This window comes from Paramormyrops kingsleyae, chromosome 16 (assembly GCF_048594095.1).
Source record: "Paramormyrops kingsleyae isolate MSU_618 chromosome 16, PKINGS_0.4, whole genome shotgun sequence".
In the NCBI taxonomy this organism is placed as follows: domain Eukaryota; kingdom Metazoa; phylum Chordata; class Actinopteri; order Osteoglossiformes; family Mormyridae; genus Paramormyrops; species Paramormyrops kingsleyae.
This window is the reverse complement of record NC_132812.1, coordinates 24,208,478-24,481,549: the sequence shown is the minus strand read 5'-3', so window position 1 is coordinate 24,481,549 and position 273,072 is coordinate 24,208,478. Positions and strand designations below refer to the sequence as shown.

The window sequence follows — 273,072 nt, the reverse complement described above, 5'->3', positions numbered from 1 at the left end:
ATGCAGTTATTTTAATATCCCAGTCAGCCTGCAGTGCCCTCATCGCCGCCACGGTAACCGCTGATGCCGCCCACCTCAGCCTCCTTAACTCCATCCCAGCGACCACTAGAGGATTCAGAGCCATCTTAGTTACATGACATCTCCGCTGGTTTCCAGGGCGAGGAAGGAAGGTGTTCCTGTTGTCCAGGTGAACGTCACTCTTTATTACTTCAATATCGTGTGAGATCTGCAATGGCTGAAGGCTCTTTGCTAGAAGCAGAACATGCCCCTCACCCCTGAGGGAAGGTGTGACACCTCAACCTTACCCCATGCCAAGCCTAACGGCCATTTTCCTCGTCCTACCAAAGCCCAAAGTGCCATTCTCCCCTGGGATCTCAGTGATTCAACAAGAGATTTGGGAGCTGGGGGGGGTCTTTTCTCTGACAGATGGATCTGAATCTTAGGGCAGTATTTCTCAACCCAGTCCTCGGGGATCCATAGACGATCCACGTTTTTGCTTCCTCCCAGTTCCCGGTAGCAAAAACGTGGACTCTCTGGGGGTTCCTGAGGACTCGACTGAGAAACGCCGCCTAAGAAGTCGGAACGGAATCAGAAGGTTGAGGAATCAGATCTAAAGGCGAAGAGGACCACTAAGAAGCTTCATTATCCACCTGGGCACCATTCACTTCCAGGCCATTTTATTGATGCTATTATACAGCATATCCCTCTACCGGAGTTTTGAGGTGCAGATCTGCTATTAATTCTAATGTATTCCAGAGCACGGCTCCCAGACTGTACCAGCGGACCCTTGGCTCGGGCGAGACCATCCAGCTGGAAGCCTCGAGGCAGGGCAGCTGTTAACCAAACCGATTATATTTACAGGATACAAAGTATACTTCATGTTAGGGATGACGGTCTGCTGTCAATGACAGAGCAGTGACTCACTGCAGATGACCGCGCTTGTAGTATTGGCCAGAATGGTCAATAATTAGGAGTTCAGCAACTAGTGGGAAGTGCATTAAAGCAGGCAGTGATTGAGTATGTCTGACTGTCCCCTTATGGTTATTTAGAAGGCTTATAGTTAGCATGCCCATGGGGATTGGGTAATCAGTTGACCTTTGACCCCACACTGAGTTTGGTTTCCCCTCCTCTGTTGTCTTCCAGTTTTGATTCAATAGGCTATTGTCACCCTAACCTGCAGTGTCCCTGTGGTTCGTTGGGAAATGCAGTGTATAAAACGAAATTGGATTTTTCTTCCATCACTAAATGGGACATAGCTGTTTTTTTCCATCCATTCATCCCAAACAGCTTATCCAAAGATGGACCCCGGAGCCAAACCCAGGAAACACGGGGCACCATGTGGGAGGACACCCTGGATGGGATGCCAGTGCAGCACAGCGCACAGACTCACACGCCTAAAGGTACACGAACACACTGCACGTCCCATCCAGGGCATACCCCAGCTGTCTGCCCAGTGCTGCCTGGGACAGGCTCCAGGATAAGTGGGTACAATATGGATGGATGGGCAAAAACTCACTCAGGATTTGAACCATACTGAACCACTCCATTACACACGTTTATGTTCATAAAATACAGTGCTAAGTGCCTTTTCTGTGCTCACCCCGGGTGTGGTGAGTCCCAGCACAGCATCAGAGCCGCATGACAGACAGTGCTGTGCGGCAGTCTTAGGCAGTCAAAGAAAATGATGTTTTAATGACCTTCTGTCAGGCCTACTTATAGTGTTTGCCTGGTGTGTTACCCTATTGTGTGTAATAATTACTACTTATCCTGCCCAGATTGCCCTCATGTATTACGCCTATGTTTCCTCTGTCTGTGGCGGGGCGTAGGGCCTTTCCTCTGTCTGTGGCGGGGCGTGGGGCCTTTCCTCTGCCTGTGGCGGGGCGTAGGGCCTTTCCTCTGTCTGTGGCGGGGCGTGGGGCCTATCCTCTGTCTGTGGCGGGGCGTGGGGCCTTTCCTCTGCCTGTGGCGGGGCGTAGGGCCTATCCTCTGTCTGTGGCGGGGCGTGGGGCCTTTCCTCTGTCTGTGGCGGGGCGTGGGGCCTTTCCTCTGCCTGTGGCGGGGCGTAGGGCCTTTCCTCTGCCTGTGGCGGGGCGTGGGGCCTTTCCTCTGTCTGTGGCGGGGCGTGGGGCCTTTCCTCTGTCTGTGGCGGGGCGTGGGGCCTTTCCTCTGCCTGTGGCGGGGCGTGGGGCCTTTCCTCTGTCTGTGGCGGGGCGTGGGGCCTATCCTCTGTCTGTGGCGGGGCGTGGGGCCTTTCCTCTGTCTGTGGCGGGGCGTGGGGCCTTTCCTCTGCCTGTGGCGGGGCGTAGGGCCTTTCCTCTGCCTGTGGCGGGGCGTGGGGCCTTTCCTCTGTCTGTGGCGGGGCGTGGGGCCTTTCCTCTGTCTGTGGCGGGGCGTGGGGCCTTTCCTCTGTCTGTGGCGGGGCGTGGGGCCTTTCCTCTGTCTGTGGCGGGGCGTGGGGCCTTTCCTCTGTCTGTGGCGGGGCGTGGGGCCTTTCCTCTGTCTGTGGCGGGGCGTGGGGCCTTTCCTCTGCCTGTGGCGGGGCGTGGGGCCTTTCCTCTGTCTGTGGCGGGGCGTAGGGCCTTTCCTCTGTCTGTGGCGGGGCGTGGGGCCTTTCCTCTGCCTGTGGCGGGGCGTGGGGCCTTTCCTCTGTCTGTGGCGGGGCGTAGAGTCTTCCTGGCATGTTGAGAGTTTGTTGTGTGCTGCAACTAGTGCTGCCTTTGCTGTCGGCGGTGTCTGTGGCTTCTTTGTTACCTCAGTCATCTAAGTCTTCCCCTTGTGTTGCTTAATAAATATCCTGTACTCTTCTGCATCCCAGTCTTCCTCCACTGCCTGGCTGCTTTGTGACATCCTCGTATTCACATAAAATTATGATTTTATGCTTGTCAAAGTGGTTTAGCTTAGTCATTTCAAAAAGTCACTTCAGTACTTGCAGCAACCATCCAGTACACTCATGTGCTTTGTGACATTTCATTATTTAAGTAAGTTAATTGAGCTGGTGGTGAGATTCAACAAATACATGGAATAGATGAAGTGCCCCTGAGGAGATGTTTGGGAACCGAAGCGACCGAAGCCATCCAACAAGATTTAGCTATAATATCATAAGCAGCATGTAAGTATACCTTAACAGCTTTAATATACATTAATAACAAACAATATATAATTAAATGACTAGAATGTTTGCTGTTAATGTATATTAAAGCGCTAAGGTATGTTAGGACATTAAAGTAATCTTAGATACTGCTTATGAATGCTCTATGGATGCATTATAAAGGTTTTACGAAGGTGCAGTTAATGTGAAATGTTACCGTTTATTCTTACTGTTAATTTTCAAATGCTGTAGTGTTTTTTTTTCCGAGCAAATGTACACTGACTGTGCAGATAAATAGCTTTAAACATTGTCTTAGACTGCCTGAGATTCTGCACAGTACCGCACATCCTGTTTCTGACGTGGGGTCTCTCTAAGCTTCCTTTGAGGAGGCACCCGCCGGCGTGGACCGGCCTGCCACACAGGCCCGCAGCCGGCCTGCCCTCTTCGCAGGGCTCCAGAAATAACGCATCCATCCTGCAGGTTAGCCTCTCCCTTCCCTCCCTTGCAGTCCGCTTCCAAGGTCCCCGCCCCCTTTTCTCCCCACTCTGCATGCAGTCGCTCCCACTCAAAGGGATCATTATGTTTGTGGGTCCGCAGCTCCCGATTCCGGGAAGAGGGAGGATCTCCCGGCTCTGCTTCTCTGCCTGCTGCTCCGTGAGAGCTGGGAGGAGGAGAGTCTTTGATGCTGGTCTTCTGAGCTGCCTGGCACTCCTTCTGACGCTCCCCACTGTCAGCCCTCCCCCTTCTTTGCCCCCCCCCCCAGACCCTTTCGAGTTGCCTGTGACTCATCCTCCTGCTCCTCACACCCAATCCCATTTAATGCTGCTCCCCGGGTCTCTGCCAATGAGCCCCAGCACATGCCTCTGGGCCTCCTTTGGATCGTGTGAGCATCGGGGGCAGAGTGAGAGATTTAACATTACCGGGTGCAAATGCAGCAGCTCACCAAGCCATAAACCGCACAGGCCCGGCGACCGCAGGGGTCACATGATCCTATAATTGTGTTTTTTTTTTCCTAAGACCAACTATTGAGATTAGTTTAAAATGAATCGAGCCATTTCATCTTTTCTCCGTATGGCTGTTTCCCAGCATCACCCTCATCGCTAGTGCAGGTTTGCCCGTTTCCATGGCACCCCAGGCATCGCCATGCTTCGGCCTCGTGCTATGATGCTGACTTGTAGACAATCTGTGGAACGGGCATCGGAAAGGAACAGCTCCACTGAGCAAATTAACCAGCTGTTAACCTCCGGTCAAGCAGGCTGGTGTAAGAACATCATTACTAACTCTAACACGCAGTCAATGAACCACATCTGTCATTAGGCCATCCCTTTGAGAATGATCCGGATGTTTATTGTAGATGTATTATGATAAGCAAGTCGTCCGCGGAACCGTGTTTGGGTTCCCCAAACAGAAGAAAAATGGTGGGTGATGTTTTATAAGACCCAGGTCCTAGTGAGGATCCAGCAGAAGGTCTGAGCAGAGACAGATCAGCTCACAATGACGTGTAGAATACTCATCATATTCAGCAAGCGGCACAGTGAGAGATCACATGACTCTCTTCATCATCTTCATCATCATCATCATTCTCAGTGAGATGGCACAAACGCACACGCTGCCACCGTCCCCATCATTTCGAGGGCTGCTTTGAGGTTACTGAACTTCTGGATACTTCTACTTCATAATTACAGTTAACTCCTTGTCAATCAAAGCCTGTTTTCTTTTGTATTGCTTAGAGGAAGTGATGTATAAAATTGATTAAAAAAAAAAAAAACTTTGTACAGTAGGAAAATGCACCGTGCCACAGTTTATGGAGATCCCAAAATACCTCAGGGGGCTTTACATATCCACGTTTATCAAAGTATCATGAAAATGTTTTGTCATTAATGACTACAGTACAAGACAAATGGGGAAAATGTAGGATCACAGTGTCTTTACTCAGATGTGGATGTCCTTCAAAACGATCCTGCATAGCAGCAAGAAAAAACGTTCAGGATGTCCAAAAGGAGTCCAGGAGCAGATCCAAGGATCCGCAGGCCTCCCTGGATGGGGCTGATGTCTGACACAACACAAGCTGCATGGTAATGGGATGCAGGGCAGGGTAGCCAGGAAGGAGCCTTTGTGCTCAAATCAGGATGTCATCACTCATCTTAGGCTTCCAAAAGACGACCTAGATTCATCTTGACAAACGTTCTAAGATCAATATTTTTGCTCACAACTAAAAATCCTATACGTAGCAAAAATAACACTGTACAACATGTTACTGTTCTGGGTAACTTTTCTACCTATGGAGTAGATTGACCATCACTGAGAACCATAAATACAGACACGCATTTAAATATTTTACAGAAAATGACCACGCCCTGTTGAATATGCGTAACAGAGCAGGATAAAGGTCCTAAACCTTCCAGATCATTCCAAATCTAGTCCAAGCCTAGACATGTCAGCCCAAAAGGAACATTCTGGAACAGTTATAACAAAAATGGGCAGACATTCCTCATAAAAGATGTGAGAGACCGATTAGCGCATGAAGGAAACAGGCCGTTACAGCCACCGCCATTATATGATTTTCCACAGCTGATTGAATTAAGAGGCTCTCTCCTGAACCCAGTGATTTTGAGACTTTCGCTTGTACAGGCAAGTTTTGTTTTAACAAACATTGAGGCTTGTGATAGAGCAAGACATGCTTGTGAGCTGCGTTGAATCTGTTTTTCCATCGTTCGATTTATAGCTTTTTCAAATTGGGGGGAAGCCAGCGCTCGCTGGAGATTTATCCGACACGTGTTTGCCGCAGAAATTGAATTCGCCAGGTTATCGAGAAAAAGAGTTAAACACGAGGAGCAGCTCTTTGGAAACGTCATTTTATCGTCACGCATAATTGAAAAAACTGAAAATGAAATATTTAAGGTGGTATTGTTGAATTTCATTGCTGGTCTCCCAACCCAGCAGCTGAAAGGTGCCCTTTTTATCTTGGAAGTTTGCATATTAATAGAAAGCAGGCTGGATAGCCTCCCTATAAGTTGGCTGGGTGTCTGCAGGCCCAGCAGACAGCCAGGATAAAAACAGCCTGCAGGGAAATACTGATAGTCAGTGGGGTATTGAATTTTTAATGGTAATACTCAGCATAATGGAATACTCATTTTTATTATTCATTCCGGAACAGCCACTTGGAGAGGTCCTTGTAACTGGTGCTTGGTCATGCAGGGGGGGTAGCTAGAAACAGGACCGGCCCAAGGCTAGAGGAGTGCAGTTCAGGTCCAGAGAGTAAAAGTCCAGGCCAAGATTTTGTTTCAACCCACCAGTTGAGTATAAAGAATCACAGTCACAGAGTACTCAACTGGTTGGCTGAAACAAAATCTTGGTCTGGACTTTTACTTTCTGGACCTGAACTACCCACCCCTTCCAAAGGCATAAACGAACTGAGCAGCTGCTTAGGACCCAGAGGCCACCAGGGGGCGCCTCCATCTGACCAGCCCAGTTAAATGACATCAGTGGATAGGAAGCCTTCATAAGTATGTGTGAAAAGAGGTACTGAGCTTGCCTGACCTCACACTAAAGAGGAAAGAGAGGGATTTTCCTGATAAAGATAGCAGCTTGTCCCAGGTTTGGTCAAGATCTGCATATCATAATTCTTTCAAGTTTTTTTGTGCCGTTTCAGATACTGGTGCGACTGAAATGGAGGATCAAAGATTGGAGGCCACATCAGAAGAGCCGTGAGTGTTTTCACTCATATTGAACAATTTGAAATCCTGGCATAACTGTGTGTAGGATCGAGGAGGTGGGGGGGGGGGGGGTCATCCGGGGTGGGGGCGTCACTCGCCGGCTGGTTCTCCTCGGGGCAGGACCATAAAGATGCAGGGTTAGCTGTGGATTCTGCTGCTGTTCAGGGTCTGTCCTCATGGGGGCCGCCTTGCTGCTTACAGCGCCCCCCCCCCCCCCCGCCCCCGCCCACACGTCCCGTTGGCAGGTGTCTTTCTTCTCCACATCATTTCCATGCATTGTTTCATCTGAACCATCTTTCAGGGACATTAAAGACGAGCTCCCCCGCCTCTCGCTTTCACACCGTGTGCCCTCACCGGTGACATCTCCTGAGAACGCAGCATACCTCCTGATGGGTGCCATCTCATTGTGGAACAAATGACTCAATGAAAGCTCATTAGGGCGGCCTTAATTGTTTGCTCTGTAGTTTTCGCTTTCTTTCCCCTCGAGCACAGACAGAAAGCGGAGATTAAAGAGTGCTGCACGCGCTGGGGTTTAATGAACAGCTTCTGGTAAGGAAAGCGGCAGGCTAACTCATGCGTTTCCTTTTTGGTATCTGAGGTCTGTACATCATGGCCTCACTGCTGCATCCACTAATGTCCATGGGGGAGATATGGAGAATCCCAGAGTCCACCTGTCAGACAATCAGACAGACACGGCGTAAAGAAACGGCCGATCCCTTTCGTCATCTCCCGTCTTGCTTCTATGACTCCGTGTTTGTCGGCCCCCGCGACTGGAGATCCACGAACTCTTAGCGGAGGTTCTGACCCAACTGCCGGTGCCCGGAGCTCACTCTTTGTTGTTATTCTTGGATATCCTCTGTCTACAACGGTCAAATGAAAGGTGCACGTCCACCACCTCCAGGGGCTCTCTGTTCAGATTCCTCCTAACGTTACGACCTGGACTTTTCATAATGGAGCCGCTGCAAATGTCTGAGATGCAGAGCTGGATGAGTTAAACTGATATTCATGTAATTATCGACCTGTGAATCATCCCCTATAGTCATAATATGGAGCAGATCTTATTACACCCCAGAGACAGAAATATATGGAGAAACTTACATTTCAAATTCAATGTCTGCTGGCATCAGACTTCGAATATGATTCCGCAATTGCTGTTAGAATCAAGCGACAGCAATATTGGGCCTGGTGCCTTGAGGATCTAGGCAGGAGAAAACTGATAGAAAGTCTCCTGTTGTTCATGTTGATCATTCATTTGTAATGATTCTAAATTCTGTCTGAATCACTGAGTACCCTGGAAACTAAAAGTGCAACCCACAAGAAAACTTAGATAGCATTCGATAGCATTCATAGCGTTCGATAGCATCGATAGCGTTCGATAACATTGATAGCATTCTATAGCATTGATAGCATCCGATAGCATTCAATAGCATTGATAGCGTTCGATAGCATCAATAGCATTCGATAGCATTGATAGCATTCAATAGCATCGATAGCATTCAATAGCATTGATAGCATTCTATAGCATTGATAGCATCCGATAGCATTCGATAGCATTGATAGCATTCGATAGCATTGATAGCATATCTAAATACTGTTGTTTTATTGCAGCCCTCACCAGGACGGTCTGAGGATGCATGCATGATTGGTGTTGTTGGCATTCTTTACCTAAAGACCAGCTACTCGAATTTCAACTGTAAAAACTCAACTCCAAATAAACCTCAAAGAAAAGTCCTCCATTTCCAATGGAATGCTTAGCTCGTCTTGGACTGAGGACCGGTCAGTGAAAAACTGACCAAGAAGGTGAAAAGTCAAAGCTATCGAAGCCTTCTGGAAACAAATTATTTAACACAGGTGGTGTGACTTAAAATATTTAACAGGAAATGTTGGCCGCACTCCAGAACTCACCAAATCCGGCACAGTTAATCATTCCAGTGCAGAGATGCGAGTGAAATTCCAGGACAGCATCAAGCCAATGGGGCCGTGCCTAATGTACGAATAATCCAGCCAGAAAGATTACTGTGATGGTAGCCACATGCCACATCAATCAGTCTGCTGATAATTGTGTTTTTTTAAATAGACAATTGGACAGAACGAGAAAGGAGATGCCAGATTGGGGAAAAAAACTATGATTTCTGCCTAGAGGGAATTTTGGTCGTGGTGTTCCATGATGTTAGACGCGTTCCAGTGCATGACAGCCAGTAGCTGCGGCAGTGAGCACTTTTACCTGTTAGCGGGTAGATGAAGGGGCGTGGCCTGTCAACACCCGCGATGATGGGAGGCGGCTTGTCAGCTGAATTGAAGGGAAAGCCCCACATCTGAGGGCCAAGACGAGGCTGCGAGTGCTCAGAGCCCACGAAAGGAGTGGGACAGAAGAGACAGAGAGCGGAGGGTGGATCGAGGAGAAAGAACACCCAGATACAGCGTACTGAATTTTTAAAATGTGTAAAAAACTGGCGGACATTTTGAAAGGCTGCTAGCTGAGAGGTCAGCCAGTCTGTCGCAGCATGGGGTGGATTTACAGGATAACTATGAGCGGTACATTCTTCCCTCAGCCTGTCCGTGCCTGGAATATGGAATCCATCTTTATATCACCTCGCTCGACTGCTTATTTATGTGGTTGAAGTTCACTAGGCCAGTCTGTGGCAAACAGGTCTTGTCATCATGTGAGCGGAGACAGGTGGGGATCAGTGGGCGGCAGAAAATAGTCACAGTTAGCAATATGACGCTAATAATAATGACAGAATGATGCTCTGGGATGTTGATCCAGGTGTCACTTGAAGTGCGTAAGAAAATACAAACATGTTGACGTGATATCCTGGACGTCGTCGAGCCAAAGCATCTCAGAGTCGCTGCGGGAACCTCTGAGTTGCCGCGGGAACAACGGCGGCAGGCTGTCACTTCCTGTTCCCCGGGAGTCAGCATCGTGGCGCGGTCTACCCCAATTCCTGTCTGTCGGGGGTGTACCTGAGCACCCTGCTGAGAGCCGCAGGCCAGCTGTAGCGGACCCCTCTAAAGGCACGCGACCGCTCTGATCTAACTATACCGTCGCGGACGCAGGAAGCAGCACAAAGCTTCCCCGCCCTTTGTTGTCAGCACTACCCGCTGGGACAGCGTGGGCAAAACAGGAACATGGCGTTGGGACATTTCCTGAGTGCGAGGCCAAAGCGGGAAGACTGACTATGGACTCGGGTTCTGCTCCAGACCAGGACCCCCTAAATATTGTGCAGGTCTTAATGAGTTCTTGTGTAGGCTGTGCTTTGGTCCACTCTGCTATTCCGTCTCTTCGTAATTTAATCTCTCCCCACTCGCTGGTGTATCGATTTACTCTTTTGTCGAGAACAGGGCAGATGCTGTAGCATTGCTCTTAATTTGGCCGCGCGGCGTCGACCGACACCGTTCCGTGGCTCGAACTTCCCAATGGCATCTGGATGCCACTGTGGGGAAGACGGCACTTATGGAAAAAGCTAAACACTTGGGCCGGCAGTTATCTACAGAACCCAGCACCGATACGGCCGGAGAATGGGTTCCGTGTGATCCAGCTGAGCCTGTTTTACGTCTCAGGAATTTAAGCGTTTTATGGACAGAACCCTGGCTCCATATCACGCCATAAGCCCCAGGTCCTGGAGCTGCGAATCCTCTCCTGATTATCCGGGAAGCTGCAGGAATCACCACCTGAACCGTCTTGGTTGATGGACAGTCATCAGAGTGACTTTCGTGAATGCACTGAATGCTTTTGCATGCATAATTCACATATTTCATTGTGCGTTGACGTAACAGAATGGACCCCACAAATGTCACGGCGATCCTGGATAGAAGTTCAGAGTGACACGTGGTGAATGGGAGCACAAACAAAGGAGTCAACATATTAATGTGCTTTTTTCACCCCCGCTTTATGCGACTCCTATCACTGGGATGCACGATTCAATAGGCCAGATCCAGGCGGGATGCAGTCCAGGCGGGGTGACAGACAAAGTGCACTGGGGAGGCCAGCTCTCCAGGACACTGATGGATGGCCTCTTATTTAACCCCCCTCCCCGAGTGTGGCCGCTGCCAATCACAGGGGGGCCCGGAAGGCTCAGGTGTCACTCAGAGTGACAGGCCTTGGGCCTCTGCGGCGCGGTTTTGGCTCTGCATTTGGTCAGCCTCATTTTTCGTGGCAATATGAAAAAAGCCAAAATGGCAATAAGAGGCGGTACACTGTGGTTTTCATCGTTCCTCAGCCAATCGGCCTTAATGACCCCCGGAGTGGGCGGCGGCCTGCTGGTGGGCTCCTCTACCGCCAAAGTGTTCTGGTGGACAAGCAGACGGAGGAGGAGCACGTGCCGTTTTTATGATAATGAAAGGTCTAACAGACCGGCCCCCTCCTGCACAGCCTAACCCAAAGACCTGCTCTCCGAGTGTTGGGGGATCTGCACTGGCTGATCGCCGATCGCCGTCTCCGACCCGTGGACCTGCTGCTCCCGTTAACCGGACCCGCCAGGCGTGTGTGACTCTCTGCAAGCCTGCACGCTCGCATCGCCGCCCATCGCGCGGAGGGCCACGTGGAGATGCGGCACATGTAGGAATCCGTCCAGAGGACCATGCCACTGCCAGGGACGGAGGGTATTTGAACAGGAATGCGTGAGATCGGCGCTAGTGGCGTCGCGAGAGTGTGGATCAGGCGACCGCTTTCCCAGGATTCCCATGGCTAAATGAATAAGCAAACATCGATGAATGATTGCCTGAGCAATCGCTGTACCCAGATGCTGTAGCTTATGTTGGCCCCCCCACCTAAATCCTGCACCAACAGAGTTTGTAAAGGGGTGTCTGGGCAAGGGGGGGGGGGGGGTATAACATTACCTGCAAACGATCTCACGCTGACATGATAGATGACTCACTTCTCAGGGGCGTTTAGACGCACCATTGTTGCACTTGGCCCTCAGACAGGAAATTAACTCAAAAATACTGAAGGCGTAAGTATTACTGCCTCGCCATCCTCAGGGGGCTGTATCAGCGTGGGGGGGGGGGGGGGGGGATTTAATGTCGTTGTGTTTGTCTTATGCCATATTGTACTCGCATCTCTACATGGGATAAATGACTGGGTGTATAATTGTTCTCCACCTGTTCTGATGATGTTGGGAGGTTGTTGTGCACTGCAGGTCAGCTTCAGGATGTAAGGGCGCCCTTGTTTGTCTTGCAGTGGCTTCCACAAAGGCTATGTCTGGGGGGGAGGGGGACTTGGGACACAACTGCTTTTTTCACTGCATCGGTGACCACTGCACCCCGGCAGCAAGCAAAACCCAAAACGCAGCTTGAAGGAGCGAGTCTCACCTTTAGCTATGAAACGCCGAAGACCGCGGGCCACCGAGTGGCAGCCGGCCATGGAGTGATGCTGCCCCCTAGTGAGCCAGAACCAGTACTGCAAGGCACCTCGTCGGAGTGTCTCTCATTCCTGTCAATTCCCCTCCAGGAGGTGACACTCCAACAGGGCTACAGATGGGGTAGGAATCTCGAAAGGACATGTGTCCTCTTTCTGCAGCTCCCCCTCCCCGCCGACACCCCCTTGGAGTCTCGCACGGCACTATATCAACACCCGGACCAAGCTGGCGCCTCTGCCAGCCAGCCTGGCACCAGGACGAGCTGATGTGTGCAAGCCCCCTCGGCCCGGTTCAGAGGGGATGACGCGCGGCTCTGACAGATCGACGCCCGGTTGCCATGGAAGCAAGAAAAGAGGCAAAGATGGGGTAATAAAAGATGGGAGTGAGTGGAAGTTACGACTGGCTGTATCCCCGTAAAATATCTGCTTCCCCTCGTGCTGTTTCTGTCGCCGTGTCCTAATCGCGCCCCCCCCCCCCCCCCCCCCACCCGCCCCCACCTCAGAGCATTAATAACAGCTGCTGTTATGTTATCAGCGTCTGATATGATGTGTGGAGTGTTAGGAAGACTGGGATGTCAGACACACACACACACACACACACACCACGAAGAGGGTGATGAAATGAAGGAGTGTGGAGGAGGAGAGGTCCGGCACGGCGCTTAGGGGAAAAACACACGTCCAAACAGAAACATCTGCTCTCTTGCAAGGACAAAGGGATTTTTTTTTTCGCCCCCAGAGCTCTGTTCTTTGTTACAGAATCATTTCCAGTGGATTACATGATTTCCAACACAGGCTGCTATCACCGTTCGGCCCAAAGCGTGGGGTCACTGGGGGGTTTGCTCCCCTCCCACTCCATTTCACGCCTGTGGACCCGTTCCCGGGCTAGAGGCTCGGTAGGACTTCGCAGAGGCCTTAACGAGGCCCCGCCCCCTCGGGACCCGTGGCAGTGAGATGTGGCAGTTTGGGGTCTCCCCCCGCTTCTGAAAATCACCTGTCTCAGGGCACAATATTTCCATATCTCCTGAGGTTCACTCTGTGACAGGTATGAGGGCAGACGGGCAACCCCCCCGCCCCGCCCCCCGATCCCAACTCCCCCGGCCCAGCACCCTTAATTCGACTAGGGGAGGACCTGCCGTCATGCTAGTCACAGGACCCGAGACGGCAGCGAGGGCGGCGCTCCCAGGACCACGCTGGGGAAAAGCGATTGCAGACAAAGAGCAAATAAGTTGGAATAAATCTGCCCTCCCTGTTTGCCCGCAGCGGAATCAAAAGCACCAATCATCTCGCAGCGTCTGAACTTGTCTCTCCCAGCAGACCCCTCTGCTAGGGATTAGATCGATTTTTTTTTTTCACCTTCACATCCTCCTCCCTGTCTGTTATAAATTGCATTTTCCAGGTTCAGATGGATTACAAAGAGAGGGGAAAAAAACTGAAAGGGGGAGACGTATACCCACGATGCATTGTGCTCCCGTCGGCTGGCAGGGAGAAGGGCGGGGAGGAGCACGCATGTGCGGGAGTGCAGTGGGGGCTGGCGGTTTGAGCTCTGTGATGGACGGCGTGGATGACGGGGGGGGGGAGGGGGGAGAGCGGGTGACAGACGGAAAGCTACATTACCACACGCACAAAGACAAGAAGCGATAAGTTCAGCTAGTGGCCGGTCAGCCATTGAAACTTGCCCATTGTGAGTGCGGATGATAAGCCCCCCCCCGCACAGCTGCACACACACACACACTCCGACACTCTTCTTCTCGCTTTCTTCTCACCATTCGCCTTTGTGGGCCACAGGGGTGGCGTCCGGGTTCGAGCCGAATGGGGAGGTAATCGACGGCTCCTTCGCTTCGCCCCCCCAGCAGAGCCTCTTTTATTTTTTCACAGGGATTAGGGCAGCCTTTTCCGCTTTGGGCCTGGCAAGCTGCCACAATAAAAATCTCACTGGAGAGGCACATGTGGCCGTCACGCACACACGTGTGTACATTCAAACATTATTTACAATCCGAAAATCGGAGAACCGCTTGGTCGTTGCTTAGGAGCCCATCTTCACTTATTTTGAGTATCAACTTCTTCTCAGTCGAACCACAATATGTGTCAGTCTCATTTATGTGATTAATATCTGATCCAATAGTTCTCATATCCTGGTCCAGTGAGACCTGATCCTTTTTGTCACAATACTCAACCCCAGATAGGCTCCACTCACAGGGAAAACCCGGTAATTATTTATCAACTCCAATGGTTCATTTGCTCAATGGACCCTGAAATGGATATGATGCAGATCTGAAGAGCAGAAGCTCATCCTGATGTTTTGATTAAAAATTCTCCCTGTATTCTCCGCTTCAACCAAAACAACTGCTTAATTAAAATTAAACGGCCTGCTGGATTGAAGAATTGATCATCTAAGGGTGATGAAATGTGTTTTCAAGAAACCGAGAAATGTGTGAAACTGCTCAAATATCTCTCTGTGACTACAGATAAGGAAAAAATGAGTAATTTTACTGTGGATACATAGACAGCGCATTACATATGGAGATGAAACAGAAAATCACCATATTATTAACTTGTAACTCTCTATTAAAAAAAGACTTCATAGTTTGTACCTAAAATGCAACATGATTCTAATAGGATTGCTTCATATTCTCTATGGTTTATTTAAACTTCAATTTTTCTCATAATTATTAGTCATGGATGACATCACAGCCTCCTGCAACTGGAAGATATACATACATAATGTATGTCTTATGTGTTTAAAATAACTTTATCCATATTGACCAATAACAATTTTATAATTATTAGGTATAATATATTTTGTTCCATATCAACTGGCTGAAAAAAAATGTATCTCAATATGGTTGCTAAATTACATTTTAGATAAAGATTAATACTGGAAGAATATGCATAAGTAAATATTATAATCATTGTATAAAATGGTCTGTTTTCTCGTTTTTCCATAGCAGAATCCCCATTAGAAATATTTGGTCCGATTCTCTTCTCGGACTGATGATGACGTTGTCTGGTTAGCAGCTCAGCTGTACACATTCACACCTACGGACAATTTGCCAATAGACTGTTTTGGCCTGTAGGGTGAACCCCGAGAACCTGGAGGAAACCCCACAATGTAAAATTAATACGATTTTTAATAAGTGTTAGCAAGCTATTTATTGGCTCCAGGGGTGTCGTTAGGTCTGTTTAGAGGGGGCTTTAGCTGTATTTTAGGGTCCCCAAGTTTGCCATCAGCAAACCACCATACACCCCCCCCCCAGTAAAGACTCAGCCCCCCTGATTGGCTCCCTGCTCTACATGCTCATGACAAGGGGCGCCAGAAACTTGTGCTGTAGGCGGTCGCCTTTGTCGGCTAATGGGTTGACCGGCACTGCCTAAAGAGACTGCTTATTTATGCGGATATTGCGAGTAACTTGTGACACCAAATTATCACCACAAGGTGGCAGCAGGGGACCTTGATCTCCAGGTAATATTTTAATATTTCCGCAAACAGGAGTGGCGACACAGGTGATTTTTTTTTTTTACCAGCCAGACAAGTAACGTCGTTGCTTTATATACATATTTTTTTAACTACTCCGTGTATCGATAACCTGATGGATTGCACTTAAAGTTAGACGCGTAACATTAGTTTTCTTCAGTTGAAACAGACTTCATTCTGAAATGCGGAAAAAAAGATGCTTTTAAATATGAAGCGTGCCGAATGGTCGTTTTTTCTTAATTCCTTCTTCACTTCTGTCGACAGCCCAAATGCTACATCGTTATTCCATAGTTTACCACACGCAATACCCGATTCCTGTATCAGGTTAAGTTTTCTGAAATAATTCCCATAATTAAGAATCCTTTTTAGCGTGGTGTGCTCCGCTCAACACCAGCTAATGCGACCTGCCGCTTCAGTTATCAGTTATTCAATGATCTCATATACCCGCTACGATATTGTATAACAAGTTAATATTTTTAAGGTCTATTCTCCGTAAACAGACGCGTTCAGACCTGTGCAGAGAGTGTTTTGAAGGGCAGGTGCTTGAAGGTTAAAAAGGCCCATTTAGTTTACATCAAATGGTTCGGGCACCCCCACCCCCTTTCTTGCTGCATTATCAGCCGTTTCGTGTCACTGCAGTCACGTGACCTCTTGGAAAAGGTCATTATGTTAGACGTTAGTGGCACAGTGATGTCTGTGTATAGCAGCCTGTGCAGCTGACAGATGCATGTAAAGTTTTGCTAATAACTTTACAGTAAAAGGCCTTGAGGCAATGAAGTAGCACACCAAATATTGCGCTGAGCAAGAGAAGTCTTCAGCATCTCAAAATTTTCTCAAAAATGAGACATTGCAAAATAGCTCACTTTGGCTTTGATGACAGACTCTCAGCATTCCTTTTAATCAGCTTCCAGATGCAGCCACCTGGAATGTTTCTCCAGCAGTCCTGGAGGAGTTTCCACATGGTCTGGGCACAAGTTGTCTGCCGTGCTCTTGCTCTTTGATCCAAGGTCATCAGTCACAGTCCTCCATCTCTTTCCTTGTTCATAAGATACTTACTGCATAACCTCGAGGTGTGAAGGGTCACCATCTTATTGAAAAACAAATGATTCTCTGCAGGTGTGTCCAAACTTTTGACTGGCCAGATCAGATCAGAGAAATTTTGTTTTTTTTCCCGCCCGCTCTTTTGTGCCTCCTCATCAAACAGCACCCTGGGTACCTACCCATGCTAAAGAGCTTAAATGATTTTGCAGTTAGACTGTATTTGGATGGCATTCAGTACATCCTACTCAGGACAGACCATTAGACCTTCCTGTTTCTGCCGTCCTTTTTCTCTGTGCATGGATTGGTTATATGCCTTCTAGAACTACACTGCAGTACTGTTTAATATCAGCAGAGGGCACAATGTTTCTTTTCTATACAACTATGGCCCAAAAAGTGTGCAGATACCCTGCAAAACTCAGTCAGTTCTTTAACATGGACATTTTATAGTCAATAGGTCCAAATTATCTCAGTAAACTAGGGAAAATGACCAGGTATCATATGAACATGTTGCCGTTGTCAGGGGCTCCTGTCTAATCAGCAATGGGAAAGACCTCTTAGAACATTCTAGAAAGTTAGAAGCACTAGATGAGGAAAAAGGTTTTGGTCAAATTTTACGACATGTCTTAGCTGCTCCTGTGGTTTTGCTGTAGCGTGCAAAGAAATGCAGGCTGTCTGCCATGCGACATGGCCTAGTGCATGGAAATGCAGGCTGCCATGCGACAAGGCGTAGTCCATGGAAATGCAGGTTGTTTGCCATGTGACAAGGCCTAGTGCATGGAAATGCAGGAAGCAGGGATAGCAGTAATGTATCAGATGTATTTGTTTCTCTGATGTATCAAAGTGGGTCATGTAAAACAGACGCGATACACGGCAGGACAGTCTCAATGACACTCGTGTAAAACAGCCGCGATACACGGCACGACAGTCTCAATGACACTCGTGTAAAACAGACGCGATACACGGGACGACAGTCTCAATGACACTCGTGTAAAACAGCCGCGATACACGGGACGACAGTCTCAATGACACTCGTGTAAAACAGACGCGATACACGGGACGACAGTCTCAATGACACTCGTGTAAAACCACTGAGGACAAATTCGTCCGAGATGAGACACACCAACTGTAATATGTTTTTGTCTTTGGATGCTAAATTATGCTTTTTTTTAGGAGGGAGGGGGAAGCTTTTTTGTTTTTCTTTTTAATCTCAATTTGGATATGAATTTCCAGATATGGGGAGATACCCTCTTACTTTTTATACAATGTGTGTGTGTGTGCGTGTGTGTGTTTTGATTGGTGACCTGCGGTCCCCGTGTCATTTCTGGTTAACTGTGTGTGTCACAGTCCCCAGATTGGGAGCTAAACCCCCCCGAGGTCGTAAAGGGCAGTATCACTGCAGCCCCTTTTGATGCCCCCAAGTTACAGAACCTGCAAATGGACGCCCTTATGTACAAAATCTCATCCTGAATGATCAGCTTGTAGCTGAGTGTGTCTCCCTGCCTTAGCCTGTCGGCACTCAGGCCCACATCACAGCAGCAGAGTAAACAGGGGCCTCTGTGCCACTCAGCTTGGGGCCCGATGGATGACGGGGCCCCGGACCCCGCTGCTCACGCCTGTCTACCATTTGGGTCCTTTGCTGGGAGTTTACGTGCCCATACAAGAGGCCTTTGTGGATCTTCCCACATCTGCCCAGGAAAAAACAAACTGACGACCCCCCCTCCCCCCAAACTACAGACAGTTACTGTTTAACACCCTCTGTTTCTCTGTTTCTCATCTCTTGCACGTTCTCTTTGAACCTGCAGTGAATTTGCAGTCATTCGCAGTAAATAGAAAGGCTCCGTCCTGCACTGGTCACACAACCAGTCTGCCCAATAAACCCAGATGGAAGTGCGTTTGCTCTGTGGTGCTGCATCTTATCGGTCAATCAATGAACCACAGCCTGAAGGGAGCTGTGTCGGTGCACGTATGGAATATTTCTAAAAGAGCAGTGAGACCCATCGTGATAGTGTGTGTGCCATGGACTGCCGTACCCCATGCTTCTCAGGATAGGCTGGGATAGGCTAACCCTAACCCTAACCCTAACCCTAACCCTCTACTGCAGTGTTTCCCAATCAGTCCACAGGGACCCGCAGACAGTCCACGTTTCTGCTCCCTCCCAGGTAGTCGCGAGGGACTGCTGGGGTCCCCGAGGACCGGGCTGGGAAACACCGCTCTACTGGGAAAGCAGTTATGGAAGATGGACGAACAACTGGAGTGTCAGAACTGGGAGGAACTGACTGATTTACTGATACCTTTAACAATTCTATTTTCAGTTTTTTTTTGCTAAGCAAGGCGACCTCCTTTGGTTTGGTGGCGAGAAGACAGTGAGATGTTTCTGCTTGACAGGCCTCTGCCTCAATAGGTCGTTAGGGAGCAGATCGAGTTTTTTAAACAGCAGCTTAATTACAGTTACTGAGAGTCGCCGCATTATATCCACAAGACAACGTATATTCACCGTGGTTAAGCAGGCTTTGTACGCAATCATTGCGTACAGATTCTGCAGGGATCATTTCGTTTGTACATAGTCCATCCTCTTGGTGTAACAAGCAAACAAAACATTCGGTAGCAACATCAGCAGTATGTGTGTCTCACACCAGTGGACTGTTTTCAGAGAGCTGTTACACCCTTTGAATCTTCTCTCATGTTTGTTTTAAGATCTCTGGACAAAAAAAGGCTCTTTATTATGGCAGTCGCCTTTGCGGATCGGTTTCTGTGTGACTCCTAGGCTGTCGAGCAACTTCACCGAGGAGAATTGCATAGTCGTTTTCGTCCTCATAAAATACGCTTGAGGGATTTGTTGAACTAACCACAGGAAGTGCTCTTTTACGTTTATCTGCCTCTATTTCTGGCTGGGTGAAGTATGTCCGTGTTTAGCAGGTGCTGCATCTTATACTTGAAAAACTCAATGTAGTCATTATGGCCAAGGGTATAGTTTTGAAACTGAGATAATATAGGAGCAGATTCATACGTTCCACCAGCTTTGCAGGTATTTGAGGGGATGGAACCTGGAGGCTTCTGGTGTCATTTTATTTTGTTTGTATGTTTTCCCATTATGTGTTGCGTACAGGAGAGTGTCAGATATACAGTATTTTAAATGCTCATAAACATATGGACTAAAGTATTGGGACACTTGGCCATTACACCTACAGGAACTTTCATGACATCCCATCCTAAATCCATAGGCATCAGTATGGAGTTGGTCCCCCCTTTTGCAGCTAGAATAGCTGCCACTCTTCTGGGGAGACTTCCCACAAGATTTTGGAGTGTATCTGGGGGAATCTTTGCCCATTCATCCAGAAGAGCATTTGTGAGGTCAGGCACTGATACTGGATATAAAGGCCTGGCTCACAATCTCTGTTCTGGTTCATACCAATGGTGTTCGATGGGGTTGAGGTCAGGGCTCTGTGTGGACCAGTTAAGTTCTTCCACACCAAACTCAACCAACCATTGAGACTGTCCCCAAACTGTATCTACAAAGTTGGAAGCATAGAATTGTCCAAAATGTCATGGTCTGCTGAAGCATTAGCTGTTTCCTTCACTGGAACTAAGGGACCCCACCCCTTGAAAAACACCCCCATACCATTATCCCACCTCCAGTAAATTTTACAGTTGTCACAATGCAGTCAGGTAGGTAACGTTCTCCTGGCACCTGCCAAACCCAGACTCGCCCATCAGACTGCTGGATAGAGAAGCGTGACTCATCACTTCACAGAACACTTTTCCACTGCTCCAGAGTCCAGTGACTCTACACCACTGCATCCAACGCATGGCATTGTGATTGGTGATGTGAAACTTGCATACAGCTGGAAGCCCATTCCATGAAGGTCCCGGGGCACAGTTTTTGTGCTGGGATGCCAGAGGAGGTTTGGAACTCTGCAGTTATTGAATGAACAGAGCGTTGGTCACTTTAACGAACCAGGTTCCTCAGCACTTGTTACTTTATATGGTCTTTTGTTCCTAAATACTTCCATTTTGCAGTAATACCACTGGCAGTTGACCTCGGAATATCTAGCAGGGAAGAAATTTCACAAAGATGGCATTCTATGAAAGTAACTGAGCTCTTCAGAATGACCCATTCTTTCACAAATGTTTGTAAACCTGACTGCATGGCTGGGTGCTTGATTTTATACACCTGTGGCAGTGGGTTTGAATGGAACACCTGAATTCCGTGATTAAGAGGTGTGTCCCTATACTTTTGTCCATATAGCATATCTAAGCCCAGAATGTCACCATGCACATTGTGAAATGCTGGAAAAATAAGTATTTCCCTTAGAAACCAAGCTGTTTGAGTATGTTATTATTAGAGTTTCAGAAATCTTTATTACAAGATACTAAATTTCTGCTTATGGTACCTGTCATGAAAATTAAAGACGGGAATGTGGCTCCTTATAATTACACGCTGAGAAAAACGTCTCCAAGGCAGCAGAGCACCGCTGGGCCGAGTGCAGCGAGTCCTGCTTACAGTAGCGAGAAGGTTTGCGTGTTCGAGATTTATGGCTACTTTACTATTCGTAATAACATTCCTCTGCTGCCCTGACAGTGGCTTGGAGCCCTCGGCTACAACGTTTAGCGATGTTTTCTTGATGGAATGGAAACAGGTTCTGGTCTTGAAAGGCACCATTTCCATATGAGAGAAAGGTTTGAGTATCTCATTATTCAAGCGACAGTTATTAACAGGTCTGGTAATAAAGGGATATCTGGGCTAGTTAAAACACCCAGAACCAGTTTGATTCCCATTATGGGAGCCAGAACCGTGAACGCGGCGCTCTCTGCCTATCATGTGATGGTCGCATTTTTTAATGCACTAATGCATTAGAAGCCCTAGAAAAAGACGATGGCTTGGGATGAAGCCAAAAGGCCTCTCACAGCACCAGGAACAGCACTCTGTCTGTGCCTTTGCTTCTGTCTATTGTCTGATTCAGTGCGGCTTTCTGTCAGAGTTGTACAACGCGGCACTAGAACATCGATCTGCTGTTTGCTGATAAAATTGACTTGTCAGACAAGACTGCGGGCTTATCTGAGTGTTCTGTAATTTCAGCTGTCTAAGTGAGAATCTGTTTGAGTCCGTGTTCAGCTTCAGATCCGCTTTTAATTTCAAACTTATAACTGAGCTGTTTTGATCCACAAAGTTGGCAGTAAAACAGGCCGTCGAACAATCAGCCAGCCATGCATTGTCAGTCTGTGGAACGTTTTCATCGGAGCTCCATAGAGCAATCTCACTCTCACAATGGTGTTTATGAAGGGCGCTGTTGTCCTTCTTTGTGAAGAGAGAAAAATTGTAGCTGGCGATGTGATTCGGGGAGGCGTGAGTCGTTTCTGAAGAACAGCGCGGCCATTTTGACAAAGCGCATTTGATACCTTGAAATGAATTGTGTTTGATAATGAACATGAAAACACAATATGAGGAACAGAGAATGGAGGACTTCTAGCAGAATATAGGGGTGAATCATGAAGGGAGATTGAAGGAGGTCAGAAAGGAGCGTATTTAAGTGTGATGCGTTAAGAAGGCCTAAGAAGATGCGTTAAGAAGATGGAATGAACTTGAGGGGTCATTTGAAGAATCGCTTCCCGGATGGATGCTGGGACAGCGTTGTGGGCCACAGGTTCAAACGACACACATGTTAATTCTTGCTTGGATACGTGGGTGCAGTGATGGTGCGTGAGACGTGCAGTGATGGTGCGTGAGACGTGCAGTGATGGTGCGTGAGACGTGCAGTGATGGTGTGTTAGACAGGGGGGCTTGTGGGGCTGCCAGGGTTGAGTTGCCACCCGTCCTGTATATTATGAAATCCAATACAGTGTTTTGCCACACATTACTTCATATATACGCACACTAGGTCCTAGCGTGTGAGTGTGTGAGCGTGTGTGTGATTGTGATAGTGTGTGATTGTGTGAGTGTGATTGTCAGAGTGTATGATTGTGTGTGTGTGATTGTCAGAGTGTGTGATTGTGAGTGTGTGTAATTGTGTGTGTGACTGTGAGCGTGTGTGTGATTGTGAGAGTGTGATTGTGAGAGTGTGATCGTGTGTGTGTGTGATCGTGTGTGTGATTGTGAGAGTGTGTGATTGTGTGTGTAATTGTGAGAGTGAGTGTCTGATTGTGTGTCAATAAAATGTCTCTACTTACCTCTGCACTGAAGTGAAGCAGGCGGGCAGCCCCAGAACTGCTGATTCTCGCAGATGAGAATCAATTGTTTGTGTATTTATAAAGTATAAAGGACTGATAAAACACGTCCGTTTGGCTGTCATGTCATTGTATCTTACAGAAAGACTAGTTGAATTAAGTGGTAAAGTGATACCATCCAGTTGTGTGTGTTGGTTAGTCGGTGACAGACATCCACCTGTTGTTGCAGTTGTGGGTTGAGTTTTATTGGGTTGTGGAACGACTTGTCTCTACATGATTTAACAGGATTATGACAATTGGAGTAACTAAAAACTGCTCATAGTGTTACAAAGATTAGGTGTGGATTAGGAACACAAGTGTGGATCAGAAACACGAGACCTTTGTGCAACATTTGGCCTGTATGAGGCACGAATGGGAAGCTCCTTGCCAGCCATCGGAAGGCGGCTGTGCCTTCAAAGTATCGTAAATGGTTTCAGCCCTTGAATGTGCACATCTGGTCTTAAGCGGAGAATGCACACTAACCAGATCCAGGTTTATTATCTTTCACGTTTCAGTGTTTTCTGTCCCCCCCCCCCCCTTATTTTTGCGTAATTTCTAGACATTCCACAGATTGGTCTGGTTTCATCCAGCTCCTTAAGGAAGGAAAATACATAAAATACATACACCAAAATGCAGACGCATCCGAAGGGTCATCAGAAACAGGACTTGATGTCTACCGTACTTTGGAGGGTGACGGCATTTCTACATCAACATTTGACAGCGTGTCACCTCAATTGAGGCATTTCATGATCAAAACAGACCCGGCAAAGATTAAAAAACGAGAAATTAAGCATAACTAAGACAAGGAATGCAAAAACAGACAAAGATCAAGTGAAAAAATGTGCATCAGCGTATGAAACCAAGATGGTGAAAAGCTGAATGTGTTTACATACGAAAGGTGGGATTTAGTTTTAAAATGAGTCTGTTTCTCTAATGCCTGGGGGAAGAGAGTCCCACAGGGCAGGGATTCCCAGTCTGGTCCTGGGGGACCCACAGATGGTCCACATTTTTGCTCCCTACCAGGAGCTGGAAGGGAGCAAAAACTAGGACTGTCTGGGGGTCCCTGGGGAATGGGATCCCCACACACTGCTATAGCGTGCAAGGAACTACTGGAATGGCCTCATGACTAACAGTACAACAGCATTAGCCACAGGGTGGATCCACATTTGCACCCTTGCAGCCCCTTGGCTAAGTTGCAGTTCTGCACATCATGACACATGGTCCCAGACCACGAGTGGGGGGGTGTTTCCTAGTTGCTACCCAGCCTTTGGCCTTTCTGTAGAGATGTCTGGTAACTGTGTTCCTGATGCATCCCAGGGAGGGACACCAACGGCAATCAAAAGTGAATTAAAACGTACAATTATGGCAGATAATTAAAAACATTTCACATGTTCAGCTACCCTGAGATACCCTGAGTGTTTCTCAATCTAGACCACATCACTCAAACCAATGTGGTTACCCTTTGTGTCCACATCACTCACTTTATCATTATACTGGAGGAATGATTTTTGTAGCCCCAAATGCGGTAACGATGGTCCTCGTTAGGCACCTGCTAAATTAGTCTCTTAATTTGATGCAGCTGCCATGAACAGAAAATTGGACATAAATTAGTTTGGAGATAATGGAAATGTTTGCCTTTATAAACAACTCTGAAAAGGCTGTTTGTATTTGTGCGGCAGGCCAGACTTAATCCGATGTTAATTAGCGATTCAAATGGGGGCTGAGTGTTGGACGGGAAGTCGAGAGGATGTGGAAAAAAGAATAACAAGATGAGAAAATCCAGATGCAGAAGTGAGAAGGCAATGAGAGCAGCTGTAGCACAGATCCATCGTGGAACTTGCTGGAGATGGATGGGATTCACCCTCCCCAGTTTCCCAGTTGCCTTTTTGATTTTTTATACCAACGTAATTGACTCTTTGGGCCTTAAGACAACAGATAGACTCCTGTCTGTGACACACCAGCTCTCATCAGCAGCAATGATGTGTAATAAAAGTAGGAGCTGCGTCTCTAAAGGGCCCGTGCAGGTTGGGGCTTGAGTTTGATGAGGATGCGTCAGTAGCAGCCAGCTTAGGCAGGTTTGTAAGGACAGTCTGCAGAACCTTTATGCTTCATCCGGCAGCAAGAGTGTCAAGAAGAGCAAGAGGCGGTGCCTCCATGCGAAATTCCCCGCCTTCCCACGTCCATAAATACACACGGGGGTATATTTTGCTCCCAAGGTACCCATTAAGCATGAAAACAGCAGAGCAACTGGACTAAAGACAGATGCACCTCTGTGGCAGTACACAAATGATTACTAGCATGGTGACCTCAAATAGCTAGTCTGGTTATGGGGAGAGATTGTGGAGAGGGAGAAAATGGAGCTCGGGAAGGTGCCTGTGTTTTGGACAAGGCTATTTGGGCCCCCAGACTAGTTATTTTTGGGACTGAAACATTTTTGGGTTGACGGAAATAGACGGTGCCGCAGACTAGGATAATCTGTCCAAGAAATATCAAAATATACACAGGTCATAGGGTACAAAGCCATAATTCAGTGTATATGGAAAAGCTCATCGAGCATTTAACTATTGAGAAGATTATGTATCCATGTGAAACAATGAGAAAGTCTTCATACATCTTACTCAGGTCAAAGTTGTTCTACCATGAGACAGCGAGGATCTTCACACTGCATAATGATTGCAGCCCTCTGCTGAAGTGTATGGCAGCTGTAGTACCATAAAGAGCAGGATAGTGTCGTTGACCTGGGTCTTTGAATGGAACAGAGATGTGGAATCTCAAGCTCTCAGCTGGACTAGTGGGAGGTTGTAAGTGATGTTTCATTGGTGGTCCTCCTGGTGTCACATGAGCCGACACTTATGCGAGATCAGGTCTGCTGTGATGCCCTTTGCTGCTGCACTCGCGCTATTACTTGCCACAATTACCATGCATACTTCTCTAGATAAGTGTGCACTAGGTGGAAAGAAAAACATACACCCATTTTTAGCAGGCACTTATCTTCTTGTCATCTTGGTGTCCTGGGAATGTGGGTGGAAAATGCAGTACCAGAAGGATGTTCGTGAATGAAATGCGCTTGCAGAGCCCTGGAGCTGAGTGGGAACCGATAAAGCCCCAAAGGCGCGGGGCAGTACTATTGCCTAGTTTCCCTCTGGGGACAAAATTACTGTTGACTCAGTGTATCGTGGCTCCTGGTGCCTTGGTCTCCTTCTTCATTTTTACTCCTCTCCTTCAGATGAGGGTCGTATTTGCTCTTGTCCTCCCAATTGCTATCATTCCTTTAGTTTATTTTTCTTATTCAAAAGGCCTGTTTTAAAGATCTCAAGGTCCTGTTGTAGCTTTAGATTTTTCTCTCTCTATTCAAAGTATGATGGAACACCGTGGTCAAGTCGCCTGCCCATCCCAGAACAAGGCCGGCCATGGTTGGACTTTTCCATGTAAGCAATGTGACGACCTTGACCTAAAATCCACATCTCTAGTTAAGTGGAAGTGCAGGTGCATGTAGGTGTGTCACCCCACACAATCCTGCCCAGAGCCTTTAGGTCTGAGCGGTTTCCAGGCAGGGAACATGGGATGGTCATGCGTGGATTGTCACGTGGAGTGTTGCATGTCAGTGCCCTGCGTTGGGCTTGCATTCTGCCCTGGATGTACCCCTGTCTCGTGCCCTTTGCTGCCCCAGGCTGACCCTGTATTGGAAAAGCAGTTGGAGGACGTGTGGATGGATGGAAATCCTGAGTGTGTGTTTTTACTCTAAGCTCCAGTGGCAAAGCCCCTTTGAGTCCATCACAGGATAACCTTTAAGATGAACATTCATTTTTTAATTTAAAAACCGCTGATGAGCTCTTAGTGGGTAGATTTGTAGGTTTTTTGTACTAGACTGTACAAAATCAATATCAACACAATATTGCAAGAATTTCTGAGATACAATCAAGATAAATCAAAACAAAATGTAAAACAGCGTAAAATTTGTTCATGTATTTTAAGTATGTATAGCTTACTCACTCACGTATATATATATATATACAGTATACACACACACATTTTATCAAGAACCATTTGGATAATATAGGATTATGCTGATTATCAGACCAGTAAGAATGAGTTTGCTGTGGAGAAGATGGTGTTTAAGTCCATGACTATCTGCATAGCTTTAAATGAGTCATGAATTAAATCAGTGGTTGTAATTGTGCCTTTAATGGACCCAAGGCCTCAACCAGGCCTGCAGATCCTCCACCTTCTTGTGATCATCTGTGTTTGAAGGTATTTTCCCCTTTTAGGTTCCTAGCAGCAGTACATGTCATGCTCTGGCCTTGTGGGGCTTCCCTGAGGCATTGCTGGTTTGGTTCTACCCCAGGATCCTGCCCTAAGGGGCTGACACCCAAGTCAAGCTCAATCTACACACTGCGAACACAGTAAGACTCTCTATTCACACCCTGAGGTCAGACAGGCATTGGGATTGTACAGCACCAGATGGGGCCGGTCGGAGCAGAGCGAATTCTCACTACCCATCGTGTACCACCCAGCCGGCCATCAACAGATAATGTGCCGTGATCCTACTGGACTCAGCAATCGCACTGAAAAGCTCACAAAGCTAGGGGGTCACTAATGACCCTGACACTGACCATGCATCGCCTATGGATGACCACAGCCATCTTTGCCCAAGCTCTCACAACCATATTCACCTTTGTTTCTTTCCCCCAGTGTCCCACTGAGAGCCGTTTCACTTTGCAAATACACTCTTAGGAAACTACGTGCCTGGATTTGGTATTTATCCCTCCAACCACTAAGTTCTTGGTTTGCGTCTCTAAAAACTGAAATCGGTCATGACTTACTGCTACCAGTGGAGTTCAGGTAGCAGTCCATGTCGAGCATCGGCACATTGGCTGGGCTCTGCTCAGTCAGTACCCCTCCTGTGCCATCCTGCGCCGGTTCTGGTACCAAACAGCAGTGGGCAGGTTTTGGCAGCCCATGTGTTCCCTCTGAAGCTCCGCCTCCGTCAGGGTCGGGGTGCCTCTACAGGGCGCTCCGGCCAGTGTGATATTCAGAAGGCCTGCGGGGGGAGCCAGAGCCAGACCCTGCAAAGTAAGACGGGGAGATAAAGCCAAACCTCACATCTGCTTGATTTCTCATGCCTACGGGAACCTTCGATGCACCTGACTGAGGTGGTCGATGAGGCACTGCCTGGGCTCCAGGGAAGCCCAGAATTCTGCAGTGTGGGTCCAGGGAGCGGCACCAAGCAGGACCACGTTCCCGTGCTTGAAGGACTTGCTCAGCTTGCTGTGTATGACGGCGCTGTAGCTCTGCTCCACGAACAGCAGGACCCGATTCGCTCGACACCCGGCGAGGTCGGCCAACAGCTCGTCCACTGAGTAACACTCCCTCTGGTCTGCCTGAAGCATGGGCAGAGGACAGTCACACACAGCTGCTTATCTACAAGCATAATGTCAGGCATGCTGCTGTTCCTCTTTTATGTGGACCGTGCACAGTGGTGAGTCTATGCCGCAGACTCCAGGACTCTGTCCTCTTCTTTTTTGTTTTGCCTGTCTGGGATAATCAGCTTTCACTCTCTGTCCTTGGCCACTTCGCACCCATTGTTTTTTGGAGGTTTTGGAATCCAGCTGTTCCCCCAGAAAACATGTGACATGGTTAACTAACCACCTTCAGAGCGGAAGGTGGGATTTGGCCAAACCGACCTGCTGGGGGGGGGGGGGTGGCAAGAAGTTTAATCTAACGTTAGAGGACTGGCAGTGTTCTGAATAGCCTGTAAATGAGCCCATGAATCACCGATGTAAGATTTTAATAAAACAAACCCAGGCTTCAATCACAGGTCAGTCCCAAAAATGAGACCCTTTGTGTTTTGTGGGACTTGAGGTGGTTTGTGGCTGGGGGGGGGGGGGGCACTCACGATGCCGTCGTTGTTGCTGTCCCACAATAGCATGGTCCCATCGCTACGCGTGGGGCTGTTCAGATACAGGACCAGGGAATCTGCACAGTTCTGCTTGCGGCAGACGTAGGAGATGTGGCTCCGGATGACCTCCTTCTCTGTGGCAGGATAGGCGTCTCCTGCCTCCGCCTCTGAATCAGCATGTCACAAACACAGAATTGGGGACATTAATATATAAATAATCCCATTTATCGTTCTGTCTCCTACTGGCAGTAACTTTTTTTACCTGGTTTTCAGTGGTCTGGACCCTGTCCCAAAAGACATAATGTATAAGGATAATTTTATTCTGAATATGACATTTATGAATTTGAAGGAAAATCGCATACATTCACACTGAGCCAAATGTCCTGGGTCTGAGAGAGGAAACCAGAGTAGTTACACGAAGCCACACGAGAACAGGAAGCCTGCAGACAGGTGGTGGACATCACATCCCTGCAGCTGTGAGGTGACCCCCCCCCCCCCCCCCCGCACCCCCACTGAGTCGCCCATCCCGTGACACCTAAGCAAGTGTTGGTATTAAGTAGCTGAGATGTCATACCCCCACACGCCCACAGAGGGCAGCACTCACCCAGCACCTGTCCACTGCCAGCAAAGAATATTTTGATGTGGTTCTTGTGGAAGCCGTTGTTCCTGAGCATTTGGTAGAAGAGCCTCAGGTTCCTCACATGCTGCTGGTGGGTGATCTGCTGCCGCCAGCCTCCTGCAGCGTGAAGACGATGGTTACGGGAAAGACGGCGCCCTCTGGTGACTGGCCAGGCACCGGGCAATGCGGTTACCCGAGAGGAGCACGGCGTGGTCACACGTCTGGTACAGTCGGCATGCCAGATGAGTTGTCAGTGGCTGCCGGTGGCAGCGGCGCGTGTTCCGGTCCAGCTCGCAGCTGGGGGCGGGATCTCCGGGGCTGTGGCCGGACAGGAGCCTGGGACACTGTGCGAAGTGCGGGAGATCTGCAAGGGCAGGAGAGGCACGGCCACTCAGAAAAAGGCAGCGCTAAATTCATCTCGGTGTCCCAGCTCAAACTCACCCACACAGTGCAGCCGCTGCGTCCGAGCGCTATCCCCCACTCCAGCCACCAGGGGGAGGAAGTGTACCTCACAATGCCCCCCTGTTGGCGCTGCCCTCGCGGCACGTGCCTTGGCCCCCATCTGGACACGGGCCCTTCCCCGGCGCTCCGGGTGACTCCTACGCGGCCTCAGCTGGTTCTGGCAGCGATCCTTCAGCGCCGCAGTCAGGCAGTCCTGCCCTGAAACGCAATACAGGTGCCACCACTTTGCCCCCTGCCAGCAGAGCAGCCGCGCAGCGCACTCGCCTCGTGCGATAAATGTCAGACGGCGATCTGCTCTCTCATCGTGCACATAATCAGCACGGAACCACATTTTTGACAGCATGCTATTTTTAATATACCGACGTGACCTTTCCCATGTAAAACTGAAGCTTTAAAGCAGATATTAAGACCGCTACAGACTTCAAAGACCTTGAAATATACTGATGATGCCATAGAATTAGGCCCAGGTTAATTAATGGAAAACAGGAGAAGCCTATGTTGGCATGAGAAGCATATTTTAATGGGGCCAAAGACTGTCTTCACCCAGTGCCCAGTAACCCACAGCATTTACTTTGATGTTTGATGTTCTTGTGTGTTTTGGCTTATTGAAGTCTAGTTAATGCCAAGGGAAGAAAGGGTGACAGCTTGTTTGGAAAGACACCGTTTCCACCATGCCCTTGTTACTTCAGATGAGTTGGTTAAGCCCAGACACACGCAAGCCCTGCAAATCACTTCCAGATCCTTTTCCACTGAGAAACGTGAAAAATAATCCCGTCCCCTTGGTGCCGGCATTCCTGTCTTTTATGTCAGCGATCAATAGCTTTCATGGATTTTTTTCTGATTCATCACAGGCAGATAAGTGTGTCACTGTGCACGAGTTCCACGCCTCATCTGTGTGCCGTGTGACGATGTCCATTAAGCTAAACTGCATATGAATATGTGATGTTGCATGCGAGTTTAATCATTTATGAGTTCTATGTGAGAGGGTGACATTTCACTATTTTAAACTATTTTAAATGCCCAGTAAAATCTGAAGGCGGAGGATCGTAACACCAGTGTCCTGCTTATGTTTCTCAAAGGCTAAACATTTCATATTTACCTCAAGATCTTCCACCGGGGTAATATGACAAGAAAACAGGTTAGAAACCTCATATAGATGAGTGAGGTTTGGGTAGGACATGAGTGCCTTATCTCCTTGGAAGAAGGATGGTCAGTGTTTCAGTGGGGTATGTGTGCTGGGTCTCCATGAAGGAGAGAGAATGAAAGGTAGAGTGGGGGATACAAGACCTGGTCCTGGAGAACAGAAAGCTAGGATTCAGTAGGGTACTCATGGCATCTCTCTACCTGGCATCCTGTCCAGAGTGTACCCTAGCCTTTTGCCCCCTACAGCCTGGAATAGACTCCAGTTAGATAATGGTTAGATGGATGGATGGATGGATGGATAGCCTCTCTATGGCAGAGAGAAGAGTGGGATTTGTGCAGGGTTGTGTATGCCTTGTCCACAGAGGAGATTAGTGGGGTTTTGTCAGGGTGTACATGCCGCGTCTTCAAGGAAACGAGAAGGGAGGGTTTGGACAGTATTCAGTGATCTGAAGCATCTGAGGAATTTCCTCTGTGTATATTATTTCACACAACAGAATGAAAGTGGTATTTAAAAGAGCAAGTCTTGTATAGCATCAGGGCTAAATGCCCTGATTTGGCAGGTCCTCTCTAGAAGACAGCGAACGCCACTGCAAGATGATGTCTGAGATCTGTTACTCAGTGTTCACCACCTGGCCTGCAGATAACCCAAATGTCTAGTGCACCAGGAAGATTAGTCTCCTGATTGTTACCCGTAATTTTAACAATGGATTTCCAAACAATCATTATCAGTCCAGAGTCACCCCAAGGCGCTTTACATGGGTGTGTTGTTGTTTTTTTGTGAAGAAAATGTGGCAATATCTTGCATCATACTACAATCACATAAACTAGCTTTAACATGTCTAAAAAGTACTATATCGCAGATGTGAAAAGGAAGAAATTAATCTTTTGCGACTCAGGTGATTACTTATATGCGTATCAAGTTGTACTGCTGTAAATATAACCATTAAAATTAAACACCTTCAGCACCTAATCATATCACAGTGTAGCACTGCATTAAATTTATTTTATTGTATATTGTCGGACACGGGTTGGAATCCTTAAAAACACCCATCTGTTTGTGACCCGTTACTTCGCAACGTCCTGTTTATTGATATAACGAAAAAAACAGGAAGCCTCACGCTTTTTAGCACTAAAAGAGCGATGCATAGGCTGTATGCTGATCGTTACCCTCCCTCGTCTCCACATCGTACTCTTCCGTGTAGGCTATTCCAAAATAGGGAGTACAATATATGCCTAGCGATTGCACTGTATTTCTGTATCTACCATTCCTGTTTGTCTTTCTTTTTAATAATTTACAACTGAATTTCAAACATCATTGCACAGTTAACTTGATTTTACTATAGCTTGTCACTTTGTCGTTCTATTTCGTCGAAGGGCGAACTTGGGAATCAAGCAGGTTTTGCTATTAGGTGTTATATTCAAAGAAAAACTATATACTAACTGTTTCTCACACCATTACTATGGTTGGAATGGTACCTAATATGTGTCTAACTGTATAACATTTGGTAACAAATGGCCCGATTCAGATGAGTACAAAATATAATAGATTAAGTTGATGATGATAGTAGGTATATATGTTAACCTAAGACTACTGCTAAACTATTATTCCGATATTAGCCTACAATTACTAATTCGATCTTACTCAGCAATAAATCAAGGTCATTATATTGGTGTCAGTCACTTACACGCTATACTGCTGATGTTCAGATACACTTACCTGAAATAAATCCGTCTCTGTGTTCGCATTTCTTCCTGGTTATGTTGAGATCGACGTAGAAAAGAGCGACGGGGTGTCCGAAACTTTCCTCGGGACTGGGGTCCAGCACCAGCACCGCGTCGCCCTGGGACCGCGGGGCCAGTAAATAATCATGTTTGGATGCGTACAGGCTCGCAGGCTGGGAATCTGGCAGAATCGCCATCACTTTGTCAGAGCTTGACTCGGACACGTAGACCGCCACTCCGCTCTGATGGATGTGCGAGAACTTCTTGCATTGCCGCTCCATCAAGGTGGATGCCTTCCGGCACATGTTCAGCTTCAGATGCTGGAATCCGGTTTTCGCCCACCGATCTACTGTATCTAATTTCACCTGGGAATAGCGGCACTCGACAGAACAGACAGTAAGAATAAAAAGAACCACGTGAATCCATTGGAAATGTATGCCTTGGTTGCCTGGGAAAGTCATCGCCAGCTCTGTTGTTGTTTTTAAAGCGCCTATTATATAGTTACTAATGCATCGAAAAGCATCACGCATTAGTTAACTACTTGTAGTCAGCTTGAAATTGTTTTGGAGCCGCGACATAAGGGACAAGGTTTCCACTTGCTGCATGAAATTTTAAAAAATGTGTCTTTCTTCATTAAAGGGATGCTTCCAAGGGGACAAAGCGAGCATAAGAGACAGAAATCTGCGACAGTAGCTTCATACCCCAGGCGCTGAGACGCTGGTAAACAGGAGGGGTGGCGCACGGATCCGAGAGCAAGTGTGCCGTGAGGGTGAGCTACCTGTCAGAGCATCTGTGTGTCTCCTGTGCGGCTTCGTCACAGGCGGGGGGAAACGCCATCTGAGTCAGTGTGACGGGGAAACACCATATTTCACATAAAAAAACCTGCTGCCCCGAATCAACCGAACACCTGCAACGCAACGCGGCTTACAAAAGAGTGAAAGACATTTAATATAGTTTCTTTTAAGGAAGGACCCAGCCTTAGGTTGTAAATGTAATGCATATGCAGTGTATAGCCAATTGCTATTTTTAGTCCAAAACTACTCGTCTACACATCTTACACTATTGAGTTATATTTATGTGAAAATGAAGTTTCACAATAGTTATACTAATTAAAAGTTGTGGGAACTCAGTTGTTTCCAGGCAAAGGGACCAAATCACATTTACAATAAGCTAGGCGTCTAAGGCCCTCTAGTGTAATTTAGGCAAAATAGCAACGCTTTACTTTTTTATTAATATGACATAGATGAAAGAAGCTTTCATTCAATAAATATAAGGAAGTAGCTTTTTCTACTGTTGTTGATGTAAATATGATGGTTCTGTTTGTCTGGTCCGTAAGAATTAAAATCAACTTTTATTTTTATGGTGTGTGTGTGTGTGCGCGCGTGTGTGTGTGTGTGTGTGTGTTCTCTACAAATAAATATGACAAATCTAAATCTAACATCTAAATGTATGTGCCCATGTGTGTAAGTTGTCCAGAATTAACAGGATGTACTAACTTACGTATACATTACAGCTTGATATGGACATTCCCTTTAGCCTACGTGAGACATACATTCACTGGCCACTTTATTAGGTACACATGTTCAACTGCTCTTGAAGCAAATATCTAATCGGCCAATCATATGTCCGCAGCACAATTCATAAAAATCATGCAGATAGCAGTGAGAAGCTTCAGTCAGTGTTCACATCAAACACCAGAATGTGGAAGAAAGGTGGTTTAAGCATCATTAAAATGTCACAACCTACCTGAGTATTATTGCTGATCATGTCCAAACCTTTATGACCACAGTGTACCCAGCTTCTAATGGCTACTTCCAGCAGGAAAACGCGGCGTGTCACAAAGCTCATGTCATCTCAGACTGGTTTATTTAGTTCACTGTACTGAAATAGCCTCTAAAGTCACCAGATCTCAGTCCAGCAGACCACCTGTGGGATGTGGTGCAACGGGAGGTTCACATCATGAAGGTGCAGCTGACAAATATGCAGCAACTGCATGATATTATCATGTCAACATGGACCAGCTTCTCTGAGGAATGTTTCATGCACCTTATTGAATCTATGGCATGAACAATTAAGGCGGTTCTGAAGGCAAAAGTGGGGTCCAACCCCATACTAGCAAGGTGTACCTAATAAAGTGGCCAGTGATTGTATATGTAGGGCTACAGGATTTTAGGAAACTAAAATGATTAAGTTAAATAAAGGAATAATATTAAGAATAAACTAGAACTCATAAATTCTTGGCATAAGAAATGAAATGGTTTGAATAAATTCGTGAACATTATGAAACTGCTACAGAAAATTGATGGATGGATGGATGGATGACTTTTATGAATAAATTTAAACCAGTCCGTCATTCACATTCATCATTCCGGTGTCAGATATGCATTTATAATATGTATGTGCAACTCCGAATGCAAATATCAGATATTACAGTAGAGACAGGTGCACTGGCTGTTGCCCGGAGAGTAATCGTGACAGCATTTCTGCATAGCGCTGTGTGCACGCACGCCTGGCAGCTCAGAGCTGTCACGTGGGTGGCATTGGCTCTGACTCAGACTCTGACTCTGGCTGTGACTCAGCGAGGCCCGGGGCGTTACGTAAACCCTGTCAATGTGGAGGGTTCCGGCTTGAGCTCAACGTCTAAGTTCGTCTCTTCGCCTTGTCATAATGGATTTTGAGGAGTTGTTCGACGAGCGGACCTTTTCATTTTCCAACTTCCAGGAGTTCACGGTGTGTAATAGGGGAACTAACCTGGGAAATTATTTACGGCGACCGGGACGTTTCCCGCCCTTGTGTATAGTTAGCTATTTAGCCATTTGCGTAGCTTCTGCAAATATGCAGTAATATTTTGTATAGTTGGGTATCTGAGGCAAGGACTCCAGGGAAAAGGCCGTTTCAACCTTTGTTTTGAGCATGAGAGGATTTTAAAAGTAGGTTTTAGCTAGTGTCCGCCGTTGTGTGAACGGTGCTGAACCTGTCTGGAGTTCTATCGTCGGTTGCGTTTCAGGCGAGGCCGAGGCTTCGGGGAGGCCTGTCCGGTGTTTAGCCTGGATAATCGGAGACATTTACCACGTTTAACATGTTCGCGTATAGGGGAATGACACCGAGAGCTAACAACATAGCTAACGCTAGCTACACGTATAGCTTGGCATCAGTGTTGTTTACAGCCAAACACTGTTCCTGTTTGTGAAGTGGTCAGCTACCCCAAACAAGCTTTACTAAGCAACGAATTAAACACAGTAAACCGACTGTACATTGCCAGTCTGGGGAATTTAGGTAGTTTTTGTCATCGGCCCTTGGCACCTAGTTACATTTTTGCAGTGTTTGTGGAGGGAGTTGGCCGTTTGCAGTTATTGTATAATCAAACTAAACGTCTTCCGGGGGTTGTTGTTATTTTTCCGCGTTACTGACACAGTGTGACTTTGCAGTTTCTTCCCGGTCACCAGAAGTTATCCGAACGTGTTAGGAAGCGCCTGTATTACGGACTGGACAGTGACTGCTCGCTGGATGCCCTCTCCTGCCCTGTTACAGGTGAGCGGGATGCGACGGCATGTTAAGTGACACTGCACAATATGTTAGGCAGTCATAACGTCTATAATGTGGGCTAAAGTACTATTTGGAAGTTGAACCACAGTAAGAAAAAAAGAGATGCATGCGAAAGAATTTCTCCTTCATTCTCTCATTCATTTGTCTTTCCTTTTCCCAGTTTTTGTATTATTCTGTCTTAATGATGCCGTATTGTGTCACAACACACCCATGTAAAGCGCCTTGGGGTGACTCTATTGTTAAAGGTGCTATTAAAAAAAAAAATAGAATTGAATAAATTTGAACAATGCATTTCATTCTCAGTTCTCAGCCATGTTTCAGCCAATAGTTTCATATGCATCTCTGGCTTTTGAGACCCTTATTTTGTTTGCATTATTTTATTAAGGCAGGCTGCCTCTGTGTGTCGTGTCTTTCGCAGACATCGCCGTGGAACTGCTACAGAAATCTGCACCAAGCCCCATCCGGAAGCTCCAGAAGAAGTACGCAGCTCATGTCGCCAGGTTCGTTTCCTCAAGTCACCGTCCAACTTCCCTCTGTATGTTTGGGCTTGTCGCTGGTGTTTTGCTCTGAAGCGCTTAAGTGAGGCACATTCGCCACCTTGCAGGGAAGCCTGCATCTCTCCATGCGCCATGATGTTGGCTCTGGTCTACATCGAACGGCTCCGTCACAGAAACCCTGAGTACCTGCAGCAGATCTCATCCTCCGACCTTTTCCTGATCTCCATGGTACGTCAGCCGCTGGTCATATTCTGCAGTCTGACGTGTGGAAATTCAGGATGTTGGCCAGTCAAGATTCAAGATTCCTTATTTGTCACATAAGCAGTTATTCAAGTGCAACGTAGTGAAATGTACCCTGATTCGGTCCTGAGACTGCAATAAAGTTTTACAAATTATGAAAGGGCTAAGACTAAAGCAGTGGAAATATATAGAAAAAATATATCCAAATAAACATTAATTTTAGACAATATCTGTGCAATGTGCGATATAGCAATATTATATATATATATATATATACATACATGCACATGTATTTGCATTGTGCTGTGTGCTATGCTAGTTGTTGATGTAAATGGACCTAAGATATAGATGTCATAACAGAATGAAGTTTTTTTTTAATGTTTCTTTGTATTTTTCCTCATTTCTTATTGGGCGCCTTATGTAATATGGTTATAATGGCACAGTAGATAGCATGGAAACTATGCCAATTTATTTGCTATTTTGTCTTGATCAGTAGAGGGCTGAGGGCTGGTCTGCCAGTGGCTGAAAAGAGAGCGGATCTAAAGATGACTTTACAGAGGATAATACTGCAGTATAAAAAAAACACTATATTCTGACTTGTCTAATGCTAGCATGCCCTCGGTGTTGACTTGTCCGTTGACCTTTAACCCATGGACTTTTGTTTTCCCTGCTTTCTTCTGACTTTAATTCTCTAGACTGTTTTTACCCTAAATTGTAGTGTTAGTTTGTGCTGCCGTGGTTTGCCAGTTTGTTCAGTACCATTTTACCATTGGGTAAAAATCAATCGGACTGTATTAGTATTTTGCTTGGTTATGCAGAGTCGATTCTTGGACATGGATTTTCGTTTTGTCTTGTGGTTTCGTTTATTGACCATAAGTTTTCTGCTAATACATTATTAATGGTGGTGATGAATTGAGCTCATATGGAGTCGGGTCATGTAGCACAGGAATTATAGATGTGCAGGATGCGTTTCCACCCTTGACACTCTCAGAGCTATTTTAGTGCCTGGGCTTGACCCTGCTCTATTTTCTGTCACCAAGATGGTTGCCAGCAAATATCTGTATGATGAGGGAGAAGAGGAAGAGGTGTTCAATGACGAATGGGGTGCCGCTGGGAAGCTGGGTGTGCAGACGGTCAACACGTTGGAGATGAACTTCCTCAAAGCCATTGTGAGTGCTGATCTGAACTCTGTGTGTGTGTGTGTGTGTGTGTGTGTGTGTGTGTGTGTGTGTGTAAAATGGAAATGTCCTCCTTGCGCATCTTCGTTAAGTCATTTGTCTCTTGTTTTCTAGGACTGGAGTCTTTATGCTGAACCCTATGAGTTCTTTGACATCTTGAATCAAATAGAAACCAGGTATGTTTTTGTGTGTCCTGTCAGATTTGTAGTAGCATGCAATCGGCCAGTATATTGTGCGTTGATAGTATCACCATCACACGTTATACACATGCAAATGTCATATCAAGAGGACTGCAATAATCAGCTGGGTTATAATGTTATGTGTGACAATATAATGTTGTGTGTGAAAAATGTAACAAAAATGGCAAAACCACCAACCTATTAGGCAGATACTATTGGTAGATAAATAACATGTTTGGCTATGCAATCAGCCCGCATCTTATGTGGTTTTTGTTAGTGCAGTTTTTGAATGGTCGTGGCTCGAAGAAAAAAAAAAGCTTTAAAAAGTAACCAAAATGCACAACTTCGGATTGGTGCGCAAAGTACGTGAGCATGGTTGAGCGTGGTGTGTCAGCGCGCTGTCTGCAAAAATCCTCAGGCCAGCATACTAACGCACTTGCTATTCATTTACTGTGCTGTAGCATTTGCTGATAGATGTATATTCAGGGTAGATAGGCATTTTTATGTAAAGATCTTGCACGTACGCACTTGGTGTATAGTGGTGGGCTGCAGAACCAATTGACCATGTAAGATACTGGAGCACTGTAGTTTATTTATGGTACATATTTATTGCAAAAATTTCAATTCCAGTATGAATTTTTTTTCAGTATCCTGCTGCTCTGCTATGGATATAAACCTTCTGGCTTATTAACGCAAACAACTTGCTCTGCCAAACAGCGATTCGTGGTGGCAGCTGAGCACGCAGAGCACACAGGCAGGGTCAAGATGTTAGTTTACTGTTGGATCAGACATCAGAGTGGCTGATCTGTGCAGGTGTACAGTGTGGGCAGCTGTCTGGGGGTCCGTGTGGCTCACTAAGACTTGCGCTTGTCTGCACCTGAGAGTTGACAAGAGCTTGTAAACTAGGGTTGCGCCGATTGCATTTTCCTTGGCCTCTCCCAATTGCCTATTTTCCATCTATTTATTTATTTTTAAAAGCCTGACCTGTCAATACTGATCCTGTCAGATTCCAGTTTACTTAGTTATAATAATTAGTGGACTAAACATCTTTTAAACACTAATGAACTTAGCCTTCTGCAAGCAAAATATATAAAAAAAAAAAAATTCTATTAAAAATGGCAGCACAAGTGTCAAATTAAATTGATTGTTCCAAATGTTTTTGAGGTAGTTCCTCCATGGACACCTTTGTTCACTGCGAATTTAATATCTCTGTCCCACATTGTAAAGAATCTCCAAACAACAGATGTTTCCCATAAGTGTTTTCCCTTTCCCGTGATGCGGTATTACTGGGGGAGGGGGGGCAGGGGACACGACTGTGAATGGAAACTGAATTGGGGAACGGATGATGTCACCAAAATGTCATACTACAATACTTTTGGCTATAATCTCAATCTACAATATGTAACCCTTAACCAGCAAGTCTTTCCTTACAAAAACACTTCTTGCAGCAATATAACAATGAGCTTAATAAGATGTGTAAAATAATGCATGAAATTAATATAAAAGAAACTGACTCATTATAGCAGAAGTGCTTTTTAATTAATTTATTTTTTTAAGTTTCAGAAGTTTCATCAGAATGCAATAATGCAGACGGCAAGCATCAGAATGTTTATCACTTTGGTCAGAAACTGCATTTCTGAACTGGTGTACAACAATACAAACATATAATGGATAAATAATAAATGTAAGATGTTTTTGTGTTAGAAGTGTTTGCTTCTGTCTGGTTACTTCAGGGTGTATGGAGTCAATGCGGCTCAGGCCTATGTGGTCGCACGTGCACATAGCTGGGCATTCCGCACTTGGGATGCTAACACCTCAGGTGGTTAAAAACATCAGTTTTGTTGCTGGTGCTGTACAAACGGTAACGTTCAGAATTTGCAAATACAAGTCATTTAAAGGCAAAGAGCCTTTTTTGGAGACAGTTCTTCCTCATCAGCCATGCTGCATACTCTGTTGCTCTTTACCGTGTGATACAAGCACAGTATTTTTATCAGTCCAGTGGTATATGAAGTTTGTTTTTTCACCAAGTTAGCTAACTGGTTTAAAAAAAAAAAAAAAAGATCTAAGTTTTTAGTTCAGGATGTGGCCACTAAATTGAGATTGAATGACAGATAATTGAGAGAGATACAGGCAGTCCTGACATGTTCTGCGGGCTGAAATTGCTTTGTTTGACACAGGTCTTTTTTGTTGTAGTACTGTTGCAACATGAATTGTGTGATAGGCAGTTTTCAGTTTATGTCATTATGAAAATAGTGTTAAGTATTGCGCTTGTAACTGGGCATTCTTTGGAAGCTTAGTGTACCACATTTATGCTTGGCGCATTGCAAACATACATGCCTTCGGGAAGTACAGGCCTACGTGCCTCCCTTGTCCATCACTATCGACAAAAGCATCTACTAAATAAAAGTAAATGTAGTGCAGTATTGCAATTCTTACGATGCTTCTGAAGTGTGTCTTGTGGTTACAGTTGCAACCGATTATGAAAAAATATGGCCATATTACTCACCTCTATTTGGGACAAAAAGTAATCTTAGTTAACTACTTGATCGGTTCATAAAATCATCGTTATTTAGACTGATTGGCCAATTGCCACCCAACGTCGATCGAGGCGATAATCAGCCATTTAATTTCAGCATCCGGCTGTATTGCAGTAGCTACCATCACAGTGCAAAAGAGCTAATAAAAATTATCATGATGAATTAAATATGCAAACAATGTATCCCTGGAGCAGATTGCACATGCTGGCTTACCAGAGGCTTGGAAGTAACAAGATTTGTGTTACGATGGCACTAATCTTGTCCTTGGTTGTGCCTTGTTTTAATTGCACCCACTCTCATTCCAGCATAGCGGAGAAGCAGGGCCTGAACCGAGGCTGGTTTACGTACACTGACCTGTGCGTGCTGCTGGAGCAGTCGGCATGGCAACAGGCCTTCACGGCCATATACCACCACTTTGCCAAGGTGAGACGAGATCTCTGTTTAGCCACGGACACCAAACATCTTCCGTCATCGATAAAAATGCGTCGGGTCTGGTTGTCTGCAGGCATTTCTGCAGTGATGCTCACGGTGACTTCCTGCACTCTGGCAAGACCTGCATCTTAAATGCGTTTTCTTGCAGCTCACCTGCATGCTCGGGCTGGTCTACCTGACGAGCGTGGCGGGCCTCATCGCCTCCTCCGCCGTGCTGCAGCAGCTCGCCTGCCCCAGGGTTCGCGGTACACTCTGTCAGCTTGGCGTCCAGGGCACCGGATCCCAGCATGCTCTGCTCCAGGAAGCCATCACCCCAGAGTCCAGCCTGCCCAGCTGCATCCCGGGAAATGACAGCCAGAAGAAGCGTTCGGCCCTGAGGGCCTCCCTCTCTCCAGCTACCTCCTCACTCTGCTTCTGGGGCTCTCTGCTCACCTCGCTGGCCAGTCCCGATTTAGCACCGGACAGACACCAGCCAGCCTCCTCTCCATTAAGCTGTCTGGTCCCCTTCTCGCGACACCACTGTGGGGTCATTAACGAAACCGCTTGGCATCCCCCGGAGTCACTGCGCATCCTCACGCCCACGCCTGCCCCTCATGTGCCCGCTGCTGGACCCCAGGGCCACCATCTTGTTTTAAGTACCTTCACCCACCTCAAAGCCGGGCCCTGTTGCTCAGAGGCAATGGTTCCCCTCGGGAAGGTCCACAGTTTCCTAATGCCCAGTTAGAGACGTTTCTGGATGGCCGTCATGTTGAATCTGGGCGCAGTGCGTGGTCACGCTTGCAGAAATTGGAGCTCACTGTCACACGTCCTCGGAGTGAAGGGGGGGGGGGGGTATGGTAAGGTTTTTAAGTTAAAAACAAGACCAGCCGCCTGTACTCTATCACCACTAGCTAGTTTATGGGAAAGATAGAGAAAGCTCACCTTCAAATGCCCCTCCCCGCAGGAATATGTCAGTTTACAACAACGACAGTTTAATTTACCTCACTCCGTCTCTCGTCTCAAGTGGGTTTCTGGCAAGCCGTCTGATAACTGCTTTTGAGTTGCATATAGTCTTAGGTATTGCATTGCTTTAAAAAGAGGGGGGAAAAAAATAATCTTGCACATTTTTTCAAAAATGTCACCAAATAAAATGTGCCCCCCCCCCCCGTCCCCTCTGCCATCATGTTTGAGGTCTTAAAAGCAATATACAGCACGCTGGGATGGAGATGCCCTCCGTCCCGGCAGGCTTCTCTGTCATGAGTGCGTCTGGGACTTGGTTTACGTTTTTCTTAGCTGGCACATTTAAAGATATACATCCATTTTATATAGTCCTTGTTTCCTCCACTTAAGGTAGCATGAGTTTTGATATTCTTGTACTTAGATTTTGAGTAACTGGGTAAGAAAGGCCGGGGTCATAAAGGAGTATGTTCTGCAGGATTTCTGTGTCAGGTCTGCATAGCATAGTTGTTGATTGATACAGGGATGGCACTGATTGTAATGACCAATGTTGTTATGCATATTTAATCCTGCGTTGGTGTGAATTGGTCACTGGGCTCAGAAAAAATGTGTAAAAGTACAGTTTTGGGGGAAATCCCTTCTCAAAAATTGGGAAGTGATTTTTTTTATTTTTTTTTTTGGTGAGTTATGAAATTGGGTTATGAAATGTTGACTTTGAATTTGGGATGGTGGGTTCTTTGGGAATGCTGGGAGTTGTAGTCTTGCTTGAAGTTTGTATGGAGCTCTGTGGTGTGTGAGCTCTCTGACATAGCCGTTGGTCCGATTGTACCACAGCTGTCGCTGTGCTCGGGACCTGAAAAAAAGTGTGGATCCAGCCAAGTTTTGAGTTGTGGAGGATTATTGTGAAATATGTGCTGAAGTGGTTCTGAAGTTGGCGCCCTACTTCTGTAGAAAGTTTAGCAAATTAAAATATAATTTCCATTTTCTTCTCAAATGTTTTTCATAAGAACCGTACACCCCAACTTGCTTTTTATTGGAGGGATATGTAAAAATTAAGCATATGTGCTTTAGAAGTGGACTGGAACTGGAGAGCTGGAATCATGCGAGTGTAACCCTACAGTCACTCAAGGGGGACCGGTGACACGGAGGGGAATGATGAGATGGAGTAATCGATGTGTGATGTTGTTTCCTGTCAAAATGCATCACTTCCTGTTGGCAGGGCTCTTGCACACTGAGGATTGGTGGTGAAACATGAAGCATTTTGACATGTATCCACAGCTAGAGAACTGGCAGCTTTATCTGGAGCTTAATCAAATGCTTAGTGTAATTTTTCTGAAGTTTTCGTGAGGAGGGATTCATGATTCAACCCAGCAGCACAGTGAAGCATCTGTCAATTTCTTGAAAAGATGTTCCCCTTCTTAATGATGGCCTCCAGTAGCGCTTAATCCTATATTTTAATTCCTCTTCACCCTGAACATCACCTGAATGCCTTCATGTATATCTGACCTTTTCCTGCAATAAATGTACATTTTTTGCTGTGAGTCTAAGTGGCTTAGGATGTTTTTTTACTAGCTCTGCTCTAAACAATCAGTTCATTTCTATTCACTTGTTCTTACATTGAACTTGTACTTGCAGTGATTTGCAAACACGTTTGTCCTAAATTCACTGTGCAACTTTGTAGCACAAGTTCAGGCACATTACATGAACAAATAGAATTAAAGGTGTAGAATAAATTGTTCTTTGGAACTGTTGTGTGGTTATTAAAATCGGTTTTTGACAGCGGCAAACATATCCAGGCTCGTTAGTGTCTTAATTAGGCCTGGGCGCAGTGCTTTAATACCCTCATTTGGCTGCGGTCTCCTGATCAGATGGACCTCTGCTTCTCTCTGTTCTTCAGTGACTTGCAGCTAGCGAGGATCCTGGGGCTTTACAGCATGTAAGTATGGATATCGTTTTAAGTTTCGCAGAAGACATTAGGGTGGCAGGGGCTGTGAAATTAGAGAGTACTGTTAGGTACCATGAACAAGTTAGCCAACCTTCAACTGCTCCAGTAAGAGACCCAGTATACAAACTGGTCATGCATGCACGCATTTAGATATGTCTTCGCATGGCTGTCATATGATTCGGCCCCCTTGTGAGTGTTTCACCTTCTGACCCGTCTCTCTCTGGCCTCGGACACCCCCTGTCCATCGCCTGATGGGATTGGGCTACAAAACATTACATCACATTTATGTTGGTTCAGTAGCAGGGAGTCGTATCCATCCACACGGATCTGTTCTATAACGGCACAGCGTCAGCGTGTGCTGACTCAGGCTGCGCAGAGTCACGCCCGAGTCCTCTCAGTGCCAATGCTGACGGGAAGCTGTGAGAGCGTGAGGGACCACAGTGTAATACAACCCGGCGCCATGCCACACATTTGGCAAGGGGACACGGCCGGCCGCACGCAGACATGGATTTCAAGAGGGAAAAGTTGCTGCTCCGTTGCTAGAATTACTAAAATAACAAGCGTCTGTGAGCACGTTTGTGCTGCCCCCCCCCCCCCCCCCCCCCGACAGCTGTGTCCTCACCCTTTATCCTGGCCTTTATTAGAAAGTCACATCTCTGGCATTTCCTCTGTAGGCACTGCGGCTTTCGGCGCCGGGCCCTTTGACTGTAGTTAACCTTTCTGTTTTCGTCATAAATGTGTCCCTTGGCCAGCAGGTGGTAAGATTCCAGGCTTTTTTAGATTCCGGACAAGGGGCTGTGTTTCGACATTTTGAATTACTACATAGGTACTGAAAAATAAACATATCACTCTGTTATACAGTATGTCCCTCTGTAAAAGGCATATCTTAGGAAAGTTGCAATGATGATTAAGATTTAGGCTTTTATATTGTTCATTATTAGTGAAAATGAATCCCTCTTTGTCTCCACGCTCCTGATGGCCAGTTGACTTTGGACAGAGATGTTTTTTTTCTCCCTACTTGGGAGTTTTTGGTTCCTCTCCTCTGCTGCCATCTTGTTTTTTCTTTTCTTTCATTTCTCTGTCTTTCCTTTTCCTCATCCCTCAGTGATGTTATAATGTATCACAACACACGCATGTATAGCGCCTTGGGCCATGCTGTTGTGAAAGGCCTTATACAAATATAAATTGAGTTGAATGGTCCATCACCGAGTGAGCAGGCTATGCCCTTTTCAGAGTGAAGTTGGATGAAACTGTGACTATTCACACCCCTGGCTTCAGCGCTGCCCCCTGCTGGAGGAGGGCCTGCTGCAGGCTCTACATCAGAAGCTTGATTCTCACCACGTTGTCCTGCTGTGTTGCCACACAACCTGCCACAACAACAACTGTGAATTTTATCCATCTGTCCATCCATGTTCCATACCCACGGGTTCTGCAGGGCTGCCGATTACCAGAAAAGGCGCCCATAGTATCACAGGCAAAACCCTGCTAATGTATCCAGTTCTCTGTCAGAAGAGACCCTGCCCTCTATTTATGCTTTGTTTTCTAACTCTCAGTAACATACAGGGTGCTGGCTTAAATCTAGGCACTCGTCTGTAGTGGCACCCTCTCACCACTAGGGGTGTAAATCGTAAGCTTTGCCATTACACGATTCAATATGTGGAGATAAACTATATTGCCAAAAGTATTGGGGCACCCCTCTAAATCACTGAATTCAGGTCTTCCAATCATTTCCATAGCCACAGGTGTATAAATCAAGCATCTAGACATGCAGACTGCTTCTACAAGAAAGAATGGGTCGCTCTCAGGAGTTCAGTGAATTCAAGCGTGGTACCATGATACAATGCCACCTGTGTAATAAGTCCATTCGTGAAGTTTCCTCACTACTAAATATTCCACGGTCAACTGCTAGTGGTATTCTAACAAAATGGAAGCAATTGGGAACAACAGCCATGACGTGGTAGGACAGGTAAAATCACAGAGCGGGGACAATGCATGCTGAGGTGAACAGGGTGCAGAGTCGCCGACTGTCTGCTGAGTCAATAGCTACAGACCTCCAAACTTCATATGGCCTTCAGATTCGCTCAAGAACAGAACATAGAAAACTTCATGGAATGGATATAACACCTTTGGAATGAATATCCGAGGTCAACTGTCAGTGGTATTACTGCAAGATTGAAGTATTTAGGAACAAAAGATCATATAAAGTAACACAGTGGGGTTGCCAAGTGCTGAGGAGCCTGGTCATCAACGCTTTGTTCACTCAATTACTGTAGAGTTCCAAACCTCCTCTGGCATCCCAGCACAAAAACTGTGCCCCGGGAGCTTCATGGAATGGGCTTCCAGCTGTATGCCAGCTTCACATCACCAATCACAATTCCATTTAAAATGTCTGAAAAACACAATGTCTGCCCAAGACATTCTGTCTTATACATATACTTTAACAGCAAAGAAAGATTTCTGTACATGTACAGCTTACTCTCTGAAAACACAGGATAATAAGTAGATGAAATTTACTGTCGTGTATTTGTCTCTAATCTCTACAAAGGAGAGTCTCCAGATTGCTTTGTGTGATAAATTTTTTCACAGATATTTTTGATAGTGTTTCAGAGTATTGTCATACTTTAATGATATGGATCAATATGTGTTAATTGAGTCAACTAAATCATATTGTGGCCTTGATGACCAATATATTGATTAGAACTGATTAACTATTACACCCCGACTTAACAATGTTGCATAAAGCCAGGTAACAGAGTGCAGGAGCTATTAATAACACTCTGTAGAGCAGCCAATCACAGCTCCAGAACTCGCCCTGCGGCTCTCTGTAGGACGTCTTCGGAAGGGTGACAGAAACGGGCCCTGCCTGTGATCTTTCTAATCCATGTCACCTACAAATTGTCTCCGCCCATTCAGCTCATATGTCACTTCTCGGTCTGGGGAGGTTGTAACTGCTTATGTGTTGCTTCAGGCGTCGTCATGACGACCTTCTGTAGAGGCCGTTACATGCTTTAGAGTTAGCAGCCTTACTTGCTGTTTTTCCCTTTGGTTGCAGGACGTGTGCGTGTCACTTTGGGTCTATGCTCAGGAATATATTGGTCCCTTTCAGACAAAGCCAGTGTAGCTCCTGCTGGTGTCCCGATCCCACTGGCCCTGTTGGAAACCATCAGCGGTTCCAGAGCCACGACAACTGGCTCGCCAAACTGTGTTGTACACACAGTCTCTGCCTCTGGATCTTCCCCTCCCCCCCCCACCCCGGCAGGCCCGGTCTCTCCACCCCGCCTACCCAGCGCCAGCCCCCAACATGCCACTGCCAGCCTCTGCTCCTAATTTAGACCCAACGGCTCCACGGTAGGCGAGCCCACTTGGAGCACGTTCAGGACGGGACGGGCGCAGCCGGTGAGCTTCTGCTAACACACCACATGTAACCGGCCAAACGCACGGGACAGCCCCTCACCATGGACCCTCTTGGTCAGGTAAGGCACCTGCACACCCACACATGCACATGTGTGTGTGAGAGCGTGTGGGCGAGAGAGCCAGAGAGGTGACTGGAAGCCCATAAACAGGCTGTTTTTGTGGTTAAACACAGACACCCACTGCGCAGTGAGTCATGATGAAAATACTGTAATTTCTTCTGTCACACTCACAGTTTAAACTGCCAGACTCAAAATTCAAATGCTGCTATTTTATTAAAATCTAACTTAGTTGTGATCTTGCATCCTTTCCTTTAACCTAATTGGACCATGTTAAAAGTCACTGCATATGGTGATGATTTTGTAATTCTGGTTTGCAACAGCGAAACACAGTGAACTGCTGTTTAAAAAGGCAACAACTCCAGTTTAATAGGTACCCAGTCTGCTAATCCAAATACTTAAAATTTTATATTCAGAAGACATAACATGTCACCAGTAAGTATCACAACAAAAACATGTGTCTTCACGAACGCAGTTCTGACTTCTTCTGGGAAATGAAGTTCTGCTTCAGCAGTGGGGAAGTCATGCTTCACTGTTTATTCTGAAGGTGCCTGAAACTGGATCTTTGTATAGACTAAACGATTTTGGAATGGAGGTGGGGAAAAAAAATGGAGAGGTGTCATTGCCAGTGAGGCAGAACAGCTGGTGCGCTTTTCTCTGGGACAAGCCAAGGCTGTGTACCATCTCATTATGCAAATGAGTCCGCAGGAGACCGCGAAATTACACCACGTGCCTTGGCAATGCCGGCCAAGCTTTAGAACCCCTGCGATGCAACAGAATATTTTTGCAGGAATCGGTCCTGTCGAAATGGCGAGCAAGACCCAGTGATGGAGGTCAGGGTACCAAATCACTGGTCTGAGAGGGCAGGCTCACTGTACAGTGACTGGGCACAAACCGGATCAGAGCGACATAAAAGGAACTTCAGAAAAATGGTCATTTGGGCCAGTAATGGGATGGCGGGTTGGTGTCAGGGTCTGGTCAGGTTTACCCTGGGTGAGAAAGTACAGAACACCTTCCCTTATTTAGTTAGCAATGAATAAGGGACAGAGTCCATGAAAAACACCACTCACTAGACTCCTTGTTTTGCAATGTTTACTTAAAAATACCTCAGTGCTCTTGTCATATCTGGAAACAAAACACCAAAACTGGTGTCATGGTGTCACTAATTCCTGGGGGGAAATGCTGTACTTCTGAAACTTTTGGGCAGTAAGAACCTTCACACTGGGTCCTCTAACACTGACTTTGGTGAAAGTGCCACCCAGGCCTCGCTGAACCGCGGTAAAAGTCACTGTGTATGTTGAGGACTTTGTAATTCTGATTTGCTGAAGCAAAACGCAGCAAACTTCTGAAAGATTATTTTGTGCCCACTCTCTTTTCTGTCCACAGGTCCCTGTTGTGGATCACAAGATCACCATGAAAGAGGCAGGTAACTGACAGCAGGGGTGTACGGGGGGCGTCGGAGGGGCGTCGGAGGGGCGGGCGTTGACACCCTGACAGATTCAGGGGGCCCAGCACTTTATCGGGGCTCTTAAATACAAACAGTTATAAAATTATGTATTGTAATTTGGGGAGGGGGCCCAGGGTATCATTCTGTTGGGGGGGGGGGGGGGGCATAATCTTTAGCTATGTGAAAAATGACTGAGTCACTGTGACATGAGTCCTACTTTACCACATTACAATAGGCGCCAAAAGCTCTAATTAATCGTGTGAATGTAACACTCGTTAGAAAGCCCCAAACATTTATGTTGTGAGTACTATTAGGTAACCTAACTGAGGGTTTGGGTATCTAGTAAATCAGACATAATTGTCGTACCCCTGGTACGCACTGCCTGTTCCTGACAGATTGTGTTGTTAGTGTGTGTATTTGTTAGACATACTAAAGAATGTCTCAATCCTGCTTTTCCTACTGGAAACGGCTGCTGTCCAGTGTAAGCCATCAGAAGGCATTATTTAGTATGGACCTCTATTATTCAAATCACGGCCCCCGAGCTCCGAGCACTGCTGGTTTTCCAGCCTTCCTTTACCTGTGAGTCAGGTGTGAAGCCTCTGACCAATCAGAATCAGTAATTATTAAACTAACTACCTGGGAGAACTGAAAACAAGGCCTGGATTTGGAATCGAGGTTCAGATTTGAAGAACCCTGGTATAGACTGCAAATGTCAGTTTTTCTGCATATAGCGAGGGGTGTTGAATGTTGCACATGTGATGTAGTTATGTTCAGCGTTCCTACACACTTTCCATTTTAAAATTACATACTTTTCCAGACTGTAGGGAGATGGAGTCAGTGAACAATGACTGAAAGGGTGGCAGCAGCAATGGAATGACTGGTCAGGGCTGCACCTGTGACTAACAACTCACCCGTATTCAAAACTTTGAAAAACTTTACACTTACTTTGCAATTTGCTTTACAGACACATTTCAGATCCTTAGCCAGCCAGTTACCATAATTGGGATACGCAAGCCAGGCAGGTTAAAACTTGTATTTCCCCATCGTGAATGTTGTAAAATGCAAGGTCCCGTCAATGCCCTACCTCAGTATGTGTAGCTGGAATTTACTTAAGCACGAACCCCACGGACACACCCCTACTCCTCTGCTTGGGGCATCGCTCTTCAAAATGTGCTCTGTGCACATTCTGATGCTGATGACCAGCCCACAATCAGTGAATTAATCAAAAACATTAATTAGTAAATTATTTTTTTTTTAATTACATAGCAGGCTAATTTGCCAGAGTCTGGAAATACTGAAATATTTTTATACTTTCTTTTTTCCATACTCATGTAGGCTTGGAAAACACTAAAATCAAATGTTATAATTTTCTGAATAGGCATATTGTAACGTCTTTACTTTAATATTCGCATTTATGGACTCCCTGGTCCCTTGACATGTTACGCTTTGTGACAGTAACTGTTAAAACGTTCATACAGACAGTGTTATCATAGCACTGTGTAGAGATTAACATCCATTCAAACAGATTCAAAGCTATAACAAAGTTCCTATTAAGGCACACAGAGATTCCCTCCAGTGGTGCATGTTAGAGCTTCCTTTTGTAACTTAAGTGGTTCATGGAAGTGACTGTATTTACTACTTAGCTGAGTAATAAGGATGATAAGGGATGGTATGGTGTGCAGTGGCTAGCGGGAGCACCCTGCACCCCAGGAAACCAGAGTCTCAGCCCTGGTTATACCTTACGTAGAACAAGCAGGTATATAAAGTGGATGGATGGACAAATGCACAGACAGATGTTAAGATCAGTGACTTCCTGTTTTGGGCTGTAGGTTTTACTGCACACTGTGAGCAGACAGTGAATCGTCATTCAGGACTTCAGAGGCAAGTGTGTCCTGAAAACTAAGGGGGTGGGACAGGATGCAGCAGGATGCTCCCCTCTCGTCTCTCCCTACAGGCCCCGATCCTGACATCGCCGTCTACACCAAGTTCATGATGACTCACACCTGCTATGATGCCATTCCGACAAGCTCCAAGCTCGTTATCTTTGACACTACGCTGCAGGTGGGCAAAAAAAATAACGCTCCTCCACAAATGCATCTCCAAGAGTCGTTGAAATTTAAATGCGCATCCGCATACCCAATCAAGATAGCCTTCAGTATGCATTTATCCACAAACTAGTCCGCATCTGCCAGTCGCCCCACGGTTTCCGTGTACAAACTGTGTTCAAATGGGCTGTGTGTACAGGTGAAGAAAGCCTTCTTCGCTCTGGTGGCCAACGGCTTGAGAGCAGCACCACTTTGGGACAACAAGCTGCAGTGTTTCGTAGGTAAGGGAACCCTAGCAAACTCCTGGTGTCACTTTACCCTCCGGAAAGTCCTCCATAAGCCAGGCTCAGATGACAGCCCCAGCCACTCCTCCACAAGGCTCGCTAACATCAATGCTGTATTTCAACTTCCAAGACTCCTTATCAGCACCTCCCAAAGCCCTCTCCATCCTCACTGCAGTGTACAATGACGGGGCGCTAACTTTAGCCAGAACACCTGAGCCTCAGTGTCTAGTGGGAATTGGCAGCTGGATAATCTCCCTCGCATTGGGCGTGGCTATAAATAGCCCCCATTCCCTCCACTAACGGGTGTCACGGTGCAGGCAGGAGAAAGGTGATGATCCACTGATGGCTCCAAGACAAGGGGGGTTTATTAAGGAAATTAACAACACTGGGGAAGGCACAAAAAGAAGGACTGTGAGGGGTCAGAAAAAATAATGGAAAAAAAACAGGAACGAACTACAAGAAACATAAGGTACTACAACAAGTGAACGGGGCAACACAGGGAGCAGGACTAGGCAATAGAACAGAGTAAAACACACAGAGTAACTAAATCCAGTGACTGACCAACAAACAGAACGATGGCAGGCACTTAAATACACAGAACATCAGGGTGAACAAGGAAGAAGTGTAAATCATAATCAAATTAACCATTCAAAAGGACTTGGGTCAACAAGAAACAGGTGGGGTGGATAACAATTACAAACACTGGAACTGGGAGGCATTAACAAACGCTAAAAGCTAGCAACACTATGAAAGACTGAGAACAGAAGTGCAGGCAGAACACAATGGAACTGGGGGAAAGGGGGGGGATAAACCTCATACAGGGACTCAAAGATAAACAATAGTAGACATTAGAAAACACAAAACCAAAACAAGTTAAATAACAAGAGAGCCTGTTATCTATCCAGCCTCAAACTCATGGCTAAAGGGTACAGCCTCCAAACCACAGCAGCTACACAGCAGCCCAAGAAGCAGGGAAACACACTAGGGCTAATGGGCTACAACACAGAGAAGAGAACAGGATGGACAGCAACACCTGCTGGCCAAACGGTTAACAAACATATAGGAGAGGGACGGACAGGCACTGACCCTGACAACAGACCCCTCAGTTGCAAGAGGATTCTCAGAAGCCGTTCAGGTGTGTATCAGTCAGGTCTGCCTCCCAGCTGGCCTTGAATCTTTCCCGACTTTCCCAAATCCTTCTCTTAACACTCTATCTTCAAATGAGTTCAATTCAAAATAAAAGTTTGCAACTGTTACCTGGCAGGATAACAGATACATTCAGATACAGATAAATTAGCAGCAAAAAATGCTGATACCATCAACAATACAACAAACAACACATTTTAGTCTGTGTTTTTGTTTGTTGTTGGTTTTGCTATATATGTGCTCCTGCCCTTCCAGGAATGCTGACCATCACAGACTTTATTAACATTCTCCACCGTTACTACAAGTCCCCCATGGTAAGTTTCTTGCCCCACCCCCGACAGCCCTCCTCTCCTTGCCTCCATGCCCCACCAGTGTCCCACCCTCAATCACAAACCCCCAGGCAAGTTTCAGTAGCTAAAACAAAAATAACATCGACATCCCCAGCATGGAAAATCGAAAATGACGCACTATAGTTTTGCCCCTGTCACCAGGGACACTGCTCTGCTGGAGTTACAGCAGCATTAGTGAAGCCCGACTGAATTCACTCATGTACTTGTGTCTCGCAGGTACAGATCTATGAGCTGGAAGAGCACAAGATTGAAACATGGAGAGGTGATCTGTTCGAATGTAGATTAATCGATAAGCTCAATTCAAATGAGGCTTCTAAGATGACATCCCTGTTCTCTCGTTACAATTTCCATGTGACCTCCCCACACCTTATCTTCTGCTCCAGAAGTGTACCTACACTACTCCTGCCATTCTCTGATTAGCATCACACCAGACTCCAGGTAAACCAAAGGCACTGGTACCTCGAAGCCCAGCAACACATGGCGGGTTCCACCCCCCTTCTGCCAGCTCCCTAACTGGTGTATTCCTAGATGCCAACTGGTTAGGATGGGTTAATTAACTGTTGATGTCCTCACCTTTCTTCAGCTTATTTGACGCCATCTACTCGCTATTGAAAAATAAGATCCACCGACTTCCCGTCATCGACCCCGAATCTGGAAACGTCCTGCACATACTGACGCACAAAAGGATCCTCAAGTTCCTGCACATCTTCGTGAGCGCCCCCTTTCTTCCGTACCCTCATTTCACGGCATTTTTAGTATGTTTAAGAGTCATACAGCCCAGCTTTGTGGTCAGCTCGACTCCCTGGCGCTGTTTCTCCCAAGGGGGCGACGATCCCGAAGCCGCGGTTCCTACAGAAGCGCATCAGGGAGGCGCAAATCGGGACGTTCAAGCACATCGCCACGGTGAAGGAGACCGAGACGCTGTATGACGCCCTGTCCATTTTCGTGGGAAGACGGGTGTCCGCGCTGCCCGTGGTAAACGAAAAAGGTGCCTATTTTAACCTTAGCTTTTTAGCTATATCTATCTATCTATCTATCTATCTATCTATCTATCTATCTATCTATCTGTCTGTCTGTCTGTCTGTCTATCTGTCTGTCTATCTATCTGTCTGTCTGTCTGTCTGTCTGGCTATCTATCTATCTATCTGTCTGTCTTGTCTATCTGTCTGTCTGTCTATCTATCATCTATCTGTCTGTCTGTCTATCTATCTGTCTGTCTATCTATCTATCTATCTATCTATCTATCTTTCTATCTATCTGTCTGTCTGTCTATCTATCTGTCTGTATGTCTATCTGTCTGTCTGTCTATCTATCTGTCTGTCTATCTATCTATCTATCTATCTGTCTATCTATCTGTCTGTCTGTCTATCTATCTATCTATCTATCTATCTATCTATCAAGTGCACAGTTCTAACAGTTAAACTCTACTTCTGTATGTCAGATTGCAATGTAATTGTATTCTGTGACAAAATGTGCCTCATGATGGATCGCCTTTGTTTTTTAAGAAAAAGCGTTTTTCGTTATAAAGATACTACAGTCATCAGTCTAATATAATGTCCACTTTCTTCTCCAGGGAAGGTGGTGGCTCTCTACTCCAGGTTTGACGTTATCGTACGTATTGCCGCTGTTTAATATTAAATATGTTTTGCCGTCGGCCTAACGCACGGATACTGTTATTGTTATTTACGGTTGTTATTGTAAGTTGTTTCTATAATAATGTAAACTATTTCATTAAATCCAAGAATTTTAGTTGGGCTATACCTTTGTTCTGAACTTGTCCTGTTGTAGCCCTTTAAGTATCGCCAAGCAATATTTTTCTTACTAAAACGAGTTCTTACCTAAATTTAATTTCTAACGCGTTTGAGTTCTGCTCCTAGGTAGGTAAACAAATTATTTTGACGATACTGGTTATAATTATTATCAATTGTGTAACGCTTTATAATCATACCTTTAAAATTGTACGTTAAAAATAACTCAGCGGGTGTGTAGTACTTTAAATGCGTTTCCATATGCAAAGTGTATGCAGATATTGCAGTAATTACTGTGAATATCACCTCTAATTACCTATAATGAGGCTTCCCAGCCACGGAGGAGTGAATTATGCGCTATTGAAGAATGCTAGGTTTAACCCATTTCCCACTGGATAATTCATAGGTTCCCACTGGGTTTAGCGACACCATATTCCCCACCACCACCACCACCTTTGTAACTGCGTTTGAAACGTGGTCCACAAGGGGGAGCCAAGAGACTGTCTGTCCTCAAGATTAATGCTTAATACTGTAACAGCCTTTTGCCAGATTCCTCCTTTGCATCGTGATGTCGGGTGTTTTCTGGCCAAAATGCATGCTTTATTGTACGGTTTAAGCAGTGTCCTTATTGCCCTCCCCCATTTTGCTGAAATGGGACAGAACCTTGCTGCGCAGAAGAGCTACAATAACCTGAACATGACCATGCGGGAAGCGGTGCAGAGCAGAGGGTGCTGCGTCGAGGGCGTGCTAAAGTGCTACCCGCACGAGACGCTGGAGGTCATCATCGACCGCATTGCCAAAGCTGAGGTGGGCTTGCGTGTCCCCAAAGCACCTCAGCGAGGGGTCAAATGCTGAGAATATCAACAGACCCCGCTTGGCTGATATGTGTAGGACACTGATTGGCATCGGGGCTAAAATACTTGGGGTTAGGCTTAAAAAACTCAGAGCAATAGCCCGAGTGATCGGACCTAACGGCGGCCATGTTGGTAACCCAATTGATTCTCATTGGGTTAAACCAGACAGTGGTTAACGGGATTCAGAGAACCTGCCCTGTCGGACTCAGAGCCGCCCCCCCCCCCCCCTGCAGGTTCACCGTCTGGTCCTGGTGGACGAGGACGACGTGGTCAGAGGGATCATCTCGCTCTCTGACCTGCTCCAAGCTTTGGTCTTGACGCCGGCAGGTATTGACGCCCTTTACTCTTAGCACCTGGATGGGTGTCCGCCCACACTCATCACATCACAGCCCCTTTCGCAGCCCAGGTAGGCATCCAGCCCCCGGCTCCCCCGTGCCGTTAGGTTCCTGTCCTGCAGCCCAGTGCTGTGCAAGCTCTCTCTATCTGCCCCGCTTATTGCCTTCAGTTACCTTCTGCACCTTCTTACGTTGCCACATACACAGATGAAGGTTCACTCAGTTCTAACCTTTATTATAATTTTCACCCAAAGATAATGGGTGGGTCTCATACCAGTGGCAGAACAACTGTACATCAGGCCCTAGGGCAAAAATTCACACCTAGGGCCTGCCTATGCCAGCTGCAGCAGTTGTAGATGATGAAACATAAGTGGCCTCCAAATTTCATACCCATTATGCACTGCAGTAGTTCGCAAATTCCACAAACATGCTTTTTCATTAAATACATGCCTCAACAACATAGTTTGACTACAAAACATTACAAACTATTACATTTCAAAACTGGTTTAAGTATTGTACGAAATATTTTCTTGTGGTGACTCTCACCATAATGAGATTGCATACATAAAAATGAAAGTTATTAAAGTAGCATTTCACAAGTGCATATGAATTGTATGACATCAGCACCTATGTGAGATTTGCAGTCAGAGGTGGGGGCTCTCAACCTCACTGGGACAGACTGCCCCCCCTGACCTATACTGACTAGACTGTGCCTCACAACTCAAGAATGGTCAAACTACCACAAGCTATCCAGTCACTGCCCGGGTTAACCCAACATCAACCAACAGAATAACCAGTGCAGAGGGGGTTAAACCAGATAGTGAGGAATAATCACACATTTTTTGTCTTTCATCCACACAGTTTGACAGATTGTATGGCCCACAAATGACACCTGCAATTGAAGGGTTTGGTTCCACGTTCATGAATGTGAAGGACACGTTCCTCATTCTGTTTGCATATAACTGTCACTTCATATTCATTCATGGCTTATAGCTGACGCGACTCTCCTGGCTTTTAATATCCAGTGTAGACTTTTCTCTGATTTTCCAGATGGGAATACCATCCAATGCATAAACCAAAATCACAAAGCTATACATTTGTAACATTTATTTTGTAATCTAGGTCATCCTTAATATTTAGCTCAATAGCCTTTATTCCTTATCCTGATATTTAACATAATTCACATTTGGAGTAAGATGGACATATCTAGTGTCTAATTAGATGTCATTGTATTGTGTTTTTCAGAGATTTCAAGACAAATGAGCTGTGACAATTCAAAGAAAGTATGAAATGAATCACGGATTAAGAAAAAAATGTTTTAAATATACATCCACTTATAACAACAGTGATTTTTCAGTGTTGGATTTATGAAATGTATACACTCTAGAACAAGTGATAATTAATCTTCCGGTCCTATTCATTGTTTGCCTGATAATTTATTTTTTGTGTATTTTGTATGGAATATTTTATATTGTCTAGTATCGATCACTTAAACATTGTTGAAGTATCTTTGCTTGGCCGTTCCCTTGACATTAATTGACATAATCATAAACAAGTAATTGTAAATAACAGTGCATTGATTTAAGCTGCATTGTAAAACACGGGACAGCAGCACTTCTCTGCCAAGTAATCCCAGTGTTACTTGTGCAGAATGAGGTAGAGGTTTACAGCGTATCGATTTTCTTGGTGTATTTTATCTTACAGCGTTTCTTTTCAAACCTCACATTTGGTTACGATAAATGTGTTTTTTTTAACTGCAGAATTTTGCACGTCAGCAAGATTTTATATTACAGTGACTGAAGTAATTGTACTTAATAAAAACGAATGTTACAGTTTCATCACAGTGACATTTGAAGTTTGCACAGTTTTGTTTTTTCTTATTATTTGTAGATCAAAGGTCTTCTGCTTTCCAGGAGTGCTGTAGCTGCTCACAGCATCACACACAAAGATAGCTCCCACATAAGTCAGAAAGCAATGATTTACTACAACTAAGGAATACGTTTTATGTTACTGTACACATAAACTGTTACACTGTGGAAAAAGGGCATCTAACTTTCGAATCATACTTTAAAACGCTACAAACTAAATGCAAAAGTATGTATTCAGCATATTAATGTTTATTATTTCTCATATTTTCCAGTATATTTTTTTACAGTATGTTAATAACTCACCAAATTCACATTCAAATGTACAGCACGATATCAGTTGTAACGTTGATCACATAATATTATCGTTCTACATATCAGTCTGTTTCTAGTGAAAGTCTGGTACTAACATTTTGGCGAGATATTTTCAACAACATTGTTTATCCATTTGATCCTATGGAACGGTTCCCAAAAGGTGTGTAGAAAAAAAGAATCGTCGTCATTTATACGGTGAGTGGCGTGATTATGACGGGAAACTAGGAAAATTATTCGAACCCACCCTAATGTCGTTGTGAGGCTTTATGTACGTTTACCTAAGTGCAGATGTAGAAATTACAGTACACCTGAGGTTCCCAACCCACTTCGCAGCCTGATGAAGCTTATGGACCCCATCTCAGAATAATATGAAAAATATCTCCCGTCGCATCATCCAGGTGGGGGCTACACAGTGGTGGTGCTTGAAGTGTTTCCCCATTGGTTCTGTAAAGCGCTTTTGGTGTCTTGAAAAGTCAGGGGAACAGCAAATACTACTGTGGTTTGTTGCCTATGTTCATACTTGCAGGGGATATCAAAATTCATTTAGAAGTTAGTGATTACGAACCAGGCCAGTAGGTGTCGACAGTGAGGCGTTGTCCGCTCCCGGGCCGTAAACAGGAAAAAACACGTGACAGGGAAAGGCTACAGTATCTTCCCTTATTGGTTTTTAAATGCATGACGGCCTTCGAGAAACCCTCCCTTACTGATCCCCGTCATGCACAAAACAACAAAACCGAGCGGAGAAAAGATGGCGAGCGTGGAGGAGGCTGGACGCCCCTCCGTTTCCCCCTCCTCGGTAGGACTGGAGGCGCTGTTCACGGCCGAGGCGGCCGGCCGAGCGGACGGAGATGGCAGCCCGGAGCTGGCCAGGCTTCGGGAGCGCCTCCAGGGCTGGCTGTGGCAGTACGAGCCGGCGGTGCTGTGGGCGCAGAGGCTGCTGGTGTGGGAGAGGCCGCTGCAAAGCATCTGCGGCGCCTTCGCCCTCAACACCGCGTTCTGGTAAAGCGAAAAACGGCCATTTCTGGTAATTCGTGGCAGGCACGGGGCAACGCCCCCCTCGCGTTTGCAAAGAAATGTGATTAAGGAGGAAAGCTGCTTTATAAGGCGGAGCGCCGGAGCAGGGGCATAAGCATCCGTTAAATGGACGGTGCAATGGCCTCTCAGCGAGACAGGCGAGATCTCTGGTTAAGGTCTAAATGTCAGTATCTATAGCAAAGCGGAACCGCCCTTGAAACGCTTTAAAAGGCGTGATCTGTGGTTAAGTAAAAGCGTTTGCACTTTATCGGTAAATGCATGCGCCGTCTCGCGCTGCGAAGCCCACATGGGTCCGCTTCCTGTGCCGCAGGCTCCTGTCGTCCACGCCCCTCCGGCCCATCTTCCTCATCAGCGTCTCCCTCATCAGTCTGGTGCTGCTCGAAAGGTGGAAGGACAAGTTGCCCAGCATCCCAGGTGAGGTACCCGGTATCAGTGTCGCGCGCGGCAGGAAGCTTCAGCGTGCTGGTTTTCCCGGTGTAAAGTTGGGTTGTTTTATGCAAGTTTTGCATGCAGCTTTTAGCTCCCCCCAAAGATGGTGTATTAAAAAATTATTGTAGAACTTATTATAATATTACTTTATCGTGGACGGAGTCACGGTTCAGCCTATCCCTTGCAGCGCAGGGAACAATGCTGCGGGATCCCGTGGATAAGAATCCTAGTCTGTCTCTGAGCACATATACCATACTAGCTGTTACTGGGGGCAGCGTGTGGCTCAGCAGGCTAAGCCTCTGTGCCTGTCAATGTAAGGCCTCAGATTCGAACCTGGCTTCAGTAGAATGGTCACATATCTGTGGGCCGTTGAGCAAGGCCCTTAACCCCCAGTTCCACAAGCACTGCTTTGAGTGTCTGCCCATCCCTGCCAGGCTCGATCTCACCTGCATATGTGTCTGTGTGTGATGGAGAGCAAAATGGGGCAGGTGAAAAGAGAATATCCCCATAGAGATCAATAAAGAGTAATTCTTATTAGAAACACACACCCTACACTGTCAGAAAAAAAGAGTAGCAATTTGTGCCTTTGCTTGTCACTGGGGCTGTATCCTCAAGGGTCTGCCAAAGTGCTCTTTTGTTTTTCATTTCTATATAACAGTGTGCGGGCAGTTCAGAGATCAGTCTATGTGCGTCTTTGGACTATGGGCAGAAACCCACGTGACCTGGGGAGAACTGGCAGACAGTGTCAGCCTGTGCTCCCCTGGACGTGGTACTTGTTTATTTTGCTTTCAAAATGTTTGATACAAACTTCTTTCTCTCAATTTTATGCAGTCCATTATCCAGACGCCGCCATGCCTGAAAGGTACGTCTAGCTAACTAGTGCAGGTTTTTTTTTCTTGGGTGGGGGTGGGGGGGGGGGTTATCCCCGTGCTGCGCGTGATGCCTGCTTCACATCCCTCTGCACGATCCCACCTCCTCTTTCTCCGACCGCTGAGCACGTTGCAGCTGCTCCCCCTTTCTCGGGCTCTGACCCCGACCATGACCCTTGTTCCCGACGCGGCAGGGAGGGCGTGACCGTGCGACCACGGCTCCTTGGCGTCCCCGAGCTCAGTCACCATCTCGCCGAGACTTACTTCACCTTCACCCTCTACGTCCAGGAGATGCTGCTCTACAAACGACAGAACCACGGGAAGGTGAGGTCCTGGAGGGCCGACACTGCATCTTTATGCCTTTTAACCAGCTGAAGAAACATGTCAAGCCTTAAACTAGCTGTCTGTGGGAACCTTTCCACACTAGTTCATCCGTGTCCTCTATCAGATGATTAAATATGGTTTGTGATCTGTATTGTACTGGAAAGGTACAATGGCATTGAAGGCTTCCTGTTCTGAGAAAGGTACAATGTTCTGTTATGCTAATTGAAGCTGTAATCACATTCTCCCCCCTCCCCCCCCAGTTCTGTGCATTGATGTGCGCAAGCTGCCTGGTCCTGGCAGTTTTAGGACACTATGTTCCAGGCGTCATGATCTCCTATATTATATGTAAGTAGGGTACCATCTAAATGGCCAAACTCTTCGTTTCGTACTAGTAAAGATGCCGCGATAGCTGCATGTGCTTTTGCAAACAGGCTTCTGCCGGGGCACCTCTATAGAAATGCAACTTATAATGATTTTTCTTAGAATAGTATCAGTTCTGAGACTTTGGCGAATGGTTGTTTTCCCTTCTGGTACCTCCAGGGGGCACTGTTCTGTTTGACTGAGTGTGGTCTGTCTCGTGCACAGTGCTCAGTGTGCTGCTCTGGCCCCTGGTGGTGTACCATGAGCTCATCCAGAAGATGTACACGGGCCTGGAGCCCGTACTCATGAAGCTGGACTACAGCATGAAGGGGGAGGAGCGGCATCACAAGCATGACAAGAGAAGTGGGTGTCCCCACCCCCCCGGACCCCCCAGCCCCCCCGGACCCCCCAGTCAGCTGGTCGTCACGGTGTTGCCGTAAACCATGGTTCCCCGATTCCCATCCCGGTGGCCCAGTCTGCACCACAGTTTGCAGATTTCCCTGCCAAAACGCACCTTATCCAGCACACCGGCCAATTGCCAAGTTTAGTAGGCGTGTTTGAGCAGGGAAATCTGCAAAGTGTGGAGCGGACTGGCCCTCTAGTACGGGAACTGGGGACCCCTGCCGTAAACATTGCCTGGTAGCTTAAATAAGAACTTGCTGCAGTGGAATCTTTGCTGTCATTTAATTCACACGGAGCCGCATAGGTGCGTGACCTGGAAAAAAGCTGTTTTGAGATCAGTTTTTAGAGGCTGTTGCACAGCTACTTAAATTCCACAGTATTTGTCCTTAAAGTGACCCCAACACTGAAAGGTGATGGTACTGCTGTTTATCGACGTGCTGCTGTGTGTCCCGTGTTCAGCGTATTGCGACGAGACGCCCTTGTCTCTCTAATGTGCTCCTGCACATCACACACACCTTTACACAATCCACTACCTCAATAACTTTTTGCACAACTTATTGCACTGTTGCACTTTACACTTAGCCTGTCTTACTCTTAAGACGTGTCTTACTGTCATCTCTTCTATTTCTTCTATTGCACTGTCTTGCGTCGCAATGTATGCACTTTTTGCACCCTTGCACTTTTATGTAGTCCTGTGTGGATGTAGTGTTATACGTAGCACCATGGTGCTGGAGGAACACTGTCTCATTTCACTGTGCACTGTATCACTGTATCTGGTTGAAATGACAATAAAAAGCCCCTTGACTTGACTTGCAGAGGTGAAGAAGGAGAGTGAGGATGGCAGTGAGCCTCAGGCCGAGACGGAGAGCGAGAGTGAGGAGGAGCTGTCCTGCTTCGCCCCCACGGTGAGGCCCTGCATGTGCGTGTGTGTGCGCACGCTGTGTGTGTACCTGTGTGTGCGTGTGTGTGGGTGTTTCATGCACTCAGTGATGCAGTCACCCCTGTCCGATAAACTTTTAATTCGGTGTGTGAACTAAGGACAGTTGCGGTCAGCTTGGGTTTGGGTAGATGGAAAAAGAACGGAAATTTCCGGATGATCCAGAGGCCGTTTGCTCCACCGGGGGCAGATCTTTCTCCAAGTGTTGAGCCTGGTGGCTGAAGGAGGAGAGCAGGGGGATGGTCCACAAGGCAGGATTTCTCAGTCAGCTGGGATAACTTAAGCTAGAAGGCATGATCATCCAATAAGAGTTTAGGTAAGGAGCATTCCTATTGGACAATCAAGACGTCAAGCTTAAGTTAACCCAGCTGTCTGAGAAATCCTGCTTTGAGGACCATCCCTCTGCTCTCCTGGTGGCTGCCTCCCCTCTAGGGCTTCTTGAAATATCATGCACATGCGCAATAATCGCATCACGTTGGTCGGCAATGCTTCGTGCCTCACAGCAACACCACCAACTTATTTGATAGACTCTGTCGATAGATGAACTACAGCCAAACAGAACTTATTATTTCAGGTAATTTTCATCCCCTTTTTTGTCTTATAAATATCATAGTGTTACACATATGGACATTTCACATAATGCGATGTGATATAGTGCAGCCCTGTTCGCCCAGTCGCAGTGCCCGGCTTGCGGGTGTACCAGGTGCATTTGAGAATTCAGTTCAGTTTATTTTTATATAGCGCCTTTCACAACTGAGTCGCCCCCAAGGCCCTTTCATGGGTGTGTTGTGGTAAGTGCAACATCATAAAGAGAGAGGGATATGAAGACGGGGGAAAGGAAACGCGAAGAATTAAAGGAAAGGCAGATGACAACAGAGGAGAGGATGGCGGTTGGTTTAACGCTGATTTGACGCTGATTTGACGCTGATTTTCCCGGGCAGGTGGACGTGAAGACCACAGCACTGGCCATGGCCATCACCGACTCCGAGCTGTCCGACGAGGAGGTCTCCATCCTGGAGAGCGGCGGCTTCTCGGTGTCCAGAGCCACCACCCCACAGCTCAGCGACGTCTCAGAAGGTGACGCTTCCTCCACTTCCCGCAGCGGCAGAATCCGCCCATTCCTCCCATTCTCAGGAGCAGGAGCCGGTCATTTTCAGCCTGTGGGGCTTATAGCTACTTTTGAGCTTTTGATTTGTCACAGAATCGGAGGGAAAGAAAAAGTTGTGGGGGGTGGGGCTCCATTTTCTTTTTTTAAGCAAATAAGTGTGTGGGAATGTGTCAAACCCCACTGAGAGGGTAATCGGGGGTAAATGTGGAAGCTGGTGATACTGGCTTTAGAACAAAAGACTGTACTGCAGAGTAACACGGACACACCCTGGGTTTCGATGGTCCGTGTTATGGTATGTTGACTTTGTGATGGGTGAATGTTTTCACTTTCAGTACATTACTCGATAAATTACACGATATTCAACACCTTTATTATAAAATAGGCTTTGTGATTAATGATTTTGCCCAACTGTAGGGTAATGTAAGTGTTCTAGGCTAGGCTAGGCTAAGATGTTTATTAGGTTAGGTGTACTGTTTTAAAATACATTTTCGCCTTATAATAGGTATATCAGAACGTATCAGAATCTTTGTATATGGCCGATGTAAATTCTAGAAAGAAATATCTCCTGGTCATGTCTGAATATGAAGTTTCTAGAAGAAAGTGCCAATTTTCAGTTTTTGCTGATTTAGCGGTTATCTGTGAACCTGACGGTTGTTGTCTGGTCGTGGATTTAATTTCGTTATCTTGGGTCATTAAGGTTGCTTGGTTGCCCCAATCCGACTTCAGTTCCTGTTCTTTTTTGTTTCCATCTCTCAGATCTGGACCAGCAGAGCCTGAACAGTGAAGCAGGCGAGTCTTTGTCCAGGGATCTTCCCGATTTTGCCCGTGGGCACGAGGCTTCACCAGCGTCATCCGGGCCAAACCATGTTGCCACTTCTGATTCCCAGAACCTCCCACAGAGCCCCGAGAGTCTCCTGATCCGGCATCTGGCATCACCGCTGCACTTCGTCAACACTCATTTCAACGGTCACGGTCACGGGGAGGCGGGGGCCCCAGCACTGGGACTGAGTGATGTCCCCAGGGGCCCGAACCCGTCCCTTGAGGCACTGAGCGAGGAGATCGTGAACACCGCCATCTCTGCCGTGGTGCAGGGCACCTTGAGAGTCCTGCTGAGCTCCAGCGAATCCCCCCCCGGCGCCCCCGAGCCCGGCTCCGTCTCCACGGACGACGGCGCCGCCAAACTGGACGAGGCGCCGCTTCAAACCACCGCATCGGCCCACGGGCCAGATGAGGATTTCGAGCTTCTGGACCAAAGTGAACTGGAATCGACAGATGGGGACCAGGGCGAGATCGCCGTCGGGCCGGAGACGGAAGCAGGCGTTACCCCGGCAACCCCAGCTCCCAGCCCCCGCTGGCAGGAGTCGTAGCTTGCCGACGAAACTGAATCGGACTAAACTGTTTATTTTATTTATCATCCATGAAGTATTGAGCGCACTAAGGGGGACACGCTGTGTGGCCAGGCCGGGTACCAGCTACGGTTTACTCTTGTGTCTGTGATTGGGCAGTAGGGTCCCTGTGACTCCCTCCACACCGACAGGAAGTCACCGCCCTGGGGCTAGATGGCAGTTTGTGGTTGACAGCATTGCCTTGTCTGTAGCCGACTGGTTATCACAGTCCCAACAGGTCCTGCACACTAACAGCTGTTGGGCTTTAAGAGGGTGTATAGAACTCGAATTTGTGTGTTGTTTAGGATTCGGTTAACTTTTGGCTAATCCATAGTAAAATTGGAACTGCTAATTCAAGGCTAATCTTCACGGCACATTGAGTATGTTACATCATTCTAACCTGCAAGTTGTTTCCCCTTTCAGAGAACGATTGTAAACCTTGTAGCTGTATGTTCAGAGATCCTAGTGGAAAGTTGGCCAGTTTTTACCACATGATCAAGCGACAAATTATTCTACTTTTTCTGACATTAAGCTACATTTGTTTAATCGAGAGTATAGACACTACACTGAAGTATTTAAGATTTTTATTAAAATGTTTTGCAATATTTGCTATGTTTTATATTATGTTTAAAAATTGGTTAATCTGTGTTGCTTTTTTTAACTGAAGTTCCTTAATGCGCTAAAATCCAACATGACACATTGACACCTAATTGTCAGAATATTCTCAAATCAGGCGTAATTCTTGCAGAGAAGTTCTGTGTGGAGACCAGCAAGTTCTTAAATTGAGAACTTGGTGTTGTGTTTGTGGGTTTGGGTTCTCCTTGAGAAATGACCACAAAAAGAAAAAAAAATCCCAGTGTGGTATCCCCCCCCCCCCTCAGGTTATATTTTTCACTGAGATTGTTGTCTGTGGTTTTCTGTTTTTGTTTTTTTAATATCAGACCTGTCAGACTGAGAGCCGCAACCACAAGTTTGCCTTTGTTGGGGTCTCTGAATGCAACAATCTTCGCTTTCTGATCCACAAAGCTGGAGTTCTAAGGTGTATCTGACACCTCCTGCTTGATAGGTACATGCAGACATCCCAGCTCTCTCTCAAGTTCCAGGAGTCTCCTGCGTGTTGACGGCAGATCCCAGATGCCCGCTGTCCTCCTCCAAAGATTCTAGATAAGCTCTGGGGTCTTTGCTCTCTCTTGTGCGCTCTCGCTCTGCAAAACAAATTTCCGGGATATTGTATATAATTTGCGGATGTCAGGGAGTCACTACTATCATGTGGGAGAGTCCAGGAACCTCCAGAAGAGGTGGGATGTCTGCACATGGGTCAGCTGCAGTGGACCAGAGGACACTAGTGAAGTTTGGAGATGTTTGACCCAAACTGCTATCATCACCCAAGGGAAATTTAGTCCTGATGCTGTAACATAAAGTAAGGGAACACTAGACAAACGTGTTTGTTTTGTGAGTAAATTGTCTGCATTTGTCCCCAAGCTCCGTACCACCTTGTTGTTGTTTAGTCAAGTACTTTCTTGCGTAAATGAAGAGACAATATTGGTTCTATGTAATTCTGTAAACGGTGAACAACAAAGACTGTGAACGAGGCAGCGTGGGACTGGTAGCTGACAACCTGTTTTGGGGTGAAAATATGTTAAGTGGTTAACTGGCTGCTGGCGTATTGGCTTAAGTGGCCTCCTGCCAATATGACCCCCCAGCAGGGAAATTCAGGGGCGGACGCTGAGAGCAAGCCAGCGATCAGCACCACCCTCAGGCATTAGAGCCGGCCACCCCTCTGCAAAGCTGCTTATCGCCAAGACAAAGACTAATATTTGGGTACTGCTTCAGAATAAAAAAAAAAAAACAGGTGAAAAGGGAGAAAAATTTCGACCAAATACAAGCTGGGCGTTTCAGTCTCTAAACTCAAATGTGGTCCTTTTACTTTCAGGGTAAGAGTAAAGCTTTGTTACTGAAATGTGAAGGTAAACATTTCAGATACGGAGAAGCTTTGTGCCCAGTCGGTGGTATAAATGAGCTCTGGTTTCGAAAACACCCACTTTTTTTTCTTCTGAGTTTTGGAAAGTCTGCCTACGTAAATATCCTTTAAGTAAGCATTGCAAGTTGGCTGCTGAGCCTCCTTATCAGTCGTCACAACAGACACGGTTTTGAAAAAACGCCGCTTTCTGGATAAGCTACACTGTCCAGGCGAAATTCAGGAAGTGTGACCAGTCTCTGCCTGGTCAGCTGGGCCAATGTGGTCCGTGGGTTTTGTTAAAAAAAAAAAAAAAAAAAATGTGTTTGTACAGTCATGGCTGTTTAGTCCCTTTACCTTTTGAAACTTCCTTAGCTGGTAACCCCACTGTGTGATAAAACTGTATTAAGCTAACAGCATGCAGAAACCACCCTAAACCTTAACTATGCCCACGAAACTCAAGTTGTAAGTTTGAGTTCTCCTTGGCGCAAAGTGACCCTTAAAAACAACCCTTAGGAAAGCAATCAGATTTGCAATAATAGTCTCTTGGAATACAGTGTTTGCCTGTATAATCTGAACAGCAGAGTGATTTACAGCAAGCAACTGGCCTCAGATGCCAAATTGTGACCTGAAAATGTGTTTGGGACAAGGTGACCCAGACTGAAAAGATCACAGGATGCAAAGTGCTGACCCCAAATCCACTAAGAGAAACAAAACAATCATTTCGGGAAAATTTGATTCTTATATATAGGGGGAAATATGTGCTTACAGAATTGCAATTAGGCCTACAGGATTAAAAACTGGCTATGTACAGATTTTCATGAAGAATCCTCGATGGACATGGTTTTGATTTGAGAAGTTTTAATTAATGTCATGTGTTGATATGTATTGTTTGATTTTATCGTGTCTTGATATATAAACGCATTTAAACCGTGACTGTCGTCGAATCAGTGTCTGTGGGAGACATCAGTCTGCATTACGGGGATTTGTTGAATGATGCGGGAAACTGTAATTCTACCGGACCAGGTCACAATATGGAAATGCATTCTGCGTTTAATACCTCCTGCCCATATTGCTCATTTTATCTAATTTGGCTTCCATTTCTCTTATTTTGCCTTCCGTGTCCGAGGTCGCGGGGATCCTGCAGTCTATCCCGAGCAAATTTAAGAATTGTTAACGACAGTGATAGAAATTGCTTCATTTAATCCCTCACTTGGGATTAAACCTTAAGGATCTCCTTCTAATTCCTGCATTAATACTAAACGTGTAGGAGCAAAAGACTATATTTGTCGTGGAATAAACTATGAGGGCAAAAACGTTAATCACGTGCTCTGTGTAATTAAACGCCAGAAAAGCAACGTGCTTCCATGGAGGGGAGGGGGTGTAACCTTCAAGCAACTTCGGGAGGGTCACGCCGCCATGGTTATCCGTGCTGATTACCTCGTTATTCTCTGTATGTTTAAAACGGTGGTCGGCTTCATTTCGGCCTCACCAATACTGATACCTCTTGGTATCACGCAAGTAAATAGTGGAGTTTTTTGTCCAGTACTAAGATCGCTGTATTCATTTTTATCGAGGAACCCAAGTAAGTTCGTCATGTAAGCGCCCCCTGGACGGTTCCGGTCTGACCCTAAAATTCCCCAGATAAGCCTGATTCGCCCTGCCAAGCTCTTATGTCAACAGGCACTTTTCCCCTCGTCCTGGCCAGTCAGTATTACAGTTTTTAAATTACGCCCCAAACAGCCTAGCCATCGTTAATGGGCAGAGGTGGAAAGTTCAGGTTCAGAAAGTAGAAATCCAGACCAGGATTTTGTTTCAATCAACCAGTTGAGTACTCTGTGACTGTGACTCTTTATATTCAGCTGGTTGGTTGAAACAAAACCCTGGTCTGCATTTGTACTTTCTGAACCTGAACTTTCCACCTCTGTTAATGGGGCTTATTAAATGTCCTTTTCTGCAGGGGATTTTTTATTCTTTAATTTTCTTCAATAATGTATGAAAGAAACCGAAAGCCCACAGGTGCAGCCTATTCACCCTGAAGCTAAAGTGTCAGAAGAATTTGCAGGTCCTGCAGCGAACGCCGCTGCGGAGTCTTAACGCGGAGGGACGCATGGTGGCTGGCGCCCCCTGTTGACCAGATTAGAGCCGGTGGCGTGCGGAGGTTGGTGTTCAGCTGTAACCCGTAGGACAAGGTTTCCCAGCCTAAACCGGCGCGGCATATCCTGTGTTCTGGTTAGTCAACCAGCTAAGCCCTTGATTGTTGAGTTTCGATTCGGGTTGCGTGATTGTATGCTGCAAATATCAGCGTAAACCGAGACTAATCCAGATATGTTCAAGAGCAATACACCTTTAATTAAACATACTTCAAACGAGCAAAACCAAAAACATTTAGAAATCTAGTAATTCACTGTTAGAGTTAAAGACGCCTAATATTTTTCACTTGGATTGGTTTAATGAACTTTTTAAAACTGACCGATTAACTGCTTTGAAAGCCAGTATACGCTATGCAGAGAGCACACGGGAGCCTGTACGTGCAGCCGGTACACTGCGAGCGCTATCGCGGGGGCCGCTCCGGTAATAAAGGACTAGTTTTTGTGAATGTTTATAGGCCTACACATTAATGGGTATGCACTTTGAGCTACTTTACATGTGACCATTTCACCTTAGTAACAGCGTCTTCTGTTTTCATGCGTGATAAAAGCATTTCTCTGTTGACGTAATGGCAGCATATTTCATGGTTATCACCTCCTACGGCTGCAGGTAAGAGTAGGCAGTATGGTTAGGGCTTTAAACGCCTACTTTGCTATTTTCGATCTATTTAATCCAGTTGTATAGTTAACTCAGACTGGACGGGTATACCTAGGTATGCAATGTTTTGTTTTCTAATGACTTTCTAGTGTTGAGGCACTGTGCATGGAGGGAGATTCTATCTAAAAGACCAACTTTATAATGCAAGTCTGCTGAATTTCATGGTTTCAGCTAAATAGCTGAAATGCCTCCCACCTCGCTTCTTGCTTCTCTCTTTGGTAATGCTTCACACCTCCAGGATGGAGGGCTTGAATCCCACCCTGGGTCTGTGGCAGGTTTAGCCAGGGAATCTCTTCCAACCGCTTCGGCTTCCTCCAGAAGATGCAGAGTTAGGCAAATTATTTATATACTGCCCATAGTGAGGAAGTGTGGGTCCCCTCTGTGCTGTAATATCCTGCGTGTCCTTTGTCTCCTTACTGCCATACATTTATATAAAACCACATCCTGCAGTTGAATTCATTTTCAGTGAAATGTTATGCTTAGTGGCTGCCTCTGCTTGCCGTCGGTAAGCCGAAGTATGATGTCTGAAGAGTGCATTTATACCACACCCAGCTGTAAAACACTGGGGGGAATTCAGATATTGAACGTGTTTTATTGAGTAGGCTATAGCTTGCTCAGTGGTCTGTGTATGATTGTGGTCTGTGCTGGGAAGGAGCACATGAGCAGGGGCTGCTGGGACATGTAGGCTTTAAACAAGGAAATGAGTGAAGGTCTGACTGCTCAGTGTTGTAATCTGAGCCCTTGGTGTTTAAAACCCCCTGGAGGCCAGTGCCATTCAGTGGTCACCACAGTTGCTCGCTCGGGGGGGGGGGGGGTCACACTTGTGCACTTTAAGTCTCTGCAACCAACTGGTCAGCTCCTTTATTTCTCACACAACTTCTGTGACAGGATGAGGCATCGTCTACATCACAAACGTTTCATTTTTTTGCATATTAGCAAAAACCCATTTAAAGCAAAGTTAATTAACCAAATTCAGGGTGAATTCAATTCCACCCAGAGCGCTGATCACATGATGCTGCACATAGCCATATGAATTGTCTGACTGAAGTGACCTTCAATTCCCCCCCCAGAACACAGAACTTCCTCCTGTGACTGAAAGTAACTTTGTTTTATACAGTAAACCTACAAGCTAAAACTCACAGGCCCTGCACACCATCGCTGACACTGGTAAACGCTGAAACCCACCAAGATTTTTGATTGGTTAAGCTCCAACACCACTGATTTAAAAAAATAAGTCTTTTGTAATTGCAAATACACACAGTATTACCCGTTCTGGTTTTTAAACTCAATGCGTAGTATTCTGAGAATGGAGACCAAAATTCTTAGAGGAACTTTTAAATAACATTCATTAGGTTCCAAAAGCCAGAGTCAGTGATTAACTAGGCACCACACCTAGGGTGACCAGATAATCCATGTCATCCCAAACACCTTGAGCAACTTCAAGTTTTACAAACTACCTTAAAACTGAAAGGCTCCTGCGCCTGGCTAAATTGTTACGTTCTTCTTGTGCTTTGACTGGTTTATTTCCTGGACTGAAAGACTCATCCAGCTGTTTCACATTAACATTAGTGACACGTGCATGATTATAGGAGACTGACCAATCAGCACACAGGAAGAACTCAGTGCTTAAGTGAAATTCAGGTCCTTTTAATTGAAATGGTAGGTTACATATCCTGTCCTAGCTCAAGGTGTCCGGGATGACATGGATTATCTGGTCACCCTAACCACCCCCCCCCCACCTAAATTGTGGCGATCCTTCTTAAAACCACACAGAGAAACTTCAGTGTCACCTAGATGTGTACATGAGCTCCCTCTGGTGGGCCGGAACGCTCTTCTGGATCAGGCCACTTTTCCACTGCGATCACCACGACCTTGCCGTGGTGTTGCACTAAGATAGTTAAGGGATCACTATTCTCCTCGACAGCTGTTTAAACGTGTGGGATGCAGGCGAGTGGGGATTCCGCCCCCAGAGTGCTGATACAGCTCTGGGTTTCGGCGCCCTGTGCGAAAGCAGGTCACATGGGAGTTAGAAGCGGGAACTACAGGCCACGCGCGACCTGGTGGGCGGAGGGCGTGTTCTGATAAGAGTCCGTTACACTACAGGAAACAGAAAAAGCGGACCGAAAAAAATGATTTGAAAGGAAAAAAACTGAACTATTGTAGTACTATAACTGCATTGAATACTCCCTAAAAGAAATGTGGTAATACTGAATACCCGATGGGGTTTCCAATGGCAGTAAAACCCTTATTAATCTGACTTCGAATCGGAGTCATGGGAATTAAAACAAGTACGTGTTTAAATCTAGCATGCTGATGACAAAATTCATTCCTCTGTCGAGACTTCAGAGGCCTGAAGTCCCACATCTCAGCCAACATTCATTTCCCCAGTTTTATAGGTCTCACTAATTAAATAAACATACTAATAAGTCATGTATCTTGCACAAGGACATTTCCTCTACTCAATCGTATTTTTCCCGCAGCATCCTGCAGAGCAGCACGCTGCAATTCCCATTGCTTCCTGGCTGAGGGCCCCCTTGACATGCTTCCATGTGAGCATACAGGCTATCAGGACAAGCTGCTTGGATACACCTCCGAATCTGTTCCCATCATCCCTTGCTGCACGGATGACGTCAACCCAGGCTGTGCGACTGCAGTGGTCGAAGAGCACCCGAGTCCTGGCAACAATGGGTGGGAGCCAAACGGTAAGGTGGGGTACCGCGTGCCACCATCACCATGGCAACCGCCGCTGAACAGGAGGCTTCTGTACTGAGGGGCTGCGACTGGCTGCCGTCGGCCAAGGAGCGAGTCAGTGGGATGAGGGATGTGGATGGTGGGTGGGGGTAGGGGTGCAGCCCCGCCGAACTGCGGGGTCCCTGGGGCCATTAGACCCGCCTGCAGCTTGCGTTTGGCCCGCCAGCGTGCCACACGCAGCCGCGTCTTCTCCCGACGCTCCCTGACCAACGCAGCCAGCAGTGGCTGCGGCAGGTTCTTCTCCAGCTCACGGCGCCGGTGCTGGCTGCGGCGCTTCAGCTCCGCTCGCCGGTGCTTGTAGTCCTCGCAGAGGTTTGGCTCTTTCAGCCACTGCCGACGACGGGCGGGACGCGGGGCCCCAGGACCTGGGGCCAGAGGTCGCTCTGTTAGACATGGAGCCCCAGGACCTGGGGGCAGAGACCGCCTTGTTAGACACGGAGCCCCAGGACCTGGGGCCAGAGGCCGCTCTGTTAGACACGGAGCTCCAGGACCTGGGGGCAGAGACCGCCTTGTTAGACACGGAGCTCCAGGACCTGGGGGCAGAGACCGCCTTGTTAGACACGGAGCTCCAGGACCTGGGGGCAGAGGCCTCTCTGTTAATCAACTCCTGCAGTGGGGACACAGCTGCGGCCTCACGCCTCTATAGCTCCGGGTTCAACTGCTGCCCCAGCCCTGTGTGTGTGGATAGCATGTTTTCCCCGTGTTTTCCTTCCATAAGATGTGCTTCAGGTAAACTGGTTCCTCTGAGTTCCCCATAATGTGTATTTATGCACTGAGATGGACCGGCATTCCAGCCAGGGTGTCACCAGCCCTGTGCTTCCTAGAATAGGCTCCAGACTCACCGTGACGCTCAACTAATGGATGCAGAAAAGTGTCTACTCATGACGTGTGGGCAATGCTCACAGTGACTTCCTGTGTTTTTATTGGCATGCTGGGGTAGACGGGGCCGGTGCGACTCACATGTGCCACCGGTCACCGCAGTGTACGCCGCTGCCACCCCCTCAGCGCGCAAGGCGTTCGGGGCATCGGACCTCTCCTGCCACCCTTGCTGCTGCTCGCGGCCCTGAGTGCCAGCGTTCACCCTCAGGGCCTCCAGGGAACAGGCCTGCTGATCTTCAGGCTCCTCCTTGATACACACGATCTCGATGTCCCCCACCGCCTCCTCTTCCTTGGCCTGAAAGGGGGTGCACCAAACCTTTGGGGAGGGGGTGTCAGCCACTGTATGGGCTTCCATCTTATGGAGGGAGGAGGGAATCGGCTCTAGGGCGGCTGCACATGTGGTCTGTGAAAATGGTGGTGGCCTTGTGCCCTTGGGGGGGCCATCCTGACTCTGCTGGCACCCATCATCCACCTCAGAGTCCCTATACTCCACTGAGAGAAGTAAACAAGTTAATTAGGCAATTACAGTATATTAAACTATAATATACTGTACAGAAAATCAGACTGGCCGATTGGCGAATAATTAACGTAAACTTGTAACGCCATCACATCTGTCCTACCTTTAACGTGAGACGCATGTCCTGGCAAATCCACTCTTAGGACGCCTTGACCATTGACACTAAGCGAGTCCTTCCCTGCGTTTATTAAAGCACATTCCTGGCCGTTCGTTAACTTCGTGGGAACTTTGTCCCACGTTATTGTTCTGAGCAAACCTTCAGACACGCAGATGTTTCCGGGTTTGGGTATAGCGTTTTGCCGTTTCTCATTGACACTAGAAATTCCGTCGTCCGTCAGCGACGCCCGCTTTGGATGCGGGAAGGACCGCGTATCCACTACTGGCGCACCGTGATCGGGCGGCTCGGACTGCTGGCCGCTTTTAGCCGCAGCCCCGGGCACCTGGCGCTCGTCCTTGGGGGCCACGGCGCTCAGATATTTCCGCATCATCTTCATCTGACAGCGGGATATTTCAAGCATCTGCTTGATGTTCTCGTTCTCCTTTTCTTTGGCCGACATCTCCTTCCTGAATTCCTCGAACTTGCTGCTCACCACCTTCGCCATCTCGCCCAGCACCGTCTCCACCGCGGCGGTCACCGCCTGCTCGATCACAACGCCCAGCTGGTCCCTCAGCAGCGACACCGACATGCTGACGTCCATGGTGCAGTTATCTTACCCTCAACGACAAAGCGATCAAGAAGGGCTGCGATACCCTGCAATCATGATATTATGACTTTAAACAGCGACATCTAAACTGTATTCGATCACGCTATGTGCACGTATAGCTGGGTACATTTAAATGAATTAGAAAAAATCTTAAAATAACCTACGCAAGTACTTAAACATAATGAACATAAAGACAAGGCTTTATTTTCAACAACAGGTTCGGTAAAATGTGCGTCGGAAGTAAAACACTGCGTGATACACAATAGCTTCCTGTAGTTGGATGTACACATGCGCCCTACAGCGACTACCGTGTTTTGTCAAAGTAAGTGTCTAGTGAAAGTGGTTCAAATACCGAAAAACTAATATGAAACGATAAATTATGTATCTTCATTTTAGAATGACATATTTTAAAATGTCAATTATGTGCAATATTGTTCTCATGCCACCACTTATTAAGAATTTCTGGGAATAAATTTGCAAATGGTCATCTGGTGGTTTCTGATTAATGGCGTAAAGTAAAGCGACATTCTTTTGGGGAGGTGACATAAAACGTATAATGTATTTTTTAGATATTTTCGAAAAGCAGTTTATTTGAGCTATACCATGTCGTTAAGAAAGACAGACCATTGTCGCCATTGGGCTTTTATTTTGAAACACCAGTACCGGAAAGTGTTCTGACACTTCTCCGTTTCGATAACAGCAATGGCGGCGTCCTGAAAATAGCATGTAGAGGAAACATGCATAGGTGTAAAACTTAATGAAGGTTTAACTCTTACTTTAACTATTCTAGTTAAATGTTGTAATTTATTACAGTGTGTGACAATTTCCTGTATGTTTTATGAATTTGTTTAGGTCGTTACTTGTTTCGTTCAGCAAGATGATGAGATTCTAATGTAAATTCGATTTTTGATTTTATCTTTCGAAAAGGGCACAGTTATAGTTACCCTTTTTAGCCTCGTTGAGTTCCTTCATTGAGCCTAGTTGCAGTATTTGATTAATTAAAAGGACAGTAAGAGGTAGATAACGAGGTGTTAACCTAATACGTGATTTGTTGCACATCCTTGTTCCGCGTGATTCTTTTTTCTTTTGCTCTGATGATAAGCCATTCCTGCTGCTTGTAGTACATTACAGCAGGATGTCTCTGTGCGAATCGGGAAACATGTTCTTCAGGCGGGCGCTGTTGCTCTGCAGTCGAAGTTCGCTATGGCGGCATTTCGCTTACCAGGCGCCCGGGGGAGAGCGCAGGCTGCCCGAAAGCTGTAGAGGGGTCCCTGGCGTATGGAATGTGCATCATGATTGTAAACTATATCCAAGGACCTGCGTTAGCATGGTGAGGTTTTACTCCCAGGATGACACTGGGATGCAGGCTTGGGTCAGTCCGGAGAACTCAGGGGATTCTGCGAAGATCCAGACCTTGCCAAGCATAAAGAGGGATGCTCCATACGAGCCGCCGGTCCTGGAGGAGCCTGTGACAGGCGTTTGGAATGAAGTGGCCGACCAGCGGCTCCCATACCATGAGAAGCTGCTGGCCTGCCACAGTCCCGTGGATGTGCTGGACCTGTCAGGACAGTACACCATGACGTTAAAACGGTCGAGCAACACGCTGGGCCGTGTCTGGGAAGCCTTCAAAGCCATGCCCGAGAACCAGAGGAGCTACCAGCTTCAGTTGGTTTATGAGCACCCCGCCTTCCGGGATCTCTGTCTGCGCATCATGAGCGACGCCCACAAGATGAAGCAGAGCGATGCGCCGTACTGCCTGCTGGCCTTAGTGAGGCTCGGGGTCCCTCAGCGCAGCCGCGTGGTGCAGACTCTCCTGCGGGTCACACAGGTAAGCAAACAGGAACCAGGATGGTGCAATCTGATCTGCTGATGGGAGTAATTAGACTTTGCAAACCTGTAATGGGTTGGTTTATTGTCAAGTCTCTCTCTCTCACCTGTACTTTGCAAGAGTCATGTGCTGTGACAAAGTGATTCGATTTGATTTACTGAGTGTTTCCTCCTCCGCCGTGGTCTTCAATGATCCCATGTTGCATTCCTGCAGGAAAGACTGAACGAGTTTAACGAGAGGTCCCTGTCTGTCCTGGCCAGCTGCTTGGAGAACATGCAGAGTTGCAGGAACGTGGATGCTCTCAAGGAAGCTCTTAGGTCAGCAGCACTTAGGCTGTAATGAAACTCTGGTTCAAGTAGCTTTTATCAATGTGTCTTGGTTAAATCGACTGGTACCAGAGCTCTGGGCTGTGCTGGCCCCACTGATTGGTGATAGAAATCTAACACATACTGAGTGAACTGTAGCAGAGATGTTTGGGTAATGGAATTAAAGGGGCTTATTACTACTGAAATGACATGTATAAGCTGTGTGCGTCTGTGTTTCTGGATGCAGGCTCCTGATATCGGACCGTGCTCCCACAATCCAGAGCGTGATGGCACTGCAGAGCCTGATGCGCTGTGTCGGCAGAGAGTCGCCCGCCGGCCTGAAAAAGAGCTTGGAGGTCGGTGGGGGCGGGGTTTGGGCCACCTGGGTCATAAAATCCCGCCCCTTCGTTCGTGCTTCTATACTGCTGGTTGAGGGGGCAGAGTCAGTGATTTGATGGGCTCTATTCCAGGAAAAAGCCATATCCATGGCCGACCAGTTCACCCTCCCCAACACCCAGTACATGTTCGTCACTCTGGCCTCCATTAATTTCTTCTCCAAGCCACTGTTGGACATCTGCAGGAACAAGCTCATTGGTACAGTACCGCCTTTGCTCAGTAGGTGTACCCCTGCCCGTCCTTCTCCCTGTACCTCACAGCAGCCCTCGGTCTCCCCTCTTTGTGTAGAGAGCGTCCACTGCGTCCCGTTCGGAAGGCTGCTTCAGGTCCTGAAGGCTTGTGCAGCTCTGGAATACAGGGACCATCGCATGCTGTCCGCTATCGCAGAATACCTGGAGTCCACTTTTGGTGTGTGGACTAGCAAACAGGTGCAGTTTCCTTTCCAGATCTGCTGCTATTTTACATTTTCTAACACTGAGTGCTGGTATGTAGCTGGTAGCTTTCAGTAAAATTTCGACAGGGTTGTGGGCTTGGTGCTCTGGCCCTCTGTCTTTGGAGCAGACACGCATCCAGTTGCTGTGGTTTAATAAGATAATATAGTACAGTAGTGGCCAAAATTGTGGAAACTCTTCCAATTTTTAGAGATTGCAGAACTTCATTCCAGCTTATTTAATCACCCGGTGTATGATATTTGTAACATTCTTTGATTGTTTATAAGCATTACCGGCAGTATCATGTAGTAATGTTTAAAGCGTAATGCCCAAAATGCTAGGTGCTTCCACAATTTCAGCCACTAGTGTATATTTTATTGATCCCCAGGGGGAAATAATTTGGTTTCAGTGAATTGCTGTGTCAGAATTGTCTGCATATCGTTAAGATGCCTAATCGTTTGTAGTTCATATTTCGTGTAGTTGGTCCTCTTCCTCTTGGCTTTTGAGGAGATGGGTTTCCGTCCAGCCTCCTTGATGGATATGGTTGCTGAGAAGTTCATTCGAGACCCCACCCCGTTCACGCAGAAGAATCTCATGGCCATACTGAAAACATACTCATCCTTAAGCCATCTTCCTCAGCACCACAGGAGAGAGTAAGAACTTCCTATGGGGTTTCTAATGCAGATACCAAATGTGCCAGATGGTGAAACAGCTGGTCACCCCACCCCCGCCTCTGCAGGTTTCTGGACAGTGTGACCAGTCTGCTGGAATCGTACCTACCCCGAATGACTCGTGTGGAGCTTCTGAAGGCTGTCTTCTTCCTCTGCATCCTGGGCCATTTTCCCTCCACGCCCCTTGAGAAATTGCTCCATGAAGATGCTCTGAGTGAGCTGGTCTCCGGAGGTCAGGGTGACGGTCTGCTCCATCCCACCATCACATTCCCCAGAGCTTGCAAATTTATCTTCACCGCTGGGCGTTCTTTTGTAGATGGTGACCATCTTTGGGCAAACAGGCAGAAGCTTCACTACATCGACCTCTGCCTGCGTCTCGACCATCCATCCTCCCCTATTAAGGTTCCATCTGGCTCTCTTGCCCCCCATCCCACGCAACCCACCCCCGCTGCCAGTGCAGTCCTAATCGAGGTGCTCCAGAACATTCTGGGAGAGGGGGCAGTGCAGGAGGCTGTGCTCCTGGAGAATGGCTATTTCCTAGGTGACTGAACCTACTCTACTGGCAGATTTTTTTCCCAGTTCTATTGGCGACAGAAGAGCAAAAATAGCATCGTTTTAAAGAAGATTATTAGAAATAATGGAAATGTCTATATCTTTTTGATAGCAAAACTTAATGTTCACCCAAAGACGTTTTACTCCGTGGTCTAACCAGCCTGGGGTTTTTAACAAACCGCTTGCCTTGTGTTCAGCCACAGTGTTCAGTATCTGGTGTAGCCACATAGTGTTCAGCAAGCCAGTTTTTTTTTTGTTTTCAAAAACTGTCATAACCTGTTATCATTCTGCTGACTTGGTGTGCATGTGTGTGTTTCAGACTGTGTAATCACCCCACCGCCTCGCACACCGGAGCCCGTTGGCGTTAGCGATGAGTCGTCCGCCCCTGAGCCATGCCGCAGGTGCTGTTTCAGACCTGTCAGTTTGTGCGTGAAAATGAATCCTTGACCTGTTTTTACCATGACTTCTCAGTCCACCCTTTCACTCGCATCAAAGCGCCATTGGGTCCTCGCGTCAAACTCGTGCAAAATCCTCAGCACGCAATATTACGGCGGACCAGCTCAGTATTTAGGCTGTTCACGCGTGCTAAGTTTTGCTGTTGCAGCATTTAAAGAGATTAGAGGAAACCAAGCCAGCGAAAATCACGAGTGGTATGAGTAGCATGCGGTCAGTCCTGTCATCATGAACGCGTTCGCATCTGATATGCAATCTCGGCCTCCTTTCAGCCTAGCTGTTCTGAATGTACACGCCTCGTCCTTCTGTCTGGAGTCTCGTCACCCACGGGGGCTTCTGGCTGTGAAACTGCGTCACCTCAAGGCCCTTGGCTACCCGCCCGTCCTGGTAGGTCCTGACAGTGACGAATGATGCGACATGAGGCCTGTGCGTGCTGGACTCAACTTCACTTCCCGTGTTATTCATGAATGATAGTGGCTCATTACGAGAATGTTGGTTTTGTCACCTGTGCTGCTTTCACAGTCACCGCACCTACTACACCGGTGACGATATATCCCTCGTTCCCCAGGTGCACCGAGATGAGTTTGAAACTCTGTCCTATGAAGAGAAGGAGCAGCTTCTCCGAAGTCTGATCTGTAGTGTTACAGAGGAAGGTTCGTCTGGACAAAGCGTCAGGGCGTCCGAGGGGGCTGGGGGTTGAGTCGCTTCGGACCGACTTGAGTTCTGTTGGGCTAGGCTGGGGTACATTCCTTTAAAATGCTGACCTACTTTGTCTGGCATGTGTTGTGTTGCACCTTCAAAATAAATCCTGAACCTGCTGCTGTTGCATTTGTTTGTCTCTCTGCGGTTTTTCTGTTTTCATTTTTCAAACCCCTGCTTTCCAGACAAATACCTGCCTTGCATGTCTTCTGGTCAGTCTGTTTCCATGGCGGCTGCGCCCCAGCCCACAGGTTCATGCCGAATCTCTCGCCTACCTATAAGAGCAGTGTCCTCTGGCTCCTCGTGAGGATGGGAGAGAGAATAGCCTCTGTTGTTTGTAAATGGAAGTTAGTCTGAGATGTGACATGGTAAGATTTGGTAAGTGCCTGCAGTGGTGTGTTGGATTTACGCTGGTTCTCAGATCAGTAGATGCAGTGGTTGGGAATTTCTTCTGCGTTGGTGAGATTGGGTGGGTTTCCATTGAAACTCTGTGAAGTCCCGTTGGCAACAGTTCAGTAAATTCTCGGGCAATGTCAACATATGGATTAGTGTAAAACGGTAGCAGATGCATGAATAAAAGTAAGGCATTACAGTCCATCTTAGGTAAGGTATTATGCACTGGTAAACAAAAAATATATATTTTGTTTCAGGAAACAGTATATGGCAAATGCCTTCCATTTGGTTCAGGTAGCCTAATTTCATTTACTTTTTTTTCTTTATATGAAACTTGAGTGACTGAAAAAAGCAATAATCAGCAACACTAAAGAAATCATTCAGTTGTTTTTATTAAAGAATTTTTCATACATTAAGTAAAAAAATCTCAAGAAGTTCAGCCCATTGACAGAAATATTTACAGTGAGTTAAACGACCCTGTTCGTCAAGGTTTGTTTCACCAAAACAGCGTAATGAGAGGTTATATTGAGAAATCACCATTTGAAAAGGATCTTTCCGGAACAGTATAGCAAAAACGATCTCGTCCTTCCACTGGCGTAGGTTTGGTTTCAGCATTGACACACATCGTACTCCCGCAGTATTGCTCTTCCTGCTGTCCCTCCCCAAATCTGCGCCCTCTCGTCCTTCACGATCAGCCGTAGGCTAACCCTAACCCTAATCTGTAACCTTTACTGTCGCTACACCGCCCTCTGTCTGACAGTCCGCCTAATATTCCTATGACTGTCCGGAAAAAAAAGAAGCTTATGGGATTCATAACCGAATAGTGATAAACCCACACGGAGCCGGAGAGCTGCAGCTGCAGGAATATTTACACAGCAAGAAGCGAGGCACAAGGTAAACTACATGCAGACTGTTCCCAAGACAGCTCCCCCCCCCTGCTACATAAGATTGTCTTCAATAAGATGCTAAGTTTTGCGTCTATTCATATGATGAACAATGACATAAAATATTACTAATTCCCCTCCCCCGGCAACCACACCATTTTGCTTTGTATGCAGCGCGCTGGAATATCCCTTTTGTCATTTTTCCCGTCGTCTTTAATATTAAACTTGCACTTTGCCAAATCACCTGTACTTAACATAGCTTTACATTGTAAAGTTTAGTTCGTGTATGGTAGAAACATATAATGTTCACAGCGGGACGGCTTGTTTTTCTTCTTTCTGTTTCAGCTTATGCGTTAAGTACTTTACAGGAAATTCTCATAGCCGAATCTGCAGTCCACCCTCCTTGCGGCCACACGTGCGACGCCGAGGTAATCCCTTTTCATATTGCCGACTCTGACAGTCTGCGGGGAGAAAAACAGGCATCAGCAAAAGCAGCGCAGCGGGGACGCGCTCCTGGAGACCGGGCGCGCAGCTGGGGCGCGCTCCTGGAGACTGGGCGCACACCCGGCGGGGCTCACCTTGACGATGACCGCAACTATGATAACGATGCAGACGGTGATCACCGCGATCATCGCGGCGGGAATAAGGACCGTGGGGTCCTCTGTGCTTTCCTCTGTCTGGGGCTCGGGCTCGGGGCAGCTGGGTGTCTCTGGAGGGTTTACGGGGGGAAAATGTCAGTAGCTGCACAGCATAGAACCGAAGGACCGGTATACATGAGGGCAGATTTCTGTACCCGAGGGAAACCCAGAAGTGCGTGACTGACATTGCTTATATTAAAGAAAAATTACATTGGGGGTAAGTTAAAACTGTAAAAGAACTTTAAGAAACTATATACTTTTCTTTAAGTCTATATTTGATACTCAAATAAGTAAGAAAAACACCCAGATAAGCAGAGGAAGTGTTTTGTGTTTTGACCAAGTGCTGCCTCGTGTGCTTGCGCTACGCCTTGCCCTGAAACTATCAGACCTCTGCGGGGAAAACATGCCTGAAGAACAAAATAGGGGTGACATTACGTCCACACGGCAACATTGACTTCTGCCGCGAATGACGTGAGCGTGCGTTCCGCGATCGGGCGCCGCCGCCTTCGGGGGCACCCCTTCTGGCGCAATGCGCACAACAGCGCGAAACCGCAGGACCGCTAGTGCGGCTGCCAGGGTTCTGCGCGTCTCCGACGGGAACGCGCTCTAAGGTGGCCTGAAGTCAGGGTACCGCGTTTATTCGGCACCGTATCGGTCCCAGTCGAGGGTTCTGGGCGACTTCATGCTGGACTGGAGGGCTGAAGCCTGAACTCATGACTCTATGCGTGAAAGTGACACTGTAAAGGGCGTTCAGGAGCCCTAAAACATTTGGAACATAAGATGATTGGTCTGAGTTGGTGGTCTCACTACAGGTACCATGATTGTTTGATTGCATGATAAATTTGCTGCTATTTCGAATCCTTAAATGTCAATGTAACCCTTTGGGGAAGCATGAGCCAGGCCCTAAATGGTCAGAAGCATTATGTCAGCTAACCTTGGATGTGAAGCAGAGTCCCATTCCCAGTTCCCTTTTGATAAGGAGGTGGGTACAAGACCTCCACCATGCAGCGGTAGAAGTCAGTGTCCTCCACTTGCAGGCCAGAGATGAGGAGGACCACCCCGGATGGCCTGAGCTCCGCCATGCAGTGGATGAGACCTTGCTGCTGGGCCTGAAGGGGCTGCCAAGAGGCGGTGTGGTTGAGGGTGGAGCTGCAGACCCTCTGGTCACCATGCATGCCTCGGTACAGCGTCACATGGACCTCCTCCACCCTGGCGTGCAGGCGGTAGGAGCAGTTGAGTTGGAGCTGCCCATCTCTGCCGTGGATCCGATAGGGCTGGTACACTTTAAGGGCTGGGGAGGGGAAGGTGTCCGTGAGCAGCCGGCTTTGTGCACGTTGATAATCATGTGGTGACCTCATTTACGTGGGTATTGGAGCAAAGCCCATTCCAAATTATAAGCGGTAAGCCCTTTGGTCACAGCCCTAAAACCACAAGCCTATTTGCTGCCCAGTTTCACAATTACGCATTTTCACCTTATACCTCAAGCTGGTCCGAACAGAGCAAACCACACAGTCTCACTTCTCTATTTATCTGAATAGATATATGATCATTAAAGTGCACTGACGCCTTAGTTTAATGTTTACGAATTTATTTATATAACATGATATAAGACAACATAATATATATCCACAACTGAGCCCATCAGAAGGGCCTGGTCTTTCTCAGTTACTTGGTCACCATGGATTTTGGGGCCCAGCTACTGAATATGTAAAATCAAGATGGTCATAGGTGGGTGTGTGAACTGTAATGGCAAACTGATAATGAACTGCCTCCCATTGTTGATTATAATATTTTATTTACATGTATTTTTCGGGGGGTTACTTGAATGTAAAACTTTCCGCCACCCCCATCTTATTTGAATGTATTCTAAAGCAATTTCCATCAGCTCCCCCCATTAAAAACAACAGGAAAAACACCTGCCCCTGCATTTAAAGAGGCAACGCTGCCCACTCTCTGGACGCATCGGCTATAAGGAAAGTTACTCACCTCTGAGGGCTGAGACGCACAAACTGAGCAGGGCAACCAGCCTGAGGTTCATGGTGCTTTCTGGTACCTCTCTAAGCGCTCACGCTGGACTTTTATACACGCCGTTTTTTTATACGAGTGACGACACCCGCGCTGCAGTGCCGTGCAGGAAGCCCAAAGTACATGCCAGACGCGCGCTGCTATAATACTGCTAACGCAGTTGGGCTGGTTATGAACCCTTAACCACACGGAAAATGTTAAATATGCCAGACGAGCAGGAGCTCTCTGTCAGCACTGCATTGCCGTGTTACTGGAACATTTAACTGATTCTGAGGTTTTTCTTTGAACTGATTTCAAGCTAATTAAAAAAAAGAGAGATTTCTTTTTGTTCCCTCATTCCAGACCATTTCGATATTTTCTGTGATAAAAAAAAAAAGAGGTATATGACAGACTTTTGACCCTTTTTCCATCTTAACCTCACTAGGGTCCTTCAGCTGAGACCTGCGTGTCCTGTGTGTGCCCAGAGCCGAGCAAACTGACAGCAAATCACCAAGTGGAAAAGATAAACCTCTTTGGGGATGGTACTGATCGCGAGGCGAGGCGGGCTGAAGGAAGTAAACGGACCAGACGTGAAAAACTTAATGCCTTTCCTAAAAATCCTCTGATGTCCAGTCCACTAAGGTGCCTCCTTCCTAAATGCTAATAGCCTCATCTACGGTGTAGAGCAGAAATAGAGAATGGCAGTAATTCTTGCCCAGTTGTGTGTGTATCTACATAACATCTATGCTTTTTTTAAAGGATCATTTATGAAGTTTAATTGCATATGAAGATGTAAATAATGCCAGTCAGAAATTCTAAAATGATAGATGGTATGTTTTGCTCTTAGATTCTCTTCAGTACATCCATAAAGCCTCAGGATTAGTTTCCCTAAAGCAGAACTAAGCGATACATGTCAGTTGGGGTCCAAGTCGCACGGTGTTGGCTGCTGGTTCTGAACTCTATTGGATAAGTGCAGATAATAGTGAGCGTGAGCCACACATTATTGCAAACATCCTTTTTATCATCTCACACCGTTTTCAGAGAGCAGACACAGTTATAGATAGTCAAGGGCATCCATCCATCCTTCTTTTCATTTCCGCTCCTTTCTGGAAATCCTTTTAAAAACGAGTCAATGGAAACTTTAAGAAATCAACTGAAATATTTCCAAAATATAAGTTATTTGCTGACCAATGCAGCGATGCGTATTTATACTAGCAAGGATTTTGAACAGATGATTCCCTTGAAGCACATTGTTCTGCAATGCCTGGGCTGTATCTGTCTGGGTTGTATCTGTCTGGGCTATATCTGTCTGGGCTGTATCTGTCTGGGCTGTATCTGTCTGGGCTGTATCTGTCTGGGCTGTAGCTGTTTGGGCTGTATCTGTCTGGGCTGTAGCTGTTTGGGTGTAGCTGTCTGGGCTGTAGCTGTCTGGGCTGTATTTGTCTGGGCTATAGCTGTCTGGGCTGTAGCTGTTTGGGCTGTAGCTGTTTGGGCTGTAGCTGTCTGGGCTATAGCTGTCTGGGCTGTAGCTGTTTGGGCTGTAGCTGTTTGGGCTATAGCTGTTTGGGCTGTAGCTGTTTGGGTGTAGCTGTCTGGGCTGTATCTGTCTGGGCTGTAGCTGTCTGGGCTATAGCTGTCTGGGCTGTAGCTGTTTGGGCTGTAGCTGTTTGGGCTGTAGCTGTTTGGGCTATAGCTGTCTGGGCTGTATCTGTCTGGGCTGTAGCTGTTCGGACTGTAGCTGTTTGGGCTGTAGCTGTCTGGGCTGTAGCTGTTTGGGCTGTATCTGTCTGGGCTGTAGCTGTCTGGACTGTAGCTGTTTGGGCTGTAGCTGTCTGGGCTGTAGCTGTCTGGGCTGTAGCTGTTTGGGCTGTAGCTGTCTGGGCTGTAGCTGTCTGGGCTGTAGCTGTCTGGGCTGTATTTGTTTGGGCTGTAGCTGTTTGGGCTGTAGCTGTCTGGGCTGTAGCTGTCTGGGCTGTAGCTGTTTGGGCTGTAGCTGTCTGGGCTGTAGCTGTTTGGGCTGTAGCTGTCTGGGCTGTAGCTGTTTGGGCTGTAGCTGTCTGGGCTGTAGCTGTTTGGGCTGTAGCTGTTTGGGCTGTAGCTGTTTGGGCTGTAGCTGTCTGGGCTGTAGCTGTTTGGGCTGTAGCTGTCTGGGCTGTAGCTGTTTGGGCTGTAGCTGTCTGGGCTGTAGCTGTTTGGGCTGTAGCTGTTTGGGCTGTATCTGTCTGGGCTGTAGCTGCCTTTAGTTAGCTGCCTGTGACTTCATGTTTTCACTGACTGCTCTGCCCTCTGTCACTGGAGACATGTAAATTTGACAGGGCTGCTCAGCTTGCCCTGCTATTTATCTGCATGATTTCATAATATTTTAAACAATTATATCCCAGCATCTGCAGATCTGCTTGGAAATTAGCAGGTAAATACTTACTAAAGCAGAGAGTAAGTGAAAGACAGTCAAGCTAAAATTGAATAAGCTGATTTTTTATTTTTTTTTACTCTTGTGGGTACCCTCTCTCTTCAGAAATGGAAAGGCCTGTTGAATAAATTAAAACATTTATACAAGATGTTCTTTAAATTTCTCCTTTCAAGCAGCAGCGGTGGGAAGTTCAGTCCTCCGTTGATTCATTGCTGAAGTTGTTATCAACCGATTCGCTACATTCACTTCCTGTGGTGTGGAAATATGGTGTGGAAATATCTACTTTTTTCCATACTCACATCTGAGTGAGATTTTTTTTTTGTGGATTTACAGAGAATAAAAATACCCTTTTCATTTGGGTCATTTTGTTTTTTTTTTCGCAGGCTTATAAAGTCAGCACCGATGTATGTTTAGAGCCCTTCTTTACACATTGACCAGCCCATCCAAGCTGCTGTTCTCTCTGACCAGCAGTAACAGCCTGTGGAGAGACCTAACCGCCTGCCAGACCTGCCTAGAGCTCCGAGATGCTGACAGACCTGCTTCCACCTACGACATCGATCACCAGAGATTAATGGGAGGAACCGGGAATTTCGTGAAGTGCAGGATTCAATTGCATCTTTTGCGGAATACCAGTTCATCTTCACTTTGTGCTTCTGTCTGTTAGAATGCTTGTTTACCCAGATTATGAAAGGTTAATTCCGGTGTCTGAGTCTTGAACTTCTCACCAAAAGCCATCTCTTTTAAGGCAATGTCTCTGAATCTGTCATTTTGTGAAACATGTTGGGGGGGAGCCCAACGTCTACATCCCCCCTCCCCCCACATTGTCTGTGATCTCTCCTGTTGACACTTGTCTCATCTCTCACATCTCTTGTCTCTTTTATTGCAGGTTTGGTCCTTCCCTTTGCATGAAGTCTCCCGTTACAGGTCTGTATCCTAGGTGACTTCACCACATCTTCCTGAGGACGGTAAAAGCTACCTGTTGATAAGAAATAAAGATTTGTCTTTGTAATGTTTGCCATTGTTATGAAACAAACAAGTAATTCTTATTGTTTATCAACAAAGGGATCTTACAAGTCATCCTCTTAATCCAAATCCTTTGTAATTAACCAAAGGACCAGTCTTTTCTGAACAGTGGCCTACACGTGTAAATGCAAAGCATTTAGTTGTTTTTATGGTTCATAAGTTACTGCTCATTTACAAATCCAGGCTCATCAGGGGATAATGTTTCACTACTGACTGGATATTATTTCTTTGACTCTCAAGCAAGACATTTGATAATGGGTTGTTTTCACTTTTTTTTGTTTGGATGCACAAACTTCCCGGCATTGAAAAGCACGATTCGTAATTTGAAATTCTGCCTTACCGTCAATAACCTCTTGTTAAACAACTGAAAGTTGCAATTTGACTTTCGTTCCGACGAGAGCAGGAGGGAAAAGCTCAAAATGTGCGACGAAATGGCAAATCGTTAAAACCTGCAATATAATGACTCTGCATAATCGGAGGCAAACATTCTGAGAAACTGAGCCACAGTGCAACTGAAAACCTCGCAAATCGGCTGAAATATGGGATGTGCACGAAGTAATGAGAACAGTATGTCATTTTAGTGGCTTAATGATTAATTGTGCAATTAAACCAGTCATACAGAAAGAACGCTTTACTTAAGATATACTTTGAAACTTAATATATTATGGAAATGCATGGTTATATGTTGCATTCATTATGGGTTATAGCATCATTTTATGCATCTTTTCCTTTGCAAATAGCAAGACTTTTTAAAAATGTACTTTTAAATTTTAGTAGAAATCAGAGACTGTCGGTTGTCACCAGTTGATAAAGGCGATATCAGCCGTCTGGTTAGAAGTCTTTCTGTTCATCCATCCAGCCAAAGATCTTCCAAGTGCTTATCCAGTACAGGGTCACCAAGGGCCTGGAGCTTCTTCCGGGCAACACAGGACACAAGGAGCGCCCCCTATGGGTCCCTCTCAGGAAATTTGCTGATACTATTAAATGACATGGTGATTGGAGTAAAATTGTAGCCTCATACAATCCATTTTTATTCTTTATAGTATTCACCTTGCAAGAACCTGCAGATTGTAAATGTCTGCACTCATATTGACTGTACATTTTGGTGAGGGAGGTAAACTGCTTGCAAAACTCATTTATAAAACACATAATCAGGTGTTGTGACTCGTATAATCTGTGCCAAAAGATACAGATACACAGAAGTCTTAAGGCCAACAGTATTTTAACACAGAGGCCTGTCCAATATTGCAGCAGGGTTTGCATCCTGTGCCGGATGTCAGACTGCCTTGTGCCAAGGTTTCAAGCTTCTCCACAATCCTGTCATGGATGGATGGATGGATGGATGTTATTTTTGTACATTTGGCTAGAAGATTGTACTGAATTTGTTACAGCCGGGTCACATCAGGGGCAAATGCAGCAGCATTTTCAAGTTAATAATTAGCAATTTCAAAAACGCAAGCTTTTCAGTTTCACAAGTTGCTTTGCAGGTGATCTGAAAAAAAAAATGTACATGCATCTGACAAATGCAGTTATTGCTATAAGACAATGCTTGCTATGTCGTGTGCAACACTGTTTGGCTTTTAACTGAATTAGGTTGTTTTTCTTGGCATTTGAGGAGGCGGCAGGGTCAGTACTGTTATGTACTGCTGTGTATTATGCATGTTTATTGGTTACATATAAGAGAATCTGAATCTGGCACGCTGTCTGTAGCTTCAGTTCTGGTTCGGCCGTTTAAGTTAAAATGGTCATATTCTCATGCTGCATATTTCTGTTCTTTCACAGCTTCTTGTATAATTGCGATTGTTTTGTTTTTTTTACTCCTTCCTGTGGTTAGATGGAATTTCCCCAGTGCTGCCAAACCCTCTGCTGCTATGCAAAAATACAATTTATTATGTTTTTTTACTGTTTTATTTTTTATTTCTTTTTTTTTGCATGACAAAAATACCCCTTTATCCATTCGAACAGACAACTCCGGTCTCCGCACCCCTCTCACTGTGTCAGCAAAAGGCCCGTCCTTGAGATTTGAATGAACAACCTACTGTATCCAATCAGCATAATGCTGCTAATGGATTTTGAGAGCAGTGTGAAGGACTTTGCCCTCCACCACAGTATTTGCCCACATATCGTATGATGGTTTCATATGTGCATGTCTTGCATTGTTTAAGCAACATGTTATGTATAGCATCTCTAATTTAGGGTCCTCCGCAGTGTCCTTATTGCTGTCTCTCCCACAGCTAACTTGCACCTTACCAGTCCCTCACTGGAAGCTGAACCTGGCAGCACGGGTGTCTAAGTTGGCATCTGACACCTGTGTGTTTCTGATATGTTACCTGCCTCACCCGTATGTCACCTGTATGGCACCTGTATGTCACCCGTATGTCACCTGTATGGCATCTGATAAATAAACAAATGTAAATGTCTTGAATGTAATATTTAACAAACACATATAATCAGCTCTTTACAAGCAATTTTCTTTACGGCGTATAAACCATAAGTTTTTGTAATGGAATGACGACAGTCTGATATCCAGATTACATGTATAATGAGAATTAGAGCATACCCAATTGCTTTCAGCGCCTAAACTGCCACATACGTGGGAGCGTTCAGCTTGTTCAGGCTGTCACACTACATCTGAAAGTTGTGAATTTGATCAATCTCAAATTTAACATTCAAACGGACATCTTATTTTCAGTTTAAATGTCTCCGATTTTTTTTTCGTTATTTTGCATGGTTAAACTATGCAAATTGTATATGCTGATCAGTCGTTAGCACGATATCTCTCAAATTTCACTAGAAAAGAGGATTTCCTTTAAAAAAAAACGAAGAATGGGGTTTAAGTCACTATTTTCCAGTCATCCCTGGAACAAATGACACAAAATATCATAAATGATTTTTTTTTCTATTGCTCTGATTATGACGCATTGTCGGGGTGTGAGAATCTCTTTGAGGAAGTCCTGTGCTGTGTCGCTATGGCAACGTAACTAAGTGTTTATCGTGGTAGCGAATACTGCCCACTTGTGGAAATTATTGTCATCGACATGCCTGGGTCAAAAACGTATTTAACGACAGCTTCCGGTGTATTACAGAACTCGACTCAGAACACAGAGAAAAGTAATAACTGTACTCTATATCAAAGTGTTTACATTGACTTGAAAATGTTTAAAACGAAGGGTACAACATTTTTGATATCTGATAAAATGTTGATTTTCATTAATAACTGATGAGCGAAGGCATTCGTAATGACTGCAGATATGAATTCGTTTACACGTTTTGGCTAAACTTGTGAAAAGATATTGGCCATAGGGGGGCGCGCTAACCCTTGATTTGGAGTTTGATGTTGACGTAAACATGCGAGCGTCAGGAGTTCTGCCGACAGAATCCGTTTTTAAATAAGCATCGATTTAAAGAATGGTTGATAACTAGCAATCATGATGCCACATTAACCAGAATAATATAAGATTTATCTACTATGGGAATTCTGCAGGTAGCCCCAACAAAACATTTTGGTAATACTCATCCTGGGGTTTCTTACCTTGTGTTTCATACTCCGTGTCTTCATGGCCCTTCAGTATATAAACGGCTGGGAAATTGGAGATGGATGGATGGATGATATTAATTAATCTTCTCTTTTATTTAAAATATTTTAAATTGTTTTATATAGTGTTTGTGGCAAAAGAGGAGTGTTCTCCAAGCAGAAAAACAAATTTCCAGCTTCTAATGAAGTCTTCATGGAAATTACGCGAAGCTATAAATCGTAATGTAAAATCTGACGTCCCGAGGAATGTAAACAGGGCACACAAGTGATAGTCACACACTGGCTCATAACACTGGCTGTATTTGATTATTGACATATACAAACAAATGAGTACAAACAACAACCTGCATCACTGTTCAGTTTTAATCCGCTTCAGGGAACGATGCTGAATAAATTAGAGAATGTCTGTCCTGATGATGGAGATGGACCTGAGGATAGTTCTGAAGATGGTTCTGGTTACCGTCTGGCTCGCTCTGCTCAGAGTTTGCATCACTCACTGCAGGAATAGTCTTCTTTGTGTTGCACAGTAAATTATTTTCCTTTAAGAAGACAGGGAGATGACTGTAGCTCAGGTGTGGATTCCTCAGCAGTTCATATCTCTGCTGTAAGGTTCACCTCCTCTGGGATTCTCACCTATTTGTGTATTTTTGTTCACTTGGGGCCTGACTGCGTCTCACAGCGTCCGTTCGCCTTCAGGCCTCCTGGCTTTTCGCCAGACGCCTTCCAAAGAGGCCCCTAGGGCTGACATGCTTTCCGTGACTGCTGTGCCTTCTTGTGACTCGTCACTACTCTGGGTTTCATATTGATGTAGTCGTTCTGGCTGCTGTCCTTGCTGTTGAGTTTGTGCTGGAACACAGACAGGTTCTTCGGTCACAATATGCAGGACAACTGACGGCTGGAGATTGAACCTAAGCAGCTCACAGTCCACATCCTTAACCATTTCAACTCATTTTGAAGCATGTAATATTCCCTAATATACACTGTGTGGCCAGTTTATTAGGTATGCCTGCTTGCTGATACGAGCACTGAATTATGTGGTGGCAACTATATGCAACTATACACACAACACGGAGACAAGGGCAAGAAGTTCGGAAACACGTTACATTACCTGCACCTTCATAATGCATTCATAGAACATTCATAAGCAGTATGTATGTATACCTTAACATCCTGACATACTTAAACAGCTATAAAATACATTAATAACAAGCATTATATGACAATAATAAACATTATAATAGTCTAATCATATAATGTATATTAAAGCAGTTAAGTTGTGTTCGGATGTTAAGGTATACTTACATGCTGCTTATGAATGTTCTATGAATGCTTTATGAAGGTGCCGTTAATGTAAAGCGCTTCCAGAATTTACCTTCATGTGTAGCTAAGCAGATGAACAGTTAAGATGCCTGAATGTGTTTCCAGCATCTCACTACAGTGTCTACAGTCTACAGAGGATCATATTTAAAAAGCATATTAAATGTTGAATTAAGTTATTCAAAATGAAATTCAGTTAGAGGCATGTCTCTTTAAAACTCAAAAATGCAGAAATGATGCTCTTTTGAAGGGAGGTATTTTAGTGTCTTAGTGCGTGCAGCGTGGAAGCCGTATTGCACCCTCACCCCAATCCTGATGGCGATGCCAGTGATGACCAGACAGCAGATGATCAGCAACACAAATCCAGCTGGCCAGGGCCAGGGCTCACTGGCAGGTAAACAGCTACGCTTCTGGGGCAGTAAGCACAATGTTTCTGTAAATCAATGAGACAGCAAAACTCACCAATTAAACAGTAAAACAAGGTTTACTGTGTGAGCATTGGGGTATGTAGCAGGAAATGCTGAGGAAACAAGTTGAATTTGATAATTTCATTTATAAAGTTGTACAGGGGAAAAGCCTTAACATTAATTTCAACTCATTTCACTGTGTTAGAGATCATGCCGCTTAATGACCTAAGCCAGGGGCGTCGCTAGACCCCTTTTACCGGGGCACGTGCCCCAGTGTTTATATTTTGTGCCCCATTAAAATCTCACGTTCGAAGCATATGGGTAATGGGGGGTGGGGGGCTTCGAAAACTAAAATGTGCTATTTTGGGGTTGGTTTATTAATATGCCAACCTTTCGAAGCTGACATTTTTAACGGTATGTGTTATTACGGATATCCAAGTTTGCTGTTAACGCGTACAAGGCCGCAATACTACGCAATTTTAAATTTGAGAAAAAACTCTTCCTCTCACAATCTGTAGGCATTAGAAGTCCGACACCAGTTAATAAACAATTTTCGCGATTTCGGTGAAACCTCCGCTATCTTGGTCCTGTTCGTCGACTGCTAGGTCTGCATTTGCAGCGCCACCTGCTGGCCGAGACTAAACTGCGGGGTGTGGGTGAGGGTCTGGGAGGGAGGAGACCTTCCTGGTCCTGTCTGACCACCTGATGCCCAGGTGCTGCACGTGTATGTACCTTTTTCATGGACTATGGTGTGCTTCCCCAGCTCCAGAGACTTGTTACTTGGCACGCAGGTGTACAGCCCAGTTCTGTTGACCATCGGTCCGTACAGCCTGAACTGAGGATTCCCGGAGGCCACCTCAAAGTCAATGGTCCGGTTCGCCGCCTTGGTCTGGTTACCGCCGAAGTCGCTGGAAGCAATCTTGGCCTCGAACTTGAACAATTCAAAGACAGAAGAGGAGTCCTTCCCTTGGTCCCCGCAGGAGACAATCACGGTCTCGTTTATGGTGGCGTCGACGATGGATATTTTTTCTAAGAGGTTAGGGCTGCCTGGGGGAGATAAAAAGCTGTCCTTCAGCATACTGACAGGCATGGGCGTAAATTATGGGGGGGTTGTAGCCCCCCCAATAAATAAAAACCAGCTAATACAACCCCCCCCCAAATAATCATGTTTCCCCTATAATGGGTGGAGACCTCAAACCCCTCAATGTTCCAGCCAAAGTTAAGCCAGGTAAACCCATCGGCGCAAGTGCCTCTTTTCAATCAATTCAGTTTTAACCACCATCGATGACATTAAAAACCTTCCGCACAGTTCTAAGGCATTGCAATGAGGGTTAGAGCTATGCTTTAGATAAACCTTCTCGGCATTACGTTCATTACAATGAAAGCAGCCTGACTCCAGGAGCCGTTTGCTATGCCCTTCATTTCTGACAAATCAGCCTGGGCGCTTTGAAGCCAGCGGCTCTAAAAACAAGTGGAAAAGAAAGTATGATTCACCCACGAAGAGCGTGTTAACGTTTTTATCTCTTGTCTGTTCATGAGTGAGATTTTTAATGCCTTCATAGATCAGTTATTTCTCTGCGTCTATATAGCTTTTAAAGATTTTTTTTTCTCATTTTTAAATGAACACTTTTAAGAAACGTTGCTACTACTCAGCTAACAAAGTACTTTGCCTCAGTCAGCTAAAAGATATCAAAACATAAAACAATGAATTTACAGTCATATTTTCTTATTATCTGCTTTACGGTAAAACTTTAAATTTACTCTTAATTCCACCGTTTACTCATTTTTTAAATTATGGAAGGGGTATAGGCCTAAACGTGTATAAAATGCATATTTGTTCACCAAATGGGCAAAGCTGTATTTGTTTAACTGTGTGCTCATGTGCATATGCCAGGCAGAATGTATAAGATCTTACAGAGCACGGGACAGAATTAATGTAAATTAGCCTTAAATATGGTACAATTAACCATTGATCGACTTCAAATTACGAATGTAATCCATACGTTGAAGTACCAAAGACAACGTTGCCAATTAAGTTTTAAATAAGTGTGAAAAGTGGTGTTTTATAATCGGAGAGCTCTGAGCCTACTTACTAACATTTTGTAAATTAGGGGTACCAGTTTGGCATAACTCACCTTGGCAGCCGGTCAGGGACCGGGAATGGCTGGTAGTGAGTATAAGAGTTATAATCCACACGTGGTTCATGTCGCCTGCACCTCGGCTCCCAGGTACTGTCGCCCCCAGCCTGATGGCCATTTAACGCCCGGGTCCGGATCGGCGGGATGTCAGTCGCTCGTACGCTGCTGTGGCAGCGCGGAAGCGCTCACCGTGCAGAAAGACCGATAAAGCGCCGTCGGTCTGCTGCACATTCAGGTACAGAGACTGACTGGCCTATATAGTATAGACTGCTGTGGAATAATGAGCGGAGCAGCAGTGCATACAACCTAGACAATGCATTCAGCCCCCTCCCACGCAAAAAACCGCAAAAATTACAGTTCCCGAATGATACACATACAACAATTCGCTGTATAATGATGAACATAACTATGCATCCGTGGGTATTTTTTGTTGCGGCTTTTCAGTCAGAAACAGCCGCAGTATTTACAAAATAACAAGAAACATTTATAGTATACGGCTACTTCTTATTCTCATAAATGGGCCTGCTGTCTTATAGGGTTTGATTGTATGTTTTTAATTCGTTTGCTGCGCCCTAATCGATGTTGCCGAAACAATTTTAACCGGTTAAACCAAACAACTAACCGACAATAGGCTGCAAAAAAAATCCTGTTCATTGACATTCAGAACGCAGTCAAAATCCAAGAGAACTGACATGGATTGATGTGATTTAATGTAACGGGCGTATGATTTAAAGTCTAGTGTATATATGTGCCATTTGAGGAGTTACTACATAGGCCTAATTTTATTTTGCTTATTTAAGACGAGACCGCCCATTTTTAAATTTGCCATAAAACTGGCACATAGCTTAATGCTGCAGAAGGATTGCTGATTTTCTGTTATGTCGTACTTGTACTAAATGTTAGGACACAAAGTGTCGGTTTTGTGGGTCACTCTTTGTTAATCCGTGTTTATAGGCTGCCCTATATTTCAGATCAGTGCCTTTGGAACAAAGGCGCAATGTCGGTAGATAACAGGAAACTGGCTTTCACCGGGATGTAAAGACACGTAAAGCATCCCACGGTAAGCGCGCTGCACCTGCTCCAGTCTGCAGCGTCGCCGGAACCGCGAAACTGCGGGTTTCCTGTCAGCCCACGGGGGCGGCGGCAGTGAGCGCGCAGATGTCAAGCGGATCGTGCTCATTGAAGGAACCGCCGAGGATGGGACCCCCCAACCCCCTTCCCGGGTCAGGCGTCCCCCTAGGGGAATCCCGGGGACCCCCCTTGCAGCGCGCCTAATAGTTTTCCGTTGGATCGGAGATTCTTTGACACCAGCAGAAAGCTGCAGCGCGGCATGGGCCTGTCAGAATGCAACACATTCCTGGTTATTTCGCTGGTTTCAGACGGATAATGTCTTCGAGCATTTACGCCTCAAGTATTGTAATACAAGTACCGAGTAACACAAAATAGACAAAGGATGAGAGCAAAGTTGTAAGATCAAAACAACGCAACTAAAACCCGTAGATCAGTTTCTCATCACGGCTCACCCGATTCCAAGAAACGATAGGCGGAACCAGAAGTGAAGCGCGGAAATAAAGAAGAAAAACAATTTCTTTTTTAAGATTAGAGGGGCTTGACCCTGGAAACGTCCATAAGATCATGGACATGACTTAAGTGTGTTTGGGATACAGACCTGATAAATGCGATTTTCTGTGTTTACATGCAATTTTCCAAGCATGAAACAGATGATTGCATGTTTTTATTTAACCTTTAACCTAATTCACATTTAACTAAATGCGTTTTATTTATTTTTTCTTCACTTTTATTGAACTATGGTCATTGGTTTGGCTACACAGGGAACGCCGTAAGGGGGGGCAGTTAGGACGATTCCCTATATGGCCCCCAAGTGACTGGCTTGGTCTGGGGGGCCCAATATCATATGCCTTCATGGGGCCCGAAATCTCTAGCAACGCCCTTGTTACTACATATTGATTATTTTGGATTAGCTGAGCGTGCAGGGTAACAGAGGTAAGTTAACCTCAGTATGTTTTTGGATTGTGGGGGGAAACCAGAGTGCTCAGAGGGAAGCCCAGGATGACACGGGATATGCAAGCTTCACTCACATGGAGCCAGGGTGGACTGACAGCGCTAACCACTGTGCCACTGTTTTGCCCATGATTTCATGCATTTCATTTAATTAATATTACAACTGAGCCTACTTCATTTTTATATAGCGCCTTTCACAACAGAGTTGTCCCAAAGAGCTTTTCAGGGTTGTGTTGTGATACATAAAACGAAAGTAGAGGGAGATACAGAACGGGGAAAAAAAAGGAATTGAAATTGAATAAAGAAAGCCAGAAGACAACAGAGGAGAGGAACCAAAAACTCCCAAGTGGGGAGAAAAAAAACCTCTGGGGGTCCAAGGTCAACTCCCCCCCCCACCGAAAACAGAAAAGAGTGGACATGCTGACTTCTTAAGAAGTACTTAAGACTTCTTGGGACCTATAACTAGCATACATGATGGTTCGTGGGGATGTATGCTGTCATAGTTGGGGGTTCGAATCCCACTTTTGCTCTGCATATGTGGAGTTTGCACGTTTTCCCTTTGTCATTCAGGGCTTATTCTCGGTGCTCCAGGGATCGGTCTCACGAAGCAGGATTTCTTGCTTAGCTGGATAACTTCACAGATTTAGGGTAGTCTGAGCTAAATGGACTTTATTTTCATCCACTTGCATTTAGCCCAGACTACCGTCAATCAAACAAGTTACCCAGCTAAGCAAGAAATCCGGCTTTGTGAAACAGGTCTCAGTTCTCTCCAGAAGAAAACAGGCATGCATTTAGGGTAATTATCATCTCTGTCTTGCAGGTAGCGGGTGACTGTATGTGTTCTGTGATGGTTTGGCATCCAGGGTTGGACAGGCTCCAGTCTCCACGGTGACCAAGTCCAGAATAAGCATTTGGAAGATGGAGGAATGCTGAGTCACAAGCATTAAGGTTAGATCACTTGGATCTCACATCTACTGCTATTGTATTTCTTATTAAAGAGAACAGGATTGATCCATACTTACAGAAATTGTTCAGCTTTTATTCTGGGTTGAGCTTAAATAGGTTAGCAGGCCTGCTGCTTCCTGTGTTTACACTGACTATGCATCTCAGTTTCGTACACATTCACACCTGCATTCTGTAATAGGTGGAACTCTCTCGGTTCCATTACCAAGAGCACTGGACTGACAGCAAGTTTTCTTTCAAAGTCAGCCCTGTTACAGTTGACAGTTAGTTCTGTTAACACACATCAAACAATGCAAACCACCTACAACACTTTTAAATGGTTTATAGTCTCTGTGGAAGATCCCATGAGTAATAATATTAGCAAAGAATACTAACATACTCATCCATCCTGCGCGTGTTTCATGAATATTTTTGGAAGAAGAATGTTTAAGTATATGCCACCACCAGTCATCATCAACTATTAAACTACTGCAGATTTTCGAGGACTGACTGGCTTATAACACCCCTGTTAATGAATGTGACAGGACTGCCTTCCTCCTGAATTTTACTAAGACCTACTTACAAAAAAAAATAAATCAGCGAACCAAAGATCTACTAAATGGTTGAGGACGTGTTAAATGGTGAGGGTGGTACGTGGCTACGTAGCATGTACACGGACGTACAGATCAGCCTTAACTCCGTGCTTAAGTAAGTCTGTCACACGGCCCTTTTGTTGCTTCAGCATAAACTCAAAAGCAGGTGCAGACTCTCCACTAAGGCCGGCGCATGCTTCTCCACACGCAGACTCTGCGTTCCCACATCCGCACGCATTAGACACCAGAATCCATTGTGACAGCGGAGTTGAGCAGCTGTATGTGTTAATGAACATGTGGTTTATGTCAGAGTTTATCTTAAGATAGGATTCTTTACCATACCAAACCCTTTCTGTACCGGGACACCCTTGAGAGCGTAGAGGTGCGGAGCAGGATGCTGTATGAAATGAATTCTACGTTGCACTGGAAGACTCATCGCAAATTTATTGCCACACATGGCTTTTATAAATATGGACAGTGGTTACTATTTGCTGGTCTTACTTCCAAAAAAAAACTTTAGCATAAAGTTTAGAAAGAAGTTTTAAAACAGAAGTCGCCACACAGCAGTGGGCAACAAAAAATCTTGGTTTGTTTGTGCAAATTATACACACCAATAATTTAAAATATATATGTGTGTGTGTGTGTGTGTGTACACATTTACATTACGTTACATTTTTTTTCTTACATTTTTACTTATATATTTATACAGTTTTAGAAATTGTTTTCTATTGTTTTTATTATCTGTATTGTTATTTTTTGCTGATCCTATGGATCCTGTCCTTTTTTGTACTGTCTTTGTCATTATTGCTGCTGTTTCTCAAAGAATTTCCCCATTGTGGGATTAATAAAGTCTAATCTAATCTAATCTAATCTAAACCCAACATCATTTATACCCCTGATAGATTTAAAGTGATTTTTATTCAACCAGTAAGTTTTTTTTCTGGCTGGAAATGCCACAGGCATGTCCCAATATAAGACAATGTATAATTGGGGGTATAGCCTGATGCATTGGCTGAAAAACACCCCCAAAGCATTCTGTTCCCACCATCACGTTTGACTGTGGGGATGGTGTTCTTGGGGTTGAATGCTTCCCCTATTTTACACCAAACGAAAGCCACATTGTTGTGGCCGAAAAATTCCATCTTCTTTTCGTCTGACCATAAAACAGAAGAACCAGAAGTCTCTTCTTTGAGCAGATGAGTTTTTGCAAAGGCTAAGCGTGATTTTGTGTCCCTCTTTTGGAGAAGTGGCGTCCTCCTTGGTCTGCATGCTTGGAACCCAGCAGTTTGCGGAACCCATTGGTCTGTCTGCCTTGAGATGTTAGCCCCAGCCTGACCCGGGTTCATCAGGACGGCCTTGGTGGTGGTCCTGGGATTCTACTTCACCTCTCACACCAACAGACTTGCCCGTGCAGTCACTTTTGACTTCCTACCACGCCCTGTGAGATTTTCTACAGTGTAGAACTTGTATTTTTAAAAACACTGTACTGTGGCCACTGGGACTTTTGGAAATGACCTTATGGGTCTTTCCTGAGCTGTGAGCAGCCACAGTGCGCTGCCCCAGGTCCTCACTGAGCACTTTCGTTTTAGCCATGACGTGCCACAAACCAACTGCAGACAGCTGCTGTTTTGTACTTATTCAATTCATTCAAAACAGCTGATCACAATTAATCAGAGTAATTAGAATGTTCTAGAACATTGTGGACTATTTTTAATCGGTTTGAATAATTTCAGGCACCATTTTCTTTAAAATGATAATAAAACATAGAAATCACTTTTAATCTAAATCTGTCAGAGGTATGAATAATTTTGTGCTTAACTCGATATATACTGTTCCCTTACAGTAATACATAATTTGTATGCAACTTAAGGTTAATGAATCATTTATTTATCTGTTCGTGGGAATCGGGCTTCATAAAATAAATTTAATTGACTAGAATCTTACTTAGGGTTTTTGATTAAGTAAAGTATAAAATAATTAATTGTAACTTTTGTAGCTTTCAACTGCCAGTAATTAAGAACATTTCTGTCTGCTTTGCTATCACTGTAATCAAATAGAATAAAATTATGTTACGACTGTAAATGGCTGACGACTCGCTCAGGAAAATCCCAGGTGGGACATGGGTGACTCGTGAATCGCTCAGGTGCGCAGTAACCCGAATTTGTTTTATAATTTGTTGACAGTGAGGTCGTTCACCCACAAAGAATTTTTAGAATTAAGTGATCAGTGTCAACGCACCACAGCACACAGTGCGCAACAACGAAATGTGTCCTCTGCATTTGACCCATATGTGACATAGCAGGGGGCAGCTAATTCAGCGCCCGGGGAGCAGTGCTTGGGGATGGTACCTTGCACAGGGTACCTCAGTGGTGACTTGCTGGTGGGGGATTCGAACCCGTAATCTTTCAATTACAAGTGCGCTACCCTAACCATCAAGCCACCACTGCAAACATATAACATATATATATATATATATATATATAAAAAACAAATATATAACATTACGAACTGTTTCCAACCTCTCCTAAACCAGAGACCACCAAATGCAAACGGAAAGGAATCCCCTGCCAGTAACGCTACATTTTATCAGTAACAGATAACTGAGTAACTGGTTGCGGTCATAATATTTTTGTCTCTATTTTTTCAGAAAAAAAGATAATCGGGCTCATTATTTGGACGCTAATAGATCAAACACGTGTGATATAGGACGCGAGAGTATCGACAATGCGACGTTTTACTAAATTTTTCAGTAGGACCCCCAGCTGAAGACCCTTGTTAAAAAGACTGAAGTGCGATGACACAAAAAAGCAATTCTTGCGCCCCCTACTGTCGTCATACAGATATGTGTTAGACCAGAAAAAAGACGGCTGTGTGATGCAGAGCACACACGAACCTCGATTTACGAATCCTATAGGTATCCGAACAGACAGACTTTTGTACATTTTTTTTTTTAATTTAAAAATTTCATTTTTTTCAGTTGTCCCACCAAGTACACTGCAGCAAGAATGGGGTTAATTTCACCCTGTGTGCCAGAATCCGTGATGAGAGCCGATCTCATGGTTCGGCTGCTTCCATTGCTGAGTGGCAGTGAAACAACCATGGCCACGTCTAGGTCATGGTGTAGATTCACAACTGATCTCTACCCAGCCAGTGAGTCTATAAAAGCTGAGATTTGTGATTCTACACCATTTTTCTTGCAGGCCAGCGGGGATGATGGTCCTGCATGATGTGCTGGGGGATCCTGGAGATGATGAGGTCCCATTCAGAAACGTCCAGAAGAGCTGCAGGTGAGTCTTTGCTTCCCCCAGGGAGAAAGACAGCATGACAAGCAAATAAATTGTCATTTTATTGCCTTATCATCCTTACATCTGACCCATGGACTCTCCACCATCAATGAGACACTGTGTGAAGTGAAGAAGAAACTTGATTAGTGTTTGGATCTTGAGGGATGAGGGACACTGCAAAACCAGTAGGTTACTGGGAGGGGACATCCTCCCATGTCCCCCTACAAAATGGTACTTGGTGCTAAGGGTTGGTTAAAATATGATATTTTCTAAGAGACAAATCAGCGGTGAGATGGGAGCAGTGGGTGAGTCTTGGAGATTTGCCAGTGTGGTGTGTCGTGTTAAGGTGCCTCAGTACAATTATCTAAATGTTTGATCTGGAAGAAAAGAAAACGATCTGGGTGTTGATAGATGATCATTATATGCTTGATTACATGAACATGGATAGGTTTGATCTGTTGGTGTCGATGCTGGCAGGAGCAGATAAGAGGGGAAAATGTAAATATACTGTGGCGTGTGGCCTGTTCTATGTCGTAACTATGGCGGACGGGAGATGTCATGTCATGTGGAAATATTTGCGAATAGTGATTTCCAGTGAGAACTTTTAGTCAGTATGGGGCGTGGCTATAAATTGTAGGATGCCAGCTGAAATGATACATTGCCACATTGCCCCCCCCCTCCCCCTCAGATGAGTTGGTATTTTCAATCTGAAGAAATATGGGTGGAACAGTAGATAGAATTTGATTTGCAGAGTGGAGTGGGGTGGGGTGGGGGGGGCACTCGATAGGACAGGAGGGATACAGTGATGCTTTGATGTCTTTTAAATTAAATGTGGATTTTCCAGTTGATGCGGAGTCTGGAGTCCCATCACCATAGAGACCGACGTATGTCACTGTGTCTGCTGACCCTGGAGATGAGCACAGGGAGCAGAAGTCCACGGCAGGTGCAGTTCTCCTCTGTGTGTCCCCTGCTGGACACCCATCCACACACTGGGGCTGGAATTTTACATGCAAGGATCATATTTACCACTGGTTGTCGAGACCAGTGTTTCTCAAACCAGTTCTCATGGATCCTCAGACTATGCACATTTTTGCTCTCTCCCAACTCACGTGGAAGGGCTGGTTTGAGAAACACTGTTTTGGACAGAGTGGCATGGTCCTGGAAGATGTGAAACATCTCAGCCCAAATACTCGACACACGTAAACTGGTTCAGCTTTTACCTCATTGTTAGCAATACCTGTATAAACACTTTACCTTCTGTGCTCATGCGCAGACTTGTTTTCCTGTCAGGTACTCGCACCCGGATGACCCTGTGCTCTGCTCTGTACTCGCCTCTGTCTGTTAAACGCATGCGGGAGAAGGCCTAGCATGGACAGTGACTCCCGCAGGAGGACGATCCTGCTGACGTGCTGCTGACGATCCGGGAAGTCGTGAGGAGCAGCAGAATGCGACGCACCTCGAAAATCCCCAAAGACGGCCCCGCAGGGATTGCTGCAGCCGTGCAATGTCCGTGCAAGCAAGGCGAGCATGAAGGTTACAGCGGCGGACGGGGCTCCAGGGATCCGGAAAGCTGGACTCGCTACAGCCATGACGGAGGCTTGCAGTGCTGGCAGCCATGCTGTGGAAAATCAGGGGCGGCGTCCAATAGGCTTAGCCGTGCCTGACCCGGCATGAACCAATGACTGGACTTGCGATGCGGATCCCAGCTGTTGGTGACTTTGATCCTTTTAGTGAGCTGCTGTTGGGATGGCTGAACGTAACAGAGAAGTGAACAGAGGTTCAATAAAGGTAAAGCAGGGGGGAGATGGGGTCGGGTCATGAAGCAGTCAAGGGGGACAGTCTAGTCTCTTACCTTAGGAATATATTTGGTGATATGGTAACTATATAATGAGAGATGAGATCTAAACAGGTGGGACTTTAAAGATTCCTTATATCTTTGTGATTGACTTCTGAAATCTTTGTGATTCTGAAAGGGTGGAGGTGCAGATCTCAGCTATCCCCAGCTTTCATGTTTCAATTTATGAGGAGGATCTACAACAGTCTTTGATTTTCACTGCTCATGTCTGTCCCTAGTGGTAAAGTGGAGAGGGATGAGATGAGAGGCTGGAAAAGGCCCGTCCTGCCTCTAGCTGCCGTCTGCCCTTCCTCTGGCGGATGGGGAGGCTTGGAGGTGAAGTGAAGCAGGCAGACGGGTTTGCAGAAAGACAAGACGCAGAGTCCTCAGCCAGGAAAAGGACGAGTGACTGTGAACCACGAGAGCCATTTACCAAATGGCCGCTGGATGATGTCAATGTGAATTTTCCGAAGTGCAATAATTATACCTTCCATCCATCCATCCAGATGCGGGTCGTAGTGAAACCTGACCTGGAACCTGTCACAGGAGGCAGTGGGGACAGAGACAGGTGACATTCGGGATGGCCTGACATGGCAGAGTGCAAGCTTATTCACACAATTACAAACCACAGACAATTTAAAGACCAATTCACCTTCCAAAGCCTTCCAAATTGGAGCAGAGCACTAAGAAGTCATTTACTCATTGGTTTAGAGCAGGGGCGGGCAATCCTATCCAGAAAGGGTTGCAGTGTATGCGGGTTTTCACTGCAACTGCCTAACTGGATTACTGATTAGAGGACTGATTGGCTGAAGAGTCCTCAAACCTGGGTTTGAACAGCTGACCTAAAGGTCATCCCATAAACCAGCATACACAGCGGCCCTTTGTGGAAAAAATTGCCCGCCCCTGGTTTACAGTAAAAGACAAATGACTATACCTATTTCAGACAGTAGAGGGCACACGTGCTGCACAAAAGTGGTAGTTTACTCACAAGCAGATAAGAGTCCCAGCGTGTGGTTAAGTGGAGCATACAGCTAGATTTACACGAATTCATTTAACAGATGCTTTTATCCAAAACAACATATAAGCGAAAAAGCAGGGGTCAGTCAGTTCCTGGGGCTGCTGGGGTTATGGGCCTCGCTCTAGGGCCCGAAGCATTTATGTGACCATCCCCAGGCAGGAACCAAAGTCCTCCAAAACCGCAACACAATCACCAAACCATTAAGCTATCCAGCTCCACGAAAAATTAATTTCTCGACTAAGGAGAAATTAATAGATATAAGGACATTCACACAGAACGGAAATGCTGATTTTCTTAAAAACTGCTGGACTTGTTAGTGATGCAGTACACAAAACTGAATACATGACATGCTATAAATAAAAATCTGAATGTTTAAATTTAGAAAGCTAAATTTATAAATATATATATATAAAAAGTGAAAGAGAGCAAATCATAACAGCCAGTGTTCACCAATGCCGCAATTTCAGGGACTGGGAAGTATTTAGCCTCCCCTGTAATCAGCTTCTGGATCCTTCTTTTTTTAACAGTGCAAGGCTCGGTTTGGGAGGACATGATGTTTTCCATGTAATGTACTATGAAATATGTCTACATATAGTCGTTACAAAACATTTACTCTGCGTAAACTAGAGCCACTCCCTCTCCACGTGCCCGAATGGTTCTTCCCATGCACTGGTGGCCCCAGTCACGGTAACTTCACTGTACAGTTTGTTCCCTGTCCACATCATTTGAGCTAAATGCGGGTGTGAGGTCTAGCTACAGAAAGCCCGTCTGTTTTGACGCACGCGTGTTCTTGTTTTTATTGTAAGCCAGCGTTTTGATACATTTTCCCCCCCCACCAGTGAGTGGCACGACCTTGCAGAACCCGCCACACTTTGTAGCTTGTGGAGCACGTGCTTTATGCAGATGCTTTTCACACAAAACCTCTATAAGAATTCAGACATTCTATGTTTCAAAGGCGACAAAGGTTTCCCTGATCAAAGGATCAGTACGACTCTGAATACGGTGGTCACAGCTCAGCCTAGGGGGTAAGGTGTGCTGTTGCCACTGACCTGTTTGATGTGGCGGTTTTGTGGGGCAGGGGGAGTGATTATGATGTCACCCAAAACCATCTCCTTCAGCCGCACGTGTCATTTTACGCCCAGAACCGCGCTAACCTCTGCCCTGTCCTCACAAAGCTGTAACGTTAGCCTCAGTTAATGGATTGGAGCCCTCATTAATTACAATCAGACTCGAGTCCACCTGTTTGCACCGTGAATATCTTCTTTTACCATTCCTTGAATTTTTTAAACAAATATTAGTCATTTTTTTGATCTCCTTATTAACTTTAGGACGTAAATAAACCGCACGCCGCAACTCAAATCAAGATTTCCTCTCGACTGTCCCGTCTTGGTAACTTTGGCCCGGGTGCATTAGTTTCAAAAGCAACATTTAAATTTGCATCTATAATACGCTGTACAACCCTATTAGCAACTTGCAGTCCGACATAAATAAACTCATTAATTTGAATGCATACATTACAATGTTTAACAAATAAATCTAATTGCTATTATTATTGATTTAATCCATAAATAATGTATCGATATGTGCAACATCAATTGCAAAATAACGTCAGTATATCACTGAATAGTGCAACGCTCATTAAACATTCGTAGTTCAGTCAAGAAGAATAATCATCTATTCCACTGTGTGTTAAATGCTTTGTCTCTACCCGTCCAGATGAGGGCAGTCTAGCACCGATGGGCGTTACTCGTGGCACGGTTTAGCCACGCTGTATTATTGGCTTTTGTTGATTTCTGGGGTGGACAGGAAACCAGACGCACAGACCGCCCAGCAGCAATCCGTGCTCCCGTCCGCCTGAGAATGGAGGTGGGGACGTGAGTCCTCTGCGTACCGAGCCACGGAACCAGGGAGTCGCCGGCGCTCGTGAAAATCCCGAGCTTTTACCGAGTCTGACACATGCAATTCAATTAACGGCTGGATCTGCACCAACATTTCTTAATCCATTGTTGCCAGTGTCTTTCCCGGGAAGCAGGGAGAAGCATTATCGAAAAACAAACCCTTTGGATTGCTGACAGTAAGTAATCGTGGCTTGAATATACATTTTGATTTTAACGCGCTCGGGGTTTGACCGACACCGGGAACGGCGTTGTCATTCTGAACAGTCGCAGGTTAAAATGCGGCGAACTACGGAACCGTTCTTCATTTTGCGGCTTGATGGTCCACAAAGCCTCTCCTAGAGATCCTTTAAAACATTTAGAAGTATTGGATCGAAAACGGCATTCTCCTTTTATTCGTCGTAGAGACTACAATAGCTGATGCTGTACTAAAAGCCTACTTGGAGTGTTTTATATATATATATATTTAAATATACGGCGGCGGACTGCTGGCGAGATCATGCCGGTAATGATGTGTTTAAACCTGGGAGCCGATAAATCGCTTCGACCGGCTCCGCTGCATTGCTGTGTGTGTTTTTTCCTTGGGATCCGAGGGGTGTGTGCCGGAGGGACTGACACAGGAAAGCGCCGCGGATGTTCCCCGGCCTGTGCAGCCCCTTTGAAGCAGCCACTGCATTGTTTGCTCGCCATTCGCCGGTAACTCGCATGTGCATCTGCTATAATAGTCAATGTGGGCGTGTATTCGCGCAAGCAATTCCGAATAATTGCTATTAATTCCTCATTTTTAACGCGATATGATGTTGGATTGATTTACAAAACGCAAGATAACTGGACCCCAATGGATATAAACGCCGTCTGCATATATCTGTGTGCTTCGGACAGAAAATAATGATGATAACGGTGCAGCTGCTCGGTCTCCACCCTGCGTAGCTGCTGACGTTACACGGCGCCCGGCATGTGTCGTTAAAATCTTTAGTGCTCTGCGACAAAAAGGGGCGGAAAAAAACTCATCCTCTGGATTATGGCCCGTTTTTAAACCGGCACGGCTCGTTTTGTCTAAATATTTATATATACAAGTGCTGCTGTTAACCGTTAAGATGGATATAGCGCGTTTTGTTTCCATTGCCGCATGATGCTCTCTCTCCCCTTTGGAAATACGATCTCGGATCGCTGAAGCCTTCGGCTTTATCCGTGAAAAAGCGGAGACTGGATCTGATTTATTATTGGGGCTTTATTTTTGCCCTCTTGGGGCTCAGTGCTTTCCAGATCGCCCCTGTTCCATGTATCTCTGTGCTGACCCATCCTTGCGGTGCCGACCCATCTTTACTCATTTGCATCCAGCAAGATGTACCCCCCTCCCTCCCTGTGCACTGAGATGCAGCTGTCAGGGAAAATATTTACAAAGCGACAGGGGCAAATGATGGTCGGAGGCATGAGGCCTGCACGGCTCTGTCATTTGGGCTTCACATAACTACCAGTCTCACAGACATTTCAGCGCTTTAGCTGAAAAAAATACCGGTGCGGGCGGATGTCACCTGGCTGCGTGTTTTTAAGCTTGCTTGTGTATAAATATCTATGATATCAGCAAGGGAAGGGCAGTGGGTGGCGTCGGTGAAATACACATTAAGCCTGACAGCAAATTAAAAAATGGGAATATTGCTAGTGGTGGTGAATATGCTTAACCCCCCCCCCCCCCCAATTTCCTTGAATTTTTAAAGCCAGTTATTGATTGGACTTTGTTATTCTGTTGGCGTTGGTGGCTAGGATACATGTTTCTTTTCAGTGTATTTATGGAAATTACTTTAAATGATGCTTTTAACTTGCACAGGCTACGTCCTTGGGTTATTTATCTCTTAATAACGTTTCTCTTTGAATATATTTTTCACTCTGAGTTGTATTTTGAGGCAAGTAAGCATTTTGAGGGCTGGTTCTGGGTCCGCTGTGCCAAGTGAAACCGGTTTCACTGGGATGTATTTGATGATACTGATACGGCCAGCCTGCATTGGCTTTAGGCGGAGACAGGAGGTGCTTTAGTCATCAGCCAGCCTGGGACATGATTTGGATTTTCAAACCTCTGGATTGAGTAAAACGCACTTCCCGTCTGTGCCGGCCAAGATCTTGGTTCCTGAGGACGCGATGGCTTTCATCCATCCATTTTTCCCTCAGTCACTCGTCTGTTTGCTCGCTCACTTTCTCCGTCCTCCTTCGGCTGCCCGTTTTCCGAGCGTTGCCGCGTTTCAGGCGTGTTGCGAAACTGCATGTAGTCAGAGAAGTGAGAGAGAAATATTTAGGTTGTCAAGTTTTTTTTTCTTTCTCTCTCCAATGGAAATTATGAAGTCAAGTGGTTAACGTGGTTCTCCTAAAAAATAAAAAACCACAGCTTGCATAAGTGTATGGATGAGTAACTCTTACGCATCGCTGGGAGCATGTGTATGTGTGCGTGTGTGTTATATTTGAGGGAACATATTTACTAAGGGCAGGTCACCTTTCATTCACTCTTACAAAGATAAGTTCCTGCTTTCACTCATTCCCACTCTGCGCCTGTGCTTCCTCTGTGCTTAGTTTCCCTGGATTGGCTGCTTTTCACTCTATGGGACTCCCCAACAGGACCCCGCCCCCAGTCATTCTGTATGATGTAGACATTTTCGAAACCCAGCGGTGTTTGTAACAGGTTGGCTGCCAATCCCCCCCTGCGTCAGAGGAGTGATCTCACCTGGCGGTCATGTGGGTGTCGCGGGTGGAGAGGGAGGGACAGAGACGGAATTAAAGCTCTCTTTTAGATCTTCCTGCCGCTCCCATGGGAGGGGCCCTATGGCTCAGCTGAGAGGTCCAGGACGAACACAGACATCCATGTCATCTTTCACGGCCCAGATCCACCCGTAGATGCTACTCACGGCGGCGTTTTGGCCGATCCTGGCCAAGAGGATCTCGCTTGTGGCTGGTCTCTCTTCCGGCTTGATACACGTCATTCTCTTTCCTCTGTTTTTCCTTCCTGTGTTGTCAGTTCAGGAAATCCGTCGGCACTGGCTTTCTGGAGCGTCAAGCTGACATCTGGAGATGCCTCCTTCCCCCCAGCTTCAGACACCTCACTCATTCATTGGAATTTTATTTGAACCAGATGGAAAGATTTCAACCCACACGTACAGGCACAAGGAGAGAGAGAAAGGGGTGTTTTTTTGTGTAATTAAGGAGCGCCTGGTTCCACAAACCTAGCCAGCTCCGTCCCGGTGCCTCTGCGCCACAAAGACCCATAGCTGGTGATCGAGATCCTCTTCGCTGTGTTCTCACGGAAGTGTAGAATTTCTCTAGATGTTCTCGAATTTCTCTGGGTGGCCTAGTGGGGGCCCAAGCTCCTCTTGGTTGGGGAGGGGGGGCCTGGTCAGTTTGGAGGCTGGGGGTGAACGGCGTCCAGGCCACAGTGCGCTATTGGGCGTTAACACTCTTAACACTGGTAAAAACTGTTGATATTGCACAAAACCATGAATTACTTAAGGTCGTATCGATCAATCTGGAGGCCTGCCGGGTCTCTTACCGGCCATGGAAAGAGTGATCTGTCAGCATCTAAGTCCACAGATGGGAGACCTTGGATGAATCCCCGCCTCTGTTTTAAATTAGTCGCTGATCCTTTTGGAATTTGACCCATTTTGATCCTCTGAATGCACCCCATTTGCCGTAAACCCTCTCCAGTTCTTGGCGTTTGCCGACTGAGTCGTCGTTCAATATTTGGAGCAGCTTTAATTAAAACTTGCAACTGAGCCGAGCGATTCGGCAGCCCCAAGGGCGTCCTGGGGTGCCATCTTGGCATTGGGCTCCCTCTTGGGCACAGTCGACCTTCGACGCCGCCCCTGGTGCCCGCCGCGCTTCGGAGCGACCCATAGTCTGAGGGGGAGATGGTTCTGAGGATGTGTGCTTAAAATGAGCTTCTCCCTGCCTGTTTTTCTTAAAAAACACATGAATGTATAAACAAACAAACATCTTTTAATGGGCTTTGAAGCTACACTTGTGGCCACATTTGGAATGTGATAGCCCTCCTGTGGAATTCCAAGCCTCATTGTGGGGTGGAATATTCTAGCCCGAATATATGAGTATTCTATTCATACCCCCTGGATTGATCGCTGCCTGGAGAGGGATGGAGATTGTTAGGTGTGTGTCCTCAGAATGATAAACCCTGTTTCGGCTCAGGCGCTCCATGCTTTGGAGGAACGGGCCAAGCATGCTGGTGTTTCGGTTAAATCTCCTCACCGGAGTCACCGGCGCAATCCGCATGATGTCGAGGGTGGTAGTTAAACACGGAGACCGTGTGGTGATCATCGGCTATCCCTTCCTATACGGTAGTGAGATGCTGTGTTCTCAGGCGTGCTGGGCTAGGGGCCACTGGGCTAAAGGTTCCTGAACTCAGGGCCGCTGTGCTAAAAGGTTCCTGAACTCGGGGCCGCTGTGCTAAAAGGTTCCTGAACTCGGGGCCGCTGTGCTAAAAGGTTCCTGAACTCGGGGCCGCTGTGCTAAAAGGTTCCTGAACTCGGGGCCGCTGTGCTAAAAGGTTCCTGAACTCGGGGCCGCTGTTCTAAAGGCTCCTGAACTTGGGGCCGCTGTGCTAAAAGGCTCCTGGACTTGGGCCATAGGGCTAGAAGCCGCACGGCTGGGGGCTTGGTGCTGCACTGCACTGCACTGCATTGGCTGTGTGGCTGCACCCGCAGGTGTTCTGCAGCTGTGATGCCCCGGTCCAGCAGAGTGGGATTGATCTCGAGAGCAAACTGGGACAGCAGGATCTGGCTTGGAGGAGGACCTTCCCTGGCAATAGGGGAGCCGTCCCTCCCCCATTTCATTTTCCCTCCCTCTCTTTCTTTGTTCTTTGTCTCTCCATCTTTCCCTCTGTCTTTACTCCTCTTTTTCTCTTGGCTCTCCCTGTACCTTCTCGTTGTCTATGTCCTCCCAGTCTTCTCATCCACTTTCTACCTGCCCCCACCCCCCCTCCCCCCGCGGCTGTGTGTCTATCCCACAGTCCAGCCCATCACCCTTGTGCGCTGTTTCCTGCGTGCTAGCCAACCCCCCCCCCCCCCCCCCCGCGCGTTGTGCAAGCGACGGAATCTGCCGACTGCCTCGCACTTTCCTGGAAGCACCGGCAGCTGCGGATCGCTGTGAGTCAGCAAGTCTGAGCGCCTCCTGCTCCCGGCCGCCATGCGCTGCGTTTTGCCCGTGAGCTGCGCACTGCCAGTGGAACGAACACTCACCTGCTTATAAGCCAGTTAAGCAATTTAACCTCTGTCTGACTGTGACACAAGCTCTCAAGGAATAAAGGTAAACATGGAATGCCAGGGGTCTTCTTGCCTTCCCAGCATGCAATGGGGCCTTGGCTACATGTCTGAGCTCTCCTGTTGGGACCCTGATGTGCCGAAATGGCTGATGGCAGGCAGGGGAGATGCTCGCGAATGAAGCGCTAATGTGTCCCGCCAGGGTGAATCGCAGCAGGCCTGTGAGGGCCTGACCACACACACATCCTCCCCGCGAGTGTGGCGTCAGGCCGCCGGAGAGAAGCCTCGCGGCCGAGTGCCTGTCTGCGAAATTGGGGCAGTCAGGCATTGAGCAGGCCCCCCAACACCTCCCCTAGAAGGTCATAAATAATCTTAACATATTCTTTTCACTCTATGGGACTCCCCAACTTAGTCAGCTTTTGTCTTTGTGGTCTTGTGTGCTGTGTTCAGAATAGACACCTGTGCATTTCTGGATTTTAACAGGGGATGGCAGTCTGTTTGCATCTTAGCGAAGATGTTAATCCTGGGTAAGACAGACGCAGCTATGAGGGAGGCCTGCAGACGTAGGCTGTGTGATTGAGGCGTCCTGGGCGTGTCGGGTCTGCCAGCGATGGCCTGCGCTGTAAATGCGCGTGTGCGCCTCTGCTTATGTGCGCATGTTAACCTGGCAGACTTTGACCCGCTTGTCAACCTGCCATTTCCACAACTCCACTACAGCTAGGGGTGGGGGGGGGGTGCATCCAGTGAAAGTGAGGTGGGGGAGGGGCAGCAGATTCCCGGAATGTCTCCCGCCTGCCCAGACAGGAGGGGGGGGGGGGGGGGTTGTATGCCTCACCTGGCCATCGCGTCCTTCCTGGGCCTGACTCACCGTTAGTCAGGTGCTGGAGGCATGGGGGTCTACACCATGCTGCCTGTGACATGACCCCCTCATGTGGGCTTCATGCTAACGAACTGTGATCATAAAGTGGCCTGAAATGGGAACAGCCAAAATTAAAATGCTAGCCCTGCTTACTGGACGCTGTTTATTTAAAGAATTTGCATCTGGTATTAGTCCTGATTGCACAACTTTATGCAACGAACTTGCTCTTGTGTGTTTGTAATTTATTTTTTTTTTGCATTCCCCTTTCTGCTCTCCTGATTGGCTGCTGTCTGTGGGTGAGCGTGTCACACTTTGTCCCAGTCCAGTGTGATTCGTCGGGGTCACTGGTTAAATGTGAGGTCAGTGTCTGTAAACCAAAGCGATTGGCCACTGTCGGGTAAGGCTTAACGCAACAGGAAAATTAGCGCCCATTTTCGGTTCAACACCCGAACACCAATGGATGGTGAACAGGGTTGTCTTACAAAGGAATGAGTGTTTCCTCGTAAAATCTGCTAGTGGTGAGACGAATATGTAAGGAACAAAGGTGACCTTTTGTGACGTCACATGCCTTAATTACCCCCTGCCCCCATCTGCGGCCCCCAGCACGCCATTGACACTGAAAGTCTCTCAGTCCGCTGTTTGGTTTTCCGTCCTCGAGGTGTGAAGAGAAATACTGAGAAGGCGACGGCTGGTTAAGGATGGAATTTCCACGTGGAGGAATGAAGGATCCTGACGGGATGGTTTTGTCTGAGACGGGAGGGTGTGTTTAGTCTTCTTGTCGAGGTTGAGAGGAGTTACTGTCAGTCTTGAGCGTCTGTGATTTCGCTCGGCTGCGGAGTCGTTCATTTATCTCGCTGTTTTACCCACTGCTCCTTTCCTTTAAGTTTTATAGTTGTGATATATAAATAATCCCAGCACACATGCTCGCTCGTCGAGGCTGGTCATGCCCAGTCATCGTGCCTACTGATGCCTCTCCTGTTCACTGAAGCGGGCAACATCCAGCCTGGTCTGTGTTGTGAAATCCCAAGAATTCTCCAGTTTTTTTTTTTTTTTCCCTCAGTTCTGCGGTTGGTGAGATTTGCGGACCTTAGTGGACGCAGGCACTTGCCCCTAGAAATGCTGGGGTGGTTTGGGGGGGGGGGCAAAGTGTGGACCTGCTACCGTTTGCCTGGGCCAAGCGATTACCCCCCATCGCTCAATTAAACATCGGCGTGACACAGAAAAAAGGTCAAGGGACAGACACCACCCCCCCCCCCCCCCCAAACACAGAACTGGGTTCGCTGATGGCGTGTGGCATGTTTTTGCTCCGTAAGGGAGATAGTAACAGCTGAACTACAGTGCTGGGCTGGGTGGGGGGTGGGGGGGGTTCCAGTCCATTCGTTGTTAACTAACGTGTCAGTTATTTTATATGTTTGCTCAGCAAACCTACCCGTCGCACCCCGAGGGTGTCAGCAGAATCACCCGTTCCGTCGCGCAGGTCCGCCGGCCTTCCTGAAGAGCGAGCTTTATCCCAAGCCCTTTGATCAAACCGATAAAAGTGGGAATAACGGCCAGAAGTGTGACATCCGCCCCCCCCCAGCGCCAAACTGCTGGAATACCAGGCCCCCCAGCAGCCTGCTCCACTCTGCTCCGCTCCTCACAGCTCCCGCACCTCCACGTCCTCCCCCATTTCTGAGGCGGAAGGTGGGGGCTTTCCTCGTTGGCCGTGGAGCTGGAAGCCCGCCAGGGTAATCTTAGAAAGCCACGGAGCCCACACCCACCCGGGCCGTGAGGTCACTGGCGCTGCCTGCTGCCAGAGGAGGGGTCAAGTTACGTCTCTCTGCACAGGTGCTGCCAATTGGGAAGGAACTGTCATCGAGTCGCTAGACAGCATATTCAACCCCCCCCGCCACCACCAGTGAGCCTGTGGTCTAATCCCAGCACCCACCATGCTGGTGAGCAACACAGCCAGACACATAACAGAACTGGGTGAAAAGACTTATTTTTAGCTGAGTGAACAAGGGGAGCCCTCATGCCCCTCCCCAAGCAGCCTTGTACCTGCTTACAACAGGACACCCACAGTCCATGAACGACAACATAGCAATGTATGGTTGCTGTGGCTGCAGCCATGCCCATCGCCCCCTGCTGGTCGCATCTCCATTAGCGCATAACAGCAGCTGCCCCAGGGCACAAAAAACCGAGGAAATGGATGCTCTGAGTGTTCTTTTCTCAGCCTTGCAGAACCCTCCTCCCACCAGAAAGAATCTACCCCCCCCCCCCAAAGGTGTTATTGCTGCGTGTGTGTATGCGCCTCACGTCACTGCCGCTCTGCACGATCTCTGTCTTGTTCTTGCATCCAGACAGACACTCTCACGCAGCCCGCTTTCCTCCCCAGCGTCCCTCTCCATGCTCGCCACCTTCCTGCGCTCATCCTCCGCCATAAACCCCCGTTTGCATGGTTCCACCAGACGTTTGCATCCACGTTTTGCATGAGATGGCGCCCCTGCAGACGTCGTGTGCCCGCCGGCGTGGGCGCGGCCTCCCTGCCCGCCGGCGGCTCCATTGCCGATCACTGTGGCGGAGAGTCAGTCTGCTTCCTTCGTCGGCCATGTCGGCTCACTTGTCAAACCAGCGACGTTCCCAGCATGCATTGCTGCTGCCCGATCAGTGCTACTGTCGCCTCGGCTGAATGAGGTTTTTGCAGCTCCCCTCAGATTCAAAGGTTAACATCTTGGGGGCCTGTCTCTCCTCTCATCAACCCTGGGGGGGGGGCTTACCTCAGGACCCCTTTCCCTTGCAGCCACACCACCCATCATGAACCTCCCCACCCTCACGATGGCCAGTATAAACACCTGAACAGCTAACGGCTGCTAATTTTAGTAACTTCAGCCGCCCTCTTTATGTCTGTCTTATTTTGGGTGTAATTCATGCCTTTGTTGCTTTCCTAGAGTTCCCGTTTGAGTGAGTGTGACATCACTTACCCCTCCCGCAGGGCCTCAGTCACCCATCCGGTTGGGCGGGCCGCCTTCTTCCACGCCCTCGGCCGTTTCGTTGCCCCGTATCCCTGTCGGTGTTTTCCTGACACTGCTTACGGCCCCGATACTGCCCTGCAGTGCGTCACCTGTGCCCAGTTCTCTGACTGGCCGTTCACGTGCCCGTGCCCCCTCCCGCTCCACCGTCTCGCCCTCTGTGCCTCGGCTGCCAGAACGCCTGCCTAGTGCCTGTTTTTAATGCCTTTTTTAACGAGTCAGCACCATGTAATTAGGAGGAATTTTTCTCCTTTCAAACTAAAACAGCCTCCAGAGGGAGGTCTGGGCCCAGGCTGGCAGTTGCTTTCTTAGTAATTACCCCCCCCCCCTCCAGAGCCCGTCAGCTGGAGAATCGGGGGGGGGGGGGGGGGTGACAGCGCAGATGTAAACAGGGCGGGGTGCCCGAACACGTCACCTGAGGTTACAGACGACCGCGCGGTCGCACAAGAGCCAGGTGGAAAGGCTGGGAGAAGCCCAGGGCATTGTGGGAAGAGTACAGACCGCACCTGGGTGTGGCGGGAGCGTCAGATGTGAAATCGCGGTGGGGGAGGGGCAGCCAGCGTACGAGTCTGTCCCCATTGAGGTTTCAGGGAGCATTGTTACCACTGAGAAGAAACTGCCGGGTCTTACAGGGTTAATGCAGCTGGTCTGGCATGGATGACACTGGGATGTTCTCCTCTGTGTCTGTGTGTCTGCTGCCTCTGTCAGCTCAGGATGTCCGGTCCTCTGTGGCTCCTCCATTTGATTGCTCCCTGGTGGGACAGTGGGAAGGGGGGACGGGGGCCTGATGTGAGTGCTGAGAGCGCTGAGGCTCCACTGGGTATTTGGCCAAATTTTGGCTTCTGAGAGTGAATTTTGCCTCCCCCTTGAATGACGGGATGGTGCGGTCCATGCTGTGCCTCCTGTAGCTGGATAGTGCCCGGCTGTGCCCATATCCGGAGTACGGGGTGGGGGGGGGGGGGAAGGGTAATCAGGCCTGAAGCCCCATGGACACACAAATGGATTGGCTGTTTCCCTTTCAGAGGGGAGAGGCTGGTAGGATTGGGGGGGGGGAGATATTGGGTCAGAAGCGAGACTGGCTGACTTTTTAAAGAGCTTGACTGTATGTAACATCAGATACATCAGATACTTGAAATCTTAGCCATGAGGTCACTTCCTGCCTACTTGAAGAATGTACACTTGGAGTACATATCCACATCGATTTATCCATGAGGCTAATCAGAGAGGCTGGTGTTTTATTTTTTGGGGGGGTGTGAGACTAGTGTTTTGGGGTTTGGGGACCAGGGAGGGGCGGTTCACTGCCTCCGTCTCCTGGGCTGCTGACATCATGGAGGGGGTTGGGTGACCGCGAGTGTTCTGGCTGCCTGCCACACCCTCTGTGTTTGCTCATGAATGACAGCTGCACCACACCCCTGTCCCCCCCCCCCCCACCACGCCACAGCTGTGTGCTGCTCTCTCAGGCAGAACCTTTGACCTGCACTATTTTCATCCATCTTCCAACTGGTTGTCCGATACCATGTCGCAGAGGACCTGGATTCTGTAAAGGGACGAGCAGGCCAGGGGAACACGTCTTGGCTGGGATGCCGGTCCCCACAGACAGGCAGGCAGACAGGCAGGCAGATTGACAGGCAGGCAGACAGACAGACACACATTATAGGAAATTAGATACAGCAGTTCAACGGTAGGAAGCCCCTCTCAATATGGGGGGGGGGGGGGGGGGACAGCTCCACACGTTCAGAGCAGAGGCCCCAATCAGACCCCCTGAGACCACAGTGCTGTACCATCTGCTGTGCCCTTCACAAACAGGAATGGAAACCAGTTTGTATCGCTCCGCTAAGCACCTTCCATGGTTGTAAACATGTGCCCCCCTTCCCCTTGTGTAGGAGTTGCTTATGTACTGCCCTTTGTCTGGGAGTGATTTACGTATCCCCCCCCCTCCTCCCCCCGTGGGAGTGGCTTACATGCCGACCCTCCTGTGTGGGAGTGGCTTAGGTGCCGACCCTCCTGTGTGGGAGTGGCTTAGGTGCCGACCCTCCTGTGTGGGAGTGGCTTAGGTGCCGACCCTCCTGTGTGGGAGTGGCTTAGGTGCCGACCCTCCTGTGTGGGAGTGGCTTAGGTGCCGACCCTCCTGTGGGGGAGTGGCTTAGGTGCCGACCCTCCTGTGGGGGAGTGGCTTATGTGACGACCCTCCTGTGGGGGAGTGGCTTACGTGACGACCCTCCTGTGGGGGAGTGGCTTACGTGCCGACCCTCCTGTGTGGGAGTGGCTTACGTGCAGACCCTCCTGTGGGGGAGTGGCTTATGCGTCCCTAAGTGGGCTGTTGACAGGCTTCCTCTTGACCTTGTGACAGTCATGTAGTTGGATTCAAGCTGGTTCCCTGGAGAAGTTATTTGTGAGACTCACTGTGTCAGAGTTCGGGGTTTAAGTTCAAGTGTCTGCTCCGTATCGCGCTGCTTTTGTTTTCCAGAACCAGCGTCTGCTGCCTCAGACAGTTGCCTTGGCAAATACTTGAAAGAGCCCCCTCCCTTCAGGTAGCCTCTCTGACAGGGAGAGCTCTGTGATGTAAGCCGCCTTGGTCATTAACTGTGGTGATGATGACGCTGACTGCGGTCAGAATAACTTTGTCACATCATCATGAATCACCCTTGGCAAGTGAGTGACTGTCACCTGATCCCCAGTAAAGCCAGCCCTCGACTGACTGGTCAGTCGAGCCTGCTGATCTGCCCCTAGCGCCCCCTGCAGGGCAATGCATTCTACATATGGTTTTTATTTATCATTTCGGCCATTTTAAGTCCCAGGAGACCGCCTTGCACAACTTGGGACGTAATCTCCCGGAACCTGGATTGTGTATGTCATGGCGTGTCTGTTTGCAGCCTGAGAGATGATTCCAGTATTGATGGAGATTGTCTGGGCTGGCCAAGAGATGAATTGCAGCATCCCCAGGGTCTCGCGCTTGTGCGTGCATGCGTGCGTGCGCTCTCGCCCCCACTTGCCGTCAGCCTGTTTCACCGCTCTCTCACTTACAGAGCCAGCTGATCGCTCGGGTAGCGTATCGCGCTCAAGGCCGCACCGGCGCCGCCCTGGTGGCTAACCTTTAGTCGCGCATTTGGGCCTTTGCTGCGTTATCTGGCCGCCAGAGCAGAAAGGACTGTTTTTCCAGAGATCACTGGATTCATTGTTTTTCTCTGCTTCTTGCTGTCAGGCGAAAAATATATTAAAACCATATAAATGTGCTTGTTAGCAAAGGGTAGGGTGGGGTGGGCTGGTGGGAGCTGGATCATGTGGGCAAATGCAGAAACAAGCGTGTTTGTGTCGCCTCCCACTGACTTTTGATCTATCCTGATTAATGGAGAACAGACGGACAAAACAACGTCACACTGCTGCCACCGTTTTCCCTCCTAAGCTATGAGTGTTTCGTGGGGACGGGGTCCAAACGTCCCCCTGTCCGGGGCACCGTCCTCGTGGGAACAGAAACTTGTCTTGTGGACACCCACCTTCCCCAGGCCAAGCTTTTTGGTTCAAGCCAACCCCCGCCCCCTCCTCCCTTCTAGCTCAGACTCGGCACAGCTGTTCTGTGGACAGCTGCAGGCTCGGGGGGAGGGGGGGGGGGGGGTGCATGGGTACAGTAACAAGGTTTGTTTATACCAAGAGTGGCTGGAGGGGGGGGGGTCGCTTTATGTACATGTTTTTAGTGACACTCGTCTGTAAAAATAGACACCAGCTTGACTGTGTGCATCTCCGGCATCCTGTCTTGCTGGGGTCTCCTCCCCCCTCTGGAGTGTGAATTAAGCTGTTTACCCAGGGAGGGGGGCTGACCATATACACAAAACCCACCACCCGGCTGGAATCCCCCCCCCCCCCAGGCCTGTGCTGGACCTATGGAGTTTGGGTCCCAGTCCCGGCCCTCACTTCCACCTAAATCTCATCTGCCGGAAACAGCCACACGGGGGCGCCGCAATCAGGAGCTGAACCCATCGCTGCACCATGATTGTCAGCTGACAGAGCCGTGTTTGCCATTATAATCCTGTTCCCTGTATTCTGTAAGGTTCCGGCCTGGTGGATCTCGAAGTTTCTCCGCTCTAGAATGTTAATGAGGTCCGTCTGTGTGGCTGGGCGCTGAGCCGTGGCCCCGAGCCTTGTGGGGGGGGGGAGGGTGGGGGCTCTTCTGGCAGCATGATGGGGTGATTAAGGAACTGGAGCGTCAGAAGGTGCTGGGCTCTCGTCCTGAAGTGCTGGCTTTAGAGGTGAAAAGCCAGCAGGGGGGCTGATGTTTGCTCATTGGCCTTTTCCTGTACCTCACTTCCAAGCTTCTGAGATGTTCTTCACTCTCTAGGGGGCAGTATGACCATCGCTGTCCAGGTTAGCTAGACCCAGAAGATTCCTCACATCCATATTGTGTTTCTCCTTAGGGAGAAACTCACCGGTTCCCCATCGCCGAGTGGCCCGTGGTGATTGGCCGTCTTGGGGCCCTGACCTGAGGGGGCAGAAAGGTCAAGACACCAAAGGTGAGCTGGGGGGGGGTCTGAGTGCGCCACCATGTGGCATGTTTGGGTAGGGTAACATGCCGCCATTAGTGATTTTTCCTAGCCTTCATGGGGGGTAACCACTGTTCTATCTGTGGCACGTGGGAGGATGTTTCTAATGATGGACCCCCACCCAAAGCCCCCATCCTCAGCGGGACATGAGCTCAGAGCCAGGGACAGTGTGTCCACAACAGATTTTGGAAGGTTTCCGGTACTGTGGGATGCAGAGGCTTGCCTCACTGAGATGTCGAAACTGAAAGATGAATTCTTTTAGGGGGGTCCTGGAGGGAATGATAGAGAGAGAGAGGGAGAGAGAGGGAGGGAGAGAGAGAGCACGCTGGTGTCATGGTGACTACTCCGGCACCCTGTGTGACCATACAGGGGACATCAGGAGTGATAGAGGCACTGGTTCCTGTATGAGACTCCAGGGTGACACTGTAACAGAGCAGGGCCCCCTCCTCTCTGGGCTCTGTAGCTGCCTCTCCCCCAGGCCACACAGCTGCTGTGCAACCCAACACCATGGGGTGATCACTTCATCCCTGGAGCACCCACCCAAGGTGGTGGTGGTGGGGGGGGGGGTCTGTGGGAAGCTATTCATTTTTTTTCCATTGTATTCCCACATGGTTCTGGGGGTGTCTGGTTACCCAGACTCCTTAGCAGGTGTCATGGGGCCAAGGTGGCTCTGCGCTCCAGCCCTGAGCGGCCGGATTTCGGGTCGGTGTTCCCAACCCCGCGGCGACCCGCTCGGAACTCGCCTGTCAGCACCTTGCTCATCCCACCAACCCGAACAGGCAGGGTTTCCATCCCCCTCAGATTTGCCTGTCATTTTGCATTGCGTACCATCAAAGTACACCCTGCCTCTTAAGGAAACGCTCGGTTGCTATGCCGACAGACACACCGAGCTCCTGAGAAGCTGGTAATGCCGTTTCCATGCACTTTAAGGTAATTCAGTCGGATAGTTTGCTACAGATAAAAATTCCAAATATATGTGGTCATGGAATATCAGGAGTGAAATGCCGTCACGTAAGCAGACTGGCCTGTGTATACAGTAGCTCTAAATGTGTCGTCTTAAAAAGCGTTACTAGGTTAAACTCTAACTGAGTTATTCTCCAGTTTGGCACAAAGGCTGCACTGCGAGACGCTGGTAAAGAGGGTGTTTTTCCTGTACGTCGTGTGAGCAGCACAGAACTGAAAGTACATTGTACATCCTGCGGGGCGTGGCACAGCGGCAATGACCTCATCCTCATGCCCCCCCCCCCCGACATCTGGAAGTTCGCGGGCTAATCGGAACTGTACGGCAGGAAGCGGCCTGCTCGCGGAGCCCGGGGCCGCTGGCGTTTGACGGGGCCGGTGTCCTGCTTGCTGCGTCACAGGGCAGGACAGTGTCATTGCTGCCAGCATCAGGCGACGTAACCGACGGACGTCCGGGTGGCTGACGGATTGATTCTGCGCTTCTGCCGTGTGCTGAAAGTCGGGGGAAGCAGTTGCAGTGCAGAGGCCGTCAGTAATCTAGACAGATGTCCGGCGGGAAAGAGAAATGGCCCCCGAGCCCTGCCCATTCTGAGTCTGAATGGGGGCGGGATTGAGGTGGGAGGCCGTGTTACGTCATGTTATTTGTCGCCCCCTGCAGGCCGTGTTTATGGCTGCGTCCTGCACTACCTGACCACATGGCTCCTGGGCCATTATCATCTGGCAGCCATTCAGATTTTAATCCATATTATTCCGACATCCGTCCGTCTCTATCCATTAACTGCTCTGGGATGCGGCAGTCAGCATGCGTCCTGGATGAAGAGCAGCTTCTAACATGTGAATCTCACGTCGACAATTAAGAGCATGTTAATGTACCTTGTAGTAGGAACCCAGAGTGTCATGAGACTCCCAAGCCCGTAAATGCAGGGAAGACAGGCGCCGTGCGCCCGATTAGAACCCGGGGCCCCGGAGCTGCGAGGCAACGTTGCGGCCCGCTGAGCTCGTGAAGACGTGCTGAGCCCATGCCTGTTGCTTGGCTCTTGGGACCGTTCCCATGGCGACGTGGCACTGGGGATAACGGAGGTGCGTGTGACGCCTTGGCCGTCACCGCGAGCCTGGAGCGTGCCGTCTGTCACGGGGCCGAGGATGAGGGTCTGCTGCCATCGGAGCTCCCAGCTGTGTACGGGACACGCCGCAGCTCGGGACGATGTGGACCGGGCGCTGCCAGGGAAGCCAATGGAGGCAGGTTAGGGGCAATTAATGCACTGGCAGGGAAGGACGCAGCTCTATGCCAAGACGAGCTGGCCGTTTCCCGCCTCAGAAAGGGGTGTGGCCTATGTGGGCATGGCGCCGGTGCCAATGTGTGACAGACAGGACCCTTACATGTACTCGTTTATCCCATCCGGCTCTCTCCTCCTGTTTCCGAGGGCGACGCCGCGTCAGACCGGCGGCACATGCCCAAGTCCAGCGGAGCGGCATTCTGTCTCCCGCCGAGGCGGCCGGCCGCGCCGCTCTTCTCGACAAACTGTCTCCGCCCCCGCGTTCGCATCCCAACCCCGCCTCCCCATCCACAACGTGTTGCATGATTGGTGGATGCTGTGAGACTACCCCCCCCCGCCCATCCCACACTGACCCAGTTTTCTCCAGTCTTATTTCAGCCGGCACTGAGATAATTAAAATACGCATAATTTTTTATGTACACGTTTATTTTTTTTAGCATGGAGCGTAGGTGGCTGCGGTGGGCAGGGCTGCTGTGATGGTGCTCCCGTCTCCGTAAACACGGAGTAGGTAGGTGGGATGTGTACAGTCACACACCACTTGCAAAATGGGCAGTTAAATTCAGGCTGGCTGCTTTCCATTCACATGTCTGAAGGGTGTGTCACATGCTCAGTGTTTTCATGGGCACCTGCCCCCCCCCCCCCTTAGTTTGCTGCCTCTCATGTAGCTCAGAAACAAGACACGCCCTGGCAGACTTTGCATTTCTGCCGCCTCTGCACTCCGCCAGCCGCCCCAGCTCCTGGGGTTAGACGGGGACGTGTGGTGATGTCAGCGTGGAGCTGCCGCCACAGCCGGGCCTTCTGATTTCCCGCATGGCTGGGAGGAGAGCCGGGGTCTGAGCTGGGGGATAAACGTCACTCCCTGTGCAGCTGGGAGGGGGCCGAGTGCTCCTTCCCCAAAGCCCCATGGACCCCCAGAGCTCTGACACCAGCCAACCCTCCCTCCCGATGTTTTATATAGCACCCTTTCCCTAAAGCAGGCCCCCAGAGGCGCTCTGCTTTCCTACAAGTTAGCAATAAGTTCAAAAACAAGTGAAATTCTCCGTTTTTTAATATTCAGGAAGGACACAAGATCACATCCCAGCAAGCAAGCGGGGGCTTTGGTTTGGCCTGACCTTACTTATGGAAACTTGCATTAATGGCTCACTGCTCCCTTGCTTATGGCCCACTGCTCCCTCGCTAATGGCTGATCACTCACCACTCCCTCGCTGATCGCTGGCCACTCCCTCACTGATTGCTCGGCACTCCCTCGCTAATCGCTCACCGCTCCCTTGCTAATCTTTGGCCACTCCCATGCTAATCGCTAATCGCTGGCCTCTCTCGTGCTAATCGCTAATCGCTGGCCTCTCTCGTGCTAATCGCTAATCGCTGGCCTCTCTCGTGCTAATCGGTAATCGCTGGCCCTTCTCGTGCTTATCGCTAATCGCTGGCCTCTCCCTCTCCAATCGCTCGTCATTCCCTTGCTAATCGCTGGTGAATCCCTCGCTAATCGCTCGTCACTTCCTCGCTAATCGCTGGCCACTCCTTTGCTAATCGCTGATCGCTGGCCACTCCCTCATTGATCGCTGGCCACTCCCTCATTGATCGCTGGCCACTCCCTCATTGATCGCTGGCCACTCCCTTGCTAATTGCTATTGCTCCCTCGCTAAGCGCTTATCGCTGTCCATTTCTTCGCTGATCGCTGGCCACTCCCTCGCTAATCTCTCTCACAGAATAACCTCTCTCACAGAATAACCTCTCTCACAGAATAACCTCTCACAGAATAATCGCTCACCACTCCCTTGCTACGCCTTTAAAGGCTGCGTACTCCTGAGCACTAGCCAAAATGGCGGCCAGACTGCCGCCCTGCCTTGATTTACACGCTGCTTCCCAGCCTTGCTTTTTGCGCTGCGTACAGTGGCTGTCAGGGACCCCGTGTGCCTGCATGTTTAGAGACTCCCCGCCTTTGCACGGTCCCTTTAGCGACCATTTGCAAATGTGCCTCTGTGGTATTCTTGCGTTCTGCAATGTGTCAGTTTGTGCTTTGGAAGGGGAAATGCCGGCCAGGGCCGGTCCGAAGGCTCCCCGCCTCTGCCGCTGTTCTATTTCGCTCTGACGGCCCTTGAAGCTGCAGATGTGTGCAGCAGGCTGCCAGCCTCGTCCGCCAGGCAGCTCGCATCCCCCTCCACGCTCGAGCCTCGTTTATTTATGTGTTTTTAGGCAGCTGACCCCGGGGCGAGGCTCCTCCCCCTTGACCAAAATGGCATATTTTTGTCCAGCGTGGCATTTTGCAGACCAGCCAGAAGCCCGGGCGGGTCCTTTGCCTTTTTTTGTATGTGGCTATGGAGACGGAAGCCCCTCCCCCACAGAGTGGGTGACGGTGACAGGGCGACTGTCACTCCCGAGCAGGCGTGTGGGGGGGGCGGTGGTGGAGTACTGGGCGGAGGGGCACCTCCCAGAATGGGAGCCTGAGGGTGGAGTCAGGCCTCAGAATAGATCACAGCTGCACCCATGAGAGAGAGGGTTTCTACATGATGACAGATGTTAGACACTTATGATCCTGATGGGTTTGTACTTTCATATTTGCACTTAAATAGTCCATCTCTATTTGTCTCATTTAAAGTCTATATGCATCCCCTTCTGAATGCTTTACTTGAATCTTTCTGCAGTTCTGTGTAGTTCTCGTTGTTATTATGTTGCAGCTTTTCTCTACAATGCCTGATTACCCCGATTATCCCTCTCTGAGCATGACCTCACCGGTCCAAATCGTGATCCCCACCCTATTTGGGGTGGGGGGTGCGGCGGGCTGTCAGCTGTTGGGTCTCCTGACACGGCCGTGTGACATCAGCCGTGGTTTTAGCCAAACCTCATGTCATTCCCCCCCCATGGTCAGTTGGTCAGGGGATCAGTGGGCATTTACTTAGGGGCATGTATGAGGCTGAAATGAGGGGGGGGGTAGTCTGAAGCAGGGTGTGTTTGCCATGCGGGCAAAATTGTCAGGGAGGGAAAATCGGCAAATCAGATCAGGAAGCTTCCATCCATTTGGATGCTGACTGATGTAACTTGATATATCATGCACTCCTCCCCTCCAGTGTGCAGTTTAGATGTTCAGATGGGCCCCTCCCTGGGGGCAGCTGGGATGTGGCGTCTGACAGTCCACCCCAACCCCCCCCCCCCCCCCACAAACTTCCATGGGAAGATGGAAGGGAGGTTTTAAAGGAACAGTGTGGAAGACCGGTCGCTAGTGCTTGGCTCCGCACTCGGGGTCTCATGAGGGATGTGCAGGGGCTGGCATCTGTGCCCCCCACCCCTCGTGGGTAGAGATGCAGAACTATTGAGAAACCATTTTACAGAGTCTGAGCTCTGCATTGTGTTTCATTTAAGCTCCTATGTTTATATTTAATCTCCCTCTGCCTTTGTGTCCACATCCCACGCACCCCCGCTTGGCAGCCCCCCCCCCCCCCCCCCCAGCAATGTGGACCATGCGGTTTCTCCTCGGTGCTGAGCAGCCATCACAGTGGAAAGTGGGGTTTCTCCGGGCCGCTCCCGCCTCCCGCCGCGACCTCTGGCTCCTCGTCTGGGAACCTTGCGTGACCCCCGTTTAATTGGGCCTATTCTTGTCCCTTGCCGTGTTTACGTGACAGTGTGTGCGGGAAATGCAGAGGGCGCCTGCTCCGTCACCAGCGGCCAAATCATAAAGACACAGAAGGCCTCAGATGGCGAGCGTATCTCGGGGGGGCTGCGTCTGCTGCCGCTGGCTGCCCATGATAGCGGAGACCAGGTAGGATTAGGCCGCTGCACCTCCCCTCTATCCATCTGGACCGAGCTTCTGACCAGCCAGGTCCTCCAGGAAGTGGGAACGGGGAGCGGAAGGTCGTAACAGGCCACAAGAGAGATTAAAAGACATAAAAAGAGAGATCAAGGTCAGAAGAGGCAGGTCGTCTCGTCTCACCCATGTTCCAAATGGCTGTTCTCTCTTTATGAGGTGTACACATGTATGCATCCATGTGTATCTGCACATCTGTCTTCCTGCTCTGCTTACATATGGAATAGTGCAGTTAAACCCCCCCCCCCCCCATCTCAGCGTCTTGTGGTAGAAAAGCTTGTGATGACATTTTTGTCTTTTCTAAGAGAAAGAGAAGGAAATCTGGATCTAATGTTTTCTCTCTGCGTGACCCCTGGCCATGACGGAATGTTCCGGCCCTGAGCGTCGTGGCTGGTTTTGCAGTCCGACGTGTTCCTGCTTTCTGAGCCCCACAAATGCTCCGCATCATGACCTCGGGCTTCTGGGTAAAGCTGCCCAGTTTCAGTCATCCTAACCTTGGGGTCATGAGGTTAAGGAGGGGTCACACTAATGGGGACTGAGACCTAAGGTCTGTCAGGATGCTGTTGTATTCTGGGAAGGTTTTAGCAGTGGGGTGTAGCGCACCTCAAAGGAGGCGGAGTCCGCAGGCAGGGGGGGCTGCCATTGGATCCCTGAGAGGAGGTTCCGCTCCAGCCTCTCCTGTTCAGACATGCTGTGGGTTTGCCGCTGGCTCCCACCGACCCCCCCGATCACCTTCTGAGATCTCCCAGCGGAGCCCCTCTTTGTCCCCTGTCTCTTGATCTTCCAGAGCAGTTTTTTTTTGGGGGGGGGGGGCACCCTTGTACTAACTAGCGAGAGACCTGAATATATCCTCGTCATTTCCTGACCCCCCCCCTGCACGCTGTCTGGCACAGACTGCATAACTCTGCTGTTTGTTTTTCAAAGAGTGGCGTTTATCTCTCGGCATGACAGCACACTGTGTCCCCCCCCCCGTCACCGCCGCCCCCCCCCTCCATCCCTCTGGATGGTCGTGACTCAGGTCTGCAGCAGGTGTCTGCGCGGGGGGGCGGACCTGTGCCTCTACGTGCAGGATTTCCGATTCTGTCTTTTGAAATATTCCGGCCTGGATGAGTGTAGCCACTCAGAAGGTTCCGGACAGTCGAGTGAGGATTAGTTGTGGTGGGGGTTGGAGCTGATGGGGACGTCTTGGCTCATGCTGGGATCCCCCTCCCAGAGCGTCTGCGTGTGGTGGGGGCGCCGCGCGCACCGTCCAGAACACATCAGCGCGTAATTCGAAACAGGAGCGCTCAGCCGCAGGAGCATTGGCGCTGCTACATGTGTGTGCGTCCTCGCCCCCCCCCCATTCCACTCAAACGGGGCTCCACGTCACCACCTGAGTCAGCAGGGTGCTGTGTGTGTCTGTGTCTCTGTCGGTCTGTGTCTCTGTCGGTCTGTGTCTCTGTCGGTCTGTGTCTCTGTCGGTCTGTGTCTCTGTCTGTCTGTGTCTCTGTCGGTCTGTGTCTCTGTCTGTCTGTGTCTCTGTCTGTCTGTGTCTCTGTCTGTATGTGTCTCTGTCTGTATGTGTCTCTGTCTGTATGTGTGTTTGTAACAGACGAGGTCTGATCCACACCCAGTCCCAGCCAAACTGGGGCCAAATCACAGGCCTGTAAACCGCGGGGGGTAATTGCAGGCCAGCGCCCTGTAAAACCTGCTCTTTAATTCCTCCCTGCTTGGATCTTTTCTCTCCCCCTGTACTCTCTCCCTCTCTCTGTCCATATCTCTCTCTCTCTCTCTTTCCTTCTCTTTCTCTCTCTGGAGGAAATAAAGTTTGTGGCGGAACAGAGTAGCAGGAAGCCGAACGGCGGGCGAGGGAGGAAAGGGGGGTACAGACTGTCCCAGCAGCCCCCCCCCATTGCAAGGCCGGCCCCCGCCTCCCTGTACTGACCTTTCTGCCAAGTGAGATAAGTGTAGCTGTGATGGTTATCTCTACCCTCCCTGCTGAAGGTCTGTCTGACAGCCTTGCATGTTCCCACACGGTAGCTGGGTTTGGCTGTGATGAGGGGGGGGGGGGGGTAGCATTTGCACTTAGCACCAGAGTGAGGATCTCACTGTTTGTTAGCCTCAATTTTTCCCTAAACCAAGAGGTGCAGATTGACTAAAAGCTCCCAGTTCCCAGATGCCCCACTATGACATCACAAGCCTTCTGTGATTGGAGCCTTTAGGTCATGTGACTGCATGTCATGTGATTTCGCGGGATGGCGATGACCGGCTGTGGACCTGTTTTAATTCAGTAGTTTAATGCTCCCTGCACAAGGTGTGGTCCACAGGAGCCCAGAGTGTGGGAGTCACGGGTCGCAGTTTGGTGGGGCTAGCGGCCCGGTCCCGATTCGGAGGCCTGATGACCCTCCAGGAAAACGAGCGGGACGACTTGTAAAGCGGAGGGGATTACCTCGAGAAGCTTTAAGGGGATTAGAGGATAGTCTGGGCAGTTTTAAGGTTACACATGGTGGGATCGCGGCGTTGGGCCTCGCGGAGCGTGAAAAACCCCTTTCATGACATCGCTGAGAGCGCCGCCTTGTCCTCCGCTGGAGGGAACACCATCGGAGCGTTTATATGAGCCACGGGGAGGATTTCCAATGCAGCCAGGCTGAGGGGGGGCAGGCTGTACCTCCGAGGGTCTGGCCCATCTCCCCTCTGTGCCTCCGTGTTTGTGTAGCAGTGTCGCCATAAGTTTCCATCCCATAAATCACGGGTGGGGAGGAGAAAAAGCTCACGGGGCAGCAGCAGCCGTCCCCTCGGTGCGTGCCTCGATTATGACGTCACACGGGCACGGGGTGGGCTGCCCTCCCCGGCCAGACACTTCAGGCAGAGATGCTGTGGTTTTTGGGGGTCTGCCTTGGCACGTGGCCCCCCTCGGAGGCGGCGTGAGCAGCAGTGGCCACCGGAGGGCGCTGTCTGACCTCTGACGCGCTGCGCTCGCGTTTCTGCACATCGTCGTCGTTTTTGATCCAACACCGCAATAGTGCATCTCTGGCTGCATGTCTAAAAGATGACACTGTGAGGCAGATCTGTTCATACTATGGGGGGGGGGGGCACATTTCCCTGGTGGGGTGTGAAGGAATTTCAGGGAGGGTGTAGATCAGAATCAGAATCAGAATGCTTTTTATTAGCCAAGTATGTTTCCATACAAGGAATTTGCCTTGGTGGGGCTTTTAGAAGACGTTACGAGAATGAGCTGAGGGGGAAATAAGAGAACTGTGAGGGAGGTTTCAGGTAGAAGGAAATCGCAATTAATCTGTGAAAATATAAAAACATAATATAAATACATTCTATACCTGTACCTTATACATGTGTTTGTGACCATTTAAAATAATTAAAAAGTGTGAAACAGACAAACAGACCACAGAACAACATAGTGAAAGTGTGCAGTGGGAAGGTTTCTCAGTTAATGCTGCACAGGCTACTTGGAGGAACCTTGGGGAAATTTCTAGCCTCTATTAGTATTAAAAGAAAACAAATAAAATGAATGAAAACAGAAAATATGTCTAGGCTTGGGGACAAGTCTGGAATAAGGTTTTATTTCAGTTATTGTGAATAGAAAGGTGACGTTTATCTGTGTGTGTGTGTGTGTGTGTGTGTGTGGGGGGGGGAGAGATCAGGGCAAATATATTAGCCATGGGAGGGTCCATGCAGTGAAGCCTTTGCGTGCTCTTCGCCCCCCAGTGCCGTTCCGGGGACCTGGTGGGGATGTAAATGGCTGTCTGACTTTTACCAGTTTGCCTTCTCTTTCCTGGCATCAGGAACCTCTGTCCATTAAGTGACCTCTTTAGGTGGGAATTGGTGGCTGTTAATCATTAGCAGAATTTTGTCAGGCTTCGAACCCACTGAACTGGGGACGAGTGTCCAATCAAGCCAGGAAAAATACTACAACAGTGTTTCAGTTCTCTTCTGTTAGTGCGTCAGAACCTTTCATTATTTATAATCATTATTATTTGCCTGCTAGCAGCGTTTATGAAGTGCTTTGTGCATGTGCTTTGATGTATTTTCACTGTTCTTTATCAGTATAAATTAAATTGGTATGAAAACCCCACCGAAAACTTGGCTGAGCCATTTTAGCTCTGATTCCTTAACCACGATGCCCCCTGCTGGCCGGTGGTCAGTCTGAGATTAGATACAGTGATGGGGAGCCGCTAATGGGACCTGGTTTGTTTCAGATGGAGCAGTTTTCTGACGAGGAACTGGACCATGCTGCTGAAGAAGACAGTGACAAGGAGGACCAGGACCTGGACAAGATGTTCGGGGCGTGGCTGGGAGAGCTGGATAAGCTGACCAAGGTGGGTGGAGCGTGGTAATGTCCTGGGGTCATGTGACTGGCCAGCGTGGGCCGGCAAGCTTCTCTGCTGCCTCCTCTAACAGCTTCCTTGTCTTCCGTGCCTCCAGAGCCTTGATGACGGAAAGCCGGAAAAAGTCCACAAGCCGCCCCTCATCCAAGATACCAACCTGGCCAACTTCTCCTACCGCTTCTCTATGTACAACATCAACGGTGAGCCCGTCCCCCCCCCTGCCCTGCCGTACTGCCGTCCCCCACCGGTCGCTGTGGTGCCCACACCACGCCCCTCTGACTCCAGGATCAGTCCGGAGCTCTGTGTCACTGCTGTGCCACTTTCCTGACATTAGGGGTTCCCAACCTACCAGTGGGCCAGTTTACGTACCAGTAAAATGGGCATCTGGGGCTGGGAGTAAAAATTACTCTGGGGCTGTGTTTGTTGATCATTACGGGATGCAGCATCTTATTTTTCGGTACAGGGTGATCCGGTAATATATGGGACAGCCGCATTTCTACCCCCATCCTTTCACAGCCCATGGAACAGGGCTTGGAGACCCCGACCTTACATTATGTGTCTTGTGTAGTATTGCTTATCTGTTTTTATCAGACTGTGTAAATGGAGCTGGGCGGTTGGCGGGTCCCAGGGCCACAGACTGACATGCCCGTCTGTCTCGGCAGAGGCGCTGAGCCAGGGGGAGCCCGTGGACCTGGACGCCCTCATGGCCGACCTGTGCTCCATCGAGCAGGAGCTGAGCACCATCGGCAAGCCAAGCGGGGGCTCGGTGCGACTCACCCTTCCGGGGGACGTCAAGGGCCACCAGAGGGCGCCGGTGAGCCGGGGCGGAGGGGGCAGCAGCGGGGGCAGCGCCAGCAGCAGCACTAGGGTGTCCCCAGCCTCCACGCTGCGGGCGGGCAGCAGCCACGGCCGACCGCTGGCCTCCAAGCTCTCCCTGGACGACATCACGGCGCAGCTGGAACGTGCCTCGCTCAGCATGGACGAGGCGGCCTGCCAGAGCCCATCCTCCTCAGCGCTGCCCTCCTCCTCCTCCTCCCCCGCCTCCTCTTACTCCTCGTCCACCATGCACCGCCCCCCTCAGTCTGTGCGGCACCACCGGCGCACGGGCTCGGCCGGCGCCGTCAGCGACCATGAGATCCGGTGCATCAGCCGTTCCTCCCGCTCCAGCATCAATTCGGCCTCCGCCTCCAGCGTGGACTCGTTGGACATTGAGAAGACGGCCCGGCCCGGCGAGGTGGATGGGCTCCAGCGGCCCGATCCCCAGGGGCAGGGCCAGACCAGCTCCGAGGTACGGCCCCCTCCCCGAAAGCCTGTTCCCCCCCCACCCTCAGGGCCGGCCTGCCCTCCTCTGTGTAGCTTCCACTAAACTCGACCGATTCCCTCCACAGATCTGCGGTCCTTCCCATCCGGGGTCAGTGTTAAGTTCGATTTGAAGTTTGTTTTCTCACTTTGCAGTTTGCTCCTCACTTTTGCCCTGTGTCTGTCTAACCATTTGCAGTGGTTTGGCTCCCCAGTGGTTAAAGGAGAGCTGGTGCAGGTTCCAGGTGCACGATACTGAGAGCATGTAGACAGATTCCCATAAGACAGAGAAGTAGGAACTTCTAGCTGGGCCTCAGGTTCCAGATGTGTCAGATGGACCTGAAGCCGTGACCATAACAAACTCCGCCATCTCCAGCTAAAGATTTTCTCTCTTAATTTATCAGTATGACAGTGGGGAACACAGACACACAGGCACACACACACAGACACACAGCTGGATTTCAGCAGAGTTACACATGAGAGGGAGAGATGGGAGGTGTGAATGGGGGGGGTGTTTTGCTTGGGGATGAGTCAGAGCTCAGTGCTATAGGCCCCTGGGGTGTGAAGTCCTGCTGTGTGTGTGTTACTCGTGCTGACAGCACGCGTGTCCCCTGCGGGCCCTCAGAGTGTCAACTCCCCGCCCCTCCCCACTCGTCCCAGTGCCTATAGCATCGCGTCTCTCCACCCCTCACGCGCCTGGGGCTCGCAGAACCTCCAGATTTCAGGCCTGCGTGTGCAAACCCCCCCCCCCCCATCCCCTCCCATCAGAGCCACTGGCCAGCTGCCGGGGGGGGCGAAGCCTGTAGATTAATCGGGTTGGACACATTCTTTGACCCAGATTACGGCTCAGACCGGCTGCAAATCCGTCCCAGTAATGCGCGGCACAATCAGACCCACAGAGTTTGGGCTGATGATTGAAATCAGGCCTCTTTCTCTCCAGCATGATTCATCAGAAAACACATTTGGCCTGAATCAGTGAGTCGTGCCATAGCACAGCTAAGCTGATGTTGTAGATTAATGCTGATGCGTCAGTCATTTCCAGCCCTGATAAAGGAGTCAAACGCGACAGTGTGTGACGAATAGCCAGGCCTCGGTGGTGCGTCGTGCGGGTGACATCGCGTTTGTGCGCCTTCTGGAGCCGTTTCCCCTACGGTTTTGACGCGGAGTGCTGCTGTGGGTGTGGTTTCACGTGCGGGTGGGAATGAAGGATCAGGGTGAACACAGGCTTGCACGCACAGAGTTAATCGCTTAGGATGCAAATGCTGCGTTCAAATTCCCATCAGACTGCTATTTGGAACAAACACGAATCGCAGTGACGCCATGTTGATCTCCTGTCACTAATCTGTTTGTGTTTTTTTTCCTGATGAGAAGCAGCCGCCCCGTATCTCCTTTTGTTTCGTCACCACACACAATCACAGGAAGCCACATCTGCATGAAACACCATCCGTCCGTCATTCATAGCTACATATCGGGCAGAGTGTCAGAGAGCCTAGAGTCTATCGCACAGAATACGGGGATGGGGGCATCCTGGACAGGTTGATGAAACACTTTTTTTTACTATGAAGTTACACGCTACTAATAGAATATAAGCACCATTTTGCTTGTGGTAGTTTTACTTACTCAAAAATGTTCGGAGGGCAGAAGGAAATGTGATTGGTTGAGAGAGAGAACCAATCAGATTGTAGTGGAGGTGGGTCCAAGCAAATAGGGGAGGCAGGACCAACTAATCAAATGTCTTGGTCCCGCCTCCTCTACAATCTAATTATCTCTCTGAACCAATCATTTTTCCTTCTGCCCTCAGAACATTTTTGTGTAAGTAAAACTCCCATGAGCCACCAGTTTGGCTGTGCTGTGAGGTTACAGCCATTCTGTCTGTGTCTACTGAATAAGGCACGTGTGCTGCAATGCTGCGGGTGACACAGGGTCGCTGCTTGAAAGGAGGACTGGGGCTCCTGTGATCTTCTGCACAGCATTAATGTATCTGCTGCCATCTGTGAGAATTGTTTCCAAAAATGCACCCAATGTCCACCGATGTCCACACTGACGTTTCTCATTTCTTCTCCCCCTCTTTCTTCTGCACCAAGCACTCCTATCTGGACAGGGAAACCTCCCTCATTCTGAAAAGCATTGCAGGAAAGCCTTCTCATTTGCTGACAAAGGTGACGCCCTCTCTGCCTGCTCCGCCCCCTGCCTGCCTGCCTGCCTGCCTGTCAGTGATTGGCCCTTGCTTATACAGGCGCCTCATAACCACACCCTCTTTGTGCCTGAGACTCCGCCCCCTCTCTTGAAGCGACCTTATTCTGATTCTGATAAATAGAAAATCAGAAGTAAATGGTAAATAGTGAAAAACCTACCTGTGACATTGTGGTAGTTTTTCTTCCATCTTTTATATAACGGGCAGGTCCTGCTGACAGAAAGAGGGCTGGTCTTCTCCGCCTTGGCGCTTTTGTGAATCAGTCCCTAACTCTGTCCCCTTCCTCTCTTGGGCCCCCCGGCCCCTCTTTTTCTACGCACCCTCGGAGACCATACCTTGGGACCCCTCTCCCCGTTTGAGGTGTCCCCCTGTTGTCATGGATATAAACTGACAAACTAGAAGAGAATGTGACCCATTTGTGAAATGTTCCGGAATGCTTCCGGGGCTTCCCGTGTGTCGCCGGAACCGGAATGTACCCTGAACTTGTGCCCACGGGGAGACCGCCGCACGGAAGCATGACGGAGCATGCGATATCAGCGCTGACCCGCGTCAGCATGCAATGTCAGTGCTGAGGCGCGATTGCATGGGCTGGACCTGCGTGTATTCTGACGATGCATGATGTTTGTAAATGCGGTGGCGGATATGCGGGCATGCGATTTGGAACTTGGGTTTGCATTGGGGGGGTTGGGTGAATAGCTTTTTGAATAGGGGTTGGACAGGGTTACTGTGGTGTTTTGAATAGGGTTGGGGGAGTTTAAATGGGATTGCTGGGGTGTTTGGACAGGGTGAGTGGAGTTTTCACACGGTGGGATGAGTTTGAATGGGGGGGGAGTGTGTTTAATTGGGGTTTATAGACTGCCGGATCATTCAGAATGAATCGCTGGTTATTTTCATCTCTGGAAGCTAAACTGAGAAGCCACTCACCCGGTGAATGTTCTGCTTTTTTGGGAGGAAAACGTGGTCCTGTGTGCCTTCTGTGCAGCATTTCTGTGGGTGCAACCAAGCTGACACCTCAGATGGCACCTTTATGGGTTTAGGGTTAGGGTTAGGGTTAGGCTTAGGCACCCTACCAGACCTCCAGACCTTTCTCTTTGAGGGGCCTGTGTGCTTTCTTTTTTTTTTTTTTTTTTGTATGAGCTCTCTCTGAGGCGTCAGCACAGACACATCCTGCCGCTCGGCCCGTTTGCCTGCAGATCACGTGTCCTCAGCCCGTCCGTCCTGGACCTGCACGAGTCACAGCGGAGCGGCAGGCATGTGTGACGTGGGCAAATCTTTTTGGTGACGTGGAGTTGAAGGTCAGGGATTCGGGTGAACTCCAGACCGCTCCACATGAATACACTTACTCCAGTTTTGCGTAAAAATGTCATATTATGCAGGAATAGGGCGTCACTGCGGAGCGGGAAGGGTCCCATTCACCACGGAACTGGTCCTTCCTGGCCTGGCCCCCCCCCACTGTGACTAAACCACGCCATCATACCCTCACCCCATGTGCCCCTAGTCCAGACAGGATCCCAGACCCCTAATTCCCTAATTCGGGCCGTGATTGGTTTACTCTGCACCCATGTGGCAGTGACCATGGTGACCGGCGGGATGACTGTCTGCATAGAGTCGGCCTGTCACCATCGGCACTCCCCTCGGAGGCCCCGAGCTTAACAGAGAGCCTGGTAAACCCAGCAGCCTCTCCGTCTGTAAGGACGTGAGTCATTGGCTGTCATTCTGGCCAATCAGGACAGGATTTTAGTTGGGGGGGGGGGGGGGGGGGGTTCTCAAGCACGACTGTGGCTTCTGCAATTAATTTGCGACCTAGCAGGGTCTGGGTGGATTAACCAGCTAGGTGGCGCCGTCGAACCCCCTTATCAGAATGTCCGATAAGGCAGATAGCCAGGGTGTCCATATGGCTGCGGCCAGGAAGGCCGTCTTACACCCTCCTCGGCCATGCTGTCGAGGGGGCAGCGCAGACACAAGTTCCCAAGTGGGATATCTGTGCGCAGCTGCAGACTTGCCCTGCAGGGAATCTGTCTGCGCAGCTGGTAACACGGACAGGAGCATGTCGGCACCTTTGCCAGCAAAAACACCTTCCTGTCTCTTAATTGGTTGATGCCTTTATGGCTGTTGCTATGGCACCCGTGCGGAGGGGCAGCCGGGAAAGGAGGGGCGGAGGTTTATGAGGAGGCTCTGACTCCCCTGCCTCCGCCCACCTCCCCCCCCACCACCCTCACCCACCATTTGAAAACAGCCCAGCGTCTGCATGCAGCTTGGGGTGAAAGATGCAGCGTGTAATGAGAGTGAGATGCAGGGGTGACCACTCTGCCCCTCCCCCATTGCCCGATTAGTGGAGGGAGGGGGATTACTGCCTGATTTGCCTGTTTCCAAGGATGTGCAACTGTTTATGGTAGGATAGAGAGAGTGAGGCGGGGGGGGAGAGAGAGAGATTGCCCTCCACTCCCCAGCCAAGCTCCCTGTCTGTGTCTGGCAGAAGTGGGGCTTGACAGCAGAGTCGTCCCCATTCTTCGTGTCACGTCTGGCCGGCACGGAGTGCCACTCTCACCCCGCACGCGGGCCGCTCCGTCGGGTCCAGCCACCACGCCGCCCCCTACGGGAGCGTGCGCCCCGCTGGATGGCCAGAGGCCCAGATTTTTTTGTTTCTTTCTTTGGACTGATTTGGATTCTCAGAACGTTTTTTCATCTTGCATCATGCGGCCCTGTGTTTTTTCATTTAATTTTTTTAAATCTGTACAAAAGAAAGTCAGGCCCCCTGGGAGGGAGAATTTCTTCTTATATGGGGGGGAGCTCTGACTGACCTGCCTATATGGTATGTCTTTTTTTGCTGTATTTATTTTTTTTTAAATCAGAACCCAGAGCGGCATTTGGTCTAATCCAGCGTGGAGAATCCTGAAAGCATTGGGAGAATCCAAGTTGGACCACGGGGGTGCAGCGTCTCTGAAAGGACATCACATGCTAGAATCGAAATACTGGTTCCCCCCCCCATTATTAAAGAGTGGGGTGTTTTTTTCATTGGGCTGTATATAAGGAGGCCCTGCAGGGTTGGTGGGACAGTGGAGAGACCATGACATCCTGCTGGAGGAGCCAGGTAGGCGGTGGACGGGGCCACAAGGCACTCTGTCGAAGACAGATTCCCTCTAGGGGGCGCTGAGCTCTGTTTGGCCTGAGGGTACCTTGGAGAGGGCAGAGTAGGGGGGGAGCGTGTCCCTGGGGATCCATCCATGGCATCTTCCTTCACTAATGGTCTGGTGTGTCTGTAGGAGGAACAGGCCGCCAAGCTAAAGGCCGAGAAAATCCGAGTGGCTCTGGAGAAGATCAAGGAGGCGCAGGTGAAGAAGGTAAGAGCAGCCGCTCGTGGCCCCGCCCACGTGGAGTCACACGGGGCAGGCGAGTGACAGGAAGCGGCGTCATTACCCACAATCCACGGGGTGTCTCTGCGTGAGGTGCTGGGTGTTTGGAAATAGGGGCATATTGAGCCTGTTTGCTTTATTCGGTGGTGCTTCTGCGTTCACAAGGTTGAGTTTCAGAAGACAGAAGTAGACAAAGTACCCAAGACACTGGGAGGGTTTCTAAAATGCACATGGGATGGCTTTGGAGATCGAGTGTGAATCGCTTAAGTTCACGTAGGACAGGTAATATTGTGGTTAGAGACTTGTTGCTGGTTGATGTCCCAGGAGGACTCTTCTGTTGTACCTTTGTAGGACCTCTTTGTCTTCTGTAAAATGATCGCCTGCTTGAATGCTTTGGATTAAAGTGTCTGATAAGCATCTGCGTATATGAGGGACTCTGAGCGACAAGGCGACTTTTCTGGGTCAGTGTGACAGTGTGAGCTTCCCCAGGGCCCGATTACTCAGCCGCCCGGCCTGAGACCCTGTCCCGCTCTCTCTCCTGCTGTAATCACAGACCTTCCACGGTTTGTGTCCCAGATTTGAGAAACATCAGGGATTAAGAGTGTGGAGCCATGACCGCTCTGTCCCAGGCCTCGTGCTGAAACATAAGAGTGGCAGGGTGGAAGAAATCCCACGTGCCAGCTGACCAGAGCATGTGAGCGGAGCGGAGCGTGAGCGAGGAGCGGAGCGGGCGGAATTTGGTCAGAGCGCGGAGCGGGTTTTCTAATTAAGGCTGGAGCGGTCGCTTTGTCTCGCTCCAATTTCGCTCCGATACGGCTCACACTACAATTCTGAGGCGTGCCCAAATCTACCCAGAATTCATCTGTACAATTATCAAGACTGTTACACAAATTGGCCGAGATGGAATTCGCAAAGTATTTCACAAAGAAAACTGATAAATCATACAAGTGTACTATTCTTATCAAACGTTTAGATGACAAGAATGTACAGCAAGAACAACAATGTGGTGAAACTGTTTCATTGAGTAAAGATTCACTTTGGAATCACTTTTCTCAGAAACTTGAGTGTGCTACGCGAACAAGCGGAAGCCAGAGCAAAACGCGTGCAAGTTTTATATGGTTGTAGCATATCAAGTCTATAAAGTAAATTAAAGTATAAAAGCCTATAAAGTAAATATTGGTAATAAATATTGCTTAAAAATAAATAGCCTATTTTCTGTTCTGACTGGCAATGTTGCCGTTGCTCATATTTCTTTATGACATAAGGCTTCGGTTTAAGGTGACATTTGTTAGGCATGCAGATTATTTGTTCCTCTTTTAAATTGGAGCGAGCGTGGAGCGATTTGACTGGAGCGGGAGGACATTTTAGTGGAGCGAGGAGCGGTGTTGAGCGGAGCGGCTTAGTGCGAATTAGAGCGGAGGAGCGGGCGGAGCCAACAGCCTCGTGAGCGAGGAGCGGAAATTCTCACCGCTCCGCTCCGCTCACATGCTCTGCAGCTGACCCTGAAATCGCTCTAAGGACCCCTGGCATGGGTGTCCTGTAAATTGCCCGTTCTTCATATTCTGCCTGGATGACGGGGGAGGTGGGATACAACTGGACAGGGAGAGGAAACTCTGATTAACACTCCTATCTAGATGCCCCCTGTGCCAAGATCTCCCTTCCTCCACCTCTGTTCCCTCCTTACTAGGCCCCTTCCCAGCATACCATACAGTCACAGTGGGAGAGTCATCTAGCCAATCGCATTGCTTGTTTGAGTCAGACCTCAGTGTGATTACCTCATGCTTGCAGTTAGCCAGTTCACGCACCTGCTCATTTGCTTAAGCAGTTAATATTCATACAGAGGTGTGACAGTTTTTATCGCACTATAATCTATAATAGACGCCGGTCCATTTCTGTCAGTGAAATTAAATTCCAGTGTGATGAGTCCTTTTAAAATATTTTTGTTTCCATAAATGCAGATGTTGTGCACCCATGTCAGTCCATCCACTTATCCAGTGCAGGCGGGGGCGGGGCCTTCCCCCCCCATGTCAGTCCATCCACTTATCCAGTGCAGGCGGGGGCGGGGCCTTCCCCCCCCATGTCAGTCCATCCACTTATCCAGTGCAGGCGGGGGGGCCCGGGGCCTTCCCCCCCCATGTCAGTCCATCCACTTATCCAGTGCAGACGGGGGGGCCCGGGGCCTTCCCCCCCCATGTCAGTCCATCCACTTATCCAGTGCAGGTGGGGGCGGGGCCTTCCCCCCCCCATGTCAGTCCATCCACTTATCCAGCAGGCAGGGGGGCCCGGGGTCTTCCCCCCCCATGTCCGTCCATCCAGTTATCCAGTGCAGGCAGGGGGGCCCTGAGCCTTCCCCCCCCAAGTCCGTCCATCCAGTTATCCAGTGCAGGCGGGCAACTTCCACAGGAAGTACAGGCCACAGAACTCACAGTAACACACAATGGGCAGTTTGGGATAGCCGTTCACTTGACTACATATTTTTGCACTGCAGAGTACCCACATAAAACATGCAAGTTCTGCATTCGGAGCAGGGGTGAGATTCGAACCCCTGACCCTTGCAATGTCAGGCTGCAGCGCTGCTCTATTACCCTCTCTGCTGCCCTCTGTGTATTGAATAGTTAAGTGTGTTATTGACACTATATAAGAGGAACCTTTGTGGGCGAGTAGATGCCAAACACTCGATTACATTCTGACACCCTGAGACTTTTCTAATATCAGCATCTTCTCTGAGCGGATGACGGTGCTGTTCTCTCAGGAGATTTGGCCCATTTTGTAGTTGGCACTGTAGTGAATCGTTTCCAGATGTTCAGACATGCCTCTGCGTACCTTTTATCAGTTTAGGTAACTGTCACATTTGTCCCCAAACTCCCCAGCTGGTGATCCGGGTGCACATGTCAGACGAGAGTTCCAAGACCATGATGGTGGACGAGCGCCAGACCGTCCGGCAGGTTCTGGACAACCTGCTGGATAAGTCCCACTGTGGCTACAGCCCAGACTGGTCGCTGGTGGAGACCATTGGCGAGCTGCAGATGGGTGAGTGTGGAGCGGCTGACCATCTGGCGACTGCACGGGGAACATGCAGTGACCACACAGTGACCACGCAGTGACTCATCAGATTAAACTGTTGGCACAATGGCAGGCTTGCAGGGGCTGGGATAGTTACTCTTCATAACCTATTGCTGGGTAGATTCAAGTCAAGCACTTGTACACGTCTGATAAGAAACTTTGAAAGAATGTATTGCATTCTCCTGACCGGGGGGGGGCAATTGAGAGGGTGTTAAAAATCAGTCCCCCCCCCCATCACCCCCGCTGAGCCGGAATTGCACAGAATGGCCATTTATGTGTCTCCCAGCTCATCACACCACAGTGAAGACCCTGTTTCACCCCCCCCTCCCTTTTTATTTAGGCTATTCATCTGCAAACAGTGCTCCCATCCATGGGGGTCACCCCAGCACAGATTAGCATTAAAAATGAATGACCCCCCCCCCCCATCAGTGCCATTCACAGGCTATCAACAGGATTACTGACGATTATACTTGCACTCATCTGGGGGGGGGGGGGGGGGGGTCGTATTTCATTCCCTTCCGGAGGTTTCTGGATTGGGGGGTGCCCTTACAGACGCCATGACGATGGGGTCAGTGGGAGGAAACTGAGACCCTCGGGGTTGGATGGTGGCTTCATGCTGCTCCCCTGAAAGGGGGTGTACACCAGCCGACGGGGCGGGGGGGCCATCAGCCAGACCGCAGGACTGGCCTGAGGTGCCATATCCTCCTGGCTGGACTGTGACACCGGTTCTGGATTTTGTGTCGTGACACTATTAATCTGAACTATGAGAGAAATCAGATTACATGATGTTGTTAAATAACAAGAATCTCTGCGGTGTGCCGTGTTTTCGGGGTGAATTATCAGTAAAGTGCAGTCCGATAACATGACAGGATCTCAGCGTGTGAGATTCATCGCATACGACATGTCATCATGTAATCCCGGCCTCCGTGCGCCATTGTCTGTGCACCACACGGGGGTGTGGAACCCGGTCCCCCTGACCCCCTGCTCATTTGGCAGCCCTCCTGCACACAGGAGGTCCTTCTGCCTCAGATCTTGTTTGGTTTGAAGCCTTTCGCTACGCCGTACTTCTTATGTGCAGCTGGCTCTGTAGGGGCTAGATTAGTACCCAGAAGGATAATGATGGTGCCGATGAGCCCAATGAAGACGTTTGCGAGCAGCTATACTGTAATCATTCAGATCATTCTATACTGTAATCATTCAGATCATTCTATACTGTAATCATTCAGATCATTCTATACTGTAATCATTCAGATCATTCTATACTGTAATCATTCAGGTGTGCTCACATTTTCCCCCTCGCTGCTGAAGGGATTTGGCTGTCATTAACACAGCGCCCCCTGGAGGCAGAGACACACCATTGGAAGTTGGTATTACGTGCTACAGTTTTGTTGATGCTGGGCTGCACTGTGGCCCGACCGTTTAGTGCCCTGTGGTCCTGTGTGCTGCTGACCTCCCAGTAACCGCTCCGCTGTGCCTTGTGTGTCCTACTGCACTGTTATTACGTTATATTTTTAATCTTCATGTCCACCCCCCCACCCCCCCGCCCCTTGCCTGCGTGTTATAAAATAGCTTTACTAGTGTTGTAATTAGCAGTCATCCACACAGCACCCTCCAGAATGATGGGGGAGGGGGGCTGAATTCCAATGGCAGGGGGAGGAGGGGGTTACATTAACCCCAGCGCCTTTGCACTGCCCCGAATCCCCAAAGTCCGTGTCGAGGCGGTTCTGAAGCTGACCCAGGTTATGAGGGGACCGAACACCAGGGTCAGCGTAGTTTGGGCCTGCAGTAAAACTGCCAGCCAGGAATTTGGGGGGGGGGGGGCAGGGTTTCAGTGGCTCAGTGGATGGTCCGTTTGTTTATATAGGCAAAGGAGCTTTTTTCCCCATTTAAAGCAGTAGACTTGTGAGGCTGTCTTGTGTAGGGGATGGAACCATGTATCACAGAGATGGGCAGGAGGTTTATTTGGATAAAAGCGGGGCGTTTACTGGGGTTAATGGTGACTCTGTAGGGATGGGACAGACTACATACATCAAAGAGACTGAGAGGAAACAGCAGAGCCTGAAAAGAAAATTACAGGGTCCAGCAGCAGGCCTTGAGTGGCCTTTTGGTTGAATCACTGGGGGTGGAAAAAACAACAAACTCATTTGTAAACGTTTCTGGGAAAGAGGATCAGGTGGAACTAATCGGCAGGTGTGACCCTGGTCACATGACTGAAGGCCACACCCCCAGAACCTGTTGTTAGTGCAGAAACTTATAGAATTACGTCAAACAAGCTACTTTGCATGCTGGGGGGCACTAAGGAGCAGCATTTTACTATACACTTGCCGTGGCTCATAGGAGTTTTACATGCATTAAAAAGTTTCTGAGGGCAGAACGAAAAATTATTGGTTTAGATAGATATCCAATCAGATTGTAGAGGAGGTGGGTCCAAACAGCTGGTGGAGGTAGGACCAACCAATCAGATGTCTTGTTACTGCCTTCTGTAGTTGCTGACGCTAAAACCCCCACGAGCCTTGCCGTGACTATCCTCGCCGCAAGGCAAACGGTTCTCGTCTCTCCCTCAGAGCGGATCTTCGAGGACCACGAGAACTTGGTGGAGAACCTGCTGAACTGGACCCGGGACAGCATGAACAAGCTGATGTTCATCGAGCGCATCGAGAAGTACGCGCTCTTCAAGAACCCTCAGGTGAGGCCGCCGGGAGGAGAGAGAAGAGGGGGCCCCCTGCTGGACCTTCCAGTGCGTCATCTTCTTGCCTGAAGGGGCATGAGGTTGCCGCAGTGACATCGGTGATGGTGTGGCGTCCCTGCCGCATTCGCTCCTTTTGTTCCCGTCTGTCTGACACGCTGTCATTCAGCATGACGGCGGCTGTGGGGCGAGAAGCTCTCCGATTGGCTGCACCGGCGAGACGAGTGACTCGGAGCCTGTGGTACGATACTCACTGTCTTCGATGCCTCCTGTCTCGTAGAACTACCTGCTGGGGAGGAGAGAGACCTGTGAGATGGCGGACAGGAACAAGGAGGCGCTGCTGGAGGTATGAGAGTGACGGCGGCGGAGGGGAGCTCGGAGGGAGCGAGCTGCCGGGCGGCCGATGATTCTCCGCCTGTGTCCGCCCTGTAGGAGTGCTTCGGGGGCAACTCTGTGTCAGTTCCAGAGATGGAGGGGGTGCTCTGGCTCAAAGAGGATGGGAAGAAGTCCTGGAAGAAGCGTTACTTCCTGCTACGCGCCTCCGGAATCTACTTTGTGCCGAAGGGCAAAGCCAAGGTGAGGCCCATCAGACACACACACACACACACACACACACACGTGTATACAGGGACACGCATGAGATGCATCCTTCATCTGTGCATGAGCACATCATGAGTCACATAGTAGTAGAGTATCACTGCTTGCTGCTCTCTCTCTCTCTCTCTCTGTCTTTCTCTCGTTCTCTCTCTGCATTACTGGATGCTTTGGGTCCCTGGAGACCCCCTCAGGACAGATGTGTCCCCACACCCCAGACTGACCTGGGGTTACTGGACAGTAGGGCAGCACGTTCGCTAGGGAACCAGTCGGCGAATGAATCCCCCACTCTGGAATTTCCTGTTTATAGATGTAATGATACGGGGCTCCGTAGATCCGGGCCAGCCCGCCTCTGGCTCCGCGTCCCGGGATGTAAGCTCTAGGCCCAGCTGGTCACCTTCTCAGTGTCCCCGTGATGACAGATGACACATTGGACAGGGTTGGTGTGATGCTGGTGTGCAGGATGTGTCCAGGGCCTCCTCTAAAGGTGGTTCACACCCTGCACTTCTGTGTGCCGACCAGTATGGGGCGCCATAGAGCACAAAAAAAAGCTGTCACAGCACAGGAGGCTCACAGTGTCACAAAGCCATCATGAGAGGTTTCCCACCGCTCTGGGCAAGGACACAAAACAGGACACACAAAACGGTAACTTAGCACGGAATACCGTCAACATTACAGAAACACTTGGGGTAACCCAAGCAGGCAGCCTATGGGTTGAGGAAGAGGGCGGTGTGTTACCTCAGGGCTTTTATACCTATGATGCTGCTCCTTAACCTCAACATGTCCAAGAACCCCGAAGCACTTTAGCGAAGTTGTGTGACAAGATGGATGCCGGACTCTCTTGAGGGTGTCTGCATACTGACACATGGATGCTCGGTACAGCCAAGCACTGCGTGAGCTGAAGTCCTCAGGCTCTGAGTGCCCGGCGACATACGCTTCATTGGCTCTGCTATTGCACACTTCCTGTTTTCTCCAAGCGGTCGTGTCTGATTCAGTTTAGCTCCACCTAGTGGACAAGTGAGGCTTGTCAGCATATGTTGGCCATTGTTCAGCCCAGGGGTTTTTAATGTCTAATAAACCAAGGACTAACAACTGAAAATAGACGAAATAGGCACCCACTCCCACAAACTAGGAACTAAGGATCAGGAGGGACTTAAATTCTTCTTCTGGGGGGGGTATCATTCCGATCTGCGTGGGGGGGGGGGGGGGTCGGGGTGATCATGTCATTTTTAATCGTCTTCCATCAGAAAACGATCTGTGTACAAACTGTTGCACCATTTTGCATGCCTGGGGGAGTTGAGCAAGCCCCTGGCCCTGAAGGTCCCCCACCATGGGGTTCTGCGCGTGGTTTTCTGTCGCTGATACGGATTAGCTTCTGGTTCACCGCATCTGTTGTTGCATTACTCATTGGCTCTCTGGGCTAGCTGCGCTGCAGAGCTTGCCGTGTCAGACTGAGGGGAGAGTGTTTCGTTAATGGGCCTGCTTTATTCTCCTATTCCCTACCCGCTCAGGCCCCGCATTCGCTGCACGTTCAAGCCCCGCATTCGCTGCACGTTCAAGCCCCACATTCCCTGCACGCTCAGGCCCCACATTCCCTGCACGCTCAGGGCTCACATTCCCTGCACGCTCAGGCCCCGCATTCCCTGCACGCTCAGGCCCCGCATTCCCTGCGCGCTCAGGCCCCGCATTCCCTGCGCGCTCAGGCCCCGCATTCACTGCGCGCTCAGGCCCCGCATTCACTGCACGCTCAGGCCCCGCATTCGCTGCTCTCTCAGGCTCTGCATGCATGCAGCACTGATGCGTGTCACCTCTCCGCACCATGTCAGGCCTCCAGGGACCTGGCGTGTTTCCTGCAGCTGGATCACGTGAACGTCTACTACGGGAAGGATTACCGCAGCAAGTACAAGGCCCCCACTGACTACTGCATGGCCCTCAAGGTAAGACGGGGGGCCGCAGCGTTCCTCTGTGCGTCACTGTGGTACCGCTAGCCCTACACCGGAGGAATGTGCGGCAGGCCGCAGCCAAAGCCTGACTCCATATTAATGTTCCTTCGGAGGAAACAGTGATGGAACTTGGACTAAACTGCAGACATATTTCTGCATGTTGTTTGCTATAGAAATATTTGTCAGGCCGTCCCTGGTGTCTGAGAACCGCCAGCATCTTGAGTTTATTACCCGCAGAGACCAGCCTGCAGTGCTGGGATGTGGAACACAGGCTGCTCTGCTGCAAACCAGTGACACACTCTGCTTCCATCCATCCGTGGTTGGTAGATGCGGGGCTTTCAATGCTAAAATGTGAAAGGTTTAAAGAAAGGATTGACATTTTCCACTGTTTTTAGTAGTTAGTGCTGAGCATCTACTCCAGGGGTAGTTCCTTGACTGAGGCAGGTCTTTGGTAATGTATACCATGCTTCTGGGGAGAGAGAGCAGTGCATCCTGGGAAAAAACATAAGCTGCTGCTATTACTGGAGGAGGAAGCCATTTACCCATCCAGTAGTAAATGTTCCTGATGCAGTTTTTCCAAAATTACAGTCCAGTATTGTAAAAACAGATGGAGAGAGCGAGAGGAAGAAGGTCTACTGTTCCGTATTGTTTTGGTTCCTGGATTTTTTTTTAATCTGGAGGGAGACGAGAAGAGAGAGGGGGGAAATGTCAGGATGAAGCTGACAGCAGTTGAGGATCTGTCATCTCCCCAGCCTGGGGGGTGGGGGGGAGACAGGGGGCATGCTGACCCACCCTGTGCCAGCGGCTCCACTTAAATATACCACTCCTGCTTCTGGCTGGAAGGTCGTCCATCTCCCAGCTGCCTGGTTACAGGGGGCCTGGAGCCTATCGCAGACAGGGTAGGACACACACGGCAGGTAGAGGGACACCCTACACACACACACACACACAGGTTTGCAATTTTATCTTTGTGGGGACTCTCCATTCATTTCTATGGGGAAAACTCTAATCATTCTAATCTCATGATCTTAACCCCTACCCAGCCCTAACCCTAACCAAAAGTAATTAAACTAAATATGAGACTTTTTAAAAAAAATTTTTTATTGCATTCACAGATCTTTGTGGAGACCTGAAAAATGGTCCCCACAGTGTCAAAATATTATTATTGTGGGGAACATTTCCACACACGCACACACACACACACACACACACACACACGTCCCGGAAGCCACAATTAATTCAGCCACAGTGCAGACGGATGTCTTAAATATTTGCATTTAGCTGCAGTGACATCCCCCGGCTGATCATAGCTGCAGTGACATCCCACGGCTGATCATAGCCGCAGTGACATCCCCCGGCTGATCATAGCTGCAGTGACATCCCCCGGCTGATCATAGCTGCAGTGACATCCCCCGGCTGATCATAGCTGCAGTGACATCCCCCGGCTGATCATAGCTGCAGTGACATCCCACGGCTGATCATAGCCGCAGTGACATCCCACGGCTGATCATAGCCGCAGTGACATCCCCCGGCTGATCATAGCCGCAGTGACATCCCCCGGCTGATCATAGCTGCAGTGACATCCCCCGGCTGATCATAACAGGCATGATACCGGAGAACCTGACCTTCACATTGAACCCTGACCCCCACCACTCTCATGGCATCCAGCTCCTATCGCTGTGCACAAAGAGTCCCCCCCCCCCCCCAGATAAGATTAAGCCAAGTACAGCAAGGGGGGGGGGGGTAGAGTTTTCTTCTGCAGGCAGGCTGCCCAGGAGAGGCGACCTCGTCGACCGCTGGTTCGGCAGGCAGGAGTGTGTTTGGGCACACTGTTCACTGCCCACCTGTCACAGCAGTGCACTCAGGTCCAATGTAAACAGACTCCTGTCTGGAAGGACCACGGGATGGAATATCTGCATAAAAACAGTTCCTCACTGATAGTGCTTAGGTAACGTTTTGTCTCTAATGTGTTTTTTGTTCCCTCGACAGAAGTTGTATCCGTATTGTGTTTGGCACTGGATAGGTTTTCAGTGAGGATCTCATTTCTTGGAGTAACTTCTGTTACTGTCATCAACCCTGTCGATTCCATGCATGAGAAGCAGCAGCACTGAACAAAATTTCTGGCCATATGCTGCCCTCTAGTGGATCACGAGTGTTTTGCAGTGCATTTTTATTTAAACTGATGCATCTGGGGCGGCCACTGTGGAGAAGCTGAATGCTAGTCTGTCTCCCTGCAGCATCCGCAGATCCAGAAAAAGTCCCAGTACATCAAGTACCTGTGCTGCGATGACGTCCGGACGCTGCACCAGTGGGTGAATGGGATCCGCATCGCCAAGGTCTCCTTAAACGCTTCTGAGCGACTGAACGACCCAGACGCCGTCTGTCACTTTATAAACGGAGCGAGATCGCTCAGTGTTTTTAACGACTCTAATGAGAAGCAGCCCGTTATTTGAAACCTAGAAATATATCTTGACGATATTTGAAATCTTCACTTGGCAGTTAAACCTGAGACTTCAAGCTGAGAATTCCCGAGAGTGTTGTTGGGGGGGGGGGGTCGGAGTCTCCTCAGCTTGGTCTCACCATGCCCCACCCCCTGCTTCTCTTCTCCTCAGTATGGGAAGCAGCTGTACCTTAACTACCAGGAGGCCATGAAGCGGACGGAGGCGTCCTACGACTGGGCGTCCCTTTCAGGCTCCAGCATGAAGTCTGGTTCCAGCTCATCTAGCCTGCCAGGTGGGGCGGGGTCCGACTGTCCCCCGGTGCCATTTATTGTCCCATCTTGGGGACACACTGCCACAAACACCATGTGTGTCTTATCCTTTAAACAGAGTCGCACTCCAACCACTCGACCCAGTCGGACAGTGGCGTGTCCGACACTGTGACCTCGGGCCACGTCCGCTCCCAGAGCGTGGTCAGCTCCATCTTCTCGGAGGCCTGGAAGAGAGGCACGCAGACTGAGGACACCGTCAAGGTAGGCCTCGCCTTCCAGTTCTCGGCCTCTCATTGGCTACTGACCTCCCCACCCATGTCTTATCATTGCAGGCCTGCTATGTCAGTCTTTCCCTTTGTAATTTCACTTCCTGCTGTTAGATTTTAGGGATTCTTGTGAGTGACTTTCGGATTTATTTTAGTTGCCCCACTTTGTCTTGAAGTTTGTGCCTTTTGTGAGTAAAAAGTGGTGATTCTACATCCCCTGGCCATTCCCATGTCTGCCATCTCCGCCTGTCAACCCAGGGGTCGAAGGTCGAGTCTCGTTAGTGGGCTGACTGAGTGGCAGCTTCCTCATGTCTTTTATCACCTGCGCGGCCCCCGTGTAAAACGTGCCGACCAGTCAGGCCAGATTCTGCCTCCCCATGGGATGCTGCACGCAGGGTAGCGTTAGGGAGGCCTGCCCTGATCCACGGGGGCCTAAATCTTTAACCTTCCATGGTCTCCCCCCCGCTCCAGATCATGAGAGATCCAGTCGATCACGTGGATAACAAATCGCTATTTTCCTGGGACAGCAGCATCAGCAAAGTAATTAACTCTGAGATGTTTTTCCCTGTAAAGTAATTGACACCACATGCTAAGCTAAACTTTGGAATATCCAGTTTGGTCATTCAGCTTTTGAAAATAGAATAAAAAATCAGAAGTATATCATCATAGTCATAACACGCACATACATGTCTGACCAGCATCGGTCTCTCTCTCCGGGGCCGTGTCTGGGCTCCGGTGGAAGCCGTACTTCACTCTGACCATGAAGATCTTGACGTTCTGACGTCTTTGCAGGTGAGAGTGGATTCCTGCAGGGGCCCCTACCCTCCTCCGCTGCCGCAGATGCCCCCGGTGACGCAGCCGCCCCCACAGGGTCGCAGCAGCTACCCGGCCATATACCCCCAGGCGACCACACCCCCTCCCCCCGCCCCACCGCTGCCTGGCTCCGCCCACCAAGTAGCCCCGGCCCCGTTCACCAAATACAGCACCATCTCGCGGATGCAGGGCATCTCGCAGGCGGCAGCCGCTGCGGCGCAGTACCGCCTGCCCCCCCTCATCCTGCCGCAGCAGCAGCAGCCGCCGGCGCCGCCCCCCCAGTCCATCAAGCCCGCGCTGCACGGCATCAACGCGGCCAACGTCCCGCCACCTCCCCCGCCCCCGCCGCCTCTCACCATGCCCACCCCTGGTTCTGCCATGGCCGTGCTGAAGCTGGGCCCTCCCAGCCCCTCCCCTCAGTTCACGCCCCCAGTGCCTAGCCAAGCCCAGCTGCCGCCCCCTGCCGTTGCCATGGAGAGCGGGTGCGCCTTCCCTTCCCCTCCTCTAGGCCATCCCATGTACCAACCACTCTGCAGCAATGGCCACCAGGATGTTCTGGCCCAACGGTTTGCCACCCTGCCCCAAGATTTCCCGCCACCTCTCTATCAGGATGAGTCTCCTCCTCCACCGCCGCCTCCTGCCCTAACACCTCCTCCTGTGCCTCCTCAGCAGCCAGTGGTTCCGCCCCCCGCACCTGCCAAACTCTTCTATGGTGGCTTCCCCCCACATACTGCCCCCAAGCCCACATCCCCTGTGTCTCCTCCCCCCCCAGCACAGCCCCTGACCTCACCTCCCAATGCGCCTCCAACCATGAAGAAACAGCAGAGCTACTCCGGGGGGGGCACACCCAGCCAGCCCCCACCCACGCTGCCTAAGCAGCTCAGCTTCTCCTCCAAGGCGCCGCCTCTGTCTATCCCCATATCAACTGCCCCCTCCCTGGTGAAGCAGATGGCCAACCAGTTTCCAGGCTCATCACCACCAGTACCAAGCACCTTAGAAAGTTCTAGATACTCTGCCCCCCTGTCCCCCCCAGTGATCAAAACAAAACCCAAGTGGCAGCCAGTGGGCCAAACCCAGCAGCAGTCCCCGGAGTTCCCGCCTCCCCCGCCGGAGAGCAGCCTCGGCTTCCCGCCCCCGCCTGAGCCGGACACCTCCACTCCGCTGCCACACCCTATGCCCTCCTTAAAGAAGTCGCCCTCTGCCTCCTCGGCTGGCTCCATAGGGCGGAAGCCCCCACCGACTCCCCAGCGCAACTCCAGCATCAAGTCCAGTAGCTCGCTGGAGCACCAGGAGTACAAGAAGGTGGAGAACCTGATGAGCCGCTTTGGCCAGACGCCCACACCCACCTTGCCGGCCCCCTCTTCAGGGTCTCCCTCTAAGGAGCCCCTCTCGGCCCCCCCAGGGCTGCCCAAACCGGGCAAACTCAACCTAGCGAACCTGCCCCCCGCCCTGCAAGGCCAGGTGGGGCAGCACACTGAGCCCAGCGGCGACTTCCCCTCCCCCCCTCAGGACTTTGACTACTTCCCCCCTCCCCCGCCCGACTCGGAGCTCTTCCCCCCTCCGCCCCCCGTCGCAGACACCCCCAGTGGTGCCCCTCGAGTGGCTGTGGTTAACCCTCAGCCCCAGGTGCCCTCTGCCCCCGCCCCTGCCACCTGGAGTCAGAGTTCCATGAAGAAGAAGACGCCCCCCCCCACGCTGGCCCGGCGCAGCACTCCCACCCCCGAGCCACAGCTCATCTCGCCCCCGGGGCAGCAAGGGCACCCGCCGCACCTCGCTTCCCCGTTGCCCCCCACGTCGCCCAAAGGCACCCTGTCCCTCCAGCCTAACTTCTTGGAGGACCTGAACCGGACTCTTAAGCGCAAGTCCGTCACCCGGCACGGCTCGCTCACCTCGGCCCGCATCTCCACCAAGCTGGAGCCGGTGGCCACCATGGACGACATGGCGCTGCTGCCCCCCCCACCCCCGGAGCTCTTACACGACCACAAGCGCAAGGGCGGCTTCGCTTCCGGAAACATCTCAGGCTATGCAACGCTTCGGCGCGGGCCCCCCCCGGCGCCTCCCAAGCGGGACCAGAACACCAAACTGACCGGGGAGTGCTAATGAGTGTGTGTGTGTGTGTGTGTGTGTGCGTGGGGGGGGGGTGGTTCTGTGCCCGATTTCTCTGTTCCTAACCTAACCTAATAGCTACCTTATTATGCGAAAAGAGCAAACCAAACGTTATAGCGGCTTCCCGTGTCTTTGTGCGGCTTCCTAGCGAGTATAAGCAGCTAGCGCCCTGCTAGCGGGACGACCCCCCCTTACATGTGTCGGTGTTTTGGTACTGCATGGACTCTGCCGAGGACTTTACAGGGATGGGGGGGGGAGGTGTATGTCTGTGGTAGAGTTACTTTTTTATGTCACATTATTTAATATGCTTTTTAAAATTTTCAGTTCTAAAATTTGCAGAATAAATTTTAACAGTCTGTCACAGGTGTTGGGGGGGGGGGGGGGGTTAATCCTGTGGATTCAGTGTCAGTGTGTGGGGCATGGTCCTCCCCCAGGACCAGCCCACTCCGGTCACACTGGTGGAGGATGGTTTCAGGATGTGGTAATGGGGGAGGGGGGGGGTTCAGCTTCAGCTCTGGATCCTCGCACCCGTCCCAGAGGACTGTAGAAATGTGATTGGCCAATTTCCTTTCTGCACCGGATTGGTTGGGATCCATTCATATGTGTCACATAAGTAGTAAAAAGGGATGTTGACTGTTAATAATGTGGAGATGAAACAGGAAGAGGCGTCTGCCTGCACCTGCCAACGGCCAGTCTGGTTTCCCCATGTTCTGTCTCTGATGGCCAAAATGGCTTCAGCAAACCGTGTTGTCGGTCACGTCGCAGTCTGTCTGTATATAGAGCTGCTGTTCCTGCCTTTATATGGCTCCCTTTGGCCTGCCTTTGTGGGGGGGGGGGCACTCTGAGCCATAGGGGTGTCAAATGCTCATCCCAGTACTGGGACCACTGTATGAAAAAGCAAGAAAGGGGGGTTTGATTGACTTAGGACTGATTAATGTAATTGGTGCTTCACGTAACCATGTACAAATATTCCCTGTTTTTATTCATGAATAGCTATACTCAGATTTACTGCCGTTACTGTTTTTCATGTCTGCAAACAGACCTTTAAGCAAAGTATTAAATTATTGAAGTATAGTATCTGAACTAGGTGGCCAAAGGAGCTATTTAAAGTCAGGAACATCCCTTAAAATATAAAAATTGGAGTAATAGAATAAAATGCATATAAAGTAAATATAAATGTTTAAATCATACCTCACAATGTCCCAGTTCTTGTTTCGTTATATCGGCTATTTACTGTTGCTGGAATTTTCCGTGAGGATTTTAGATGATTGACACTGTCCTAAAGTGACACGTGCTCCTCTTGTCTGAAGCGTTTCCGCCGCCTGGGCTGGGGGCTGAGCAGCTTCACATTGTCCTCCGCTTATCAGATTGGGGAGGGAGGAGCTGCAGTGGCTCAGAACAGCCATGCAGGTATTGCTGGGATCTGATCTTAAAAGCACAACAGCACTCAGTGACACCCGACGGCTGCGAAGAAAGAAGCCCTTGTTTTCAGGAAACGTTTTCTACTTTCTCTGTTTTGAATGCCTTCTAATTTGTGCAGAAAAACCAGCCCCACTTTATCTTGGGAAGAAATATCAAGCTTTCTGCTTGACAACCTGCAACTGTGAGGTATTCCAACCTGAAAACCAACTTGTTGTGACAAGTGTTTTATATATAATATATGTAATAAAGTTAGGAGCTGAAGTGAGACAGAAATGTTGGGAGAGAAAACAGATCCTGTTCAAGCAGTAACCAGTGTCACAAACATCAATACAGTAAGTGACATCCTGTAATTTGCTTCCCCCCCCCCCCACACTGATCCACACTGATAGAATTTTGGCAACACAATCTAGTGCCACACAAACAACTTCATGAATGGTACTTGAAGCTTGTTTCATTTCTTAAACACGGCGGAGGTTGATTCTGTCGTTCTGATAAATATTCCCTTAACGTCTCTGAAGTAGTTGTTCGCCTCACTTTTATCGTTAAACACGGCAGTTCAGGTGGCCGCTGTCCTTATGAATATTAAGTGCGTCACTAAGGAGACGAGGTGAATATGGATGAGGTCTCCTGGCCTCTTAAAGGGTTATTTTGATGACATGAAAGTTGACGGCCATCAGGCGGCTATGTGCTGAAGACTGACATCTCTGCAGACTGGTGGCTGTTACCTGTGAACCAAGGGTACCCAGTTTGTAAGAGATCTGCAGGGCTGTGCAAAAGTCTTACGCAGTCACAGAAAATGTTTAAAATTGTTTATCAGGGAAGTAACCGTATATTTTCTCGGGAAGAAAAAAAACAATTTCTTGTTTATTTTTCCAAAAGGTTACTCTCACCTTTATGGATAGCTAGAAAACTACTGCTTTGGTTCCTGAACCTCTCCTTAAGGGCACCTCAGCAATTGCATTTAAATAATTTCAGTTAAATACCTTAATTTGTTAAATGATGTAATGAAGTATTGATTAGCCATAAGAGTTGTGCTAGTGGTCAAGTCAAAAAAATGCAGGGGTATATTGGATGGTTGTATGGCTGTAAATACTGGCGTGACTTTAGGAGAGATTTTGAATGGCTATGCTGACAGACAGTTTTTCACCACCATAAAGATCTAAACATTGTTTTCTTTGACATCCTAAGGCTTGTGCATGGTATTGCATACCTTATTTACAGATTTATTTCAATTGTTTGAAGAAACAATTTCTTCAAACAATTTCATTCAATTTTCAAGATATCTAGGCATAATTTTCAGGACATATCGAGTAGCCTATAATTTAAAATGTTTTGTGTAAATGGTTGATTCTTGGAAAACCAGGGTCACTGCTATCCACTTTAAAATATGCATGAATGATTGTACACTCCTCTTTTAAAAAATGGGCCAAACATGAATTGCACAACATTAAGCTTTGTTTTGTATTTTTGTTTTTTGCCCAGGAGGGTATAAATGGTCACGCAGGTGTGCAGATCAAACAGTCTTCAGCTCACATGCAATGTTAGGGCGTCTGTCCTCCACACCCGGTACCGTACATTTGGTACGGTAGTTTCGGTCCTTTCCATTGACCCCCGGTCGAGTAGCTCAGGACCTGAGGTCAGTGGTGTCTCTACATTAGGGGCCGGTGTGCTCAGGCTCCACCAGATGTCGCTGTTCAGCAGTGCTGCACGACATGAGCAGTAATTCAGTGTAACTACATGTTTTTCTTCACAAGTAATATTGTTGTGCATTTATTACATTTGACAATGGTAGCGTTGTCATGCATTCAAAATATCTTGCTCTATCTGTTATATCAAAGTCAAGACTCTCCCTAACTGCCTTCCTTTGGTGCGCATAGGGCCGGCACGTCAGCGTCTCTGAGCAGCTGAAAACTATACGCATGTTCACCGCACTTTCAATAATAACCTGTGGGGCACGATCAGGGTGGCTGGTGCTGATGGCAGCCAATAAAATGCTAATCGATTTGACGAAAGTCATTGGTCTAGCTGTTATGTTAGTCATTGCTAGCAAGAACATGAAATAACTGAAATGGACACATTATTAAAAGTTGGATTTAGCCACTTGCCATTAGAGCGACCAGGGATTTAAAGTTCGCCCAGATGAAAAGTCTTTGGATTTGTGACTCGATTCAGTATAACGGGGTAAAATACCACTGCTGCCCCTGTTAATGTGTCCTTGTGATTTAATTGATGATGTGCATTTGTATTAGTACTCTGCACGTTAGTGTTTTTTGTTCCCCACCAGGCTGTCTGATCACACGCACTCAAACCCTCCGTCAGAACATGTCCATCACACGTCAGTTACAGTGAACGTGGCCTTATCTCCGTTTCCAAAGAACAAGTGCCAGGGTATAAAGCCAATCTTGGAAGGATTTATTTTTCTTCGCAGGTTGGCGCATTTTACCCCCTCGATATGGCATCTCCCGGGGAGCCTTTTTTTAGTGCGATCTTATCGGACGCCCTGTCGGTTTGTGGCAAAATACAGGGACTGCGTGAAAATACTGCTGCTTCAGAAATATTAGTATTTACACTTTCGGATAATCACTGCTACAGTTAAACTACAGAGAAGATACACTATTAACAATTATGTGGCCCTTGAAATCCCTTTTGTAACTGAACCAAAAACATGTGTGTATCAGCGCTCCTGTCTCCACGCACCGAGGCAGTAAGGGGGGGGTGGGGGTGGTGGTGAGTTGTGATCCCAGCAGATCTATGACATTTGGAAGGTTGGTTCCGGCTCTCGACCGACGGCAGCGTGATTCATGTTTGGGTGATTCACACAATCACTTCCTTCCCTTAGATTGTGATCTCATCTGTGACTTAATTTTAAATTATGTAAATATGGATGGCAGTGTCTCACACCTCCACGGTTGGATAATCAAATCCCACCATCACTGTATGTGTGGACTTTGCAGTTTCTCCTTATGGTCATGTGGGTCCGTCCCTGCCTCCCCCCCCCCCCAGTAATTACCCAGTAATTAGTAATTAAATGAAAAACATCCCAGCTGAGACGAGTACCGCTTTCACCAAAAACCTTTTTTATTCTTCTTCCCTCTCTAGAACCTAGCAAAACCCCAATACCCGTTATGGTCGCTAGTGCCATCTATCAGTCAGTAATTGTCATAACAAGACACAACATTTCCCCTTTTCTTTAAAGAATTTGTACCCTAAGGAAATCAGAAGATTCAGTACACTTAAACATAAGGTTGTAATAATAACAGTCTGTTAACTGTGCATAAGGAACAACCCTCTTTAACATAGGAATAACTGTATTAGCAAGAATAGGTTCATGCCGTTCTTTTTTTTTCCCACAACATAGATACACAAACATGTATATCGCGTTTCACTTAGGAACAGCATACTTCAAACATGACTTGTACCCTTTTTCCCTTACAAAATCTTGGAACCACTGGGCTGGGTTTCTCTATCTTACATTTGCTCTTGGTTCTTGTTCACGTACCCCAGGAAGAACATTCTCGGGTACTGTAAGTCCGTCCAGTACAACTTCCTATCTTTACTGGTGCAAAGTGAAGTCCGCTTCGGCACCATTGTCAGCTTAGATGCTTTCCACTTCCAACCGTCACTAAGCAGGTACTCTGTCCTACTTTCCGCACAACTGTTAAAGGATCGGAAAATCTGGGTGACCCTTTTTGTACGTGCTCTGGTCTGCGGACAGGAACCATATCGTTGACTTGGAACTTTGGTACTCTGGCCCCTCTCTTCTTATCAGTGTGCCCCTTACTTTTCTGCTGCTCCTGTCTCTTTCACTTCTCCATGTGATTTAGGCGGTCTTGAGACGGGAAGAACATTCAGTTTAGTGTGCATCTTTCTCTTCCTCAGCAGCTGGAATGGGGTCGCTCCTTTTGTAGCATGTGGTGTCACTCAGACGTTCTCTAAGGACCCTGTTACTGCTTCTTTCCAGGCACATTCTTTCTGCCGTTTGTATGCAGTCCTTCAGCACCCTGTTGAATATCTCTATAGCCCCATTTGCTCTAGGATAGTAAACACTGGAACGCGAGTGCTTATTGTTTCTCTCCCTCAGAAAATGTGAAAAAGGCCTGAGATGTGAACTGACACCCATTGTCAGAGACCAAGTATGCAGGATTTCCTTCACGGCTGAACACAGAAGCCAAAAACTGAGACAAAAGCTGCCTCCGGCCATTTACTGTAATAGTCTGTAGGAGAGACAGCATACCGACAGTCCCATTGAGCACAGCTGAAAGGACCGGTTACATCAATAGCCACTTTTTCCCAAGGCCCATTCGGCAGTTCCATAGGTGTGAGCGGCACAACCGCCGTCCTTGCCCTTCTGTCATTGTATTGGCAGGCCGTGCAAGAGTCTATTCTGGTCGTCACATATTTGTCCATGTGTGGCCACCAACATAACTCACGCAGTCTCTGCGAAGTATGAACAATCCCTTGGCACTCCTCGTGTGTCAAGTCTACTACTTTGCATCCCAGTGAGGTAGTGATTAAGCGATCAATGCCTCTCATGACTAAGGAATTATGTACAGCCAGCTAATCTCGTAAACTATAGAATGGGGCGAGATCAGAACTTGCATTCTTTTTCCGGGTAGGCCATCCTTCCTGTGTCTGCTGTCGTAGCAGTGACAATTCCAGACAATTGTCACACGCCGCAGTGAATTTTGGCATGGACACGGCCTTTCATGGATGGGTGAAGTGGACTTCCTCCATCCTCCTTGGCGTGGCCCTCACCGCCGCAGCAGTCGCGCTGGAGAGAACGTCCGCCTGCCGTAATCCGGCCACGATTTGTAAAGCTAATGTAGTGGCTTTATCCAGGGTCAGTTGTGATTCTAGCAGAAGTCTATCACGTATGCGTGTATTAGCAATGCGTTCTATCAGGTGATCGCACAGCATTTGGTCCTCCGTGTCACCGAAGTCACACTCTGTGGCAAGTTCACGTAGTGAAGCTAGAAACTGGTTGATTGTCTCATCGGGTTGCTGAGCTCTCTGGCGGAATTCGTGCCGCTCCGCAATCGCGTTAACTCTGGGAGCAAAATACTTTCTCAGTCCCTCCACGGCCGAAGTTTAAGTAGTACCTGTATCGGGCAGAGTGTAAAAAAGTCTTTGCCCCTCCGTACCAAGTTTGTGAAGAACAGCATGTTTTCTTTCTGCTGGCCGCCCCACCCCAGCTTTAATTCAGACTAAGCAGCTCATACACACAGAAAACACCAGGAGTCACACTATATTTCCAATGTTCATTTTTATTGTATACGTCTCAATATATTGGTTCATGTGCCTATGACTGTTCAGTCGGGGGTCACATGTCCACACTCATTATGCCACGTGCCTGTGGCATCCACTTTCAGGGTGGGGCTTTGGTCGCTCCCCTGCAGACGGCAGCGGGGGCAGAGCGACAGAACATGCGAGACATGGAGTACGGGGTCACTCATAGAAACAACGAACACAAACACCAAGGTCACACCTTTACAGCTGAGCAAGCCAACCAAGAGCTTTGCACCTGGAGCCGAACACTAGTGTCTCAGTCTCTGCATACCCCCTCCCCCCCCCCCCATCATCCGTGCTCCCAGTGAACAAGATCCTGAACCGCGTTGGCCCCTTTTCCCTGCTGCTTTCCTATCGTCCAACACTGGGTGGCGCTGATTCGCCTCTTTCCATCAGAGCATTGAAACAATTTTTATTTATTTTTTTTTTAAATATATCGCCGATTTAGTAAAATCTGTCCTGTCTATAAAACCATGTGCTTTTGTTAATCAGAAACATATAAAATTAGGCATTTCAGAATTATTGCAGACACCCAAGGGTACGCTTACAGTGGCTGGCGTTTACATAAGCTCCCCGCAAGAAGCGGAACAGATTTTATGTAAAATTCTTCTGAGTCCAGACGCAAATTCACAAGCAAATGGTGAAGCTGAGCAATGACTCAAAAAGATCACTATGTTCGGCGTGCGTGTTTGTGTTTAAAAGCTGAAATACCCGTTAGTGTTTCGGTGTTTATGTGAACATGAAGTAAAAGCCAACAAAAGGTTTTTCACTGGGACAAAAACACTGGTCAGCATTTTTAAAGTGCGAAACGCACATGCAAACGCACGCACACGGAGACACGCACACAGAGACACACGGCACCACACTCACATCCCACCAAGTATAAAGTTTGACATCTGCCATACAGATACACGATACAGGACATGAGCAAGACAGAAAAGCCTATTTAAAAACAAAATAAACATGGTGAAATGTATATAAATTATTTAAAGATTTTATTTGAGCATGCAGTTTATGTAACCCTACATCTCAAAAGCCACTAGCTCTGAGATCAGATCTACTAAACAACAGAACAGAAGAGGAAAAATAATGAATAAAAAAATATAGATAAAAGGTTATCTTTACAAATGTAGTACTGCATATGAGTGAGGATTGGCCGCTTCTCGGCTGCTGGACACGGATAGGCTCTCCCGTCTCATTATCATAATTTGTGTCCAGCCTTCCCACAATGCACCAGGCCAAGACATCGGTCAAGCCCCACCATGGGCTGCCTGCCAGCCAAGCTTTAGATGATGAATGCTGAGCTATCGATTAAAAATATGCCGGAGGTTTCCCTTTTCCGCCGTAACGAGAGGTGATAGTTTGGCCATATCCACAAAGATCCACTTCAGCACATGTAAATACAATGGCTTTTTACAACCGTCCTTCATGTTATGTTGCTGAAATCACTAACCTTCATCTTTAAAATATACACCCCTCCATCACATTAAAATTCGAACCCCTGTTCAAATAAGCACCCCACCCCTTCCCAGCAGCGATGGCGGCCCACATCGATCCATTATGTATACGCCGTTTTGGATGGATTCCCACGCCATCTACAGGTCACTCTGCATAGTGCATGATGGACTCCACGTAGTTCCCAGGGAAGAGTCCCGTGGTTCCGCTCATCACGCCCTCGTACCAGCCGTCATCGTTCTTCTTGATCACGTAGATTATGGCTCCCTCCTGGAAGGAGAGCTCGTCCTCCTTGTCCTTCATGTAGTCGTAGATGGCCACCACTGAAGTCCGTCAGAACGCAGGGAGCAAACGGAGAAGTGAGGGTCAGTGCCAAGGGAGCAGAGGCAGGAGGGAATGAGCGCAGGCAGCGGAGGAAGGCCTACCTTTCTCCAGGTAAGTGCGGGGGGCCCACGGCGGGTCTTCCTCCGCGTAGGGGTCGCTGTACTCCACCACAGCCGACTCCTCCTCGTACTCCTCAGGAGGCGGCGGTGGTGGGGGCGACTGCTCAGATGCCGGCTCATTGGAAGGAGGCGGTGGAGGAGGCGCGTCTGAGACTGAGCATGAACGGTAAAGACAATTAGCAAGACGAACAAAGTAAAGCATGTAAAGATGCAGCAGGGGCTCCTGGGATAGTCAGTGACATGCTCTCCCCCATGCAGAACTACATGGGATTCACCCCGGTGACGCAGCGCCCCCCCCCCCCCCCGTGCTGCACGTGGGGTTAGCGAGCATCACGTCTGATGTAGGCTGGCACAGGTTTCACACTAAGCGAGGCATGCTGATGTAGGCTGGCACAGGTTTCACACTAAGCGAGGCATGCTGATGTAGGCTGGCACAGGTTTCACACTAAGCGAGACATGCTGATGTAGGCTGGCACAGGTTTCACACTAAGCGAGGCATGCTGATGTGTTTGAGCGCCACCTGCTGGCGACAGGGCTGCCCACTGGCTCCTCCGGGGAGCGGGCCGCAGCTGGGGGGCGGCAGTTCGTGGCCACTTACTGGTCTCCTGAACCCGAGCCACGAAGCCCACCAGGGGGAGCTGTGGAGTGATCTGCAAGATGGAGGGGGGAGGGGGAGCGAGCGAGCCTGCTCTCCAGCGATCCCACCCCCGACAACATGCGCGAGGCCGGGCGTTTGGGGTGATTGGGTGGGCGGAGCAGAGGTGAGGAAGATGGACGAGGGGGGGGGTTTGGGGAGACAGAGGGCAGGTGGTTAGTTTGGTGCACGGACAACCGCTGTGAGGAACAGAGCTCTTCTACACGGCAGAGGGGAAGCAGCCTACAGTGACCGCCAGTTAGCATCAATGCCTAATGCCACACACTCGCTAAAAAGGGCTCATTTAGGATCTACTGCCCGCCCAACCCCCACAGCCATAACAGTGAAAGAGCTGCTATGATCACATCAGTTAGTCTCGCGGGGCACAAACCAAAATCCATGGTATAATTACACAGTATTAAGGTGAAACAAATTCTCTCTGAAAAAGAATGAAATAATTTAAACACTAAGCAGGCATCTAATACTACAGGTGACCGCTCGGAGGGAGTGGCTCTCCATACCTTGGCTCTGGTTGAAGTAGGGCCCCCCATTGACTTGGTTCTGGGGGAGGCCGGGCTGGCCCGTAGCAGATGGGGGCCGGCGGTACGGCAGGGACCCCCCCACCGCGGGGGTGCCATGCCGCGACACCGGCCGGTTCATGCTGTAGAACTGGGCAGCGGGGCCTGTAAAACAGAACGCCGACAGTGAGAGGTGCTGCAGTGTGCTTTGCTGGCCTGTAGGAGGCAGTGGTCATTACTAAACGATGTGCTTGAGGAACGGCTACTTCCATTCTTCCACACCAGCCAGGCATGCGGGTTGAAGTCTTTGGCTTCTTAAATGCTTAATCAAATTAACTACACAGTTCCCAGGTCATTCCCCTTAGACATCTGCAGAGTAACTAAAGACTTTAGCTCAGCTATCTGTGCAGGATGACGCTTCAGGTCCTCAGGGGATTTTGCTTACTACCCTGTTTCCCGTGTGAGATTTTGTGCAAACCAGCTTCACATCAGCAAGTTCATTCTGGAAAAGGGCAGGAGGCCAAACGGCTGACTTGAGAGTGGAGTTTCAGGCCAGGATCTTCTCCAAAGCCCACAGCCTAACATCTCTGAGCATAAATCACCAGCCAAAGGGATCCAAGTACACTAGCATGCAACACAGAGCAGAGCCGGATCCAGCTGGCAAACACACTCATGCCGTTTGGGTTCAGGATGAGCAGGAAACAGGCAGACGAGCTGCACAGGAAGTGGACACACCCACACGCACACAGACTCGGCCTGCAAGTGTACCGTGGGCAGTGGTGGCTTGATGGTTAGGGCTTGTAATTGAAAGATTGCAGGTTCGAATCCCCCACCAGCAAGTCACCACTCAGGTACCCTGAGCAAGGTACCGTCCCCAAGCACTGCTCCCCAGGCGCTGAATTAAGCTGCCCCCTGCTATGTCACGAAAGTCACATATGGGTCAAATGCAGAGGACACATTTCGTTGTTGCGCACTGTGTGCTGTGGTGTGTTGACAATGACCACTGATCACTAAATTCTAATTCTAATCTAAGGGTTTCCAGACTATTCTTTAATCTGATACTACTACCTGCAAATGCCCAGGAAAAAGTTAGGGGCAGTTACCAGGCAGATAAAAGTAGAGGTCAAAACGACAAGGAGGGGGTGCAGCCTGGAGTTGTGTGCGAGTGAGTGTGGGAGGAATTACGTTTTGGCACCAGTGAAGAATGAGGCAGGCTTGATATCACCATTACAGCACAAACTCAGCACAAACATGGATGAGAAGGAGGGTATTTCGGTGTCAGGATGCGGTGCAGCCAGTGATGGGCACACTGAAATGGCACAGGCCTGTCTCCAAGGAGACAGCCCCCTCCCAGAGCATCGTGGGATCTGGGATCACCAGGCCGCCGTCATGCTGGAAGCGTGGTTCGAATTCCAGGGGCAGGGTGGTGAGGTGAAGATGGAGCTGGAAATAATGGCTTCCAGAGCCGGCAGGATCCGGCAAAACCAGTCCAAAGCGCAGCATGTGTGGGAGGCCTGAGGCTTCCTCAGTGCATGCACCTGCCCCTCCCCTCAGTGGGGCGAAGGCCGGGGGGGGCACTCACCTGGCACAGGGGTGCTGTTGGCAGCAGAGGTGGTGACAGCAGAAGCGGGCGGGGGGAGCTGTGAGGGGGGAGGAGCCTCGGGCGGGGCCCTTTGGGCCTCTGAGGGGGGGATTGGGAACGGGAACGGGGCGGGTAGAGGGGCAGCGGGGGTGGCGGAGGAAACTGCGCTTGGTGGGGAGGTGGGGGCACCGGCGCCCCCGGTGGTTGCGGCTTCACAAAGCAAGCAGGAGGCAAAGGAGACAGGAGCAGGAGAGAAAGAAGGAACTGAGCGATAAGGAAGCATCCCGTTCGGTTACCAAGACGCCACAGACACACAGCGATAGGCTGCACGGCCCCACTGAGGCGGCCCGTATCGTCACTGCCACACGGAAGGGGGGGGCCTACCTGGGAAGGCACTGGGCGGAGAGGGGGTGGGCACAGCCATGGGCACGCCCACGCTGCCACTGCCGCTGTTCTCACGGCTGCTGCTGCGGCTGCTCGGGTGGCTGCCCCCGCTGCTGCCACTGCTGTCGGAAAGGGGGGGGGGTCAGGCTGTCACCGGACTGTCACCGTACGCTCCCCACCCCCGCCCATCATCATCCGCAATAAGAGACAAATAACGGCCCAGTGGCAGGGCTGCTGTCAACACAGTACATGTCCACAGGCCTCTGAGCATCGTCGGACAGTGTTTACAGTGTTTACAGTGTTTACTGGGGACGGTCAGGGACCGATGTTAAGGCTCCCAGGTAAAGCAGGCAGACTGATTACAGCCTCGCAGGGCTGGTGCCACCAGGAAGGCCAGGTTAGGGGGCAAGTGGGAGTCACGCTGCCTTTTATCAGAGTGATGCACTGCAGGAGAGTCAGAGCCTATAGAAGTGCCCCCACCCACAGCAAGGGGGCTTCACAGATCTGGGGGGGTGCCATGCGTTTATGATGCCAGGTCTGAGGAAATCTCCCTGCACAAATAATGTCTAAAACACAAACATTTCTGAGTTAAACAAGGGAAAGTGTGTGTGTGTGTGTGTGTGCGCTTGTGCTCTTAGGCCTTGAGCAGGTACCTGTACGTGCGGTTCCTCTGGTTAACAGACGCCGTGCGCACGGGGCTCGGGTGCTGTGCGGACGCCAGGGTGCGTGTGGGGCTGGCAACATAGTCGTTAGGAACCACAGGTGGGCGCACCGGCTCGAGCGTCCTATAAGGGGAGTGCCGCCTGTGGGGGGGGGACAATACCACACAACAAGGGGGTGTCACTGGTGGATGGGAGTGGTAGGGGTCCCTGTTCTATCTATGCTCAGACACACAGACTCAAACACAGTGCAATAAGCGGGTATTTCTGAAGCATCCCTCGTGAGCCCCGAGGGGGGCTGCTTGGTTGCGGAGTCGTGCTCATGCCTCACCGTGGCGACAGTGCACATCGATACCTTGCAGGCCAAACACCCACTGAGCCGTGCTGTGATTCACTCCGCGGCGGCTCCTCTCTTCCTCATCCCTCCCTCATTCTCTCTCTCTCCACCCACCGGGTTCAGCTGTGTGCTTCAGCATTTAACGGTATTTATTACTTTACCAGTTGGCTTATCAAGATGAAGCAGGATGGCTGACTCTCACCCCAAACTCCCAGAATGCACTGGGGCTCTCTCTGAGCAGACAGCTACACTTTCACATCTTAGAAACAGTGGATTCCACATTAAGAGCTGCAGCATGCATTTCCACGCTGACACACTCATCTTGGAAGCAGGGGAAGGAGTGCACTGAGCTTCCTGCTACTGCAGGGTGAACCTGTGAACTGGTGCAGACGTGCCGTTTGGAAAATATGAAAGAGGGAGGGGACGTTCCAGGGACGTCAGCCTCAGGAGACTGGGAGGAAGTGCAGCACTCATCCGGACTGTATCCCACCATCACTCACTCACTCACTCACACACACACACTCACACACACACACACACACACACACACACACACACACACACACACACACACACACACACACACACACACACACACACACACACACACACACACACACACACACACACACACACACACACACACACACACACACACCTTGCTCACCAAGACAGACAAAACACCAGGACCATTGGGCAAAGTCAACCGCACCAAAGCGTACAGCGAACTGCACACCACAATGCACACCACAATGCACACCACAATGCACACCACAATGCACACCACAATGCACACCACAATGCACACCACAATGCACACCACAATGCAAGAGCCCTGTCATGCAATGAGGAAGATTTCACCAAAACGCCACCTGGAGGATTTTAATCCCGTTGCTTGTGCATGAAAGCAGTAAAGCTACGTTCAATGAAAATGTCTGCTAAATGTCACACATTTAAAGACTGGCCCAATTGCATCTGGACACACAACCCCCTCCACCTCCCCCTGTCTTTGAAATCCCCAAATGTAAGAAGGCTTGCAGCTACTTTAAATGTCACCTAAAGGTCAAACAGTCCCCCCCCCTGCCAGATAGACTGCGTGACTCTCACCTCTACTAGCACACACAGCCCGAAGAACCCAGATAAACTCAAGGCCCCAGCCTGTCAATGGCCAGGCACCTAATCTGCCCCGGGACCCAGCCTTTTAAGATGTGGGCTATCCATCTGTCTCCAAGCCCTGATCCAGTGGTGCAAAGGGCCAACTGACTAGAGGAAGACGACTGCATTTATTCAGTGACTGAAGGCACAATGGGTGTGAGCTATTCATGAAATATCAGTATGAGGTACAATCAAACTGACAGAGATGACCGGCGACACCCCACACACACCAGCCCCCGGGAAACACCGGTACATACAAACTATACACGCGCTCATAAATGCACACACAGGCACGGCCCGCTTACGTACCCAACGGTGGCCTTTCCTGACACAGGTGGGCTTGGGGGCTTCTGGGCGGGCGGGTTTGTGCGAGGGAGACCGCCCATCTTCATGTTCTGAGTGTTCACCTGCAAAGGACAGTGGTTGGGCGTGAAACACCGCAAGCTGCTGCAGGACACACACGACCACAAACAATAAAAACGGACGACCTGGTATCCGCAGCCAAGACAACAGACAAGCATGGACCAGGAGCACAGACAAAACCACGAAACATCACTTCCCATCCAGCCTCACTGCCAGCGCTTCGCTAATCGGGTTAGCCATTGGGATCGTGCCCTAAACAGAAGCAGACGGGACCGCTTGTTGGGCCTCTCCTGCTTCGACGCTTGTGCAGTGGTGCCCTCAAAAACTGCACAGAAGTTTTGGTACAAACAGATTCTGTGTACCGGCTTGTCGCTTTCCTGCTCTGGACAGTCAACTAATAGTCCAGATACGGCTTCAGGACCAAGGCGCAGCAGAAAGTCTGCCGAGATCGATCTGTCAATCAGATTTCAGTCCTTCACTGCTGAAGCGAGTGTCAGAAAAACTGGCATAAAGGGAGGGTGGAATATTCATCACCGATGGATGGACCTGTTACCTGCTTTGATGTCAATGATTCACATTTACAACATGTAGTTCAAGACACAAGGACACCAGGGGGACCTTCGATGATATCTTCTCTGCCTCCCCCTCCATCATCAAGAAACACTTTCTTAGCAAAACACCTCATCTTCCTCAGATCCTCTGGGCAGTAATTAGACCTGATGAGTGGTTTCTTAATGGTGCGAAATAGCAGAATGTGGGGGGGGGGGGTGCGGTGGCCTTACTGAGTCACTGATCTCCTCAACCTTGAGGAGGATTCATCGCTGTTATTAAACAGCGCTGGGATGTCGCCCCTTCATGATGGAGCCCAGAGGGGAGGGGGGCAGAGACAAAGACATCATCTGTCAGTCCTTCTACGTGCAAGACAACCACTAAGACAGCCTCAGCAAAGTCACAGCAATTATAATGCTTACCTTGAACCTAAGCAACCACTTAGTGATTAGAATGCGGGCAACACAAAAAAAAAAAAGAGAGAAAGTAGTCGAAAGGTTAGTGGCTGAAGGTTGTAAAATGGCAGAGAGTAAAATCCATGAAAATCCTCCCCCAAGGAGGACTTTGTTAGAGAATCCAACTCCATGCAAACAATGTGTCGCTAATATAACAACAGATCTGGGGTGAGTTTCCCGAAGCCTTCTTAAGGCTACGCCGTTCGTTAGTTCCATCTTTTAACACAGAACTTAAGAACGACGTAGCGCTAAGAACGCTTCGGGAAACTCACCCCTGATCATTGACAGGCCATTAAACACCCATGGTTTCACATAAAACAGGGCTTCCTGTCATCTTGGGATCAGTTACGCACATCTACAGCAGGCTTATCCAAACCCCCTCCCCTCCTAAATAATGAGATCTACACGCAGCCTTCATGCCCTAGCAAACTGCGGCAGGGATTCTCCAGCTGGAGGTGGCTGGAGTGAAGGCCTCCGGGAACCTTCATTACCATGTTACGTTTTGTCAGGGAGAACCAGCAGCCACCAAACACTGGGGGGGGGGGGACATGCAGGCTAGCAGTGACCTAAAATGCTTGATCAAAGCTTAGCAGAGCTTCACTGCCTGAAAAAATCAGGGCTGCATTTATGGGAAGAAGGATTTATTTATGCATTTACAGAAGCAGGCTGGACTCCGGCTAAAATGCCAGTATCCATCTACATTTGAGAAACGCCTCAGTCACTGCCATACCTTCACTCCATGGCCGATGTCATCCAGTATGTTGAAGTCGACTGGTTTCCGGATGTAGCGCACTGGCCTCTCAGGATTGGCCGGAGCAATGATTTTGTGTGTGCGGGAGGTGTTCTTATTGGTGGTCAGGATGCCAATCTCTCGCCGGGCGACCTTCTCCTTATGGATGTCCACCGTCTGGACGAGGTAGAAATGTCAGCACCTCATTTTTGACAAACCGTGCGTTTCCGCAAAGCAGGAAACCTGTAAATGTTTGCTGCGGCATTGCTGTTCTACATGACTGTCGTACAGTGTGTCCATCTTTATAAAAAAATACACCCACCAAGCATTTCCGGTGAACATTTACCAACATGTCGACTGGAGGTTTTTACGGAGCTTTTGAATTTTCATCCTTTGAATGAACCAACAGAAACTGAGGACAGGAAATGCTGAGCTACAGGTTGACCAGCATATGTTGGATCTTTTACTCAAAATCAGAAATGGACAGGACTTTAAGAGACTGCAGTCTGGCTAGTGAAGATCTCAGTAGTCTGCAGTTTGAGGAATTAACTTCATTCAAACATCACAGTAACCAGCGAGGCGTTTAATCCAATTTTGCCAAATGACAAAAAGACAACAACTAACTACAAGCCTTAAGAAGAGAAGAGCCAGCAGACATTTAACACAGGCTGGCGTCAGACCGCATTCGCCCGCGAGTGGCCGGGAGAGACTAGCTGCCGTCTCTGGGATCCAATTAGCCGCTCGTCCCGTCTGGGCCCTGGCGCTCGGTCAACACGCTTAAACCCAAAAGGGCCCCTGACATTCTGCATTAGAGAAGGCTCCCTTCCCATAATGCAATGCTCTCCCCCCTCTCAATGTGTGTCCCCCACAGATGTTTCCGAAGAAAACTATGGCTCCTGTCATGCAGGCATAAAGAGTTCAATCATCCTGTCTGTCAAGGAATAAAGAAGTTCTCTAAAAAATAAACAAGCAAAAGCACACTTGACCGCTGTCCTCGCCAAAAGTCAAATGTACGATACTGATCTATCTCCGGCCCCATGGACAAAAAAAAAAGTGTCACACTGTCCAAACCCACAGGGGCTTCTGTGTGCTGTTTCTTAGGAACGGGCCTCATTAAAACACACCGGAGATGGGGGGGGGGGGGGTCAGTAAATACAGCCTGTGGGCCAATGACATGCTGCTGCCACATGAGGGAGCCACGGGTCATTAGAAAACCTCTCAGACGCTGAGCGTAAACGTGTCAGTGAGCACCAGTGAACATGAGCATCGTCACGCACCCCCGATAAACCGAACATGGCTGCTTTCGGCCTTCCTGCCTGCGGCTCGGGGCCGTAGCGCCCGGCGGGGCCCACCTGCGAGATGTGGTTGATGGAGGACTCCATGCGGCGTAGCTGCGAGGCCTGGATGTCCAGCATCTGCAGCACGTTGTTGGCCAAGGTGTTGATGAGGTAGGCCACGCTGGCCAGCGACTGGGTGGTGTAGTTCTTGGTCTCCTCTAGGGCCCTCTGCTTGTCTGGCGACTGTGGAGGGAAACGAGGAGAGATGAGGTGAGTGCATAGGATGACAGTGGCAGGTACCACCAGCAGGGACATCAGACGTTTATGCAGAGGGTCACTCAGAAGCATAAGTAACTGCAAACCACACCTCCAAACACAGCTGTTGTACCCTTGAGGATCATCCCAGACCTGGATCAAAAGGGCTAATCTAATGGAAACACGGCTTTCAGTGGCATGGCTTGCACCCACTGTCCTGCCACCCTGTTCCTCTCTAAATGCCACCACTAAACCCAGTGCCCCCTTGTCCACCTCACAATGGGCCATTGTGCTCTGGTACTCTGTGCATGTCCTCAGCACGCAGTGAGACTGAAAAGCAGTGGGCCGTGGCGTATGTGAACCAGCAGAGCCATGCTGGGGGCGGTTGGGGGGGTTGAGGGTCACTGGGCTGGAAACACCCGATGGACAAGCGCAGTGCACTCTCTGAACCGACACTTCGCTGGGCTGGGGGGGGGGGGGGGGGGGGGGGGGGGGTAAGGGCAGCTTGTTGGAGCCAGGATAATGAAGGATAATGAGGACATTGACCTGGGACCAAAGCAATCACAGCAAATTAAATACCTCAGCAGCGCATTGAACAGGTCCTCCAACATCACTGTGCACTGCGGGGGGCACAGTTACCCTCCTTCACTTACACCCTTTAAAAGCGTCGTTCTGACAGCCTGCGGTTCTCTGAAGGAAGGCTTTTCAGTAGACTGATATTTAAAGAGAATTACACGGCAGGAGCAGCCTGAATGAGGGAGGGTGGAGCGCCCCGACCATACAAAGCCAGCAGCTAGGAATTACGGACCGCCCCGGAGAATTGCCACACGCAGCGGAGCCCTGCAGAGCGCCCCCTGTCCGTGCTGCCGGTGCGCAGGTGAATTTAAAAGACCTCCAGTGCTTGATGGAGAACCCTGCTGTGTCATCTGGTGGCTGCTCAGGTATAGAGCCGCATCTCGGTCACGGACGGACATGGCCATACCCCCAGAATGAATCCGCAGCCGACAGGCACACTTTCACCAGTGTGACAGCGAACAGTACTATGCATTGAAGGAGGTGGATACTTCTCATCCCTAGCAGGGACCAACATACTCAACTAGCAGGGAAAACACAGAGAGCAAGACAGCCATGGACACCTGGGACCCAGAAAGTCGGAGGCCCAGTAATAGGGTGGTGAAGCAGCCGCCCCCTGCTGGCCTCAGTGAGGATAACGTGTACATCCATCCTGAGTGTGGATCTCACACTGAGGCAAAGAACCAGATTCACCAGCAGGAAGCTCAGAAGCAGAAGTAAGATGGGAATGACAAGGGGGAGGGTGGGGGGTGCAGAGCCCTCAGCCGCCGTCTCCGGCCCGCAGGAGGGGAGTTCGCCCGGCTGCAGAGTGGCGGCAGGTGGCCGGATGGCGCGGCACTCACTGGGCGCCTTGTTCTCGCGCCGCCGCCACCGGCCTCCTACACGCAGCAGGTGCCTGAACAGTAGCGGCTTTCTTCTCATTCCAGTCGCACAGCAAGCGAAGGCGCGAGCCTCAGGAGGCGGCCGCCGAGACAGCCCCCGCTCGCCCTTTGTCCCGTCCTGCTCGCGACGCGAGGAAAGGCGCCCCACGGAGCAGCACATCGGCCGCTCTGGAGGTCCATTTGCATTGAACGCCGGGGCGGGAGGAATGCAAAACTCCTCGCGAAGGCACAAAGATGACAGCGCGCTTGCACCCTGGAGTAGCCCCAGCTAGCAGCCAGCCACTGTGGCCCATCTGCCCTTTGTCCAAGACATAATAAACTGAATGTGTAAACTGGGCAGCTGCCTGGGCCATTGTGTTCAGCGAGGCCAGATCATCCAGGGTAATCTATCATTACTGTGTCCATCTGCTGCTCGCAGTCGGTGCGGTATTACTCTCTTCTGGCATCCTACTCTGAATGCGAAACAAACTAGTCAAGAGGCAGATCGCTTGGTGTGTAAAGCCGATTCTGAAGATCTCGGTGGACCAGGATCAGTTTGGAAGCAGGAAGTGCCGCAGGGCATCACATACGTAGGCTTCCTGTGGAAACACGGCAGGAAATTACCTTACATTTACCTGTGTTAAATTTCATCTGCCGAGTATCAGCCCAGTCGCTAATTAAATCCAGATCCCATTGTAGCCTCTCTGCTGCTAGATCAGTATCTGCTACAATCACACACCTTGGTGTCATCTGCAAATTTAACCAGTTTACTGTATGTATTGGTGTTAATATCATTAATGTAAATTAGGAACAATAGTGGTCCTAAAATTGAACCCTGCGGTACCCCACTATGAATGCAGGCCCACTGTGACATTGTGCCTCTACTAACTACTCACTGCTTCCTGTCAGTTAACCAGTTTTCGGTCACCATACCTTAAGAAGGACATTGCTGCCTTAGAAAAGGTGCAACGGAGGGCTACAAGAATGATTCCTGGTCTTAGAGGAATGTCTTATGAGGAGAGGTTAGCTGAACTGAATCTGTTTAGCCTTGAGCAAAGGAGACTAAGGGGGGACATGATCCAGGTCTATAAGATTCTAACGGGTCTGGATGCTGTTCAGCCAAATGGCTATTTCAATATTAGTTTAAGTACTAGAACTCATGGCCTTAAGTGGAAATTAGCGGGAGAACATTTTAAAACAAATTTGAGGAAGCACTTTACACAGCGTGTAGTTAGAGTATGGAATAGTCTTCCTGCTAGTATAGTGCAAGCTAAAACCCTGGGTTCCTTTAAATCAGAGCTAGATAAGATTTTAACAACTCTGTGCTATTAGTTAAGTTCTCCCCAAACGAGCTTGATGGGCCGAATGGCCTCACTGTCGTCAGTTTAACAAAAGGTAGTGAAAGGAGCTGTTCCTGGTGGAGGTGTGATTTGCATTCCAGCCCCGCTGATTTCCATGAACCATATGAAAAGTTCATTGACATACCATCTGGCAGAGACCGAGAATCTGAAGTGCAGCTTGAAGTTCGATCTTAGATGTTAACAGATTTCACAAGTTGAGCGTAGTGCATACGACCATATTTGAAATTCTTATTCTCGCACTATTTAACTTAATTAAAAGCAGCTGCTCTCTCACTCCCTGCCGAACCTCACACGTCTCGCTGGAGCCATGCAGGATTTTAGCCTCCTTAACAGAGATATATGAATTAACACCTTTAAACCCTACAGTCCTTAAAGTGTATCATGTTTGTTAGACTAATAATTGACAGCCTGCTGAACATCCCTGATCCATCCAAGGTCTGAGTCGTCAGCCTGAGGCAGACATGCAACACCGAACAGAACCTGGAACAGATTTTACTCCAGTGGGGGGGCGGCTGATGGGTGTCAGCAGGCCGTCCACTGCAGGATAGCCGTGTGGAATGTGGGATGAGTGGGACAAACCCTGCGACTGTCTGCACCCCCCCCCCGTTACCTCGGTATCTATGAATGATGCCACACAAAACAAAGCAGCCCCCCCTGACCTGCCCAGTCAAATACAGCCCAGCTGTACTGAACTGTCAGATACTGGCAGCTCTATTAAGGACAGGAAAAAATAAATTGTCACACGTCCGCACAATGGATACTGTCAGCCTCGAGTTAGCGTGGCCCAAACTAAATAAGGTGCAAGCTTGGCTGCAGACCAGCACTCACGTTCACTTAATGGCGTTGTTAAGCGGGGTTGGGGCCCCGGCCACACACACACGCCTCCGGCTCCGGGAACGCTCCTCCACCGCTGGCTCACAGGAGCCCTGCTGGGCGCTTATTTGTAGCGGCCTGCAGAAGGTGTGGCACACGGGAACCCTGCTGGCCCCAGAGCTCGCCAGCTGCCCTCTTTGTGGCCCCACGGGCACCTGGGATTTCACCATCAGAGGGGCGAACTGGAAGAGCAGAGGGGGGCCGAGGGCCGGCTGTGCCGTGGGGGCCAGCTCGCCGCAAGATCAGGTCTCCGGCACTTTCAGAAGTGTATTAAATGTTTGGCCGCTTAAAGAGAAGCAACCGTTTTCCCTGACTGTGATCCCTGGAGCCCCATAGGCCATCATTCCTACCATCCTAAGCCATGACCATAATGCATTTTTAGTTTTACTTTTTAGTTCCGGGAACAAGGCCACTGAAGACATGCTGACACTGTGCAACTTGCTAGGAGCTTCAAAGCTCTAGTCTACACACCAGAAACGGCTCCGATCATCTCACAACCGTGAAGAGCAGCGGTTGTTCTCAGATTGTTATGCAACGAAAGCTTGGAGGCCCAAGGTCTGTTTCATCCCAGCAAATGTGACGGAGGCAGACAAGTCTAGAAAACACACTGTCAGCCCACACTACTACCACACCGGTGAAGCAATTCAAGGCCATAGATGGTAGCTACTCAGTGAATCAATATAGAACAAAGAAAATTGTTTCTACGTCCACAGAAGCATTTGATTAATTCAAATCACATTTTAAAAATTAGGTAGCAAGATAGACTTCCAAAGAGATAAAATGAAATGAAGGAACTCATCATGAGTGATGTGAAGTTTTGTACCACTTTTCCAGAAAGGTGCCTTTTTAAGACATTTAATGAGGTGCCCGCCCTCTCCCCCCAGATTCACCACCCACTGTGTGCTTTTGAATCCAGGTGCTACACTCCTGTCCTCATCTGTAGCTGGTGCTCTGGAAACATGGCAGGATTTTGAGTTACAGGCAAGCGATATGAGTAATGGCAGTGAACAGTTCCAGCAAGGCCCATGAGGGGTGCCCCATGCAGTACAACGGCAGCCACACCACGACTCGGCCAGAGGTCCAGCTCACCTCTGTTCCGTTCTTTTTTGAAACCGGTGGAAATGCAGGCTGGTTCTCAAAAGGCACCAAGCGAGAACCAGCCCAGCACCAGCTCTGTGTTGGTGGAAACGAGGCAAGACGAAATTTTGAAAGTCATGACCACAGAACTGCAAAACCCTATTGTGCACCCCACCCCTCCTCATGCCCCAACACCATGGCCACATAACTATCTTTAGGCTCTGTTAGTCTGTGTTTACTCTGCCTGCTGCTGAGACATCAATGAAGCAGGGAGTCCCAGCGCTGCAGAGTCTTTAAACGTTTCAGTATCTGAAGACGCTGGAATCAAAATAGCAGGAAAGTGAGGCAGGAGGGAACAGGGGGAGGAAAGCAACTCCAGCAGCACAGTGTGCCTGTAATTCCCCAGGATGAATAGGAAACGTTAGTCTACAAGGTGAGTCACACAAGAGCAGTTGGAAACATGCCTATAGAGGCCTTGCAGCATTCTAATCTTCAGACAGTCAAAGATGTTTTCACAACGTCTCAAAGCTTCAAAAATCTCCAGGTGCTCTCACACATCAACTGGGAAGGTACCCAAATCTCAGCATTTGACCAACCAACCACCTCCGGTTCACCTCCCAGGGCCGTGGCTGGGCTCAGTGTAACTCAGGGGACACTCCTCGGCCACATCTCACCTGAATGCAGCTGCAGAAGAGGCATCCCCCCAATCTGTGCATTTAACCCCCCCCCGCTTCCCAATCAGTGGAGACTAGGTGGCACCATCTGACTAACCTTACATGGGCATGTATTCTTCCCGGTCACACAGCTAAATGGACACTTGCCAGCTGTAACACCTGACCCCCCCCTTTTAATCTAAACTGTGCTTTCCCCTCATTCCCGCTCTGTCTGAATGGCGCCTTAACCTGACATTTGTATTTAAATAATCAGTAACTGTTCCAGTTACTGATTACTACTGCCCCCATATATTTATCGTTTCTTTAAGTAAAGAAGTAAAAGTGGAGGGCATGTGAAGCACAGCTCAGTGTCCCGATTCCATCCAGAAAGCCGCCAGCTCCATCAGCTGCAGCCCTGCCAGCAAGCCATCAGCTCGCAGACGGAATGATCTGCTTTTCTAGATCATTTAAATATCATTACACAGCAAAGGCTTACCGATCATGTCTGACAAAAGACCGAGAGGCTTGCTCAAATCAAAACCATGTCTCTGAAAAGGCGTCCTCAAATCTGCCAAGACATTATGGCGATAAACAGGGACACACGGACACGGTCGTACATGGCACAGAAGCTGCTCCGGCATCACAGACGGCTATCTTCTGCTGCGAGCTCTGCCCCCAGCACAAGGGCCCTTTCAGGATCACCGAAAAGGGGGAGGAGGAGAGAGAGCAGAGCCTGACCACTCGGAGTTATCCGTATCTCATTTTTAACTCTGCTTCCTGCACCACAGCCCTTATTATCCGCCTACTGTCTTGACTTTGAGAAGCTGAAACTGCGTTTCCCCTACATGCCGCCACACCTCTGTTTAACCCATGCTTTTGCCTGACACAAAGACTTCAAGGACCAGATTATGAGCAGAGGTGCGTAGTTCATGGTTCTGAGAGTAAAAGTTCAGACCAAGATTTTGCTTCAACCACCCAGTTGAGTATTTTGTGATTGTGACTCTGAACTGGTTGGTTGAAACAAAATCTTGGTCTGGACTTATACTCTCTAAACCTGAACTACTCACTTCTGATTAAAAGAAAATAAACTAAAAAAAAACACATATTTAACATAAAAACCACAATGTGACAACACAAGCACTGAAAGATAAGGTGGAACGGGGGTGGGGGGGTTGCATCCTTATCAATTACAGCATCGCCAGTTGAGGACTTAGGCCAGGGGTGCCCAACTCCAGTCCTGGGGGGCCAGAGCCCTGCACATTTTTGGGTTTCCCCTCATTTAACACACCTGATTCAACTCCTTGTGCTAATTACCACACAGCTCTTAAGCTTAATCATTTATGGTGGAACAGGGAAAGAACTAAGCTACACAGGGCTCTGACCCCCCAGGACTAGAGTCGGGCACCCCTGACTTAAGCCCTAAGGGGGTGCAGGGGAGGCAAAGTGGGCATTTTGGGAACCTTGTGTTACTCTCGGGCATGTGACAGAGCGGGATCGATAGGTTTCATCTAGTTATTCAGCACTTCTCTTGTCCTGGGGAAACCAGGGGAAACGTCCAGTTCTCACCCCCAAAGTGACGCTGCTAATTTGCAAATTACAAACGGCATACAAGCTGCTGAGAGGGTAAGCCTGCAGTGTCCCTCCTAGGCACGAACTTTCAGTCTTTTGCCAGTCCACAGTATGTACCACGGTATCAGACAGACAGACAGACACCAGCAACAAAGAAACAAGCCTCAATACTAGTGTTCCTGTTTTCATTTAAAACATAAAAAATCCCTGCATAACAGAGGAGGAAAGAGTTTAGTCTCAGAATCTTCTACCCCAGGGAACAAATGTGAGAACTTCACGCGGCCTTCGCCGAATGAGTCACACGGCTCCTTACTCCAAACCAAACAACTCCGTCCAGCCTCTCTCTCCTCCACCCCCAATCTCTCCACCCCCATCAAAAACATCAAGGAGAAGGAGGAGGATATCCTAAGGAGGGCACCCCAGACACACCAAGCTCACAGTCCCCCCTCCCTAATTCTAGCCTGAGAAACTCACATGGACTGTTTTTAATAGCAGTACTACATTAAGACAACTGACTCAATCAAGAGCTTGATAATAAAGTGAACTGCGAATTTTGGTGTTTTAGCATTTGGATTAAAATAAAATTAATCTCTAGAACTGGAACTGGCTGTACTGGAATGGACGCAGACTTAACCCCCAGTCTCCTGTCTGTCCCACTACAGTGAGATGCTTTGACAGACTTTAGCATAGAGAGCCAGGTCCAGCAAAAATCCCAAGTCCCCATCCAGGCAGAGGCGTCGGGCCAAAAACCTTGCAGTCTATAGAGCGATGAGGGTGGTTCCCCCAAAAACAGATGCACCACACATAATCTCAGTATCCCTCCACTCACTCTGACCACCGGGGGGAGTTACAGGGTGATTTTAACTAGGAAGAGAAGCACCAGGAAGTCAAAGGTACTTGCCACCACAACAGTTTCCTGCTCTTCTACACACGCGAACTGAACAATGAATGCATCTGCCCAGTACTTCCCTTTCTCAGCCCTGATAACCCTGCTGAGCTAGAGCAGCAGTATGTGGGTTGCTAATCTCACCAGTGCCTCCTCCTGGGCTTTCAACAGGTCAGCTTCCACCGCTGCTCTGCCTGGAGTAGGCTAAAATGGTGCCGACTAATTCAATGGCAAGAAATTTTATCGTAATAACATTATGACCCTCAAGGGCTGAAAAGGTGACTTGACTTAGGTCAGTTATTGATTCTGAACAGCAGGAACTCACTACACATTCACTCACACCGGGCCAGCCCTGGCAGACGAAATCATAGCACTGGTATAAACAAACCGCGCATGGGGGTACGTTAAGGCTAACTGCTAACATGGGGGGGGGGGGGCTTGTAAAACTGCTCACAGCTGTTGCGATCTGCGCTGCTTCATCCCTCCATCCCTCCGGGGAACAACTCCCTTAACCGCGCATTCACTACTCCGTATGGCCTTGCCTCGGGTCCGTGCTCTCATTCTTAAGGTCGAGATGTTTACTAAGAGGAACAGGAGGTGAGAGGGAGAAGGACGAAACACAAAGGCAGCCATCTACAATCAGCTCTAACTGGACAGAGTGTTTTTCACTCCCAGAGCGCAAGTAAGCAAAGTGTTCATATTTTATTCTGAAGGTGATAACTGGAGCGAAGCTCCCTGCAGTAGAAGTCTGCCCCCAATTCGTGGGGGGGCGGGAGGACTCTGCCGCAAACGCGCAGTCCGGCGTAGGAAGCGGCTGACCTCGCGGCACGCGGAAAAGCTTTGCCACGTGCTGAGCCCCCTTCCCAGCGATGGTCACCCACCTCATGGGCTCCGCCACGATCTCGCCACTGTGTGTTGGCGTGCTGCCTGCCAAAGGCCAGAGGTATTGAAGTGGCTGGGAAGCAGAACTTCCTTTGAAAAGGACAATGATCGGGAAATGATAAAACTCCTGAATGCATTTCCTGCCTACGGCACTCAGAACAGCAACCTCGTGGTCTTTTCTTTGCAGAGCACTCTAAGAAAGAAGACAGCCCCAATTACGTTACACTTGCACCAACGTCAACAGAATGGCGAGGTGGAAGGCACGCCCACAATAAGGCTAACGTACCATCATGTCCAGGACACAACTATCAGTAAAGCTCAGCCAATAAAACCTGCCCTGTGGAGGAGACCACCTCTGGCCACAGGGACTTACAGACCAAGACCAAATCTGTGCTTCAGACCAGGAGGTGAAGGCTGAGGTCACAGCAGTATCACCACTGAGGTAAACCATGCTCTTCGGGTGTTCCACCTAGGCTGAACCACATTATCCTGGCTGGCAGCTCACAATAAATGACAGCAGGATAACATGAGCAGGACATTAATGAGCAACCCTAAGGTGTGACTAGTGTGGGATCCAATAGCAGACGCTACAGCATTAAAATGTCACAAAAACAAACCATGGCTGTATCTTAATTTAAGCCATAACCAAGAAGAATGAAATATTAGCTTCAATGAGGGCCAGGTAATGAAATCAGCGATAGGGATTGTAAGTCTTGCTCCAAACGGGACAGCAGACAGAACCACATGACATGGAAAAAAGGAAGAGGAGATGAGTCTGATGAAACAGTGGAAAGGATTTAAAAAGCAAAATGGGACCGTTTCAGCTTCAGCACAAGGGAAACTCAGGAAAAACAGTCGTGTCTTAAGAAGGGTCGGGAAAATCTACCATTGTGGTCTTCAGGCTCACAGAAAAAAAGCAGCCCATTCAGTATTAAACAGCAGATTTATAATGAATAAGCCCATCACCTGTCTGGGCTGTATCTCAGCACATCCACCCCCTCCCTATCTTAAAGGAATGCATTATACTTGCGACCAATTTACAATGAGCATCCACATTTACTTACCTAGCATTTGTATCCATGGTGATGTGTGATTGTACCCATTTATACAGGAGGATATTACTTAAAGTGACACAGAAGCAGCATAGGATGCTAAAAGGTACTTTAGCAGTTCTTCATCACCATGACACAGCATCCTTCTAGCCAAAACTAACATCGCCTTCGTCGTATTCCTTATCTCTGGGCTGTGTCAGAAACAGGGTACGACTCTCCCCAGCAAGCGATGCACCTACAGCCAGATTCTACAGGTAACCGGACTCGCTTTTACAGGTTAGTGTGAAAGTGAGAAGCCATAATAAACTGGGGCCCTGCTCTCATCACCCGTTCGAATCGCTTGGCCGGCTGCCAGCTCGCACGGCAGCAGTCCGTGTCCCAAACACGCTGCTGTCGGCATGCGTTGCTGTGGATACAGGTCACACTAAGCAAACAGGTTATTGGTGGCATCTAAGATACAGAGCAGGAACTACTCATGCCTTTAGAATCGCTTCAAGGACAGATGAGTCCTGAATTTGGAGAAGTCATTTCCCTCTGGCTGCTCTTTAACAACGTGTTTTCACTCACAGAACCGACTGGACGTTTTTCCTTATTGCACCCCCTCCATAAACACTGCAGTGTGTGAAAATCCCAGGAGGGTGGCCGTCTCCGAGATGCTGGAACCGCCACGCTTGGAGCCAACAACCGCCGCACGTCCAAAGTTGCGTGACGCATCCTAGCCATGCTAATGCTTAGCCGCACGGTAAGCAAGCCTATCTGCGCGCTGCTAGAATTCAAATGCAGAGGCATGATTCACCGTCTGGAGCAGCAGGCTACGTGGCTTCAGTAAGCAGGTGTACCTGACAGACTGACCAGTGAGTCTACATCTGGCAATTTAATTTCGTGAGGCAAATGGTCGGATAACCTAAGCATTCAGTATCACACAAATGAAATTAAAGAATGTAATTCTGTGTCAAAAATACAGGAGTTTAAATGTGTCTGCAATGGTTTGTCACCAGGTTTTGGTGCAATCCAATCAACAGAATCAATCTGCCATGCCACAAACATTCTGAGACATAGGCTTTACAGCTGTTCTATTAGCCCAAGTATGGACAAGCTGGTGCGGGGGAGACCAGCTGCACAGACAGAGGACAGCTGACTCAGGTGCCAGCTGACTCAGGTGAATTTTCAGGAGAGTATCCTGCCTGTAGAAACCCCTGATCACCCCCCCCCCCTTATGGAGAAAGCAGAGCAGAGGAGATGACAAACACATGTGTCCAAGCGGGATACATTCCGGCCTGCAGACTTCATGAAGACACACCCTCTATAAACCATGATTCATGTGAAAAGAGCTCACTGCAAAGCACTGGGTTTGTGCTGCCTACTCATGGGTAGTAGCAGTCAACATGTACACAAGCTGCTTATCTAACCAATGTGACTTAGTTCCTAACCATATTTCCAGCTGAAAGTTTCACCAGAACAATTCAGTACCTCGATTAAGGTACTAAAGTCAGGTCTCTTGAAACAGAAACCTTTAGACTAGAGGTGCATGACCTCAGCCACTTAACTATCCATTTTCTTAGACACAGGTAATGTTCTTCGTCATGTAGTTATGCGTCTTGCAGCTCACAATATGCATCAACAAGTAGTTCATGGTGACTGCCCTTCAACCAAGGCCCAGATGATCCACACGTAGACTAGAGATTTTCAGAACTGGCCATTTTTTGGATTTCAAATCATCTACTCATAACAACACTGGAAAATGTCACTCACAGAGCTGAAGGCACCTCTTTCCCTCCCCATCAAAGGACTGAAGGCCCAGACCAGCTCATAAAGCAAGGTGCCAACTATGCAACAGCTTGTGATGATTATAGTGGGAAAGCAGTCAAATCCCCCCCCCCCCCCCCAAAGGGAACAGAACAATGCCCACTCTTAACGTTAATGCTCCCGCCGGGTCCGCCTTAGTGTAACCTCTGCATGTCTAAGGTATTCAAAGGAATACATTTAGTAATTCAACTTTCTAACACAGGAAGTAAAAAAAAAAGAGGAAAATATAGACAACATACAGAAACAGGATTATAAAAATCTAAAAAAGTCAAAATGGAAAATAAGCTTAGCTGAAAGGCAAATGAAAAAAAACAGGGTTTGTGGTTCTGTGTCCTTGCCAAACATCTGATCTGCAACAGGTTTCTAAATGTTGTGTAAGAGCAATTTTATTTTAAAACATGTAACAGTAATAATTTCTGCTTTGTTTGTTACACTTTTATCCACATTTATTTAGAATTTGTAATTGTTTCCACCTTGCATCCATCCTCCAACTTTGTATCTGGTACAAGGCTGCAGACTATATCTACCAACTAAAAGTGTTGAATTCACAAGTTTAACAATTGATTGTTTAATATATTCCTATAAAGGAGAGAAATGGTCAGTGACGAATCAGCACAGATCAATGGAAGGCCTTCCACCGACATCAGAGGTAATCTCTGCTTCTCATCAAAATCAATCCACCGCACTTTTGTGTTAAAGTGAACCGTGCCTTTGGAAGCAATTCTCATCGGCGTGCCGCATGGCAAATCTCTCATCTGACACAAAGAGGTTAGAGTGTCCCCATGTCCACTGTAGTGCAGACCGCCACATGGCAGTGGGCTTAAGAGAGCATGCTCTCTCTCTCTCACGTACACATAATATAGCAATGGGGTGAGTCAGAGTCAGTCTGACTCTGACTCTCTAATACAGCCCTCTGACTCTCTAATACAGAAATCCATTAACCTCTGGTTTTTCTATATAAAGTCCGTTTGCATGCTATATTAGGTACCCAAACTCACCAGTCTTTTTCGCTCTACCTCCCATTCAGTCGATGAAAGGGCAGGGCCGGCCGATGTTCATGCTGCCAGTTCAAAGCCCTATTTCAGACCGACTTGCCGCATGGAAACACCCCTCACCGCGACCCCAGTCTTAGCAGCACACCAGGCCAGATGAACGTCTCCCAGCTCAATGCACTTGGGATGTCACGCAATTTGGTAACAGAAAAGATTATACCCTTGCTTGAGCGTTAATAGAAAAGCATCATCACCTGGGGTCCAAGATTCACATAGATGGTGACTCTAGTCTAAGGTGCACATTTCAGATTTCACTGCCACATCCCTAACCATAGATGTCTATACACCTGTGGCTGAGACCATGACTGTACAAGTTTTCTGGAATGTTTTAGGGGCAATGATGACCTAAAGGTTAGGAAAGCGTGCTTGTGAAGTTGTGATTGAAAGGTTGCTGGTTCGAGAACCAGCAAGGTACCGCCCCCACGCACTGCTCCCCAGGTGCTTAATAATAGCTGTCCCCTAACCTAATGTCACAATGTCACATATGAGTTAAATGCAGAGGACAGACTTCATTGCTGTGGTGTGTCAATGACAATTAATCTTCACAATTAATCACTTTCACTTTGAATTCACAGCTAAATTGAAAGTGAAGGCATTTAATTTCCATATAGAAATTAAACAGTGATCTACCATGCTACACTTTATTTACATATCATGCAATGTAAGATTACTGAATATTAAGCAAATATTAGTGCAACAACTTGACTGTTCACCAATCCTCATACAAGTCCCATATTTGAGAAAGTTTGAGCCTATAGTTAGCTGCATATTGTTAATTATACTAAGGTTATGAAGAAAAAACACTAAGACATTTGGCAGACTACCGCCAATTACTTGGTAAACTGACACTTCCTCATTGCCAAAAAAATTCCCGGAACTTTTACCAGTAAATAACCCACAGATAGCTAATGTTTTCCGTCTTAAACGTGTGGCACAGAACAGCCGCTACAGATTAAGCAGTTAAACGCGACAGCCTGCAGATGCCCCGGGAAGTACTGGGGCTCACAAAGGACATCGCAGCACTAAGCAGCAACCTGATGCATTTTCTCACCAAACACTAATGAAACCTAAATGATTCTTCTTTGAAGTCGCATACAGAAATGCGTCAACGCCTGCTGAATTTAAGAATACTTTTTACTCTGGGGGGCGTCTTGCTCATTAACGTTTGGATTGGACTCCTGGAAAGCTGCAGCTCTCATTTATCAGATCCGATTGAGCGAGTAACCCCGTAATCATAATTACACAAGAAATAAGACGGTACCTCAAGGCGTCAGTCAGCGCTGTACATCAGCCCATGTTCACGCGCATAACTGCATATGCAGTTACGGTCCGCAATATTTGTAATTTTCTACATATAGCTCTTAAACACTATAGCTGATCAATATTATTTCAAAAGTAAATGGAAATAGATAGACAGATAGACATATCTATTTTATGGGCGTCACTTGAGCAGTGATTTTCGCCTTACGACTTAAGTACAGATTGTACATCCGAAACGACCATTTGTAACAACCCCCCAGCATGTAATATATACATCGCAACAAAGTTAAAAGTGACCTTAAGCTCTCCGATGCATATGCACATCAGCGAATATTAGAAGGAGCGTCATTTATTAGGCTGATAAAACTTAAGGTGCAGAAAAGTCCGATTCATTTTGGAGAGAAAACAGGCGGGCCGCAGCTAGACGCAACCCGCCCAACACCGATTCCACATCATCGCTAACCAGTTAACTACCCAACAGGTATGGTTAGTACCAGAGGACACAGGTACTGTTACCATTTAAACTCATCAATTAAACCCAACTAATTAGGTTAATGAAGCCGGTCTGAATACAGATTCATTAGTAGTCAGAGTTAAACACAATTCTCAAGTAGATAACTAGTTGGCTGGAAATAAAACCTAACCCAGCTGAAAGGTTTAACACGTTAAGTTAAATTTCCACGAGAGTCGAAAAACTACAGCCAATGTGAAAAAACGAGCGAGCCTGGGGGGCTGCCGGATCACCGGCGAGAAAATGAGGAGGTGTCCGAGCAGGGGACGGTATACGGGGGAGTGACCGGCGAGGGAAGGAGAAGCACCGGCGGGAGGACGAGCGTCGGAGCGCATGGCCCCTGGGAGCTCCGCACGGCAGGCAACGACCGGACCCAGCGCCGGTCATGCGCTTCCCCACCTCAGCGCCCGTCTGAGCAGCCGCCGTTCTCTGCTCCTTATTACCTGGATGTAGTTGCTTTCGCAGTACTCCGCAACCCGCTCCAGGTTGGTGAAGCTGTCCAGTAAAGCCCTCCGACCTGCTGGAATCTCCTCTTCCAAAAGCATCTGCAACTCCGCCATCTTTACATGTTTTTCCTCCCCCCCACTACTCCTCCTCCTAACGCTGGAACTGAGGAGTGCGCGCTCTTCCCCGGGAAGCGCGCTCCCGGCTGGCATACGGGCGCGCTCTTCCACAGGAAGCGCTGGAGCGCGGCACTTCCTCCCGGCTCGAGACTGCGCTGACATCTGGTGTCGAAGGAAAAACCAGCGCGAACGAAGTTGCCACCTCGCGTGGTAGTAATGCAAAAAAGTAATGCCAAACACTAATGCTGATGTAACGTGTCTGCGAGATAATTAACTCATCACTAAAACAACATTTTGCTGATAACGGTGCTGGTAGAATTGAAAAATCAATAGTACTGACTGAAAACATTTAACAGCTTAAATGAAATTAAACAAAAACTGGTCATTTCTACACAGGAAGCACATCGCTGCACTCGCAAAGGTCAAAAGGAGTCTTAATTGCAGCGCTGTTGTCATGACAACCTTTCCATTTCAATCAATAAAATAGAGTCCCCTTCTATTATAAACAGAAGTGCAGAAAACTGGAGGGAAATCTAGTAGCACCCATTTTAAAAAGCCCTAAAATACATGCATCCAATTAGAAACACGTGATTACCAGAGCGATAAGTTTTCTGGATAACATCTATGTACATTTATACATAAATCTATGTGCTTATTTTGCCAAATGTTAAATAAATGGGGGAAAGTGAAGGCGTAGAACTGTTTATTATCAAAAACGCTCAAATACAGTGGCGTACAAGTCAAAGTAGAGTGTTTTAAGAGCCATTCAGTTCATATTGTCAATTGCTGGAGCTGATATCAAAATGTGGATATTCAGATCATCCATTAGTACAGAAGGTCCCTCAGAGATGATGCAAGCAGGGGCTTCCACCAGCAGGTTAAATTACTTACCTGAATTTCTTTTATCAAAATCCAATGTACTCTGACATTAATCTTCATAAACCAATATGGTAGCAGCCCTTTCCGCAAAACTAACATAAAATCCAACATCAGAACCATTTCCTGTTAAACTAGATCTAGAACAGGGGTGGAACCTGAAGTTCTCCACACAGAGCTGTAGCACAGGTCAGCCGCTAGCTTCTCTTGCTCAGTGTGACCCAGGTATCGTCCTTCGGGGTGGACACCAGCTCATATCTGGCCTCCACCACCTGTCTCTCAGCCTGGTGGAGTCGAAGCCTGCGGACCAAGGTGTTGAGGAGGACCGTGGCCACGGTGTATGCAAATCTGGGGGTAAAGACACATCACACAGTCCTCCATGACTTGGAGTGACTGACGAAGTCCTGCTGGCACATGTCAGATCTACTAAGGGGCCTCTCCTGCCACCCAATGCTGCCAGCAGAACTGGCTTTTCTAAATGGTATTAGCAGGCGGCCAAGACTGCTGAACTGTTAACTTATTAAAACTGTAAGCCATTGGTGTCGTTTTGCCATAAATCTCAGCCATATGTCCTCTAAGTCTGACTAATAGCTAAACCTGCTCATGCATGGTTAGGAGTTTGCAAAAATTTATTAAGGTTAATATAAAGAACAGATCAACCAGCTCTTCAGAATAAGTGCCAGTAAAAGACTGTTGAGTAGAAAAGTGAAGCATTGGAAATAAGACGACTATGTCCGCCAAGGGCAGAAGTCATAGGTTTGGCAACAGTCAATTACTGCCCTTAGTCCCACCCCCGCATTTTTCATGTTTTTTTTACCTGAGCTCAGGACAGGCCTGGCTCCCGGAGAAGCCCAGCAGGGAAAAGCTCTTCCTCACGCCTTCCTCTTCGAACCTGTCTGGATTAAACCTTAATGGAAAAGGGTGAGAACAAGCTTAACTGCGGTTGTGCGGGGAGTCACTGAAAGAAGCCGTTTTATGGAGCTCTACTTAACCAAAAATGTTCTGAGGGCAGAACGAAAAATGATTGATTATCTCTCTGAACCAATCAGATTATGGAGTTGGTCTAAACAACAAGAGGCAGCAGGCCCAACCAATTAGATGTCTTGGACACACTCCCCTGTATTTGGATTGGTTCAGAGAGGTAAGCAATCTTTTTGTTCTGTCCTCAGAACAATTTTGTGTAAGCAAAACTCTCACAAGCAAAATGATATAAATGTTAAAGTCAATGAAGAAAGTCTGAGCTGCTAAAAATGCTACGTTATACTAAATATAGCATAGTTGTATGGGTTTTGTGCTGACATGGTTAAAGCACATACACTACCTGTAAGGGAGAGCCCAGGTGTCAGCGTCCTGTAGGACCACGCCCAGAGCATAGATCACGAGAGTCTAAATGCAGACCAACACAGAGCATTATAAAGCAACCCCCCCAGAAAGGTGCCCCCTGCACACACACTGCTCTAGAGCTGGAAGGCAAGTAGTACCCCTGGGTCATGGAACTGAAAGCCGATCGCTTCCTTAGTGGGCCATACTGGCTTCACAGGTATTACAGTCGTGGCCAAAAGTTTTGAGAATGACAATGCTGCTTCTGTGTTTGTAGATCGTTTTGTCAGATGTTTCTATGGTATACAGAAGTATAATTACAAGTATTTCATACCTGTCAAAGGCTTTTATTGACAGTTACATTAAGTTTATGCAACGAGTCAATATTTGCAGTGTTGGCCCTTCTTTTTCAAGACCTCTGCAATTTGCCCTGGAATGCTGTCAATCAACTTCTGGGCCAAATCCTGACTGATGGCAGCTTATTCTTGCCTAATCAATGCTTGGGCTTTGTCAGAATTCAAGGGTTTTTGTTGTCCACCCGCCTCTTGAGGATTGACCACAAGTTGTCAATGGGATAAAAGTCTGGGGAGTTTCCTGGTCATGAACCCAAAATGTCGATGTTTTGTTCCCTAAGTCACTTAGTTATCACTTTTGCCTTATGGCACGGTGCTCCATCATGCTGGAAAAGGCGGATTGTTCATCACCAAACTGTTCTTGGATGTTTTGGTACCATTCTTTATTCATGGCTGTGCTTTTAGGCAAAATTGTGAGTGAGCCCACTCCCTTGGCTGAGAACCAACCCCACGCATGAATGGTCTCAGGATGCTTTACTGTTGGCATGACACAGGACTGATGGTAGCGCTCACCTTTTCTTCTCCAGACAAATCTTTTTTCCTGATGCCCCAAACAATTGGAAAGGGGATTCATCAGAGAAAATGACTTTACCCCAGTCCTCAGCAGTCCAATCCCTGTACCTTTTGCAGAATATCAGTCTGTCCCTGATGTTTTTTTTGGAGAGAAGTGGGGTCTTGACACCAGGCCATCCTCCAAAAGGCTTGGCCTCACAATGCGTACAGATGCACTCACACCTGCCTGCTGCCATTCCTGAGCGAGCTCTGCACTGATGGTGCCCCAATCCTGCAGCTGAATCAGCTTTAGGAGACGGTCCTGGTGCATGCTGGACTTTCTTGGGAGCCCTGAACCCTTCTTCACAACAATTGAACCTCTCTCCTTGAAGTTCTTGATGATCTGATAAATGGTCGATTTAGGTGCAATCTTACTAGCAGCAATATCCTTGCCTCTGAAGCCCTTTTTGTGCCAAGCAATGATGGCTGCACGTGTTTCCTTGCAGGTAACCATGGTTAACAGAGGAAGAACAATGATTTCAAGCACCACCCTCTTTTTAAAGCATCCAGTCTGCTATTCTAACTCTATCAGCATGACAGTGTGATCTCCAGCCTTGTCCTCATCAACACTCTCACCTGTGTTAACAAGAGAATCACTGAAATGATGTCAGCAGGTCCTTTTGTGGCAGGGCTGAAATGCAGCGGAAATGGGTTTTTTGGGATTAAGTTCATTTTCGTGGCAAGGAGGGACTTTGCAATTAATTGCAATTCATCTGATCACTCTTCATAGCATTCTGCAGTATATGCAGACTGCCATCATAAAAACTGAGGCAGCAGACTTTGTGAAAATTAATATTTGTGTCATTGTCAAAACTTTTGGCCAAGGCTGTACATACAAAGCATATTTTTCCTTTTCCATTTCAAACACGCCACCTAAATAAAGGAGCTTGAAAAGGTTAGGGCATACTGGTCAGGTTCAGTAATCCCACAAGTAGGAAATTAATTAACAGTAATCGCATGCAATTCCCTATATTAGAACACAACCTCTTCTCCACCGAAATAAAAGCGAAGAGACAGCAAAGGTCACAAACTCTTCCTGCTTACTGATAATCTAACCGTAACTATTAGACTGAGGGGTAATATTCTTGTTGGGGTGTCTGAAGGGCATGGACAGGATTAATTATTAGTGTGAGCTAGACTACTACATACACTTTAAGGACTGGAACAAGAATATCTTAATGGTGTGTGTCATTTTAAGGGCATCATATGTCTGTAAAAATACAGACATCAACGTGTGTGACTTGCTTATTGACTGCTGCAATTAATTGAACAATCTCACTATCATTTTTTTATCCCTATGGATGAATCATCACAAAGAAACCACATGTGGAAGGCAGGTCAGTCTTGTAAACTGCACATGACTGATGGGTTAGTAAGATGTGCAGATGTGGAATGTTTAAACACAGAGTGAATAAAGGCTGCCGTCAGGGTTTGGGGTAATACCTCTTTTGGAATGACATGCTGGTCTACTTTCCCCTCCACGTCCTGGAGCCGGGCTGCAACCGGAGTCAGTTTGGCGGTCCGCACGGTCTCGTTCAGAACCTGCCGGCAATACCTGTCATAGCAAAGACAAACATACTTTAGGGGTCTCAATATACAGGGGGATTACACCCTAACCTCAGCAGGGTCACCCCACTGCAGACCATGTTCCAGGTACAACTCAGGACTTACGTGAGCTTAGAAATATTTTCCAAGGAAAGACGTTCCTTCCCAAGGACCTCCTCCAGCTCCCTGTAAAGCTTCTCCTGCACTTCCTCTGATGTCGACAGGAAGTGCACTGCCCAAATGCACACTGGGAAGGTATCAAGATACAAAAACCTTAGAATCTGATTGGCCAATACTGTTAAGACACCTACAGCTGATTGGTGCAGAATACAAGTGATACATTACAAAGGCCTGGGCACTCTAAGTACAGGGTGAACTAGACTCTCACAGTTGGCAGTGATGACAGATCCAGCCAAGGTAAAGACCATGCTGTCCTCCATCACCTGCAGAAACAAAATGAAAAATGTCAAAACAAACTGTAATCTAGATTCTGCCCTCAGCCAAATGTGCATGAAATACCAGTGGTCTTCAAGCAGACCAGTCTGTGAGGTGCATGTGTTCCTTTGATAGTTTACCTGCCTCTCCGTAAGGTTGGCCTTCAGCAGAGCATCCACGAATGCCGGCTGACTGAAGTCCTTCCCCTTCCGCTCCTTCACCACAGATTTCAGCACTCCCTCCATCTCTGACAGAGCTGCGGAGCGCACGTCCACACACAGACATGACATCGTCACTTGGGCCATTGGTGTAGTTTGGAATCATGTTGCACATGTGTATAGGATAAAGCAGCTCACTCACCATCTTCGAAGTGCTTCTTGCGGCTGGAACTCTTCTCCAGAGATCCGTCCAGATACCCCTTTCCAATCTCCGACCAGATCTGCTGGCACCAGGAAATGAAAGGGTGAGGAAAAAGTATGAACCTCAACCCCAGAACGGCACAGGTGAACATACACATACGGACCGCTTCGTGGTTCCTGCGGAAATGGATGACCTCCGCATCGTCGCGGAAACGGTCACCCATGGCGAGCTGAGTGACACACTTTATGGCCAGTCCCAGAAGGTGAGCACACAGGGGTGTGTGCTGGGACTCGGGGAAGGACTGCCACTTCCCCACAAGCTCCTCCACTAGCTAAGCACAGGAAAGGGAAAGGGGTTAAACCAAATCAGCAAAAAAGTCTTCTTTGAATGATGTAACTTGGGGAGTTAGCTCGAGGTATGACACGTCTTAACATTACGGCCTAATTGAGGTAAGTGTTGTGCTGCTGATAATGATTTAGTGATTTGTGTCTACTATGGCAACTTCTCGATACCTTAGAAAGAAGCCAGTGGTCGTGGAGGAGATACCTTTAACAAGAGGGGGTAGTTTTTCTCCAGGGTTTGGTCAATGGCACTCTCATACACTTTCTTTCTCAATAATGTCTCCGTCACTCCCCCTCCCAGACCCGACTGGTATCCCAGTAAGGATTTCAGCATCGTTTCGAAAGAATCCGCTGCGTGAGGGAGACAAAAGACCCCAAAATAACAGAAACAGTCAGTTTATTATTAAGAACAGTACAGCTTAAGGTAATACAATAAACAGTCACTTTATTCTTAAGGACAGTACAGACTGAAGTAATACAATCTATAATCCACTAAAGAAATTTTGTGCTCACTGGTACGGTTGGGGTTAATATGCTGCCGGAGTAGATCGACAGAGCCGAGGCTGACCACAGGTCGCCGGCCGAACCAGAAAGACGCTGCAGGTCCGAAACGATCGTGCAGGCTAACCAGGAATTCATGGAGGCTGCCCCTGTTCACGATGTCCTGCAGATTCCCATCCCTGGGAAAAAGGAAGTGATGAATGTTAAATGCCTGTAGATAAATACATATGCACCGTCAAAAAATCTATTATACGTACTTCTCCTCTGTTGGAGTGAGCCCCGGAATCCCAGAAGCTGTTCTGGACGTCTGAAGTTTAAAATGTAAAAATTACATAATCACTATAATATCAGAGAGCCTTATGTACAGCATACAGCTTTAAGTTTGCTATTCAAGTTTTACCGCAAGGCATTTTAAAACTATTTCAGATTGTCAATTCCAAGCCAGTTTATTATGAATGTAAACAGATAACGATGCCCGCTTTACAGATACAGATTTAAGGAAGTCAACAACAGCCAGACATTCATGAAACCTTTGCGGCAATAATAATATAGATAGAAAGAGGTTTCGATGACAAAAAAGCTAGTGAACAGTAGATCGGGCTTGATTCTCAGTCATTCTTCTGATCCTGTCGTTTTAGTTAGGTGTTTCCAGAACCTTACCGGGTACAAGTAGAGAACTGCTCCGACCAGGATAATCACAAACGTCACAGCAAAAATGGCAAAGTCCAGCATAGTTATTTCAGTCAAATTACAATTAAAACTGCGAAAGCAACAAAGTCCTTTTTTCTAAACCAACATGTACCACGTCTACCACTAATGTTTGAAAGTTCGGTGATCTATTAACTGGTCTTATTAAGACCACACCAATACATTGCCGACCATATCGATTATTTCCCAATAGAATAGCGGATTAAGGAGCAGGAAAGCAAGTGTGCCCGAAGAGTAAACAAAACTTTGTAGCAAAACCGCTGTTGTTCGTATGGGAATGCTAGAATATCCAGGATGGCCAACTTGAAATGTTTAGTTTGTGGAGAAGGGTTGATGCCCACGCAGTTATGTGACTGTATGGCTCTGACGAAATCATTTTCACACGCGTTATTTGCCTCAATAGTTTTACACAACTACACACGTAATACGTGCTTTAAAACACACATCCTGATAAATCTGGTTTGTTAAGACTAATATGATGAGGGAACGCTGTTTTGTAAATTACAATCATTGCTGTAAAAAACTGACCATAAATTAATTTATATAAGTAGGGCGGCACGGTGGTGCAGTGGCTAGCACTGTCGCCTCACAGTGAGAAGGTCCCCGGTGTCGATCTCCCATGCAGGTTAGGGCTACTCTAAATTGTGTGTGTGGCTGTTTGTCTGTGTTGGCCCTGTGGTGGACTGGCGACCCGCCCAGGTGTACCCCGCCGATGATGCTGGGATTGGCTCCAGCTTCCCCACAACCCTGATGGATGAAGTAGTATAGATGATGGATGTATGTATTATCTCATGTTTCCACTTCAGACATGTTGCTAATGGTAACAAGATCATCAAAATAGATAAACAAAAAATTATGCATTCACTTGATGTATTATTAATAGCCAACATTTGTTAGCGGTCAACTTATTCGATTGCTGCTTTCCTAAAATACAAATGTGTCAGTAACAAACACTTAAAATAACACTTATGGTATTTTCACTCGTTTTAGAATTTTGAGTATAAATTAAAAAATGAGGCTGCATGTTATCTTCCGTAGGTGAATTTCCATTTCTAAATTGCCCAGTGTGCACCGTACGATGACATGTTAATTCTGTCCACTCTGCCGGGCAGAGGCTCCATGCTCACCCTGACAGAATACTGGATAAGTGGTTATGAAAACAGATGAACATTACAGAACTATGTGCTCAGTTTAGCATGCTTCGTGATACTGTTTTGGTCATTTTATTTTCCTGGCTGGTAAAGTTAATGTGGTAAATGCAACACAATATTGACACAAAACTACAGCTTAAAAATTAGGACAATACTGTATTTTTTAAGAGATTTACTTAGTGCAACAAAAAGCATATATACAGTTTACAGATACAAAAATAGTTTCTTAAAAGCACCAGAATAAACACCTTGGGTAACAGCCAATCCTTTATATCGTTTCAGCGATACGATGAGGAGCAAGTATTTAGAATAAGGTGGAAATTATCTAAAATGGGCAGGAAGAAAGCTGGACAGGAAACTCCTTCAGGCAAGGACCTCTGGTTTCTCTTCCTGTCTTATACAGCCGTCCACATCCATTGCCAATAAGAATTCTGCCAGAGAAAATTAGTAAGAGTACCTAGTTATATTTTACCTGGAGCTGGGATAATATACAAACTGGAGAAAATACACTGGTAATATTTTCAGCATTAGTAGAGAACATGCACAAATTCATACACAGCCAGTTCTACCCAAACCACCATCATCACCATCCTGCAGTGCCCCACTGTCTCCTCCAGAGGGAGCACTCACCCTCAGTGAAGTCCACATCATGCCTAGTGGAGATGAAGATCCAGGCCAGACTGACCAGTACAGCCACCACTAGGTTCACCACAATCCAGGGCTGTAGGACTTGGTGCTCGGAGCCTGGGGGCCTGCAGAGACATTGGTGCACCCACCTTCACATGCAATTACACTCCCATGCACTGATGCACTATACTACAGGACAGTACTATGCTGCTTTATCAGTCCTTACTTGGTTTAATCCAATAGGAACTAACAGAAAGTGGATTACACCAACCGATACATGATAATCCCACCCATTCATTCAAGCTTCTACCACAAAGCACAGCTAAAATAGCAGATAATGGCTGGAAAAAGCCATCTGCACTATCCTTGTTATGCATCTGTCTGCCAAATTTCAACAGTTCTGGATCTTTGTAAGTAGGACATAAGCACTGAAACAAATCACCTGGACTTCCCACTCTTATCACTGGCTGAGCCACATCTCAGAAGAAGGTCACTGTAACCCTGCACACTTAACAAGGCCTGGATGATCCCTACGTGGGTGGGGGCACTAGCCACCCCCAAACCGTATTAGCAAGGGTCTAGCTCACCACAAGGTCTCATTGCCGGTGGGATAGAGGTTGATGCGGTCGCTGGCCATCTGCTGGCTGAGTGAGAGGATCAGTGCTGCAAAGTACACTGGGTAGAAGAAGGGTGGGGGGTGGGGGGGTTAAAGAGCATCCAGTCAACTGGAGTTAGAATATCTACAGTGCAAAAATAGCGCATTAGTGAAAACCACTGTTAGCTTCATAAAGAACTAACAAATTCTTATTATATGACTGGAAGAACATGCCGTGTTTTCCTAGGATTTTCGTAGGATTGAGGTGGCTGCTCATAGTGCTGGCCATGTTATGAAGGAGTCATTCCAAGCTGAGCAGCCCATGTGACACTCACAGAAGGAGGAAAGTGCTGCGGGATCCAGAGTGAGGAAGCTCCTGAGGGCCACTGAAGCCTCAGCCAGGTTCACCCTGCACCAGGGGAGGGAGACAAGGCAGTAGGATAAGGAGAGGCAATGCTAATGCTAATGCAAATGCGAATGCTAATGCAGACGAAGGAGATGTAATGCTAATGCAGATGCGAACAAGTCATACACTGTTCAGTTTAGTGCTATTCTGCCATTTCCCAGCTATGTCAGTCATGTCTACAGCACATGAGCAACACGGGAGTAAATGAAAGGCAACAGACCTGTCGAAGGCGGAGACGATGCTGATGGACAGCAGGAGGTAGAGGAGGGACTGGTATGGGTAGGCGAGCATGTGGTATTGCTGGAGAAAGTTGGGCAAGGCCGTGAGCTGGTCGCCGGCCAGGACGTACACCATGATAATGTTCCATATCGCATAACCCGCCAAGAACCCATGTGAGAAGAGTCCTATTACTCTGCAGGAAAATGGGGGGATGAGGGGACACCCGATACAGACTCAATGGGTATTTCTCAATATGCGTACTTCACCATACTTGTGTTCTTGTGTACCCATTTTACGTTATCTTCTGTTGCCAAAGACCAGTTCCAATACTCAAGGACGGAAGAATGGAGAACGGTAAAAATCCCCAAATGTTGCTCTTGCCATACCCCAAATATCAAGGATACATCGGTTGCATCCTCGCTGAATGGGACCAATCCCATGATTCATTGTGGCCCAAGTTTGTTCTTGGAAGGCAAGTTAGCAAGACTGGTCTTGCCAAGACTACAAGTACAATTTTTGTGCTCTTGGTCTTGACAAACACCCAATAACTCTTCTGAGAGTCACTCCACTGAGTAAGAGCCAACACAGTCCCCGGCCCAAAACATCTGCTCTTTGTCGTTCACCTGAATCCACTGTGCACCTTCATGGCCACGTCCCTGGTGCTCCACAAGGGTCTCACCTCCATGTAGTCCTCCACCTGGCCAATGGATCTGCCCAGGTCAAAGCGGTCTGCGGCCTGGAACCGTCCTAATCACCCGGAGCAGCAAAGCCTATCATCAGCGTCGGCCAGCATTTCCCCAGTGACCAAACACATGGACACACGACAGAATCGCCAATGGTGAATTGTAGGGCGACACTGGGGTGCACACTCACTGCTCCTCTCCACAAACACTTTGCTGACAGGCTGGCTATGGCCAGTCGGGGCTGAAAACAGAGAAATCTGGGGGACTGGTGCCTGGACATCCGTTACGATGTCGTCATCTTGCACGTCAAGATCACTCACATACTGCATCTCGGCCATTTTGGGCTTCCTGTGAAGAGAGGTGAACATTCTCTTCTCTCTGTCCTGTTCAGAGGAACTCGCTCATTAGTAGGATCTCTGAACCCAAGGCACTCACTTCTTTTTTCTGTTTTTCCGGGTCAGTTCCTCTCCATCTGTGTGATGCCCTTCGCCATCCCCATTCACTAGGTTGTCTTCATCCACATCTGTGAACAGAGTTAAAGTATCGTCTAGGGCAGTTTCTCCCAACCCGGTCCTTGAGGACCCGCAGACAGTCCACATTTTTGGTCCCTCCCAGCTCCTCGCTAGGAACAAGGAGGGAGCAGAAATGTGGACCATCTGGCAGGGAGCAAAAACGTGGAATGTCTGTGGGTCCAAAAGCACCAGGTTGGGAAACACTGGTCTAGGGGTCCTGAAAACAGATATCATACAAGTATATAAACCTATATATAAATAAAGAAAAAACTCCAATAACATATTGACTGGAGATCTTCTGTCCAGAATTAGACTTAGCAGAAATCCAATTGTGAGTCCACCAGGAGCTGAAGTAGGCCCAGTTACCAATGGCTTGCATCTTCTTCTTCTTCCTTCTCCTGTGTGGAGCGACTTCTTGGTGTTCTGGAGTGAGGGGCTCCTGGCTTTCAGACTGCCTTCCACTGGTAACTCGATCCATTTCCACCCCTGGTTCTGCACCAGCAAGACAAACATCATAAATACCCAAGTTCATTCCAAAGTAAAAATCATGTGATACACAGTTTCAGTAGGACTGTTGTATATTAAATATAATACGTATAATGTAAAAAAATGGCAATTTCCTTTATTAATAAGTTACATACATTTGGCAATGCTTTGCATTAACTGCACCTTCATAATGCATTCATAGAACCTTCATAAACTCTAAGTATGCCATCCTAATATACTTTAACACATGACTGTACAATTATACTGTTTGTTATTATCATATAATGTTTGTTATTAATGTATTTTAAAGATGTTAAGGTGTGTTGGGATGTTAAGGTATACTTACACGCTGTTTATGAATGTTCTATGAATGCTTTATGAATGTGCACTGAATGGCAAATATGAAGATGCCTTTGATGTAAAGAATTACCATACACTGTTTTCATAACCCACCCTCGGCATCTCCTGCTTCATTGGCCTCCCTTTTATGCTTCCTCCTGCGGGTTTTGGCGAGTGGCATTTCGTCTGAGGGAATAAAGCGACAAACTGCAAATCGAAAGGTGCAATAAAACCAAAAGTCATACAACGAGGATGATGAGGCTTTAGGGAGCTCTTCCAGTCTACAGGAGATAATTCAACTAGCTACCTGTCTACAAAGGTGGGATGAAAACCAGTGACCTTCCCGAAGCTGAATGGTGCCTCGGTAATAAAATGCAACACAAGTACTGCAGGATATTCACTGTCTGACGAGACAAGGTCACCAGCTTCTGGCCCTGAGCACTATGGAGATCTCCTTCAGCAAACTCACCTCCAGTGTCTTCACTTCAGTTGTCCACAAACATAAAAAGTGAGGGGAAATAAAAGAGAAATGCATCAATAGCATGAGGAGGACAGAGCAGGCAGGGAGAAGCCAGGAGAGAATTTCAGCAAATGGACCTTTTCCACCCAGGAAACACTGTTGTTGACTGGTGTGCTCCAATGAAAGTTAATTTACAAGAATTAAATACTTTATTGAATAATTAGCATAATAGCATAAATGGGCTATGCAATAAAGACGTTATACAAATAAATTTACTAATAGCATCTCCTATATGATTTATATTAAAGTTCAAGGGTACCACATCAACAAACTACCAATTTCCCATTGTCAGCCTTTTCATTCTCTGTCACCCATGAACACGTCTCTGATTCTCTCTCTCCGAGGTGACGACCAACACAGGAGTGACACCCTTCTTAAACTTGATATAGCTCTCCAGGCAAGATCATTGGCCTGATTGGATTAAATGCGGAATCAGCCTGAACCAACCAGACCTCATAAATACCATCAATGTCACAGCTATGTCAGTGACACTACCCTTCAAATGACTTCCTAGTGTAAAACTTTTATTTTTTGGGATGTTCCGCCGTTAGGCTCCCTGGCAAAGCAGCGATAGCAAACATCCCAGATATATTTACTGGATTGGAGTGATTTATCTTTTTTGTTTGAGACTGAGATTCTCGGACGAGCCTGCTGGCCCCTTTCACAGAGCGTGACAGAGGCTGTAGGCTCACTTCAGAAGCCTCACACCCAGAAGTGGCCTTGAAGCCATGGTTCACCACATCCCTGTGTTCCCCACATCCCTGTGTTCCCCACATCCCTGTGTTCCCCACATCCCTGCTGATGTAGCATTTGAGACTCACCTTGGCAATGGGGGCAAGGCGCGTGGCTCATGCTGAAATGACCAAGGGGAATAAATTCATTGATGTGGTATGTGCAGAGAGTTAGGAGCAGAAAGAAGCTGAAATAAAGTATTAAAGTAATTCACTCCAAATATCAGAGAAACTTAGCATGGTAGTTAGGCTTGCAAAGGGACAGAAACTTTCCATGGGAAATTAAGCTGGGGAATTTTGGAAATATTGAACTCAGAGCTAAACTGTATGAATAATACAACACAGAATATTGCTTATAAGCAGTGCATTTCAATGCAGATGCTTCTTTTGAAGTGCTTTTGCACAACTTACAACCTCTTGGTAACACAATGACATCACAGTTAGTGCAGTCAAGGTGTTTTTTTAAACTACATTTAAGTTCCCTGTTATAGGCTAACCTGCAAATTTTTGTGCCTTTCCAATTAATTCCCATGGAAAGTTTCTAACTTTGAAAATTCCCAAAACTTTTCAACCCCAATAGTAATTAAACACCAATGGCATAAACTGAAAGACAGCAAAATAAAACAGGGGAAAAAAACAGGCAGATGTTTTTCAAAGTCTTTGAATTAAACCGCACTGATCCAGTGCAACACCTGAGCCAAAACTTATGTCCATGAAACACAATGCACTGCTCAATACATGCATTATTGAGAGATGGAGATTTATTTCATCACCATTATCCAGAGAGAAGCAAAAAAATAAAAAATAAATAAATACTACACCATTTGCTCTGAAATACACATAATTTATTGTAATCCTTGTACTGTCACTGATTTAACAGTAATGAATTAGAGTATTATATGGTCCCAATTCCACAACAAGGTATCGACCAGCAGGGAGTTAAAAACTGTCTCCGTGTCATTTCACTCATTTAAAACTTCATCCATTCGAGTGTCTGAAACTCGAAGTGCACCACCCCCAAAACTCCCTAAACACCCGCCCTGGGGGTGCGGGAACGGCACGCTACTCACCACCTGCCTTCTCGGTCCTGCCTGGGAACGGGGGGGCTGGGGACAGAACTGACCCCATTTGGTGAGGGGTGTGGCCCTGCTTAATGCTGAGCTAAATCCACACTGAGTTACACTGGCCCATCAGGGGATTACCACGGCACAGAAACCTCTGAAGGCTTAAGGACACAGCAGAGGGGAGAGCCCCCCCCGAAACAGCAGCCAGTACAGCATCATTCTGCGGGCAAACAGAGCCAAAGCTCCCCCCCCTGTTTTAATTACTGACACTGAAGTTGATATGGTGGACAGGAGCACAGTAGGGGCCTGGAGACCCCAGCAGATGCAGGGGGCCCCTCACTTTACAGGGGTCCTTGAATATGTTAAATTATATGCCAAATTGGGTGGGGGGCCCAGAATTTATAGTTACGCCGCTTTTGGTGGAAACAGAGCCAAATGTACTCTGTAGTATGTAGTATGACCTACATCGTTTTAATCGCTGACACTGAAGCTGATATACTGTGTCTGATAGTCGCCATTTTCAGGAAGAAATTCCAGATATTTAAACAAATAAAGAGTTACACGGGCATTTACATGGGGTTAACTTCAGAGAGAAGGAATTTGCTAAACAAACAGGACGAAATTAATGATGTTTGAGTAAACTTTTCTTCCTCTGCCTAGCACAAATTATACGGCACTTACAGAGGGCAGCCGTGGGGCGTCCCGGCGCCGCCTCCCTTTTCCCTGTGTAGGAATTAAGAGTTAAAATCATACGTGAGTTTGTAGATACCCTTCAGAAAACCTGGACGTCAGAGTAAGTACAATATTCCAGCATTGGAGGTTTTCTGTTGATCACCCAAATCCATAATTTTTACGCGTTTTGATGGGGATTCGGTCACCCAGTTATTCCTAAACAGAACCAGTAGCACACTTATTTCAATACTTTCAAAATTAATAATAAATGTTGACGGAGACAGCTTTACCTTCCGTACATTTCTACAATACTGGCAAAAGTAGCGTTTAAAATTCAAACAAAATACTGCAACTTCTACATGCAGAATATTTTCCCAGTTATAAATATTTTCAAAAAGCGTTACATTTTTTATACAGAACATTTCAACCGAAAGTATGTGTCCGTTTTCTATTATTTAAAATATTGCCCTTAATTATGCGAGTGCGACTAAAATGTTAGTAAAACAAACTATTTCAAAGCTACTACATCATCCATGAGGATCTTTGCATCAGCTCACATACTAACCCGCTTTGCCATTTACCTTTGTGTTTTCACTGTCCATAATACTGAGCCGGAGATCGCTTTCAGAATACGAACGAGAAGTTAGAATTGATAAAAGTTACAAAATCACCCTAAATAAGATAAAATAATAAAAGTCAGCACATGAAAATATACACTAATCTCTGCCCCGCTCCCAAAGCATGCCTTTGTTTACTGGCTCCGTCCCCCTTTCACTTCCGTGTCAGATGCTCACACGCATTATCCAAACCCGGCGTGCTCTTTTCCCCCATCGCTCCGTACGTACTTTCATCCGTCTATGCATCGATCGATGTATCTTCAGACCGTTTATCTAGTATAGGGTCACAGGGTAAATCGTTTTGCTAAGCAAATTTGATAGCAGGATACTGTTTAAATTCAATATCGTTTCCCTTTCCAGTGTCGCGTATTCATGATGCCCGAAAACAAATTCCTGGTGGTTTAATTAAATCTTTTATAAACTACAAAAATAATCAGCATTATTTAAACATTCATACGAAAGGATAGTGCAATTAAAAGCTTTAAAATACATACTATGGTGAAAATACAGTTTAAAGTGGTTGAAGACGGTAAAGTACAATACTTTAATATTACAGGCATTTATTAATGTTCAATGTTTAAACACTACACAGTATCTCATAAACATAAGATCCATTTATCTCACTTGGTCCGGGTCACATGCGAGCCGAGAGAGTTTTTCTGTTGCATCGTTAAAGTTGTAAATGCACTTTGATTTATTGTCCAATATTATCCTGGTCTGGGATGTGTTTATGTAACCTATACTATTGCATTTATAGTTATTTAGTTATGCATTTCACATTCAGTTGGCTGGAATGAGATTTTCAATTCAAGACAAGTCTGCACACACAAACACATTTACATATATGTAACAATTTTATTGCCTTGTAAGCAGTCTGTAGGGTTTGCAAACTACCCCAAAACTTTTCATCGAGCTAATTTTAGATTTATAATGGAATAATATAGATTTGCCGGAAGATTTCTTGCGTGGGCGTGAGGGTCTGAAAGCATGAGCGTCATGCCAGATGCGCGAGCGTCATGCCCAGATGCGTGAGCGTCATGTCAGATGCCCCCCCCCTTTATCGCCATGGTTTCCCTCAGGACCGGTCAGCAGGTGACACCCAGAGAGCAGGTACCCACTGGGGCTCGTCCTGGGCCCTCTGCACGGCCGAGAGCAGCTCCACACAGGCGTCCAGCAGTCTGTCGTTAACCAGCACGCAGTCGAACAGATGTCCGTACTGAGCCTCCATCTTCCTTCCCATTTCCACCATCTCCTGGAAATCTTCATCCTGGAGCACGAAACGACAGCATCCGTGAAGCGCTACAGCACCATCCAGGACAAGGGCTCCTAGCAAAATGTTGGGGATCCCAAACCATAAGTAATGGAAGCGTCTAAAAAATATTCTACACCATAAATGAGTTGATTAAAAATCACATTGTTACAGTAGATCAGAAGATCTGATCTATATGTCTTCTGTTTTATTAGCAATAATCATAAAAAAATGATTATGCAAACTTTGACTAGTCATGTGGCTTCACCTTGAAGGGGCGGTTAACATAGTAACTGGTGACCACTTGTGCATTCTTCCTCGTTTGCCTGAGGGAGTAGATGCTGGGCGGCTTGACAAACACGACATACCCCCAGAGCTCTTGGGTCCTCACCAGCTGGATCGCCTGATGGTTAATGTTGGTTATTAAAAACCACGCCGCCCTTTATGGCATGACCCCGTTACAGTGTGGCCCCGTTACAGTGTGGCCCCATTACAACAAGGCCCTGTTACAACATGGCCCCAATACGGCATGGGCCCCTAGGCCGTGGCCCCGTTACGGCCCTGGCAGACCCCTGCGCCGCTCACCTGTGGATCAATGTCGACGACACAAACCATCCCCCTGTCCAGAACATCTGCAATGGCGTCAAAGCTGGTGCCATAGAGGTGGCCTTTGTGGTTCCCATATTCCAGAAATCTAATCCCAACCGAGTTGGAAAGAGGAGAGGATGAGACTTGGAAAAGACAGACAACCTGAACTGGAAATGGAGGAGTGAAAAGGAGAGGAAGGTGGGATGGTGACCTCTGGCTATCCACCATGCTCTCAAACTGGCTTCTGCTGATGAAGTGATACTCCTGACCAGGCTCCTCGTAGCTCTTTGGTGCCCGCGTCGTGTCTGGCAGGGGTAACAGAACAAGCCAAACCCAGTCAGCCCAGTGGGTCACAGGTGAAGATCTTCACATGTGACACATCACGTCAAACACACCTTAGATGGTACATTGGACTGTTCAAAGCAGGTTTACCCTGAGGTTCAGATTAAATACCTCGCTGTAGGGTCTGATGGGACAATCTACCGCTTAGTGACACATAAAGGGTCAGAGGTCAAACCCCAGGATGCTGTACACATACGTGGCACTGGCCCTCGGAATGTCTTGGGTTGGGTTTCGATCAGCCTTCGTCTGAGCTCATTGACCCCAACGCCAGAAGGACCTGGGGGAGGGACACATTCGGTGTGAGTGGTCATGGCGGGGGGGGGCCTTGAAGCACTGGACGATGATATGTGTCATACAATCCCTGCTCACCCACGAGAGCGATGAGGCGGTGCCTGGCCTGCAGGTGGCGCTGGTACCGCACGACCTCTATGTATGGAGGGGTTGGAGCACTGGAGAGGCTCCGGGGGGGAAAGGGGGGGCGAGAATGATGGAAACAGCTGTGGGTCTTCCTCCGACATAGACGCAGGCTGCGGCGGAAACCCGCTGGGATAGCCCGATCCGTCGGCACACATGAAATGCAACAATGGCCATACTTAGAAGATATGCACTCATGCAGGGCATGCCGGGTTTATCCCTGCCTTTTAAAGGCCCATCCCCCCCCCCCCCCAGTAGGACAAAGTGGGCCAGGAAAGCATGCTGGAGGATGGAAGCTGATAGCGGATTGCAGAGTCTTTATATACGCAATTATGAAGAAGCATTGTCATTCATATGCTTAGTGATGGTCAGATGCTTCTCTTACAAAATGGCATCAGTGATTTCAGTATCCATCCATCCATCATTTCATCTCCCCAATCTCTGCAAACTCTTGGACACTCTAGTGCAGGAACAGCCCAGAAGGGCAGTTGTCTCCGAGATGCTGGAACCGTAACGTACAATCGTATAATCAAATTGAAATCAAACTGCTTAAATCAGACGTCTTGGCTGTTCACTGTAACTGAACCTCTATATCCTGCCTGCATGCTGTATATATTCAGATTCAGCCACATGATTTTGCTTGTAGGGGCAGGCCTATTGCGTTAATGAAGAGGTGAACTTAACAAACTGGCCTTTGACAGTAAGTATACACTCTACTGACAGTGAGACATCGCAGTTGCATGGCAGATGGCCCATGAAGCTCTATCCGCATACTGTACCTATGTAGAAACCCTCTGCACTGCAGCTGAATTCACCATCGTCTGTAATGCAGAAACAGGTCAGAGAGTGACGTGAACTGACCACATAGAGATTTCACAGAGCAGTACGTTGGATATGAATAGAAAACACTACACGTTTACCTTCTTTGAGTTCCTCTTGAGTTCCAAAGAGACAGTTCAATGTGACAGAAGGTACATTTAAAAATTACAGAAAATTAGTAAAACACATTCACTGCGTTTGTTTCTGGTTAATCCATTCTATTCCACAAGTGTTACAGATCTATGTAATTAGAGGTAAACTTATATATATTTTACCAAGAGCAGATTATTTACTGAAATGACAAATGTAAAGTCAGCATTTACCAGATTCAAAAACCTCTTCATCTGTAAAACAAAAGCAGAATTAAATTCTATTACATTTATTTGGCAGATGCTGTTTGTCCAAAGAAACATACAAGTGAGGGAGGCTTGGGGTCAGGGAGCCGAGGCATGGGGTCAGGGAGCCGAGGCATGGGGTCAGGGAGCCGAGGCTTGGGGTCAGGGAGCCGAGGCTTGGGGTCAGGGAGCCGAGGCTTGGGGTCAGGGAGCCGAGGCATGGGGTCAGGGAGCCGAGGCATGGGGTCAGGGAGCCGAGGCTTGGGGTCAGGGAGCCGAGGCAGCATCCAGCAGCCAGGAGCAGCTGGGGTTAAGGGCCTTGCTCAAGGGACCAGTGGTGATATGGGCACTCTGCCGACCATGGGTCTGGAGCACACAACCTTCCGGATATGGACACACACTGAGCCACACATCACCTGTGCGCACAGTCTCTGCTGAATGTCTGGTATGAATGACTATGAATATGAAAAGATCTGTTACTGGAAGCTGACAGTGGACATTCAGGTGGGCCGCTCTTTACCTGTTTCAACACACTTGTCATCGATGGCTATCATGTCTTCTTCTGAAGAGAAAAGAAAGAGATAGATGGTAGCTTTCAATAAGGGTGAACAGAGTGGACTTTTTTTTTTTACTGTCAGCATAAACGTCCATCTATCCATCCATCTTCTATACCTGCTTGTCCTCTTCAGGGTCACAGGGGGTCCAGAGGCTACAGACACAAGGCAGGGAACAACCCAGGATGGGGCACCAACCCATCGCAGGGCACAAGGCAGGGAACAACCCAGGATGGGACGCCAACCCATCACAGGGCACAAGGCAGGGAACAACCCAGGATGGGGCGCCAACCCATCGCAGGGCACAAGGCAGGGAACAACCCAGGATGGGGCGCCAACCCATCGCAGGGCACAAGGCAGGGAACAACCCAGGATGGGGCGCCAACCCATCGCAGGGCACAAGGCAGGGAACAACCCAGGATGGGGCGCCAACCCATCGCAGGGCACAAGGCAGGGAACAACCCAGGATGGGGCGCCAACCCATCACAGGGCACAAGGCAGGGAACAACCCAGGATGGGGCGCCAACCCATCACAGGGCACATTCACACACCATTCACACCTATAGACAATTTGGCAACTCCAATAAAGTTCGGCATGTTTTTGGACTGTGGGGGGAAACCAGAGTATCCAGAGGAGACCTGATCACCCCAAACTCCATGGTGGAGACATGAACCCTGGTCCCAGAAGTGTGAAATAACAGTTCTGACCACTCCCCCACGCAGCATAAATATCTATTCACACATTCATACTTGAGGAAACGTAAAACTTATTCTCTTCCTAGTCGGGGTGCCTGCACTAGAATCCCAGTTAATATGGTCATACTCACCATCGTCGACAAAGCTCACTTCCGATCAGAAGGGGAAAAACAAAGAACGGCTGGTTAAAATGTGTGCTAAGGACCGTTAATTTTTTTTTACGTGTCAGGTCACGTGTCAGAGGGACGTTCTCGTACTGATAGACACCATTCATTGGTCAGCATCGCTGCTCATCAGAGACAGGGGCTGAGTGTCTGTCTGAACATCCAGGACACACCGGACCAAGGACATCTAGGCCACCTGGGCTACTGCTGACTGCAATCTACTCACAGCTGCTGAACCAGCTCAGTGCTCGGAAAGACTGCCACCAACACGTCTCTTTCTGCTTCCTGGGTACAGAAACCAGCGTACAATTCAGTTGGACGGGCTAAAATAAACATTTAATGACATATAGTATGATTTTAAAATCTGCTACATTTTAAAGCTTTGGAGTTTAGCATGCAGTTATGTGAAAGGGGGAAAGCTCTATGTTTATTCTCTCATATCGCGGGGTGCAGAGCCCCCAAGTCCCCCTACAGCTACCTTTTTAGCTGACCAATGGAGGGGATGAGGCCAGCACAGCCTGGTGCTCCCCGCAGTTTCCTTGCCTGCCACCAGAGGGCGTCCGCCTGGTCAAGAACTTCCAGCACATCACCCCTGCAAAACTGTATGCCGGCTTCGGCGCAGGGGATGGCAGGGTCCTGCTGGGGGCTGTAGTCCACCATCGCCTGCACAAACAGCTGGGGGCCAAAGAAAAGGGGAACAATGACAGCACAGGAAAATGTACCCATGAGTGGTGAATTTAAGCAGACGTTCTGGGACACTTACAAAGCTGTATAAAAAGGGTTAAGGCAGCCCAACACTGTATAAGGGGTTATGGAAGTTTCACAGATAGATGATAATTCAAAAAATGGGACATTCCACTGATGATGTTCTGGGCAATATATGCAGGTTCGGGATGGAGGGCTGGTTACCGTGGCCTGCTGGTTGGCTGGCTTTTCTATCTTGGGAACCAGTTTAAACATGACTGTACCTTGGCAGCTGGCCTGCAGGTGACACACGTAAGAGAGACGGTTAGCATGACCGCATCCATTTTGTCCAGTTATAAGGAACAGTGATTGGTTCAGAGTGATGCCCTTTTAAATGCAGCCCATGCACACTGCACCTTAGCCATGCTGCTGTCTCCTGCTGTCCACTGTGAAACGCACTTTTACAGTCAATGTACAGTCAGTTGTTTATAATGCAATCTGATTCCTCTTTTTCTTCTATTTTCTATTTTATTCTATTCTATGTATATATAGTTAAATTCATTCTTATATATTGTCTGCCCTTTTTATATTTTTAACTATTGTAAATTGTAACTTTAAATTCTTGTTTACTCTTGTTTGCACAGTCTTCGGATTGGTCAGGGTTCATTTCACTACATGTTGTGCTTGTTATAACTATGTATGTGACGAATAAAGAATCTTGAATCTTGAATAACCAATCAAATTGTAGAGGAGGTGGGTCAAAGCAACTAGAGGAGGCGTGGTCAGTCTGATTGGTTGGTCCCACCTCCTTAGTTGATTGGACCCACCACCTCTACAATTTGATTGGTTATCTCTCTGAGCCAATTATTGTTCATTCTGCCCTCAGAACACATGTGTGTGCCTATGTGTGCAACACCCTCACCAGGATCCTTATGATCTCCTCTGGGCTCATTCCCCCCACAGGCTGCTGGTTCACCTCCATCAGTCTGTCGCCTGGGTTCAGCAGACCTGCCAGACAGAGGTGTCACACACACACACACACACACACACACACACAGAAGCCCAGTACATGGCCTCAGCTTTCTGTTCTCAAACAAACAAACCCACTCAGGCTTTACAGTTCTCACCATATCACACACACAAGGGCATAACTATGGTAGGAATATTGGGGGGGTTGAGGTTTCCACCCATTTAGGCAGAAACATGATTATTGGGGGGTTGGATTAGCTGATTTTGATGTATTGAGGGGGTTAGAACCCCTCACCCCCCCGTAATTTACGCCCATCCAGACACACACACCAGCTGCATCAGACCCACGCAAACCAACACACGTCTGTTTCTTCACAGACACACAACCAGGAGCCCCAACCTCAAAGAACGAAATGTTACATGTAGCGCGAACAACCAACCGCTTCGACTGGCGAGTCCTCCGTGGATCACCCTGGCCACGAAGATCTCTCCTGTCACCTCATCCCTCCTTATCGTCGCCCCCTTCAGATTAAAAAAAGGAATTCTTGCAAAGGGGTGTGTCTTCGATGTAGGAAGCCGTGGCCTGTTTACGGGCGTGGCATCTGACCGAATATTACTACAAATACGTTTGTGTACAAATAAATAACAGAAAAATCAATTAGCAAACAGAAGCATATGCCAAGATTATGTAGAACATACTGAGAAGTGTTTGGTTTTGTAAAGTTTTCTTCACGTAGAGCAGTGTTTTCCAAGCCTGTCGTCAGGGACACCAGATCGTCCACATTTTTGCTCATTCCCTGCTCTCAACACACCGGAGCCAATCAAACATGAACATCGAATACCAGGCGTGTCGGGAGCTGGGAGGATGCAAAGCTATGGACTGTCTGGGGGTCCCTAGAACTGGGTTGGGAAACAGTGACGTACAGAATAAGGTGCGTGGACATCCCATAAACGTGCTAACACCGGCACAGGTCAAGGACGCGCCTGTATCGGGGACTGAGGCGTCATTCTCACCAAGGGCTGGTTGTTCTTGACCATGCGTACGATCCTCACAGCCTCTTCGTCGGTGGGCAGGTCATCGGACACTGGTGGCAGCACTGGGGCATACTTCTTCTGGGCCACCATGTCGTGGGAGAACAGTAGTGCCTGGAGGGGGGAGGAATGAAGGCGATGGGTGTCAGGCAGATGCACTGTTCATCCTACGATCCCGACACGGACCAAGTCGCCCACCTGTAGACCGGGGCCACCCAGCAGGCCGCAGAGCTCCTTAGCATCAGAAGAGGGCGCTGTCAGGCCTCGAAGGTCTGTGATCATCTGGAACAGGACCCATCAAGTGTCACCTGGCCAAAAGCTTCAGCTGGAGGCTATTCTGACACGGGGGGGGGGGGATCTTACGCTACTAAATTCAACTGAGCATAGCCAGTGTGGAGGATGGAAAGGTAAGGAAGAGGCACATAAAGTCTAGTAAAAAATAAAATGATAAATAATAATAAAATAAGAAAAATACTAGAGGTAGACATTTCAGGTCCAAAAAGTAAAAATCCAGACCAAGATTTATTTTCAACCAACCAGTTGAGTACTCTGTGACTGTGACTCATTACACTCAGCTGGTTGGTTGAAACAAAATCCTGGTCTGGATTTTTACTTTCTGGACCTGAAATGTCCACCTCTGATAAAAAAAAACACAGGTGGCCAAGGTCCACTGGCACGGGCGAGAAATGGGACGTGATCCCTAACCAGGCCTCCCGGGAGGTCGGTGTGCTCACGCCCACCTGCTGGGAGAGTGTGGAGGCATGGAGCAGCTGTGGCGCTGGGCTGCTCCTCGTGTGCTGCTGAAGGACCTCATACGCCTGGGGAAGGAGCACACCGTCATTGGTCTGTCTCTGTTATTTTAATGCTGTATACCATTAACCTTGGGGGTGGGAAGTCGGTGCTGGGAATCACATCGCTATCCGTGTTAACCGAGTTCCAGTTCAACAAGTCGGGAAGCCATTTAGCAATACCAGGGACCTGTTTCAAAAAGCAGGATTCCTTGCTTAGCCGGATAACTTGTCAGATTTAAGGTAACCCAGTTTAAATGGCCTTTATCTTCGTTCACTTACATTTAGTCGAGGCTACCTTAAATCTGACAAGTTATCTGGCTAAGCAAGAACTCCTGTTTCTGAATCAGGCCTCAGTTCTAGTCTGGTTCATTGATAGCCCTTGTTAGCAATATCAGCTGGTAACAACACATTGTGCAGTATTGCGCACCTAAAAACACTGTAGCAACACGTCCACAGATAGAGGCTGGACAGTACTGTGTGTACGACCGATTTAATGAGACACCTATAGGACTTAACTACTAATAAACAGTATATAACTACAGCTTTAGCCTCTGTTGATGAAGGTCGCAGCCATCTTGAATTCTGAGGCCAGGATTGTGTAGATTCCTCCGACTTTCCGAGTAGGAATTCTGACTTCAGGGGGTGTCCCAATTGACATTAAGGACTAGGAGCTCAGAATTTGCAAGTTACAAGTTCAAATGGAACTCAGTATTAGACCTTCAGCTTTGGAGAAGAGTGCAATAATCAAGCTGAACAGATAGATTTTTAAATCATCTGATTCTATTTTGATTAAGGGATCACAGCAGTAATGTTCCGGAATACCACTCTTACCGCAGGCCCTTCAAATTATCACCGTTCTGCGGGTCTCTACGGTACAGTGCTCTGCTGGGGGGTTCTAATACACATATCTGGTCACAAAGTACCAACAAATATGAAGGAACCAATTAGTGGATCTGCAGACCGCTGACCTTCAGCAGGGACTGCAGGCGGGGGGCATTAAGCAGGCTGGGCTGGAGGTCAGCTCCTCTGATACTCCTCCTGATGAAGGTCTCCATCTCACACAGCACCGCAGTCAGGATCTGAGTCAGGCCTGCAGGACGCAGGATCCGCACCCGTGATCTTCAGGGGCGCCGCCCTGTGTTCTTATGGGCGAAAACTGTAGTACAGCTTAGTTCACTTACCGAGTAACTTCATGTGGTAAAAACTGACCAATCAAAGTACATTCCAATTATTTATATATTAGAATGTTTAAAGTTCACTTAATTAAAACGCCTAATTTATTGTTATTTAAAAGTATGTGACAGTATCTTTAGTTACATGCCTTTTAAGCAAATAATAATTATAATAATAATAATAATAATTGGACAAAAGTATAGGGATACATCACTTAATCATTGAATCCAGGTGTTTCATTCAGACCCACTGGCACTGGTTTGTAAACTCAAGCACCAGCCATGCTGTCAGGATTACAAACATTCCTTCTGAAAAGCTCAGTGAGTTATGGTCAGAGGATGCCACCTTTGCAGTAAGTCAGCTCGTGAAATTTCTTCCCTCCTATATATTCCATGGTGAACTGTAAAGGGTATTATTGCAAAGTGGAAGCATTTAGGAACAGCAGTAAAGGGAACTCTTCATGCTTCACTATACTAAGACATTTTGGACAATTCTATGCTTCCAACTTTGTAGGAAGTTTGGGGAAGGCCCGTTTCTGTTCCAGCATGATCTTGCCCCAGTGCACAAAGCAAGGTCCATTAAGGCAAGGTTGGGTGAGTTTGGTGTGGAAGAACTTGACTGGCCCTCACAGAGCCTTGACCTCAACCCCTCTGAACACCACTGGTATGATCCGGAACAGAGATTGTGTTTCTACTAAATACCACAACATAGTTTGTATGCAATGGGTGCCTCTCTCCTGGCACAGCTGACTCAGCTACAGTGTACGGCTTCATGGACTTAAAGGAGGATTGGAATTTTACAAGGAAAATGAAGTCAAGGACATTACTGTACCCTGCCCCTAACATTTTAGTGGACATTGTACACTTTTCAAAAGGGGTGCAGATAAAAAAATAAAAAGGCATAAATTCTGGCGATTGTTTCCATTCCAACAGCAGGGGGCGCAAATGTACCCCTTGCAAAATCGCCTATGCATTCAAATTTTATTTCAATGCTGTCTACTACGTGCATTTTGTAAAGGAAATCTAAAGGTAGACAACTATCATAACGCAAAATTGAAGAATGAATAAATCTCAATGTAATTTTGAGTATTTATCCTGATGATTTAAAACACTAATTAAGATAATTACGTTTGCTGACTGGTCTGTGTTATGCTAGAGAAATTGAAAATTCACATCAAACTTTTTTGGACAAAACAATAACCAGATCTGAAAATCTATTTATTGAGCTTATTTTTGACGTTATACATTTTTATGTGAATAACAGGCCTATAGTTAGTCTCCCATTATTGAGCAGATTTTCAGGATATTAACTAGTAGTTCAGCAGGAAATGAACATGCCAGAGTATTTCTACCGTTCCCTTTGTCCAGCCAGGCAAATTTCAGACCCTACTCATACGCCTGTGTTTGGATGGAAATTTCCATCAAGATAAACCAGTCTGCTGCACATGGTCACCCTCCTGTTTCTTCACTTATCTTAACATTTACCATGACAGGGATTAAAGTACCTGCTATAATTGTTTGTGGGGGGGGGGGGGTGAACAGATAATCCAGAAGAAAAAGGTCCTCACCTTGAGAGATTTTTCGACCATGCCAGGACTGCCAAGGAGACCAGCCTTGTCTTACCCCGTCATCCTTGCCCCGTAGACGCCGTGTTTGCCTCTCGTGGGTTTCACTGCATCGATCGTGGTGTTCACGATAAGCCACCTGAAGGGACGAGGTCCGTAATCTCTGCTCTATCCCAAATAATCCCACGTCAGTGTCACTCCTCGAAGCTCATTAACGCCTTCTTCTTTTAGATTTTGATCGAGAGGGAGCAGGGCATGGGCAGGGCATGGGCAGGCATGGGCAGGGCATGGGCAGGCATGGGCTATGCCAGGTTTAATAATGCAACTACCACGGCATAAACTCGATAAACGTCAAAGCATTGAGCGTACTTTTAAGACGTTTTTAAGCAAATGTAATTAATAAAACACAGGGACTTCATTTATCTACCGTTTCATTTTATTGCTTTGTTCACATTACGATAGTTTAGTTGACTTCCTATTTTATATATACAGGAAACATGTACTTCATTGAAAACGAAAAAAATTCCTGACGGGAAGATCAAACATTCAACAAACACTCAAAGTATGGACCTGGTGCTGAAGCTGTAACAGGACACTGTCGAGGGACGCCAGGCGAGATCCCAGTGTACACGCTGTAAACGGGAATTTGGCAAAAACAGCATGAATGTGAGCAACTTCATCAAGAGGGTGGATGGAGGTCAACTCCAGGATTTAATGAAAATAAACATACTGACGGGAAAAGGGGGGAAAAGGAGAGTTTTATTATGACCCTGCCAAACAGACTTAAAATGGTCAATGCCAGCATCTTACATCTGCTCATTTTTGGTCTTCATCACCCTTAGCAGAGGAATTCAACCCCTCCCCCCCTCCCCTATCGAATGTTTGCATGAATCCATCTATGTAAGCGTCAGGTTACACAGTCTAGCCCAAAATGGTCCGTTTCACCTTTCCTGTGCTCATTATGATCATTACAATCCAGTGCATGACTAGCAGATTCGGGGAATAGCCATCAGCCACATTACTGAAGAAGTTCTGATGTGACACAAATACAGTCCATTCTCAAAATGTTAGAATACAGGAGCAATAAAAATGAATTAAGTTTATACTCATGTTCAGTAACAAGATGTTCCTCAAAAAACCTTCGTTAAAAGCAGGCCTCCATCCTTAGCCTGGCTTTCATCAAAACTCAGAGGGTTATCAGTGCAATACTAGATGGTTCATGTGTTGTGTAATGGATGATCTGCTGGCTCTTATGGTGTGGCGTGTTTTTGAAAAATGCTCATGAAAGAGTCAATAAATACTATGCGCATTTTGTTCGTCTGGATCTGGAACGTAAATAAAAGTTCATTATCTGGTTCTTCGAACAGGTGCCGCATTCATGTGATCGTCTGTCCACTGCCTGAGCCACGAAGACATTCATCATGCACCGTGTATGCAGTACCGGAGCGACGATGTCATCATCACCCAAAACGGTCCCGGCCGCTGTATCTGCAGGCACTTAAAGTAACTCAAACGTCCCCCAAAACTGGATGGCTTTGCATGGTAATAAAAGTCAAAATACAGATAAAATTTTTGCCGATTACAAGGTCATTTCCCAGGTACAGCCCAACATACCCTAACCCCAAGTTGTCAGTTTTCAGCACAAATACAGTATGTATGAATATCAAGGTCAGATAAATGTCCCCCCCAGCACAGGAAGGGAAAAGGACAAACGTGTTCGGGGCAGCTTCATATGTAGAAGTTTTAAGAAAGTTCTTAATTTGGGTTGTGGAAGATGAGTCTGATTAGAATAACAAGCTTAAAATCACTTGAATATATGAAAGAGCCTCAAGATCTGGCTCTTTTCTGCTCAACATACTGACCAAGCAAGTCTGTTTACGCAGATCTATACTCAGTACCTTATTTCAGTGTTTCCCAACCCTTCCCTGAGGACTGGACTGGGAAACACTGCTTTATATCAAATACTTAAACTTCCTGTCTATACCTACAATGTCCTCTGGTAGCATCTCTCTATCTAAGTTAGTAGCTCCTTGGACACTCGTGACAATTTCAACTGTTTTTCTATGCGTCTAAGAACACCTGCAATGTGTATTTAATAAAAAATGAAACAAAAAGAAGAGATTCTCAGTGCTGCGACCCGTATCCTTTGTAAGAGTGGAGCCTTTCGAATAAAATCCTGGCAGACAGGTGCTGGATGTGTTGTGGATGGCAGACCCCCCCACAAGGATCCGCCTGTGCTTCCTAACAGTGCAAACTAAGTTCGACATGTGCATAGAGGTGATGGGACCGGCTCACGTTCGGGCTCCCCAGCAGTGATGATGTCGCCGCCCCCCTCCTTTATCACCACAGCACCATCCAAAACTGAACAGCCACGGTAGAAAGCCAAACATGAGGGTCCAGTACTCTCTCTGAGTGGTAGGCGAGATGGGATTCGACGTGATGAGGGTGGCAGGGGTGTCAGGTTTAGGAGGGCCAAAGAAGGGGGCTCCCCGTTCAGGGGGGGGGGGCCTTCAGCTCGGGGGCAGGAGGTGGAGAGGACCAGCGCTTGTTCTGACTTGCGTAGCTCCTGACAGACACACTGCTGGTTTTTTCCCTCAGCTTCTCCGTCAGCTAGTGCCAAATCTACCCAGACCACCCATCAGACCATCACCATGCTGGATCTGGTTCCCTGTAGCAGCACGCAGAGCACAGAGCGCGCCAGTCACACGGGGACCTCCTCTACGTGATCTTCTCATGTTGGATTTGATAGTAGCAGGCCTGCAGGGGGAGTGAGAGAGCCAAAAATGATTATGAAAATATATAATTAATTCTTAATGTCTTGTAGGTCCATGAGGGTTGGTATATTAATCCAATACAGAATATATTGATAAATATATAAATAATAATGGCTTAAAATAGTCAATAATTCAATGTTTAGGGGTGGAAGTGTCTGAGTTGCTGTGATTGGCGGACAGGACTCTTGCACGTTCTGATTGGCTCATGAATGGTCAGTGACCCCACCCCCATACCTTAAGGGTAGTGAACATGATGCCGTGCTCTCCATGCTGTACACAAGGGTCCATCAGGTCCTCGATCAGACTGACCTCAGAACCTAGGTTCCTAATTCTGGGGTCAAAGGTCATACAATTCTGTCAGTGAGTGATACGTCTCCATATCTCAGTAGGTGATCGTCAACCCATGATCCTGAGCTAGTAGGTTCGAAGGACGTACCGAGCACGCAGAACCACATAGAGGAAGACGGGGAAGAGGTCATCCATAGACCACAGGAAGTCTTCCTTTAGCAGTGCCAGCACCTCCTGAGTGATCTCCTCGAAGGTCTGCTGGATCACCTGGAGCTTGTCCGAGGGTGTGAACGTCGTGCTGGAATATAAATGGTGATGTTCAAAAAAGCAGACGGCAGGAGACTAGGGCAGATGCCAGATGCAAAAGCTGGGAGATGGTACCTGATCTGCTGAAGAGTCTCGACAGCGGAAGCGAAGCAGGCGTCCTTGGTGTTTGGGAGAACCTGGATGGATTAGAGAAGAGCCTTGGGCTGAAAGCGTTCGCTGAGCTCTTAGTAAGAAAGCAGTGCTTCATGAAGTCAACCAGTGTGAGGTCATCAATATGAGACAAGTCAACATCAATGACATTATTACTAAAAGGAAGGATATGGAATGAACACTCAGAAGAAAAAGAGAGGACAGGATGGAGAGGGTGAAATAGAGAGAGTAGGGAGAGGCGAAAAGAGGGCAGAAGGCAACAGGGGTGAAAATGAGAGGTTGTGGATGTGAATGGAGAGGTTACCTCAAATTTTTCACCAAGCACTGAGATAGACACAGGCCAAAACTTCCTAAAAGGAGGAAAAAAAATATTACAAATGTAGAGAAGAGACGTTACAAGATCTATCCAGCAGGGGTCAGAGTGAGAGTCAGACAGTATATGGCATGAGTCTGTGTGTATATGGTGTGTGTGTGTGTGTGTGTGTGTGTGTGTGTGTGTGTGTGTGTGTGTGTGTGTGTGTGTGTGGGTTATGTATATATTAAATTGCATGGACCAAATGTCCACACCATGAGAGGTTGTCATTGTTGGGATTAGGGTTTTGCCCATAGAAATGAATGGACATTCCGCACAAAGATGAATACAAGTTGAAAGGTGAATAAACGTCTGTGTGTCGGTCTGTCTGTATATATGTGTGTGTGTGTGTGTGTGTGTGCCTCCATGCCGCCCCGTCCGTCTCTCACCGCTGCACCCCCAGAAAGGCCAGCAGGGCCAGGTCGGGCTGCTTGTTGAGCCGCAGCACACACTCCCAGTACACGTCCTCCTCGCGCTCTTTCTCCAGCGCGTACAGCGTGAACAGCGGCGGATAGAGGCGCGGCAGCAGCACGGGCAAAAGCAAGGCGGAGCTGCTCACCACACGTCTGCGGGATGAGGGCCACGGAGTCAGACCAAACACACATAAGCACACCACAGGGGTGCAGGTTCAAGTCCCAGGACTGCTTAACCTGTACGAGTCTCCTTCACTGCAGGTGGTGAACAGTCAGTTGACTGTTCTGTGTTCAGCCCTGATAACATTCACAAACCATTAATAACAGTGTGTGACTAGGTCCCGCCACTGGCTAGATCAAGAGCCAATGGGATTGCAGAGGGTGGTATGGCCATACCCAGGCTGTGGGGACTCCAGCTGTGGTGCCTCATTTGGGGAGCTGAGAACCCGTTTCTCTGGAGACTCAGAAGCGGGTCCTGGGATCACAGCGCCTTCCTCTGGCAGGTCTGGGAACAGGAACCTGAGACAAAGACGTGAACATGGAGCACGACCCGTACCTTCAGACACAGAACCTTCAGAACACTACGACTCCCACAATGCAGCGCCAGCGCCCACCTGACAAGCTGAAAGATGCGGCTCAGGTAGGACTTGATTTCGCCGACGGCCTGCTGCAGGAGCCGGCGGTTGGCCCCCACACCCACGTATGTCATCCTGTAGACGGCCACCAGCGTCTCGATCAGCCGGCCCAGCGGGTGCAGGGGAGTGTCGCAGGCCTGTGTGGTGGGAGTGTAATGACTATGAGCGACTCGGTGGTGGGAGGCCTTCTGCACAGCAGGCCTCTCGTCCGACGGTGAGCCCACCTTGATGAGGTAACGCTGGACGCTGTTGTACTTCTCCAAGGTGAGGGGGCCCACATGCTGGGGGATGAACTCCAGGCTCTCCAGGGTCTTGTTGTGGGACCGACTTAGGAGCTCAGGGCTGGACATGGGGGGGGGTATCAGAGTGAGAGTGCATGTGTGGCTGTATGTATCTCTATGTGTCTGTGTGTGTGTCTGTATGAGTCGTACAGTGTGTGTGTGTGTGTGTGTGTGTGTACGTGTGCGTGCACATGCTCCAGCTGTGTAAATACCTGTCTTTGTGCTGCCGGCGGCTGGTTGTCAGGGCGACAGCGATGTTCTCCCAGGCCTTAGAGTTCTCCCCCCGGCCTGGAGCGTCACAGCCCAGCCGGGTCCAGCACTCCTCGAACACGGCGCACCACTTCTCCTCTGGCCGCACGGCCATGCTGCCCAGCTTGCTGCGCACACACACACACACACACACACAGTCGTGTAATCATATCTTTTTGTGGACCGCTCATTCATTTCTATGGGAAAAATGCTAATGCTAACTATGACAACCTTAACCCCTACCCAGCCCATAAGTAACCAAACAAAAGACAGGAGTTTTTGCATTTTTAGTTTTTTCATTGCAGTCACAGATTTTTATAAAACAGAGTTTTCCCATATGTAAAAAATAAAGAATGGGTATTCATCACGTTGTGGGGACATTTGGTCCCCATAAGGTAAGGTATACCTGGACCCCCCACACAGACACACACACACACACACTCACATGGCCCTGCTCTTGTCCTTGTCCCCGTCGTACAGGTTTGGTTTGTAGTAGGTCCCCGTCACCTTCAGCCCTGTGCCCCACTCCCCGTTGAAGGTGCCCTCAAAGTAGTCGCCATTGGGCATGGTCAGCATGCCCTGGTGGGTATAAAGGTGCTGAGACCTGAAAATGCCAACCCAGACACATTTGTTCAGGTCACTCCCGCAGCCTCACCTTCCCGTTCAGCGTCCAGTCCTCGGAAAACTCTCCCTGAAACGTAGTATCGTCCTCTGACAGCAGCGTCCCTGTGCCCTGCAGGGGGCAGAAGAGAGCTGGTTATTATTCAGGAGAGATGAACACCGTGGTGCTGAACACCGGGGGCCGGGCGTGGTGCTAAAGAACGCTCACGCTCATCTTGTTGCTGGCGAAGGTGCCCTCGTAGTACAGGCCGAACTGGGTGACGACGAGGCCGTTTCCCTGCCGCTGGTCGTCCTGCCACATGCCCATGAACTTCTCCCCCCTGAGAAAAGGGGCACCGGGGGGCTTGTCAAACCGAACGGCTCGGGTACACACAGCAAGCAGAGCGATGACAGGTGGAAACAAGCTGTGCATAGGGCCGGCTAATCAGCGACACACTGCAGATACACAGTCACACGCACTGCACACGCACTGTACACACACTGTACACACACTGCACACACACACCGTGGTGAGGCAGTTTGTCTAGGGCAGTCTTTCCCAATCTGGTCCCTGGGGACCCACAGACAGTACAAGTTTTTTGCAAAAATCAATCACGCAGTCTAGACTGAATTGTATTTCAGTCTGAATGCAGCCAGTTGGTGACCACTGGTATTGATCGAGTTCCAGTATTACCTTACCAGTCCCTCACTGGAAGCTGAACCTGGCAGCATGGGCACCTAAGCTGGCATCTGACAGCTACATGCTTCTGATATATTACCTGCCTCACCCGTATGTCACCTGTATGTCACCTGTATGTCACCTGTATGTCACCTGTATGTCACCTGACTGAAAAAAGCCAATTTGGTTTGAAACTACAGCTGAAACAAGAGATGAAAACGTGACCCCTCTGAAATGCAGCTGGAGAGCCGAGGTCACGCCGGCCACGGGTGCGAGCAGGGCGCCACCTGGTGATGTCGTCGAAGACCCCGTAGCCCGTCTTCTTGTCCTGGACCCACTGGCCGATGAAGACGCTGGGTGAGGAAGAGTTCAGCTTCCCGCTGCGCAGCATCCCATGGCCGTGTCGCATGTGGTCCTGGAAGGAGCCCTCGTACACCTCGCCCGTGGCGTACCTGGGGGGGCGGGGGCGGGAGCGGGGGCGGGGGCACACACGCGCACACAAACACGTTTGTATTCAGATCTTTGTGGGACTGTCCATGTAGTTCTATGGGAAAAACCCTAATCCCAACATGACGACCTTAACCCCTACCCAGCCCTAACCTTAACCATATACAAGACTTTTAGTTTTTGATTGCATTCACAGATCTTTGTGGGGACCATAATGTGAAAATAACAGGTTTTTATCATGTTGTGGTGACATCTAGTCCCCACAATGTAATAATCACAAAAATGTACAAACACACACACATATGCACACACACACACACACTTCAATGGGAGGCCTAACCTTTCTAATTAAGTTGATTAAGGGCGGCTGAGGGACACAGATCACACAGCTGGCAAAGAAGGTCCTAACCCTAACCCTAACCCCACAGCCCCATTCAGGAGGTGCAGTGTTACAGGGGAAGCCCCAGACAAACGGCAGGACGCTGATAATCCCCGACAGACAGAGGCAGAGGGCACTGGGGCAGGAACTCACCTGTACACCCCGAATCCGTGCATCCGGCCCTCCTTCCAGTGGCCCTGGTACTGATCATTCTTGTTCAGGTTCTTGTTGGGAACCACATAATCCCCAAACCTGCAGATTTCCAATCACACAGAAAGGGCAAAGGTCACCCCCACAGCAGAGACACCCTCCTCCCCGGCTTGCGGGGTCCTACTGACCCGTCCTCCAATCCGTTCTTGAAGGTGCCGGTGTAGGTCCGGTCGTCTGGCCACTTCAGCAGACCCCTGGCCGGGAAGACAGACACGGAAGTCCAGTATAGGTAAAAGCCAATTATAATTCATCCCAGAAGGCCGCACTTCTCCAGAGAAAAACATGCAGATGCTACACACACAGAAGCACGCCCCCTAGAGGTGTGAGGCCGGTGCAGCACCCAGTTATGCTCCGTCAAGTTCCAGGTCAGTTATAAATGTTAGCATTAGCGATGGTAACATTAGCGTCAGAAACAGCCCCCAGCCTGCGGGCCCCCCCAACCCCCCCACCCACCCACCTTCCGTGGGGCTTCCCGGCCAGCCAGCGGCCCTCATAGATCGCCTCCTTCAGCCGGCTGTCCTTGTAGAAGGTATAGGAGGCTGTGCGTGATATGGGCGGCTCCGGCCGCTGTACGGTGCTCGAACCCAAGACGCCGACCTCGGCGGCGGCCCCGCCCAGGGCCTGGTCCACCGCCTGGTTAATGGCTCGCAGCCACTTGGCCTGGGGGGATGGGGGGGGGGGCACATTCAGAGCTGCCAAGTAAACCTCCTCTACGCGCATCTTCTCGATCCAGCCGTAGCCTCACACTAAGTGTTCATGACCAGTGATTACTGCGTACCTTCTCCATGGGGGAGGAGGACAGGAGCGTGAATGTCTCCTCAGGTGAGGTCACCTTCAGCCCGTACCTGACAATGGACCAAGAGGTGCATTACAGTTCTTAGCATGTTTGGCTAGCATCAGAATTGCAGCCGACAGCTGCATCTGTGATCTGATTGGTCGGCCGGTCGCATGACTCACAGGTTGCTGTTTTCCTCCGAGATAGGCTCCACCCACAGCGTGGCCAGGGGGAAGACATGGTGAGTGGAAAACTGGATGGGAGACAGAGAAGGACATCATGGCCAGATGTTTCCCCCCACTGCCAGTGTAAAAGTGGGGCATGGTTTAAGGGGGGGGGATCTGCACTGAGCCTTGGCATGTGGTTGGTCACCAGGTTGCTATGGTAGCAGACTGTTGACAGGTGGGGTCAAATTCGTGCACTTTGTCCAGGGAATAAACAGGGAATGATGATGTCATCACACACTTCCACTCAGGCATCATTCACACACAAAAAGAGCAGAACAGTCCCATGCCATTTAGCCGGATGAGGAACACAGTCTCTTTACAGCACCACTGCTAACAGGCTAACAGTGGTAATTTAAATAGCTCCAGGACAAACAGCATTGCCGCATTGTCGGCCGCTCCCTCCGCCGCAGGACATACGCGATGCCGAAATCTCTGGCTCTCGCATCCCCGATGAGCAGATGGCCGCCTGCGCTGCTGCCCACACTCCCCCGCCCCCTCAAGTCACAACAGCTTGATGTTCTAGAAGTGCGCCGCCCTGCTGGCCACACAGGGCTATGGTGCTTGCCGCCGGCTCATAACCCAGAACGACAGCTGTCAAATGTTAAGGCAGAGCACATTTCCAAAAAGGAGGGGAAGAACCTGAAACAAACCAGCCCCCCCCCCCCCCGAAAAAATGGGCCTTTAAAACACACTGTGTGAATGAATGACTGTGTCCCCGGCACCACAGAAGGAAAATCTCTGAGCAGCACAAGGACCAACTGATGCCATGAAGCAAAAACAAGTACAAATACACACAAATGCAGGTGAAAACCTGAGAATTCATACAGGAAGCATGAACACCGCCAGGCCGGTGGGTTAACCCTCTGATAGCATGGTAACCTCACCTACATTTCAACACAACCACCCATATGCATGCAGTACACACACTCGCACACTCTTACGCAAGCTAAACTGGAGCATGACTAGAATCTAGAGAAGGGGAAATAAAGAGAGAGAGAGAAAGAGAGAGAGAGAGAGGCTAAAGGGTTCAGTCCACAGGGCACCCAAAGTCGGGCCTCTATGAGGTAGTGAGAGTGACAGAGGGACAATTCTGCGGAGAAAGAGTGCAGAAAAAACAGAAAGACAAAAAGGGACAGGAAGTGAAGTCAGCTAGGGACGGCCATCTCAGCGCTGTCCCCGGAGGTCACCTGGCGTCTTTGTTACCCGCCCCCCTCCCAGTAATAACCAAGGCTGGAGAGGGAGAGTACACACACACTGGGACTCCATCACACAACAAAACACACAAATCCACCATCCAGCATCCATTTCACACGAATCCCCCCCCCCCCACAAGGATTCCCCATTTTCTGAAATAATGAATAAATCCCATCAGCACCCTCTCGCTAGCATGTGGGGATGAGGACCAGTATGCACCCCCTCCGGAGTGACGCGCCACCCCCCAGCTGTCAGGCTGCCCTAAACCAGATGGAGGATTTGCCTGCTCTGGTCCACCTTGGCACAGATGGCCAAATGCTAAGCGCTACAGGCTGCGGGTAAACGGTGGCCACAGATGCTAGGGACGATGCGAGATGTGAGAGCCCCTCCCTACCCCACCCCCACTGAGGGCGGGGCTCCACATCAGAATGGCGGGATCGGGCTAGCAGGACCTATCGGCGCGGTGCCACTACCCACAGGACGGCCGCATCCGACAGACTGGCTGTTGGACCTGTGAATTATGAACCTCTGCTATCTTAGTACGAGTAGGAAAAAAATATCATTGTGAAGTTTAGTCTACAGAATGTGTGAGATTTTAAGCTGATGTTATTGGTCCTGGGACACAGAACAGAACACTGCAGGGAGGGGAGGGGAGTAGGGCGGGGCCTTGGCTGTTACCGTCGGATGTTACACGTCAATCCACACACTAGCAGGGCAGCATGGAACAAGGCTTGGCTTGGGAGGTCCTGGGCCCAGGCTGTCGCTTCAGGGGCCGGTTATAGAGGGACCGGAACAGAGCCAGATCACACAGAAAGGCAGGGATGGGTCCTTCACGCAACGCATCTCCACTGAGCAACGGCCTGATCGGCCTTACTGACAGTTTACGGGGCACTTGACTATCTTTATTTAACACCATTTTCCTGCAGGCACATTTCAGGACAGCCGAAGGGCTTTGTAATGTATTAATAAAATGCATTCAAACTTAACAGAGAGAAGGGGGAATACCAGCCGGAGGCCTACTTCCCAAACCAAGCCCTGAACACACAGGGGACAGGCCAGATCCAGAAGCTGCTCCATACTTACAAGGTTCTTATAGGGTTGGACGCCCTGACAGAGCAAAGAACAGAAGTCATACAGCTGCAGCGGAGTGCATCAGAAGCTGCAAGCCACACAGACAAAAAAAAAAAAATCATCTGTACTTCCTGGTCCCCATCCCCCCACCCCCCGGTTCCAGTTCTGCTTTCACAGCACCCCCTCGAGTCTCTCTCACCTGAGCGTGCACCAGCGCGTCGTTAAAAAGGATAAACCAGTTGACGGAGAACCGGCCAGCGTTCTGCAGCGTCAGGGCCTTGTTGCTGCTCTCGCAAACCAGCCGGCGTGTCGGCTTCCGCAGGGAATCCTGCGACGGGGGGGGGGGGGGGAATACCACAGTGGTATGATCAGCAGGCATACCACCATAGCGTACCAAACGCTATGCAGAGGGTGTGGAAACTGGAATGCCAGCCAACACCTATAAGACGGTTCCAACCAGGAACGCGCACAGCCAATCACAGGTCAGAAGCAGGGCGGGCCTTACGGTCATCTTTCCAGGGAAACTCTTCCAGAAGTGGCAGGTGTATTCTGCCTCTTTCCGTTTCCTCTTCAGGTGAAGAGCCAGCGCCTCATACTTGGAGCAGCCGTCTTGGAGCTTCTGGTACTCCAGGGAACTCTGGGAAAGACAGCAAGGTGTTCAGAGAGGTCTCGAGACGGCGAAGGAGACACTGTCCGCAGACGAGGACATGGCACATTATTACAGTCAGCCTTTTACACGTCGCCACGTTCCTACGTCTCTCTACAGACGGACAGTGCTGTGTGTGTCTGAACGTCTTGCATATACATTGAGCTGCATTCGAACAAACTATGCACCGTGATGAGGACCCCGGCAGAGACCCCAGCTCCTTGCATACGCACCACCTCGAAGCAGGTGGCTAGCTTCAGAAGAAGCCGACCGTATTCGTGCAGGTGTCGCATGGGCATGTAGAATAGCGTCACCAAGAGGTCATTTGGGGGAGAGCTCTCCTCGCCCGACTCCGCTAGCCGCTGCAGGGCCTCCAAACCTTTCCCAAAGGCCTCCCTGGCGACCACAGAGTAGAAGGAAGGGACCAGGTTATGCTCACTAATAGGGTAGAAATGCCAGGGACGAGGGGGTGGGGGACTCACACTGATGGCTTCAGCAGCGCCTGGAAGCCACCCATCACCAGGAAGTTCCCCACCGAGCTGCAGTACCTGTAGAACATGAAACCGTTTCAGGAACGTCATGGTATTGGACACCCGCAATTCCACTCTGGCCACTAGGAGGCAGTTTAGCTTAGTTCAGTGGGAGAATAAAATGTTCTGAAGGCAGAAAGAAAAATTATTGGTTCAGAGAGATAACCAATCAGGTAGCAGAGAAGGCGGGAGCAACCAATCAGGTGTCTTGGTCCCAGTTGTTTGGACCTACCTACTCTATAATCTGATTGGTAAACAAATCATTTTTTGTTCTGCCCTCTGAACATTTTTGTGTAACTCCCACAAGCTTAAATGAAGGTATGCAGAAGAATCTCCTTGATTGTTTATTACAGGTGTGCTGGGAGCTGGGAAGAAGCAAAAATGTGGACTGTCTGGGATCCCTGAAGAGTGGGTTTGGGAAACACTGGCACAGGGCACAAGGCTTGGATTCGCCCTGCAGAGTCCATCACAGGACACACACTCACAGCTCAAATCCCGATTAATGAGCTATGACCATCCAATTAAGTCAAGGGTTACCTAGTTTCCCTTAGACAAAAATCTGCTGGTGAAAAGGATGTTGGTTTTCTGTTTACTGTCTTGTTACTTCTCCACTTAAATGAATTATACAGTGACCAACGTTTAATATTGTTTAATAATTTAAATATTACCTTCTTATATCCCTGAATCATTTAGCAAGCAGCCGTTTAATGTAATATCAGGTCCGGTCAGGTTGGGCAGCATGAGCTGATGCAGCGCGTTGCCGCACGCACCACACAGCAGGATCTCAGCCGGCGACCCCCCAGGCAGATACACGGTCCAGCCCCACCCTCTGGAAATGGCCGTCCATCTGCCAGAGCCTGGTGTTACGTGGGCGTCCCCTTTGCCTGTTCTAGCCACTTGGGTCCTCAGCAAAAATCGACAAAGGCTGCAAAGAACCTCTGCCGATATTCGCGCTTGCGCTCGATGAGAACCCTCAGTGCAAGGATACGGTCGATGGTAGACTTCTTAGGCATAGATCCAGGCTGCTCCGGTCGCTCACATAAAGGACACTTTTTCACCAGCAGAGTCTAACCCAAGGGTCACCAACCTTTTTGAAACTCAGAGCTACTTCACAGGATCTGAGCCATACGAAGGGCTACAAGTTTGATGCACTCTTCTTAAATAACAAATTTGCTCAGTATAATAAACATGTTTTAAATGCTTTTTTAAAGATATTGTCATCCATATAAATGCAAATGTGATTGAAGAAGAATAGCAACAGAATAAAATTAAATTTTAGACGCTGCTCACTGGTGAGTTGTGCTATTTTTAGAACAGGTCCGCGGGCAACTCATGCGGTCCTTGGGGGCATCCTGGTGCCCGCGGGCACCATGTTGGTGATCCCTGGTCTAACCTATAAGTGTCCCTTTTACACACACACACACACACACACACACACACACACACACGCTGGCCAAGTAGAGCACAGAGCATCACAGCTAATAGATTAGCTGCTCTGGAGGATACCGGCAGGCCCGGTGTGAGAAGCTCAGTTGGAGTCGGAACCTGGGCCCGGACAGTGTACTTACTCTTTGTAGGCGTCCAGAAAGACGGCGGCGTGCTCCAGCATGGCCAGGCCGCGCACATCGCGGTTGCAGCTGCTGCGCAGGAAGGCGGTGAGCGAGGTGGCGTGGCGGCCCGTCAGGTGACACAGGCGGCTGAAGTGAGCGGCCAGGGCCTGGAAGAGGGGCGTGGAGGCGGAGCCTAGGGAGGCGGCCAGGCTCTCTGCACACGGAAACGGGGGGGGGGCTCAGCCTCAAAACAGGCACGGGGCCCTGCTGCCGTTTGGTTTCTGTTCGCATAGTATAACCCATTTTATCCATATTTACTAAAACTATTTAAAGTTAAGGTGCTGTGCTAGATGTAGAGACTCAAATGTTGATCATTTAGGATGTACTTCTTACCCACGGCCAGCAGGGGGCGGAGTATCTGGCCCTTCACATTGCTCAGCCGGCAGTAGAACTTCCGTTCAGCAGCAGCCAGCTCATGGAGGCTGGCGATGAAGCCCATCACATTCTGGTCTGCCAGAGCCAGACAGCTCTGTCCCCCGGCAAACACGCTGCTCACGTAGCCCAGCTGCAGAGGAGAGGAGTATGGAAGCATGGTGCCATTCATGCACTGAAGTTAAAGCTAATGCTAATTCACAACAGATACTTAGGAAGAGGTACCGTCGGTGCACCTGAGGCTAATGCTAATGCTAATTCACTACCGATAGCAGGCAAGAGGCACCAACCTTATAACTGCCGACATTAACTTACATTCATGCAGAAGGGCAGGAGGACTGGCTGCTGGGTGTAGCCTCCACTCTCAGCCTGGGGGCTGCCCGGCGTCCCCTCCCGCACCTGCCGCCCACTGTAGTAGAGGATGGGCTGGAAGCAGTCTCCGTCAGCCAGGAGAACCGTATGCTGCTGCCCCGCGGCCACGTCCCACACCCGGATCCCCTCCGACATCTGCGGGAGGCCGCATTGGACAAACAGTCAAACGCGGCACACGTGTTCATTTACTGACACACATCAGTGAAACGCTGGCTGGCTAATGCCATCTTCCCTAGCCAGATATGCTAGCCCTTCCCTAGCCAGATATGCTAGCCCTTCCCTAGCCGGATATGCTAGCCCTTTCCTAGCCAGATATGCTAGCCCTTCATGCTAGACCTCACACTCACAGCCATGGGGTGTCCACCGTGTACTGGAATGATAACTGACACACAACAAGCAAGCAAGCAGACAGACAGCTACGTGCAGTTATACTGCACCATCCTATTCAGATTTTTTCTTAAAATATGTGTAACACATTTTGTAAGCGAATGAACACAGAATGGGGTTAATGGCGGATCAGCGTCTCCGGTCCCAGCGGCCTGTCGGGTGTGGCTTCGAGCCAAACGGCACGGCAGGAGGAGAGCAGAACCAGGCAGCCTGACGCCCACCTTGGTCAGCCGGGGGACGGTGCTGGGAGAGTCCATGTGACCCAGCTGCCCGGAGGTGTTGCAGCCCCAGGAATAAACCTGCAAAAGAAAGACGGGAGGTCAGCACCCCACCCTCTTGAGATGCAGCCCCCCCCCACCCCCACCCACGAGAGGATACCTGTGACTGGGCGGTCAGCGCCAATGAGTGGTGGGCCCCCGCAGCCACCTGCACCACCTCCCTGCTCCCCAGACTCTTGATGCACAGTGGCTGCAGCCTGCAGATTGGGGGGGGGGGACTTTTTAATCCCACGTTTCATTGTATGGCCACTAGGGGGCCACTTTTCATTTCATATGCAATAAATGCACAGTAAAGACAGTTTTATTTTAAAGTTATGAATATTTAATATGGGGGGGGGCACATTGATGCAGTGGTTAGAGCTGTCGCCTCACACCTCTGGTTCAGGTCTCTGCCAGGGTTCCATGTGTGGTTCCCCCCCCCCCCACAGTCCACAAACATGCCGAGGCTGACTGGAGTTCCCAAACTGCCCGTAGGTGTGCATATGTGAGTGAGTGGTGTGTGAATGTGCCCTGTGATGGGTTGGTGCCCCATCCTGGGTTGTTCCCTGCCTTGAGCCCATAGGTTTCAGACCCCCTGGAACCCTGAATAGGACAAGTGATTATAGAAAATGGATGGATGGGTGGATGGAATATTTAACATATTTTAAAACTCTGGTTTAAGATTTTTTAATCCTAAAATGACCTCGGATAAAAATTCGTACTAAGGCCTTACTGGCAACCTGCACCCTCCATATTGTCATAAAAGCACAAATGTCCTCCAAGCAGGACTTGTGGAGAATGTTCGTGTTTTCACTGAATATTTTAGGACAGAGCCGTCACCTCCAGGGCCACTGGGGGGGGGGGGGGGCGGTTAGGAGTCCCGCAACGGGACCTCACCTGGGCAGGATGTCCCCGTGACCCAACTGGCCCTCCTTGCCACGGCCCCAGCTCCACACCTCCGTGTGCAGGGAGGGGAGGTGCTGCTCGGACTCCGGGATGGCTGCGGGGGTCAGAGCCATGGCCGGAACCCGGGACCGGCCCATCTTCCGGAGCAGGCGGGGGGAGACTGACCCAGAGGGAGAGACACATGGGAAATGTGAGACATGGTTACCTTCTGATGATCGCAGAAATATGAATTAGATTACAAAACCAGGTAAAGGTCAAACAGAAGGTCCTGTACAGGGAAAAAAAGCAGATGAGACTTAAAGCGACAGTCAGGTGAGAATAAAAGCACTTTGAACCTTAAAGCTGAACGACACGCAGACACAGAACCAAACGGCTGTCCAGAGAGGAAATCCTGTGTTAAAATTTGTTTGTTCAACTCAATCCTGGGGCATTTAAGATCCTCCTGTCAGGACACTCTCAACCCATGAAGTGCACCCCACCATTTTGTGCCTGGGGAGAGGTGGTAGGTACGACTCAAGCCCAAGTGACCCAGGGACGGGCACAGGTGAGGACGACTATGCTGAAAGAGAAGGACCCGGAGCCAGGTGCTCTGTCTGCTGCTGGGGGGTGCCATCCAAATGGTAGCTGGGACCCCCGGGGCAAGCTGGCTGCTCCTCTAAGGCATCTGCATAGACGCCCATGTGAAGTCAGACAGCTTCATTTTTCTGGGACTTTAAACTGTGGAATTCCTCCTTCCTCATATCTGGAAGCCCACCAGGCAAATCAGCTTCATGAGGAGGGTGGATTCTGCTCCAGCCGCTTATCATAATCTCTCAACAACGAGTCATATTGTAAACGAGAACATGTTGCGGAGCAGGAACAGGAATGCACACTCAGGGAAGAAAAGCGTTTGCTTATTTTAAGTCGATGATTCATAAGTCAAATAAAACTCAAAAACTGCACACAAGAGGATCTGTCCTAATAGTTTCTTTAAATAAAAGCAAACCTCTAATTATGACAAATGTATTTTAGCAATCACTGAAAACCACACAGCAAGCAGGGATGATCACTCCGGGTCACACAGAGAGCAGGGATGATCACTCAGGGTCATACAGAGAGCAGGGATGATCACTCAGGGTCATACAGAGAGCAGGGATGATCACTCAGGGTCATACAGAGAGCAGGGATGATCACTCAGGGTCATACAGAGAGCAGGGGTGATCACTCAGGGCCACACAGAGAGCAGGGATGACCACTCAGGGTCATACAGAGAGCAGGGATGATCACTCAGGGTCATACAGAGAGCAGGGATGATCACTCAGGGTCATACAGAGAGCAGGGATGATCACTCAGGGTCATACAGAGAGCAGGGATGATCACACTACCTTGTGAGAGGAGCCCAGGGAGCGAGAGGCGGCGACTCAGGCCCTCGGCCTCCCCCTCACGGATGTCCCCCAGGCTGGAGCTCTTCTTCCCCTGCATGGACTCCTCCATCCGCATGCGCTCCTCGCGCGTCTCCTTGGCGCCCTCGCCGGAGCCCGGCCCGCCACCCCCCGGTACCCCAGATGGGTAGTAATAGCCCATGACCTTCTTAAGTGACAGCGCCTCATAAGTGGAGGCCACACGCTCGCCCACGGCGGACGCACACGACACCACCAGGCTGTTCAGGGCCGAGCCTACCGTGGTGGTGGGCTGGGGCATGGAGGTGAGGTCTGGGGGGGCAGGGTCGCCCTTGCGCTGCTGAGGAACAAGAGGAGAAGGAGAACAAGATTCAGGGAGGAGGGAGAGTGCGTCAGAGGGAGCGTGACAGGGGTTGTGGGAGGATGATGCGTCAGATCTGACGACAAAGGAGGACAAGCAGACTAAGGCCGCAGCCAGAAGGACTAACAGTCTAACAGGGAAAACAGAGAGAAGCCATTTCAGATAATCAGAGATTACAGGATTAAAATTAAAGCTGCACTAAAACATGCTGAAACAATAACACATAACAGTAAAATGAAGGGGTTCAAATGTACATATAAAACAAAACTTTTAAAGTTTAATATTAAAATCAGCTCCAAGCTCCCCATAATCCTGACTAGAGCAAGAATGGAGAAGATGGATGAATATTAAAATACATGCAATAAAATATTAACGCAAATTCAATAAAAATGAGCATAAAACCGATTAATAATTAATTATTATAATGAGCGATTCATCGATGAATTGAAGTAAAATATATAAATAAATGTATAAATGAGCCATAAATGAGCCATACGGCTGACCTGGGCACACTGCACGGTAATGGCCGACTTCCCAGCATGCTCAGCGAGGGCGTGGTCCGATAGCCTCTTTAGATATGCCTGCACCGCCTGTTCGTCGGGGTAGGGGGAGCTCCTGCTCGCCGGGGCGTGGCGGGACTCAGTTGGAGGGGCGGCATGCGGCTCCCCCCCAGGAGCATCCTCCGCTGGACCCTGGAGTTCCTCCCCACCCTTCCCGTCCCCCACCTCCTCTTCCTCTACATCCTCCTCAGCCTGTTTAAGGGCTTCCTCCATGGACTGGGGGTCCTCAGCAGGAGCAGTGGGAGGCGGGGCCGAGAGCTGCCCAGAATCGGGGGGCTCCGGGACGGTGGCCCCCTGTTTCGCGTCAGCCAGCTCCACCCCCAGAGGGCAATAGTGGCTGTCAGAGATGATCACGTGGTCCTCCTTATCAGTCATGGTGTAGAGGAGCTGGTTGCACTGTCCGCACTTGTCCTGTGGGGGGCGACGGGCCGCTTCGGGGGGGAGGCACTGCACCAGCGCCAGGCTGTGGAAGGCCCCGCAGGCCACCTGCAGCACATGCCGGCCGGCCAGGTGCTCCACCTTCTGCGGCCGCCAGACGGGGAAGACGCTGGTGAGCAGGCCGAGCTGGCAGCCGCTGCCCCAGGCCCAGACCTCGCGCCGGCCCGACAGCGCCAGCGTGTGCTGCTCGCCGCACGCCAGCTCCAGCACCCACACTGGCTGCGGCGGGCCGCCGTCCCGCTCCGCCAGCTCCACCGGTCGGGGGTCGGGCACTGGGCCGGCGCCCGCCATCCCACACTGACCCGACGCGTTTTCCCCCCACATGTGCACAACCCCGTCCTCCGTCACCGCGCCATTGTGGAAACTGCCGGCCGCCACAAACACCACGCGCTGGCTGCTGAGCTCCGCCTCCAGCACAGGCTCCACGGGGTTGCCTGGCAACGCCTTCTTCCATGGCATCTCCCCAAAGCTATACACCTGCCCCCCTGTGGACAAGGAGGGAACAGCTGCAACGTCGAGCTAACAGAACTACAGCGACACACCCACATCATGCCTTAAAATAAGCAGAGCACACAGCTTATACGTTTCTAAAGACAGTGGCTTACACAGTAAGTCTGCCCCCTGGTGGGCAGTAATGGGAGACGCCCACATGGCAGAGTAAACCCCACCTGAGTCACACCACCAAGGACTAAACAAGAGCTACGAGATAATATGGGTGGGAAGGAGAACAGGAATGGCACAGCGAGTTGGCACGATTCCGCTCGCCAAAAAACAAAGAAACATTAAAACACCCACGCCAGCCCATCCTGCAGCCCCAGGACGCTCACCCTCCACCAGCAGGACGCCATGCCGGGTCCCCAGGGCGGCCTGCAGCACAGGCCGGGACAGGAGCAGCTTCTCTGGGGTCACGCTGCAGGAGTAGCCCTTCCACAGGTGCAGCAGACCTCGCTCCCTGCAGCTCTCCTCCTCCCCAGAGCTGAAAATCACAAACGCCAGGCGACATCAACAACTAGAATAATCTTTACATAACCATGATGCTCGCAGGAACCGACTGTGACTGAAAACATGTTTGTTCTTTGTTATAGAATGCTGGATAACACCCAGAGGTCCGTGAGGCTACGTGACCAGCACCGAGCACCTTCTCACCAGTTCGCGTGGTTCTCCATCAGTGTGGCTTCACCATGTTTCGAGTGCCGCAGTCACTGTGGGCTCCTGGTCAAACTGAAGTTTCACATCAGCTTCTATCAGAAGAAGAATCAGGAAGATCTCCCTGGTACTTCCCTTCTGGCCTGAATTCAGTTTCATGCAGACATTAGACAATGGCATGACTAAAACGGAAACCGCTTCTATTAAGTGAATACAATAAAAGCAAAAAATAAATGAAAGATTAAAGACTTTCTGTTGATATTGTCTCGTTCACGCGTTTAATTCTATTTGAAAGAAACAGGGTAAAGTTCGCTGGGCAATTAATTTATAAGGATTAAAATTCAAATCATCCAAAGCTTTTCTCCAGCCATCTACTAAACTTCCAGTATCCAGCTGAGCCAAGAGGAGCCTTCGCTGTTTCCTGCAGAAACAATTAACACGTATTTAATTATTTACGGCCAGGATTAATGTTAGGTGGTAGGAAACGGGAGCATGCGGCCCGGCGGCTCGTAGCTGTACAAGCATGACGGCTTTTGACGGCTTTTCATAAGCATTGGGACAAACACGTGGGCGTGGTGACGTCACCTAGCGGGGGGGTCGCCCGGTTTGCGAGACGGTTAAAGGTTTTCACACGAAGCCTATAGGTGCCAACGTCAGATCGTTCCATGTGACATCATAAGGTGTATCTGAGGTGTGTCACACACAAACAAACACGCACACACACACCGAGGCCGACAGCCATCATGCAGCGTCAGTCTGACAGATACAATACAAAACCAAAAGGGACAAAATACTGAGCCGCATTTATTACCCGGCCCAACACTTTACTACGTACCTTTCCGGCGATCGCACCATCCTGCACCGGCAATCTGACCAACTGTAGCGCAACTGTACATTAGTCAATCTGCACTAAGTCCTAATACGAAAGTCGGGTCTCTTAACGAGATCAACAAAGCTCTCGGCGGCAATAGTGTTAAAAACAGCGGCAATAGTGTTTTGAGATATTCGTTTCGTTGGGGAAATACCATAATCATAACCAGCCTGACGAAATTAAAGAAGTGTCAACTTCAGTTCGAGGGGGGGGGGTCATCCTAAAACCGAGAATGTTAAGGCAGCTCAGTTCGTCTCAGGCTAGATTCTTCCTGATCTGTTTACACACCGCGGCTCCAAAGCGATAGCACGTATCTAAATTTTTCACACGAGTGTGATACTTACAGCAGGTCTATGTGCACATCGACAATGCCCGACGTCTACCAGCCGACAGCAGCGGTCGCTTTGCTCGATGGTCACAAATACATGTCGCCGTCGTAGCAAAGAAATCGATCTGTCATGATGACCTTGAGCCTGGCATTGTAATACCTCGTGTCAAACTGTCGATAAAAAGTAAGAACAACCGCAAAAGAACGATGCCGACAAAAACAGAAATAACGCAGGTCTACACAGCGCTGTTACATTGTGTGCAGTCGCCCGACGGTAGCCGACGGGGATCAAACCGAACCAGCTGAAAAAGCACAACGCCCGGCTTGTTTCGACCGACTTGTGCTTTCGGTTTTTCTCGTGGTAAATTGTTTAAGGGGACGCTTTACGCTGTTCTGTCCACTTACATCATAAAATCGCTCTCATATTTGTATTTACAACTACAACTACAATAGCTGTTGTGTGAAACGTTAGACTGAAATCAAAGGATCTGTGATTCCCGAGAAAGGAAAGGGTCATCATTAAGGTTACTTTAAAATTGTATTAAAAGGTCAAGACAGAGATTGTCATTCAGTGCCTGAGACACATTTGTAAATTCACAATGTTAAGAAGCCAGACTCAAGTTGCATTTGCTGGGAGGGAGGTGAGAACCAAATTTTAGGCTGACTGTCGGGGGCGTTTCTGGTTCTTCAGAAGCTCCCCTGTCAACACCCCTGTTTGACACGCACGAGCCCAGAAATGCCAGATAAGGCTGGGTGGTGCAGAGCAGATGGATGCCAGCAGGAGCGCTGGCCCACGAGTCATGAGCCGGCGGCCCATCGCCCATTTTTTTAGCTGAGCCTGGGGATGCTGAAAGGTCTGGCCAGAACCTTCTGGAACTGATGTGGAATTTAGCACAACAAAAGTAAAATTTGTATCATCACCGATCGGCTACTGATTCTGATGTACAGAAGGGAGTATAAAGGGCGGATGGCCATAGTGCTCCATCATCTCCGGTACACTGTCATTTGACCATTCCAGACTATCTTCCATTGGTCTCTTAAAGTCTCGCGTAATGCTGAGATCTTCCTCAGGCATTGGACCATGTCCCCCTCTGATTCCATGCATGAATTCCAAAGGCTACTCTGCCCACCCACAAACTGGTTTCCAGTCTCATGCACCAGTCCCTGCTGCTCTCTCTGTGAATGTACTGATACACATTTGAAATGCTGTCCTGATGTTCCAGCCCTGATCGACCCCTCCAGCCTGCACTGCTGTATTTGACCATTTAGTATCCAAATTGAAAGCTCATAATTTAAGCTTCAAAGCCGAATTCCAAGCCGAGTCTGATTCCCTAACCGCTGCACCACCAGCTGCACTCATATTCCAGCATCAGATTCAGCGGTTTTCTAGGCCACAGCTTCCACAAAGCTAAACACAATCACTGGAATGTAAAAAGCCCAGTTAGGTCAACACAGCACTGCTGATAATCTATAACCCCAGGATCTCTCCCGCTGTAAGTAGATATATATGTATAAATTTGTGCTAACTGAGCTGGGACATGCCATGCCTGCAGAAAGAGAGAATTATCCAGGGTGTGATGTGAGCCGCAAGCTTTTCTTTTGTTTTGATTGTTCCCCACGGGCCAGCTGCTCCTATGGATCCTGCTTTTATTACCCTTTAATCTTGTCGTCACTGAAAAACAGCTCACACTTACACACTTATAGCCCTCCACACAGGCGTATTTTCATTAAAGCGATTCAGGTCCATCAAAGGCCCGGAAGCAGGGCGGTTCCTCCTTGGCCTCTCCTTATCAGTCTCTGGTTACAGTCCATGTCTTTAATCACTATCGCCCTTAACCAAAATAAATTCTTGGCCCTTAAGGCGAAGCTGCCTGTCATTTGAGGAGACGTGGGTGTCTCTGAGCGGGCGTGGTCTCCGGTCCTGCCTCTTCCTCATTTACTTTTTTTTTCATTTACTTTTTCGTAACACTGCATCATCTGCATCTCCCGAGCTCATAAAAGACACCTTTTACATTAACCGAGGAAGGCCGCTGAAAAAATGATTTTTTAAAATTCTGTAGTATTCTCTCGTGCCTTGTTGTGCAGAGTAGAGGAAAGAATGGGCCAGTCCTGCCCCCTGCTGGGTATGATAGGGAAATTCGGGGAGAAATTCCAAAAGTGGGTGGGACCTTTTAGCTGGAACCTCAGAGCAAATGGGGTGGGGGAGGTTCCTTTGCCCCTCCATGAAGACAGTCAGCCACACAGCTTCCCTCATGAAGCTACTGATCCCTTAGCTAATGGAAAATACAGGTAATGGAAAGACGACCCAGGTTGCAGTCACTCTGTCCCGTTCACCTTCCTCCATCCCCTGTCGATAATGTGCTTCCTGTTCCTGTAGGAGTAACAAGGCAGATAAGAAATATGTAATTGGAGAAAGACTGACTATAAAAGAGTCAGTCCAGTGTGGGCAGGTGTGTGTGTGGGGGGGGGGGGACTCAGCAGGCCAGTGTGGGCATCCATGTGGGCACGAAAAAGTCAGGTTTTAAATCCCACCACAGGATCCATCTGAACACTTCAATCATTGTCTGATTTAATTCACTTAGATCCAACTAATTATCGTGGAGTGCTATTTTTATATATTTCTATAGTCAAAATGATAGTATTGTAAATGTGATGTATACATTGAAATACATAATTTGTGTCAATAGATGCAATAAAGCAATCATCGCACCGGAAAATAAAAGCAATTACAACAAGAATTAGTAAAACCTGATATGAGCCACAGGATGGCAGTGAGTATTCAATGAGTACTCAGTGAGTACTCAGCGAGTTTGGAATAATTAGAATCAGAAATCACTTCAATGGCCAGGTACGCCTGCATGTACTAGTGTGTTTTAGCAGTATTGGTGCATACAGAACACAAATTAAGAAAAATAGAAATAAAACAAAATAACAAAAACATGTTCCATCTGACATTTACTGGAAATAAAAACGAGGTATTTTGATGAGTGGAAGCCTTCAGGTCTAAAAGCCTAATGAAAATCGGAGCCTAACCTTTTACTTTAAGCTCAGCTGCCTTTCCTTGTTTTCGCTCCTCCTGCCCCCCCCCCCCCACCGCCATTTCAGGCAGACATCTCTACGCCAGGCGGCCCCTGCTAATGATGTGCTCGGCTCTCCCTTTAGCTTCCTGCGGCGGCCCCCCCTGTCATGGGACTCTGTGTGCAGGCCGCCTCACTTTAGTTACCTGAGCTCCAGGCCTCCTGACACACTGCATGGGGGAGGGGGGGAGCGAGAGAGAGAGAGAAAGGAAGGGAGAGGGAGTGACAGAGAGTGGGAGGGAGAGAGAGAGAGAGATGGAGGGAGGTAGGGGTCTGTGTATCTTTTTTTAAAAACATACATTAAACCGGTGATCAAATAATAGCGGGAAATGTAAAGTGATCGCGTTGAAGCTAAGCGCAGAATAAGCCGACAGATGTGCGTGTTAAACTGAGCGTGGGCGGACTTTGAGAGATGCTATTAGGACTGTCTGCCGTGATGAGACCAGGTAGTTTAAATGTCCCACTGAGGTTTCTTAGGACCTCCACGGCTCTGACGAGTTCCGTACACCCCCAGGAAAATGGCAGCATGCTTGGGAACAAAGAAGGATTCTTCTTCTGTGGTGACGGTGGGGTGGCGGATAGATGGACTTTACCCCTGTAGGCTCCCTCTTCCATGTGATGTGGTCTCCACACCACAGACAAGGACACAAGCTAGGGTGGGGGTGGGGGTGGGGGTGGGGGGTCGGGGCATTGCAATCCCCTGATGTGTGGTTCACTAGCACCGTTCTTATCCTGAAATCTCAGCCCATATGACAGCAATTCGTATGAAAAAAAACACTGTTTCCCATTTAGTTACTAACAGAATTCATATGTTGTTAAAATGGTTCAATCATCTATGGGAAATGTGATATACATGCAAGTGGCCATAATCGCACATGACGTCTGAGACAATTACCAATCCATCCCTCTGCCTTCCAAGTGCTTGTCCTGGTCGACATCCCGGGGGGGGGGGGGGGGGGGGGGGGATGGATGCTAGTAGAAAACTAATCATTATACAAAGCATTGTGTAAAATACAAATATGCATAAATATTACAGATCCCCATGTACAGGACACATCCACGCTGCGTGTGAGTCTATGTACTTTGACAAAGTGTGAATTAGCTACTCTCTGTTACCCCCACAGACACACATCCTGCGCTTTTCCCCCTCCTTCTCCCTCCCACCTGCAGGTGCCACTAACTGAAGAGCAGCAGTCACATGGTAACAGTGGCGCAAATCAAGAGGGGGGGTTGTTTCGAGTAAGACGCTCAATGAGTGAACACCAGGGGGCGCCAGATAGCTCTGAATTTCTGCTCTTCACCATAATGCAGATTTTTCCCATATAAATATGATCACAAGTATTCTTTTCAGCGTTTACTTAGTGTTTATGTTTGTGGGTTCAAGTGGCTTGAGCACTTTAACCAGGAGTTTCATAATCAGGACAGCATTTTCCTGGTTGGCTGAGGGAGTCTGGCCTGTCAGAAAGTCTGTAATACCTATAGACCAGCCCCCTTAGAGAGATTAAGTGCCTTTCATTCAGCTGCTGCTCCTTCAATTACTGCTCGGGGAGCATTTCAGGATTAGCGTCTTAAGGCAAATGACTTCACTGAGGGGGAAGCCAGAGCCTCCTGTGACTTCCTCGGCCCCCCGAAAACGAGCGTGTGATCTGCCGTGCCTCCCTCAGTGGCTATGAAAGCGGACCATACCATTGGTGAAACAGGGGACAACGTCGCAGGGGACTTGTTCTGTGCCACCCTTCAGAATAGGAGACTGAGATGCTGCACGCAGCTCTCTTCCTCCGCTCCTACGGCCCCGGAGCCCCAAGACGCGGCTGTTTCCCAGATCGTCGGCATGACGTGGGAGGCTGAACAAAGCAGGCCCTTGTTCATGCCGCCTTTATAAAACGAGAGTTCAAACCCCCACACAGTGAGCGCTGCTCACCCACCAGCACAGGGTCAGAACCGGTAACCCTCCGGAGCTCAGAGAGTACAAGTGCGCCTTTTTTCGTGTGCTCATCGTTTCAGTAACGCAGTGTTTAGATGTTTAGGTCCCGGGGCAGCGACTCTGCTAAAAGAGCAGCTCCACTTTATTTTCTTAGGTCAAATTTTTGTCCAAACTTCCAAGCAGCAGGACCGTGATCAAAGGGAAAGTTTGTCATCCTAAACACATGTGACGGGCTGAGGTGACCGACGGGGCTGCTGTTAGGGGTCGAGTGTATGTGTGTGTGTGGGGGGGGGGGGGGGGTAGCAGGCGGATCTCAACAGAGCCCTGTCTGTAAGGGGGCTAGAGAAAGAGCTTCCAACCGCGGTGGGGGGCACAGCAGCCGGGGGATTAATTGGTCCGACATGTGCACTGGGAGGGGGCGGGGGTGTCTGGGGCATTCGGCTGATTGCAGCGGCCCCCGACCCGCCCGAGCTCGACCGCAGCTGAGGGCGGAGCGTACAGACCAGCTGTGCCGCGCTTGTGTACGTAAAGTGGGGGGGGGGGAGGTGCCTCAGAGAGCCCTCGCTTCCTGACGGAATCCGACAGCCGTGTCAGGGGGACCCCCTACTGCTATCCATCCCTGCCGGGAAATTGGGAACAGGTGCGTGGATGAAGGCGGGGGGGGGTGGAAGAGGGGCCCCGAAATGGGAGACCCCCTCAGTCCAGCAGACGTGGATACATGTGACCAAGTAGCCACTTTCTGATTTACAGGCGAGATACATCACAGGGGAACCTAAGTGGAGTCGCTGTTTCTTCGCCCAGAACCTTCAGCCACTGTTGCCCCAAGACGCCATCTGCCCGCCCTTCTCTGATTTTCCATTTCTGTACGGCTCTGAGACTCACGCAGCTCTTCCAGCTACTACGGCCCTCGCCATCACCTCCGAGCGTGAGGCCGGCCTTCCGACCGCGACCCCATCCCCATGTCGCCGCAGTAAAAGCATCCGGGACCCGATCTGCCTTAAAGGGCACGTCCTGCCTTAAAGGCAATTTCTACAAGGCTCAGTGAAGAATCACTCCACATATGTACACATGGTGTTTCTGTACAGTTTTCGGCATTAGATGGATGGATGGATGGATGGATGGATGTGCTTTATTGGATCCAACTGGGAAATTTTTCTGTTACAGCAGCAAACATAATACATAAGTTACACAGTATTCAATGCTTAAGTGTATTAGAATAATCCCCAGCAATGAACAAATGAACAGAACAATTTCACTACCTGAAGATATAATCCTATCATTTATTTTCTATAATTAATAAGATTATGATATTGAGCAGCAGTAGAATTTTCTAACAGCTGTTCTCCTTTTATATAAATATATAAAATGTTGATTTTTTTGCGTGGTATGGCCAATTTCATTACTGTACCTTTATACTACTTAACTACAGAGGGACGAGTCTTTGTCTGAAGGCTCCATTTAACAGCCATCCCTTTTTGGTAGCTGTCCCTTGAACCTTTGTTCTTCTTTTCTGTTAAATGTCTCAGGCTTTCTGGGTGTCATTTCTGAATTCCCTTCATATATGACACTCTTTTATAAGAAAGAAAGAAAAAGGTCGATATATGAGCCTTAAATCTTAGCTGCTGTATATATCCTCCTGAGACCCAAGGAAAAAAGTGTCCGTCGATTTTAGGTTATTTGTCTTAAATAAGACATCTTACAATTTAGATATTTTCAAATTTATTTTTATTTTTAATTTCACAGCATGTCCTCTTTAGTGTGCAACAGGAATAAATATGTTTCCTTACATCAGTGAAAAGATGCAAAAACAAAATGTCCACTACAATGGACATAAATGAATGGGTGGGGTCTCAGGAGGATATTACTGTTATCAAGGGACACAGACTTAGAGCTGATGGACCTTATGAAATTAGATAGATAGATAGATAGATAGATAGATAGATAGATAGATAGATAGATAGATAGATAGAGTGACCACAGGGTTAGAACATACAGTTCGTACAGTGTACATATGCTAATGTTACAGAATAAATAAGTATGAACGGTACAGGTGACATATGAAAGGTGACATATGAATGTGAATGTTTCAGGCTAAGCCGTATGAATGTGCTCCTGGTTCGGCTGCCTGCCTCATGTCACACGGAGAGTGGTGACTTAACAGGCCAAACCGCCCCTTGGCCACACTTACTGTCACTCATCAGACATCTTTAAGTAGTAATTGCTCACGGGAGAGTGATTTCTGGGATGGGAGACCTCTGCGTTTGGTCTCTGCTACGGAGTACGCCGACGTGGTGATTTTCTGTTTGCAATCCCGTTAACAGAAACAGGCATTAAAACAGGACTTCCCGAACACTGCAGCTCGCCGCGGTCTTCGCCTCCCAGTCACCACGGGTTCGAGACTCAGGGCGTTGAACACAGTCATAAGTTTTTCCAACACTCCATTTCAAACAGCTCACAGTAAGTCTATCCGCAGAGCAGTATATGATATGGCGGGTAAACAGCATAATTATTATTAACACACACCTATGATAGGACTGGCATCCCATTCTGGGGGGTGTCCACCCCCGCCCCCTGTACTACATGGATGGATGGATTTCTGATAAGTGTAATTTTAGCTTAGCAGGTACTTACACAGCTGAAAATGACACCTCAGCTATTTAAATGGCTCCTCCCCTCTCCTAGTCCCTGGCCCGTCCCCCACCCCCAGCGGCCTCCTGGGTTTTGATCATAGTGTGTGACCCGACTGATCTGCATGTGTATGGAGGAAGGCCCAGCTTACTCAGGGAGGGGATTCGTCCCACATCACCATCCCCCCCCCCCCCACCATCCAGCAACTAACAAAAAAAAATCACCAAAAAAAAAAAAAAACGATTGAAGGACATGCAGCATTTCATGATCAAGTACCTTTCCTGACCCCACGAGTCATGCAGCCGGAGCAGCAGATGCAGGCATCTTAGAGAGGCCTGCGTTCCAAATACGGACATGGGAGACAGGGGATTATGGGTAGGGGGTGTGAATAATTTAAGTAAATCCCCGGGTTGGGGATCTACTCACAAACCATCTGTGAAACCTAAAAAGTGAACAGTAGTAGCATGTCTTTCAGTAAAAACAAAATAGCCACCGACAACAGGTCACCTGTAGAGGGCGCTGCACATACACGTGCTCGTCCAGTGAAGGCTTTGTGTTTGCCTTGGCCGGCAGACGGCACGTCTTCCTAGATTTCCTGTTAGCGCTCGACGGTGCGCTGGAAACGAATGCCGGGAGGCGGATAAGACGAGCCGCTGTCTGCCCCGGCTGGCGGGACTGTGCAAACATGCGTGCAAATAAGTGCCCCTGGAAACACGCCTACTCGAACCTCGAACACCCAGCTTATTAATCACGGCTGGAAAGGTCTCCTCAGCTCCTCCCAGGAGCTCCTGAGGTTTAGGGCACGATGTCTCTGAGAACCTCAGCTATGCAGCCTGAACTACAGGCTTCTCTTTGTCAAGCTGAGGATTGACTCTCACAAGTTGACTATGTTCTCAAGATTAACCAAGAGATTATTATTTTTTACTGTACAGTTAGGCATACCTGCAGCTGACAGACTGCAGAGTGTTATTCATTTGCTCAGTGGATTTATCCAACACAAATCCACACATCTTACATATTTATATAACAGGATTTTGACAGAAGCTCTACAAGTGAAATAGTTCAGGGTTACACCTCTGCTTGTGTTTCCATATTTGAAGTAACAGCAGCCCCCCCCCCCCCCCGGTCGGAGAGTAATGTGGGCGTCATGCCTACAGCAATAGAGCTCAAATCAATACCTCACAGAACACGAGTGACCTCACACCTGCTTAAACGCTCCCAGTGTTCTTACCTGTCACCTGCTAGATCTTTCCAGATCATTCTGGGCATGGTTCATGAGGGTGGTCACAGCAGATGGACACAGATGGAAACTGGAGACACACGTGCTGCAGACCCTAAATAGCTTTAGCAATTAATCCATCATCAGATATGTTATCAGGTAGAGCTGATCTTCCTGGGTTCGTACTGAGACGGGAATGAAACCCAAACCTGAGGTTCTGTGTAATTCGAGGATTGCATATAGGCAGGTCATAGTTTGGGTCTAATCAGTCCTTATGTCTAGACTCCTGCAATCATTTCCTGAGGCTTTTTATGAACACTAATGTGCAGGGATAGTGGTGTGGAGATCACTCAGCCCTGGCCAGTAAACCTGCCTGAGGTCATGGTCTGCTCATAGGTGGGGGGCCAAGTACCAAATATCTGTTATGACCCTTCTGTTATCACATGCGTCCCTGTATGAAAAAATATATCCTTGTCGGGATTTGAATTACAGATAGATAAAAAAAAAATTCAATCAACATTTAATAACTAAGTAAAGGCAGTTGCCAATCAGGGCGCGATATGTTGCTTACACTCCCTGCCACCAGATGGCAGCAGAGAACAGAGCGAGGCAGTAAAGAGCTACCGTGGTGAAATGTGTCTGCATTGGCCTGATTTTGGAAGCGTCCCTGAGGCATAGACCAGCCTGCTGGGATACAGGGGAAGCGTGGCTGTAACGCTGTGGGCTCATGCGTTTCTCAGGAGAGTCAGCATTACAGATTGTTCTGTGGGGAGCTGCGTGCCACGTGTCTCTGGACAGAAGCATTCGGCAGATTTGCAAAAAATGATTATGAATTTAATTGCAATTATTATCATGTTGTCAAGCAACTGACACTATTATCCAAACCAAATTATATATTTTTAAACCAATTTAGATAGTTGAATAGATATCAGCTTGTCTGTAAGATACGTGTCCTGGGTCTGTGAGGCTATAACCTACATGCTTTGTTTAGCGACTTTAACCATCAAGACTCCTGTTTCACTCACCCTTTGAGAGACTCACAGCTTAGAGACAGGGTCTCAGACGATTAGTCACGAATCCTTATATTTTATTTGCTTGAATTAATCATCTTTTCATATCTGACCTCAAATATGACTCAAGAACACTGACATTCCTGGTGTTTCTGGACCGTTCCCATTGCAGGATCCCAGTAAGAGTGTTGCAGGGTGGAGCCTCTCATGGAAGGATGTCGTGTCAGATGTACAGGATGCCGTCTACGTTCCCTCGCTCTCCCCGCTGGGAACTTTGCCACCCTACAGCAGCCATTGCTGTCAGCGTTTGCGTCGGCCTGTAACAGGAACCAGGAATACAGTCGTAATCTTCTTTTCCTACACCCCATTAGCGATAAATGTTTTGCTGTTGCCATAACCACAGAGGGCTGGTAATCCTGAGGAGTTCACAGTTATATATGTGCTGAGGATGAAACTCTGACAGTCTCAAAGGAACCAGTGATGTTGGCATGTATATGGATTTAGTGGTGATGAAATTTTGTACAGTAAATATATATTTAAAGATATTTATGGTTTTAAAATATGCTCTCCTAAACCCTAGGGAACACCAGGCCCAGCACACAAACGGCCGCGATGAAAGTTAATGAAAGTGTGACCATGGTTTTTGGTACACTAGTCTGTCCTTATATGTCGACAGTCAGCCGCTAATTGATGTGGGAAGGTAGCTGTGCATCTGGAGAGGAGCCCCCCCCCCCCAACGCCCCCACCCCAATCACCCTATTTTTGTCCTTACCCACCCTTTCCCATAATTCCCCAGTACCAGAAAGTGAAGCTTGTTGCCCACACAGTCAGTCCCTCGCGAGACTTCGGACACCGTCAGACGTGCCAGGCAGTGCGGTCAGCTGAGCTTCAGCCTCCCCGCTTCCCTTCCCATTCCTCCCTCTCCGTCTCACCAGACATCCTCTGGCTGAAATCAAAGAAAAGCCCAAGCTTTGTACAGGCAAATAAAACACAAAAGTAAACAACAACTTTCACTAAATGATTTACACTGGAAATTAATCAAACTGCAACCGCAGGTCGAGAAAACCAGCTAAGAGTCATAATCTGTAACTTTTTCAAGGAAAAGAGGAAAATAAATCTAAATATTTGCAGAGTACTTAGCAGATTGTGGCTGTGGTTTCGCATCAGACTCACTCTGTCCAAAGCCGTCCGCTCCCTGGGCGGAGCCTGTGCTCCACTCGGTGCCGCCTGGTCCAAGCGGCGAGCAGGTCACTGGTTCTAGATGGTGCTGAAAGCAGATGCCATGGCTCTTCTGATGGACAAGGTTCGTTCATGAGCCAGTTAATAAAGGAATTTGCTTCGTGTTGGTTTTCTGAACGCAAAGGGAGAGAATTCCCGGATCTCGTGTGCGGTTTGGGTCCGACACTACCCAGCTTATCAGGCCCCCCGAACTCTCAGCCCACTCCTCCACCCAAACCTCAGAACACCCATGTTTCCCCTCATGCCCCCCCTCCAAGAGCCATCTGGCCATAAGCGGAAGAGGTTCGGGCAACAGCTAGCTGTTTACCCTAGAGAAAATGGCACTTACCTTGTACATGCTCCAAGAAATACACTCAATCTCAATATCTATTGATTTCATGTTACGATCAATGGCGACGTCTGCCGATGTTAATGGCTTAATGTGTAAACCGGGCCGGTGCGCGGCTCTCTGGATCTGTCAATCGAAAATTGCGAAGGGCTTGCAGATCAATGGCGTGCGAAACCATCTGACATCTAGGTGGGGGTGTGGAAAGGGGACTGTCACTGAGGTACGCGTTCAGTGAATGTTGGAGAGCGTCCAAAACAAAAGATAGCGGTTTCAGTTTCAGCACAAGTGGGAAAACAGAAAGAAGATGGATGCTGGGTGGCAAGGAGGTCTGGGGGTGTGGTCTGTATATAGAGAGAAAACTGGCATCCCTTTTAAAATAATAATAATAATAATAATAATAATAATAATAATGACACTTTGTTGAGCTCCTATTGCCTACCGCCTCTTGCACTCCATGGCACACATGTAGGTGAGACCAAGTTTGACAGCAAGCTGGGGGTTAAGGGCCTTGCTCAAGGGCCCACAGACATGACAATTCTGCTGAGGCTGGGCTCGGAATAGTAACCTTCTGAGCCACATGCTGCCCCCCGGTGCTGTCAGTGGTTAGGTGGCGTGGCGAATGGTGGGACTCGTCAACCCACTTCACTTTGCCCCAGATGTTAGAGGGTTCGGATGATATTCTGATGGACCTCGTCTCAGGCAGATGACTCCTGCTGTCAACAGGATGGCAGATGTCTGGGTTTCTGTACTTTGGACAGAACTTACGCTGGTCCACCCGGGGTTAAGGAGACCAATGGAAACAGACACAAATCAACGGATTTGTTTAGGACAAGGAGGACAATGCACGGTGTGGATATTCCTCGGTGAAAGTCAGAAGCCGCGAGCCCTCCGGCAGGCTGAGAGACCCCCAGGCACCACTGAAAAACAACAAGGGGATTAAAGAGATGAGTGAGGCCTCGCTTTCGCATGGCTCCTGACGGACTGCAGGAATCCGGAAGGCAGGTTGAGGGACGTGGGCATGGGGTCCGTTGGCACCCCCACTGACCGAGTGGGATGCATGTGAGCCGTTCGAATGAGTCCAGCTTGAAAGAAAAGGCGCCTAAGAGGAGAGGAGGCACCTGGGCCAGTTCCATGAACGTGGGTTGGCGAGACAAAGACGCCCACGGAAACGGAGGGAAACGCCTCTTTCACGCAGGTACGTCGGGGGTTTATACCTGAAAAGGGAGTAACTTTATACCTCAGGACACCCATGTGTAACCCCCCCCCCACCCCAGCCGATCAGTAGCCGTACTGTCGGGCCAGATCCCCACCTGATTTGAATAAGACCCAGACTGAGATTTCTGGGGGATACAGGGCAGCCCTCAGGCTCAGGAGGACCTAAAACCACCTCTGAGGGTGTGTGTGCGTGTCTGTGTGTGTAGCGTGTGTCTCCGACTGCATCTCCCCGCGCTTCACAAACGCACGCTTGTTCTACCGAAAATCCTACATAACTGATTATTAGACAGTTCTAAAGGCCACCCCTGGATGCTTCTGGCTGAAAATCCCCTTCGTGGAAGATGAATGAAAGCAGGTGGGTTAAGAGTGAGGAGAAGCACGAGTGTGGAGCGGAGGCGGCCGGGGGCTGTTAATCACCTGGGTGCTTCACTGAAGTCCTTCAGCCACATTAAAGGTTCACGTTAAGTTGCGGTGAACAAAAACATCTGCCCAGCAACTGAAGTAATTAAACAATGATCTGTTAAAGCACGTTTCCGTTGTAGACTTAGGCTTCAGAGCGGACATGCCGCTACTCTGCTCTATTCAGGGGAAGTTTCGGATTTTGTTGCTATTTAAGGTATAATTTCATACCGAGATTAGATCAGCCTTAAAGGGCGGACAGTGAGATTCTCAGGACAGCAGGATGAACCCCATCAGAGAGAAACTGCTCTTCACAAATGAAATAACAAACTCAAGTCCAAGGGTAAATCAGGCCATCATTAAGAGGCTCACTGTTGGTTTAAAAAAAAAAACAACTCCAATTTAGCAGGATTTAAATCATAACACCTCGTGAGCTTCAAAAACTGGTAAAAAAAAAACCACATTCCAGCAAACTCCAGAGATGGAAGCATTATTTGTCTTTGCAAACCACAAACATTCAGGCCGGCACTCCAAGGCCGTCTGTTTAACCCGACTTCACTGAGCGGACATCAAAGTGCCCAAATGAATCATCAGACAAGCTGCTTTTTCCTTAAAAAACATTCTGCCTGGCGCTTTTTGATTGGCGCTCAGCGGTTAACCACATCTTTACTGGAAACGAGCTCCCTTATGGTATCGCAATCATGCACCGGACGTGTCAAAATCTGCTCACGGTATTTATCACACGCCCTCTCAGATGCATTGTACTCCAGTCAGCGTCTCCGAAGAAATATTAAAGACAAATACATCCAATTTTTTTTTTCCCAAGGTCTTGTAAATGGCTGTGCAATAGGGAGAGATGTGTGTGTGTGTTTGGGGGGGATGAGTATGCAGTAATTTTTTTCCTGATTTTCAGCCAAGGGAAAGCGTGAAGAGCCCTGGAGATCAAAGACAGGAATCGGAGGAATCATTTTTCATTCACGAGGTTGGAGGATGAATATAATAATGAAGAGCACATGTGAACTCACGCAATCAGCATAAACGAGGAAAAAAGAGTCTGATGTCACCTTCGCGGTTTCAGTTTGTATGATGTGTCATTATTGTAGAAAAAAAACAAAAGCAACCTAACTGAGTAACTTTGCTAAATTGCCTAACCCTAACCCTAAACCTAACCCAGTTAACCTTACTAAAGGTATTGGCAGGAGCTGCACGTCACTGTTTATGTTGTTTACTTATTTGTACCATATAGTTTCGCCTGCAGACTGAGCTGACTGACTATCCTGCTTCCCACAGACCACCACCTCCCTGCAAACCACCGCCATTCCAGAACGCTTGGAACCGGGTGCTTTAAATCAGTTAATTCCGTAGACAACGAGTGGGCTGTGCATGTGTTTATGTTGAGTGTGAGAACGGGTACAGAGTGATATGTGCGATTCAGCTTTAATCGGGGGAGGGCAACGCGGATCCCGTTACGGAACTGATCTATCATTTAATGCTGTGTTTGTCCAGGCTCTGGCCCAGAACACTGGAGAGGTGGTGACGGAGGGGTGGAGAAGAATTTGAGCGGGGCGCGAGTGCAAACAGGAACGTCTTTGTGAGACACGGCAGGCACTTTCTGCAATTCCCCCCACCCAACCCAGCCACTCACCAAAGCAATGACATCCGACCCCATGCACTGGGGCTCCTTTTAGGAAGCGGGGGAGGGGGAACATAACACACAGTGCTGGGATTAAAAACCATTCAGGCTCATTTTACTGGATTGGGAAGGCCGTTTCTACTGGAAGGTTAAACCTGTAGTTTAGCTTTCACTTTCCTGCCCCAAAACAGGACACACCCATCCTTCTAATCCTAATCATGTTATAACCTTTATGTTCACTATAACCCTATGATTAAAATGAAGCCAGACACCAAAAATAATGCTACTGTAACTCTGACCTTAACCCCAACACAAAGGCTGAACCTACTCCTATCAATAGCTCTATGTATAATGCTAGCTCTATGTTTAATTATAGCTCTATATATAATGCATGCTCTTTGTTTAATGCTAGCTCTACCAATATCCAAAATAATAACCATAAACAGGGGCCTAGCTTTAAAACAAAATAGCCAATGCAAAGCTAAACCCAAGCTCAGCCAGTGACACCCACCATAATCTTAATCATATTTTAAGGTTAAACATAGCCCTAAAAATCAGAAACATTACTCAAACTGTGGCTTTAATTGTACTGCAAATCTGAAACAAACATTAACCATATCCCAAAAACTAATCAACACGAGCCATAACGCTAATGGCAACCCTGACATTTACTGATCTTAATGATGATCCCGTCTCCTAACCCTAATAGTGATCCCATCTCCTAACCTAGACTTTAATCACCACAGAATGAATGCCATTCACTTCCATCATGTTCGAGTGAAGCTTGACAATTCTGCGGCTGATATCTCCAAAATTGGGCAACTCCCAGTAGAACAACCTAGATGGACAGATAGCATTAAAACCCCCTCTAAAACATTTCTTTTCAGTTTTTAGGTGAACTACCCCTTTAAGGCAATCCTAACTTAACCCTTGCTTTAACCACAAATTTAGGGCTGAGCTGTAACAGAATGGGTAGTGGGTTCAATGAATAAAAATGGACAACAGGACAGTATATTGAACTGATGTTACTGGAAGTAGTGATGACAAGCAAATGGTACAACAACACACAGGTGATAACTGCAGGAGTGACCCAGGACAAAATCATAAAAACACACAGACTGACTTAGTGATTACATTGTTGATTACATTGTTGTAACATACCTTGCCCAAAACAAATTTGTCTGGCATTGCAAAAGCAGGGATTTTTCTATCGAGGACCTAATGTCCCATTGAGCAGTGAAACTGCACACGCCAAACAATTCTTTCCAATGTACAGCTCATCGAACCCTGGGGAGTTCTCACATAGCAGGATACTAGATGGGGCGGACAAAGGAACAGAATTTGATCAAAGCCTTAATAACAGTTTTCAATTTCAAATTGTACAAGGGAATACCTTCAGGGTATGGAGGGTCCAACGCAAGATATTATATATTTAAATGGTTCTTTGATGCAGGAATGGGGTGCAGGGGACTAGGTGAAGTGGTTTGGTTGGGTTTCTCAACCAGCTGACAGGTATGGCAAGAGCGACAATACTAGGTTACGTCTATTTGTATAGCGGGCTGATGATCACACTCTTTCCTGATTTCTAGGTGACCAGAATAGGGATGGTCATGAGAGAAAGGCAATACATAGCTCTGATACAACTGTGTAACCACAACTTCAAAGACTGTGTTCCACTTATTCAACACAGTCAGAGGTGACCATTTCCTCATCAACGCCTGGTCATCAATGTAGTAAGCCACTGAGTGATTTTCCAAATCGAACTTCCTAATGGCCGAATCGAAACGCTATTTTAAAGACCAGCAGTTTCTTTGTTATGTGGTCAATAACAGTGTACTGAATCGTCTGATACACCTAGTTTACTTAAATCGTTGTCTTCTGTAGATTCAACAGCAACCCTAGAAGAACAGGATCATAAGTGTCCCTCAGAAATGAATCTGACAGATCAAAGTTTCCAAATGTACGTGATTGAATAACATTTGCACACAGGTACAGTAGAAGACAAGGAAAATCACAAGCTAAGCCACAGGGGCCTTTTTTCAGAGGAGACACTTGTGGAAAACTGTTTCTCTCTAGCCTAACCCAAGCTCGAAGCCTAAGAGCAACCCCAACCCTTAATGCAAGTCGAACCCCTCTTCTAGCTATAACCCTTAAGGCAAGATTATCGTATCTCTGACCTTAATGCCGAGACTTACACAGATCCCATCCGTAACCCTAGCGCAACTCTAACCCTGAAGGCACCCCTAACCAAACTATCCAAGCAGTGTTGTAGATGAGTTGTCTGTAAATTCCCCTTAGCGTGTGAACGTGTGCTGCATGGTTGAGTAGCTCTCAGTTAAGGGTGTCCCCTGCCTTGAATAATGTGCTTCCAGGGATAACCAGTTATGAAGATAAGAGGACAGGATATGATCATACTGATAATAGAATTATTCGTTTGCGCCAACCTAACTCATCATGACACTACAGTTAGAGCTTAGCGACTGTTTTGCTCTGAGTGAGAGCGACGCGAAGGAATGCTGCTTCTCCACTCAGCAGACGGCGTCATGTTGAGCACCGAATTGTGAGGGACCTCGGACGCCTGCTGACAGAAACACCACCACGGCCGCTTAGCGTGTCACTGCCGCGTGGGAAACGCGCAATATATGAATGCTTTACATCGGCCCTTCCCACAAGACGTCAACTGTGCTGTATGAGATGCCTCATTCAATCATTCTGTCGATGTGAAAATGATGGCACTTTGGTTCAAAAGCAAATATATTTTATATATCTGTCAGTCAACTGCGGTTGCCGCATTATTTGTAGATTGACGACATGCTCAGTTATATGGTTTCCCCCCGCCGCCCTGTTATTAAAGCAGTATGGGGCGAACACTTTGGCCGGCACTGGCTCAGATGTGAACACGGCTGGTTGGAACGCAGTGAAAACACGGAGCGATGAAGCTGGGGAGAGTCTCACTCGAGTGGATGAAAATTAAACTCCACCCATAATCATTTTGGCAGCTCATTAGTGTCACATATGCGATATGAGGCGGATTTTAGGGCAACTCTCATGGGAATAGCCACAAACATAAGAATGGCGTTTAATAAATAATAATGTGTCATTGTGGACTGTTTCAAAGGCCTGAGAGGATGCAGATGGAAATACTGTATACAAGATGCTGAGTGCTTCTAAAAAAATGAATATTCCTTAACAGAAAACTCAACCCAGAACGATCTTTTCAAAAAACTCAAAACCTATTTTAAACCATTTTATACAGTATTGTAATCACTTTTTAAATAAATTGATAAAATATATGCCTATGAACTTCACCTTTTCTAATAATAAACATGTTTAATAATCACAATGATAATACAATGGTTTAATTTTTCACCCAACTAATTTGAGATCTATTTATAGCAGCTACTCATTTTAATGAATTGTTTCGCAGCTTACATGCCACCCCAAAGCATTCTGCATTTGATAAAGCTTAACTTCTCAAAGTGATTTAGGCAGGAGTGATTCTAGGATTTGACCCTAACCTGGGACTTGAGCCAGTAACCCTCAGGATAACAAGTCTTTGTCGTAACCAGTGTGGGTAAGTAAGTGCCCACACGTGTGAGCAATAAAATAAAATAAAAAACACATTTGAGCTACAGAACACTGAGCGGAAGCATGGTCAGCTGGCAGTAATGGGAACTGTGGTATGCGAGAGTACGGAGACAGCAAGGTGGGGGATAGTGGACACAAGTCTGTGAACAATTAGACCCCTTGTTGGACAGGCCACCATCTTGACGAGCACAGTTGTTTTTATTGTCTTTGTTGAATTAATTGTTCTGTGTGACTTGTGCAAAGCACCCTATAATTCATTAGTTTCCACTCCCGCAGCAGTAGTAGGATAGTCGTACCAATTACAGCATGATGAGCTGAATGGTGTAATTGTTGAATTGCTCGACTGAGTGTCTGTAAGGGTCGGATAGGAAAATCATGTTCACCTATACCAGGGTTGCCGACTTTGGTCAGCTGGTTGGAGTGAGATTTTCAATTTGAGACAAGTCTGCGCTCGCATTTACATGTACGTAACAGTTTTATTACCGTGTAAATAGTCTAGTAGGGATTGCAAACTACCCCAATGCTTTTGATGCAGCTAATATTAGTTTTATAATGGAATAACATAGATTTGTCATAATATTTCTTGCATCTTGCAGTGTGAGAGTCTGAAAGCGTGAGTCTGTGAGAGTTTGGCTGCACTGCTATGCAGTGGTGTACCTCAGATCTATCAGGCCCATTCCGTAGCCATGAGATTATAATAATTATTACACCATCGCCCAATTTAGAAATGTGACCTATGCAAAAAAGCGTGGGTCAATCAAGGATTTGACCCTTGGGGTGGTTTAGCCCCCTGAAAAAATACAGGACAAGACTAGGATCTAGAACTGCCTATGGTGGGGTCCCATATGCAGAGTCTCTATTAGCAATGTTTTATTGACCATACCCACATTTTCATTTTCGTCTGGACTTATTGTATTTTTTTAATTCTGTTGTTTGCAATGACAAACTATGACCCACTGTACTGGGCCTTCAAGGGCAACTGAATAAACAACATGAAACATCACAGCCTGGGTAACATGCAGAAAATCATAAATAATCATTCTGATATTAAAGAATAAGGTGAGCATTAGCTATACCAAACATTACCTTGCTACCAAATGTATTTACAGACATCCCATCTTAGGCCTGTTGATTTTAGGCAGGCAGAGGAGGGACACCCGGGAGGGGAGGGGGGCTTGGGTGGTATTACGGGAATATCGTACAGAAATACAATGTTTCATTTTCATCATACTGCAGCACGAGGTTATTGCCATATAAAGTGTTATTGACAACCCCCTCCCACATGGAATATTTGATTGGGAAATACCAGAATAGCATTGCTTTTTAAAATATCATCAAAATACCATACACCATGGTATAATGTTTGGATGGTACAATAGAATTGCAAATTATATTTTTCTTGCTGGCTAATTTAACCACCGCTGAGTAGCAGAACAACAGATTTCCAGGACATTGTTCATCATTCACGGGGACTGCTGTCAATTTACGAGACATTCCAGGAACCTCTGGGAGAGGTGGGACGTCTGAATTCAATATAGACATTAAGATTAGCCCATCAAAAAGTAATGGGTCAAGTAGCCTGCTCCATTCAACAATAACACCGATTTAATTGTGGTAGGCCGAACAATCCATGTTTTATTAAAAACATACTAAACACCATGAAACACGATATCTCTGAGAATGATTAAACGTAGGCGTACGTCAAAACAGACATCCTGCGTAGCCTTTAGGCTACTGTGACATTGTGACAATTCATTTTCATTCAAGCAGGCTGATGAGAAACCAGAAATAACGGCACAGGTCTCTGCCTAAACACAAACACGTCAATCAGTTGGCGCAAATACCGCCTTATCCAGTTTCCAAAGCAAAATGCTATCATATTGGGGCATGAGGCAATCAGACAAACTGTGCTACCTCCTGGGTAATATACACACAATACGCAGCTCACAACAGGAGAGGGTCAGAGGGCAAGGGTGACAGAGACAAACTGTCCAATTGGCATTGCGTTTGCGGTCAAAGGGGGCACACGTCAGAAAAGCAGGCGTGTCTGAAATAGCACTATGGCCAGGCTGCTAGGATTTATTATTACAGCTTATATTCATGAAATACATGGCGATTTTGCCGGGAAGTAAGATTTTGGGTTGCCTTTTACATACTCGATGATAAAGCAAAAAATAAATGCATCAACCGATCATTCAAAAACGTCCTTTTGACTGCAAGGCTTGAGTGCTTTAATACACTGACAGCATATCGGTAATTCCCGAGTTAACATTGCGCGTAGATCGGCACAGAATTTCATTAAGCTCTCGATTTCTTATCTTTTCTCGATTCTATAACTGTTCTAAACAGACGCAGTTTGCAATCGTGATATATTTGTTTCAGACATTTATAATTTATAAACGTGGTGCCAGTCCACCAGCTTTTTAAAGAGTTTCAAGATGTTTCAGACACGTAAAGGACATTTTTCAATTAATTTTAAACACAATCATATTAGCAGATAACTGTTAATCTCAGAAACATTCTAAAGCTGTTTTCCCCCCAAAAAATGAATCATTCAGAAATCCTCCATGTACGGCCATTTATTGCCGTGGCACTTTTCCTTGACTTGTCTGGCAAAAAGCCATTAAATTGTGCCTTGTGTTGAATGTGGTACATGTGGCTCTACTTGAAAGCAGCTTCCGGTAGATTTCCCCAGTCTGTAAGCTGCTGTTATAGCCTGTTGTGAAATGCAAAATAGCCGAAAGCGACAGCCAGCATTTTCCATACCTCAGTAGTATCATCCTCTTTCCTCCTGTTCATTCTGCGCATGTTTAAAATGACCAGTAGGATCAGTGTCCGGATTATGCATGCAGATGCACAAGCACAATCCGTGTTCAGAGAATATGTTCAGTACTTTAACTCCGCTGGGGGGTTGTGGCCCCCACACTTCGTGGCCTCTGCACCCGTATTACGCTGATGCTGTGGATAAATGAGTGTGTATGAAACTCGGGGGAGTCTTCACTGGTGGGGTTGTGTTTTTCCAGTGTCTTGGCCGGTGTGTATAAAAGAAATAAATATCACGCGGCAGATCGTATCATTCCCTTTGTCTAAAAAAGCCACGGAGGGGGAAAGTTTTCCACTCTTTGATGCTATTCGGTGTCTGACATGCAGGAGAGGCCGAGCCCAGAAGCAGAGCTGAGATGGCAGACGGGCGACAGCCTCAGTAAGGCTTCTGATCGGCAGGCGAGACCCAGGATTCAGGCCTTGTCAGATAACCCTTCATACTGTAGATCAGTGCTCGCCAACCTTTTTAAAGAAAGTAAAGCTAAAAAAAAAGCAATGTAATTATTGTAGTGATTTAATTGTTTATTTTCAACATTAGCAATAACTAGCAACTTAAAAGTAATGTTACTCATTGCAGCTGATCCATCATTTCAGTTAATCCATCTTCTAATGTCACATGGCAGTGTTTCTCAGACTGGGAATTCAGGGACCCACAGATAGTCCACGTTATTGCTTCCGCCCAGCTCCTGGTAACGAAAATGTGTCGGGCACATAAACCCCACAGTGGAGGTGGGATTCGAACCTGTCCCCCAACCCTGGGGGTGTAAGATGATGGACTATATTTTTAAATTTCTCACTTATTCATGAAGCTGTAGGAACATGCTAGTTCCTTATCTAGGCCACTATGACAATTCAGGTAAAGGAATTGACTAAAATTCTGTTTTACAGACAATTTATAATCACTGAGTAATACTGTACGTTCACCTGTAAAAGCTAATACCAGAGCCACAAAGTGTTCAGGAGGGTTCAGTCACAGCGGCAAAGTCAGGAGCCCTGCGCATCTGCCCATCCACGCCACCTCAGAAAGGGACCCTCAGCACACATCACACAGACCCTCAAAGGTCTCCGTACTGCAGCCGCAGAACCGGGGCCTAAAAAGGTGGATGTGTGCAAAATGGGGGAAAAAAATCGAGAATGCGAGGCTGGGAGGTGGCATCGAAGCAGACATCTAGAACAAGCCTGAATGAGTTTGTTGAAGTTTAGCGAAACTTTGATATAAACCATCCACACAAGCCGGGGGGGGGTTGTGCGTCTCAGGGCCTCTGCAGACGTCAAAGACAGCCACTCTACGTTCGGTTGTTTTTCATTCCCTGGAAAAGGCAAAACGATTTGGAGAGGACATCCACAAAAAGCATGTATTTAATGCAGCTCACTTGAGTTTGATTAATAAAATTCACCACGCCCCCCCCCCCTCCTGTTTTATATCCACAGATTTAATTAAGTGGACCCCTGGAGTGATTTTTTTTATCTCGTGGAAACAGCCAGACGTGGATGCAGGGAGAATAAATAAATAAATATAAGGGATTAAGGAGAGAGAGAGTTCCTGTGACAGAAATGTAAATCCAGCAGGATGGCCCAGCCCACATGGACAGGCAGGAAGCGGAGGGGAGAGTGTGACAGGTCCTGTGATGTCGCTACGCCGACTGATGTAGCGCATGTGTGCGGGGCCAGAACGCGTGTCAGAAATGTCATTGCCATGCTCGTTATTGGCAGAAATGCCGTAAGGGTGGGAAGCCGGTGGGGGGGGGGGGGTCTCTGCTGATGGGGTTGAGGAGTGTGACATAGCGTCACTTTGGAGTTTCAGTGAGGAAGAGCAGAGTGAATACACAGCATGCTGAGGGAGCCTTGGAGGTGTAGATGCAGAATGGAGTTCGAGGCTAAGAATGGCAAGTGGAATCGGCTGTTGTACTTTTACAGTACCTTCACCAGTCAAGAATCAGTGATTTGAGATCCCAGGGTGGGGAACAGCTGTTGTACCTGATCCTGATGTTCCGTTTTTTTGGAAGAAATGCTTTCATTCTGACATTTCCGTTTACCGCCTGCCAAGGCAGGGAAGAGAGAAGCTGGCGTCACATAAACAGGCGTTACGGCGCCTTGCAGCCCGCGGCGATGCAGCTAAGCTTACCGCCGCTTCCGCAAGCATCTGCTTGTCAGCCTGTCGGCCTGTCCCCCCGCCCCCCGCCCCCCGCGGTCCCCTCGGCTGACTGCCAATTAGGCCACATTTGTCAGAGCAGAGGGGACCCCTGGAATCGCCTCCCTCTCTCCCTCCTTCGCTCCTGCTTCCTCTGTGATAACGAGCCGGGTCTTCGTTTACTCTATGCCATCATCCCTGGGGTTCCCTGGGAGGGGGAAATAGGGGGCAGCATGGGAGGAGATAGAGATGGAGAGAGGGAGAGAGAAGATGAGAAGGCAGAGAGGGTTAGGGGGATGAAAGCAGGGACAGTCGGCAGCAGGGCTTTGCTCACGGTGACGTCCGGCTCATTCTGACCACCTGCCGTGTCCCATGACATCTTACACCCACCCAGGTCTCCTGGTCTCATTAATGCTCACGTCCCGCCTCACACCCTCCAAAAAATACATTAATCCAGAACATCCAGAACAACAAATAACTTGAGAATTTCCAGGGTTAGAATTCACTTAGGGGAAGGTTTGCCCCAGCAGGTACTCAGCGAAAACGAAACAAGATTTTGGCCTTTGTCTACAAAGAAAATAAAAAAAAATATATAGATTTTTTTTCAGGCTCTTGTAAACCTGAGTAGGGCAGAAGAAACCTTTCTCATCTACGGAATAGTTTTGTCTGGGCAGTAAAGCACAGAGGATCAATAGAGTCAGATCTGCTAGTCTCACCACAGGTTACTTATATAACGAACTCCTGCTTTTAAGCGTGAATCTCTCAACTCCCTCAGTGACCTCAGAAGAAGCAGAAGACCCTCCCCACTCAGCTTCCAGTGTTTCCAGGGGTCCTAATCAGCACAATCCAAACAAACCATCCATCCATCTCGTGATTGGAGGCGCAGTGACCTCACCAGCGTGAGACACAGGCAGAACAGCACACAGTCCGGGGCGGATCCATAGCCACATACTGTACCCCTTGTTCTCCGTGTGAGGTGAGGGAGGGGTGACCCATGACCTTGAGGTGCAGATCTAACTTCCAAGTCTCCAAATGTATCCCAAAGACCCCAAGTTCAGATCTGCTGCTCTTAATTCAGGAACAAAGACTGGTCAGGGTGGGTCCATGTCTTAAATGTTTGCTTAAAAAAAAAGATGTAGACACCCCAAGGATTTTCAGTGCATAGTAGTAATTCTTGGTAATTACTGGTAAACACAGCATTTATGTGATCTGAATGGGAACCTGCAAGCACTGTTTATAATGGCTGTTAATTTCCAGCTACACAGAAGTAATGGGCACTAAACAGGATAATGACCAACAGGCATGTCGACATCATGTTCCATCTGTTTCTCACATGGAGCTGCCTACTCTCTCAGACCAACCCGTGGAGAGAAGCGGCACGTTTGCGGCTTTAATCAGCCCTTCTCACGTCTCCGTGGAGATCTGATGATGGGCTGCAGGTTGGGGGGGGGGGCATCCGCAAGGCGGGGTGGCTCGCCGGCCCACAGATCCCAGATCAGTGTCAGACGGCGTGTTTTTCCGCAGGCCTAGGAACTCACAGTAATGAACCATCATTAATGTGCCGATGTGCCGATTATTTTTAGATGGGGGCGGGGGGGGGGTTTGCGGGGTGCTGGGGAGTTGTGGGGGGGGGGGGGAGGATGAGAGACTTTAATTTTAATTGTGCCAGTGTTCGGCTGAGTCTTGTTACTGGGAGAGGTGAAACCCAGAGATAATTATGGTAATGGCAGGATGACAATGAAGAGAAGCTAAGGACTAACGAGGGCTCATTACCCCAGTGCTGTGTGTCTGGGGGGAGGACAAGCGTGACAGTGAGACCACCCTCTTCTCTGACGCCCCCCCTCCCCCCCATTCTCTCCCTTACTGGTTTACTTTGTTTTATTGTGCTTCTTATGGGAAAAAAACAAGCAAGAATGTAAAATGTAGTGAATTCATTTATTCTACTCTGCTAAACGTACTTGTAGCACTTCTGTTTGTGGAAATAAATGTAGGGAGGGGAGAAAAAATCTGACACTTTTATTTAGAAAAACAACAATCGCAATCTGCATTAAAAACTGCACTTAGCATGTAACAGACACTCGACTCGCTTTACAAGTGACTTCACTCACCGGCGCTTAGGCGAGCCTGTGCACCGTGCTTTTGTCTGCAGTCGTAGCAGGACCGTGCACCCGCACCGCCAGGAACACGCTTGCACTGCGTTTCGTCACCCAGTTGGCAGGCTGGCTGCTCCGCTCATCGCGGTCGGGGGCTCGCTCGTCGCGGTCGGGGGTTCACTCGTCGCGGTCGGGGGCTCGCTCGTCGCAGTCGGGGGTTCGCTCGGCGAACACACACGTCAGCCCTCCTGTTTACTCGCAGGAAAATGCTCCGCAGCCTGGATGGGCGCCGTCTTATTAAAACAGCTGTCAGCCCCCCCAGGAGGGGGTGCGGTCCACATGACCAGACCAAAGGTCAAAGGTGATAGCGATGGCTGCTCCATGCACAGAGCGCAACATGAGATCCGCACCAGGGTGACGACGGACCCAAAGCAGGGAAAGAAGCCTTGGTGGAATATTAATCAGTGTCACATTAATTATTGTATCAGCGCCTCGACATCAGCCAGTCCCACCTCATAAACAGGAAGTTATTTGGGACGCCTCCCGTCATCCCAGTGCGGAGTGGGTGGAAGCCTGCGCTCGGAATGTGACCCGTCTGAGGTCAGGACTTTCCAGCTTGAGTCCCAGGTCATGCAGATCCATCATTGTTACTCTGTGAGGCTTTTGCTTTGGAACATGTCAGACTTGCTTGCTGCTGGCTACCTCACATAGGAGTCAGGTTGCTGTAGCAACACTCCGGTCACAAGGAACATGTTTGCCCAGAAACGAAGTCTGTGTGTATTTGTGTGTGTGTGTGTGTGGGGGGGGGGGGTGGTCGTCTCACCATTTCGGAATGCTGTGTTCCCCAGCCCCCTGCTCCCCTCCCAAACTCCCTACTCCAAGAGGAATTTTTAACTGACTGAGCCAAGATCCTGCCAGCGCCGTCCCAATGCAGCCCCTGCCACCCCAGTGTCATCACGTCACATGACCTGTTCTGCTAACTATTCTGATTTTCTCACCCCCCACCCCCCCACACACAATGGGCAGCCTCCCCCTCCTAAATCAATGACCGTTCTTACCTGCTTTCAGTTGGCTCTGTTCCCCCTTCTAACGGACCTATGAGGGCATCTCATTAGGTGTGGCGGTGCCCCCCCCCCCCCAAGCCCAGTTAAAGCCCCCCCGTACAGCTGGCATTATGAGACATGCACTGAGTACCTTACCTCACACCAGTGGGATTCAGCAACGCTCACCTGCAAGGTTCCCCAGCCAAGAACCCCCCCCCCACACACACACCCATCACCCTCTCCCCGCCGCCTGAATCCCACAGCACGGCCCCCCCACCCCCCCTCCAACCAGCAGACAGGGATACTGCATGCTGAGTAGCAGGTGGGGGGGAATTACGGGAGCGAGGAGCAGTGACATGCTGGAAAAATCACACACACACACACATCCTGCACGTTCCTCTTTGTTCCGCGTCTCCCGACTGCTTCCCCAGGAATATTGAAGGCTCGGTGCCGCTCTGGGAATTCAGTCCGGAGATGCCAGTTCGACTGTTTGTCGCTCTGATGCTTTAATTAGGCACGTAGGAAATTATTTCTGGGAACCTGAAACCCACAAAGTGTGAATTAAGTGTGTTTTATGTCTACAGTTTCGGTTTGTGTTCCTGACTAACCAGGTGCACTTGTCATATTTCTACCTCTGATACTTGAATAAAAATAACAGGCATGTATGTATATATACGTCTGCAGCTGTGAGTCTCAGCATGCCGACTGTGGGAAAGTCATACATTTCAGACAGATGGAGCACATGAGCGATAAAATCTCCCCACCAACATCCCTCCTCTGTCCGTTTATCTCCCCGACGGAAGCGTGTAAAACACGGCCGGCTGGCATGAGCTCACTTGACCATGCCGTACACTTCCCCTCTTCAGAATCATGTGGGTGGCTGGCGGCTTCCTTAATTTGCCCCCGTTTGCCTCAATTTTCCATCAGGGAGCCACTCCTCTGCTCAAACTACCCCTGAGAGACCAGCCAGCTTCAGAGAGCCTTCTGGAAGGACAGCCGCCCCCGTCTCGAGGCCCTTATAAACCATGGCATCTCCTCACCGCCTATCTTATCTCTCTTTTTATTGACAGGTCTGAAGGCCATGACCTTTTTGGTTCCAGACAGGCAGATAAAACAGCCCACTAAGTACAGGTGACCCCCCCCCCCAAAATGGATGTGACCTCACATGACCCCTCAGCAGAAGTGGGAACGTCAAGAAAACCCACGTTCTTTGCTTAACGTTTCTCATTTTCGTTGTGAGATGTATTTACATATCCACATTAAAATTCTGTATTTTAACTGTGCTAGGTCTCATACGGCCATAGCACCCCTATTCCAGTTAAACACTAATTGTCCTCTCTGTGTAACAACGTGTTTGTTCTGGCTTATCTGAGAGACAGCAGAAGCCCTTCCTATTGGCAGATGGGGAAGAGGAGGGCCAATCAGCATCCTGCCTGTCCAACATCACACACAACAATCGCATTTTTGGTGCCACAGATAGTGTCAAGCGACCAGCCCAGAGTTTGATCTGGTTAAGGCTGAAACAATCGCCAGACAGCTACCTACGGCGGTAACTGTCCCCTTGTGTGACAAGGACCTAATCGTTAGGAATCATTACCAGAGTGCAGAGGCCTAACCCATCTTTGTCCACATTTATACGTTTTTGAAGTCGTGTGCAGCCATTTCTGTTGCCTGATGGTTTTGTTTTCAAAACCGATTTTTAAAATACAGATTTTTATAGCATAAGCGGCTGGCATGGTGTTGCTGTGGTCAACACTCTTACCTCACACCTCTGGGACCAGGGTTCGAGTCTCCACCGTGGCTCTGTGTGTGGAGCTTGTACTCTCTGTGTCGTCTGGTCCCCCCCCTGCCACAATCCAAAAACATGCTGAGGTTAATTGGAGTTACCAAATGACCCATAGGTGTGTGAGCATGCCCTGCTATGCGTTGGCGCCCAATCCTACTTTGTTCCCTGCCTTGAGCCCATAGGTTCTGCCCCCCCGTGATCCTGAATAGGACAAACGGTTACAGAAAATGTGACAATCTTTCACCACTAGCAGGAACTTGGCCGCCTGTTAATTCTGAGTGTGACGGACAAAACTCTTTAATGATGTCCTGAGATGCACTCATGCTGACGGTGACGGTTACTGACAGTCAAGCTGGGCTTGTCTACCTGCCCTCGTTTGACTTGGGGCCCCTTCGTTCTGCCTCTTAGATTTCGGGGGGTGTCGCCAACCCCGTCTCGCCCCTCGACCGCTGGTTACCCTCCCCCACCCCTCCCAGACCGTGAGTGAGGACGGACCCTGAGGCCCGCGACAATCCAACCGGCTCTCCGGGGATCTGGAAGCTGACAGCAGCACAATAGATAGCATGTGGACGGTGTGACCCATCCTGCTGGGAGAGCAACCAGGCGGGCCAGCCTCCCCACCTCCTAAAGGGGGCCGCAGACATGCGTGTCCACAGAGCTGAGCGGCCGCCCAAGGCCCAGCTGACCACCTGCTGCAAGCCGGAGTTCAGGAGAAGTCGGAATTCTTCACGTTTCTCAAAATTCCGCTCTTGGCCTGCCACGAGAAACACAATCCGGCATTGTCGCTCCACAGGACAGCTGTACGGCCCGGGTCAAAGAGCTCGCTTACGCAACACAGGAAACCACGCGGCGCACAGTGCAGCTGAACTGAGGCCTACGCTTGTGCAACAATCCCCAGCCTTGCTTGATGCTGAAATCCCACTAACGAAGCTCCAAGAATGGACATTTGGAGGGAGAGGCCCCCCCTTCTCTATAGATACTCCATATAATGACTCAATCAGCCAGTACGTCTCTTCTCCCGTTTTAATCCAGTCTCTATGAAGTCTTCATTCTCCAGAGCATCCAGCCCCTAATAGGATTATTAGACAAATTGGTTCCAGTTGAGGGAGATTAGGAATGCGGTTATTTGGGACCGGAGCTTGGCCGTAAATAAGCCACCCTATTCTCTCCTCCTCCCTTTGTTCCCCCCGATCATCCCTGACTCTCTCTTCAGTCTTATTTGCTCCTATTCAGCCATCTTTGAAGGGATGGAATTGCGCCTAATGTGATTATTTAAACGAAAGCACTTGTCAGATGCCGGGTGGGGATCAGTCAGACAGCTGGGCCAGACCCCACGTCTATCTCCCAACCTGGTCCCGGCTACGTGTCGGTTACGTTGTTTTTTGGCGGGGATCTTGCGCTGAGCGGCTAGTGGATGGGGTTTGAGACCAGCGCTGCTATGTCAGCATCATGGCCCCGGAATGGAGCTCTCCTACGGCTCCGCCCAACTTGCTCCGGCCCGCTGTGCCGCCGAGGTCCTCAGAAATGAGCACGGCCTCCTGATACCTTAATAAGCTCTGCGGTCCTACTGTTCTGTTTCCCAGTGGCGGCTTTAGCTGAGGCTGCCGGCTCAGTAAGCTTCTCTACATGCTCTGTATCCAAATCTGCAGTCAGCTTGGGTGTTATTTTGGCCCAGAAGCTCAGCATCAGGATTCCCCTGGTATTTCGGCAAGTGGCTAGTTAGAGAAACTTCACTAAAAATGACACTACTCACCTGCTGCCCGTGGCAAGCAGAGATTGAGGTGTAATGGGATGCGTGTGGATGCCACCCCCATGGGGAAAAATGACAACAACCATCCTGCTCAGCAAATTTTATCATTGAAAGCCACCCCCCCTGGTGGGACCGTGGGTGACACACACTCATTGGTATCTCCTTGTGCTGTTTAACACAGTAAATTGAAGCCCGCAGAAGCTCAGGGAGATGTTGAGATGCTGAAATGTTTCAGGTGGACAAGGCTTTGACATTCCCAGCTGCAGGAACGGCGCATCCCCTCAAATGCTGAGGCCTCTGCAGCTGTCTGGGGGGGGGGGGGGTCTCGCTGCACCTCTCCCCAACCTCCTCCTGCCATGCCTGTGGGCGACTCAGGACATCTGGACCCTTGGAGGTGCAGTGGGAAGCGATAAGAGCATCTCTTCCCCGAGGGGGCATTTTTCCCGGCTTCCTGGGACAGCCGCTTCCTCTCTGAGCTGGGGGGGGGGGGGGGCAATGGTGTAGCTGCAGGGTAAGTGTGGCAGGAGGCCAAGGGCCCCATCCCAAGCTAGTCATAGTCATGGTGGTTAGACTGCACTGGCAGGGAGAGAGTGACTGGGAGACCGAGAGTGAGAGGGAGGGAGAGAGAGTGGACATGGAGACAGAGGCTGATTCAGAGGCAGATGGGGACAGAGAGAGATGAGGAGATCACACGTGAGACAGACGCAGAGAGAGAGAGAGCGAGATACTGGACATGGAGACAGAGGAAGTGAATGTGAGGTACACAGAGAACGTGAGTGTGAGACAGACAGGCTAGGTAAATATGAGGCAATGAATGACACTAGGAGAGTGAACAGGAGACATAGCATGACAGGGATGAGACGCACACATGGCTGGTCTCGCTCAGGGCACACAAAGAGGCGGCCTCACTCAGGGCACACACAGAGGTGGGCTCGCTCAGGGCACGCACACAGAGGCAGCCTCGGTCAGGGCACACGCACACAGAGGCGGCCTCGCTCAGGGCACGCAGACAGAGGTGGCCTCGCTCAGGGCACACAAAGAGGCGGCCTCGCTCAGAGAACGTGCACAGAGGCTGCCTCGCTCAGGGCACGCACACAGAGGCAGGCTCGTCAGGGCACACACAGAGGCGGCCTCACTCAGGGCACGCACACAGAGGCAGCCTCGGTCAGGGCACACGCACACAGAGGCGGCCTTGCTCAGGGCACACGCACACAGAGGCAGCTTCGCTCAGGGCACACACTCAGAGGCGGCCTCGCATAGGAAAAGAGACTCACTCACAGCATCCTATCAGGCCTCAGAGATAGAGGCTGAAAGATGGAGGAAAAAAACAAGACTGATAAACATCAGTGCCCCAAAAGCGGATCCAGTACAGCTGGCAGCAGCGGCAGTCCGTATGTCTTAATTATGCATTAGACACATACACTAATACATGCTTCATTGTTATTTTTTCATTTTAGACACTTTAATCTTGTATATAAAACTGTTTTCTTGTAAGAATGACCAAGAAACTTCTGCTTAAAAGCCTTCAGGTTTTACAGTCTTTTGTCCAAAATCCATTTTTCAGCATGAGCCGTCAGTATTCATTAACAGTGCAGAAGGAGAGGAGTCTGTAATAAGTGATAAGCCCTAAGCCCCCCAGGGGGGAGGATCACTGATTATTGACATTCCAAATACCACTGACGGGCTCGGGGGGGCGGGGTATTAATGCTGATATAACCGCAGTAACAGTATCCAGCATCAGAAGCACAGCTACGTGCCCTGTAATCTCCCACTTCCCTGCCCTGGAAATCCCATCCCAGAGGACGTAGACCCCACAGTGCTGTCCATCTGCAGCCTCCTGCCCAGCTCCTACCCAGGAAATTATTTATTTACCCATAATTTGCTCACATAGTTTTAAACAGCTGGTGTATAGTGAGCCTGTGCACGCACAGCGCCGGCTCCCCTGTGCGATTCCGTCTGTCTCTTCTTAAACCGCTGCTGCAGGATCTCCTGCCTTTTGGTTATTAGACGAACTATCAATTTTCTTGTAATTAAAATGCCCACCACCAGGTGTCACTGGAGGCTACGCAAACCCGTTATAATTGGCTCGTTAAATGATCAAACCAATAGCTGGCTCAGTTAACAGCATCCACGCAAACTCCATCACTGATGTAAACTGACCGCGTGCCTTCTCTGCATGTAAATATTGTTTCATATCTCAAGTGGAGTCAGGAAAAAATCCTCTGCTGAATGCACATATCTGACGTTTCCTGATATGCTGGACCTGTTGTAATCTGTTGGCCTCCCTGCGTTTTTGGCAGCGATATCGCTTCCTCTCTGTTCCTTTATAAAAGCAAGCTGGGTGTCTTTATTCGGTCTCCAAGCCATACACGCTGTCCTTTTGTATTTCTCTGCCATTTTCAAACTGGCTTCCAGTAAATCCACAAAAGAAAATCTCCAAGCATGCAGCTGAAGAATCTAATTTGTAAGTAATTGTTGTATATAATTGCCGTACGAACCATTTTTCCATTACAAATAATAATTCTGGAGATACAGAGTACATTTCAGTAAACAGACTTTGTTATTTGGATAGGCTTGGGTTGGAATGAACAATAACAAGCATATTTCACACTGTCTCAAACAGTTTAGCCTGTTGGAATTGGGTCCATAATCATATAATCATTCTAAGGCTTTAAATCTTTATGAAGATTTTGTCCAATTATCCAGCTGGAATACTTTAATGTAGCAGTGCAGATCAGGGAGAGCACGACACACACACACACACAAGCACACACACACAAACACACACACACTTCCTCCAGCTGAATCATCCTGCTGGCAATTTTTCCCACCCCTATTTAAATTGAGTGCAATATTTCTTGCTAAAGATTTGTTGAGTGCTTCAGGGAAACTATGCTACGGGAGGCTTTATAAAATAATCTGAATACAAGTGAGTACAGTAAGGGTAACACAGCAGTCCTCCACACCTCCAGGGCTGGAGGTTTGAATCCCACCTCCTTATGTAGAGTATGTGCTTCCCATGTAGTGAGGATTCCCTCCTGCAAGAGGAGGCCCCTCGAATTTGTATCTGGCGTGTAACTGTGTGCAATGTTTCCCAATCCAGTCCTTGGGGACTCACAGCAGTCCGTGTTTTGGCTCCCTCCCAGCTCCAGGGAGCAAAAATGTGGACTGTCTGGCAGGGAGCTCGGAGGGAGCAAAAATCTGGCTTGGCTGTGGGTCCCTGAGGACCGGATTGGGAAACCCTGTTGTACTGGGTGACTGATTATGGTAGATGGGTGCAGAAAAGCTCTTCACAATAAAGATATATAAGCAGACCTTGCAACCCAATTAACAGTAAGCAAGGGTAGTTGTGGAAGGATTACTGGGTGGACTAACAGAGAGGTGCTGTGTGTGAACCTGGGTCGGGGGGGGGGGGGGGGGGTTCTTTGGGGCATGTTTCTAGATCTGGGCAACAAAGAGCCAGACTGCTGAGTACGTCAGATGGGAGGACGTCACCACACAGATGGTGGAGAGTGATCACAGGAGAATGAGGATGGCCAGTATAGCTCCCCCTGCTGACGGGGGGGGGATCAGAGTCAGAAACACCTTCTCAGGGGCCATAGACAGCTGCCCAGTTTGCCTATGCCTGGATCCAGCCCTGATTGGGGGCAGGTCACAGTTCAGCCACAAACACCATTTACTTGACTTTCCCATGTTATTCCGCCTTTAATCCCTAGAGATTTCACAGTGACTGGAGTACTTCACTCTAACCTGTGGGTGGAATATATGAATGACACACCAACATAGCTGTGGGCCCAATGTGACAAAGCCGATAGGTACAGCGATGGTAACCACCAGGTCAGGTGACTCCCCAGTGAGGGCAGTGCCATCCAATCAGGAGTCACCCCCCCATTCCGGCCTGTAACTCACAACAGGGACAGCCTTTTTACTTTTAAATTAATTGTCATTGTTGATACACCACAGCACGAAACATGTCCTCTGCTCTGCATTTAACCTGCATTTATGTGACATAGCAGTAGGCAGCTACAGTATCTTGCTCAGGGTACCTCAGTGAACCTCCTTGGTTGGGGATTCAGACCAGTAACCTTTCAATGACATAGGCCACTTCCAGCCTTTGCCTGGGGGGCAGGCAGGGGGAGTAATTCCTAAAACCTGAAGGGATATCATGCATATTATTGGAGGGGGTGGTCGGGGGGTACCTCACCTTCCACTCCTGCTATTTACGCCTGAGACCCACCAACACAAATGTCTTTTGATCACCTGGTCACTTCCTCCATCTCCCTTCCTCCTCACAATCTTTCTGTCCTGCAAAAACTCCCGTCCAATCCCAAGATGCCCCAACAATCCAGGTGCTGACTGGCCTTCTGGTGCTGGAATGGGAACAAAATCCAGTGTGTCTGAGGAATTTTTTGCGGTGGACTGGTCAAGATGTGTATACTTATATTACGAAGTGTCACAAAAATTACGTGACAAAATCCAGCACAGAGGGAAGGAACATCAAGAGTCGAGGAGCATCTAACATGGGCTGTAAAATGATGATATGTGTCCCTCCTCCTCATAGGAGAGCAGGAATTTCTTCAGTGCAAATGATAAATGATCTATTAATCTCTAGTTTTAAAAATGCACATCAAGTGTCTCTACCTACAGGTAAGGGGACAGACAGCATTTCTGGCCAGTCTCTGACTACATAAATTCATCATGGAAATTGATCAAATTAAGACTATTTTGTTTAGAGGTGTGTTCTGTGCCACTAATTGATGAAGCCTATTGTTCCCGGCTTTCAGCTTTTATGCTCTCAAATTAGTGAGCAAACTCCAGGCCTGCTCGACGGGAACGTGCTTTGAAATGCATGTGCTTGGGCCCCTCCCAATACGCTTCCTACTGGCTGTTTATGTGGGGGGGGGAGGGCTGACGACCCTCTGTGAATCGGCCCGGGTGTCCCGGTTCACGCCTCTGCCCTGGAGTGACACGCTCACATTTGCCTTAGTGGTGGGGGCAAACAGAGGTGACAAACGCCTGATTGCAGTTCCTTCACTGGCCAGTAGGGTGGTTAAGTGGGATACCACCATTACCAGCAACACAGGCAGTGGCTGCCAAAACAGAGGCGGTCTGCGTGCAGGGTGACCCTGCAGAAGATAAAACACTTCTTTTTCTCCTTCTTCTTATGGGGGTGGCACAGTAGTTAGGACTGGTGCCTCACACCACTGGGTTCTGGGTTCAAGTCTCCACCATGGTTTCATGTGTGTGGAGTTTCCCATGTCGCTGTGGGGTTCCCTCTAGGTGCTCTGGTTTTTCCCCCACAGTCCAGAAACATGCTGAGGCCGATTGGAGTTGCCAGATTGCATTGTGAGTGAATGGTGTGTGTGTGCCCTGTGATGGGTTGGCACCCCATCCTGGGTTGTTCCCCATCTTGCTCCCATCGGCTCTGGGATAGGCTCCAGCCCCCTGCAACCCTGAACAGGACAAATGGTTTCAGAAAGTGGATGGATGGAATATTATAATAGTCCAGTATTGGTTAAGCAGTTAGAATATGTATCATTCATTTGTTAAATTTTCTTTTTTTAATGGATAACTACTTTACATTTATAAGGGTCTACAGTGCACACCTGTTCATTGATTTTCCAAATCGCTTTACCAAATAAGGACGTCCAGGATGAGGGGGGCAAGTGGTGCTGACTTTGACCTCCAGACCAATAACAAATAAATGTCCCTTCACACCTGGAGGTGACCGGGCAGTGACACCTAACAGTGACCAAATGCCTTTGGCATGGACGTCCTTCTCTGCGAGAAGCAAGGGCGCAGACATCCTCTCATGCTTCTTGCGCTTCCCCATTTCTGATTTACAGCTCTGCTTTCAGACCTTGATGGAAGCTCCTCCATTATGTCGTCCAGATCTTGTTAGAGCTTTGCCAAATCCCCCGATGAGGCTGCACACCCCTCGGCTCTCTTCACTTTCTGCCATAGCTGTATGACAGAAACAAATTAACGATCCTACCATCCCTAACACTCCAGCTCAGAGGTGGGCGATCACCATCCCCACTAGCAGCTCTGCACCTTCCATAGCTCACCCATAATGCACCTGTATGGCGTTTCCTGTTTCCCAAAATATAGTCATGACACCACCCGCAGCTCAGCTCCCTGGATGGAGTTTCACACCCTGCTTGTGGTCTCAGTAACAGGCAACCGGGGACGGACCTGGGGGACCTGCTGCATTTCCCAAAGCCAGCTTCCAGGCATAAATCTTCTACACACTTCTGCTTCCTCACAGAACCCTGGCAGATTTACCCCTCCAAGCTGTTCCTGTGTGACCCTCCCCACCCCTCACCCCGCCTTTACGCATTATCCCACCACGTCGCTCTGTAAATGGCCAATGATGTTACGTGATTAGTGTGTGTATGAAAACATCGCCGGCATATTTTTTGTCTCCCGACATTTTGAGTCACTCCAAAACAGGAAAATGGATCCACTGTAAAATGCCTTGTGACCCAGACTAGTCCTCTCCCTGGGGGGTCCTCAATATTCACCCCCCCCCACAATAACCACCAAAGGACCAAATGGTGCCTGCAATTTAAACACCTTTTCTTCCTCTCTTGTATGTGATGTTTTATATAAACATAACCACGTTGGAATTGTCGCTGAAAAACCACAGTAGTTCTCACAAAAATCTTAGAAACCCAGAAATGGTACAGAAGATACGGGCATAGGAGGTCATTGGGACTGTGGGTTACTAGTTATTGGTCCAGCTTGGACTGAAGATGTTCCTAAAGAGACCAAGTTTTACTCCTGCTTAAGTTACGGTATGACGGCACGAGAGACATGGATCATGGCGAGAAAAAGACCCGTGGAACCATTTCAACTAAACGTCCATGGACTGGGATCCAGCTCAAACTGGGCATGGGTGCACACTCTGCTGAGGCAGAAGACAGGACAGTGGGGAGAAACAGCCACCCTAGCTGCTCAAAACTGAAGGTAAAAAGGGCAGATAAGGCAGCAGCAACATGGCAGATAAGGCCCAAATCCCAGCGTGGGACCAAGCTGTTGTACCCTTTAGAATGGTACCTTTCTTCAATTCCACTCTCTTTGGATGAAAACCAAAATAAGTTCATGCACATAATTATTTCATGACCTTCCACTGCTGTTAACAAGACAGTGAACTTCCACTGAACCTACTGTTGCTACAGACGACATAATTGCTATTTGTATATCAGTCACTGAGGGTTAAATACACCATTATAAACATCTCGGAGCTACCAACAAAGAAGGGAATTCTCTGTGTCGCATTCCTCAAATGACTCTGTTTCTGCTATTAACATGTCATCTCCAAGCTGTTATTCTCATAGCGGTGGCTGGAACCAGTGAGAAAGATCCCTTTTGTAGTAATAGGGCGGATATAAGGTGGAGGACATGTGACACAAAGCACCTGCTTCACGCTGGAGCTCATGACACGACCTCATTGAAGCTTCATGCTTCTTCCGAACCTGGGACTGGAAAAAAGTGACATAAAAAGATCCAGAGAAGGTACTGGGCTCTGAACTGCTGGCCGTCGTGTTTGTATTTCACACCTCGTCTCTCTGTGAGCCAGATGGGTGCACTGATGGGGTGTAGCAACCTGGGGGTGGAGAGTAGGATACCCCCATCCCTCCATACCCCCCTCCCCCCATGCTTTAACACCCTCTGCTCAGACATTAGCGTAACATTGCATTTCCTGGCTACATATGGATTTTTGCACCCGGGATTACAGAGGCCAAGGCAAAATTTAAGCCCCCCCCCCCCCCCCCAGCCCCCTACATGCTCACATACACAAAGCTGTGAGACCCAGAGTCCCAGAGCACTGTGACGCAACAGATGCCTGCAGCATCTGCCTAAGATACTGTAAATAAACACGACTAAGCAAACAAAATCCCTTGGGTGGGGGGGGGGAGTGCTGCCCTGCCCCCGGTTGGACCACACAGGGCAGGCGGGGGGAGCCCAATACAGCCTCCACCACCATGTGTGATCAGTCAATGAGCTCTCTAGTTGAGCATGTGGTGGATACTAGGCAATATGAGAGATGAACATGCTGGTTGTTAGTTAAAGATGTCGACCTACCAGGTTCCTAACTGTGAATGTACCACAGAGATGCTCAAGCCAGGGTTAAAGAACCAGAACATTCTGAAAATGGGTACTTGTCTCTACTGGTTAACTTTGCCTGCCTACAGTTCCCTTTGAAGACTCTGTGACTCCTACTGTGTCCTACTGTAATCCCCATGGCAGCCCTTAACCTCTAATCTAATAATAAACAAGGTAATAGTTAACCAACTCCCTTCATCTCAAATCAGTTAATAACCATGGTAACAGTTGGTCCTTCATCTCAGTTAATAAGAAGGCTAATAATCTTGCATACCTCCTTAATCTTAAATCAGATAACCTTAAAACATCTGAAAACAAGCTGACTGTGAAATATACAAATATATAGTGTTCATATAGTGTTCATCACATTCTCAGACTTGCACGCAGACCACGGACCCATAAGGACTCGATCGCACTAGGGACACCACTGCTGGGCAAGGTAACCTGACATGCCCCCCTAAAAATATCCCTCCTGATTCACTGGCAGCTGGAGTGAATCCTGGATAGGCCTGCCACGGAGTGCTGTGATTGTCGGTATTGGCCCAATAAACCCTACAGAGATTTTTCCATGTTAGCTCACCACAGGAGAGTCACACTGTGGTGATGTTAGGGCATTGTGGTGATGTTAGGGCGCAGTAGTGATGTTGGGGCGCAGTGGTGATGTTAGGGCGCTGCAGTGATGTTAGGATGCCGCAGTGATGTTAGGATGCCGCAGTGGTGATGTTAGGGCACTGCAGTGATGTTAGGATGCCGCTGTGGTGATGTTAGGGCACTGCAGTGATGTTCAGGCGCCATGGTAATGTTAGGGCGCCGCAGTGATGTTAGGATGCCGCAGTGGTGATGTTAGGGTACCACGGTGATGTTCAGGCACCATGGTAATGTTAGGGCGCTGTGGTGATGATGTTAGGGTAGAGCATGTCACTGTGCTGAGCACATCCTTAGCTGTGAGCCTCCTCTCTAGATTATTTTTGGTGAGATGCTTTACTTGGAGTGGAGGTCAGTCTCTTGTTTTTGCTTAAAAACTTTCACGAAATAAAAACCCCACAATTTCTAGCATCATCACACTGACTGGATTTAAAACAAATGGTCAGAAACCTGACACCCTTCAGACATCATTTATTAGCTTGTGAATATTGCACACAGCTGTCTGTATTAAAAGCTGAATGGCCTGTATTATCCATGCTCCTGATGGATACTGTTTAACGTGCTTTAAGTGCCCACACAGATTTGGGGCTCATAGTCACTGACACAACATCATGCCCCGAATATGCTGGGACCCATGTCCCATGACCCCCTCCCCCCTCCGTGGGCATCGTGCCGCCCGCGTGCCCGCGACACCCAGCTTGGCATCACAGCCTCCAGCTGAGAAGGGTTAACCCTCTTCCCTTTATGACTGCGTTAATTAACCCCCCCCCCCCCCCCACAACTTGAGGCCGGTCAGCAAGGAGCCCTCTGCATGCCACGGCTCAGGGGAGGCGGGGGGGGGGGAGGCCAAAGGTCACCGGACAGACACACACGCGGGGCTGGAGCGGCAGATGCAGGGCTAGGTATTTACGACACAGTCGTAAAGCACCATGACACATGTCCGCATGAGCGGGAGGGCAGGGCCTGTTGGGCCTGGGACAACATGCCATCCTGGGGGGTAGGGCGGCGGGGGGGCAGGATGGGGGGGGGGAGGATGGTCTCTCTTGCTCAGGCCGTGAAGCCATAGACGTCCTCTCCGTTTACCGACGGTTACACTTCCTATGCTTTCACCCCCACCCCCCACGCTTCGTGGAAAACCAACTGGGGCAATTAGTTCCAATCTAGGGCAGGTAAGATGTGGATGGGGGGGGGGGTTTGGAGTGGGGGCTGCTGGTTGCTTAGCACTGGCAGGTCCCCCCTCCCAGCAGAATGACATGGAGCAGTGGGCTCACCAGCGAGGGGGGGTCGCTTATGAGATTACAGGCCTGCCGGCGGGTGAGGGTAGCATTCGGTCACGGCGTGGGTGACCGGTGCCCCGGCCCACATGGCCACCCGCTCGCCTGCTCTATCTCTCCACTTTATTACGTTACTTATTAGCTTAGCAACATAGCTAACCGCTTTAACACTTTTATCCACTTATTCAGCTGGATTTCTTTTTCCCAGGGAGGGGAGCAATTCACAGTAAGCACCTTTATTCACGTCCCTCGAAGGGGGGAAATGACGTTTCTCTACAGAGGTTCGAGGCCGGGACCTTCAGTCAAGGTCCTCGCTAGTAGCCCATGATGCTAGATGACCCCGTGACCTCCTCGGCCGCTGGCCAGTCTGACACCTCAGCTACAAAATGTACCCAGGCACTCTCCGGCCCGTGAGATCTCCCCCGCCGTAGGTATACAAAAGCAATGTATGAACATGTGAACTGGTATATTCACACTCACTGTCCCAGGGTGGCTGTGGGTAGTCTGTCATAGTCTGGGAGGGGGAGAGGTACACACACACACACACACACACACACACACATGTTGGTGTACCTATCTAAATGGGAACCTTCCATTCGTTTCCACGGGAAAAACCCTAATCCCAACCACTACACCCTTAACCGCAACCGTAAGTAAGCAAAAAAGAAAAAAAAAGCCTTTTTGGTTTTTTTATTGCATTGACAGATCTAACAAGTTTTTATTACATTGTGGGGTACATTTGGTCCCCAGAATGTAATATAAACATAATCCATACACACACACAGACAGACACACACACATTACCTTGTTTCCTCAGCTCACCCTGTGGGAGATGCAGACCTCAGGGGGGCTTTAATGCGCCTTCACAGTGGAGGACAAACACAGCAAGAGGTGTAGGTCTGTGTTTACCTTTCACTCTGCCGTCAGCCAGGCCGTAGGGGGCCCCTGCACCACAAGCCTGGGCTATTGTCCCTAAAGGCAGGGCAGGGATTAGAATGGAGCTTTTGACCAGCAGAAATGTGTTTGGGGGCTCATTGCTTTGATAAATTAATACTGAGGAGGACCGGTGGGGAGTCGAAGCCTCCAGCTAATGGACGCTACCTTGGGGCAAGGCTCCGAGTAGCTGTTTGGAAGAAAAGAGAGCATCTCAGATCAGCGCACAACCTGTCGGGCTGGCATGGGGGCTTAGAGCCTGATCTCTCACTCCACACATCCTCGACAGGCCTTAGTGGGATGACATCGCCACCCACAGATTTATGCGGCCAGTAATCCCACAGCTTCTGCCACC

General features: G+C 48.4%; 14 protein-coding genes and 2 long non-coding RNA genes across 35 annotated transcripts; 5 read left to right on the top strand and 11 right to left on the bottom strand.

Annotated features, from left to right (window-relative positions):
• Nucleotides 1-27,758: 27,758 nt before the first annotated feature.
• On the bottom strand, nucleotides 27,759-33,491 carry LOC111858304 (uncharacterized). Its single transcript, XM_023839958.2, has 7 exons — nucleotides 32,715-33,491; nucleotides 29,834-30,052; nucleotides 29,586-29,756; nucleotides 29,378-29,509; nucleotides 28,771-28,940; nucleotides 28,019-28,255; nucleotides 27,759-27,940 (listed from the first exon to the last, which is right to left on the bottom strand). Exons 1-7 carry the CDS (start codon nucleotides 33,247-33,249, stop codon nucleotides 27,764-27,766), a joined length of 1,641 nt encoding a protein of 546 aa, XP_023695726.1. The 5' UTR covers nucleotides 33,250-33,491; the 3' UTR covers nucleotides 27,759-27,763.
• A 1,765-nt stretch (nucleotides 33,492-35,256) lies between these two features.
• Nucleotides 35,257-43,805, top strand: cnppd1 (cyclin Pas1/PHO80 domain containing 1). Its single transcript, XM_023840118.2, has 8 exons — nucleotides 35,257-35,449; nucleotides 36,148-36,250; nucleotides 36,684-36,765; nucleotides 36,870-36,990; nucleotides 38,043-38,171; nucleotides 38,295-38,356; nucleotides 41,202-41,319; nucleotides 41,477-43,805. Exons 1-8 carry the CDS (start codon nucleotides 35,387-35,389, stop codon nucleotides 42,050-42,052), a joined length of 1,254 nt encoding a protein of 417 aa, XP_023695886.1. The 5' UTR covers nucleotides 35,257-35,386; the 3' UTR covers nucleotides 42,053-43,805.
• A 3,720-nt stretch (nucleotides 43,806-47,525) lies between these two features.
• prkag3a (protein kinase, AMP-activated, gamma 3a non-catalytic subunit) lies at nucleotides 47,526-57,735 on the top strand. 6 transcript variants are annotated; one of them, XM_072700325.1, is made up of 14 exons: nucleotides 47,528-47,682; nucleotides 49,066-49,101; nucleotides 50,956-51,007; nucleotides 51,081-51,187; nucleotides 51,371-51,452; nucleotides 52,857-52,915; nucleotides 53,168-53,213; nucleotides 53,335-53,389; nucleotides 53,535-53,661; nucleotides 53,774-53,939; nucleotides 54,525-54,562; nucleotides 55,360-55,506; nucleotides 55,787-55,880; nucleotides 57,134-57,735. In XM_072700325.1, the coding sequence occupies exons 4-14, from the start codon at nucleotides 51,116-51,118 to the stop codon at nucleotides 57,175-57,177; spliced, it is 930 nt and encodes a 309-aa protein (XP_072556426.1). In that variant the 5' UTR covers nucleotides 47,528-47,682; nucleotides 49,066-49,101; nucleotides 50,956-51,007; nucleotides 51,081-51,115; the 3' UTR covers nucleotides 57,178-57,735. The 6 variants fall into 6 exon arrangements, 5 of the variants coding, with proteins under 5 accessions (XP_023695851.1, XP_072556426.1, XP_023695854.1 ...); XM_023840086.2 differs by having other exon boundaries at nucleotides 49,066-49,105; XR_002841568.2 differs by lacking the exon at nucleotides 50,956-51,007 and having other exon boundaries at nucleotides 47,526-47,682; nucleotides 49,066-49,105; nucleotides 55,787-55,959.
• Nucleotides 57,736-58,682: 947 nt separating this feature from the next.
• LOC111858364 (reticulophagy regulator 2) lies at nucleotides 58,683-67,810 on the top strand. The gene is made up of 9 exons (XM_023840104.2): nucleotides 58,683-59,067; nucleotides 59,414-59,517; nucleotides 60,364-60,394; nucleotides 60,596-60,725; nucleotides 60,986-61,070; nucleotides 61,311-61,448; nucleotides 62,304-62,392; nucleotides 63,366-63,501; nucleotides 64,289-67,810. Exons 1-9 carry the CDS (start codon nucleotides 58,784-58,786, stop codon nucleotides 64,897-64,899), a joined length of 1,608 nt encoding a protein of 535 aa, XP_023695872.2. The 5' UTR covers nucleotides 58,683-58,783; the 3' UTR covers nucleotides 64,900-67,810.
• A 2,718-nt stretch (nucleotides 67,811-70,528) lies between these two features.
• Nucleotides 70,529-74,527, bottom strand: LOC111858389 (uncharacterized). 4 transcript variants are annotated; one of them, XM_023840137.2, is made up of 3 exons: nucleotides 73,933-74,527; nucleotides 73,394-73,804; nucleotides 70,529-73,008 (listed from the first exon to the last, which is right to left on the bottom strand). In XM_023840137.2, exons 1-3 carry the CDS (start codon nucleotides 74,525-74,527, stop codon nucleotides 72,248-72,250), a joined length of 1,767 nt encoding a protein of 588 aa, XP_023695905.2. In that variant the 3' UTR covers nucleotides 70,529-72,247. The 4 variants fall into 4 exon arrangements, with proteins under 4 accessions (XP_023695905.2, XP_023695906.2, XP_023695907.2 ...); XM_023840138.2 differs by having other exon boundaries at nucleotides 70,529-72,966; XM_023840139.2 differs by having other exon boundaries at nucleotides 70,529-72,924.
• A 253-nt stretch (nucleotides 74,528-74,780) lies between these two features.
• Nucleotides 74,781-79,997, top strand: fastkd2 (FAST kinase domains 2). The gene is made up of 11 exons (XM_023840136.2): nucleotides 74,781-76,361; nucleotides 76,575-76,678; nucleotides 76,914-77,022; nucleotides 77,137-77,260; nucleotides 77,351-77,490; nucleotides 77,974-78,146; nucleotides 78,233-78,396; nucleotides 78,481-78,705; nucleotides 79,036-79,117; nucleotides 79,442-79,556; nucleotides 79,738-79,997. Exons 1-11 carry the CDS (start codon nucleotides 75,669-75,671, stop codon nucleotides 79,867-79,869), a joined length of 2,061 nt encoding a protein of 686 aa, XP_023695904.2. The 5' UTR covers nucleotides 74,781-75,668; the 3' UTR covers nucleotides 79,870-79,997.
• Nucleotides 79,998-80,634: 637 nt separating this feature from the next.
• Nucleotides 80,635-83,917, bottom strand: LOC111858325 (T-cell-specific surface glycoprotein CD28-like). The gene is made up of 4 exons (XM_023839990.2): nucleotides 83,770-83,917; nucleotides 82,718-83,074; nucleotides 81,724-81,854; nucleotides 80,635-81,606 (listed from the first exon to the last, which is right to left on the bottom strand). The coding sequence occupies exons 1-4, from the start codon at nucleotides 83,819-83,821 to the stop codon at nucleotides 81,508-81,510; spliced, it is 639 nt and encodes a 212-aa protein (XP_023695758.1). The 5' UTR covers nucleotides 83,822-83,917; the 3' UTR covers nucleotides 80,635-81,507.
• Nucleotides 83,918-91,039: 7,122 nt separating this feature from the next.
• On the bottom strand, nucleotides 91,040-94,888 carry LOC111858348 (uncharacterized). Its single transcript, XM_023840033.2, has 4 exons — nucleotides 94,615-94,888; nucleotides 93,212-93,526; nucleotides 92,378-92,505; nucleotides 91,040-91,601 (listed from the first exon to the last, which is right to left on the bottom strand). Exons 1-4 carry the CDS (start codon nucleotides 94,733-94,735, stop codon nucleotides 91,491-91,493), a joined length of 675 nt encoding a protein of 224 aa, XP_023695801.2. The 5' UTR covers nucleotides 94,736-94,888; the 3' UTR covers nucleotides 91,040-91,490.
• An 8,835-nt stretch (nucleotides 94,889-103,723) lies between these two features.
• Nucleotides 103,724-152,437, top strand: LOC111858346 (ras-associated and pleckstrin homology domains-containing protein 1-like). 5 transcript variants are annotated; one of them, XM_023840029.2, is made up of 17 exons: nucleotides 103,724-103,860; nucleotides 119,734-119,829; nucleotides 130,092-130,211; nucleotides 130,318-130,420; nucleotides 130,883-131,508; nucleotides 133,604-133,678; nucleotides 136,977-137,054; nucleotides 139,937-140,096; nucleotides 142,694-142,815; nucleotides 143,096-143,161; nucleotides 143,248-143,391; nucleotides 145,236-145,346; nucleotides 147,590-147,688; nucleotides 147,965-148,085; nucleotides 148,181-148,323; nucleotides 148,800-148,868; nucleotides 149,121-152,437. In XM_023840029.2, exons 3-17 carry the CDS (start codon nucleotides 130,092-130,094, stop codon nucleotides 151,239-151,241), a joined length of 4,158 nt encoding a protein of 1,385 aa, XP_023695797.2. In that variant the 5' UTR covers nucleotides 103,724-103,860; nucleotides 119,734-119,829; the 3' UTR covers nucleotides 151,242-152,437. The 5 variants fall into 5 exon arrangements, with proteins under 5 accessions (XP_023695797.2, XP_023695798.2, XP_023695796.2 ...); XM_023840028.2 differs by lacking the exon at nucleotides 103,724-103,860 and adding an exon at nucleotides 106,035-106,384; XM_023840030.2 differs by lacking the exons at nucleotides 103,724-103,860; nucleotides 119,734-119,829 and adding an exon at nucleotides 106,034-106,384.
• Nucleotides 152,438-158,987: 6,550 nt separating this feature from the next.
• Nucleotides 158,988-184,111, bottom strand: LOC111858373 (abl interactor 2-like). 5 transcript variants are annotated; one of them, XM_023840119.2, is made up of 11 exons: nucleotides 183,610-184,102; nucleotides 168,572-168,739; nucleotides 167,220-167,396; nucleotides 166,457-166,474; nucleotides 165,432-165,529; nucleotides 163,625-163,774; nucleotides 162,972-163,093; nucleotides 161,009-161,170; nucleotides 160,452-160,538; nucleotides 159,836-160,006; nucleotides 158,988-159,733 (listed from the first exon to the last, which is right to left on the bottom strand). In XM_023840119.2, the coding sequence occupies exons 1-11, from the start codon at nucleotides 183,889-183,891 to the stop codon at nucleotides 159,558-159,560; spliced, it is 1,611 nt and encodes a 536-aa protein (XP_023695887.1). In that variant the 5' UTR covers nucleotides 183,892-184,102; the 3' UTR covers nucleotides 158,988-159,557. The 5 variants fall into 5 exon arrangements, with proteins under 5 accessions (XP_023695887.1, XP_023695889.1, XP_023695888.1 ...); XM_023840121.2 differs by lacking the exon at nucleotides 160,452-160,538 and having other exon boundaries at nucleotides 183,610-184,101; XM_023840120.2 differs by lacking the exon at nucleotides 166,457-166,474 and having other exon boundaries at nucleotides 183,610-184,097.
• A 304-nt stretch (nucleotides 184,112-184,415) lies between these two features.
• Nucleotides 184,416-191,044, bottom strand: cyp20a1 (cytochrome P450, family 20, subfamily A, polypeptide 1). The gene is made up of 13 exons (XM_023839967.2): nucleotides 190,673-191,044; nucleotides 190,270-190,319; nucleotides 190,025-190,191; nucleotides 189,717-189,862; nucleotides 189,334-189,501; nucleotides 189,171-189,249; nucleotides 188,951-189,066; nucleotides 188,764-188,818; nucleotides 188,502-188,622; nucleotides 188,274-188,385; nucleotides 185,927-185,991; nucleotides 185,423-185,512; nucleotides 184,416-184,953 (listed from the first exon to the last, which is right to left on the bottom strand). Exons 1-13 carry the CDS (start codon nucleotides 190,742-190,744, stop codon nucleotides 184,803-184,805), a joined length of 1,392 nt encoding a protein of 463 aa, XP_023695735.2. The 5' UTR covers nucleotides 190,745-191,044; the 3' UTR covers nucleotides 184,416-184,802.
• A 984-nt stretch (nucleotides 191,045-192,028) lies between these two features.
• Nucleotides 192,029-199,272, bottom strand: LOC111858413 (transmembrane protein 237A-like). The gene is made up of 14 exons (XM_072700545.1): nucleotides 199,016-199,272; nucleotides 198,735-198,776; nucleotides 197,080-197,111; nucleotides 196,208-196,221; nucleotides 195,853-195,924; nucleotides 195,280-195,405; nucleotides 194,837-194,924; nucleotides 194,592-194,749; nucleotides 194,342-194,465; nucleotides 193,720-193,911; nucleotides 193,429-193,502; nucleotides 193,086-193,173; nucleotides 192,502-192,623; nucleotides 192,029-192,302 (listed from the first exon to the last, which is right to left on the bottom strand). The coding sequence occupies exons 1-14, from the start codon at nucleotides 199,145-199,147 to the stop codon at nucleotides 192,235-192,237; spliced, it is 1,332 nt and encodes a 443-aa protein (XP_072556646.1). The 5' UTR covers nucleotides 199,148-199,272; the 3' UTR covers nucleotides 192,029-192,234.
• A 1,145-nt stretch (nucleotides 199,273-200,417) lies between these two features.
• Nucleotides 200,418-209,145, bottom strand: LOC111858362 (MAGUK p55 subfamily member 4-like). Its single transcript, XM_023840100.2, has 17 exons — nucleotides 208,948-209,145; nucleotides 207,929-208,006; nucleotides 207,387-207,470; nucleotides 207,171-207,302; nucleotides 206,597-206,678; nucleotides 206,104-206,195; nucleotides 205,413-205,484; nucleotides 204,995-205,178; nucleotides 203,610-203,651; nucleotides 202,856-202,870; nucleotides 202,715-202,756; nucleotides 201,891-202,064; nucleotides 201,718-201,798; nucleotides 201,391-201,484; nucleotides 201,177-201,285; nucleotides 200,860-200,994; nucleotides 200,418-200,609 (listed from the first exon to the last, which is right to left on the bottom strand). The coding sequence occupies exons 1-17, from the start codon at nucleotides 209,032-209,034 to the stop codon at nucleotides 200,418-200,420; spliced, it is 1,695 nt and encodes a 564-aa protein (XP_023695868.2). The 5' UTR covers nucleotides 209,035-209,145.
• A 1,989-nt stretch (nucleotides 209,146-211,134) lies between these two features.
• On the bottom strand, nucleotides 211,135-232,166 carry als2b (alsin Rho guanine nucleotide exchange factor ALS2 b). 4 transcript variants are annotated; one of them, XM_023840078.2, is made up of 35 exons: nucleotides 231,887-232,166; nucleotides 230,672-230,814; nucleotides 230,353-230,501; nucleotides 229,031-230,010; nucleotides 228,152-228,506; nucleotides 226,779-226,947; nucleotides 226,003-226,099; nucleotides 225,846-225,923; nucleotides 225,181-225,372; nucleotides 224,827-224,998; nucleotides 224,452-224,647; nucleotides 222,836-222,901; nucleotides 222,587-222,749; nucleotides 222,213-222,344; nucleotides 221,907-222,035; nucleotides 221,720-221,743; nucleotides 219,398-219,468; nucleotides 219,219-219,285; nucleotides 218,898-219,100; nucleotides 218,569-218,634; nucleotides 218,384-218,482; nucleotides 217,692-217,856; nucleotides 216,955-217,066; nucleotides 216,781-216,858; nucleotides 216,571-216,704; nucleotides 216,089-216,253; nucleotides 215,820-215,937; nucleotides 215,575-215,732; nucleotides 215,357-215,479; nucleotides 214,937-215,113; nucleotides 214,500-214,545; nucleotides 214,160-214,221; nucleotides 213,927-214,076; nucleotides 213,725-213,821; nucleotides 211,135-213,473 (listed from the first exon to the last, which is right to left on the bottom strand). In XM_023840078.2, exons 2-35 carry the CDS (start codon nucleotides 230,689-230,691, stop codon nucleotides 213,435-213,437), a joined length of 5,052 nt encoding a protein of 1,683 aa, XP_023695846.2. In that variant the 5' UTR covers nucleotides 230,692-230,814; nucleotides 231,887-232,166; the 3' UTR covers nucleotides 211,135-213,434. The 4 variants fall into 4 exon arrangements, with proteins under 4 accessions (XP_023695846.2, XP_023695845.2, XP_023695848.2 ...); XM_023840077.2 differs by having other exon boundaries at nucleotides 230,672-230,766; XM_023840080.2 differs by lacking the exon at nucleotides 231,887-232,166 and adding an exon at nucleotides 231,507-231,874 and having other exon boundaries at nucleotides 230,672-230,766.
• A 9,632-nt stretch (nucleotides 232,167-241,798) lies between these two features.
• LOC111858412 (uncharacterized) lies at nucleotides 241,799-243,636 on the bottom strand. Its single transcript, XR_002841581.2, has 3 exons — nucleotides 242,902-243,636; nucleotides 242,528-242,674; nucleotides 241,799-242,045 (listed from the first exon to the last, which is right to left on the bottom strand). It is a non-coding gene; the product is annotated as an uncharacterized lncRNA (long non-coding RNA).
• A 9,836-nt stretch (nucleotides 243,637-253,472) lies between these two features.
• On the bottom strand, nucleotides 253,473-257,791 carry LOC111858374 (uncharacterized). The gene is made up of 4 exons (XR_002841570.2): nucleotides 257,193-257,791; nucleotides 255,079-255,292; nucleotides 254,874-254,992; nucleotides 253,473-254,263 (listed from the first exon to the last, which is right to left on the bottom strand). It is a non-coding gene; the product is annotated as an uncharacterized lncRNA (long non-coding RNA).
• Between the last annotated feature and the right edge of the window lie 15,281 nt (nucleotides 257,792-273,072).

Coding starts and splice junctions, on each gene's coding strand:
- LOC111858304 (XM_023839958.2), bottom strand. CDS start 33,249: ATGCGTGATGCTTTTCGATGCATTAGTAACTATATAATAGGCGCTTTA. Junction 30,053..32,714: donor CAGAGACGGATTTATTTCAG/GTAAGTGTATCT, acceptor ATTGCGTTTCAG/GGCAGGACTGCCTGACTGCG. Junction 29,510..29,585: donor CCACGCCGTGCTCCTCTCGG/GTAACCGCATTG, acceptor TTCACGCTGCAG/GAGGCTGGCGGCAGCAGATC.
- cnppd1 (XM_023840118.2), top strand. CDS start 35,387: ATGGATTTTGAGGAGTTGTTCGACGAGCGGACCTTTTCATTTTCCAAC. Junction 35,450..36,147: donor CCAACTTCCAGGAGTTCACG/GTGTGTAATAGG, acceptor GTGACTTTGCAG/TTTCTTCCCGGTCACCAGAA. Junction 36,251..36,683: donor CCTCTCCTGCCCTGTTACAG/GTGAGCGGGATG, acceptor TGTCTTTCGCAG/ACATCGCCGTGGAACTGCTA.
- prkag3a (XM_023840083.2), top strand. Junction 51,188..51,370: donor TCTTTGACACTACGCTGCAG/GTGGGCAAAAAA, acceptor CTGTGTGTACAG/GTGAAGAAAGCCTTCTTCGC. Junction 53,940..54,524: donor GCCCGTGGTAAACGAAAAAG/GTGCCTATTTTA, acceptor TTTCTTCTCCAG/GGAAGGTGGTGGCTCTCTAC.
- LOC111858364 (XM_023840104.2), top strand. CDS start 58,784: ATGCACAAAACAACAAAACCGAGCGGAGAAAAGATGGCGAGCGTGGAG. Junction 59,068..59,413: donor GCCCTCAACACCGCGTTCTG/GTAAAGCGAAAA, acceptor CCTGTGCCGCAG/GCTCCTGTCGTCCACGCCCC. Junction 60,726..60,985: donor AACGACAGAACCACGGGAAG/GTGAGGTCCTGG, acceptor CTCCCCCCCCAG/TTCTGTGCATTGATGTGCGC.
- LOC111858389 (XM_023840137.2), bottom strand. CDS start 74,527: ATGGACGTCAGCATGTCGGTGTCGCTGCTGAGGGACCAGCTGGGCGTT. Junction 73,805..73,932: donor ACATGCGTCTCACGTTAAAG/GTAGGACAGATG, acceptor TACTTCTCTCAG/TGGAGTATAGGGACTCTGAG. Junction 73,009..73,393: donor TGCGGTGACCGGTGGCACAT/GTGAGTCGCACC, acceptor CTCTGCCCCCAG/GTCCTGGAGCTCCGTGTCTA.
- fastkd2 (XM_023840136.2), top strand. CDS start 75,669: ATGTCTCTGTGCGAATCGGGAAACATGTTCTTCAGGCGGGCGCTGTTG. Junction 76,362..76,574: donor CTCTCCTGCGGGTCACACAG/GTAAGCAAACAG, acceptor GCATTCCTGCAG/GAAAGACTGAACGAGTTTAA. Junction 78,397..78,480: donor GAGTGAGCTGGTCTCCGGAG/GTCAGGGTGACG, acceptor GTTCTTTTGTAG/ATGGTGACCATCTTTGGGCA.
- LOC111858325 (XM_023839990.2), bottom strand. CDS start 83,821: ATGAACCTCAGGCTGGTTGCCCTGCTCAGTTTGTGCGTCTCAGCCCTC. Junction 81,855..82,717: donor GACTCTGCTTCACATCCAAG/GTTAGCTGACAT, acceptor TAAACCCTCCAG/AGACACCCAGCTGCCCCGAG. Junction 81,607..81,723: donor TAGTTGCGGTCATCGTCAAG/GTGAGCCCCGCC, acceptor TTCTCCCCGCAG/ACTGTCAGAGTCGGCAATAT.
- LOC111858348 (XM_023840033.2), bottom strand. CDS start 94,735: ATGGCCATCAGGCTGGGGGCGACAGTACCTGGGAGCCGAGGTGCAGGC. Junction 93,527..94,614: donor GTCCCTGACCGGCTGCCAAG/GTGAGTTATGCC, acceptor TATCTCCCCCAG/GCAGCCCTAACCTCTTAGAA. Junction 92,506..93,211: donor CACCATAGTCCATGAAAAAG/GTACATACACGT, acceptor ATTGATTTACAG/AAACATTGTGCTTACTGCCC.
- LOC111858346 (XM_023840029.2), top strand. CDS start 130,092: ATGGAGCAGTTTTCTGACGAGGAACTGGACCATGCTGCTGAAGAAGAC. Junction 143,392..145,235: donor TGCCGAAGGGCAAAGCCAAG/GTGAGGCCCATC, acceptor GCACCATGTCAG/GCCTCCAGGGACCTGGCGTG. Junction 148,086..148,180: donor CAGCTCATCTAGCCTGCCAG/GTGGGGCGGGGT, acceptor TCCTTTAAACAG/AGTCGCACTCCAACCACTCG.
- LOC111858373 (XM_023840119.2), bottom strand. CDS start 183,891: ATGTCAGCGCAGTCTCGAGCCGGGAGGAAGTGCCGCGCTCCAGCGCTT. Junction 168,740..183,609: donor GCGAAAGCAACTACATCCAG/GTAATAAGGAGC, acceptor TTCCCTCCACAG/TCGCCAGACAAGCAGAGGGC. Junction 160,539..161,008: donor CTACTTCAACCAGAGCCAAG/GTATGGAGAGCC, acceptor GCTGGAGAGCAG/GCTCGCTCGCTCCCCCTCCC.
- cyp20a1 (XM_023839967.2), bottom strand. CDS start 190,744: ATGCTGGACTTTGCCATTTTTGCTGTGACGTTTGTGATTATCCTGGTC. Junction 188,819..188,950: donor CCAACCTTACGGAGAGGCAG/GTAAACTATCAA, acceptor TTGTTTCTGCAG/GTGATGGAGGACAGCATGGT. Junction 185,513..185,926: donor ACCTGGGCTCTCCCTTACAG/GTAGTGTATGTG, acceptor TTTTCCATTAAG/GTTTAATCCAGACAGGTTCG.
- LOC111858413 (XM_072700545.1), bottom strand. CDS start 199,147: ATGTTCTGTATAAAAAATGTAACGCTTTTTGAAAATATTTATAACTGG. Junction 197,112..198,734: donor ACGCCCCACGGCTGCCCTCT/GTAAGTGCCGTA, acceptor TGGTCATTTCAG/CATGAGCCACGCGCCTTGCC. Junction 194,750..194,836: donor CGGAAAAACAGAAAAAAGAA/GTGAGTGCCTTG, acceptor CTCTCTTCACAG/GAAGCCCAAAATGGCCGAGA.
- LOC111858362 (XM_023840100.2), bottom strand. CDS start 209,034: ATGGAGACCTTCATCAGGAGGAGTATCAGAGGAGCTGACCTCCAGCCC. Junction 207,303..207,386: donor TGGGTGGCCCCGGTCTACAG/GTGGGCGACTTG, acceptor TCCCCCCTCCAG/GCACTACTGTTCTCCCACGA. Junction 206,679..207,170: donor TCAAGAACAACCAGCCCTTG/GTGAGAATGACG, acceptor TTTAATCTGAAG/GGGGCGACGATAAGGAGGGA.
- als2b (XM_023840078.2), bottom strand. CDS start 230,691: ATGGAGAACCACGCGAACTG. Junction 222,902..224,451: donor TTTCTGGACGCCTACAAAGA/GTAAGTACACTG, acceptor CATGTTCTACAG/GTACTGCAGCTCGGTGGGGA. Junction 215,480..215,574: donor CGCATCTTTCAGCTTGTCAG/GTGGGCGCTGGC, acceptor TCTTTGTCTCAG/GTTCCTGTTCCCAGACCTGC.